The sequence below is a fragment of the Crotalus tigris genome, unplaced genomic scaffold, assembly GCF_016545835.1.
Source record: "Crotalus tigris isolate CLP2741 ecotype Arizona unplaced genomic scaffold, ASM1654583v1 scf7180000024429.2167931701:2281839, whole genome shotgun sequence".
In the NCBI taxonomy this organism is placed as follows: domain Eukaryota; kingdom Metazoa; phylum Chordata; class Lepidosauria; order Squamata; family Viperidae; genus Crotalus; species Crotalus tigris.
The window spans coordinates 1,087,019-1,315,467 of record NW_024100596.1 but is presented as its reverse complement, the minus strand read 5'-3'; the positions used below and the strand labels follow the sequence as shown (position 1 = coordinate 1,315,467).

Here is a 228,449-nt window from a genome sequence, read left to right as displayed (position 1 = left end):
AAATGAACTGCAGATTTCAGGATTTATTGATTTAAGAGGTTTGTTTATAGGAAGAAAGTAACTTTAATATGTAATACAAGAGAATGGAGATGATCATTGCTAGGTTTGTAACTGCCTCAAAAAAGATTGGAAGTCACTTCTTCAGATATCTTTCATTTTCTTTCTTTTTTGTTATTCTTCACTTTTTCTTTTACCCTTTAGAACAGTGGTTCTCAACCTGTGGGTCGAGACCCCATTTGGGGTCGAACGACCATTTCACGGGGGTCGCCAAAGCATGCTGTCGGCCATTTTTTTCCCCTTTTCCCTAGCTGTCCTACTCCCTCTTATTGGTGGCCACACCCACTTGGGGGTCACCACAACATGGGGAACTGTATTATGGGGTCACGGCATTAGAGAGGTTGAGAACCACTGCTTTAGAATCTTGGTCTTTTTACAATTTTTCATTTTTTTATGATTCTGTTCTTTTTAAAATTTTTGTAAAATTTTCTTTTAATAAAAATTAATCATTTTTTTTAAAAAGTGTTAAAATGACACCAGAGAGACACAGGTTTGGTTTACCCTCAGCCATGGGGGCTTACTGCGGAATTTTGGAGCAGTCACTCAGTTCAACCTACCTTGTTAAGGAAAATTTTATTTTATTTATTTCATTTATTTATATCCTGCTTTTATTATTTTTACAAATAAGTCAAGGTGGCAAACGTATCGAACACACGTTTTGTCCTCCTATTTTCCCCACAACAAGGCTGTGAGGTGGGTTGGGCTGAGAGAGAGTGACTGGCCCAAGGTCATCCAGCTGGGTGGGTCATGGGCAGCCCTTGAACTCATGCTCTCCCAGTTTCTAGTCTGGTGCCTTAGCCACTAGATCAAATTGGCTATATGCCCACCTTGAGCTCCTAAAGATAAATAGGTAAAGCTAACAAATTAATTAATAAAAATAAACATACTTCTGAATACAAACCCATTGTGTGGCATTAAGGCAGATCTGAATAGTGATGCCCTTTATGTGGTTTTTTAAAAGAAATATCTTCCATATTGGAACAATTAAGGGTGTATCATTCCCCCTGCCCCCCCAAAGACTATAATAAAGATGAAATAAAAATGAGGTAATTGTACATAGGCACAACTGAGATGGTCACAGTGGCTGAGTGGGGCAGTTTTTAGGAAACATGTGGGGTTGATTTTTTTATAATCAGATGGTAAAAATCAAGTATTGCTTCTTGTCATGGTAATTGCCATAAATATAGCCCCAGCTTTCTCATTTTCTAAAATTGTTTAGTTCTTTTGAAGTAGGCAGATAAATTTTCTGGGGGAAGGACGGGTGATACACTGAATGTAACGGTTGAAGCTGTGGAGAGGTTTGATGATATTTCTAGGAAGAGTAGAAAGCTATTCTGCATTATAAGCCTCTAGGTGGATTTGATAGATTATCCTCAACATTTTCCAGTGACAGACTGCTATTCAACAGGCAAAGCTTTTCACAACCTAAAATTTTACCACTCTGTTGCCTGTCTTTTAAAAAACAGGGTAGCCCCATGTGATCCTTAGCTGATCCTTAGCTAAGTGCTTTCTTGATTTCCTCCAGATGTGCATATTCCCAGCAGCATTGCTAAACTGCAGGACTGCAGATTGGGAAAGATAGGTAGTATGGGGCTTTGATAAGTCATGCTTCTCCCCTTGCCGTGAAAAGCTTCATCTGTTCAACCTCCCCGCATCACCAACTCTTTCTTGCTCTCTGCTCAGCTCTTAGCTCCCTCTGTGGAGCTGGTTCAAGAGCAGGGGCTGTCCCTCTGCATGACCTCTCTTGCTTTCTTCTCAGCCCATAGAAGATAAGGAAAGATAAATGCACCAGCAGAACTGAGAACAGCTGGAGGAAGTCTCTGATCAACTCTGTTACTGCTCCTTTAAACTAGGAAACAAAACTTAAGGCTGTTCCTCGCCCTGTCCAGGGAGATCCCTCCGTCCCAAGCAGCTCTTATGACCAGGTTCACCAAGGGGTGGAATGTGGTAAGTTCTCCTTGTAATTCTGGCCTGTTTATATGTTTTTATTTGCAAGGGTTTTTTTTTTGTTATCTCAGATTGTGAACAAGAAGAGGAGAACTCAATGTAACGGTTGTCTGCTGTAGGTTGGCGTTTGTACTACTTTTGAAGGGCATCACTATGTGAGAAAACCAAAAATGAATTTTTGACAGTGTTTTTCTTCTAAAAAAACACCACCAATACTCCGGGAAGGGCTGATATGTGCTCACGGCAGTTAATGGCACAGTCACACTGGGCAGTAGCTGGCAGTCACACAGTGGGGTCCAAAGAAGTAAGGGAAGTACATGCCGATGAATTATTCACCTTACTGTAAATCTGTCCCCATCCCCTCCCCTTCCCTCCCCACCCAGCCACTTTCTCTTCCTCTTGGCATGTCACACTTTTCGACTTTGGTGTTTAAGAATGAAAAAGTCTGAGGTTACAGGGACAGTGTCAACACCCTTATACTTAAAAATATGTATGAATATTTTAAAGAATTACTCAGCTTTCCAACTCTATAAATGGTTGATTTCTGAAAAGGAGCCTCCGTGTTTATAGAATATACGCCTATCTACAGTAATGACATACACTGTGCATTAGTAGGATTGGGAAGAGACTGATCTGAAGCTGGTTTGTAACAGTACACATTTTTTTCCACTTCCAATTAATTAATAAGAGCAACAGGGAAACATCTACCCAAAATTTGAATGATTTTGCTGAGATTGAGGAAAATGGAAAGATTCTGAGTTCTAGTCCTCAGGGAAAAAAAAAACATGGTACAGAATTATTTAAGTGTCAAATTCTCACACCAAACTCTGAACAATGCATCTCAACAATTGTTGAAAAACACACAAGCAATATCCCCCAACCTGAATCCTGCCCTGCAATTTTCTCACATTCTTAGGGCTATAAATTAAAGGGGTAGCTTCATTTAAATATTAATTCTGAAACTCTTCATACAAACCATAGGTGTTTAGGCTGCTAAAAATTATCAAATCCTCATTATCTCTGGAATGTCATCAATTTCTCTAATGTACAGTAGTTTTGATGGATAAAACGCTGCATTTGTCTTTTTGATTTTATTGTGATTTTTAAAATTTAATTTATTAGATTTATATGATGCCCACCTCACTGATTAGGCAACTTACAAAGTAATATAAACATAAATATAAAAATAAAATTAAGAAATCATAAGAACTAAACCAGAGCTTGGTTATTTACAATTTGCAAATAAAGTATTATGTTATTGTCACCTCATTTTTTATTTTTTTATTTACAAAAAAAGAAGTAGTAGTCCCTTAATTCAGGGTAAGGTCAGGGTAACTGGATAGTTAAACTGAGTGTTTACTGGTTGGACACCCTACCTGATGCCTACATGGAGTTCACAGCAGATATTTTTTCTTTGCACCCTAAGAGAGAAACATCTGCCACTACCTAGATTTGAACTCTCAACCTTCCTAGTAGAAAGACAGCACCTTCACCACTAACCCACTACACTGGTCCTGTGGCCAGATAATAAAACATAATATTATTTATTTATTTAAAACATTTATATAGCTGTCCATCCTTTCTGGGCATCTCCCAATCAAAAATTAAAAGACATACAAAGTCACATTAAAAGCTATAGAACATAACCAATTATAAAATATAACGCAATAAAAAATCAATTCTAATATACAATTATTCAATCTTCTCCCAATGATCTTCAAAACCTTAAATTCTGGATGTTTTACTATTTTTATTGTTTTTAATTGTTTTAGAATTTTAAAATTGTAAGTTGCCCAGAATCACTTGATAGAGTTGGCTATAGAAATTGAATGAATGAATGAATGAATCAGTCAGTCAGTCAGTCAGTCAGTCAGTCAATGAACAAATGAATCAATGAATAGGTGGAAGCCTGCCAAACTTCAGGGGATAGATTATATATGTATATCAAATATATTTATTGATAAAGTGCCTAAGTCCAAATCCAGTTTTTTCTATAATGAACAGTATATACTATATTTACATAGTACACTTTTTAAATAAGTTACTCTGATATTGTTTCCCATTAGGTGGGCCTATAAGGCCCAATCAGCTACGTTATCTTCTATTGTTGTGTGTGGGTGGGTGTGTATGTGTGAGTAGTTGGATGTCTATGTCTGTATGTATGTGTGTGGTTTTTGTGCAAATTCATTTCTGTTCTCTACATTTGCTGTTGTTTTCCTGTCATTTTTCAAAGATCTCCTATGAAGGGAAGCTGTGACTGTTTTCACAATCAAACTGGATGCTTACATTTCCTGTATCTATTCTTTCAATGCTCAGCCTGCATCAACAGTTCTTTAGCTTAGTTGTGCTAAGTTCTGTGGAATATACAAAGGGCTCAATGACTACCTTTGTTCATCAGAGCCCCAATCCATCCAACACTCCAGGAAACCCCTGCAGCTGGAGGCTGGGCTGTGTGTTTTTACTAACTGGTAGTGGAAATAGAACTGCTGTTCTATTTCAAGTTTTAAAATGTAAAGTGAGAAGCAGATCTTTTCTTTGGAAATATCCAGATTCTTCATTGATTTTTTGTTTATTGATTTATTGCTTAGAATTAATTTAATACAATGCAATGGCTTCTTTCCAGTTCTAGGATGTCTTTTACTTTTAGGAAGTACCACTGTCTTACCTTTTAAAAAAAGAGGAGTAGGTGTAGGAAAAGCATATTTCTAACCTAACACACACACACACACACACACACACACACACACAGAGAGAGAGAGAGAGAGAGAGAGAGAGAGAGACAGACAGACAGACAGACAGACAGAAAGACATTTGCATACAATAGAAGGTAACTTTTTAGCTGAGATTTTTCTGAGTGGTGATATAGCTTATGTTTCTTCCCAAGGCATCTCAGCTTGCTTTTTCTTCTACTGCAGGGTTTCCCAACCTTGGAAATTTTAAGACATGTGAATGTCTAAAGTTTCTAAAGCCAGTTAGAGAATTTGGGGAGTTGAAGTCAACATATCTTAAAGTTGCCAGGGTTGAGAAACTCTGTTGTACTGTGTCAAATAGCAAGATGTTGTCTAACTCTGATTAAAGGAAGAAAATAAAACATATTAATTCAGACAGGGCAATTATCCATAATTTATTCTAGTTCATGCATTAGAGCTAAGTATTTCAAGGTCTTGAACTAAATAGGTAAAAGCTCTTTTGAGTTGGGTGCAACTGCTGGGAAATTCACAGAAGCATCCATGATGCTTTCTGGGCCACTGCAGGACAGTATTTTTAAATTCTTCATTTATTCTTACAGCCATGGAATTTCCTGATGGTACCCTATTCACATGCCACTAACCATGTCTAATGCTGTTTAATGTTTTCCTTAAGAATGGTTAAGTTTAGCTAAATCCTTTTATTTTCAGTAAACCAATGATTAGAAATTGCTACAAATCATGTTGTGCAGGTTGCATTCTCAATTTAATTAATTAGCTACATATTGCTATTTAGGTTTTATAGGGTCTTAGTTATTTATTGTAAAGAAGTTACTTGGTTAATGGTGCACTATTCACTTAGAATTAGAGTTGCCTAGGTTTTTAATATGTCTATGGACAGAAACTAATCAAGGAGAGAAGCAACCTAGAACTAAGGAGAAAGTTCCTGACAGTTAGAACAATTAATCAGTGGAACCACCTGCCTCCAGACGTTGTAGGTGTTCCAACATTGGAGGTTTTTAAGAAGAGACTGGATAACCATTTGTCTGAAATGGTATAGGGCAGGGGTAGGCAACCTTGGCTCTTTTATGACTCATGGACTTCAACTCCCAGAATTCCTGAGCCAGGAATTCATTTAGCATGGAAACCTCTCCCTTTCCCCTCAGCATGGCTGGCTCAGGAATTCTGGGAGTTGAAATCCACGAGTCATAAAAGAGCCAAAGTTGCCTACCCCTGGTATAGGGTTTTCTGCCTGAGCAGGGGGTTGGACTAGAAGACCTCCAAGGACTCTTCCAACTCTGCTATTCTATTCTATTCTATTCTATTCTATTCTATTCTATTCTATTCTATTCTATTCTATTCTATTCTACTCTACTCTACTCTACTCTACTCTACTCTATTCTATTCATTTAATTGATATTTCCTTCACTATTCTGTACTTAGTTTTTCAATGTGATATAAATAATAATTATTATAATTATTATATTATTATAATGTAGATGTATAATGCAGAAGATATTACTGCTTAAGCATGCAAATTTCCATATTATTATTATACTTGGCCATACAAGTATGCAAGGCCCCTTGGTTTATTACTATTGCAGAAAAGAGATCGGCAATATGAGCTAATCTGGGTTTTTGCAGGTCAGATGTTGTGGCCCTACCCCATGATCTGTTTTGTTGAAGGCTTGGAGCAAGGATTAGGTGACAAGGAGGACCCTGGAGGAAATAGAACAGAATAGAATAACAGTGTTGGAAGGGACCTTGGAGGTCTTCTGGTCCACCCTGCTCAAACAAGAGAGCCTATCCCATTCCAGACAAGTGGCTGTCCAGTCTCTTCTTAAAAGCCTCCAATGATGGAGCACCCATAACTTCTGAAAGCAAGCTGTTCCACTGATTAATTGTTCTCATTGTTAGGAAATCCCCCTTAGTTCTAGATTGCTTCTCTCTTTGATTAGTTTCCATTCATTGTTTCTTGTCCTGCCTTCTGGTGCTTTGGAAAAGAAAGCAAGGAGAGGGATGTAGCATTGTAGTGCAAGTCCCACTCATACAAAAGAGGCATGGTTTGCATCACAGTGCCATTTCTTGCTTTTTTAATACGCCTCACCCTGGTGCTGCTGCCCCCGTGTTTGCAAGTCCAAGAGAGATTATATTCTGTATAACTCTTATATCACTACCTACAGCCCTTGTATTTCCTGGCAGTCCCATTTAGGACTAACCAGAACCAGCCCTGCTTGGCTTCTGGACTTCTACAAGGTTAGTCAGCCAGAGTCAGCATGCAATGCCCACCTTGCTATATTTATCACCAGGAACTTGTCCTGACCTTTTACGGGGTTCTAATCCACAACTGGATTTGCTAGATTATTTCATTTGTTTTAAACCTGGTAACACAAAGATGAAATATATTGCATTTTGAATGGTCACGTGGACCATGTCCAATCTGTCCCTGCTATCATCAAAATCAGTAAAAGCCCAGGAGATATTTAGAAAAAAAAGGCAGAGATATGATTTGAATCTGTGGAAGCCAAAAAAAAAAAAAAAAAACCCAGAGAAGATGTTTTGAGAATGAAAAAATGTATAGGCAACAGAAACCACCCTACTTGCATTCTGAAGCATTATTTATGAAAACTGCTGTAAGAAAAGTGAAATACCCTTTTTCAAAAATGGATATCTATCTGAGGTTATTATCATTGTGTGTCAGTTTTAGGGAAGGATAGAAAGAGGTTAGGGTAGTTGTTAACCAATCACAAAGTTCCTCATTTTATCATCCTGATTTTGAAGTGATAGGATGATTAAATGGGCGAAATGGAAGATGTGATCTTTTGATCTTGAAGTTGTGATCTTTTGATCTTGAAGCAATAGGTGGAAACTGAGAATTACTTGTTCTCTTTCCTGTTATCTACTCCCTGAGGTCTGTGACTCTGAAATCACATGGGACAAAACTCTATAGCATGATGGAAGCATAAGCCCTTCCACATCCTTAATCCCCTCCCTTATCTATAAAATTACTTCATACACATCAAGTAAAATGAATAACTAATGTTTGAGTAAAAGCAAGATGTCCCCTGAAGACAGATGAATATTTCACAGAGGACATATCTTTATTTTTCACACCATGTCTCCACATGCAGCTAAGCAAATCTGCCTATTTCTGTGAAAGCAAGTTCATCTTTGAAAACTGTAATTCTGATCATTTAGTCAATGTAAGCCAAATAGAGACAAACTCAACAGGTCCCAAATGTTATTCTGAAGAAATGTTTGGCTTGTAAGGAAAGAGAATTCTTTTCAAACACTTTGTTAAATACAACCAGCATCTTTAAAAGGACTAGTCACTCAACACCACTTCTTTGTTTCTCTGGTTTTAGCAGAAATAAATCCTGTTGTGTTCTTACTATTAGTCAAACAAAAGACACTTGAATCAGAATTTTGAGGTTTCTTTTTTCTTGCTTCCTTTACTGAAATTTCTAGAAGACCTCACTCCAGAGAATTTTCAAGAATTATACCATATACGAACAGACCAAGGCAATCAAGTAAACATGTAAAATCATAGAGCAGCTTAATCCACAAATAATAATAATAAAGCACTACATCTTCCCATCAAGGGGAAGACCTTATTACAATTACAAATCTAGGCACTAAGATGGCTTTTTTATGCAAACAAGGTAACATCTGTCACCCCAAACAGGAATGCTCAAAATAGCCAATAGTTCTGATGATTATGGAATAGTGTTTATTTTGGGGATAGCTAAATAATGAAATAATTGTAGTTTCAATGCCATCTTTCTATATCTCCTCACTATATCAATCTCCATATCTTATTAAAAGCAAACTGTATGGTGTACAAAAAAGATCCTCTAGTTTTTCTGGTTTGTTTATGTACAATATTGTAAATGATGGAAATACTCTGGCCATTTCAAACTTCCTTCATCACCATAAAATGCTTGTATTCATAAATGATTCTGCAGAGTTCTCCTAAAGATGAAGTAGTGCTGGTTTTGACATGTTTTGGACATTATGGCAATCAGAGTCACTCAACACAAGTTGTTCAATTTGTTGGTTGGTCATCAAATAAAACCACAATCTCCTGCCTTATTCTTCACCATTTCAAATTGTGTAACAAACTTTTGTCTTGGACATTAAGAAGGCTCTGAGTTCCCACAGACTAGCTGTCAATACAACAGTTCCCATAGCCTGAAGGTAGACAGTTATGCTTGATACTCTGTGATAAGGTTAAACTCTTTATGTAGAAGTACTGGATGAAAGATTTAGCTTCCCCTATCAAGCTCCATATTACTCTGCCTATATGCATAGTTCTTTTCTACAGCTGTGAACATGCTGCAAAATCTATGAAATGTTCACTGCTGGTGTTGTTGTGATCTAACTCCTAAATTTGTTTACTCACTGAAATATTCTTTTTAAAGGAGAAAATCCATAAGAGGCAAACAATAAATCCTTAAACAGCCCAACTGAGTTAGAATTTTTTTTTCAGTAGCTACAGAGCAAATGAGTGGAAGGGAAGTTTAAAAGAAAAGCTAAGGTGCAAAGAGGGGAAAACCAATGTGGTACATCTGCACGTGTTATTATTCATTTAACCATTACCAAACATTTTTTGATACTGTCGGGAATGATATGCGGGAATGACCTTGGCAGGCAGGAAGAAGAACTACAGGCCAGGCAACTATCAGGTAAGAGGCAGTTGAGTCTCCTGAAGGAAGGTGGGCAGGGCAGGGATCTCAGAAGGGACCATCCCTCGTTTCTTGGACGGCAAAGATGGAGTTCAGCATTTATGCTTGATCTTATGAACTGAGGCAAGGGGACTTACAACGAACAAATCTTATGATAAAAGCAACTTTACATGAATATTCACTAATCATCATTCTTTCATCAGTTCTAAGCCCCTATTGTCCAAATTAAGAAAAAAAGCCAAGCTTTTGATATCAAAAGCCCTTCATAAAAAGCATGAATTTAATTTATTTAAATTTTTATGCCATCCATCTCCCCTATAAGGTAACTCTGGGTTATTCATCTACTATTTATGTCACCATCTTAACCTCACAAACTCCAGATGCACTGAGCTTACAACAACTTCCAAATTTTCCAGCCAGCATACCTGAGAGTTGATCCATCTTATTTTGAGGCACGAGATTAGATTAGTCTTTTAAAAATGAGTAGGATTCAGAAAGCATGATCTCTGAAGGCTAGTGGGATTTTAAAGGATGTATAGTATGCTTAAATATATTAATTTCAACAGAGGTAAAAATCAATACCCAAGCAATGTGTGTTTGCACTTTATAACTAGTGGCATAAGATGTAAACTAATACCAGGTGGGGGAGAAGAAAGAGAAAGGGACAGAACAAACCTTTTGTTGAACAAAATATTCTATATAACATTAAACACATCAAACTGGCTGTTTAATAATAAATTAACCATATCAACTCTTTTTTGTTCTATTTTGTTCTATATTTTTCTCCCAGGTCTTTTAATCTGTAGACTCTGTTAATTAATTATCATTTAAAATATTTCCTTTTCTGTTTTTCTGCCTGAAGCATTATTATTGAACTTCAGAATCTGTAGTATCTTAATAAATAATAATCTTGTATACATTTATTTGAAAAGAATTTTTTAAATCTAATAGGTAGTGAAAGGTGAATAGTTTGATGCAATTCTTAAAGGACTATTTGAAAATGGCTCTAGAACCACACAAAACTGCATATATGGTTATATTTTGTATCAGAAATTAATATATATACAAACAACAATTAAAGTTTTATTTTCAGACCTCAAAAAAACAACAAACCCATTATATATTGAATCTTCTTGGTCTGGAAATATCCCCAACCCTCTGTTTTTAATGCCACAGCAGGTGTGAGCTGTGGTATCATTTGTTACTATCCACTAACCTCAAGCAAAACACTTATCGGAAAGCCAAATATAACGGAAATTAACATCAAAATCAGTTTTAGCTGAGGTTTTAGGCATGTGTTTAAAGAGTCTTCAGAACCACACGGTGCATTATTTCCCAAGCTGGGCAAGGTAAAAGATTTCTGCACTGTTTCAGATGAATTAAATCCCCATTGCTCATTTATTATCTACTAAATGGCAAAAGCATAGCAGTTTAAATGATAAAGTGTGTGGGTTTTTTTTTTTAATGACAAAAGCACTGTCATGCCATAGTGTAAAGTCCTTTATAAGTAAAATAAATAAATAAATAAATAAAGGACAGAAAGGACTTAATAGAATAACAGAGTTGGAAGGGACCTTGGAGGTCATCTAGTCCAAAGCCCCTGCTTAAGCAGGAGAGCCTATGCCATTTCAAACAAATGGATGTCCAATCTTTTCTAAAAGACCTCCAGTGATGGCACACCCATAACATCTGGAAGCAAGTCATTCCACTGATTAATTTTTCTATTAAAGGTTAAAGTTTCTATTTGTTCTCTATATGGTTGCTTCCATAGGTATATATACCAATGTCTAAACAGTTGTGGTTCTCTGACTCGCTTCAAAAACCGGATTTTAGAATCCAGAGTTTTGATTTAATTCTTTTTTCTTCGCAACTGGCATCCTTTATTGGCTCCCTCTTTAAACAGAATCCACATAGTCCCTCATGTTGTACAGATCTATTACACTTTCAGGTTTTGTAGGTTATCTGTTTCTTTCATCCTTATTTAAAAGAATCCTTTACCTTTAAAATAGATTTTTACAAATTCAGCCTACTGTATTATTTCCTGTTGAGCAGGGTGGGGCAGGAAAAGTGAGTGACGGCTGTTAAATCACTTTTTTTTTACACTTGCATATTTACCTATGGATAAGATTCACAAAATACAGTGAGAATTAATTTATGAGCATGCTTTCATAAGAGTTGGACTGGTTTTGGGGGGAGGGAGTTTGCTTCTAAAAGAGCTTGGAGAAAAATGGTTGAATTGTAATTCCTTCTGATCAGTAGTCAGACAAATTATTTATACCCCTTTATAAACACAACAGCGTTGGGACTGATAGGAGAAGTCATTTATTGGTCTACGGTGGTCCTCATCCTCAAGGAGGCTGCATTGCTGAAGAGAAAGCTTTTAAATTAATGTAATGTTGACGAAATGGTTCTCACCTCTGTGCCTAGGGCAACTGGATAGTCTTCTATATTGAAATGCTAATTGTTCTTAGAGGATATGTCCCTTTCATTTTATCACAGCCCATCACTTCTTGTGAGATGGCCAGCTATATAAATAAGATAAATAAGGCTGCCACAAAGAAGAGGGAGTCAAGCTATTTTCCAAGGCGCCTGAAGGCAGGACAAGAAGCAACGGGTGGAAACTAAGCAAGGAGAGAAGCAACCTAGAACTAAGGAGAAACTTCCTGACAGTTAGAACAATTAACCAGTGGAACAACCTGCCTCCAGAAGCAGTGAATGCTCCAACACTGGAAGTCTTTAAGAAGAGACTGGACAGCCATTTGTCTGAAATAGTATAGGGTTTCCTGCCTGACCAGGGGGTTGGACTAGAAGACCTCCAAAGACCCTTCCAACTTTACTATTATTATTATTATTATTATAAGTTAAAATAAATAAATGAATAAATCCCAGAAGTAGTTAACAGTTCAGCTAACCGTTAATAGCACTTTCAAAACTTTTGAAAAGTTACAAATGAAATCTATATAATTTGCCAAAGACAACTGAATGGCAATACATGGAGTAGAATATCGTTAGGTTCTCTGGGCTAGATGCATTGGCTTACCTCAGAAACCAATAATTCTGAATATACTAGGCAATTTTCTTTTAAAGATTAAGTCAACAATTCAGTTTCACTGACAATTTAAAACTTAATGCAATTAAACATAGGTAATTCATGTAAAATCTGGGATATAGACTTGGAACTTCCCATTTTAAACAATCTGTGGCTTCAGATTTTTAACAATGTGAAATATATTTCCTATGATTTTAAAATTGAATATTTATCAAAATATTTTTTCCAGATTTATTGAACCCCTCGGGATATGTTTTAAAAGATTAGTTACTTTTATCTTGGAGATAAAATAAATTTGAAGATACATTAATAGGCATGGCTTGGTTGCCTTGCAGTGGTTGAATATTTTTTATCATGAATCAGATATTTAGAAAGAAATAAAAGGTTAAAGATGCTAATATTGTGTTAAACTATACTCCAAAAATTTAAAATTCCTCAGTATAGAATTTTATGTATGCTATACCTGGACTGTTGCTTAAAAGATCATCCACTATTGCTAGAGAAACATTTGTGTAGCCAAAAATGGCTGAACAATGTGGCACCCTTTGATTTTGTACCTTTATATCTTTTTTGATGTAAAAAAAAGACAGACTTGACAATATAAACCTGAGGTTCAATTTATTGTTTAAACATAGAATTGTAGCAATGTTCACAGAATTGTAATAATTGTTATTTGACTTGAACTTCTTTCATTTTTTAATTTCCTTTTTTTAAAAACTTGTATTTCTGTATTTCTCTTCTGTTTTGCAGTCCTAGCAAGGCAAAGAAATAATAATTTTAAGAAATTATTCTTAATATCTATGCAGCTAGACTAATTTTTTTTCAAGGAAAGAAATGGGTATGTTGAAGTAACAAATTTGAAAATTTGGTAGTGTGGCTCATGGGAAATGAGAGAAGTTTTCATTTCCAGCCAGAAGCTTATAGTTGTGGAGGCAATTCCAGAAATAGTTTCTATTAATCTGATTTTTGAATCTTAGGACAAGAACTTTAAATACAGTGTGATCCCTGATATGCAGAATACAATTCTCTTACTGATAAATTTGGGGTTGGTGAGGTTATAAATTATGTAACAGACCTTTTATTTAGCATATATATCCATGCAGTTCAAGCACTGCAAAAGATATCCAAGTGTTTTTCAGCGTTCCTTATAAAACAGGGAAAAGGAATACTTTTCTGGCTGAGTATTGGAAACTCTGAAGAGAAGCCAACTCAGCAGATGATAATTGTATCTTTTAAGTGCTTAAATATGTTTGTTGCTCTTAAAGCAGTTCCCTATAGTATTTTAGGGAAAATGCAGCATTTTCGCAGAGGAGAAAATAATAAAAAAATTAATCTGGTGAATATTTTAGTTGCTTTGATATGATTTCCCCCCCCCCCCTAATTTTACTTTAAATTTTGTTTTGTTTCTACTTCAGCTTTGTGGAATGTTGAGCAACGATTTAGCTAATTGTTATCTGTGAGAGAAAAAAAATCACTTCTTTCCAAAAATACTTTGAGTAGAAACAGTTAGGGTGGAGTATTTTTTAGCTTTGATTTGCTTTGACCCAAGTCATAAGAATAACTTTCCATTATATTTCCTAACTCTATCTATGAAGAAAATGACTCAAAGCAGGCAAGTCACTTGCTTGTTTAAAATGTATATTTTGACTCATTAGGTTGTGCAGAAAAAAAAACATGTTGAAATACAGTTTTGCATCATTTCATTAATTTCCCAGTGTATTAAATTCAAGCCGGGTGGTGCAGTGATTAGATTACAGTATTTCAGGCTGACTCTGCCCTCTGCCAGAAGTTCGATCTGACTGGCTCAAGGCTGTCTCAGTTTCCATCCTTCCGAGGTCAATAAAATGAGGACTGTTGGGGGCAGATTGTTGGGGGCAAAAGGCTGACTCTGTGTAAACCATTTAGAGAGGGCTGTAAAGTACAGTGGCTATTAAAATTATATGGCAATGATAAGCATGAATATGACACTATTGTGAGTGAATTCATACAAAGGATGCAACAGTGCTAAAAACCCTTCCATTCTATAGCAATTGACCTCATTAGCTCAATGCTTTTTTTCACAATATGGCATTCTGGGTGGCAGCATAGAGAATATTGTATGTGTGCAACAATTGGGAGAGAGAGGGAGGAAGGGAAGGAGGGAGGGAAGGAGAGAGAGAGAGAGAGAGAGCGAGAGAGAGAGAGAGAGAGAGAGAGAGAGAGAGAGAAACACAAAGAAAAAGAAAGAGAAACACAGAGAAAGAGAAAGAGAGAATTCACAAGAACTTGCCAGTCTTTGCATTTCCAGATTGTAAATATATCCATGGACCTCAAAATGGGATAGATAAATTCTTAAGAAGCTACCTGAAATTGGGTTCCTTTATATTTATAAATCATATTTATAAAGCCAAGCAAGTCAGAATATCTTTAGTCTCTTTGGATGGGACAATTTGGCTGCTTAATCCAGTATAGTCAACTTTTATTGGCAAGTCCCTCTGGGTTTTCTAGCAGAGATTTTTATTTCAAAACTTTGATACTTTAAAAAAAAAAAACCCAACCCTTTAGATGTGCCATGGATTGGGACTTTCATATGCAAAACCCATGTTCAACCACTAGATTTTAGACCCTCCCCCAAGCTTTGACTGCAACAGTGATCTTAACATCTTGCTCTTTGGGTGAGGAAGAAAGCCATTTAAAAAAAATCTCTCTTTGTCTTCTTTTCTTTCTTTCCCTCACTCCCTTTCTTTCTTCCTTCCTTTCGTTTCCTCCTTCCTTCCACTACTTTCCAGGCAATGCTTTCTGATGGATGGACTGTGAGTCTGGGGATTCTGCTTACACTCCAAGGAATGACGTGCGGGGAGAAGATAGCAGAGACTGGTAATGTGGGGGCCCGTGTGGAGAGATAAAAGTTCTAAACTTTGTCCATATTGCAGTTCTATATTGACTTTGTTGTATGTATTGGTTCTGGATTCACTGCTCGCCATGCAATGATACTGGCCTGTTCCATTGTTTGTTCAGGTGACTTTGAGACTTCCAAGATGGAAAGTCATGTTGAAAGAGATGATCAGTAAAGAATGTTGGCAAATTGGAGTAATTGCCATATTTATTGGCTAAGGATAACTTTTGCATTATTATTGTATTTGGAGGGAGAGGAATTTAGAATCAGAAAAGGAGAAAGTCTAGAGAATCTAGGAACGAGTCTAAGGAGACTTTAGTGGAAGACCTCACTAATTGTTGTCCATGGGCCACTAAGACATACATCACACCACCCAGAGTCGCTGGAAAAATAAATAAGTCATAAGTTCATTTATTATGTGGCTTGGATGCTAAATCATTAAACCCTTTCAAAGGCAGATTTCTGCTTGCAAGACTCACTGGCAATCTGGACCCTGTCGCCTGGGGTAGACCGGAAGCTTTCATTTAAATTATCCCAGTTATCATTTAAGCTTTTATTTTCAATCATCTGAAAGACAGAAACAACTCCCCCCCCCCTCCCCCTCCTCCTCCTCCTCCTCCTCCTCCTCCTCCTCCTCCTCCTCCTCCTCCTCCTCCTCCTCCTCCTCCTCCTCCTCCTCTTCTTCTTCTTCTTCTTCTTCTTCTTCTTCTTCTTCTTCGTCTTCTTCTTCTTCTTCTTCTTCTTCTTCTTCTTCTTCTTATTCTTCTTCTTCTTCTTCTTCTTCTTCTTCTTCTTCTTCTTCTTCTTCTTCTTCTTCTTCTTCTTCTTCTTCTTCTTCTTCTTCTTCTTCTCTTTCTAGATACCAGGATGAGAAAAATGAAAAAGGTTTTGTCTGACAAACCTATACTTACTGTCTTATAGGATTTAGCCTAGAATGAACCAATTACTCGCACACCTATGATATAAATTATATAAATATGTAACATAAATATATACAAAACAGTGCCAGGCAGCCATCTTAGAAGGGCCATTCTTTGGTAGTTCAGCTTGCCACTAGCTGACTAACAGATTGAAAATCCTATGGGCAGCCCAATGCCACCTGACAGATCCTCACTTTAGGGCTTCTTTAGGAAGTGAATCCAAAGAAGGAGATGGAGTCTGTGCAACCTTATGGATTTTTGGAAAGTAGAATGAGGAAGGGAGAACAGGAAAGAGAGGAAGAAAGACTTGGTGGGGAGAACGACAGGCCTCATTGTGGTCGCTTGTGTTTCCTTTTCAGGATCCTGCCAGCCTCAGCCTTCCTGCCATGAGTGCATTCAGTCCCACCCCAGTTGTGCCTGGTGCAAGCAGCCGGTAAGTCCTCAGTCTCGTGAGCCTCTCTTGCCATTCATCCCCCCCCCCGTCCTGTTTCCAACATCGCCTTAGAAGGACTCGGAAGGCATTTGTTCTAAGACCAGCATCCAGACGGGGTCTTTTGTGGCTAAGAGGTAGCCTGCAGCCCTCTCTTCTCTAGCCAGCTAAGAGGTGATGAAGAGAGCATACATTTCTAGCAACCTGAAGCAAGAACATTGTTACTGGAACCTGCCGCCTTTCTGCCTTGTATCTCTTCCTTCCCAGTGGCTCACTGATTTGCCTCTTGAGTAGTCACACTGAGTTGGAAGGTGAACCTCAAGGAGGAATCTTTGGGCTTTTGAGTCGAGGAGTTCTTGGTGAAGCCAAGCCAGGCAGCTGCATTCTTTTGCCCAAGGTGCAAGATTTCCTTGAAGGCAGCAACATCAGCAGACAGCAACTGGCAAGGTTGTCCTCTGATTCACCCCTTGCCCTTTCGGTCTCAGTTGATGTGTGAAGACTTGAGTCAGCAAGACTCAACAGCAGCTGCCCACTTCAGGCAACCGTGGGAAGTTGGAGGCTACCAAAGTACTGTGATTCTTTGGCTGGCTAAGTCTTTCTTCTATGATTTGGATTTTCATCATCTCTTTTGGAGATGTTCTTCAAATGAAGCACAATAAGAAGAGGCAATGGGACAGGCACATTTTTTTCTCCAGCCTTGACACCTTAGTGAGAGCCATCCTGATTCCTCTGCATTATCTGCTCTTCCCTGAACCCACTCTAGCCCCTCCAGATCAGTACAGACAGTCCTCGACTTACAACAGTTCATTTAGTGACCATTCAAAGTTATAACAGCACTGAAAAAATGTGACTTGTGATCGTTTTTCACAGTTAACGACTTTTGCAGCATCCCCAGGATCACATGATCAAAATTCAGATGCTTGGCAACTGGTTCATATTTATGACCGTTGCTGTGTCCCAAGGTCATGTGATCCCTTTTGCGACCTTCTGACAAGCAAAGTCAATGGAGAAGCCAGATTCACTTAACAACAGTATTATTAGCTTAACAACCGCAGTCATTCACTTAACAACTGTGGCAGGAAAGGTCATAAAATGGGGCAAGATCAGTTAACAAATGTCTCACTTAACAACAGAAATTTTGGGCTCAGTTGTGGTCAAGAATTTCCTGTACTCAGTTCCCCCAGAATCTATTTACACCTGCCACCAAAAGAACCTTCCAATCATGAGCATGTTTGCAAAGTATTGTCTGCAACAAAGTAGGACCAAATAGGGTAGGGGTAGGCAACGTTGGCTCTTTTATGACTCGTGGACTTCAACTCCCAGAATTCCTGAGCCAGCCATGCTGAGGGAAAAGGGAGAGTTTCCAAGCCGAGCCATGCTGGCTCAGGAATTCTGGGAGTTGAAGTCCACAAGTCATAAAAGAGCCAAGGTGGCCTACCACTGAAATAGGGTGAGCCCCCCCCCACTTGCATGTTCCTGTATTATGTGTTATTGCAAAGGAGAGATTTTTCAATGATATCACTACACATGCTCAGATGCTGCAAAAGCACATTTTGTTCTTTGCTCCCCAGCACAAAAACAGGCTGGCTAGCCCAGACAGTTTGGTTTCTGCTGAAACGAGATGGCTGCTGGCCTTGTTTTTGCCATCAAGGCATAATTTAAAATGCCATTATTTATTTATTTTAATCCTTTCTAATGGATTGTTTTTTTAAAAAAAGAATATATCAGGGAATCAAGTTATACGAGCTGACTTTACTGGCTGTAATGCAGATGTCTTTAGTTTTGGCCTTGTGTACCTGATTACATCTGCCTGGCAAGCCCAAATTCATTTATTTCATTTGCTTTCTCCATGCATGTAGTGCCATGCATGGGGAAAGCTGGAGATGCTGCACTTGTGCTTAGCCTACAGCTGTATGAGATCAACAGACAGGAAAAAATAGGCAACTTTCCTACTCAAAGTATCATTGTCTAAAAATAATGCATCTAAGAAGCAAGACAATAGGGCAGGGCTTTCTACAAAGCAGGATTTTTTCCATTTGTCTGTGGAGATTCTCAATCATCCAAGTCATGATTGTCTCACGGGTGCTTTTCCAAAAAGGCAAGTGGACTTTCTTGATTTTTTTTTCCCTTTAAATTGTTTCACCTCATCCAAGAAGCTTCTTCGGTTCTGAAGAAGGGATGAGAAGTAAAACGTTTTCAAGGAAAAAAAACAAGGAAGTCCACTTGCCTTTTGGAAAAACACCTTTGGGACATCTTTGCCTTTTCTTCATTCATTCCTGTCGTCTACCACCGCTTCTTCGCCTATCTTTAAAAATACTGGATTAATATTAGAGAAATACTTCTGAATGCAAACAGAGTACTATCACTGGAGAACAATAGCTAAATTCATATTTGTGTTGAAGAAGTAGAACACCCTCAATCCCATGTTGGAGGAGCATGTTCAGATAATATTTTTTATAATACCCCAATCAGTTTGATGTAATGTTTAAAGGCACTGGGGAACTGGGAGACAGTGAATTCTAGTCCCATCTTGGGCAGCTGGGTAACCTTGGACCAATCACTCTCCCTCAACACTAAGAAGCAGGCAAGGGCAAACCATTTCTGGGGAGAGGAGGGAAACCTGGCCAAGAAAATTTCACGGATTTGCTCAGGCAGTCTCCAAGAATTGGGCACAACTGAGCAGAAAGGGGGGGGGGAGTTAATTACAGGTATTCCTTGGCTTATGACCACAATTGAGCTCAAAATTGATGTTGCTAAGTGAGACATTTGTTAAGCGAGTTTTCCCCATTTTACAACTTTTCTTGCCACAGTTGTTAAGTGTTTCATTGTTGCTAAGTTAATAACATGATTGTTAAGTGAATCTGGCTTCCCCTCCCCTCCCATTGACTTTGCTTGTCAGAAGGTCACAAAAGAAGATCACCTGATCCTGGGACACTGCAGTCGTCATGAATATGAACCAGTTGCCAAGCATCCAAATTTTGATCATGTGACCATGGAGAGGCTGCAATGGTTGTAAGTGTGAAAAATGGTCATAAATCACTTCTTTTCAGTGCCGTAACTTTGAACGGTCACTAAATGAATGGTTGTAAATCGAGGACTATTTGTACTTGGCTCCTCCATCGCTACGTTCTCCTTACCAGCTCCCTTTCTTGAGCACTGTATAAAGAACCAGGAGAGTGGAAGTTTTCAGCCATACAGCTTCAAGACAAAACTTGAAGAACCCCCAGCTGACATCTCTGTTTAGTTCAGGTTCTCTGTGCAAGAGGGATGCAGGGCGTGGGGACTCTCTTTGGGCGAAATAATCTCCTAAAAAATTGCACCACCATTTCCACAACGAAGGCAGCCCTGATTCCGCCAGAAGTAGCCCCACCCGCCTTGGGTAAAAGAGTCACTGCGATGGCCGGAAAATCCCCCAGGTGCTACTCTGGTTGCCATGAAACAACTCACCACATCCTGCCCAACTGCTTGTCTGTATTGTGTGTTTAACTACTATCTTTCGTGACAGTATCTCTTAGGACCAGACCATCTTTTTGTGGTTGGTGGTACTTCTGAGGACTTTGAACAGTGTCAGTGTAATGAAGTGTTGTGTTCAGCAGGGCAGGCCTGAAATGTGGGGCCCCTTCTCATTGCCTTGAGGGGCTTAAGGGCTTCTAAAAGGGAAAAAATAAGGAGGTTAAGCTGGTCACAGGCAGCAACTTTTAACTGTAAGCTGAATGAACACCTATGTTACTGAACATTAGTTCTTTACTGCCAAATGTCAGGATACTGTAAACACGAGAGTTTTCCTGTGCTGGGTGCAATGCTTTGTCAGACCTGAATTGGGAGGGGGGAAAACTCACCTCCATTAGCCAGGTGGTAAAGCAATGATTATACCTTTAGAGGGGTTTTTTTTTTACAGTCCTGAAGCTTTTGAACTGTTTTCAAAAGGGGGAAAAGAATTCACTGGAGTTTTGCTGGGTTGAATAACTTTACACTCTGAAGAGATAAAAACTATGATGGATCCTCACCTTGATTTTCTTCCTTCTGTTTCTCCATCTTCCTGGATATGTTTAATAGATATCTTTAGCTTTGTGCACAGTCTTGTTTTACAGTCACTTCAAGAGGCAGGGAAATACTGAATGCAATAACCACCGTATCTTGATATATATATGCCTGAGGAGACAAAAAAATCCATCTCTTGGAAAGCTCTTTTAGATCTCTGAAGCATTCCAGGTACATCCTTGGACAAAATGAAACAGGAGTCACAATCACATTCTTTCAGACTGTAGTAGGTAGTCCTTGTCCTACAACACTTAATTTAGTGCCCTTTCAAAGTTACAATGGCACTGAAAAACGTGAATTATGACCGTTTTTCACAGTTACGACTGTTGCAGCATTCCCATGGTCATATGATCAAAATTTGGACACTTGGCAACTGACTCATATTTATGAGGGTTGCAGTGTCTTGGGGTCAGCTGGACACCTTTTGCAAACTTCTGACAAGCAAAGTCAATGGGGGGAAGCCAGATTCTCTTAACAACCATGTTACTAACTTAACATCTGCAGTGATTCACTTAACAATTGTATGAAGTAGTATCCATCAGACTTCCACATTCTTCTGCTGCTCACTCTTAAAAAATAACAGATCTCTTTTAGACCTTCAGGCAGCCTCCACTTTTTCTACTTTTAGAAGAGGGCTGAAGACACTCTCTTCATCTGGGAGAAAGAATATGATATTTAATTGTGATCTTCTAGAACTGACATGAGCTGGAATCAAGGGAACACTGGCAGGCAGACCTCTTCTTAGAAAATTTCCCAGTAGAAGAAAAGTACAGTAGGTTGTCATCAGCTAGTTAAGCAATATGTTCCAAAAAACAGTAAAGTATTCTGCCTTCAGTCCAGATCTATGGAAAATAGAACATAATTGGATTTCCTGGCCTGCAGCTTGGATGTTTTTAGGCAGGTCTTCCATGTAATAATAATAATAATAATAATAATAATAATAATAATAATAATGGAGTTTGGCTTGGACAAATGTGCCACACTTACTATCAAACAAGGAAAAGTAGTGAAAACTGAAGGAATCAAGATGCCCCATGAAAATAACATTAAGAGTCTGGATGAGGAAGAGTATTACAAATACTTGGGTATCCTTCAAGCTGACAACATCAAGCACACTGAAGTCAAGAAAAAGATTAGAAGTGAATACATCAAGAGAGTGAAGAAGATCTTAAAGTCCAAACTCAATGGAGGAAATACCATAAAGGCAATCAACACCTGGGCAATTCCAGTCATTAGGTCCACAGCTGGAATAGTGGACTGGACTCAAGCAGAACTAAAAGCAATGGATAGGAAGACCAGAAAAATAATGACAATGAATCATGCCCTTCATCCATGCAGTGACATTGACAGACTTATCTACCAAGGCAAATAGGTGGGCGTGGAATGCTACAAGTACATCAGATGGTTGAAGAAGAAAAAATGGCTTTGGAAGAATATCTGAAGAACAATGATGAAGATGCACTGAAATTAGTATATCAGGAAGGCTTACTGACTACTGGAGAGACCAAACTGACCTACAAGAAAGACCAAATGAAGAACAGAATAGAGACATGGGAAGACAAAGCACTACATGGACAATACATTAAAAAAATATTAACAAGACCTGGCAATGGCTAAGAGCAGAAAAATTGAAGAAAGAAACCGAGGGACTAATTCTGGCTGCACAAGACCAAGCCTTAAGGACAAATGCATATAAAGTCAAAATTGAGAAGACAGCAACAGACCGTAAGTGCCGCCTATGCAAAGAAGCTGAAGAAACAGTGGACCACCTGGTAAGCTGTTGCAAGAAGATTGCACAGACTGACTACAAGCAGCGGCATGACAAAGTAGCAACAATGGTGCATTGGAAGATCTGCAAAAAATATCATTTGCCTGTAAGCAAAAACTGGTGGAATCATAAAATAGAGAAAGTCATAGAAACTGATAAAATTAAACTGCTCTGGGACTTCAGAATTCAAACAGACAAGCACCTGCAACATAACACCCCAGACTTAACAATTGTCGATAAGAAAGACAAAAAGTCTGGATAGTGGACGTGGCAGTGCCTGGAGATAGCAGAATAGAAGAGAAAGAACTGGAGAAGATAACAAAATACAAAGACCTACAAATAGAAATAGAAAGACTGTGGCAAAACCAAGCAAGGGTAGTACCAATAGTAATAGGCTTCTTGGGTGCAATCCCAAAACAACTGGAGCACCACTTGAACACCATTGGCATTGATAAATTTGCTATTAGTCAATTGCAAAAGGTGGCCTTATTAGGAGCTGCTTCCATCCTGCAACGATATCTGTAATACCATCAAACATCCACATCTGCCTATCCCAGATCCTGGGTAAGGACTCGATAGGTAGACAAAATGCCAAATCCAGTCTGAACATCTGGCTGACTGTGTGATGATCAATAATAATAAAGTTGGAAGGGACCTTGGAGGTCATTGAGTCCCCCCTGCTCAGGCAGAAAGCCTTATACCATTTCGGACAAATGGCAGTTCAGTCTCTTCTTAAAAACCTCCAGTGTTGTTGGAGCATTCACCGCTTCTGGAGGCAGGTTGTTCCATTGGTTAATTGTTCTAACTGTCAGGAAGTTTCTCCTTAGTTCCAGGTTGCTTCTCCCCTTGATCAGTTTCCATCCATTGCTTCTTGTCCTGACTTCAGGTGCCTTAGAGAATAGCTTGACTCCCTCTTCTTTGTGGCAGCTCCTGAGATATTGGAACACTGCTATCATGTCCCCCCTCGTCCTTCTCTTCGTTAAACTAGACATACCCAATTCCAGCAACCGTTCCTTATATGTTTTAGCCTCCAGTCCCCTAATATTCTTCTGCTTTTTATTCTTTCTCTTTGAACTAAATTAAATTTCACAGAATGCATGGGATGTTAAAAGCCAGCCACTTGGGGGAAGTGAATGTTAATTTGCAAAATGAAGCAAAACGCTGCATCTTGGAAATCATGATTCTAGACAGCAAATCAGAAAATTACCTAATAGTGAAACTTGGTTTCATAAACATCTTTGCTTAAATGATAAGAGTGCTGAGTAGCTTTCAGGAGTTATGCTATCAAAGAAAAAGAGAGAGAGAGAGAGAGAGAGAGAGAGAGAGAGAGAGAGAGAGAGAGAGAGAGAGGTTCCCTGAGGATGGGCTCCAGCACAAGTCCGAAGTTTGGAAGAATAAATCTCTGATCCTTATGACCGACTCAGATTGGATCCTGCATTCATTATTCATTTTATTATGTCCTATTTATAGTCACGATCTTGTATTGCCTCATGTTCAGGACCAGAAGGAGCATGATAGCTAGAAATAAGGCACCAGTCCAGAAGTCAAAGTTTATAACCTGCCTGCTCAAAAAGCAGGTCAGTGGAGCGATTAAAATTCAGCATCTTGAGAAGAGCAACTTAAAACTTAAAAAAACACCACTTCCAATTAAAACTATTGCAATGAGAAGGGTTTATAAATGCAGCAGGGTTGTGATCATCTTCTTGGAAGAGGTGAATGTGAAAGAGGACGGCATGTCTTCTTTAAGAACAAACCCTACTGTTAGAAACACAGAGCCAAAATCAAAACGGTCTGCATTTTTACATACAAGGAGACAAAACCTACATGACTTTCCAAGTAAGAGTGATTTAATAACCTAGCTTTAGAGCAGTGTTTCTCAACCTTGGCAACTTTAAGAATCCCATAGCCACCCCTGGGGAAATCGGGGAGTTTAAGTCTTAAAAGTCATCAAGGTTGAGAAACACTGTTTTAGAAGTTTTGCAGAGAGGCTTTGGAAAAATAGAGGAAGAACTTGTGAATTTTGACACTGACTGAAAGACAGGTGAAAGGAAGGAACTGCTCTCCATGGCCACCAAATTGCTCCATCAAATAGATGGCAAACAAACATGTATCACTCTGCTTAATGTGGAGCATTCAGCCTGATACAGAATTACACATTCCCCAATCAGATTTGATTCTTTTAAAATACATACGTAAGTAATCCTGGCATGGGCACAGCAGTCATCTCCTAACAGGAAAAGGGGGGCAACCTGTGCCCCCCCCCAGCCCTCTGAGGCTTAGAATATGGTACCTGCAGATGGGGAAAATCCTCTCTATCTTCCAGTGCTCTTTTTCCCCCTCTCCCCACTGCCAAACTGATAAGCAAAGGAGGCCACTTCCTATCGGGTTTATTGCAGTGGTCTCCTGTTTCTCTAAGTGAAAAATACAGAAAAAAACCACAGATCCAACCATAGCTCTGCTTGCCTTTTAAACTCTGCAGGAGCCAGATAAGTTAACATTCCCCACCCATCTTTTCAAAGACGGTGACACTAGCTTCTCCATAAGACAGAAACAACAACACACTTGCCAGGCCCATGTCCTTGCAGGGGAATGGTACCAGCTCTTAGACCTCCTGGGCATTTCAACTTCCTGTTTCTTGCCCTTCCTTGTGCTAAGTCCCTGCTGAATTCAAAATTATGATAAGAACAATCTCTCCCCCCCCCCCCCGATTCTGTTATCTTCTTCTTTGGTCAGCAGTAGCAGCAATGGCAAAGGATGACGGCTCCATTTTGAAAGGGATTGGGAATTTCTGCCTGCCTCTTCCATCACTCCTAATGAAAGTATTATAGTCATCATTTTCTTGAATGCAAATGAAGGTTGTTAGGAGATATTTTGGACACCAGCTTTCTTCAGATCTTGAGAGGACATAAATTTGGGTATAAAGCGCAATACCAAGCAGATTAGAATGATTTTTTTTTTCATCTATATCTGTTTGCCCATGGGTCACAATGGGTCGGACACGACTTCGCAACTAACAACAAAACTTCTCCACTTAAGCTTTCTTTCTTTCTTTCTTTCTTTCTTTCTTTCTTTCTTTCTTTCTTTCTTTCTTTCTTTCCTTCTCTCCCTCCCTCTCTCTCTCTCTCTCTCTCTCTCCCTCCCTCCCTCCCTCCCTCCCTCTCTCTCTCTCTCTCTCTCTCCACACATTCTGGAGAGAAATTCCTTGAGGATGGATCCCAGCACAAGTCTGAATGTTTGGAGGAATAAACCTCTGGTCCTGGTGACTGACTCAGATTGAATCCTGCAACATTATCCTGGGATACTATATTTGCTTTCGTTCGTAAATAATGAATGTCCTAGTATGAAATTCCAGTTCCCTCTAATGAATGTCAATGCCTATTTTCTGTTTTGCTGTTTGGGAATGTCTCTAAAAACCATTGCATTAATCAATCAAATCTTTATTACGGTCATAGACAAGCATACCATTTCATTAAGTTTCTATTCCCCTGGTTTGAAAGCATTGGGAATTGAGTTGGAAGAGCAACGTCCCATTGCTCTTCTGCTATGGGAATTCAGAATGGTGAAATACCACAAGACAGCACTGCAAATAGCCACCTCCTCATTCTTCCCAGGATTTTGTGCAAGCAGGAGAGTCTGATGCAGAACGTTGTGCCCCTCGGCCAGAGCTGGAGCATCGTGGCTGCCTTCCAAGTGAGATCATGGATCCCCAAGGCAAGCAGCATATTTTGGAGGACAGGCCTCTGAAAGATAATATGTACCATGAAAACATCATTCAACTATCACCTCAAAGAATTGTTCTTCAGCTTCGGCCTGGTAAGTATCTTTATTGGAAAGACTCTCCAGACTGTGAAGAATCTGAAGAGCACTGGGTTGCCTGATCCTAATAGCTTGCCAATAGGAAGTTTCCTCCCAATAAAAGAGAATATTTGTAGCTCAGGGTTGAAATGAAGGTTCCTTGGTTCTCTCTGAGCTTAGTGGTTTTCTTGCACATTACCCAAACTAGGTAACAGCATCAGCACTGATGATGTTACCTAGTTTGGGTAATGAAATGGCTGCAAGAAAACAACCAAGCTCAGAGACCACCAAGGAACCCTCAGTTCTCCCCATCCCTTCCCAGGCCAGGTACATCTTCTTCCCTTCCTTCCTCCCTTCTGATTCTGTCCCTGTAGGAAAAGAACAGAGTTTCACTGTCCGCTTCAAACGGGCTGAAGGTTATCCTGTGGACCTCTACTACCTCATGGACTTGTCCTACTCCATGAAGGATGACCTGGAGAAGATCAAACAACTGGGAAGTGACTTGATGGCGACCCTGCGCAAAGTTACTACCTCAGCGAAGATTGGTATGTAATGAAAACTCTGAACAGGGAAATACCAGAAGGTATAGGAAGAGCATCATAGTTTAGTGCAAGCCTTAGAAGAAAAGATGTAAAGTATTCCCAACAATACATGTAAACTGGAATTATTTTGATTTTGGACACATTTATTTTAATATTTTTTAAAATATTAATGAGGATACCTTGGCTAGTATCTGAATTCTTTATCTTTACTAAGGAAAAAACTTTGCATCCTTGCTAACTTGCACTTACCTAAAAGTTTTCTTTATAGAGCCACATATTAGGCTTTTGTACTATTTTATCCCTTGGATGAGAATGTTTTCTTTGTAACTCTTGTAAACTGACCTGAACATTGCAAATTCATTTGAACTGTTAGGTTTGCTTGTTGCATTGTGGTGGCGCAGTAGTTAGAGTGCAGTACTGCAGGCTACTTCTGCTGACTGCCAGCTGCCAGCAGTTCAACAGTTTGATCCTGACAGGTCTCAAGGTTGACTCAGCCTTCCATCCTTCTGAGGTTGGTAAAATGAAGACCCAGATTGTTTGGGGGCAATATGCTGACTCTATAAACCACTTAGAGAGGGCTGTAAAGCACTGTGAAGCGGTATATAAATCTAAGTGCTATTACTATTGTGCTCTCTCTCCCCTCACTCTTTCCCCTGAGGTTTTTTTTAATGTGCACAGACTTATTCTAAGTCTTGCCCTAGTTTTACTGTGCATCCCACTTTTGTATCAACTCCTTGGTAACTGTATGTCAGCTTTCTCAAGTAGACCAGCAGGAAACACGACCAGATAAACTAATACTACTTTACTATAAAGCTGTATTAACAGACTCTTGCATGTGTAAAGTACCATTCTCCTGCCATCTCTTTTAAAGCCTGAGAACCTAAGGAAGCTCCCTTCTGAGCCTGTTGCCCCGCCCACTATCCAGCTGTGGGCTATGCTCTCTTTTATCTGACTGTTCCCTAGGTGGCCTCTGTTCACCCTGTCTCCCAAAGTCTTATCCATGTACTTGTAGGAGGTTGTAAAGCCCTCAGACTGGGGCTTAAGGGCAACATGTGGGCCTGGTGACTAAAGTTGCCCTCCATCCTAATTTTAGGACTATATGCAGAAGAGAAATAGTAGGAATTTATAAGCAGTGTTTCAATGTATACACAGACTGAGGAAGACAGAAGATCTTTTCATTGCAGGGTTTGGTGCCTTTGTAGACAAGACGGTGCTGCCTTATGTAAATATGGTTCCTTCCAAACGGAAACATCCCTGCCAAAACCCAAAGGAGAATTGCCAGTCGGCGTTCAGCTTTCGGCATGTGCTCCCTCTCACTGAGAACGCCAGTGAGTTTGAGAGCAGGGTCAGTCAGCAGGGCATCTCTGCCAACCTGGATTATGCAGAAGGAGGCTTTGATGCTATTATGCAGGCAGCCATTTGCAAGGTGAGTGTAGCAGAAGCCCTGAGCACACAGTCTCCAATAACAATGAGGCACCTGCTGGCAAGGTACCTCCAACCCAGATGTTTGTAACCTTCTGTCCTTTGAGATGCTTGTATGAATTGTGCCCATGTTGCTCTATGCTAGGGAGAACGGTAAGAAAAGTCCCATCCTAATAAGGCTTTTTCCTTCTCCATTTTCACAATTTATCCAGGATTTCAACTTTCAAGGTAGGAATACTAAACCTCAACTGATTAATACCATTAACTTTTCTGTTTTCATAACCAGCAGAACAGTCCTGCCAGAGCAGACTAAACTATGAATTAAGCAGGATTGATTCTTTCTTTACTCAGCTTCCCTGGATGGCACCTTTTCTCTTTCTTTTCAGTGCTGAGAGAAAAAATGAGAAAGAAACCTCTTTCTCTAGCTGCTTTTTCTATACCATGTCAAACTTTATAAACTTATTTCACCATTATATGTGCCCCCCCCCAAAGCTTGGTAACAGGTTATATTTTACCACTTCATACAAAGTTGTGACTGTTCTTTTCCTACAGCAAAATCAGGAAGTTCTCCAAGAGTTCTCACACTTCTCCCAAAGAATGATTTTGATATTTTTCCTGTAGAAAAGAATACATGCCCTTCTTCCTTGCTCTGGACAACTCTTAGGCTTTAAAATCCACTAGGCCAGGGTTCCCCAGCCCCTGGTCCCTGGACCAGCACCAGTCTGAAGCATGCCAGAAATTGGGCCATGCAAACAAGCGAAGCCCCATCCATGGGATGCAGGCAGTACCCAAAACCATGCCCCTTCCAGTCCAGGGAAAAATCTCTCTCCATGGAACCAGTCCCTAGTGCCCAAAAGGTTGGGGCCCGCTGCACTAGACAGCTACGAGCCCAGGATTCTGTAGACCAGATCAACTTCCTTCCTTCCTTCCTTCCTTCCTTCCTTCCTTCCTTCCTTCCTTCCTTCCTTCCTTCCTTCCTTCCTTCCTTCCCCCCTCTCTCTGTTTTAAACTTTCTTATCTATTCCTTGTTAGACTTTCCAACAGACTTTTTATGAAATATTTTTTTTATTGAAAGTTTTTGAATTTTACAAAATAAATTCCTTCCCCCAACCCCCCACCCTCCCATACCCTCCCCCTCTCCCCAAACCTCCCATACCCTCCCTCAACCTTCCCAGAACTGAGTACAGAAATATTTTAAAACCTTTAAATATCATTTTTTCCTTTGTAATTCAGAAAAAAATGTTGACTCGCCAAGTGGAATTATCATATCCTACTGCTCAGATAATCTCTCTTTAGCTGTAAATTAATTACATCCAAAGGTGTTTAAGAAACTCAGGCATGCATGAATCTTGTATCCCTATAAGCTGCATTACGTCTGTGAACTTGATTAATAGCCCTTGACTCCCCACTGCTCAACTCTTGAGTCAACCACAAAACCCTCAGTTTCTGCCATCTCTTCATGAGGAGCAGTTGTACAGAGTGCAAGTAGGCGATCTCACTATCTCTCTTTACCCGGAAAGACTGCACTGGCTATCCACATCCGCAGCAATGGCATCCTGGCATCAGGGATGTCAAGTCCACCACAGATCCTCAACCAGAAGCCATTCCTACTTTTTCTCAATCCAGAGATCCTCAACCAGAAGCCACTCCTACTTTTTCTCAATCCAGAGCAAAATTTCACACAAATTTCATTGCGAGCCCACAGTCTGATAGTTCAAACTTTGGTAACTGCTGTATTAGATTTGTTTGCTGCTTTCTATATTTTCACTGGGAAATCCTATTTTCTAAAAACTATACTAAGTGACAAAATCTGAGGTTTGGTATTGGTAGGTCTAACAGATCTTGAACTTTGATCCGAGCTTTATTCAAATGCTGTCTTGACCTCTTCTGAATATGCAACACTCCTGAGACATGGCTAAGGAGTATTCAGAATGAAAATATTGATGAAATTGGAGCTGCTGATTTGAATGTGGGAGAAACCATCTGACCCTTGCTCTCTCTTTTGCAGGAGCAGATTGGCTGGCGTAATGTGACAAGTCTGCTGGTTTTCACTTCAGATGGCACCTACCACACTGCAGGGGATGGGAAATTGGGAGGGATCTATATGCCCAATGATGGCCTCTGCCACCTGGATGCCAATGGTGTATATAGCAAAAGTCACCTCTACGTAGGTTTCCTTCTTAGCTTCTTGAAAAACTACTGGGATTGCTTAGAAAATAAGTGAAAGTGCAGTGTCTACAACACCAAAACCTGGGACTCTTGGGGGTGCTGAACAATTCAGTGGCACAATCTTCTCAAAACCTGGTATCTTCTTGGATATTTTGGATTTTAACTCTAGTTGAAAGAGGAATTCTGGCAGTCGGTCTCAGGCATCTGAAGAACATCAATTGCAGGATTATTGAAGCAGAATCCAAATCCTCTGACCCAACTGGAATATGGAGAGAACAAAGGGATTGCAAAATCTCCCAGTCCCTATTGATTGAAATTCTGTGGGAGGGAAATGATGAGGAAGTGTGGAAATGCTTGGGGCTGTGAAATCAATGGGGGAAGGAAGAACAGGGAGAAAGGTAAATGTGTAGACCAATGGGTGATTTGGATGGCCTACCATGCCTATGTCTGGGGTTACTGAATCCATCACACAACTATCAAACATGTTTTCCTCATAGCAATGTCTAGTTATTAGCTGAGGAAAAGAGAACGAATATTAGTTGTACTTTACAATGTTATGAGCAATAGCATTGGATGTAAGATTATTTGTTGAAATAGTAAGTAACCAAGAGCCCACTAACAACTCCCATTAGCTTTAACCAACACAGTAAAAAATAAAAGACAATGAGAATTTATTCAAATCTGGAGCATGTCAAGTTGCCTAACCCTGGCTTACTCTTTGAGCATCTATTTAGCCCTTCATTAGGTAATGGGATCATTGTCACCAACAATGGTAGCTGTATATCTGCCTCCCCACTCCAACACTGTATATTCTACTGAGCTCTAGATCAGTGGTTCTTAACCTGGGCGATATTGCCCCCCAGGGGGCGATTTCATTTTTCATGGGGCGATGGAATGAAAAAGGGTGATGTGGGGGTGAAGGAACAAAAAGGGGGCGATATGGGGGCGATGGAGCGAGAAGTTTTGGGGACACTTTTGAGACTTTTTCGTACAGTGAATGGCTGTATATCTGTCGTACAAAAACATCAGATCGCTCACTATTAGTGGATTGAATTGTGTTTTCAAATGTTCCTCCAGCTAGCTTCAGTACAGAATGCCGTACATATGTAAATACGCATTGCTTATTTTCATGCATGTTGTTCAGCAGCCTCTACCCATACAGTGGCGCACCATTAGCCAGAATACGGGAGATATGGGGAAAAGACTGGAAATAAATTATTTGCATCGTTATGTCCTGATGACAATTTTAAAGAAAACAAAAAAAGTGTTTGCATAAATTTAAGAATTATTTCCCATGTTGTGATTGACAGGTTATGTTGGGAGAGGGGGGCGATGACAACTTCCTCATTGGCTCAAGGGGGCGATTCGTTCAAAAAGGTTAAGAACCACTGCTCTAGATTACTACAATACCATGCTAGTCCCTATTTCTCCATGGTAGCTAGGGGAAGTGTAACAGCACAGTGGAAATAAGCTGGTAGTTTGACAGTGGATATGTATTTATTTCTAATTGCCATATATATGTTCTCTCCAATTTAGCACTAAAGCACTAAACAAACTATTGGTCCGTCTGACCTAATAACTTGGTCTGTGTGAGAGAGGCTTTCTAAAGCTTTGAAGGATGGCCTTTTCTTGTCTTTCTGTCCAAGCCCATACTTATTAGAGATAGCAGGAACTGAACTGTATCTGCTGCAACAAAAAAACATGCATCTGTATTAGTGCCTTAGTTCTAGCCATAGTCTTTGAAGAGATGCTCTGAAGAAGTCTGATGTAAATAATGAAAATTCAATCAGTTGCTGCACATGCTTCTGCTTTTTTGGAGGGTGAAAGTAAATTCACAACATTTGGTTTGGAAGGGAGGGCACAAAGCTGCTGGATTCGATCTGAAGTCCTGATGAGAGGGAACAGTAGGTCCCTAGGAGAAAAAAACAAGGAGGAAGGGAATGAAGAGAAGCATCTGTCCCTGTAACTTCAGCCTCTGTTTTTTTCCGCAGGACTATCCTTCTCTTGGGCACTTGGCTGAAGTGTTGTCCAAATCTAACATCCAACTCATATTTGCCGTGACTAGGACCAGGCTCTCCTTATATAAGGTGCATGCTGAATTGAAGAGTGGGGAAGGGAGATTTACTTGGACTATTGGGGAGGGGGTACAATCTCCCACTCACATTTTTCTCTCCTTTCTAGGAGCTGAGCAAGCTTATTCCAAAGTCAGTGGTGGGGGAACTGAAGTCGGACTCCACAAATGTGGTACAGCTCATAGAAGATGCCTATAAAGTGAGGCCATTGAGTAGTCTGGCTCATCTGAAATTAACCCTGATCACTTACTAGGGGAAATACCACCTTTCCAGTGCCACCATCTACCCGAGCATTACTCAGAAAATGGCCTGAGGGGACCCAGTCCTCATGCTCTAATAAGAAATAAGTAGACTACATAAGTTATCATAGCTGGGAGATAACCTAGAAGCACTCTGAGCCCCTTGAATGGACTGTACGTCAGAGGAGGCTTCCTCATACAGCTCTTCTAGTCTAGAGCAGTTTTTCAGTTTGTTTTGGATATTCTCAGAATCAGTAATGAGTGAAATTGAGAAGGATCCTGCTTAGTTACCCTGGCTTGTACTCAAACGCTCCCAGGTGCAAGAGAAATTAAACAACCATCTGTCCAGGCAAGTGAATGAATAGGCAGAGACTGGATGCCATGCTTTGCTTCACCTCTGGCTTGATGCAAACCAAGTCAGCCACTGGAGGAAAAATGTTCCAACCATTATGCATAGAACAGGAATGTGGCCAAGACAGAATTCTCTCCTTTTTCTTAGCCATAAGATCTCAGATGGCGTACATCAGGGGTGTCAAACTGCTGGCCCGTGGGCCGGGTGCATCATGCCAAAACCGTGCCCACCCCATTGCTGGCAATGGAAAAAAAGTTGTAATACATTGCGAGTTTGACACCCCTGGTGTAGAGGTTAAGATGTTAGATTGGTACTGGAGAGCTCCAGGTTCTACTTCACCCTCAGCCATGGAAACTTAGTTTTGTGCTAGATGTCCTCTCCCAGCCCCACCTACCGCAGAGGGTAATTTTTGTGGAGGGGGGGGGAAATGGGATGAAGAATACTAGGTTGCTATATTGCATCTATATATGCTATATATGGATGTATAGAAGAAGGTGTGGCAGAACCTAGGGGTGAAGTTAAAAGAGGGATCAGCCCAGAATCCCTATGTAGCCACAAATGAACTAAGTCCAAATTCTACTGACCCTTATCTAATTCCAAGCAGGTGCTGTTAGTTGAGAAGATTCCTTTGCATAGACATAATTAGCAATAAATCAGTTTCATTGAACCTTCACATGTGAACCTGATCTTTCGTGCCTGACAGGATGCCATATGTAGCCATTTTTACTGCTGTATATGCTATATTGAGCTCCTGCAGAACAGAAGGACTAATATTTGGCATACTGTTTTTTGATTTGGTGGCTAAATGACTTTTAATAATCTTATCACATTTTGTCCTGATAGTATATACATCATCCCAATCATCTTTCCTGCCTAGTAGTCAATTTGATGCTCCCATAAAATTGTGGCTTTCTTAAAGCAAATAATTGAGCTGAGTTTTGAAGCACAGGCCCTCCCTATTCACTATGTCTGCTAGTAAGAGCATGTGTAAGCACTCCTCTTTTCAGCCTTGCTTTGTAGCATTGTGTCATCTGAGCCATAAGCCTACTCACAACAGATTCTACTTGTCTCTCCACAGAGTCTCGCCTCCACAGTGAAACTGGGACATTTCTCAGACCTTCCGCCTGGGATCTCCATTGCTTATGACTCCCATTGTGGGGACACAGAAACCTATGGGCAGACAGAGGGTGGAGAATGCAGTGACGTGTCTGTCCACCAGTTGGTGAGTATTTAGGTCAAGAACTTCTGATGGCGCCAAGCATGTCTCAGGAGAGGGTCCCAAACAGGTCACTGCGTTACAGCTCCAGCAGTCTAAGAGCTGACAGAGCAGTGATGGCGAACCTTTTAGAGACTGAGTGCCCAAACTGCAACCCAAAACCCACTTATGGATCGTCGGGTGCCAGGTGGGTGTGACCCATTGGGTGGGTGTGGCTGCCATGGTAACAGCAGACTGGGTGGGACTAAAAAGTTCAATCAATCAATTCCAACTTTGCAAGATCTTTTTTTTCCCATGAGAAGTTGAAATTGACTGATTGATTGAACCTTTTTTTTTTGTACACGGCGGCAGAGGCCTAAAGCGAAAAGGTTTTATAAAACCCAGCTGAAGGCCTAGGACTGGGGCGACAGAACACGTGCCCACAGAGAGGGCTCTGAGTGCTGCCTCTGGCACCCGTGCCTTAGGTTCGCCACCACTGGAATAGAGGGATGCTAGAAATTGGAATTTGGCAACATCTGGCACAGGTTTATCACTTAGGGAAGTCTATGGAGCCCCTCTCATTCATCTATCTTCCCAAGGTACAATTCACAGTGAAGATAATGGCAACCACCTGCCTCCCTGAGTCCCAGAAACTGATGTTGCGAGTTTTGGGAGTGGGAGAGGAGGTCCAAGTAGAGCTGTCGACAGTCTGTGAATGCCAGTGTGGAGATGCCCAGCCTGATGCACACCACTGCTCTGGTGGACATGGCAACCTCACCTGTGGCATTTGCAGGTATTTATCTGATAAATTTCACTGTGTTTTTTAAAAGCTGCCTTGCTGTGTCATAATAGTCAAAGATCTTGACAGGCTAGGCAGAAACAGACCTGATAAGTACTAGGAGGGGAGGCTATAGATTTAGCCTGGGAGGGCAACAAAACAGAACACACACAATAGCAAAATCCTTCTGGTTACCATTGATGTGTCCCAAAGGCCCCGGGAGTCAAATCTGACTTGAAGGAAGTTTTACTTCACTCCAGTAATGGACTGATAGTAAAATTAAAAGTATAATCGGAATGTATCAATGGTAGAGTTAGTAGCACCTCTAAAAATGCTGCCAAGAAAATTGCATGGACTTGTCCAGGCAGGAGACAAGACTGACTTAAAGGCCTCACCATCACCCGGATCTAAAATTCTCTCCAGAGAATTCTCGCCTGAAATTCTTTCCAGGATCTAGAATTCCCAGTTTCCCCAGGCCTAAGTGGGAGCTGGGCTCCCCTCGAGAGGCCCATAGCTAGGCTCAGATCAGGCCACATTCGTTCTCTCTGACATCCACCGTACTACTGGGATCTCCTTCCAGGATTAATTTTAAGTTGTTCTTGTTTAAACTCCTGTGTCAGCCGCCCCTCTGCACCATCCTACAATGTTCTTGTAAGATTATATGAGAAGAGGAAAAATATACAAATGAACAGAGGAAGAAGTAAACCATAGGGAGAATGGCAGGGAAAATAAGAGAAAAAGAAAAATCAGATAAAATGTGACAGATAGTGATGAAGAATGCAGAACAATATGTCACTCCTTCTTTAGCAAGGAAGTTATCTCTTAACTGTTATATTCTTCCCAGCACCACAAAAGCTAACTAATGACTTGGGTTATTCAAACATTATATAAAAACACAGAAAACAAACATTTATAAAGCCATTTTATAAACACAATACTACATTAACATTTTCTTTCAATACATATGTCAGGCTTGTAAAGATCCATCCTAACTCTGATTAATCATTGAATTTAAGTCACTCCCTGTTTGAATAACTCCCAAAGTTTGTAAGATATTATTGAAATTAAATTCAAAATATGAATGGTTAATACTTTTAAAGAGAAGAAAAAGATCTTATTGCATTAGTATAAATTGGAGGGAAAGAATTGAATTTAATGAGTTAATTGTAGTCAGTTGGATTTTTAGTGGCGTGATGTGTGTGTGTGTGTGTGTGTGTGTGTGTATACGGTATATACATGAAAGTTTTAATGTTCTTGAGTTCTGAGTTTATAAAGTGGGTTTGAAAATGAAGTTTTTTTTCTTCTCTATAGCTTAAGTAATCCTTAAACTATTATTGAAATTGAATTTTAATATATGTTAACTATTATTGAAATTGAATTTTAATATATGTTAACAGGAAGTTAAAAAACAATAAAGTTTAAAAACAGATGTGTTAGAATATTGTTTTTAGAAATGTTTTTAAAGAAAAGTTTAATATTTTAATTTTTTAAAAAAAATATTTTTTCCCTTTACAGTTAAAAAAGTGGGAAGAATATATTGAATTTTATTAATATAAATTATGACAGTAAAAATTAATGAACAAACAGAAATATATATATTTCCCACAGCAAGGAAAAGCAGAGATTGTTAAATCAATTATTTTATCCAAAGAAGAGAATATATTTAATTTTGTTTCTATTTGGAAATTGCTTCTGGACTGTGTGTTATAATGGGAAAAATGAAATTTTGCTTTTGGTTTTGTTGATTAGACAGGTTTGCTGTTATAGAAATGGCTAGTATATATTATTGTATAAAAGTAAAAAGTTGAGGTTGTAATGTTATTATTTTCTATTGTGCCAAAGAGAGTTGGAAGTCAATGGCTTTTTTTCTTTTTCCCTTTCTATCCCACATTTTCTCCTTTTCCCTTCTTCCTTCCCCTAGTTTTCCATTACTTTTATTTTCTTTTGTATCTTATATTTTGATAAAAATTAATAACATTTGATATACCAGAAAAAAAAACCTATAACGGATGACCTAAATATCTTCCTCTCCCTCAAAATATAACTGTGATGATGGAACTGTGCAATCTAAACACCATAACCACCACCAAATTGGTTATCGACCACAGAAAATAGTGAAAATTTCACTTATTGTTGCAGAGCAATAAATGCTCAAAAAACCATTTTCTTCCTTTGCCTGGAATAAGATCCAGGTCAGAAATATTGCAATAGTAGTGTAATATTGATTTTTTCTTCTTTTACCTTCATGAAATGTAGTCTTATGATCTACAGGTAGTTCTCAACTTATGACTGGACTCTTGGTGACTGATTGAAGTTATGATAGACCACCTAAAAAATACTTACAACCAGTGGTGGGATTCAAATATGTGAACAACCGGTTCTCAGTGTAGATGCCACTTCTGGAAGTCCATTCTGGGCCTGGGCAACAAAAAATTACCGTAAATGCCGGCGTATAAGGCGATTTCCGCGAGCGCTGAAATCGGTGCCAAAGACGGGGGTCGTCTTATACGCCGAGTCGTTTATATGCCGGAAATACTGGTAGTTTCCGGCGTATAAGACGACGTTCTAAGAATGCGGCCCGGCTATAAAGACGGGGGTCGTCTTATACGCCGGGTCGCCTTGTACGCCGGCATTTACGGTAGCTACCGGTTCTGCTGAAGTGATGCGAACCAGCTGAATCCCACCACTGCTTACAACCCAGATTCAATGAGCCCCCAGGATCATGTGATTGAATTTTGGGTGCTTAGCAACCAGTTTGAATTTACAGCCATTTGCAGCATCTCATATTTGCATATCATGATTTATGACTTTTTTTGGTCAGAAATCAGTGTTTACTTTGGTTTCTGGCAAAAAAAAAAGTCCCTTGCAGACAATGGATTCGCTTAACAACAGAGCCCAGAATTTCTGTTGCTAAATGAGACAGTTAAGTGAATTTTGCCCCATTTCATGACCTTTCTTGTCACAGTTGTTAAACGAATCACTGCTGCAAAAAATGTCATGAAATCACCCATGTGACAACCCACTTAACGACCAGCATGACTTATGACAACCATAATTCTGGGTTTAATTACTGTCGTAAGTCCAAGGACTTGATCAGATAGAAAAACACTTTCCTGCTATTCTCTGGTTACTTGATCTTATCTGGATTTTTCCAAGAGAAGTTGCCAGTTTCTTCAGAATCAACTAAATCCAACAGCTCAGACCAGACTTGTACAGGTGGTCCTTGACTTCCAACTGTTCATTTAGTGACCATTCGAAGTTACAACGGCACTGAAAAAAGTGACTTACGACCATTTTTCACACTTATGATCATTTCAGCATCCCCATGGGCACGTGATGAAAATCGGGATGCTTGGCAACTGACTCATATTTATGATGGGGGGGGGTGTCACTTGATGCCCTTTTGCGGCCTTCTGATGAGCAAATTCAATGGGCGAGCCAGATTCACTTAATAGCTGCATTATTAAATTAACAACCGCAGTGATTCACTTAACAACTGTGGCAAGAAAGGTCCTGAAATGGGGCAAAACTCACTTAACAACTGTCTCATTTAGCAACAGAAATTCCGGGGTCCATTGTGGTTGTACGTCAAGGACTACCCGTACTGTGTTCCTGGAAGATCTGATTCAAGAACTTCTCTGAGAGGAGTAAAAAGATGAAATCTTCATGTCCAAGTGGCAGCTCCTATTCAGAGGAAGCACTTAAAATATTGGACAAGCAATAATTACTTCTAGTGATTTCTGATAGTTTTGGTGTGTGTGTGGGGGGGAGGGTTGCTTAAACCTTCTTTTTGATCAAACGCAATCAGTGCAATCAACATTTAAAAAAACTGTAGAAAGTTTCAAAGTGGCCATTCAGACCAACCCCAAATCTCATATTTATCTTCTCACTGTAAAATTTGATGAAGAAAAAAGTATCTGGATCCCATCTAGAAAAGGCATGATATGGTAATGTGATATGTATAATCCTAATTTCACTCATAAATCTTGCCAGATTCCCTGTTTGTTTTTCTGTAGTAAATGTAGGAATGAGGCACATATATGTTTAAACATTTGGTTTGAAATGTTCTTTAAAAAGGATAGTTTCCCCTGGGAAAATGTGGAGGGGGCTTCAACCCCATTCCCTCTGGAATGTTATTCCATGCCCTAGCAAGGTATCTCCCCACCCCCTTAAAATGATCTAAAAATGCTCAAAAGTATGTCCTCAGAAGCTGCCCATGTTAAATTCTCTGCTGTTTGGATTGTCCTTGAAGATGGATGGATGCCTGATTGTGCCACCTGAAGAAGAGTTTGGGGTGAAGACAATAGAATGGAAAACAGAGAAAGCAAGGGCAGACTTCAAGCATTCCTTTGTAACAAGCAGCTGCATTCAGAAATCGCTCTGAGTTTAAAATAAACTCTTGAGTTTTATTTAGTTCAGCATCAGTTCAGAACTTACAGAGATCATTTCATGTGAAAGTCTTGAAGAAGGGTTGAAAGACAACAATTTATTTATAATAACTATAATAGCACAGCATTAGCAGAGTTCCCCTTTCCTTTTCTCCCCTCTTCTACCAATACCTAGACTAAGGATTAACCCCAGTTCTATCATAATTGAAGGATTGTAGCTACGCCAGCATGGAGAGTAGGAAGTTGGTCAGGATGAAACCACACAAGCCAAAAGTTGACATAGAAATGCTCTTTGGCTCCTCTTCACAGCCCATTTCTTATTTCTGTTCTAGATGTCACGAAGGCTATGTTGGCCGGCGCTGTGATTGCAGAAAAGAGGAACTACTAAGTTCAGAAACTGTGAGCTTAGCAAGTAGGCCCTTCTGCAGTTGTGACAACGTTGCTTGCGAACGACATAATGGGCAACTCTGTGCAGGTAAAAATATGAAGTTTTTTTTAAGATCAAAGGTACTATTACTCAATAGAATGGAATGGAATGGAATGGAATGGAATGGAATGGAATAGAATAGAATAGAATAGAATAGAATAGAATAGAATAGAATAGAATAGATCTTGGAGGTCTTCTAGTCCAGCCCCATGCTCAGACAGGAAACCCTATACCATTTTGGACAAATTGCTGTCCTGTCTCTTCTTTAAAACTTCCAGTGTTAGAGCATTCACAATTTCTGGAAGCAAGTTGTTCTGGTGATTAATTGTTCTAACTGTCAGGAAATTTCTTCTTAGTTCTAGGTTGCTTCTCTCCTTGATTAGTTTCCATCCATTGCTTCTTGTCCTGCCTTCAGGCACCTTGGAGAATAGCTTGACTTCCTCTTCTTGTGGCAAGCCCTAAGATATTGGAACACTGCTATCATATCACCTCTAGGCCTTCTTTTCATTAAACTAGACATACCCAATTCCAGCAACTGTTCCTAATATGTCTTAGTCTCCAGTCCCTTGATCATCTTTGTTGCTTTTCTCTGCACTCTTTCTAGAGTCTCAACATCTTTTTTACATCGTGATGACCAAAACTGGATGCAGTATTCCAAGTGTGGCCTTACCAAGACATTATAAAGTGGTATTAACACTTCATGTGATCTTGATTGTATCCCTCTGTTAATGCAGTCTAGAACTGTGTTGGCTTTTTTGTATGTAGCTCAGGATTGAACCATAGAGGCCTTTGTTTTGTCTGAACTTTATTGATTGCTTGCAGGCATTTAATTTCCCAGGTAGGCAACATCACTGATGGACAAACAGAAAAACAAATAGAAGAATGGACAGAACAACAAATGGACAAAATGGACAGTCAGCTGACCAGACCAGACAGATGGATAGACAGACAGTGCACAGATGGACAGAGTCACAAACAGAAGGATGAATGGACAGATGGCTAGACAGAAGGATGGATGGACAGATAGATGATAAACAGAGAGACAGAAGGATGAACAGAAGGCACATGGATATACAGATCAGAGACAAATAAACAGAAGGACAGGTTATTGAACAGATAGACAAAGAAACAGGCAGACCGGCAGACACACAAAAAGATGGATGAACAGATGGAGAAATATAAGGACAGGCAGGTAGAAAAATGGACAGACAGATAGTGGATAGATGGACAGACTGCATCAGCAGAGACTGGATAGATGAACAGATGGATATACTCTGGACAGACAACTGGATGGATGGACAAACAACACATAGACAGACAGCTGTACACGGGGACATATAGACAGGAGGATGGATAGACAGACTAATGGACAGACAGGTAGGCAGCAGATGGATGGACACTTAGGTGAAGAGACAGATGGACAGACAGACAAAAAGACAGATGGAGAGAGGACAGACAAACATACTGTTGAACAGATGGATAGCAATCAGACAGATGGATAGATGGACCAACACCAAAGGACAGATGAACAGATTGATATGGATGGACAGATGGATAAACAGAGAGAGGGAAGGATGGACAGGCAAAAAAAAGAACAAATGGAAGGATGAACAGACAGACAGACAACTAGACACAGGTAGACAGGCAGCCAGAGAAGTATAAAGACAAGTCTGACACGTAGACAGACAGAGGGACATACAGACACCAGGCAGACAGAAAGACAAATGGGCACCATTACTCTCATTATCCATTAACTGGATAAATATAAGATACATAACTCACTATCCTTATGAATGTCTCCTTTATGAGGGGGTCCTTGGTGCTCTCTGAGCTTGGTTGTTTTCTTGCAGATGTTTCATTACCCAAACTAAGTAACATCATCACTAACGCTGGTGTCTGTATGCCCCTCAGTCCATCTGTCTGTCCCTCTGTCTGTCTGTCTACATGTCCTTCTGCCTCTCTGGCTGGCTGTCCAACTATCATCCAAGTTGTCTGTGTGTGGGTCATTTCAAGCCTGAGCTACAAATATTCTCCTTTATTGTTTCCTTTATATTAATGCATTGAAATTGTTGTATGTGGAGCAGACAGTTCTACTGCCTCAGCACTCAGTTTTCATTAGAAAGAAAAACATATCTCTAGCCTTCCACCTCGTGGTTATGCTTGTAAATATGCAGACAATGCCGGTGGAAATCTGTAAAACCAGTAATTTGAAGAAGACAGAGGGTTTGTGCATGGGGCAAATAATATTCTATCCTTACATGTTGATGCTGACCTTCATATTAGATAGAGAAGGCAAACTGAAACTGCCTGATGACCCCAGAGATTGGAGGATGGGGGTAAGGCGACAGATAACAAAAATCCGGTTGCTGTCTTTTCTGTGCTTTAAAGGGGTATATAGAAACAATAAAGGACATTGCTTATGTTAGAAGTTGGGGTCTCCTTAAGAGAGCAGAATGAAGAGGCACTAGATCAGCCCGCAGAAGGGTTCCACCCCTCCCTTATGTTGTTATCCTGCTTTCCTGCAGCAAAGACCAGTTTAGAAGTTACACTGTTTATCTAAGTCACTGAAGAGAGTGTACAGTATAATCTGTAACCTTGTGGGCTTTGAGGCTTCTCTTGTAATCACGGTACAGGTAGGTCTTGATTAGTGCTGATAAGGAATTCCACAAAATGGCCACATTGTTCAGATTTGCATTATTTAAAGTGATATTTCTGCAGCAAATAAGGCAATTGGTTCCAGCTTGATGGAAACAGGCAGTGAACATTTTTAAACATAAATTTGTATACGTTTATCAATGAAATATAAGAGATTAAAACAGTATATTTGCAAATTTACTTTTAACAAAGTCACACAGTAGATATACAGTAGAAAGCATAATAAAAAGAAAAAAGTTCTAAATATTCCTATTGATAAGAATATTGATTTGTTAATAAAATAAATAAATCAAGTAAACAAAAGACAAACTAAAGAGAATAAATCCATATTCGAAGCGTACCTGCTATCTATTGTATTTTGCTGTAACTCTTCAGAATGGACCTCTTCTTGTTCTTCTTCTTCTTCTTTTTTTTTTTTAGTGCTTTCCTTGAACAAAACCTCCCTTTTCTTCATTTTGCACACATGATGTATGTGTTAGCATCTGAAACCCAAACAGCAAGGGTGTATGTGCTAGCCTCAACTATGCATGTATTTGTTTTACATTAAGTCAACTTTGGCTTGCATTAAATATGATCTGGTATCAATATATAATTTGCACAAAATCAACTACTGCACTATTTGAATTCACACTAACCAGGACTTACCTGTAGTTCTGAATGCCAATAAAAGATATTTGCTGCCTCTTTCTCCAAACTGAAGCCGGCATTTCCCCCACAATTAGAAAGAACTCCACTATGGCGCTTGTCTCCTTCTGCCAACAGGTAACGGGCAGTGCCAGTGTGGCTATTGCCAATGCCAGGCCAACTACACTGGCAGCGCGTGTGAGTGCAGCCTGGATACCAGTGGATGCACTCAGGAGGGCAAGATCTGCAATGGGCATGGCCACTGCGTCTGCAACCGATGTCAATGTGACACTGGGTGGTTGGGCGTCCACTGTGCTAACCTCCAGATGACCTGTGAAGCACACAGGTGAGGCTAAGGGGAAGGAGCCAATGGCTGGAGGAGACTGGGTGCTTGTTCGTGGCAGGAGGGCTTCGTTCAGCAAAGTACATTGTCAGTCACCACCCTGATGACGTCAAAGAGAGAACCATTACCATGTCCTTTGATTGGGTTTGAGGCCAATGACCCTGCACTTTTCAGTTGTTCATCAATACTGCACAGGAGCACTGGATACTCGCAATGCAAGTTTCCTTGAACAAGCTGTCATCCTAAGTTCCTCCATTGAGACTGGAATACCGGTGGGCATTAGCGAAACAGACAGATCAGTTTAAAGCAGGGTTGCAAAAGCTGAGGTGCTGGGATTGTCTGAATTGCATGGTCTCTAGAGTATCATCCCAGGCTGCCATCAAATTTTAAGTGGCAGAAATGGACGTTAGCAAGTAAACGGAGGGCTACACAAATTTTTATATTCCTAGCCAGGACACTGACGACATATATAACTGCAATCTTAGCATTTTTCAGAAGATGCCAGCTTCAGGAAGATTTCATTGGGCTTCCCTGTGCTACTACAGGTAGTCCTTGACTTACAGCCAGAATTTCCATTGCTAAACAAGATGGTTGTTACCATCTTTGCCACTGAATGTTAATAAGGATTCATTATATAGAAAAGGAATCTGGGTGGACAAATCAAGCAGCATTGGTGCTTGTGTATTTCATAAACAAAACCAGTCAATGTGTCATGAACCAACAAGAAAAAAAAATCCCCCCCCTCCCCTCCATCACCAACTGGTTGAAACACCGCAGTCACTGCCCAAGTGGTCAAACAGTTCTCCGTTGGTACTAGTAGTTTTCAGGTGTCTTTGGGGGGGGGCATTCTTTGTGCTAAGCAAGAATAAATAAAAAGCCCCCAGTTTAAAAAGCTGTACATCTGTTGGCAGGGATTGTGCCGAGTGCAAGGCTTTTGGGACTGGACCACTGAGTCAGAACTGTAGCAATTCCTGCAGCCAAACGGTGAGAGTGTTGGTGGCCCCTGTGGATAAGAGATGGTGCCAGATGAAGGGAGGAGATGGACGCCTCCTCATCTACCTCATTGAGAAGGACAAGACAGGCGGCATCCTTCTTACAGTGAATGACGAAAAGGGTGAGTCACCAAGGGACGAAGTGTGAACATGTGCTGTTACTCTTCTTTCCTGTTGGGGTTTCCCAGACAGTTGGTTAGATATGCTGAGAATGGATGGATATATATATATATGCAGGACGTTTTTCAGACAGATGTCTAATTGATTACACCTTGACATTTTTAACTGCTATACTGCAGTTTTACTTTTTACAATCTCTTTTGCCTTGCAGCCCCCAACTAGGGGCGTTAAGCAGGCTCAAGTCGCAACTGCGAAACATTACAAATCCAAATTTCTTTTTCTGACAAATCAATCAATTAGACATCTGTCTGAAAAACGTCCTGCATATACTCCCTTGACTCAGCTGGCAAAGAGGGAGGAGAGCCTGTGGCTTGGTGGTTAAATCACTGCCTAGTATGTAAACTGCCCAGGTTCGAATCCCATAAAGGGTGTGGCTAACTGACGAGGGCAGAATGAGCCCAAAATGGCCATCTTAGTCTCCCAATTTAATTCTTTAATTCTTTGTCAGAAAAAGAAATTTGGAGATATATATATATATATATATATATATATATATATATATATATATATATATAGGTCTTTGGTTGTTCAGGTTTTCTCCCACGTAAAATTGGAAGTGTCTTGGCGACGTTTCGACGAAGTCCCATTTGTCATCTTCAGGCTGGTGCTTTCAGCTTCGTGCCTCAAGCAGCAGTGTGTGGTCTTGGCTGTTTCTTCCTTTTAACTGCCAGTGGAGGTATGAACTGATTGGGTGGGAGCTTGGCTGTGTTCTGATTGGGTGGAAGTGTGTTCTGATTGGTTAGGGGCTTGGCTGTGCTCTGATTGGCTGGGGGGTTGGCTGTGCTCTGATTGGCTGGGGGGTTGGCTGTGCTCTGATTGGCTGGGGGAGTGTTCGTTTGGTTGTGCTCAGGTTAGTCTGAGTTGCAGAGGGAGTCAAGATTTTGGGCTGCCCTGCCATTCCTTGGCTTCGCGTTCGTGGTCGTGCTTCCTCTTCATGGAGGGTGTCAGAACAAAACGCTTAGCTGACGAACAACACCTAAAACCCGAACTACACACTCTCACCAATGTACTAACATCCAATGGATTCCATAGAAATAAGATTACAAACCTAATCCAAAAAGAAACCCCCACTAAAATCCAAGACAAAGAACAAGAAAACGGCAAAGCCATCCTCCCATACATAAAAGGCATCACAGACAGAATCAGTAAGATCCTCCATAAACACAACATCAAAACAGCATTCTGCACAAACAGAAAAATATCCACCATCCTTAGAAACCCCAAAGATAAAATTGAATTAGAAAATCAAGGAGTATACGAAATCCCATGCACCACTTGTCCCACCACATACATCGGACAAACCAACAGAAGAATAAGTGCACGCATTGAAGAACATAAGAACTCAGTCAAAAAAGAGGAACCAACATCTTCCCTGGTCCAACACCTTAAAGCCACAGGACATGAAATTGACTTTAAAAATACCAGAACCATTGCCAAAAGTGAACATTTTAATAACAGAATAATCAGAGAAGCCATCGAGATAGAAAAACGCCCACACAGCATGAACAAGCGAGATGATACCTCCCGCCTACCAGCCATTTGGAAACCCGCCCTTATTGACAAACGACTCCCTAACACAAAAAATGATACCAGACCCACACTCACAAAAACCACACAGGAGGTCACCACCAAACATCCACGCAAAAAACAAACCCAAAGCCACACTGACTATGAGGCACGACCACAAACCAGAAGCCAGACCACAGCTGCATCATTAGCCACTTTAAACCCCCCCAATCCATACATGAAGCAAACTGACACCCTCCATGAAGAGGAAGCACGACCACGAACGCGAAGCCAAGGAATGGCAGGGCAGCCCAAAATCTTGAATCCCTCTGCAACTCAGACTAACCTGAGCACAACCAAACAGAACACTCCCCCAGCCAATCAGAGCACAGCCAACCCCCCAGCCAATCAGAGCACAGCCAACCCCCCAGCCAATCAGAGCACAGCCAAGCCCCTAACCAATCAGAACACACCTCCACCCAATCAGAACACAGCCAAGCTCCCACCCAATCAGTTCATACCTCCACTGGCAGTTAAAAGGAAGAAACAGCTAAGACCACACACTGCTGCTCGAGACAGCAAGCTGAAAGCACCAGCCTGAAGTGACGAATGGGACTTCGGTCGAAACGGGCAGCCAAGACACTTCCACTTTTACATGGGAGAAACCCGAACAAACCAAAGACCTACATACAAATACCCCGCGAAACCCTCAGAAAACCATATTATATATATATATATATATATATATATATATATATATTATGATATTTATATCATATATATATATATATATATATATATATTGTCCAAATAATAACGATCACCAAGAGAATATCTATCAAAAATAGAAATTTAATCCACCGAGCTTTCGTCAAATACACTTGACATCGTCAGGGTTAAAAGGCAAACTACGGGGGGAGTCTTATATACAGTTGTTTAATGCCTGTTTCCGGCTCCTGGAGCGCGTCATAGGGCCCAGCTGATCGGGCTGAGTCCTAAGCATACGCCCCACGTCAGCATCTATCTCCGTTCCATGGTTAGTTTGAGTTCGATTATATGTTGCTTCGTTAGTTGTTACCGGGTTGGGAGCCCAAGTCCTTTTTCCTTCCCTATTCGTAACCCCTCCACCATCCCAGACCTCACTTCCCTTTGTGAGCGGGGGTAGGCAATTATCCACACTGCCTTCAATATCACTACATGCCCCAAGGCTGCTTTGATCCTGTTTTCCTATCTCCCGGGATTGTAACACAAGCTCGTAGTCCCCCCCCCATACTATTCCTCCTCCCCTCCTTCTTCCCGTAGGTTCTCCTGAGCGGTCTGCTGTTCGTTTCCACGTTCTCTCTCTTGCGCGCAGTCGCGATGTTTCTTGCCGTTGTTCCGTTATCAGTGCTTCGTTGTTCCGTCCATTGTTGGAGAGCACTACTGCCGTTCATCCCCAATTCTCCGTTCCCACTCCGTATAGTGCTCTTCCCCTTTAACTGCAATCGCTGTTTTGTCTCGCAACTTGGTGTTGGGAGTATCCGAGGGGGATGCATTCTTCTACTCGACTGTGACCGGGTTGTCATGGTGTGTGTGGTGCGTGTGGTAATATCCTCAACGGGGGGTTCGTCCTCGGTCTCGTCATCTTGGTTGAGCTTGGTTGTATTCCGTTTTTCTTTCAGTTCATCGGGCTCTACTCCATCTCCATTCCGTCCCACCAATGATCCGTTCTCTATGGGTCGTGGCGCACTCAGCCGCAGTTGCTTGCTGGAATCAGTCCGTTGTTGATCCGTGAGAGGGGAGCTGTCAATGGAAACCCCATTGCTGTAATTACGTAGGGAGGAGGCCAGGGCGGCTTTTTGATTGGGTCCCCTCCCCATATCAGTACGATTACCAGTACTCCATATTTTTAGAGCTTGGTGCGCTGCGCACAAATCTACACGTCGATTGATAGATTCCGTTCCTGAGAACCATGCCTCTTTCAATAGGCGACCTCTTTTTGTCATATCATTGGCCAAAATTTGTGCGTTCTCAAAATCGAAGCGATGGCCATGCTCCGCTACATGGGCCCAGATCTGCGAATGTTGCTCGCCTCGTTTAATGGCCAGCTTGTGCTCGTGTAAACGAGTCTTGAGTCTTTTCGAGGTCTCGCCTATATAATGGCTCTGGCAGTCTGTGCAATTGATTCTATATACTACAGCTGACCTCTCGACAGTAGGGAGCTGGTCCTTGGGGCGCATCACTTTAGCTCGTAGAGTCTGGGTAGGTTTGTGAGCTACCTGTATGTTGTGGGGTGCTAGGATTCTGGCAGTGGCTTCTGACACGGTGTTGATGTATGGTAGTGACACTCGTACGGTTCGTGTCCCAGGTTCTTCTCTTTGTTGTCCATTTCGAGGTCCTGGTGCCATACTGTGTTGCTTAATAAATCTCGGGGGGTACCCATTCATCCGGCATATACGGAACAGGTGTTTTCTTTCTTCTGCCTTAGACTCCCTAGTGCTACAGTGTGATTGCACCCGTTTAAACAGGGTCTTGATGCAGCTGGCCTTATGGGAGGCCGGATGGTTGCTATAGAAATGGAGGATGCGATCCGTGTGGGTGGGCTTCCGATAGACCCTGGTGTTAAGGGTTCCGTCTAGGGAACGTTGGACTAACACGTCCAAAAAGGCTATCGAGCCCCGGATCTCCTCCTCCATCGTAAATTTACAATTTACAATCCCGGGAGATAGGAAAACAGGATCAAAGCAGCCTTGGGGCATGTAGTGATATTGAAGGCAGTGTGGATAATTGCCTACCCCCGCTCACAAAGGGAAGTGATGTCTGGGATGGTGGAGGGGTTACGAATAGGGAAGGAAAAAGGACTTGGGCTTCCAACCCGGTAACAACTAACGAAGCAACATATAATCGAACTCAAACTAACCATGGAACGGAGATAGATGCTGACGTGGGGCGTATGCTTAGGACTCAGCCCGATCAGCTGGGGCCTATGACGCGCTCCAGGAGCCGGAAACAGGCATTAAACAACTGTATATAAGACTCCCCCCGTAGTTTGCCTTTTAACCCTGACGATGTCAAGTGTATTTGACGAAAGCTCGGTGGATTAAATTTCTATTTTTATAGATATTCTCTTGGTGATCATTATTATTTGGACAATATGAATATTCCCAAGAGTCGCATTTTTGTTTTTATTTCTAATTATTATAACAGAGCAGTTTTGCTCATGGCAAGACGTTGGGAAAAGTCTGCCTGTCGTATCTTGGCTTGCTATCGTAAGCTAGCCTTCCTGCACGCTTGTATGCGTGAAGAACTCCCACCCAAGTCATTGATGAGGAGACCCGCGGTGAATTCTGCTGAATGCCAGCTAGCGGTGAGACAATTTCAACGTCGTACGGTACGGGCACTCATCAATGACCAACATCGTCGGGTGGGAATCTTGAAGAGGGGAGCTGACTGCCTTCGTGAACAATGTAGCAAGGGTCTGTCAGAACAACACTTCCAAATGCTCGACCAGCACGTTCAGTTAATGGCTGAGAGAACCAACCAACAGACTGCCACACGCCTCCAACGTAAGATAGACTCTTTACGGGGACAAAAGGGTAACGGGGATATGGATAATTTGGTGCATAACTTGTCCTCAAAGACCCTTACCCGCCCCCAACTTACGCTACTGCAGCGCGACGTAGGACATAATCTGATGGATGCAAATCTGCTGGATTTCATCGCCGCGTTAGAACCCGCCATACACCACGAGAATATGGGGGAGAATTCTATGAGCTTAATTAGGCAGCAGGTCACGGGGCTGCTTATGCGCCACAGGCACCACCAAGTATTAACTAGGGATGAAATAGAGGCCCTAGAGCATCTCAAGAGGGACGCCACCATTGTGATACTCCCCGCTGATAAGGGGAGGGCCACAGTGGTGATGGACAGGACCCTCTATGTGGCCAAAGCATTGCAATTACTAAGTGACAGGACTGCTTACAGAATTATCAAGAAAGACCCCATGGTGACCTTGAAAAACAAAATCAATAAGCTACTTGACGGTTTTAAACGGTCAAAGAAACTTGATGAAGATACTTTAAGGAGAATACGGCCCAATGACTCGGCGCTCCCAAGGTTTTATGGGCTGCCAAAGATCCATAAGGAGGATATTCCACTTCGCCCTATCGTGTCGTTTAGAGGCACTCCCATTTCGGGGTTGGCGAAGTGGCTCAGCGATCGCATATCTTACCTAGTCGATGGCAGCCCTACTACAGTTAGATCTGCGGAGGAGTTCCTGGAGAGGATCAGGACCCTTAGGGTGGAGGAGGATGAGGTGATGGTCTCTTTTGACGTCACCTCACTCTTCACCTCCATCCCTCAAGACCTGGCCCTGAGAGTCTTAAGGGACAGATTAGAAAAACTAGGAAAAACTGGACACCGAGATTCTCTGCAACCGGGAGATCTAGCGCAACTCATTGAGCTATGCCTTACAACTTACTTCTCCTTTCAAGACAATATATACGAGCAAGTCAAGGGCACACCGATGGGCTCCCCAATATCCAGCGTGGTGGCGGAAGCGGTTCTACAACAACTGGAACACGAGGCCATGACCCGTCAACAGCCCAAGTTCTGGGCACGGTATGTTGACGACACTTTTGCTGTCGTCAAACGCTGTCATCTGGCTGGCTTTATGGGAGTATTAAATTCAATATATCCGGACATTAAATTTACGATGGAGGAGGAGATCCGGGGCTCGATAGCCTTTTTGGACGTGTTAGTCCAACGTTCCCTAGACGGAACCCTTAACACCAGGGTCTATCGGAAGCCCACCCACACGGATCGCATCCTCCATTTCTATAGCAACCATCCGGCCTCCCATAAGGCCAGCTGCATCAAGACCCTGTTTAAACGGGTGCAATCGCACTGTAGCACTAGGGAGTCTAAGGCAGAAGAAAGAAAACACCTGTTCCGTATATGCCGGATGAATGGGTACCCCCCAAGATTTATTAAGCGACACAGTATGGCACCAGGACCTCGAAATGGACAACAAAGAGAAGAACCTGGGACACGAACCGTACGAGTGTCACTACCATACATCAACAACGTGTCAGAAGCCACTGCCAGAATCCTAGCACCCCACAACATACAGGTAGCTCACACACCTACCCAGACTCTACGAGCTAAAGTGATGCGCCCCAAGGACCAGCTCCCTACTGTCGAGAGGTCAGCTGTAGTATATAGAATCAACTGCACAGACTGCCAGAGCCATTATATAGGCGAGACCTCGAAAAGACTCAAGACTCGTTTACACGAGCACAAGCTGGCCATTAAACGAGGCGAGCAACATTCGCAGATCTGGGCCCATGTAGCGGAACACGGCCATCGCTTCGATTTTGAGAACGCACAAATTTTGGCCAATGATATGACAAAAAGAGGTCGCCTATTGAAAGAGGCATGGTTCTCAGGAACGGAATCTATCAATCGACGTGTGGATTTGTGCGCAGCGCACCAAGCTCTAAAAATATGGAGTACTGGTAATCGTACTGATATGGGGAGGGGACCCAATCAAAAAGCCGCCCTGACCTCCTCCCTACGTAATTACAGCAATGGAGTTTCCACTGACAGCTCCCCTCTCACGGATCAACACCAGACTGATTCCAGCAAGCAACTGCGGCTGAGTGCGCCACGACCCATAGAGAACGGATCATTGGTGGGACGGAATGGAGATGGAGTAGAGCCCGATGAACTGAAAGAAAAACGGAATACAACCAAGCTCAACCAAGATGACGAGACCGAGGACGAACCCCCCGTTGAGGATATTACCACACGCACCACACACACCATGATAACCCGGTCACAGTCGAGTAGAAGAATGCATCCCCCTCGGATACTCCCAACACCAAGTTGCGAGACAAAACAGCGATTGCAGTTAAAGGGGAAGAGCACTATACGGAGTGGGAACGGAGAATTGGGGATGAACGGCAGTAGTGCTCTCCAACAATGGACGGAACAACGAAGCACTGATAACGGAACAACGGCAAGAAACATCGCGACTGCGCACAAGAGAGAGAACGTGGAAACGAACAGCAGACCGCTCAGGAGAACCTACGGGAAGAAGGAGGGGAGGAGGAATAGTATGGGGGGGGACTACGAGCTTGTGTTACAATCCCGGGAGATAGGAAAACAGGATCAAAGCAGCCTTGGGGCATGTAGTGATATTGAAGGCAGTGTGGATAATTGCCTACCCCCGCTCACAAAGGGAAGTGATGTCTGGGATGGTGGAGGGGTTACGAATAGGGAAGGAAAAAGGACTTGGGCTCCCAACCCGGTAACAACTAACGAAGCAACATATAATCGAACTCAAACTAACCATGGAACGGAGAGAGATGCTGACGTGGGGCGTATGCTTAGGACTCAGCCCGATCAGCTGGGGCCTATGACGCGCTCCAGGAGCCGGAAACAGGAATTAAACAACTGTATATAAGACTCCCCCCGTAGTTTGCCTTTTAACCCTGACGATGTCAAGTGTATTTGACGAAAGCTCGGTGGATTAAATTTCTATTTTTATAGATATTCTCTTGGTGATCATTATTATTTGGACAATATGAATATTCCCAAGAGTCGCATTTTTGTTTTTATTTCTAAATATATATATATATATGAGTGAGTGAGTGACTGATTGACTGACTGACAATGAATGAATGAATGAGTTGTATTGGGTTTCTGGTGGGATCCAGACCCAGGATCTTCTTATATGCTAGGCAGCCTGTGATGCTATAGCAGACAAGGGAGGTCTGCATGCTTCTCTGTAAGGAGCTTTGGCAGAATCAAATTTTTAAATCAACTGCATGCTAACCAGGCTTTGTTGAATAAACCACAACTCACTGGATTTTCCCATTGCAGAATGTAATCGGTAAAGAATGACATTTAATGATAATACTAGAGAAATGTCATCAGCAGATAAGACAGCTTTGCAGCGTGACTTTTTGGCCAGTGTTGCTCTCTGGGGAGCAGAGCACTGTAACAGAGCGAATAGAAGCAGAACTTGAAAAACAGAGTCTCCATCAAATCCCCATCACATTACTTGACAGCTCTAGCTCTGTGGGTAGGTTATAAAATAGGCTTCCCAAATCGATATTCTCCAAACAGACTGCAAAAAGAAATAACGTTTAATCTGGGTACAAGGAAGAAGCTATTTGGAAGCACCACTATGGTAAGGTGAGCATGGATGCTACATAGCAAGGTGCAGGATACATGGCTACCATGGATGAGAGCAAAGGGAGGAAATAACAAAGGAAGGGAAAGAAGCTTCTCCAATTCCTGGCGGGAGTGTTGATAACGTAGGTAACTCCCATGCTTCCTTTCTTTCTATCCTGCCAGTGCCAGATCGTACCAGGTGGCCAAACCTGATGCCAGTGTTACGGAGTGCGCTGACTGTGGTGAGCATAGGAGTGCTTCTCATTGCCCTGTCCCGTGGCATTGTGGAGATCTGTGACCGGAGAGAGTTCAGACGCCGTGAAAAAGAACAAAAAAGTGCCAAGGGGTCTCAGGTCAGTGCCCTTCAAAGCATCTTTACCTTGCTGAAAGAGACACACCTGACCCATTGGGAGGCTTTGCACTTTGGAAAACACCTGCAAATGACAGAGCTCTTTCACCTGAAAAATGTAAAACACATATATTATTTTCAAATAGCACATAACCAGTGGAACAGCTTTTGCCTTCAGAAGTTGTGGGTGCTCCATCACTGGAGGCTTTGAAGAAGAGACTGGACAGCCACTTGTCTGAAATGATAGGGCTTCCTGCTTGAGAAGGAAGAAGACCTCTGAAGTCTCTTCCAGCTTTTTTCTGAATAGAATAGAACAGAACAGGAACAGAAAAAAGCAGGACAGAATAGAATGAATCTGGGAGGGACATTGGAGTCTTCTAGTCCAGGCCCTGGCTCAAGCAGGAGAACCTATACCATCTCAGACAGGTGAATGTCTAGTTTCTTCTTTAAAATCTCCAGTGATGGAGTGCCCACGATTTCTGGAGGTAAGCTGTTCCACTGGCTAATTGTCCTCACTGTCAGGAAGTTTTTCCTTAATTCCAGGTTGCTTCTCTCTTTGATCAGTTTCCAACCATTGTTTCTCGTCCTTCCCTCTGGTGCTCTGGTGAACAACCTGCCCCCCCTCTGCCTTGTGGCAGCCCCTCAGATACTGGAATACTGCTATCATGTCTCCCCTATTTCCTCTTTTCTTTAGACTAGCCAAACCCAAGTCCCATAGCTGTTCTTCATATGTTTTAGTCTCCAGGCTATGAGGAGGGACATTTTGTGGCTTGTTCTTAACCATACATGCTGAGCAGTGCTGTTCTTCTACCTACCATTGAGGACGTGAGCAGCTTGGGACCCTCCTGAGGGTTGGACTATAGTTATCCTCTGCTCCAGTTTGTACACTAAGGACTTATAGGGCCCCAAGCTCCATTCAACTTTACATGGATGAAAGTAGCTTTAACAAAGCAACTAAAGCCATCTGAATTAAATTTAGCTTGGGTGCCTTAAGACCTTTTGATGCAATTCAGTTAACTCTAGCACAAACTACAAAGATCTTTTGCACAAAAGCATACAGACTACTCTGGCTTCTCTAGGAATTGACACTTTCTAGCTGGTGGTGTCACTTGCAGCAATCCCATTCTGAAGGTTACTTGGAGGCAGTGCATCAGAATGCAGTTCACTTGATTAACTCTAATTTTTAGGTGTAGATTAGCTAGCATGTGGTTCAGTGTGTCACACCAACAAAGCCTAAAAATCATCCTGAGATAACTTCAGAGTGAGTTCTGGGGAAGGAGACAATGGGCCTTTTCAAAGCTGAGCCCATTTGCAGATGGAGTCCTACTGAATCAAGCTACAAATTCAGCATTTGCATTTTGCCCTGATCTTCCAATTTCTTTTTTCAGGTGAACAACTTCAGGTTCAGGAGTGCCACAACGGTCATCAACCCCCAGGACAATGGTTATGAAAACATTGCAAACAAAACTTGACAACACTGTGCCAACAGCTGAAGATACTTTATGACTTTGGAGGAGAGACATCTGCGTGAAAATTTCCCCCTGAGCAAGCTCTAGATGTAGTTCGACTTACATCACAAACTAATCTCAAATGGGATTGAAATAATGAATCAATATGTGTAGCAAAATCTCAAAGTGATTGATCAATAAAATCTTTATTGTACTGTGCTTTTATTTGACACGGTGTGTTTTGTGCTTGGAAACACATAGCGCATTGATCAGGGACATGAAATGCTGCAGCTGTTTTTCAGCATTATGCAGAAAATTAATATTCACCTTGAGCAAAACCTAACATCTCTTGCATAGGCCCCACTTTCTGGTGAATCTCCTTGAAATGGTTCATCCACACTGATCTGCATATGGGCTGCCACTGTCCCCAATACTGTTAATAAGGGTCATTCCTCACTTGCACCTACCCATGGCATAAACTTGCCCTGGAAAGATCTTTCTTTCTGATGGGTCTCTGTGGTGCGGCTTTGATTTCACCTCCAGCCCATAGGTAAAATAACCTTACATTATCCTTGGCTCTATTGGTGGTGGCAACAAAAGCCACAAAATGTTTATTAAACACTCCCACTCACTGAGATGAAGTCATAGGGATAGGGATAGTCATAGACAAGTTTGTTTAGTGTAGGGGTGAAGGTGTTGGCCTAGAAACCAGGAGACTGTGAATTCTAGTTTCGCCTTAGGCATGAAAACCAGCTGGATGACTTGGGGCCGGTCACTCTCTCTCAGCCCAAACTATCTCAGAGTTGCTGTTATGAGGAAAAGAGTAGTAGTATTAGTAGGTTCACCATCTTCAGTTGCTTATAAAGGGCAGGATAAAAACATCTAATAAAAAAGTAAATAAAATAGGGATCATTTCAAGCTTTGGGCCCACAATCAACTTTGCCGCCCATTCTGCTATTGTATCCCTAAAGGATGGACCCAGTAGCTGATGTGCCTTCAGATTCACACAACCCTGGCAAAGCTGCATCTTTTAGCATTGGGTTTCTCCTTGTATTTTTCTGGCAATCCAATTTCACACTGGACTAATTTAGTGATGACTTAATGGTGGATAGACAGCACTAATGCAGCAAAAGTGAAATGATCTAACAGGAGCAGACACCCCTTCCTTCCAATAAAGTTAGGTGGTTTAAAGTTCCTGTAGCCAACCAATACGCCCAAATTTGGAAGTTGGGTATTTTTGGAACCATAAACCTGGAAGTTTAAGAACAGATTGCTTAGCTTCCAGCACAACCACTGATCGGGGCATAATCAACCTAAAGCCTACCTCTTCCCCACAGCACATCTACAGTAATATTCTGAGCAGCTATTGTGGCAACACATATTGTTAACATGGACCCGATGGTTTTTTTCCCCTTTTCTATTAGGAATGCATTTTCTCCCAGATCTAGAAGTGAGAGATTTCTGCCTGAAAGCCGAGAGAGCTGTTGACAGAGCTATGATCAGTACGGACCAGCAACTTAATTATCTTTTAAAGTCAGCCCTACCACTCTGGCTATGACCTTCTCCACCACTGGAATGCAACTTCAGAAAACTAAAAGATCATTCAAATCTGGTGAACACAGTATCGTGCCATCTTCTCTGTTCTTGTGTTCCACTGCAGGTCCTTCATCCAAGTATGCAGCAGAATAAAACAAACTGGTCAAAGAATATGTAACATCCAAGCTAATGGTATGGAGAAGCAGTGAAGCTAAGGTTTGGGAAGGAAAGCAAGCCGAGTTTATTCCAATTACTGAAATAGAACACTCACACAAAAAGGAAAAGACACCACACTGTAATGGTAAAAAGATACAAGTTTATAGCATCTTATAAAAACTACAATTTAAAAGTGATCCTGTCCTAGGGTAACACAACCCTGCCCCAATTCCCTTCCCTGCGAAATCAGTTGAGTTAAAGGGAAGGAAAATAAATTATCTTAGAAAAAGCTATTGGACCTTCACATTCAGTCCACAGGGTATCTGGTCAGGCTGAAGTGCTAGATTGTTTTTTTTCCTTTCAGGAGGACTATGTAAAAGCCAAATATGAACTGCAAGAAAAGATCCGTCACATCTTCTTCCTATTTAAACAAACTCCTAAATTAAGACCAGCAGCAGCACATCGGAAAGCACCTTAAGGCACCCAGTCCATGTGACAAGCACAATTTGTCCTTCTGCTACCAGCACCCAAGGAAAGGAATGGGAATAGCAACAGTTCCCAATGGCATCCACTGTCAAAATGAGATTTCTCACTTCCATGGAGGGAAATTAGTATGATGGAGGACAAGGGGCAAATAAAGCTCCTTCAAAAAATGTGCCCTTGGCTACACTTTAGCGCAACACAAATACAGGCACTCCTCAGGGTACACAAAGGTTCCAATCCACCTGACTTTCGCACAGATTGGCTTGCATACACTGTCGTTTTACACACACACACACACAAGACATTATCTGTCAGAATTACAGAGGTCTGGACTTGTATATCTCCTGGGGGGCTGTGTGTATAAGCAACATATTCAGGTTGGACAAAGATACAGGGGAAAATCATCACACATACACTCTAAAGACTGGCTTCTCCATCTCCAGGAGAGACATTACCATAAGACTGTGTTGGTAAAATTGTGTGTCTCTTATGTTCCCACAAAGGAAGCACATTTTCACATTTTCCATTTCCATTCCACAGAACCCCATTTTCCAGTCTGCTGTGACCTGGAATTGTCAAGCCATCCAATTCATCCATCTCTTTGATACAAACACGTCAAAGCAATTCCATCCATTGTGCTGGTACTGAATATTTTAAAACAGTACATTGTTTTTACCTAAAAGCTAAGTCTCACTTTCCTGAACCTTCAACATATTAGTTCTCTTTTCACCTCACTGCCTCTGCATAATTTTATTTGAAAAAAAAAATCGTTCTGATATGGTTTTGGTCCCTTGCACTTTAAAGAGTGGCAATCAGTGAAACTTCCAGGCAAGTTTCACTTCCTTTCAATTTCATCTCTGTAAAGAAAAAGAAAATGCAAAGACCTTAGTGCAATTATAACCACTGCATAACATTTCTAGTCGAGACGAACCAATAGCAATTAATAGATACTATCAATTTCATTAGGGAGGGTCAAGCTATTTGTTTAAATAAAACAACCTTCCACAGAAAACTATTTCCCCGCATTTTGCTAACTTACTGCCTGCAGGCAATTTAATAGAAAAATGCTTGAACCATATTGTTCTGTCCAATTATTAAAATTATTCTTGAACTGTTACACTCTTTCTGCCTTCTCCCCCATCAACAACACCATACAGTACTTCACTTCTGAGCAAAATTCAGCAATGAATGTCACATACAACTTGTTTTTGAGGTTAACATTCTTCTTCCTTCACTCCTGAACAAGGAAAGAGAGCTGGACAACAAAAATTGGCAGACACCAATTAATGCCTATCTAGATTGTTGATAAATGACTGCGCTGGTCAAGAATGTGGAATTCCTCTCCCAGAGTACATCGTGTTAACTAGCCTCCCGAGTTCCTATGGCAGCACCCTAGCAAGAGGGCAGAGCCTAAGCAAAACACATCCCTGTGCTCCTAAAGCTGCACATGCTTTAGAGGACCCCAAAGAGCCCAGAGTCATTACCCTGCTTGGCACGTAAAGCATTTGGCAGTATGAGGCGGTTCACTCAAGAGATTCACCCCGTCTCTTAGAGAAATACTAGGCAACAGTGAATATGCTTTATAATGCCATGTCTCAATTATTGGATTAGGACCAGAAGGACAGAAAAATACATCTAGTACTTGACAAAGAGATTTCTTCTACTCAAGCAACTTTTTTTCTCCCACCTGAGCACATTGTTACTTTCCCCTGAAACAGTTACATTCCAATTTCCTTTCCTCCTTTTTTCCTAAATATCTACATTTCCTCAAACCTTTTCCTACAGCAATTATTTTATTTCCCTTTGGTGAGAAACAATCCTCAGGAAACTGAAAGATATTAGGGTGGTATGTTTTTTTTTTCTAAAGAGCAGCCATTTTCATTTTTATCAGCCCCACCAAAACTGCAACAAACCTCCAAGAGTTTGGGATGTCCTAATCATTCCTAGAAACTGCAAACTAAAAGTCAATGTTAATTTTAGGCTGTGAATAATATTGGCTCTTCCAATGAACAAGGGAAGGGGAATCAAAGAGCTTTTATTTTTTAAAAAATGATCTCCTCTACAGTAACATTCCCCAAGCTAATGTTTTCCAGATTTATTGGATTACAACTCCCATGATCCCTAGGCAAGAAGAAAGATGATCAAAAGAACAATGCCTCTTGCTAGTACACTGGAATCTCCTAAATAGTTGAAAGGGGGGGGGGGCAACAATCTTGAATTTTTCAAACTTGGCAATTGTTAAGATCAGCTCCCAAAATTTCCCAGCCACACATCTGGGAGTTAAGAAGCCCACACATCTTAAAGTTGTCAAGTTTGAAAAACAGTGATCTAAAGTATCCCATCTCTGTTTATAAAACCTTTCTACTTGCAGCCCCTCAAGAACGAAGCTCTCCAGCGTGACCAAAGATCACCATTCCTCTACCAACATAGCCCTTGGTTAAAACCTATCTTAAAGCAAGGCATAACTCAAGAGTAGTTAATTCAGGGAGGGATGTATTTGAAGCCCAAGTGAGATTTGTATCTATCATTCAGATGGAGGTGTTTGCTCCTCTAACAAGTTTATTCCAGACTCAAGAGACAAATTATTACTTGCCCTGTAGAAAGACCATTGTAAATGTGACGGGGGGGGGGGGGGGACAAGGGTCTTGGGAGGGTTCCTGCTTTCCCTTGCAAACCTGCCACTGCCTATTGCAACTAAGCTGAAATAATAGCATGTATTAAAAAATTGCATATTGGCAACAAGCCTTATTTTCAAACTTCAACGAAGCATCCCAGGAACAATCAGAATTCATGGTGCATGGGAATGCTGACCCTCAGTCTTCCCAAGGTGTATTTTATTCCAAGAGACTTATCAAGAGGCCCTCCCCTACTCTCCCCCCACAGAGATCGCCGTTCTTCAGCATGAGGCTTAGAAGATGGGTGCCCATGGACTAGAGCTGGCGCTTCATATTATTTATACGGAAACAGGATTGCCGCCTAAGAAAGCTCTGAATTCCACGTGAAGGGATATGTAACAGGTAGGTCCTGAATGGATGGCTATTTACAAGGGAAAGTGAAGGGACCACACACAATTATCCTCCTCTCCTGGGAGGAAAACAGAGCCTTCCAGCCAGCTGAATATCAACCGGATCTTGATAAATGGAACACATCTAAGGTAGATCTCTATGTTGACCCAACAGCATGTCACCTTCTGCAGCCCTTGTTTCTTGAAACCTGAAAGTTGAGACCACTAATCACGGTTAAGAGAATAGCACGGAAAGAAAAAAAAAAGTCCCGTAGACCTTATGCCCAAGCATAAATGAGACAGTCTCTTGTGATGCCAGAGTGCAGTATCCTGCTGCTGCTAATCCGTTCCAGGTAGTGGATCAGCTCCGCAAAATAGTTCGCTGCTCGACTGGCGGTGATCACTGTTTTTTTTTTTTTTCCATAAAATATTTGCCTGTCGTTCTCCCACTTTTGCAAGCCCAAATATCAAGCCATCTGGCAGATCGTCTGTTAATTGAGAGCACCGGATCTGGTCAGAATGGCTTGCAGAAGGCCCCCCCACTATGCTTTCAAAGCCTTTCCTGAGGCAAATGGTGATAATTTCAAAGAAACTAAACAGAAACAGAAAGCGCACCCTTGGCAATGTTTATCCCCAACTGCAGCGAGCTTCCCAAAATGGCTGGGAGCCAGCCCTGCTTTGTCCTCCATTTATTTACAGTGTCAAGACCATAGTTGAAGTCTATGCCCACTTTCAGCTCTGCTCCTTCCACAGGAGTAGGCTCAGCAGGCAAACCCAGGCGCAAAACACAAGCAGGCGAACAAGCCCACTCCCAGAGCATCTGGTGGGCGTCCCAGCTCCTTCTTAAAAGCCCAACTCTTCTCTGGCCCAACTCTAAAGCAGTAGCTGGGAGTCGGATGCTTTGCTGGGGCAGCCCTGGCACATTCGTTTGTGTCTCAGCAACCGGTCTGTCCTGGAGAAGCTCTGTGAAAGGGAAAGGAGAGAAAAAATAAAATCCGGGGAGATGACCAAAGAGACAAGACTCTATGCCAGAGGTGGGGAACGATGGTTCCATTATGACTTGTGGACTTCAACCCCCCAGAATTGCTGAACCAGCAGGAAGTCCACAAGGGCCATAGTTCCCACCCCTGCTCTATGTAAAACCAAAAGCAAAGCCATAAACCCTGTATTCTAGGTCAGTGCAACTGAAAACCGAATGTGGGGTAGTGGGCCTTTGCGACTGGGGCAAATCCTCCTTCTGTCAAGGGAAGCTCACTTCAAAGGAATTATACTTTCTCCACCAATCCCTCATAGAGTTACCCTTCAAGAAGAAGGGAGAAGGAAGATGGAATACTCTGTGCTCCACAGTGACTTTTCAGAGGATTTTAAAAAAGAAGAAGCTGAACCTCAACTAGAATGCAGGATTTGTAGCATCGATTTTACTTTTGCAGAGACACAGAACTAAAATCCAGGCTGGCCAGTTCAAACTCATTCAGGAAATTCTGGACCCTTCCTTAGGTATGCCAGATCACAATTCTGGAATGGCAACAAAACCCACAGCGGACAGAATTTTCTTGACACATGGGAAAAAAGTGTGTAATTTCAGATGGACTAATGAGGCCTTTGAGTGGACTATCAAGGGCTATGCTTTAGGAGAAGAACATGGACTGAACAACAAAGATGGGCCACTATTTAAATAAAACTTTAACTATATTAACAATTACTGGTTAGTTAACTGATTTCTCCGTCACTTATTTAATTTCTCATAACCTACTTAATTCCCACCTTTAAAATAAGGTCAATTTTCCAGTTTTAAAAATGACATTATTTATATGCAGTTATTTCATCTGACATCCAAGCCTCTCAACTTAGCCGCTGAAAACGTTAATTGTGAAATTAATTAAATTGAATGACATTCACCCCATGTTTTTCAGTCCCACCTTAAAAGAACTGACATGCTACTAAGAAAAGAAAAATGAACCCTGCATGATTGTCTAGATGGTGAAGACTGGAATGTCTACTGATGGATGCTACAGCCACTTAGTGGTCAGGAAGAGAAAGGGGAAAGAGTTTTAAAATGAGTATAGCAATAGCACTTAAGACTTATATACCACTTCACAGTGCTTTACCTCTCTAAGCGGTTTAGAGTCAGCATATAGCACTTAGACTTATATACCACTTCACAGTGCTTTACAGCCCTCTCTAAGCGGTTTAGAGTCAGCATATAGCACTTAGACTTATATACCACTTCACAGTGCTTTACAGCCCTCTCTAAGCGGTTTAGAGTCAGCATATAGCACTTAGACTTATATACCACTTCACAGTGCTTTACAGCCCTCTCTAAGCGGTTTAGAGTCAGCATATAGCACTTAGGCTTATATACCACTTCACAGTGCTTTACAGCCCTCTCTAAGCGGTTTAGAGTCAGCATATAGCACTTAGACTTATATACCACTTCACAGTGCTTTACAGCCCTCTCTAAGCGGTTTAGAGTCAGCATATAGCACTTAGACTTATATACCACTTCACAGTGCTTTACAGCCCTCTCTAAGCGGTTTAGAGTCAGCCTATAGCACTTAGACTTATATACCACTTCACAGTGCTTTACAGCCTCTCTAAGGGTTAGAGTCAGCATTATAGCACTTAGTAATTATATACCACTTCAACCAGGGCTTACAGCCTCTACTAAGCGGTTTAGAGTCAGCATAGAGCACTTAGGAATTATATCACCACCTTCACAGTGCTTTACAGCCCTCTCTAAGCGGTTTAGACGTCAGCATATACGTGCACTTAGACTTATATACCACTCACATTGCTTTACAAGCCCTCTATAAAGCCGGTAGATTCAGCATATAGCACTTAGACTAATATACCACCTTCACAGTGCTTTACAGCCCTCTCTAAGCGGTTAGAGTCAGCATATAGCACCTTAGACTTATATACCACTTCACAGTGCTTTCAGCCCTCTCAAGCGGTTAGATCAGCATATAGCACTTCGACTTATATACCACTTCACAGTGTTTACAGCCCTCTATAAAGCGGTTTAGAGTCAGCATATAGCACTTAGACTTATATACCACTTCACAGTGCTTTACAGCCCTCTCTAAGCGGTTTAGAGTCAGCATATAGCACTTAGGCTTATATACCACTTCACAGTGCTTTACAGCCCTCTCTAAGCGGTTTAGAGTCAGCATATAGCACTTAGACTTATATACCACTTCACAGTGCTTTACAGCCCTCTCTAAGCGGTTTAGAGTCAGCATATAGCACTTAGACTTATATACCACTTCACAGTGCTTTACAGCCCTCTCTAAGCGGTTTAGAGTCAGCATATAGCACTTAGACTTATATACCACTTCACAGTGCTTTACAGCCCTCTCTAAGCGGTTTAGAGTCAGCCTATAGCACTTAGACTTATATACCACTTCACAGTGCTTTACAGCCCTCTCTAAGCGGTTTAGAGTCAGCATATAGCACTTAGACTTATATACCACTTCACAGTGCTTTACAGCCCTCTCTAAGCGGTTTAGAGTCAGCATATAGCACTTAGACTTATATACCACTTCACAGTGCTTTACAGCCCTCTCTAAGCGGTTTAGAGTCAGCATATAGCACTTAGACTTATATACCACTTCACAGTGCTTTACAGCCCTCTCTAAGCGGTTTAGAGTCAGCATATAGCACTTAGACTTATATACCACTTCACAGTGCTTTACAGCCCTCTCTAATCGGTTTAGAGTCAGCATATAGCACTTAGACTTATATACCACTTCACAGTGCTTTACAGCCCTCTCTAAGCGGTTTAGAGTCAGCATATAGCACTTAGACTTATATACCACTTCAGTGCTTTACAGCCCTCTCTAAGCGGTTTAGAGTCAGCATATAGCACTTAGACTTATAGACCACTTCACAGTGCTTTACAGCCCTCTCTAAGCGGTTTAGAGTCAGCATATAGCACTTAGACTTATATACCACTTCACAGTGCTTTACAGCCCTCTCTAAGCGGTTTAGAGTCAGCATATAGCACTTAGACTTATATACCACTTCACAGTGCTTTACAGCCCTCTCTAAGCGGTTTAGAGTCAGCCTATAGCACTTAGACTTATATACCACTTCACAGTGCTTTACAGCCCTCTCTAAGCGGTTTAGAGTCAGCATATTGCCCCCCCCCAACAATCTGGGTCCTCATTTTACCAAACTCGGAGAAGGCTTTCCAGAAGAAACAAAAAGAAGCCCAAGGGAATGGGGGAGTCAGGGACATTTTGGTGGGGATGAAAAATCATGGTGAGCATTGGGGCAAAAATGAAGAGAGGATCTGAGCTGGCTGAAAGAAACAAGGCCAACGAGAGGGCCAGGGATAGGACTGGTGTGACTCCACCAGGACAGTGAATGGGGCTGGCCATGCAAGGGGATGGAAGAGAAGGAGATGGGCTTGGCAGCCATGCACATGGACCTATTCCCCCGAAGGGAAGGGGGATGCAGCAGAAGTAATCTAGTTCTAGTGGGACACAGTTTACAGTTGCACAAGCCAGTCAAGAGGAGGTGGTTTGGGCAAACATTGAAAGGAATCTGGCAAATGCATCCAAGAAGCAGACCACAGATGGTCCAGTTGTAGATACAGGTTGTAGTGCTCTTCTCTATGCTAATGTGAAGTCTTAACACACATCTGCCAAGATTCCCGCTCTACATGTGGAATACAAATGGAAAGAGTTCTTACCTGCAGGCAGCGTTCACACTGATATGGCTTCTCTCCACTGTGGACACGCTTGTGGCGCTCCAGATGGTACTTCTGGATGAAGCGCATGTCACACACGTCACATTCAAAAGGCTTCTCTCCTTTAACAGAGGGTAGGGAGGAAGTAATTATTTCCGGAGTTGTAACCCCTATACTTTTAGAGGGAAACAAGGTGGCAAGAATCCTTCTAAGCAAAGATCTAACCATACAAAGCAGAGATTCCTAGGGAAGTCATATAAGACACTGAAACAAGAGATGGTCTTGGTGGACTGTATGCTACAGGACACTCCAGGCCCAAATGAAAATGCGATGTCATTTCTCACTCTTCCCTTCCCTAACCTTACTTTTCACTTGGCAAGGCAGGCCCAGATTGTGAATTTGGAAACCCTGGTTTCTAGTTCTTCAAGAGCTGGAGATTATTTCTGCAAGTCTATTTCTACATGGACGAAGCTGCTCTTCATGCATCCAGTGTTTTAGAAAAGAAATAGGCGAACCCTTTTCTTACAGTCCCAGGCCTGAAGGAATTCTTCCATGATTTCACAAAGAGATATTTTTTTAAAAAATATCCCTTTATTTAATTCTAAAGATGAGCACACTCTGGAGCAGGGGTGTCAAACTGGCAGCCCATGGGCTGGATGGGTCACACATAGGCCATGCCCACCCTAGATCTGCAAAGGCAAAAAAATGTCACGATACATCATATGACACAATTGAATTTGACACCCGTGCTCTAGAGATTTGGTGAATAAATAGGCAGGAAGCTTTAGTACTTATTAAGAGTGATGCGTATTTCAAAAATAATCCAGGATTTGGAAGAAATGTTCCAGGCCTTATGCCAGGGGTCTTCAAACTTGGCTCTTTTATGACTTGTGGACTTCACCTCCCAGAATTCCTCAGCCAGGCACTGTGGCTGAAGAACTCTGGGAGTTGAAGTCCACAAGTCATAAAAGGGCCAAGCTTGAAGACCCCTGCCTTATGCAAACATAATATGTCCTTGCTGTTTATTTAAAAAGCCTGACTTTCTTCAGGCTTGCAAGTTGAAAGTGATTTTTTTTAAAAAACTGGCTACTTCAAGAATCACATTAACTTTAATGGATTAACTACTTAAAGCATCAGCGACTGCTGCAATAGTTTTTCAGGCCCATTGGGCAGCCTGGAAAAAGTCCAGTGACTTTCATGGATAACGGAGAAGAACTGTGCTCACCTAAAATCCAAAGTATTTCTTCTGAATCTTTTTTTTAAAAAAAAAAAATAGGCATATTACTGAAATTTACTAGCCAGTTAAAATACTGGTTAATAATTTGTTTGGTTCAGATTAAGAAACCCTCCCCCTTTCTGCCATATGAAAGACGGCAGAAGAAACCCAGAGTATCTCTTCCACAGTAACCAGAGCTACTTTGCCACTCCATCGGTTATACTATAGATTTCAGAATGCTTGGAAAAATGAAGTGCGGAATATTTACAGTAAAGTTCCATGGCTAATCTACACGAAAACATGTAAACATTTCTCTCTCCTTGATATAATTCATTAATCTCAAAGGCCAAATTACTTTTAACCCGGCATCCAGCCTGAGCCTTTGACTGATGCATTTCAAAGAGAAGAGCGCCATCTACCGGTAGCCCAAGGACAGGGCAACTGACTGGAATGATGTTTTAAAGCTAACAATTTTGTTCCCTGAACACATAAACTGCAGAACATTTAAGCCTGAAATTGAGAGAGGCATAGATATGTACGGATTCTGTGATAACCTGGATAGAAATTGTTTCAGCAAATGGAGAACAACATTTGATAGCCCTTTTGCAGGTTGTGGTTCTGCATCACAATCAGTACAAGTAGTCTTTGATTTACAACCATAATAAAGCCGGCTTATTACAGTTATAAGTCATGACAATCGTTAAAGCAAGTCGCCTGTGCGACTGATTTTACAATCTTTTCTGCGATGGTTGTTAAGTGAACCCACTGTTCACTATGGGCTGGTTTTGCTGGAAATTAGAAGTAAATGCTAGGTTTTTTTCAGTGAAACTATCATAAAATGTGACCATGGGACACTGCAAATGGTCATAAATGCAGGCCACTTGCCAAGCACCTAAAATGCAGCCGCAATGTGTGTGCGTTCGAATTTCATAACCAGGTCGTAAGTACCAATGGGGAGATCTGTCACCACTATTACCAGTCATTAAACAATTGGTCATAAGTTAGAGGTAGTGCTACTAAACTTCCTTTACTACACTTTCCAGTTACAAGACTTAGACTGCTGAAACTACTTCCAGGGTGAAGATAGGAGCTGGATTCTTGGTATGTTGAGCATCTGCACCCGCACATATATATACACACACACTGCCTATTTCCGAAAGCAAGATGTCTTAGTTAAGCTTATCAACTGGCAAATGACCCTAGGCTTACCAGTATGAATAAGGATATGTCTCTTGAGGTGATAACTGCTCCGGAATGCTCCAAAACAGTGCTCACAAATAAAATTCTTGGGAATCCGGACCTGGAAGGATCCATTCTGCTCTATCACCATTACCTGCAAGCAAGCATAAAACAACATCTCAGCAAACATGCAACATGCCTATCCAGGCTATCTTCCAACTGAGTGTTTGCACATCTGTCAGGAGGTTTAACTAAGAGATTTGTCAGTGCTTATACAGTACTTCTGCCTCCTCTATAGACCGGGGGGGGGGGCAACCCCAGGTCTGTGGACTGGCACTGATCTACAGCATGCCAGAAACCAGGTCATGCAAACAAGCGAAGCCTCATCCACAAGATGCAGGCAGCACACAAAACCACGCTCCCTCCGGTCTACGGAAAAACCTCTCTCCATGGAACCAGTCCCTGGTGCCCAAAAGGTTGCGGGGATGCTGCTACAGACTGTCCACTCTCCCTGTTTCAAGCCACAGCAGAATGAATTGCACAACACGGTGGAAGAAAACAAAGCATCTCTTACATAACTATTTTAAATTTTTACAATTGATATGTTATGGTTCTGACAGATAAAACTCTTCAAAGAACTTTGAGGCATTGTTTACCCAAATCTGGATTCCCTTCCCCTGAGCACATGGTATCTAAGCACAATCCCCTCCTCCAATTAACAGTCATAAATCACATTCTCCAATTAGTTTGAAATGCAGGCTTTCCCTCCAGTTCTCCAACCCACCAATTCTTATCATCTCTTATTTCAATAACCTTGGTTCACACACTAGGTTCAGTATTATTATGTCTAGCTAAACTCTCTTGCACATTCCTCCCCCCAGCATCATCTAACTCTAGCTCTAACTCTAAGAGTAAACCATAAGAAGAAAAGGGTTGCATCTCCATCTGTTGTCAAAGCAAAAACATCCAATGTTAGCAGCGTTGACATGATACAGGTTGCCTCTTTAGCTTTGTTTGGTATGGAACAGATTGCCTGGATTTTTTCTTTTAAATTACACAGATTTATTAGTATGTTCTTCTGTTAAAAATGCAAAAAATATCTGATATTTGACCCCTAATGGAAATAGGTTGATCTTCAACAGAAACATGGTGGATATTTGCCCACTTCCACTTAATCTCATTTAGCTTAATATATGATAGGCATGTGCCAAGCAATCTGTTTTTCCTCTGCATTTGAGAAGTGCGGAGTGGCTTGTGAGTTTCCAGGCCAGGAAGTGATTTTTCTTGGGAGCATTACAATCCACTTCCTGTTCGGGAAATACGCTTCCAGAAATGCACAAACTCCTCTGGGCTGTTTTGGATAAGATTGCAACATTCTGGAGAGGAACTGCTGTAATTAACATGGAGTTTCCAGCAAATATCTGCTCTGCCTCCAACAATTCACTTCACTGTCTTGGGTGTTATGGGGCAATTCCACAGAAAGAAACCCAGCCTTCCCTTGAGGGTTTGTCAGGGGGGTCTGAAAGTATTGAGCGTAGTCTGTTAAGAGCAGATGGGCAGTTTTAAAAGAGAATAGAAATCTTGGGAAGTTAAGTAATCTGACAGCATTAACCCTAACTAAATATATAAAATGCACTTTGGCCCAATTCTGTTAATCTCATTTACTCCAGCTGAATAGTATTTTCTTCAATTCTTATGGTTTACCGCCAGAGATTTATCCACTGAACTCAGAGTACCGTTCCAAAGACACTAAGAGAGGGTTTTTTATATTTCATAGAAAAAGAATATTTATTTTAAAAGGTCACATAATGATTGCTAAGCTCCTATTCTTCATCTGAATTATCCCAATGCAATAGATGCTGGATGCAGCAACAGTATCTATGTGCCTTGTAATTCGGCCACAAGAATTAAAGTAGATTCAAGGACACTAACTAACCATATTGCTACCACCACAAGCCACAGGATGATGTCTTATAACAGGGGTCTTCAAACTTGGCCCTTTTATGACTTGTGGACTTCAACTCCCAGAATTCCTCAGCCAGCATGCCTGGATAAGGATTTCTGGGAGTTGAAGTCCACAAGTCATAAAAGGGCTAAGTTTGAAGACCCCTGTCTTATAATATGCAGCAGACACTAAGGGGGGGGGGGAAGCCTCATGGTCAAGCATCTGACAGTTTGTCTGACTAATCCTAACTTTCTGCCTTTCAGATGTATTAGATGACAAATCTTATTGGCTACCATGGCTAGGGATAATGATCATTAACAGGCTGACCTATTTGGAAAGGAGCAGAATGAAATTTGGCACAGATGTTGCACAAGCCTAACAATAAAGTTCTCCTATTTCTTATTCTTCAGAAACACATGAAGAACTATTTAAAATAATCAAGCAGGTGAAGAAGTTAACTATTAAATTTATTTATTTATAAACAAACAAACAAACAAACAAACAAATTTATTGGCCACCCATCTTACCTCAGGGTAACTCTGGATGGCTTACAATCATAAAAAAAATTGTACAAAGATAAAAGCTTGTGCTAGACAGGGATGCATTCCCATGGAAGTTTCATGGGCTGTCATACACACTGTAGCAATGGTTGTGGCTTTGCTTATCTTCAGCTTGTGCAAACAGCTAGATTTTTCAGTTCCTGCTGATTTGGCCAGTCTAAATTACTCTCAGCCAGCATTTGGCTAAGTGTCCATCTAAGATTGTCCTGAAAAGTGTGCAGAAACCCCAGCAGTTTATTAAGGGGTAGTGGCCAAAGTGGTTTTAAATGGTCATCTTCTCACAACGTATTATACAAAATCCCACCCCCCAAAATCTGGTTTTTATTGGTTCCCAAAGCACAAGGCAAAGTACTGGTTATTAATTATTCAGTTCTCACCTGCCCACCTGCACGAAGCCGCTCAAACCCTGCTGTCAGCCCTTGAAGCCCTGCCCATGTTTTGCCAGCCTAGCCCCAAAGGCTTCTGTGTTGTGAACACGAGGACAGGCCTTGTTAGCGGTGACACTCCTGCCTGGGAATACCTTACAATAACAATCCCACTTACCCCCTTCTGTTGAATATTGGAAGGCTGGTACATGCTTTCATCATGCTTTTTAGCAGTTTTCATTTAGCTGTTTTGCTCCTGATTTTTAAAGTGAGGCGCTTGCTTTAAGCCTGTCTCTTGTAACTCTTTCTAAAACTGAACTATACAATCTGCACTTTCATTATTGTTGTTTCACATATTTAAAATGTAAACTACTTCAGGTTTAGAAACTAGGTAGAAATTTCCTGAAAATAAGTCACAGCCCTGCTCACCAACATGGGGGTGGGTGGTGGGAGAACACACTTCCACAGCTGATAGCCTGTTTTTTAGTTCCATCACCTGATGGCTTCTGAGGCATTCTTTGGAGGGCTGGATCTTTACTAGGCCATATAATGAAAGATTACCTGCCTTTTTAAGGGATTTTTTAGGAGGAGACCCTTCTGCTGTTTCTTCTTCCTTCCGACTACGCGATTTCTCGCTCTCCTTGCGATGACCCTGGCAGACAGAAAGGAGGATACTGGCTACAATGGCTCAAAATTTAAATCTGACAATTTGAAAGCCAAGCCTCCCTTGCCCCAATCCTGTTTTCTCTGCTCTGTCATCCAACATGTCTGGAACAGAGAACAACGAAGTGCGCGTGCAGCATCAGACAGCTGAAAATGGGCTGGCCCTTACCAGCATGTCCGGCGCACCCCCTCTCTCCCCGTTCTCCACCTGCTTAGAGCTTTGTTTCGGCATCATCTTCTTGCTGGCAACTGTTGGCACCAGGCAAACACCAGAGAGTCCCTCACATGCCAAGAGGCTCGCCTGCAAACAGGGGAAAAAAAAAAGCAGAACAACATCAATCGATGCAGCCAAGCTGATTCCAAACAAAGTAGTCATCCCTGTAAGACTGCAGCTGTGTCTTTTAAGAGGTGGGCTACAATCTGACAATACGGTCATACTGCTGCTGCAGGCTGTGGAAGTTTACCACTGAAGATTGGTGAATGTCATTAAGGTCTGATGAGAGAGAAGACTCTCATTAGGTCAATTCAGGAAGGTTAATTCAACAGTTTCCTTGAAAGAACAAGCTGAACCAACTTTGGATCCAAATCCCAAAAGGTGCATAAGAGATGGGGGCAGACTCAGGGCACCTGCTGGCACCTTCTTAAAAAATCTACATATTTCCTGGACCCGCACAAAAGCCATGTGATTTCAGGCATATATGTTTGTGAGTTAAGGAAGCACTGATAGAATGACACAAGTTTATCCTACCCTGTTCCCCGCTCCCCCCATTCTTAGCTTAAATGTGTATTTCCCTGGGGGAGCATGGCTACTGCGCACATCGAGAAACAGGCACGGCTTAAGAAAGTGCCAACATAAAACGACCATCATGATGCCAATGCCACTTCCAAAGCATGTTTCTGCTGTGGGTCTGAACAGCTGAATAACTCTACTTCTGTCTGTATCTTGGAAATCATTTCACATCTACCAGAATCTAAGTAATTCAGCTTTCTGTGTACATCTGTCTGTTAAAACAAGGAAAAAAAGGACCGGCTTTTCTGAACATCGTTTCTTTGTTATGTGGGGCAATTCTTATCCCCTGCGTACAAGAAGTTACTGTTTATTATCTGTGCTAGCAGGGTCATGAAGAAAAGACAGAAATATGTATATATTTCTTAAATCCACGGCTATTGGTCAGTTTCCATGAGGCAAACCATTTCCATCAATTCTTCGCCAAAGAATTAAGAGACTACACAGGTAGCCTTGGCTACTGCTTCTGATGTTTTGCTCATATAAAGATAGATGTTGAGAAACAGCCATAAAACAGCAGAAACTCTACAGTTTTGTAATGTCCGGAGACCTAGCTTAATCATCTTTCAGGGCCTCACTCCGAGGTCATTACACAAAGTTAGTCATGTTGATTGGCAAGAAAGTGGAAGATGTTCATTAAGTGAAAGAAGAAGGGAGATGGGAGAGAGAGAATGCAAAATGCAAAAGGCATGTCCCACTGTCCCCCAACATCTAAAATGAGGCATAAGTCAAAGTGACAACTTTCAACACCAAATGTCATAGCTGGATCTGCAACCCAGGGGCTGCACAGGCGTAGATGTACAGCATGGCAGCAATTTAAACATTTGTGCCAGATTCTGGCATTCAATATAGGCATCTAGTGACAGATGATCACAACTATTGAAAGAGAATTACAATACTTCAGAGAAGAGCTAAGTCAGCCAAGAAGAAAAAACAGAAGAACTGGGAGTTGGGTTTGGCTGGGGCCTCATCAGCCTCAGTGGTAGTGAAACGGACAACCCCACCTCACTCCCTCAAACAATGAAACAAATAGAAATGGGATTAGTAAAGCCCTAATTGCCACTAGACTCAGACCCTGCAGTCAGTGGGGATTCTGTTTGCATCTTTTCTTGCTGAAGAAAAAGAAGCATTGTTAACAGCGGCAAAACTCGGCCAGGTTCTGGGAAAGAAGCCCATCAGGAAGAGCCTATAAGTGCTACTACTGGAGCTGCCATTTTAATTTCCCCACAGTGTATCTGGCATCCTGATGGGGCAATGAGCTCTGGAATGACACTGTGATTTTTGAAAAGTAGCTTGAAAGGCTAATAATGCAGGAGCAGCAATAGCTGCTAATGGAAAACTAGGGCAGAAGAACATTTTCCCAAGACTGTAAGATCCCAAGACATATTGATAATTGTACTGAGGAAGTAAGGAGAACAGGAAATAAAATATATGTAAAAAGAAATATAGCAGTAAATGCCGGATTAGACTCAATGCTGTAAGATCAATCAAAGATGCAGTTTGATGTATTGGATGAAACAAAGAGTCAAATTTCCTATGGTTGGGGTGTACTTTTTCCTCCCACCCCCCCCCAGTGGGTTGCAAAAGATATGGCAAATGACACAATTTGGGTAGCAAAGCTGAATTTCTGGGATGGCTTGTTGGGGTAGTCTGAAGATGATAAAGAGACAAAAATATGTATAAAGTTGTATGTAGATTTTACACATTTACTTTGTCCCGTATTGTTTTTTTGCAAACCCCACTGTGAAAAAAATAGTACTACCTAAAAACTTTGATACTACAGTCAAATATTGCTGATGAAACGTGAAGCTGGAAAATGGGGTTGGGGCAGTAGAAGTGCCTTGACATTCTTCTTCCCTCACCCATCAGCCCCTTCTCCAACATACATATAAGCCCCTAGGCTTGAAGTGAAAGACAAGAAAAATACGACAACATTTCCAGCTTGAACTGGAACTGGCTGTAAGAGAAAGCAAACAACACATGCTCCAAACATGGCTGTGAGAAGAGGGACAGAACAGCTTGGTAACCCCCAGAACTTTGACCAGGAGGGTCCAAGCATTCCAAGCTTTACAGTGCTGATTCCTGCAGCAGACCATCAAGAGCTGAACAGTTTATGTTACACAGAATGGATTATCACAGATGGCTCTTTGCAGCCACTTCCTGAATGATGGATTCCTGTGGGACAGGATGGGAGAACCAGGGCCTGTTACCTGAGCCATCGCGTTAGTCTGACAGTCCTCAATACGGAGATTACGCCAAGTCCTTACGCTTTCTCTCTCTTGCCCAGGAAAGAATTTTACGACTACAAAGATTTTTCAGTAAATCGTTTCTGCGCCGGTCCCGTCCAATACCTTCCACTTTGTTGACATCTTTCTGGAGTCGGAGAGTCCAGAATGGCGTGCAGCAAGTTTTCCCAGCCTTGTTAAAAGCTGAGAAAAATTACAGACTGTGCTGCTCTTGCAGATGAGTCACCCCAAATCTAAATCCCCCTTCAGGATGGCCCTTGCTAGGGAAAGGATGTTGAGGTCTTCTTTGCAAAGAAGCACAATATTGCTGTACGTCCACCTCCAGCTTCCACCTGTGGGTTAAGGGAAAAATATATATCTTTAAAAAGAAAAAATGAGATCAGTATTTTTTTTAAATTATAATTACACACCAGACAGTTTTACTGCAATGGCAAAAGGTATTGGTATCGCTAAAGTCTACTAAAGTATTCTGCTTATTACTAAGTTCCCATCTCTACAGTAACTGTAAAATATATCATTTCTGCAAGCTCTTGTACTAAATTCTGAGCTGCTATTTGAGTACATCATCCAGGCAATCTGTATCCTTCTATATTAAATATCATAATGCAACATTAACATAAAAATTTTCTATCTGCTTATTTTCTTTAAAAAAAATCCCTCAGTAGGAAATATAAGGATCATGTAGAAAGTCACAATGTTTTGTAAAGTCCATCTAAGCAAGACAACAGATATACTGTACTGCAGTTAAACAACTGGTCATACTCATGCAATGAAGGTAATATGCAGTGTATATGTGAATCTGATTCTGACATTAACATACTCAAAGTAGCGCAGATAGAGAACAAAACTTTACGAAGTTAACCTAGTCTCCAAACGTAAGCATTCGGTTTAATTATTAATGTAATATTTATGGTATTTAATAGGAACATTCTAGTCTCTTCATTACTATAGTTCAGTAAAAAAAATGTTTAAAACTCAAAACCAATGTTTTTAACTCTACACAACCCAGCCTTAAATCTAACATTACTGACAGAATGAAATACATAATGCCTTTTAGCAAAACCAATGTGACTGTGTAAGTAAACATTACAATACCTATGCACCAATAACATCGTGTTCACCAATTATGAAAATTTCCCCAAATTTTCAGAAAAAAACATTTTGAGTTGGGAATTCTGGGAGCTGAGGTTTATTCATGTGAAAGGCACCAGAGTTAGGAAATACTACTTAATCTATAGCGCTGCATCAAAGAAACCAAATATGTTACAATGCACAAAAGAGTAAACTGGCACTGAGAAGAAAACCAAAAATGCGGAAAAATGAAGAAAATTAGTACAGGTAGTTCTCAACTTACAACAGTTTATTTAGTGACTATTCAAAGTTACAACAGCACTGAAAAAAGTGGCATGACTGTTTTCCACACTTATGACCATTGCCAAAATCCCCATGGGTCATGCGATCAAAATTCTGATGCTTGGCAACTCATTCATATTTCTGACAGCTGCAGTGTCCCAGAGTCGTGTGAACAGCTTTTGCGACCTTCTGACAAGCAAAGTCAATGGGGAAGCACAACCATGTTACTAGCTTAACTGCAATGATTCACTTAACAACTGCAGCAAGAAAGGTCATAAAATGGGGCAAACTTGCTTAACAAATGTCTCACGTAGCAACATAAATTTTGGGCTCAATTGTGGTCATTAGCTGAGGACTACCCGTAATAAAAGTTGAGGGTTGGGTATGAAAAAGCCCATATGACTTTCCATATCAATAACTGCAATACAGCATATTGCTCAAAAATACAACCGCAAGGACCTCTGGCTTAACTACATTAAACATATGACACAAAACAAATTCTTATTTCCTATTTAAAACCTTTCCTTCATTTTTCAATAGATTGAAATATTAAGAATCCTTGACCCTTTAGATATATACCGCGCAGCATGGACTTGAGTGTTCGCACAAACCTGAGATTTGGTATTTAGGAACAAAAGGATCCATGTCAACATTTTCCCCACACCAAAAATATTTTAATACGAAGTTATCTCCTCAGAGAGGATCCTACAGAACTGTGAAAATGACTAATGTTTATTTATCCTAACCAATTCTTTACTGTTATGTCCATGAACTATTTCACAGTTCAGAATCTCTTTTAAGGACATGGTCATCTTGAAGTAACATGATGAGTAACAGCTACTTCACAATTTACGAGCTTTTTGCTCCAGAAAGATCAACATGAAACCTTGCAGAAAGTTGCAATTCGCACTGCAAAGAAGCCCGGTGCTTGGCAGCAGAATTTAAACCGATACTCCTTAATTCAGCGTAGCCAGAAGAGGGTTAGAGGGAATCCGTGGGAAGAATCAGAGACCTGACTCATTGCTCCATCTCCGATCGTACACCTGTCTTGCAAGAGACAAGCCCTCGCGGTCCCTGGAAATAGGCAGCCGAGCAGGTGACGCGGACGATTTGCACGGCGTAAAGCCCGGGAGAGCGAGCGAAGAATGAGCCCGAAAAGCGCGTGGACGAGCATGCACCGCCTCGCGACGTCTCCCCCCTCCCTTCCCGGTCTCCTCGCCCGGGCTGGACAATCAGCGCGCGGCGGCCGAGCCCCGCCAGCACTAAGGCGTGCGCGCGCTCCTCTCCCAGGGGAGGGCCGCGAGTGCGCGCGTGCAGGCCAGCCCCGCACCTGAGTTCAAACTCCCGGCGTGCCGGCTCCCCCTCTCTCGGGGAGACCAAAGCAAAACGCCTCGGCTATCGCTGCTGCTGGTCCTGCCGCTATTCCCACCGCTACCGTCGTCACCGTCGCCCTGGAAGCGGAAATGTCGGAACCCGGTACAAACTCTTGCGGGGTTTCCGGTGGCTTTGCGCGCGCACGCCTGACGACTTCCTGGTAGGTCCCCCCTCCTGCTGTCGCCACCGGAGAAAGAGAGAGGAGGTTGGGGTGGCCTTCGTGTAGCTTGGATGATGGGAGTTGTAGTCCTACCCAATCAGGACAGCTGCCGTAAACTCTGCTTCTTTTCCAGGGATACATTACTATTACGGTACAACCTAGATCAGGGATTCCCAGACTTTTTGGTATTCCTTGTTTTTTAAAAATACTCTTCCTCGAACTTTCTATTCGCTCTTTCTGTATTTTCCTTTTACTTCCTGGGTTTAGTTTGTATTGTCTTTATTCGTGTTTTTTTTTAAAGTTCAACATTTTTGGAAAAAGAAAAAAATACATTATTCCTCCTAATTCTCATTCAAATCAATTCTCCCTTTTAACAAAATGCTCAAATTAAAAGACACAAAAGCACGTATGCATTTCCTGTAGCTCTTTTAATTTTTTATTAAGTATATAAAAATAACATGGAAGTTATTTCACGTACTCATAATATAGCTGAATCAATTTCAAGATCTTACTTATAAAATTTGTCTAATATAGATCACTAGCTACCAATTTTAGAATTTTATAAACAGCACACATCTTTAAATATCTGAACAAAAGAAGTATAGTAGTTTTGATTGATGAAAAGTTTTAAACGTTGCCATTTTTAAACAAGAACGTGGTTTGCATTATCCTTATTAAAAGAGCCAGTTTTTTAAATAAACATCTAGTCAAGGACCCTTAAATAAACATGCATATTCCAGACTCTACTAACATGCCAGCTCCAGTACCTGGAGAAAAAAAACAGGTCTTTAAAGTCTTCCAAAAGGTCAACAGAGTTATCCAAGTCCCAGAGGGTAGCTTTTCATAAGGTAGGCATCATGACAGAGAAGGGACACTTCCTAGATCTTATCAAGTCATACCCTTAACCAAGAGGGCACAGAGCATTTCAATCTTCTGGATCTGGTAGGGATGGAAATATATCACTGAGGAAAAATAGTCCCACAAGTAACCTGGCTCCCACTTTATAGGTGACAATCAGCATCTTGAATTGCACCTGAAAACCAAGCAGGATTCAGTGCAGCTCACATAGTTATATGGGCATGATGTGGTGCACTTAGAATTATATATGCTGCTGCTGTATTTTGGATCAGCTTCTGAATGTTCTTCAAGGATATTCTCAAATGGAGTACATTGTAATTGTGCAGGTGGGAAATCAGTAGGGTGTGAATGATTTTGAGCAGTGATTCCTAATCTAGGAATGGATGCAATTGGTATCAAGATGGATTTGGTCAAAGGCTGTCCTGGTCACAACTCCCATCTGCTCCTCAAGGAGGAGCTGTGAGTCCAAGAGGATCTCTGGATTGTGTTCTAACTCTGTGGTTGGGAGTGTTATCCCATCCAGAGTTAACAACAGAAAATGTCTAGATGTGAGAAGTCCTAAAACCCACAGGCATTTTGTAAGTTAAAGCCTGTTCTTCCCTTTCTAGACTTTCATACCTCCAGGTACTGAGGAAGAATCTCTGTGACATCACTTGGACAGCATAGGGCAGAGATGTGTAACTCAATATCCTCAGCTACTGATGACTCCAATCAGTGGTTTGATATGGATATTATGTAGCAGGGAGAGAGTTGAGACTTGTGGCACTCCTCAAAGCGAAGGACTGGACGCCACCCCATCCAACACTTACTGGATGTGGTCTGTCCTCTCTAGCTCTTCCTTGAATGGACCTGACTATTCACTCAATGGTTGTTCCATCTTTACCTTGCCGCTCTTCTTTGCAACCTAAATTTTTCCAAAGAAGTTCTGAGCGTAGATAACGGATAACTCTCTGATCCTGATCCTCAGTTTGATCTTCTTTGCTCCTTCCTCAAAATATACCTTGATTTTGAATAATCTTAAATACAAGATGCTATTCAACAACATGGGACATGGCGTTCTTCTTTGATTGTTCTTTTTTCCAACTCATGTGCTGTTTCTCCTGTGCAGTCAGTGGAAAATAGTACCCAGAGGGATTTAGTAAATTGACAATTACTCTTTACCAATAATCTTACCACGCTGTCATGAAACATTGCTGGTTGAGCTTCAAAGCAAGCAGATTTCCTGGGATTTTTGTTTCAATTTGATACAATTTTCTGGACATGGATCCTAAGGGAATTTTCAAGCCCTAAATATTTTTCTCTTTCAGGCTCTCAATCCCCAAATATTTTTTCTCTGCAAGGCTATCCTCAGAGATGGCAGGTCAAAAGGAAGATTTGGTATATTTATAGCTTCCAAAGTATGGTTGAAATTGTGAAATGGTCAGTTTGAGAATACCATATCTGCCTTGTTAATTTTTGACCAATTCTGCTGACTGTGCACCAGTTTTTAATCCTCTTCCCTCCCAAATCAACCAAACTTGAAAACTGCCTCAGTCTTTTCTTGCTCTTTGCCTGAATAAATTCCCTTGTTAATATATCTTAATTAATGGGGATTTTAATCCAAAAATTGGTTGCAATGTTGAAAATCTATATAATGCACTTTAATGCTTGTCCTCCTGAATAAATTATTGAACCATGATTTATATCCGGATCCTTCAAGGATACAAAATGGAATTTAGCTGGGTTAAAGCTGGTACATATTTTAAATAGATTTAACTTACAAATGCTAAATGATTCCATTACAAGTGATTTTCCTTGGCGGTGCACATTTTGGTCAGATCATAGATGATATATTGTGGAGCATTTAATAATTTCTAGAGATTGGCTCCATGCCTTAAGTATTTGGCATAGTTCCTAGGTCTGAAGATAATCACCTCCTTTTAACTTTCACTTATAAATTTATCCAGGGCCCAATCAGGAATCAAATTAAAGCTTGTTTAAACTGCCATGTGGTGGGTAGGTTTCTACATAGTCAGATGGAATGACTCTTTTGATTCTTGAAGGTGGGATATTCCAACAATTTCAGAGGAAGAAAAAGGATACAAGTAGTCCTCAATTTACAACTACAACTGAGCCCAAAGTTTCCATAACTAAGCAAGAGTTAAGTGAGTTTTGCTCCATTTTATCACCTTTCTTGCCATAACTATTAAGTGAATATTACAATTATTAAGTTAGTAACATGGTTGTTAAGTGAATCTGGCTTTCCCATTGACGCTGCTTATAGGAAGGTCCTAAAAGGGGATCATATGAGCCTAAGACACTGCAACCATCATCAATACATGCCAGTTTAAATTTTGATCATGTGGCCATGGGGCTGCTGCAACAGTCGTAAGTGTGGAAAAAATAAATCAGTTTTTCCAGTGCTGCTGTAAATTCGAATGGTTACCAAATGAAAGGGTGTAAGTCAAGGACTATATGTACTCTGATTCTTTATTTGTTTGGGTCCTATTTAGACCAATCTCAAGATAATAAAATATTTGATGTACATTGTGATCTTATAGGCAGGGGTCAAACTTTTGTAAGGAGGACTATGTGATGCATGTGTCTTTATCCTCATTGCCTCAGTGGCTCCAGTCATAGGCCAGGGGTTAAAAAGGATTATTAACCCACTTAAGTGAAATAAAGCCCCCCCCCAGTGACTGCATTCCAGCCAAGATAATCAAGTCCAAAACTCTTAACTGATAGGGTCCAGTGCTGGCCTCCATCTTCTCATATATTAATCCTATTAATCTTTCTGATTGTATTCAGGCCTCTGAGAAGGTAAAGCAAGAATTCATTGTACTCTTATTATTTTTTTTAGCTATCTAATTAACTTCCTAATTAAAACTCTTCAAAAGTTGGTATTAATAGGCTCAAATTAGCTGATGGACATCTTCCAATCTTATTTTATGCAAATGATGCCATTCTCCTCCCTTTGTTTTATATACTATAGGTATGAAGCAACCTGATGGATCCCTAATGTATCCTGAGGCTTGAAGCTGATGTTCCAAGTGTTAAAGTCAATGCCTGGATTAGGATTCTAATCTTATGGCTTAGAATTATGATTAATTCTACAGACAGAGTTATTACCATTGCTGTTGATGGACAGCTACCAGTCTCACTGATATCAAACTTATGTTCTGTAGCATTGGCTTTTCTCCTGACATTCAGTCACATATATTTGTGCAAATAAAATGAACAGTTAAGGAACAAATTGGCAATATCAAACATCAGAACACCAATGCTAATGAAGTTTATTGCCAAATAGTAGACTATCATAAACCATCTATTGCAAAATATTTGCACAATTGAATTCTGAGTAAATATAGATGGGCCTGCACCCTGTTTTAATGCTTTTTCCTTCTGCACTCATAGTGGAATAGATTTTAATTTTTTTTTTTTAATCTGCAGAGACCTTAGACGCCTTTGCAGCTTTAGGGAGATAGAGGAAGAAATATGTGTCTTTTTACACTATTATAATTACGACATTCCAAGAATTTTTTTTGCTATCTCCAATTATTCCCAAATTTGAGGGCCATTCAGATAAATATTATGTACCTTATCTTCTAAGGGATGTTATTCCTTCACATTTCAGATAGCAAAATATCTTTGTCATGCCACAAAGCTCTGATTTAGATATTGTTTATTGTATTATTATACTGTGATAATTCTCTTCATGAATTTCTTCTAACAATTTCTTCCTTTTTGTTTGAATGCTGGCCAAAGACCATTATAACATGTATGCATGTACATGTATGTATATACCATGATCAATTTTATCAAAGGCTTCCCATTTTAGAAGCTAGATGTTTATAAAATGCCATGGTTTCTCCACTGTCTGATTTTGCACACCTTCACATCTACTCTGCCTCTTCAAATTTCATCATGATCCCCTAAATTTCTTTATGACCTCTTGCAGCACATGCCTCCCAATTTGGGAACCCTTGGCCTGGAAAATAGGGCAAATGCACAAGCTTGATAGTCTCTTTTCTTTTATCACCATTTATTCATTGCTTATAATGTTCCCATGCCAAACATTTGATTATATTAACTGAGCAGCATTTAATACTGGATGTTTTCCTGAGACATCAGTATTTTTCCATAATTTTGCTTTTTTTGTTCAAAACTGCTAAAAGCCACAGTGGAGGGGAAGAACCTGACACAACTTGTTTTATGTCATGTGTCTGACTAATGAAACACTTCAAAGAATTTTCAGGCATGGTTCAACCTAAAAAAACCCTTTATTAGCAGAGACATGTCAGCACGGCATGAAGAGGATGACAAGATCTGAACTTCCCTTTGCACATAACATTTTATTTTGATGTGCAAGAGGAAGTTATCAAAATAAATATGGATTAAACTGCTGTTAAATCAGCTTAACTTTCTCTCTTCAACTGTTTCTGGGTTCAAGTGGTATTTTTTCTTTTCAATAGGCAAAAAGTGGCAGCAGTTTTACTGATGTGCTTCACCAGTCATTGGATCAGACCTACTTTGACACAGCTGGGATCCTTCAAACTATTTATTTATTGATATTTATTCACTTAGTGTGTATAGCTGCCCATCTCCCATGGGGGACTCTTGCCCAGTCGCTGAACCAATCTCCAGATCAGAAGCCTGCCTTAGAAAGAGGGATCAGCATCAGCCCAGCCAGCACCTGGCATATTATCAGCTAAGAACTAATGGGGAGGGAGCAGGTGGGACTCTTCTTCATAGTGCCAGCCCTCCATTTAGCAATTGTCAGTGAATGAGGGATGATTTCCTTTTTGAAGTTTTCTTGCCACTTGGTGATATTTGGAGGAAGGGGAGAGAAACAAAGCCAAGAGACTCCACCAATTTCTTTCCTCGGTATGCTCTCCATTTTGTTTGTTTGTGTCCTGCCTTTATTGTTTTTACAAATAACTCAAGGTGGCAAATATTCCTAATATTCCCTCATACTCCTATTTTCCCCACAACAACAACCCTGTGAAGTGGGTTGGGCTGAGAGAAAATGACTGGTTCAAAATCATCCAGCTGGTTTTCATGACTTAAGGCGAGATCTGAACTCATGATCTGCTTTCTGCTCCCGCTGGTGCCTTAACCACTAGACCAGGGGTAGGCAACCTTGGCTCTTCTATGATTCGTGGACTTCAATTCCCAGAATTCCTGAGTCAGCATACTCAGGAATTCTGGGAGTTGAAGTCCACGAGTTATAAAAGAGCCAAGGTTGCCTACCTCTGCACTAGACCAAACTGCAGATAAGGGCATCATCAGTTGGCCATACGGTCCTGTGGACAGGGATGGAGATCAGCAATGGAACATTATTTTTTTGCAGAGACACTAATATTATGCAGGTTTAAGGGCTGGCAGATAGCATTTTGAGTCAGACATGGAGAAAGTCTTCTGAGAGAAAAGATTTGCTATCAAGTTATTATGCTTGACCAGTTGGATGGTAACAGTAACCATGAAAAATACGTACTTTTATAGCTTTGAAGTCAATAAAGCTGAGGACAGGCTGTGCCTTGACTCGCAAAACTGGTTGTAAAGAAGGGTTTTGGAAAAAGAACAGTTTATTTCATAGAAAATAGTTGTTTGAAGGCTTTCTAAGGAGTCGGGAGGCTCTGAGTGTCAGATGGCGCACCTGAAGGACAGTCTCCCTCCTTATCTTCCCCTCTGCAGTTCAAGAAAATGCATTTGAGGACACTCTTATCTCAGTGTGCACTTATTTTGTTTTTTCCAACAGTGTTGAAAACATGTTAAGATGACAAAACAATATGCATACTAATATTTAACAGTGGTTTGTCCAAATCAAACCATTCAAACAGGTCAAACAAGGCAAAACAAGGATCTACAGTATTGCAGAGTGCAGTTACTGGAAATAAGGCTTGAACTGCATGGAGCAAGTGCACGTGGAAATATACAGCTTTACTTGGCTTGTTGCTAAATAATTAAAAAGAAAGCATCCATTTGGGGCTTTCTTCCTTGGAAAATAAAGGTTTGACACCTCACTAGTAAAGGAAAGCATCCAACTTACTTCTTCCACCCTTTTCTCCTATCCTCACTCATCCTGCGTTATATCTAGCTGACCACTCAAAATGTGAAAGTTTCTTTTGTCCACAAAGAAGCAACACTTGTCTGGATTGGGATCATGATCACTTCAGCTACTATAGAAATTACATCTTTTCATGACCAAGAATTGTTGGATTTTCTACTGAGTACCCTTCCTTTCTCTTAAGGTTAAAGGGGGGGGGGAATTGCGACTCTTCTGATAGCCTGAAAATTCTATGCAACAAGGCTGGAATTCATCCCTGAGCTATAAATATTCTCCTTTATCATTAGGACTGATTGCTTAGCAACAGTTTGAAGTTACAGTGGCCCTCGACTCAAAATTTTGACCCCCCCCCACAATTTGGACCTTCAGCAGCCATCCAACATTTACAACCATTTATAGCATCCACAATCTATGCCCGCAATTTATGCTGTTTTTGCTGGAAACCGGCATTTGCTCAGGTTTCTGATGAAAAATGCCCCATAGTGAATAATGGGATTACTTAATGACCACTCCGTTCCCTTAACCAACATGGTGTTTGCTAACAACTGCCATGTTAGCTTCACAACTGCTGCAGAAAAAGGTTGTAGAATCAGGTATGATGACCTGCTTACCAAACATCACAACATGACCACAACTGCAGTCAATTACAGTGATGCATTGGGGACTGCCTCTAAGCAATGAATAACCTTAAATAATCAAATTAATGCAAACAAATCAACAAATAAGCTGGTGGCCTGGTGATGCAGATTTCACATCACAAATATATCAAACCAGATGAGCAGAATCCCTAGGTTTGTAGTTCTCTTTGTTTACTATCACAAAATAGCACAGATATTTTCCAGAATCGGCAGAGAAATTTAGATTTGGAAAATGTTTTATTGCTGGGAGGTGAGAAAGGAGTTCTTTGGACAGGTTATCTGCACACAGATGTATATGTATATTTGCAATTATGGTAGTTCCCGTGTGCAAATTTAGGTCTCCAAATCACTTTTCAGGCATGTGTGCATGCACATATAAAATCAATATATTTAGTAGGAGCAGAAATGTAGAATCACTGGAATGTAATTGATACCACTTTTTAGCAGAAATAAATATAAAGGCACCTTTTGGCATCCCATGGTATCCTCACCCCACCCCTTTTTAAAACAACTATGTGGGCGAAAAAAACCTTGTAGCATGCGATCCAGAGGGCAGACTTTGAATGCAAATATTTTTACTCCCACAATATATAATGATACTTGCTGGTTATGTGGTCACTCCCTTTGTACTTTGTCCCTGAAAGCAGTGGAAATCTGTACAGAATTGGGCAGGTAACCATAGCAATTGGACGTTGTGTTCTTTCCTTCCTCTAATGTGGAGAGTAAAACTCCTACAGAACAGTGTTGGTACAGGCTTAGCAAAGTTTTCTTTGCTGAAAACAGAGTTAGCAGAAGTTGTGACCATATGAAGAAGTGGAAGCTCATCCTTCTGCCTTTTGAAATAATTCATCTGTAGTTCACAGTGGAAACTTCCTGGGACAGAGAAAGAAAAGCAGTGCACCTGACTCCCATTCAACAAGAGAAGGTAAAGTGGTATGGGCTGCTTGTTTGCAGTTGTGTTACATAGTTAATCACACTAGCAATTTTGAAATTTCTTTGAACTTCTTCAGTCTAACATTTTTCAGTCTTGCCATTTTTAAATTTTCAGAGCTGGAAAGATGGGCTTTCAAAGTTGAAAAATTGGAAATCTGCAGAAGTAGTTATTGAATTACAAAAATGTTAAAATATGGATGTGGTTTGCTGATGGAAAAATTATTATGCTTGTTTAAGACATCTGTGAAGATTTCATCGGTGTCTACTGATTACAAGAATGTTATTTCTCCCCTAAACTATGGGGTCTTAATGTTTAATGAATGCTTGTGGTGATGTCTGTTGGTTGAAAGTAAGTTTAGTTTAGTTTTTTTTTAATGCAGATAACGTTGTTTTACAGATTGAGAACCTAAGTGATTTGGAATGAATGTTTCACTGATTGTAAGATGCAATATGCAGTTATTACACAGAATCAAAATACCATGATTCCCCGCCGCCCCCAAGTCTTTATCCACCAGTCTCAGGAGGCAAATTCTTGGTCTCAATTATAATTATTATAATTATAATTCTAATTATATATTAATCTTTAAAATCCTCTGAATCAGTATATAACCTCCCCTTTTTTGCTTTTTTTATACATCCAGCAAGCATGATAAAATATCCCTTATTAATGTTCTCATTTCCACCACAATTTTTTTTTTAAAAAAAACAAGTTTTATTGTTTTTTTCATTTTATAGACAAGTGCTTATGAAACAACATGGTGGCAGGGCAATCAATTATCCACACAACAAAGTCATACTCATAAAACTCAGATTAAATCATTTTAAAAAAAATCCCTCTCTTTTTCCTCTAATAACATATTATATTCAAATTGATATATTTCAATACAACTAGATCAATCCTATCAATCCTCAATAACCTTTCATCTAAATAGATCCACAAATCCAGATCCTGTATGAAGTTTACTTATTTCAATTACTATATTCCATATTTCTAATCTAAGTACATAGTTAACACTTCAGGAGTCTCCCCATTACCTTTTTCCTTAACATATTCAATAAACATTTATTAATATCATTTCTTATTTTTCCCTATTCATCTTCCATTACAAAGTAACTATCAGTTCTAATGTACATATAAAAAAAGTATATTAGTTCATATCAGAAAAGAAAAAGCAAAGAAAAAAAACAAAGAACAAAACAGAAAAAAGTGAAAAAAATACCTTTCTATTTCTATTATACTTTATAATCTAACAATAAATCCCTCAATATCAATATCACATTTCTTTAACCTCCTCAAAGTTACTATATCCAAAACATATTAATACGTAGACAAACACATTTATTAAGTTCAGATCTTTAATTTGTATTGAATCTAACATCTTATTTAACTGTCATAAGCCATAAATCAATCCATATCTAATAAACCTTTTTAAATCATTACATAAAACCTTCAATCAGATTCTTAAATCTTATTCTAGTTTTCCTTTTATGCCAAACAGGTTTCCATAACAATGCCACTATATCAATAAGCAAGTCATGTTTTATGTCTTGTAGTGTCCTTTGAGTCAAACAGAGATGTTTTCTGTTTTAGAAACCTAGCTCCTTTGTAAATAATCCCTTGTTGTTTGACAAAGTCCAATCTCCACATTTGAAACTGTTGAGTGGCCGGCTCAATTACGTCCAATTTTGTAGCTAATAGTTGTTTATCCAAGCTAGCATCGTTCTCAGTTTGTTGGGCTTGTCTGTCCACTTCTGTTAATTTTAGGGTTGTAAGTGATTTAATTACAGTCCTTTTTAATTCCTCAGAGATCTCATCAGTCTGCGTATGAAGTAAAATGGAATCTTCTTTACTTTTAGTTAATCCCGCTTCTGTTGTTTCTTGGTCCATAGAGTCCTCAGACAAAGTCTGGGAGTCAGTTTGTAAGTTCAAAGCAGGATTTCTATTTTTTATTTCCATCATAAATTTTTTATTTGCAAACATATTTCATCAGTAGCTTCATAAAATTTTTCTAGTATAAGTTTATAGTCAAGTTGAACTAAGGGTTGCTCCATTTCAAAGATAATCAAAAACAGTCTGTATCATTTAGTAGAGGCTGTGTTCAGAGAACATTTAATCAGTGTCCACCCCCACCAGTACAGCTCTTAATTTTCTTTGTATTTTCCCTTTTTTTAATTGAAAATTTTTATAAACATTTTACAATAAAATACCCCCCTCCCACCCCATAACCCTCCCCCCTCCTTCCCAGAGCTGAATACAGGGTTAAAGAAAGAGAAAAAAAAAACATACAAATTAAATGAACATCAATCCACTATACATACATCCAAAAAAAATTTAAAGTACTTTAACTCCAATACATAAAAACTACAAATCCAACCATACCCAGTTTAAACTATAAATTATTCAAAAGCTAAATAATACTTCCTAATCCCATATTTAATCTGTACAAAATTTACCCATCTTTTCCACACCGAAATATATCTCTCTTGTGAATGGTCTTTCAGATAAGCCAAAATTTTTGCCATTTTTTGTATTTTCCCTTTTATGATCATCTGAAAGTCAAGGTCAGTCCAATCCTCAAAAGAGAAAGTTTTAACTTTTTCCACAGGGTGTCCTCAGTACAATGTAAAATCTTCTCCCAGAGACCAGGAATCTCATAAACAAGATCAGGAAATACAGAAAAAAGAAGCGTTCAAGTCCAATAACAGATTCAATATTCACAAAATTTTCCAAGGCCCCAAAGTGAAGGAAAAAAAATAAAAATAGGAAAAAAATCACTTTAAATTAATTCAGTCCATTTAAGCTTCTTTTCCCCACACTCACAAACACTGCCTTCTTAGACTAGGGAAATCATTTCAAAAGTGCTCTTTACAGGCACACAAAAAAAAGTCTCACCCAGCTCAAGCACGGTGGTTCCTGTGCTTAGATGTTCTTCTGACTTTTGGTTGCAGCGGCTAGATGAACGGCCATTTTACTGGCTGTTCTTTCCACCATCGGCCCAAAGGAGCAATCTCGGTCCCTGGAAGACGCTGCTGCTCTCCCAAGGATGACGAGGACCTCCTCACCGGTAGCCACCCCTCCAAGGCGGCTTTTTGACCCGATTAAGGGTCTACCAGCAGCCGAGAATCAGCTGGCAAGGAGAGCAGTCTCCTTGCACAGCTGCGAGCGCTGTGCAAGGAGCGCCGGAACTTTCCACCACAAATTTGAAGTTGTCCATTGGATCGCGATGGGTTGGACACGACCTTGCAATTAACAACAACAACAGCAACAACAATATAAAGGCACTTCAAATTTCTGACCCATCGCGATCCCATGGACAACGTTCCTCCAGGTCTTCCTGTCCTCTACCATCTTCTGGAGTCCATTTAATTCACGCTTATTGCTTCAGTGACTCCATACAGCCACCTCATTCTCTGTTGTCCCCTTCTTCTATTGCCCTCAATCTTTCCCAGCATTAGGCCCTTTTCCAGTGAGTCCTTCCTCATTAGGTGGCCAAAGTATTTGAATTTCAACTTCAGGATCTGGCCTTCTAAACAGCAGTCGGGGTTGATCTCTTCTAGGACTTTATATATTCTAGACAATTTCTCTGATGACATATAATATTATTTTATAAACATATTCTAGAAGACTAGCAAATAATGTACATAATGCTTTCCTCTTATGTTTTTTCCCCATTGGTCCATTTGTATATTAAAACCAATAGTTTATCCATTTTATCATACACTTTTTTATTCTGTCTTTTGTCTCATATTTCAGAAAAAGTTCATATATTTTAGCAATAACATTTCCTCATTAGTATATAATTCTGTTTCAAACTTGGTCTTACTTTATTCAAAATGATAAGATCTTTTAAAACCAGTTTAAAGCTCTCTGTTAATTGTACATAAGACATCCATTGACAAGAATAGTTTTCTGTTATCTTCTTTTTCTTGATTTCATTTTAGTCTCTTGAGACAATTCTAATACATCACAATTAGTTAACCAATTATTTTTACTTATCGTTTAAATAAAATGATACTTAAATGTATTCACGATATAAAAAAGATGTTGAGACTAGAAAAACTGCAAAGAAGAGCAACTAAGATAAATTAAAGGCCTGGAGACTAAAACATATGAAGAACAGTTGCTGGAACTGGATATGTCTAGTTTAATGAATCTCTCTATATAATATATCTTTGGTCACAAATGCATATTTATATGTAGAAACTGCCCCATTTATCATTGTTGTCATATGAGGACCTTGGTATTAAAAATTGACTTAATTGATTATGAGCCATCATTATGAAGTCGTTGACAATTCTTAGTGATCACATAAATACATTTCCTGCATAACGATTTGTCCCTAACCTGATCTTTTAGGTCTTCTCAGTCATTTTGTATTTTCTAATCACGTGGTTTTCTTTATAAAAATACAGGAGTTACCATTGCCTTCTCCTGTGCAGTATGAATTGGTGTCTTTGCCATTGTCCATAAAGTAAAAAGTTCATTGAAGGTTAGCTGCTATGAACTACAGTTGGAGCCTACATTCTATTAAATGTATGAATGCAACAGGGATGGCTACATCTCTATGTTAGTATAAACATTATAAAGGGTGCTGGAAAACAAAAACAAATACCTCTATTGACTCAGTGTCAAATTTAAAGAACTGAATGACTGTAGTTGGAAATTGATATGATCCTGGTTACAATGACTGTTTTGCATTTTGTAACATTCTTTTTCTGGAGATATATACCATGCCAGTATGGAAACATTTTAGTGGGTTTGCCTTCAGGGTCTTATTTGAATTCATGTTCTTGATGCCTGGCCTCCTCCTATAGGCCACCTCCTATAGGAGATCTGCTTGACAATGGCAGCAGAAGATTCTTTGTCATCTCCTGGCTTGGATCGAGTAGCTGGTGAGAAGTTCCTGCAGGAAGCCTTCCAGATCATGCTTGAAGAAGGAATTCGAAAAGGGATGGATGCCTCTGAAAAGGTAAGATATACTGTTTTTCATTCTAAGTTTTCTTGAGCTGGGATGTCCACTCTATATATTTCAAGCAATGGCTTGGGCCAGGTATCCAAACTGAATTTTACTTGCAAGCTAACAAAGTAGTCCCTCAGCAGAAAAATCACAATTTCCTAATCCCGAATGGTTTGCATTGAGCAAATTGGGTATAATCTATTCTTTTCTCAATTTTTCTAATCTTCCTCCAAACATCCAGTTTACTATTGTATTTAATATATAGTAGGGCAACATTTCCCCACCCAATCTCTCCAAGAAGCATTGAAACCATAGGTTCCAGACTCCTGGCCAGTCAGGAACGCTGGCTAAAATGTTAGGGATTAATGGTCAGAAGACATTGGGAGGGCTTCAGCTAGGGCAGGGGTAGACAACCTTGGCTCTTGTATGACTTGTGGACTTCAACTCCCAGAATTCCTCAGTCAGCATGGCTGGTTCAGGAATTCTGGGTACTAAAGCCCACAAGTCATAAAAGAGCCAAGGTTGTCTACCTCTGCCCTAGCTGAAGCCCTCCCAATGTCTTATGACCATTAATCCCTAACATTTTTAGCCAGCGTTCCTGACTGGCCAGGAGTCTGGAACCTACGGTTTCAATGCTTCTTGGAGAGATTGGGTGGGTAAATGTTGCCCTACTATATATTAAATAAAATAGTAAACTGGATGTTTGGAGGAAGATTAGAGCTAGGGAAATTTAACTTCAACTTCTGACAACATAACAGCATCCACAGGGAGCAGAATTTGGACTTATGCTGATAATATAGAATTTTATACCAACCCCTTGTCATCCTGAAAGCATAACCTGGATATAGGATTGCATTGTTAGATTTTCAGCTTGTATACAATATGGCTTTTCAGACATGAGCTGAACTATTTTGCTGATAGGTCTGCATTTGGAAGGAACCTGAGGAACTGCAACAAATTCTGGATCTCGATCTAAAAGACAGTGGGGAGCCACATGAAAAGTTGCTGGAACGCTGTCGGGATGTTATCAGATACAGTGTGAAAACATGTGAGTGTTCTGCACGGCAAGAGTTAAGAGAGTGTGGTTCCTTCTTCAGAACTTCTTAGGAGATAGGATTGTTCCAGTCCAGTTATTGAGATTGGTTTGCCTATCCTGGCATCCTGAGTTAGTTGATTCCCCAGTTTACAGTACTTTTGGATGGTCTTTTTTAAAAAAACAAGTGTGTGATTGATTATGTGCCATAAAATTAGTGCTAACTCTTAGCAACATAAATAGATTTTCTCCATATGATCTGTCCCTAATCTACAGTAGTCCTTCAGATCTTCCAATGATGTACTCATTGCTACTATAATTGAATCCATCCACCTTGCTTCTGGTTGTTTTCTTCTCTTTCCCAGTATTATAGACTTCTCTAAAGAGCTAGGTACAGTATTCACACAATGTATCCTAGTAGGATAGTTTGAACCTGATAATTTGTGTCTTGAGTGAAAATTCTGGATTGAACTGTAACGCGTACCAAGAGACTAAGTTTTCCAGTTGAAGGGAAAATACCTAAGTACTTAGGATTTGATATGATTCTGTTTCTTTTTGAACTATAATTATTTTCTTAAGGGTAAGGGCAAATGAATTTAAAATAGATCTTGTACAATTATTAGAAGGTGACTGAAACGTAAACAAAAAGGTGGGATTCAGGAAAACAGTAAGGAATATTATGAATAGTTCTGGTAATACAAATGAGCCTTTAGTTCATGTTGCAACAATAATCACATTAATACCTGTAATGGTGAAGAAAATATGACGTACTTCCATAGAGACTATTTCCTTTTGCACAATTTTCTTTCCTCTTGATATGCAGTCTTTTCCTATGAAAGAAGATTCTATTCAGTAAAAGTGATGGGAGTTGTGTGGCTGATCCAAGATCCAAAGGAACTCAGCAGGCGTCTCTTTTTTTTACTTCCAGGTCATCCACGCTTCTGCAATCAGCTATTTTCTGGGCTTGATCCCCATGCTCTGGCTGGACGGATGATTACAGAGATGCTCAATACTAGCCAGTATGTATATATGCATTTTTTAGAAAGTTATGCTATGAAAGAAAGAAAGAAAGAAAGAAAGAAAGAAAGAAAGAAAGAAAGAAAGAAAGAAAGAAAGAAAGAAAGAAAGAAAGAATGAATTTTTTTTTTTAAGAATCAGCTGTGGCTTAGATAAATTTCACTGCTGCTTTTTGGGACCAGAGACCGTAACTAGAAAGCAGTTTGAAGACAAGTCTTTGCTTTTTCTGATGTACTCTATCCACAAATTCTATTAATGTCCTCCACTGTTGCAGTATCAGATAAGTTTGACAAGGTTTTGAAACAATGCAAACTTGCAGAGGAAAAAATACGCAGAGGATCATATTCCTATGAGCAACACTGTAATGTATTGTGATATAAGAATAATACAATACAAATAATCTTCTTTGCCTCTGATTCAGGGAGACAAACAAAATAGATTCCGCTGATTGTGAAACATTTTCTCTGTGGCAACTGGCTAGCATTGCCCTAGTTAATGGATAGTGAGGGGGGAAGTAATTTGATATCGCTATATTAACATTTCTCCCCTCGTGGCAAACAGCAAAATTAAATGCTTTAGATAGTTTTTCCTATTTCTTTTATTCTCACAATCACTCTATGGGATAATTTAAGTGCAAATAAAATGATCTTTTCATACATAAATCAAAATGTGATTTCTTTTCTTGGAGTTTAGGGTGATATAGATGTGCTTGCTTAAAAATGGTTAAAACCAATCTTGGTTTAATGTGAATCAGGCCAGTGTCAGTGTCAGCCAAAGTCAGCCAGTTAATGTAGTGGCTGAATGTGAATTGGAGCCTGAATGCAACTTCTTCCATCTTGAGCAATCATTGCATTCTATCTCTGCAAGTGAGTAAATATTAATATGAAAATATCATGATACTCGGGAGATATGCATTGGAAGGATGACTCTGTTTAGAACCTTGATCCCTTTCTGGGCAGTTGATTTATCTGCACTCTACTCCCAGTAGTTGAATTCTCATAAGCTCCACAATGGCCAATTTTCTTCCTCCTAAGCTGCTCATCTGCTGTGGGTTCTGTTGTTGCTCAGTGTTTGAGCTACCATGGTGAAGGCTGAGGAAACCTGGATGACTACTAGTCATGGCAGCTACGAGATACTGAAAAATCTCCTTGCTGCCCTGTAGCAATTTTCCAAATTTTTGCAGGTCAGATATTGTTAGTCCTGCTCTATTCAGTCAGATGTGTTGACTGTGTGGAGCAAGAGATAGGTGACAAGGGGAAAAAAATGGGGATCTGCTTCCTTTGATTTTATCCCTCCAAAGGTTTATATTTATTTACAGATTTACTTCATTTGCAAACTGCCTACTATTGAAGGCTATAGGCAATTAACAATATCATTGTAAGATAAAAACTTCTACAAGAAAAAAAAAGAGTAAAGAAAAAGACAAATCAAAATAAACAAAAACAAAAACTACAAAAATCCTGCACTATCAAATTTGTCTAAGTATCTTTTCCTCCTGTGTTAGATGGAGCAGAATAAGTCTTGGCAGTTTTACTAAAGACCTGAGCAGCAAAGTATCCTAGCCACTTTCATTTCCTAATCTAAACCAACACCTTAGTTGCCTTCTGAGAATTTGCTGATTATTTTGGCTGTTTTTCAGATGAGACTCATAAAACCACTTGTGTTTTAGATACACGTATGAGATTGCACCTGTATTTGTCTTGATGGAGGAGGTGATGCTGAAGAAACTGCGAAAGTTGATTGGCTGGGAAAAAGGCGATGGAATCTTCTCCCCTGGTGTGTAAAACCGAGAACCTGCAAATTTTCAGGGGCTTGTTTTTGTTTTTAAATATTTTAGAGTTGACATGCAGCCAATAGTATTTATTTATTAAATAAATTGATGTAGCTACTCAACTCACACATAGTGACTTTGGGTGGCATGCAACATTAAATATCCACAGTTAAAAATTCAAAATTTAACCTCCACTCTATCTTCCACCCTCTTGTGGCAAAAACAGAATCAGACAAGCTACTGTACTTGAATGGCTTTGAATAGGGTCCCCAAGCCTGCTGACAAAACTATGTCATCAAGGCCTTTTGGAAAAGCAACAATGTGGGGGTGAATCTCTGAGGGAGAGGATCATCAATTCAGGATCATCCAAATGAAACCAATTTCTGCCATTCATTATGTCTACAGCGGATGCATGGGAGATGCCTGCTAACCTTAAAATTTGATTTTAAAATGGTAATGAGTGGGTCATTGAACAATTCTTTGGATTGTTTTCCTTGGTAGGAGGGTCCATCTCCAACATGTATGCCATGAATGTGGCACGGCATCACCGTTTCCCAGACTGCAAGCAGAAGGGGCATTGGGCAATACCAAAGCTAGCAGTGTTTACATCAGAAGAGGTACTGTTTTCTTGTGTACGCTCTAAAGAACCCACCTACTTGCTTTTGATTAACCCAGCCTAATTTGCTTTTAGTTTTGGTGGTGGTGGTAAGGGTTGCCTGCTGAGATTAGGCTATTGAAATTTGGTGGCAAAATGTTTTGTTTTGAGGTATGATTAAAACACACCCTCCACTTTAATACACTTAACATGTTTATTTTGAATAATTATGCCACAATGTTGCCCATGCCTTTGTGACTTTTGAAGATCGATAATGAAAGTAGGATCTGTTGCCCCCAAAACCGGCTTATCGTAGCCCCACTCCTAAGGTAGGGGGACAAGCAGTGCCTCAGACAGCAGATGTTGGTGTTGGGGATTTGAGAGATCCAGCAAGACACTAATGGTCTCTGGGACAGATGCCCACCCAATAGGGCTACCTTCAGAGAGAGGGTCATTGTCTTATCAGCAATGCTAAAACAAGATTTAGCTGGCTTCTATGTCTCAGGGGGGACATATTGGAGATTAGGGGACATGTAGTCCTGCACATTTAAAGGGCACTAGGTTGGGTACAACTAAGGGAGACTGAAGCTGGAATTTGTACACCAGGAGTTGGATCAGACTGGCCTGTTAACAGCAGACATTTTGGGAAGATCCAGATGGCACCCTCATCATTACTGTAACTGAGTCTTGCTACTGATTGTACCATTCTTCTGTTTCCTTATTTCTTTCCCAGCATTATAACCTTCTCTAGAAAGGCTAGATCTTTGCTTAATGTGTCCAAAGTAGGATAATTTGAACCTGGTCGTTTATGCTTTCAGTGAGAATTACGGGTTAATTTTTAAAAATGATCTTTGGTTTGTTTTCTTCACTGTCCATGGTATTTTCAGGAGCTTTCTCCAACACTAAAATTCAAAAGTATCAATATTCTTCCTATCTTGCTTCTTCAAACTCCAATTTTCACTTGCATAGAATGTTGCAGGAAATTCCAGAACGTGCTGCTATTCTCTACCTGCCTAAAGTAAATTAATCATTCCCATTTTGCAGATAACAGCTGTGAAACCACCAAATGACCTTTATTTTGAAGCCTGGTATTGCTGTATCTTCTGGTAGACCATGATCTTTGTCAGAATCTGTAATCTATTGCTCTAAGTTAGAGAAGATAAGGGGGATAATCTAGAGAATGCTCTCCCCAGAACAACAGTCAGGATTTTGTTGGTTAGGTAGAAATGCAACTGGATATTTCTGTGGGTAGCAATTTTCTAAATGGTTTAATTACTAAATGGCTTCCCAGGACTCAGAACAGATGAGGAGGCTTTTCTTAGGGGAAGTCTTAAATTGATTCTGCTGATCTTCTTTTTCTGCTTTCTAGTGCCATTACTCCATCCAAAAGGGAGCAGCTTTTTTGGGCATCGGCACAGACAATGTTTACCTTGTAGCAGTGGATGAAAAGTGAGTGTTAATAACTGGAAATCCTTATGAGGTTAGAGAAGACCAAAGGTTCTGTCTTGATGTCATGAATGGACCATTTAATCTGGATTAAACCATCTCCAACAATAGGTTTCAGAACCATTGTAGATTGCTTATCCCATTGTTCAATTGTCTCTGCTGCCCCCCCCCCCCAGGTTTTAGAAACCCTCTGCCCCTCCAATGATTAAAAATTACAATCTGAACTCTGGGTTATTAGCTTCATGTGTTCACACTGTGGAGATTTAGAACTTGGTAATGTCTGTGGAATTGAACCTGCTAAGAATATTTATTTTAAGTAAGTTTGGATTTCTAGCCCTTAAGATTGTAGAGGTTGTTTTCTCCATAAGCTGTCGTTTCTAACTGGTGGCATAATAAGAACTAGGATTGAAACATCACTTTGTATATGACCTTTTAAAATATGATAAAACAAAGGAATCTAAGTAAGAACCCTTTCCTCTGATCTGATTGGCAGTAGAGGTAGGTTCAAAGTTAAAGCTCCTTCTATATATAATCAAAGTGAAACACATAGCTTCATACTGGCTTGACATCAGAGTGGTTTAAGCAAGAAGGACCTGCTGAAAAGACTTTCATGGCTCAATCATTTCAACCTTTTCTTCCTCAGAGGGAAAATGATCCCTGCTGATCTAGAGAAAAAGATCAACCAGGCAAAATCAGAGGTATGTTGGTTGTGGAGGGTTTTGAAGGAGGTTACAGTTTTCTCTTTGCTCCCACTAAACTATGTAAAAGGATGCTTTTTCTCCCCATATCCAAGCCAGTGATCCTTTTAGCCAGAGCTAAAAGAAACATGAAATGGACATAGGGGCTTTGCAAACTCTGCCTCTTTGTCTGAGGTTGCAACAAATGAAGAAATGGCATCCTAATGCAATATCTTATGCTTCTTTTACCAGAGACCTACACACGAAGGAAGGAAAATTCAGGCAGAGGTGACCACATGTGTGTGGTTCTGTTGTAGAGAACCATATTTATGCCAATCAAAGTTCTGATCTTCTCTTCCAGAAAGCACTCCCTTTCTTTGTCAATGCCACCTGTGGCACCACTGTCCTGGGAGCTTTTGACCCCCTACCTGAGATTGCGGAGGTGTGCACAAGACACAAACTCTGGTTCCATGTGGATGTAAGTACAATCTGTGGAGGTAAGGACCTTCTAGAGATGTTTTGGAATGGAGACACGGGTCAACCACCCGAGGAGGAATGGGATGCCTTGTGATGTCTTGGTCAGGAGCCAAAGGATGATACACATTTGCATTAAGGTTTTTTTTTTAGATCTACTTAGTCTCCAATACCATTTTCCCAATCTTTCCTAAGGTAGGTTTCAGGAGTTGTTCCCAGTGTCCATATAACATAACAAAACTTTTGCATGCATGTTAGTATCTTTGTCTTTATCTTTATCTATTCAGTGTGAGATTACTTTCAGATGTCAGGCCAATTAAGTTGAAGGAAAGTTACTGATGTCAATATTTATTCCTCTGTACAATCTTTGGTCTTAGAAGGACCTCATGATTTCCTTCTTTTGGGATTGTGGTTTCAAATCTCTCGCCCTGAAAGAGTGTACCAGGTGCATCCCCTGCTGAGCAAATATGTGCTTTAATGTTGAGCAAATATGTGCTGCCTTACCAGCTTTTCCCCCAATGGAGATTGGTGAGAAAATATCTGAGGAGTGATTCAGTCACACAGAGGTGTAGCAGGCAGCAGTCTTGTTGAGTGGACTGTGATTTATTATTCGGGTATATTTGTAGAAAAGTGATTTTCTTCATGTTTGTGAACATTCGGCATAAGCTGAGATTCTTCCATTCTGTTTGAAAACTACTTTGCAATTCTTTTAGCCTTTAAAAGCTAGCCCTTTAGCTACTCCGTTACCACCTGAATTATTTTCTTGTATCTTTAATTTGCGATTTCCAATTGCAGCACCATCTCCATGGTTTTGACTGGACTCCTTTTTAGCAACTCATATGGTTCTTTTATTCTCCTATAGGCAGCCTGGGGTGGCAGTGCTCTCCTCTCCCAAAGACATCGGCATCTTCTGGATGGAATCGAAAGGTAGATACTATTTCTTACAGAAACGAGTTGTGAAAAGATATACAACCAAGACTTTGACTTTCGACTTGTTCATCCTCTGTCTCCGTTTTTAATAAAAGTGTGTACGTCTTAGAAATAATTTGATCATCATTTGTACAAGACTGTATATCAAATTCAGTTTTACCCTTTTATAATTCATAAGCCCTCTTATCCACCTTAAATCTTTCTATTACCATAGATTAGCGTAGGGAAACCAATAGCATGTAAGACCTTCCAGCTCCAAATTTTCTCATTTTTAAGTTACATTTCTCCTTGAGAAAAATTCAACAAATCAGCGACCATTGTTGTTTAATTATCATTTCCCTTCTGAAAAAGACTTCTTTGGGTGACAAGCATAAAGCAATATAAAAAGAGTCAATTTTTGCCTTACCCCTGTTCCAAATTCTCAGTATGGCAGGTCTAATAAAATGATTTTTAAAATCCACATTGACCTTGTTTTTATCATGCCACAAACAACCATGTCACCCAAATCTATAAAGAAATAGTTTACAGTGAGTGTCTTTATTGAGTTAGAGGGATCTTGATTGGGCTTTGGGCCATTCCATCCCCATTGAATTAGAACTTCAGGGCCATGTTCACTGGCTGGTTGCCCTGTCAGTAAAACAAACAGTAAGACAACAGTTCCCTCTCCTGGCAGAACTGCCCCAGTAGCACAAAGAACAACCCTGTTGCAGATGCCTAGTGTCCTGCTACCAGGATGGTGTGAAAATGCAGGTGCAGATCAATGTCTATGGAGATTCTCAGTCATCCAGGTCATAGTTGTCCCAAAGGTGCTTTTTCAAGAGGCAAGCAGACTTTCTTGTTTTTCTTTGTTGACGTTTCGCTTCTCATCCAAGAAGCTTCTTCAGCTTTGAAGAAAAACTTCTTGAGCTGAAGAAGCTTCTTGGATGAGAAGTGAAACATCTTCCAAGAAGAAGAAGAAAGTCCAGTTGCCTCTTGAAAAAAAGCACCTTTGGGACAGGTGCAGATCAAGTATTGCTAACTGCATGCTGTTGGTAAATTACATTGCTGGAAATCCTCTGTTATTGGCCCAACTCAGTTCCTTAGAAAGTCAGTGTCAGACCCAAAGTCTAGCTCTAGGCAAAGACAGTGGAAGGGAGGCAAACAAGGCAGCCATAGAGGTATACTGGAATGAAGCACTGGATCAGGCAAATGCATATTGAAAGACAAAGGTGGGCTGCTAATTAGATGTAGTGCTGGCTGGCTGGTGAATGAGGCCAGAGAGCTGATGATGTAAGGTTGGCAAGTTAGTCATTCTGAGGGATTGGCTTGAAAGAAGTCTTCTGCATCTCAATGTCCAGTCCAAAAACAAAACAAAAAAAACACACCAACTTAGATGTAAATTTTATCTAATTAGCTACTTATTAAATGTACATGCTGCCCATCTTTCTATCGAGCGACTGGGTGGTTTACAATGTCATAAATAACAGTATAAAGCAGTATAAAAGGTTAAAAACATCAAAACATTGGGTGTTGAAAGTTAAAACATTAAAAGATTGGTACTTCGGCCTTCAAGGTTTTTGCAATTGTTCAGAAAAAAAAATTGGAAACACATAGTTAAAGAAACACTTCTCCCTTCTTTCTTTGTCCTTAAGACCATGGGAATTATTGTTTTTAGCTGAACAATACAATGATTATAGTGGCATTTATGTGTTCCTTGACTGGCTGAGACTTGTCTGTGAGAGCTAAAGGGCAGTGATGCCACAGGAGATTCTGGTTCAAGGCCTTTTTCCCGAGTCTGACCCCTATGGTGCATGTTAAGAATCCCATTTAAATGCAAGGAGTCTGATTAGCAGGTTAACAAATTGTATCAAAAGCTGATCAACTTAACTATTCATTTGCATCTGATGTCCTGAGCTGCAGCTCAAAAAACGTATGTCTTTTTTTTTTTTATTGAAAATTTTTAAATTTTTACAAAAACAAATCCCCTTCCCGTACCCCCCCCAACCCTACCTCACCCCCCTCCTCCCCAACCTCCCAAGCCCTCCCCTGAACTTCCCAGAGCTAAGTACAGGCTTAATTAAGAAAAAAACTTAAAACACTTTTAAAACCTAAACAAATTTAAATACAATCATCATTCTATATAAACTCCCTCCAAAAACGCAAATTTAAACATTACTTTCTTTGAATATCTATGCCTATAATATAAAATCTAATTTCTCCCTCTTTCTTTATCCTAATACAAAAAAATAAACATATAAACCTTTGTTATACCATTAAAACTAAATACTCTTAGAAAACTTAAAATAAATACATATTTCCTTCAATCTTCATAATCTTCTCACTTATCCAAAAAAAAAAAACTTAAAAATCCTAAACAAATCTAAACAAATTTTCTCTTAAAAATATTAATAATAATATTTAAAAATTTGAAACACTTTTGAATCCTAAACAAGTCTAAATACAATCATCATTCTATATAGACTTCCTCCAAAAACACAGATTTAAACATTACTTTCTTTCCTAAACAAATCTAGACATTTAATTAAACAAATTATTTTCTCTTAGAAATATTAATAATAATATTTAAAAACCAAATTTAAGCATTACTTGAAACTTAAACAAGTTATACTCCCTTCGAAACACAAATTTATTAGAATCCCCTCACTGAAATAAACAAATTATAATCCCTTCAAAACACAAGTTTAAACAATATTATCATTAAAGGTTTAAAACTTAAAGCTGAAATATATTATTATCCCAAAACACATGTTTAGACATTACATAAAACATTTTCCAAAAACGATATAAGTTTTACTTCTCCCACAATCTCAATAGTAAACTTCTTGTCTAAAGTTCTCATTCAATGTCCATAATTTTCTGTCCAATAACCAGTTGCATCCACTATAAACACAAACTTCTTATCTAAAATTTTCATTCAATATCCATAATCTTCTGTCTAATAGCCAGTTGCATCTACTATAAGCACAATCCATATCAGTCTCTCTTGCCCGCAAGCATCGAAAAGAATGCGTGGAATTCTGCCCTTGAAGATCGCTCCAAAGAGTTTGTAAGTCCTGGTTGACCCCCAAGCTCAGGAATCAGTACCGGTGAGACTTCCTCAACCTCCTTCTTCTGTTGGTCTTTCTCTTTACATTTATATGTTACTTTTTCTTTACATTTATATGTTGCACCAGTCTCAAGGACCGATACCTGTAAAACTTCCTCAGTGAGTTCCTCCTTGTATTGATCTTCATAATTATAAGTTGTAGAAGTTATCCTCTGCCCGTTCCTCTCTTGTTGGTGCCCCTCAAGCTGAGATTTCCCAATTTCCATTTCTGAAGATTGCTCCAAAGACTTTGTAGGTCTAACTTCCGAAGCCAATACAGGTAAGGATTCCTTAAATTCCTCCTTGTGTTGATCTTTACAATTGTAAGTTATACAAGTTATCCTCTGCCCGTTCCTCTCTTGTTGATACCCCTCAAACTGAGATTTCCCAATTTCCATTTCAGGCAGCAATTCCACCCTTGAAGATTGCTCCAAAGACTTTGTAGGTCCAACATCTCCCAGAGATTCAGAGACCACTGAATATGAAACTTCCTTAACCTTCTTCTGTTGCTGCTTTTCTTTGGAATTATGTGCTACACAAGTTGTCTTCTGCTCCTCAATCTGGACTTGTTGAGACCTAATAGATGGCGATGCACATACCCCCAGGACCGAAGTATAAAAATCTTTTGCTTGAGAAACAGTATTAAGTCTATGACATGTCCCCAGGTAGTTCACCACCATTCCAGTCGGAACATCCCATCTGAATAGAATTTTTCTCTTTTTAAGTTCATTTGCTAGAAAAGCAAACTCCTTTCTTCTTCTTAAAATTTTAGATGGGATCTCCTTAAAAATTATGACATCTTGTGAAGCAATTTGAAATCTCTTCTTATAAAAGGCTTGCACAATTTCATTGCGTAAAGATCTTTTACCAAAGTAAATTACCACATCTCTTGGCAGATTCTTCTGTGCTGCCACCACAGAGTTAACCCTAAATAATTTTTCAATTTCACTAAGTATTCCCTCTTTTTCTTTATTCAAAATCAATGCAAAGTCCTTTGCAACCGTCTCTTTCAAATCTCGTTGCAAAGACTCTTCCAGGCCTCTGATTCTTAAGGCATATTCCATTTGTCCATATTGAAGCATAAGAATCTCATTTTCCATTTCTTTTTCCATACTTTCAATTTTCCCCTCCATTATGTCCACTTTTTCAGCTACCTCTTCCACATGGGAGTTCACCTTTTCAAGAACAGAAGCAACTCCTTCTAAAGCCAAAACAAAATCTTGTCTCAAGATCTTATTATTTTCCTCTAAAATCTTTTTCATTTCTGCCCTAATTTGAATTATAACATCTCCCATCATGTTTTGCAAATCCTTCATAGTTATTAGCTGACCCCCAGAAGAGGGTGAAACTGTTGATTTAGAAGCTGTAGAAATCCCTGGACGCTTTGGAGCCATCTTAAAGAAAAACCTTTAGCCCTTCTTAAAAAATTATAAAAATTCCTTCAAAAATCATAACTCCCTCCAAAGAAGGTCATTATAATAAAAAGAAAAAAGGGGGAAAAAAAAGGAAGAGAAAAAGAATTAAAAAAAAGCTTTACTCCTTCTTAAAAATTGCAAGAAATTAAACAGAAAAAAGTCCTTCAAAAAAGGGTCATTACAATAAAAAGAAGGGAGAAAAAATAATAATAATTAAATAGAAAAAGTCCGTTCCAAAAAAAATACTTAGAGATACCAAAAACAACCATTCCAATCATAAGAAAATAAAAAGGGAAAGGGAAAGGAAAGAAAAACACCAAAAAGCCTGCCGGTCAGCATTCTAACTTCAGAAAAAAAAACACCCAGAGATTTGCCGATCGCCATTTTACTTTCCCTTTCAACAAAGAAAAAAAAATAAAAAGAGAGAATAAAAATAGAAGCAAGTCTTAAAACTTAAAATCCAAATAAATCAAAGAAAGGAAAAACTAAATCCTCTACTCAGCTCTGTCCGTTTATAAAAAAACTCACCAGTTCTCTTTAAGCACGGAGGTGTTTGCAGCGGCTCGTTTTGTCCCTGAGGACAAAAACAGCTGGGAAGCGGAGACAAGTCTGAACTCCGTGGGAGCACTCCTTTCACCCCCCCCCAAAAAAACTTGGGGGGTGCAAAAGAGGCTCTACCACTATTCAGACACTCTCTACCCCCCCCCCCTTTGCCCGGGAGGGGGATTTTGAACCGCTGAACAGCTGATGTCTGCTGTTCATAGCGGTTCTTACACTTACCCAGGAGAGACGGCTACAAAGTAGCCGCCATCGCGCGCGCAAAATCCACCGGAAGTCCCAAAAAACGTATGTCTTTTAATACATTTTATTTGTTGAAAAGGTGCTACTGGATTCCTTCTGATTTTTGGATACTGTAGACTAATGTGTTTCTCTGATGATCCACATATACAAAAGATCCAAAATATAGAGGTGCACCACTGAATTTTTAGCAGTCTCCTAAGTATGGTTATTAGCATTTATTTGCATAGGAGGTATATCCAATTATGAAATGCTCATTTCTATTTTCCATCCAGGGCTGATTCGGTGGCTTGGAATCCCCACAAAATGCTTATGGCTGGACTTCAGTGTTCTGCCTTCTTGGTCCAGGATAACTCTGTAGGTATTCAGCGCTTCTCTCTCTTCCTGGACATGAAGCATGATATTGTATAAGTTATCTCTCCCTCCAGATAATATGGTTAGAGGAAACCCAAAGCTACTTAGTCCAACTCTCTGTCCAAAAGTCAAAGTGAGACCTTCTTGTACATTAACTCATTCTGGATTTATGTTTATTTCTTCTGCTTAATTTCTGCAGTACTTCTTCAACTAGCAGCTGAAGGTGTGGAATTCCATATTGCGTAGAATATGGAAGTTTGATATTCTTGGTCAAGGCTAATATTGTTCAACTGCTGTATATCTTTGAAGCTTTATCACCTCTTTGCTATGAAAATAATATTTAAATCTATTTTAAGTCATAATATTTAGAAACTTTAGAAATCAAAGGTTTCTAAAGGTGTTGAAATAAATGACCAATAGAAAGTTTTGTAGGATTATGGACTATACCCAGCCAGAGACTTACTGCTCCTTGCTTTATGCAGAATTGACCCTCTCAAACTAGCAAGATCTACAGGTAGTCCTCGACTTATGACCACAATTGAACCCAACATTTATGTTGCAAAGTGAAACATTTGTTAAGTGAGTTTTGCCCCATTTTGTGACTTTACTTGCCACTGTTGCTAAGTGAATCACTGCAGTTGTTAAGTTAATAACATAGTTGTTAAGGAATCTGGCTTCCCCATTGACTTTGCTTGTCAGACGGTCGCAAAAGAGGATCACATGGCCCCAACCATCATAAATATGAGTCAATTGCCAAGTGTCTGAATTTTGATCATGTGACCATGGAAATGCTGCAACAGTTGTAAGTGTGAAAAATGGTCATGCCACTTTTTTCAATGCTGTTGTAACTTCAAACGATCACTAAATTAGCTGTTGTAAGCTGCGGACTATCTGTATTTTCATATTAGGAGAAGGTGAACTACTCTAATATGAATCTGTCTGCCCATTAAGATATTTTGGAACTTGTAATTGTCCTTCATGAAGATTAGAAATGCTTTGGCCGGGATTCAAAAAAAAAGTGGCCTTTCCATTGGTATGTCTTTATCAAAGAAACTCACCTCTGGATAATCCCTGTTTCTGTTTGCCCTCTTTCCAATTTTGGCAAGTATTTTACCTGCCATGCTGTTCCTGCTTTGAACCAGAAAACTGCAATGAATAACGCACTCCAAATATGATTTAACTTCTTATCCCACACATTGATCATACTGCCTAGAACCAATTGTAGCTTAACCACCTCCCCAAGGTCTGGTGTTGCATGTCTCTCTTTTAAACTCTCTGGTTTCTGACTTTGAGTCTGTGGTCACCCTATTCTCATCACGTTTCCCAGTTCATTTTTGAAGTTCTTTGAAATGTTGGTGTTACCCACTTTGAGCATTTTGCACGGTCAAATAGAATAAATCATTATATGTGAAAAACAAGGGTTTTTTTAAAATTAAAGGTAACTATTTTGATACCTTTTTCTTCCCAGGGACTACTGCAGAGATGCCACTGTGCCCAAGCTACCTACCTCTTCCAGACGGACAAGTTCTACAACATAGCTTATGACAGGGGAGACCAAACCATCCAGTGTGGACGCAAAGTAGATTGCTTTAAGTTGTGGCTGATGTGGAAGGCCAATGGCAGCAAAGGCTTGGAGCAGAGAGTGGACAGGGCCTTTGCTTACACTAGGTATATGAAAAGTTTGGGGTCAGTTCTTCTGCCATTCCTGGTGACTGGCGGTGCGGTTCAAGCGTCTTCCCTGACATTTTCTTTTTTTTTATCCTAGGTATCTAGCTGGTGAAATTAAGAAGAGAGAAGGCTTTCAGCTAGTGATAGAGGTATGAGCTACCTGGCCTGCTGAGATGTATATTATATGACATTATTTATTTACTTGTACCCAGTCTTTATTATTTTTACAAATAACTCAAGGCAGTGATTGTATCCAACACACCTTCCTCCTCCTATTCTCCCCCTAGCAACGATCCTCTGAGGTAAGTTGGGCTGAGAGCGAGGGAGTGACTGGCCCAAGGTCATTCAATTGGCTCTGGCAGAACTGGAACTCACAATCTCCCACTTTCTAGTCTGGTGAAGCTGCTAGGAAAAGGGGGCACTTTATCACGTCCAAAGTAGTATTTCCACCACAATAAATAATGGGCTATTCTCACATATAGGACCACAGCTTGTGCTCAGATCACTGATTAACAAGGGAAGAGGTGGGTTCTGGATGCGCTGAAAAACAGAAGCTGGATATCCATTAGTCACAAATACTTTAATTTGAATTCCTGAAGTGAAGGAGATTTGGATTCAATGGTCCAAATCAGGGGTCCCGAATGATCCCCATTGGGAACCAGGCCATGCAAGCAGCAGGTGAGTGAGCAAAGCTCTATTTGTGCAAGCAACGGGCATGTCCGCGAAACCATCCCCTCTTTTGCCCCTCCCCTGCCCCCGCTGCTGCCGCTGCCAGTCTGCAGAGCCGGAAAAGTTGGAGACCGCTCATCTAATTTTTTCCTACCAATTCCTAATCTGACACTGCAGTTCTATCTATCCATTAAGTCAGCAGTTTTCTTTTTTGCTTTTTGAAACATAATGTCATGTTTTCACATACCGCTAACCCAAATTGTATATGTGCTTTCAACTCACGGTTGACTCCCGCTGACTGCCTGCAGTTTCTTGGGATGATTTTCAGAAATGGTTTTGCTTTTGCCTTCTTCTTAGGGGTGTGAGAGAGTAACTGGCGCAAGGATACCCAGCTGATTTCATGCCTAACTCACGGTTTACCAGTTTCTAGCCTGATGCCTTAAGCCAGGGGTGTCAAACTCAATTTCATTGAGGGCCGCCTCAGCATTGCGGTTGCCCTCAGGGGGGGTGTGTGTGTGTGGCCAGGATGGGTGTGGCCTACTGAGTGGATATGGATGGAGTGGGTATGGCCTACTGGGTGGGCGGGGCCAGCTCTACATCATTTGCGTCACTGGTGCCTGTGCGGGCCTGGGCAGGAGTGGGACAGATCTGAGGGTCTCTGGCAGAAGTGGGTGGGACTAGGGCAAGTGTCAAGGCATGGTCCACTGGAGGAGCTTCACATGGTCCACTAGAGGGCCAAGGCAGTGGGGGCCATTCCCTCACTGTTTCCAGGATGGCTTCGCGGGCCACATGAAACCACTTTGCGGGCCACATCCGGCCCGTGGGCCTTGTGTTTGACATGTCTGCCTTAAGCACTATACCAGGCTGTCTTTCAATCCAGAAATTGGGAGTTGCAACATTTTTAAAATATTAAAAGGGCAGTAATGTAGTAGCAACATCTGAAGGGGTGGAGGCAGGAATTTTGACTTCATTTTTGTGGGAGATTGATATTTTAAAAATGGGAATTAGTATTTCTAGCCTTTCAGATATATATCAATTTTCTTGCTTTTTCCAAAACAGTGTAGAAAGTTATGCCATGTAATTTTGACAGTTTGCCGCAGAATTGCAGTAATGCAATCTTGAGGAGCTTTGGGCCCCTTCAAATGGGGGAGGAGAGAGCTAGCATATTCACATGGAGATCATAAGTTGACATAGGTGACATAAACTATGAATTATAAACAATGGTTGGGTTCATACATCAGGCTAGATTAAAACTAAATAAACCATTTTATGGTTCTGTATTCCAGTTTCTTTGCTGATAGTATATCAGTGCCATAAGAAAATAGCTTTCTACTGCACAAAGGTTACAGAGAAGAAATATCATTTAACATGCTTGTCTTTTAGGGTTTCTTATTTCTTTTCTTTTCTTTTTTCTTTTTCAGCCAGAATTCATCAATCTCTGTTTTTGGTATGTACCTCCCAGTCTGCAAGGGCAGGAAGGCTGCACTGATTACTGGGTGAAACTGGAGAAGGTAAGTGTTAGCATCTTTGAAATAGGAAATAAGAGCAGGAAAATCCCTCTGGAGGCTCTTGGGTTGTAAAATAAGTAAAAAGCAGAGTTCATACATGTTTCTGGATCCAGCATTCATTAGAAATGAGAAAAGCTCTTCAGGATGAATGGACATCTGCACATTTGTTGCTTGCCTAATCATAAAGTGGCATTCGATATAGGAATGGCTAATTCCCGCCTTTGAGCCCCACGGAAAAGAAAGACAAGGAGAAAACATGGCCCATTTGTGTTATGATGCAGTGGTTCTCAGCTGTATGTTCATCGATGTTATGGGGCAAGAAGTCCAATAATCTCTAACAGCTGGCTGTTTGGCTATTCTGGCTTGTTATGATAGATTTATAGCTTAAACCCACATGAAATTCAAGATTAGGAACTGCTTCTGTAATGCTCAGTTTCCCAGTGTTGGAAGAGGATGTAGACTAAGGGGATCTGGATGGAGGCAACAGCACCCATTGGTCATTGGCCTTGTTTCCACAGCATGCTTAATTGGGGTAAGAGGACAAGAGTAGTGTGGAACATGAAGAAGGGGTTCGCATTCCAAATCCAATTTGGCTCCAGTCAGTTGAGGATATAGATAGTCCTTGACTTATAACCATTTGCTTAGTAGCCATTCAAAGTTACAAAGGCACTGGGAAAAAAGTGACTTAGGACCCTATTTCACAACCCTTGCAGCATACCCAAGATCATGTGATCAGAATTCGGATGCTTGGCAATGGACTCATATTTATGACCGTTGCATTGTCCCGCGGTCAATGTGATCCCCTTTTGCGATCCTTCTGACAAGAAAAGTCAATGGGGAAGCCGGATTCATTTAACAGCCGTGTGACTAACTTAACAGTTGCAGTGATTCACTTAACAACTCACAAGAAAGGTCTAAAATGGGGCAAAGCTCACTTAACAACCATCTCACTTAGCCACATAAATTTTGGGCACAATGGTGGTAGTAAGTGGAGGACTACGCTGTATTTCTAAAAGTACCCTATTGACCTGTTTTCACAATGCTCATGTGAAAAAGCTGAAGAGAGCAGCTGAAAGAGCCAACCTGTAACAGAGTTGTCAAAGTGTAGAAGTACCGAATACGCTTGCTAAGTGCTGACAAACTGTGGAGGACTCGTATCAAACCTGCCTGGTTCCTGGTGAAGAGGCCAATGATGTTGTGATGCCTTGCCAGGTTTTCTGATGCAAAACTTTATGAGATATCTTTTGCCATTAATTCCAAAGATGTTTTTTTTTTTTTTTGGATCAGGCTAGTGTGAGTGCATGTTGCCTGAGCCAAAAGTTTGACTTGGGTTAGGAGTCTATTAGCTCAAGGGTAATCTGGGGAAAAGTCATGAAGAATAAATGAACCTTTGAGATATGGTTTTGATGGATTTTCATATAAACATTTACCATGTACATCAAGAGGGAAGCCTAAGTAGGTAAAAATTGGTAAAAATTACACACAAGTACCTAGTTTGATTCCACACCTGAAAGCCATTTTTAGAACCTGTCTGTGAACAAAGTTTCATTAAGGGTTGGAGGGGGGAATATGAGCGACATGGTGGCCTAGAGGTGGAGCTCTCACCCCACAATCAGGAAGCTGTGAGTTCGATCATAGCTGATGGCTGATATTTCTTTCTGGGTGCAAAGAGAAAATATCTGCTGTGAACTCTGTGTAGGCATCAGGAAGGGCACCCAGCCAGTAAATGTTCAGCATCATTCAGTTGCCCCGACTCTACCCCGACACAAGGGATTACAGGGTCAATAAAAGAAAATAGTGGTAGTGGGGAATATCTTATACCATATATGCACAACCAGTTTCTGAGAGGTTTTGCTTGTTTTTCCTTGATTAGGTAGCTCCACTGATTAAAGAGCGGATGATGAAGAAAGGTTCCATGATGGTGAGCTATCAGCCACTTGGCAAAAAGGTGAACTTTTTCCGCCAGGTGGTCACCAATCCAGCAGTCACCAGAGATGATCTGGATTTCTTCCTTGATGAAATTGGGAGGCTTGGCAGAGATCTGTAGATCGTGCATGCATGTTGTGCTTAACTGTACAATACAGATTGGAACAGTTATGTATGTGTTTCAAAAGCAGACACCACCTTACTTCCAATCATCATACACCACTGTTGAAATGGCTTGGAAGCTACACTTCTCCAACCATGCACAGGGACTCATGAGTAAGTGCCACTAGCACGCTGTCTTTGCTGCTACTAAACCATTTTACAAACATGTTGTGAAGATGTAAAGTACCTTCCCTCCCCTACCCTATTGTTATCTATTTCTGTAATTGTGGGTGCGTTCTAAAATTAAAGCAAACACAATGCTTTCATTTCTTCACTGCCTTCTGCAAAAAACAAGGAAAGCCTAAGACTATCAGATGTGGACTCCAAAATCCAACGTTACTAAGTAGCAGCAAATAACTACAGACTACTCAATCTGTTTGCCACACAGCTAGTAGCTTGAAATTTTGCAATTCACAATTGGTAGCATTTGGGAAATGGTAACTTCCTAGTGATTATTCATTGTGGCTTCACCTCTTGTCTGAATCAACTCAGTGCTTTCTCACGGGTATCTGGTATATATTTCAGTAGCCATTCTCATCTTGAAGAAGAGCAGCTGGAGAAAGAAAAATGACTGATGCTATTCTTAGCAGAGCAAGAATATATCAAATCCTGCTATGATTATGTGTTGTTGAGTCTTAGTGACCAGAGTTTCCATGGTGATCTTCTCCTAACCTGGTCTTTTAGATTTCTCAGTAGTACATCCCCCAATTTCTACTGTGCTGCTTCATTGTGGTCCAGGGGCTGTTCCTGGGAGGAACAAGTGAAGAATATTGGAAATGTATGCCAAGAGTATATACTCCCAGCAGGCTCAGGCTCGCCCAAGATGTGAAGGTCACCCAGCTGTCAAGCTAAAGCAAGCAGGCACCTATATTTGGCAGCCAGCAACAGTATAGGATTATGTTGGAGGCAGATGATCACTTAGTGACAATGGCAAAGGCATTAATTCAGATTCATACTGTACAGAAGGTAATGGTAAATCACTCCTGTATTTTTACAAAGAAAATGACACGGACAAGCCCTGCTTTAGAAAATAAAAATGGACAGTTCTACTTTTTTTCTTTTTGCAATCTAACTTCTACTTTTCAATTAAGATGTAATTAAAATTTAATCAACATTCTTCTCTCTCTGTCCCTCTCTTTCTCTCCCTTTTGGTAAGTGCTGACTCCTTAACAAGTCCCTGCAGTTTTGGGGCAAAATTTTTGGAAGTGACTTGTTCTTGCCTTCTTCCTAGGACTGAGAGGGACTGACTGGCTTAAGGACATGCATCTGGCTTTGTCCCTGATTAGAACTCACAGACTCCTGGGTTCTAGTTCTACTAGTTTTACCTACTAAAGTTATTTGTATTTTTAATGGAGGAAAAGATGAAAATAATGCAAAGCTAAGTGTTACAGAGGTTGGATTTATATGTGTGCATTTTACTTACCTTCCTATGTATTTAAATGTACTGCTTTTATAAAACTTCACCATTTTATACATGGCAGCATTAGAAACAGTAGAGTCTCTGCCTCCAAACAGCATTAAATCATTTCTATTTTTTTAAAATGTTATTTTGATTGAGATATTAAATGATCCTTTTTATTTTTAAAAAGTGTAAAAACAAACACAGGATAAACATGGATCTAGAATTTACAGAAACAAAGACAATAAACAGGAAAGAAACCCTACAGCCAATATAATGTATGCAATGAACCATTAAAGTAAATTTTAAAATAATGATCAACAAGGCATGAACATTTATTTAAACTACAATCTAAACTAAAAGTTTAAGCCTTAAACTGAAAGAACTAGTTTACTTTTGTCCATGTTTGTCACATGCGCTGCAGTGAGTACAGCTTGATTGATGGTATCTCTCTCTCTCACACACATAAAGCACTATGAAGCGGTATATGAGTGTTACTGCTATTATTTTTTCTCTCTCTTTCTCTCTCTCATCTATCGTTTTAAAAGGTTTTTTTTTTAATAGGAGATGATCCAAGTGAAGACATCAGAACAAGACAAGACTAGCACATGACACAGATGCAGTGGAAAAGACAGAGAATTAGATTTGCTTTGTCATTTTATATAAAGCAAATAAAACTTCAGCACAGAATGGAGAAAATAAAAAGGGAAAAAAAAATAAAGAGAAAAGAAAATTTGCAGGCTTGTTCATCAGAAAAAGAGCTACTGCGACAGTGATGGAACAAGGGAAAGGAAACTTGGGAAAGAAATTAAAAATTTGTCCAATATGAAAAGTATTACCAACAACCCTCATCCCAACCTACTGTTATTACTAGTACTTTGCAGCACTTCAGATCCAAAGCTAAGAATATGCTTTTAAGCAGGTGGGGTCCTGCATTGTGCACCTTTGTCATTTCCTTAAAGAAGGGCTATCTTTTTCTGGGCTCACACAGTAGCCATACAGTTAGAGGAAAATGTATACCTTAATTAAGAAGGCACCCACACTTGTTCTGAAGCACCTTGTTTCTCCTGACAGTATAAAAAATTCCCTACGACGGCATCCCATTGAATAGAAACATTGGTATTTAATGACAACATTAAATACTATAGGTGGTGAGACAGAAACTGAACGCTGGTGTAGCTCATCTTCTGCACAGTTGGATGGACTTCTTCCTGTTGTATTTTATTCTAAAAGAAAAGCATAGGCACTGGAGTCAAGTTCTACCCCTTCCTGGTTGAGAATGTTATACAGGTGGTGTGTTGTGGCCTTGTCCTTTTCACGCTTCCTCCAGTGCCACAGCATGGAGAAAATTTGCATGACAATGTTTTTCGAATGTTCTCCTTCAAATTGCTCCAGACGTGAAATTTCCATACCCAGGAACAAAATCCCAATCTCCTTCCAGTTCTTGCCCATTTTCTTAGCTAGTTTCATCAGCTGTTCTTGTGAAACCAGCTTGGGTGGTGCTGAAAAATGAGAGAAGAGGGGAAGAGAAAAATTATAGATGTAAAAGAGATGAGCTGACACCTCTTTTTTTTAATTATCTCTGATAATGTCATAGAGGTACTCCTCGCTTAACAACAATAATTAGGACCAGAATTTCTGTTGCTAAGCAAAGTGATTGCTTAGCAACAGAATCACATGTCTTCAGTGTTTAGCAATGGCAAGTAGCAAGTAGCCAGGCTACTTGCAACCTTCCCTCCTAGCTTCCCTGCTGACTTTGTTTATGGGAAGGCAGCAGGAAAGGTTAGAAATGCAAGCACATGATTGGGATACTGCAAGTTTGCCAAGAAGCAGTTGTTAACTACCGCTTGTTCAGCACCACTGAATGAGGGGTCATTAACTGAAGAATATCTGTTCTTGCCTAACATCTATTAAACAAATTAACACTACAAGTGTTACTACTGTTAACACCCAGGTCATCATGCAAGATTATATGATGGTAGTTAAGGTCATAAAAAGTGCTGGATTATAATCTACTTTTTATGTGATACATAGAATAAAGATAAAAAATAAGCCATCTGCTTGCTGTATTCCTAGGCAACTGAGCAGGGATTTTATTGTTAAATTATTTTAATTTGGGCATATCATTATACAGTATGTGGACTCGGGATATCTAGATACGCTCCCCACAACAAGCTTTATAAAAAAATTAAATTGTAAAAACCACAAGAGAGTCAGTTTGGCATAGCAGTTAAATGCATCATGGTAGAAATTGGGAGACTGAATTTTAGTCCTTAGACATGAAATCACCTACATGAACTTTCGATCACCCATTCTATCTCCGGCTTAGGAAGAAGAAAATGAAAATCACTTCCATAAATGTTGCCAAAAAACCTGTATGAATTTGTTCATGCCGTCATCATGAGTACCAATTTGAAGGCACAAACACATATACCACAAGCTATATAATGACTACGTGTTGATTACAGTCGTGAGCCTTGTATCTGTATACTACTAAACCTTTGTGTCTGTAACTTTTAATTAGATGAAACGGTGCACCATAGGGTAAAACCTTTTGAAACAAGGAACCACAAATGGGTTTCCTTACAGAATGCATCCAAAATCTAGGATCTATGACTCCTGTGGAACTGAAATCTGACAAAATTTATAGAACAATTTATAATAAAAATTATCGTAACATAATACAATGTCACAAAACATTTCCTGTGATCAGTTCGTGATCAAGGGCAAGAATAATAATAATAATAATAATAATAATAATAATAATAGTGTTCAAGTGGTGCTCCAATAGTGTTCAACTAGAGCACCACTTGAACACCATTGGCATTGACAAATTCACTATTCGTCAATTGCAAAAGGCGGCCTTACTAGGAACTGCTTCCATCCTGCGACGATATCTGTAATACCATCAAACATCCACATCTGCCTATCCCAGGTCCTGGGTAAGGACTCGATAGGTAGACAAAATGCCAAATCCAATCTGAACATCTGGCTGACTGTGCGATGATCAATAATAATAATAATAAAGTTGGAAGGGATCTTGGAGGTCATCTAGTCCAACCCCATGCTCAGGTAGGAAACCCTATACCATTTCAGACAAATGGCTGTCCAGTCTCTTCTTAAAAACTTCCAGTGTTGGAGCATTCACCACTTCTGGAGGCAGGTTGTTCCGCTGGTTAATTGTTCTAACTGTCAGGAAGTTTCTCCTTAGTTCTAGGTTGCTTCTCTCCTTGATTAGTTTTCATCCATTGCTTCTTGTCCTGCCTTCAGGTGCCTTGGAAAATAGCTTGATTCCCTCTTCTTTGTGGCAACCCCTGAGATATTGGAACACTGCTATCATGTCCCCCCTAGTCCTTCTCTTCATTAAATTAGACATACCCAATTCCAGCAGCCTTTCCTTATATGCTTTAGTCTCCAGTCCCCTAATCATCTTTATTGCTCTTCTCTGTACTCTTTCTAGAGTCTCAACTTCTTTTTTACATCATGGTGACCAAAAGTGGATGCAGTATTCCAAGTGTGGCCTTACCAAAGCATTGTAAAGTGGTATTAATACTTCACATGATCTTGATTCTATCCCTCTGTTAATGCAGCCCAGCACTGTGTTGGCCTTTTTGGCAGCTGCAGCACACTGCTGGCTCATATTTAAGTGATTGTCCACTAGGACTCCGAGGTCCCTCTCACAGTTACTACTGTTGAGCAAGGTACTTCCTATATAATACCTGTACGTTTGGTTTATCTTGCCTAGATGTAGAACCTTACTTTTTTCACACTGAATTTCATTTTGTTAGAGTCTGTTCACGTCTGTCCAGATCCTCCTGTATTCTAAGCCTGTCTTCTGGAGTGTTGGTTCTGCCAGCTTGGTGTCATCTGCAAATTTGATGAGTTCCCTATCTATCCCCTCGTCCAAATCGTTGATGAAGATGTTAAAGAGCACTGGGCCCAGAACAGAGCCCTGGGGCACCCCACTACACACTTCCCTCCATGTAGATGCGGTTCTATTGAGGACCACACACTGAGTACAGCTGGTCAGCCAGCTACGAATCCATCTGGTGGTGATGCTGTCTAATCCACATTTTTCTATCTTATCAAGTAGTAGGTTGTGATCTACTTTATCAAATGCCTTACTGAAGTCCAAGTAAATTATATCCACAGCATTCCTCTGGTCCGCTAATTTTGTCACTTGGTCAAAGAATGCGATAAGATTTGTCTGGCATGATCTGTTCTTGAGAAACCCATGTTGGCTTTTAGTAATGACTTTATTTGCCTATAGGTATTCGCTGATTTGTTGTTTGATTATCTTTCCCAAGTACTGAGGTCAGGCTGATAAGTCTGTAATTTCCTGGGTCCATTTTTCCCCCCTTTTTTTGAAGATGGGAACTACATCAGCTCTTTTCCAATCCTCCGGTAGTTCCCCAGTGCTCTAGGATCTTTGAAAAATATAGTTCAATGGTTCTGAGATCACGTCTGCCAGTTCCTTGAGAACCTTGGGGTGTAATCCATCTCGTTCTGGCGATTTGAACTTGTCTAGGCTGTACAGGTGCTCACTTATCGTTTTCTTGCCTATCTTAACTTGCGTTTCTATTCTGTTTTTTATGGCATTATTTTTGGTAGGTTGGTCTGTTTTTTCCCTTTGTGTAAAGACAGATGCAAAAAACAAGTTAAATAGTTCTGCTTTCTCCCTGTTGCTTGTCACCTTGCCACTTTCCCCCACTAATGGACCAATCATTTCCTTCACTTTTTTCTTGTTTTTTACATGTTGAAAGAAGCTTTTTTTTTGTTATTTTTGACTTTAGTTGCAAGCCATAGTTCATCTTGAGCCTTGGCTTTCCTCACTTCATCTTTGGAAACTCGGGCTATTTCCCAAGATTGGGGGGGGGGTGTCAGTTCAACTCTGAGATATAAATATTAACTTCTATGGGTATCCTGATCTATGTTAACATAGATTTACTCTTTCCATCCTTTTAGTATCCGCTTTATTATTAAAAAGTGTATCCTCTCTTTTTCTTCGCAATTCCTCCTCAGTTATAAATAGAAAGGACACTTAGCAGTAATAATCCCAGTCCCAGTGACTAGGTTTAAATGCAGGTCTTGCGACCAACAATATTCAAACTAATTTCCATACTTTTCCCACTCTCTTCTGTCTCCCCATTTCCATCCCCAGCTGTCTTCTGCATATGTCTCAATTGTTCTGGATTATTTTAAAGAACTCGAGAATATTTGAAAGCCTTTCCTTCCCTGCACTCATTGTAAAACGCAATGAGTCTCCAGATTGTGACAGAAGGGGCACTCAAAGTAAAGACAGTACAATGGATGACCAATATTCTTACATAAATAAATAAAAAAAAGGGCTGCAGCATGGAACTACATTTCTGTATTTGCAATTTGCTATATGGGCAATTGGGCAGAGGTGATTATTGCTACCGGTAAGTGCCCTGTTACCCTTAATAATCCTGCATAAAGTTGAGGACAGCAACTTTTGGTCTCTATTGAGCTCAGTGTGCGGCTGCTTGACAGCCTTTATGCTTACCCGCCACTGCCGCCGCCGCCGCCGCCGCTTCCCTTTCTTCTTCGGTCCTGTCACGCCGTGGACCCCTTCCTTTCGGTTCGCCCTGAAGTCGCAAGACGAGATCTTTCCTTGGAATTCTGTTTAATACGTCGACGAGGACATCTGAGATTCTTTCGGGGTAATATCGCAGGATCAGCTTCGCTAGATCCACCCGAGAATCAGTGTCCCTTTTCCCGCCCGGGATGGCGTCGGGCAATAAAAAAACAAACGTCTTGAGCTCCTCGTCTGACAGCTCCTCAAGGATTCCCAGCAATCTCTGTCTGCCGTCCATGACCACTTTTCAGTTCGTGGGGTTGATGGGGCGGGCTTAGCGAAGGGTCGGGTCGGGGAGCGGATCGAAACGCCACTGCCAGGCCTGATGTCCAGCGCGGCGGGAAAATGAGCCCGGGAGAACAAAGGGCGCGCGCGAGAAGATGGTTCCTTTCCCTTTCTCTTTCAGAACTTCCCCCCTCCCCCCGCCTGATCGAAAGAGATTCATGTTCGAGTGGTGAAACTAAAGAGTGGAAGAGGAGTCAAGATTTCCTGGATCTTTTAAAAAAAAAAAAACTCAACAAAAAAGCACTCAGGTGTAAACTTCCTCCCTCTGCCTCACTCACAATTAATAATCGGGTTCTACAGATGAACGCGCTAAATCTCAATACTGTATACAGTTGGTAGTGCGGGAACAGCACTCCCGCTCTGATACGTATTGGGGAAAAATAAAATCACCCGGATAGGTCTCTACTCCAGCTTACCTGGGCCTGGTTCCCTCCAAAAGGGCTGGCATTTCAAATGCCAATACTCTAATTCAGCGGTTTTTTAAAACTTTTTTCTCTGAGGACCCCTTTGTACTTTTAAAATTAAGAAAGATCCCCCAAAAAACTTTTGTTTATATGGGTTATATTTATTGATATTTACTAGATTAAAAAAAAATTAAACTGATGTGTTTGCTGCTGCTGCTTCTCACAATTGGGATTTTAATATTATTAAATAATAATAATTTTATAATAATAATTTTGATTTTGTGGATCCCTAAGAAACATTGCTCTAATTAGCATTGCAAGATGGCTAGAGATGCAGTAAGTATTTTGCCAACAGTGCCAAGGAAACCACATGGACACACAATCAGGATGTTTCCATTATGCTGGATGATGAACTTGCCAAGTTGCAAAATGCCTAGTGAACTGCTCTGGAAGATCAGAGAGTAAGTTGTGTACCTACAAATAGCTCTCCTGCTTAAGATAATGGCCCAAGAGAAGCTGAAAAGATGTCCAGCTGCTGAAGTGACCAGAAGCAAAAGGAAACTTCACTGCTGCAATGTTTTACATGCTAGCGCTGTATGATGTGACAGAACCATTGGAGACAGATGTCTATGGAGATTCTCAGACATCTAGGTCATAGTTATTATCCCAAAGGTGCTTTTTCAGGAGGCAACTAGACTTTCTTGTTTTTCTTTGAAGATGTTTTGCTTCTCACCCAAGAAGCTTCTTCAGCTCAAGAAGTATTTCTTCTTGGATGAGCTTCTTGGATGAGAAGCGAAATGTCTTCAAAGAAAAATAAAGTCCAGTTGCCTTGTGAAAAAGCACCTTTGGGACATCAGAGACAGATTTAATGCTATCAGAGCAGCATCTCAATACAGAACACTGACATTCTGGGAATCAGCAAACAGCAAGGGGCACATTTTCAGTTGTATGGTCATAACAAAAGTTTTTGATTTGAATTTTTACTATGAGCAAGGAAATGGTAGGAAAACTGGGATTTTCCAATTCATCAAAAGGGTATCAAAGTTGATGCTTAAGTACAGTCCCCCTTAAGTAATAAGATAGTAGTCTCAGTTAAGTCAAGCTGATCAAAATTACAGCAATTCAGGCCTATTCTCAAATCACAGATGAGAAGAAGTAGAAATAATTCTTTCCTCATGGACGCCATTCTAGGCTCTTGCCTCTGGAAAGGAAAATTAATTCTTCCAAGGCAATATATTTAATGCTTGTAATGTTTTCCATGTTGCTTTTAATGCTGTTTGTTATTTTTAAACATTATTCCTTGTTTAATTGCTTGCCACCCAGAGTCACCTATGAGTGATGAGCAGCCACATAAATTTATATGTATATAAAATTTATAATAATTTATTAATTATACTAAGGATGATAGTCTGCATAATGTTAATTAATTTATAACCTATTTTGGGGGAGTCTGTTTTCCTGGGACATCAATTCTTAATTATCACTTCCTTAAAGAAGTGACGGACAGTATAGCTGATTCTCTTTCTCTCGTTTTATAATAATCATTTGAGATGGGCTAGAAAGTGAATGAGATACCATTGTTTTAGATTTTCTGCTATTTTCTGCTTCATTGTTTTTTTAACATTGCCCTCTCAAAACTTGCACATACTTTTGTACCATTCTGGTTAAAATTGTTTCTGAGAAATATGAATATGTCTACAGTGTGGTTTGGTTTTACACAATTGTAGCCAGAATAATTTGTGAACTATAGTTTATGCCTTGGTGGATTTTTTTTCTTCCATTCAAATGTGTCCAATTCTTGGAAACTGCCTGGACAAGTCCCTTGGCAAGTTTTCTTGGCAAGGTTTTTCAGAAATGGTTCACCATTACATCCTTCCTAGGGCTGAGAGAGTGGCTGGTCACAGGTCATCCACGTGGCTTTGAGTCCAAGGCGGAACTAGAATTCATGGTCTCCCAGTATCCAGTCTGATGAGTTAACGACTACTATAAATTGGCTCTGAGTCGATTGTATAAATACTGTCAATTCCATTTGATTCATTAAGGCGAGCTTAATAATAATAATAATATTAAAAAAAAGTCTGGATAGTGGATGTGGCAGTGCCTGGAGACAGCAGAATAGACGAGAAAGAACTGGAGAAGATAACAAAATACAAAAACCTACAAATAGAAATAGAAAGACTGTGGCAAAAGCAAGCAAGGGTAGTACCAATAGTAATAGGCTCCTTGGGTGCAATCCCAAAACAACTGGAGCACCACTTGAACACCATTGGCATTGACAAATTCGCTATTCGTCAATTGCAAAAGGCAGCCTTACTAGGAACTGCTTCCATCCTGCGACGATATCTGTAATATCATCAAACATCCACATCTGCCTATCCCAGGTCCTGGGTAAGGACTCGATAGGTAGACAAAATGCCAAATCCAGTCTGAACATCTGGCTGACTGTGCAATGATCCACAATAATAATAATAATAAAGTTGGAAGTGACCTTGGAGGTCATCTAGTCCAACCTCCTGCTCAGGCAGGAAACCCTATACCATTTCAGACAAATGGCTGTCCAGTCTCTTCTTAAAAACTTCCAGTGTTGGAGCATTCACGGCTTCTGGAGGCAGGTTGTTCCACTGGTTAATTGTTCTAACTGTCAGGAAGTTTCTCCTTAGTTCTAGGTTGCTTCTCTCCTTGGTTAGTTTAAGCCAAAACTGATTTAATATAATTTGCGAATCAGGCAGCAGAGTAACAGAAAATTAGAGAGATCTGATAACACTAACATAGAAGAGTATCTGTTTTAAAAATTTACACAAGTGGCATTATGAATGTCAACACACTTTTATTCAAAGTGCCTGCCCTTTCCTCCAATATTAAAAACATAACTGTAGAAACAGCTATACAAACCTTGTGCTAACAATAAGAATGTTCTCTTGATTGCCTATTTAGCATCATTTTGAATAAAATCCATATGACTTAATGCTGTGCACACATCCAAATACTCTGCAGACAATGCTTCAGCCTCTGCAGTGAAACAAAATATGTCACTTTCTTGTTACATTGAGAGAAACAATTAAAGCACCATCAGGATTGTGATCAAAGGTTTTTTAAAAAAAATATTGTACTGTATTTCTCCTTGGATGAGAAACATGGCATGGTTACGAGACAAGGGTGTCCACTATCTCCATTATTATTTATCTTTACTTTGGAAGTACTAAATAGAAGGATAAGACAGGACACAGAAATTAAAGGATTGGAATAAAAAATGAAACATATAAGTTACAAGCATTTGCTGATGATTTAGTGTTTATCTTGGAAGAACCTTTAGAGATGATTCCTAAACTATGGGGAAAGATAGAAGAATATGGAGAAATGGCAGGACTAAAAATAAGTAAAGAAAAAACAAAGTAATAGTAAAGAACCACACAGATAAACAAAAAAGGCAAATACTAGGGAAAACAGAGGTACAAATAGTGAAAAAAGTTCAATATTTAGGTATTCATCTTTCAGCTAAGTGTTCGTCAATAAAAGAAGACAATTATACAAAATTATTGAAGCAAATAAAGCTAGACTTGGAAAGATGGAATAATCTGCAGCTGTCAATATTAGGAAGAATTGCTACAGTAAAAATGAATGTGTTGCCAAAAGTTTTATTTCTATTTCAAACGATTCTGATAAAACTTGAGAGAAAATTCTTTCAAGATTTAAATTCATTGGTTTTGAACTTTATTTGGCAGGGGAAAAAAGTTAGAATTAAGATGAAAACATTACAAGATGCTAAGGAAAATGGAGGTTTTGGGTTGCCGGAATGGACGTTGTATTACCAAGCATCTGCGTTAAATGGGTGAAAGAGTGGATAACACTTAGAAATAAAAGTTTATTGTATTTAGAGGGACATGATTTACAACTGGGGTGGCATGCTTTCTTATGGTACAGGAAAAACAGAGTCCATAAGTACTTTCAAAATCATTTTATAAGAAATGCCTTGCCAACAGTATGGGAAAAAATTAAAGCTAAAATATATTTAAAAATTCCAGGGTGGTTATCAATGATGGAGGCATTTATACATCCGAACTTGGTAGACTTTGAAAAAATATGGACATATAAAGATTTTCTAGATATTGATGGGAAATTAAAATCTAAACAAGAATTGGAAAATCAGGGAATTAACTTGTCCTGATGGGCACATTTACAGATACAAAGTAGATATGAAAAAGATGTAAAAATGTATGGATTTTACAAGGATCAAACTGTGTTTGATAAGATTTTGTTAACCTCAGATGAGAAATTAATCAAGAAAATGTATAACTTTTTGTTAATTTTGGATATGGAAAGTAAACAAGTGAAAGAAACAATGACAAGATGGGCAAAAATTTTGGGCTATGATATAGAATTAGAAAAATGGCAAATGTGATGGGAGAGAAACTATAAATTAACAATGTCAACTTCATACAAAGAAAATCTGTATAAAATGTTTTATAGATGGCACCTACCACCAGCAAGATTAGCAAAAATGTTTAAAAATATGTCAGATAGATGTTGGAAATGTAAACATAACATAGACACCCTATTATCACATTTGGTGGACATGTGGTAAGGCAAAGGCCTATTGGAGAAAGATACATATGTGGGTAGAAAACATATTGGGTGAACAAGTGGATTTTAAACCTGAACTTTTTTTACTAGGTATTATGCCTGAAAAGACTAATAAGCAGAAATTATATTTAATCTTACACATTACTACAGCAGCAAGAATAATTTTTGCACAATACTGGAAGAATGAAGGACTGCCATCAGAGGAAGAAGTAATCAGGAAAATATTGGAATGTGCAGAGATGGACAGATTAACTATGAGGTTGAAAGATAAAGAAGATACAGACTACTATCAAATTTAGAATTTATTTTATTTTTGGCTAGAGGAAAGAATGAAGGATTAAGAATTGAACATGTATTAGCATAGCAAACTCCAGACAACTTGTTGATTGAAAAAATTAACATATGGTGATGAAAAAAAACACCAATAAAATCTTTATATATACAAAAAAGGGAAATATGGCAGGGTGAACAGGTGGCTTTACCCTTGTCTCATACTGCAGTCTATTCTCTTGTGGTTTGGAGATCCCTTTTCTCCAAATATAGTTTCAAAAATCATTCACACAATACAGTAGACATTGAATGGATATTGCTGGTGGTATGTCAGGCTCCTTTCATTCACTGCTAGAAATAAAATGTTGAATGAAAGTATAATGGTAGGAAATACAAGCAGTACCTCTGGTATTGTTGCACTTTAAGTACCCATCATTCCTCATCAATGGACCTAATGGGAGCTGTACTTCACCAGTATCTGGAAAGCTGCCTATTGATTTAAAAGCAACAGAGTTTGGATTGAAGCTAGGAGGTGGGATAACCTATATTTCATGGTGGAGCTCTTGTGTTTTCTTTTAAATAGGTTAAGAAAGAGAGATTGCTTTGCAAGTCTTGGAGGCAATCAAAGATTGTCATTTACAAATTTTCCTTAGCCCTTTTCCCATGGAACTTGAACATCAAGAAGGCCCATGGACTTGACACAGCTTGGATCTTTATAGATATTTTGTTAAATGCTACATTTCTTTGTCTCCATTAGGTGAGAGCCTTTGAACCTGCAAACCAAATTTTAGCACCCTCAGGTGAGGAATTGCCAAATACAGCTTTTCATGGAGGGAGTGGAAGAGACGCCTGATGTGCTGAGAGTCCTCTTGCCAAAGCAGCAGAGTAATGTGTTATCTTTGTCAGAAGTCATTTCTAAAGCAAAGTAGGATAGGGTAGGCTGGAAATAGCTGCTTATTGGTGGCAAGACCAGGAACGTGGAGTCACTAGCCGCCAGAAGGTCTTCTGAAAAAAGAAAATGATGATTATGTCAAAAGAAAGACAATAGGCGGAAGAGAAAGAACTGCCATAAGACAAAATAATACAAGAATTCCTGCTAATCACATGCTTAGATCTGGGTCAACAAGATCAACTATATATACATATATTCCAACACAATCAGGAGCCCATTAGCACAATACTCCCAAAGTCTCAGCAATGTTGAAGGTAGCACTGGAGAGATTTGAATTGCAGGCCTAGCCTCTCCCAGGATGCAGGATCTGGTTCTGGCAGTTTCGCTTCTCAGGCCCTTCAGCTCCTGGAAGCAAATCAACGTAGCCCGTACTTGGAGGATGTTACTTATCAAAGGATCTTAGATCTAGAATAGTGGTGGCGAACCTATGGCACGGGTGCCAGAGGTGGCACTCAGAGCCCTCTCTGTGGGCACGCGCACCATCGCCCCAGTCCTAGGCCTTCAGCTGGGTTTTATAAAACCTTTTCGCTTTAGGCCTCCGCCGCCGTGTGCAAAAAAACCCAAAAACAGTCAATTTCAACCTCGTGTGAAAAAAAAAGCTTGCAAAGTTGGAATTGATTGATTTAACTTTTTAGTCCCACCCAGTCTGCCATTACCACCGCAGCTGTGCCCACTCAATGGGCCACATCCACCCAACTGGCCACACCCAGCCAATGGGCCACGACAATGCCTAAGTAGCTTTTAGGTTGCAGTTTGGGCACTCGGTCTCTAAAAGGTTCGCCATCACTGACCTAGAATTTTCAATACTGCATATTGGAGAGCACCTTTTGCAGCTACTGTTATGAGGAGAAGAAAGAAAGGTTTGCTTTGACTCCCTACAGGTGAGCATCTCTGACTAGGCTGTAGAACAGAATCTTGCATTAAAACCTTATGGAACCTGGGATCTCCAGAATGTGCTGGATTCCCAATCCGAGCCAGCATACATGGTTGGCAACAGATTGGGCATATCTGCTGCTCTCAATGGACCTTTGGCTTGGTCTTTTTTCCTGTTCAGGGCTCCATAGAATGAAAAGGAATGAATGAAAATAAAACAATGAAGACCTTTGCAGCATTCATGTATCAATAACAGTCAGGTGCTTTTTTTTTCACATACTGAAATGCCCCCTAAGTGCAACCAATGTGAAATATTATTTGTTCTTTATTTTTATTGATTGGAGTATTTTAATGTTTTGAAGCCAAAAGGTGATTCAGGCATAATCTTAATAAAGTAATATTAAGTAATAATCAAACAATCCTTAATTAAATGGTTCCAGCCAAATTACAGATATTTTTCCCCCTGCTTTATCACTCTCTTTATATCTGAAAACAACAAAAATTGAAACCATTGTGCTCTCATTTTTAATAACATCTATTGTAGTTTTCAAATACATGCAAATAAGTATTCTGAGCCCTTGTTTTTCCCAATAGTGATGAGATAGAATTTTTAAACTTAAGAGCCAGTTTGAGGTAGTGGTTCAGGTACTGGCCTAGAAATCAGGAGACAGTTAATTCTAGGCTTCCCTTAGGGATGAAAGTAAGCTGAGTGACTTGGGTCTAGTCAGCCCAGCCCACCTCACAGGTTTGTTGTTGGGAAAATAGGAAGCGGGAACATTAGATATATATAGTGCCTTGAGCTGACCAGAAATAAAAGCAGGATAAAAATCAAATACATATTTATTTACGAGCTAGCATAGATACAGGTGAATAATGCTAGGAATATATAACATTGGAAAAGAAGGAAGGAAAGAGAAGAGAAGGAGGATCAGCAGCAAAGTGGGTGGAGTCAATTATACCGGCTATGACTGCCTGTTGGGAGACTTAAAAGAACAGGTAGGTGTTGTGTCCTGAGCATGCAAATGCAGGCTCAGGATGTTGCAATGGTCCCGGGCTTGCAAATGCTGCCCGGGACCAGACTGAGTGGTGCCGGCTTGCACGCATGTGCAAGGCACGAAAAAGTGCCAGACGATGTTGCCATTATGTCTGGGGATCTGGGCATATAAAAGGAGACCTGCGTGCCTTTGCTCGTTGTTGGAGTTTTGACTGAAAGCACAATAAAGGGTTGTTATACAACAATGTGTCCTCTTCCTTCGCCTTCGCTTCAAGGACTTAACACTGGCGACGAGGGTGGGATCCTTCACAAGAAAAATAGAAGAAAGCTATAAGACTCACCCAAAAGAAGTCCTGAAAGGGGAAAAACAGCGTTAAAATCAGCATCCATCCTGCCAGTACAGTGTCGCTGGAGGGTGAGTTTGGCTGAAAGACTCTTTCCCTGAAGAAGTGAGTGATGAAGCACAAGCTACAATGGCGAAGATTGACCGCTTGTCAGAGTTTGACGTCGCACACCCGGAAAGATGGGACTCATACGTTGTGAGGGTGAAGAACTATTTCAGAGTCAACCAAATTCGTGAAGATGGGCTGAAGGCTGCCACATTGTTGTGTGTATGCAGACAAGAGACTTTTGAGATCGCTGAAAATCTAGTGGCTCCTGCTTCTCTGGAAGGTGTAACGTACACGGATTTAATGAAGCTTCTAAAGGAGCATTTCCAGCCCAAGTTGTCCGTCATTGCATGGAGGCAGATGTTTGAACAAAGGGATCAGAAGGCAGGAGAATCTGCTAAAGACTTTATTGTGGTGTTGAGACAAGCAGCCAGACCGTGTGAGTTTAAAGACTTAGAAGATAGGCTGCGCGACCGTTTTGTATGCAGGTTAAGGAATAGAGACTTACAGCAAAAGATCTTCACTAAGGAAGATGTCTCTTTCCAAGATGCTCTGCGAGAGGTTACAGCAGAGGAAGCAACAGGAGGGGCAGTCAAGAACATGTGGTTCAACAGAAGCTCTCCGGAGACCGTTGCCATCCACCAGGAGAACGTGTGAGAAGAGTTGGAAGAAGTTCCTGAAGATGAGGTGGACAAGCTTTACCAGGCAGCTGGAAGGAGACAGAAGGAACACACAGAAAAGGCTTCAATGGTCCTTCAATGGTTCGGGTATGGAGGACGCCACAAGCGAGCTGACTGCCGGTTCCGTTCCGCCATTTGCAGGGCATGCGGTAGGCAAGGCCACATCGCATCCGTCTGTTTGGGTCATCAGAAGGTACAACCTAGAGAAGAATTGCATCTGAAAGGTACCAGGGTCCCCAGCCAAAATAGGGTGGGTTTCTTCGCAACACGCAGAAGTGTTCTCAGGACAGGCACACATAAACCCCTAAAGAAGAAACTGTCCCTTAAAGTAAGGTTGCAGGGGTCCCTTTATCCATGGAATTGGACACTGGGTCGCTCTTTCCATAATTTCCCTCAACACATTCAGGAAGATTTGTAGCAGCAGTGGCCTTCGAGTTAAACTCAGGCCATCCAACGTGATACTCACGGACTTTCAGAATTCTAAGGTGTGTGTTAAGGGGGAGGCCACCCTTAAGGTACAGTACAAGGATTTTGAGGGTCCCTTAGATGTGTTGGTTGTTGGGAGTGAACGCACGAGTCTCATTGGACTCGATTGGTTTGAGGCTCTGGGAATCCAGGTCATCGGGCTGCACCATTTGCAAACGTTAAGTCTTGCAGAAGTCTGCAAGGAATTTGCAGATGTGTTTAGTTCTGAGCTTGGAATCTATAAGGGGCCTCCAGTTTCATTACGATTAGATCCTTCCATAACACCCATTAGGGTCAAGCCTAGGAGGGTATCTTTTGCCCTCAAAGGCAAGATTGATGCTGAACTGGACAAATTGCTCCAGCAGGGCATCTTGGAACCTTGGGAAACTCCCATAGTAATGCCTCTTAAGGCTAATGGGGACATACGTATTTGTGCAGATTACAAGTGCACACTAAACAAGGCACTATAGCAACATGCTTATCCAATACCTGTAGAAGTCACATTCTGGCTTCCCTAAAAGGGGGGTGCATTTTTGTGAAACTTGACCTGGCACAGGCCTATCAACAGTTGCCTGTTGATGAGGCAGCTGCTGAAGCTCAAACAATTGTGACCCATAGAGGGGCTTTTAAGGTAAAGAGATTGCAATTTGGGGTGAATGTAGCCCCTGGCATTTTCCAAAGTGTCATGGAAAACACATTGAGGGGTATTTCTGGAGTCTGCCCATATTTTGATGATGTCCTCATTGCAGGGGAATCATCTCAAAACTTGGCAGAGAGATTAAGGGCTGTCTTACTTCGTTTTAGAAGAGCAGGCCTTAAGTTAAAAAAAGACAAGTGTAAGATAGGAGTCAATTCTACTGACTTTTTGGGATTCAGGATAGATGCTCAAGGCATTCACCCTTCTGAAGCTAAATTAAAGGCCATTCAGCAGGCCCCAAGCCCTAAGTCTAAGGGTGAACTACAAGCCTTTTGGGGCCTTTTGAACTTCTACCATGCATTTCTGCCACATAAAGCTGCTATAGCTGAGCCTTTGCATAGGCTCTTAGACAAACAAGCCTGTTGGCAGTGGACTAAGGTCCATGAAAAAAATTTCAATGAGGTTAAAGCCTTGCTGACTTCTAATGCTGTACTAGCTCACTTCAATGAGCAACTACCTGTTTGCATTGCCTGCGATGCTTCTCCTTATGAAGTAGGGGCAATTTTTAGCCATCTGATGGCTGATGGGACACAGGTCCCTGTGGCTTATTATTCTAGGAAACTGTCTTCTGCTGAGTGTAATTACGCTCAGATTGACAGAGAAGTGCTGGCCATTGTGGCTGGCATTAGGAAATTTCATGATTTCATATACGGCTGCCACTTCACGGTCTATATGGACCATAAGCCACTGCTGGGGTTGTTTACCATGACCAAACAGCATATCCTTTCTCCCCGTATGCTGAGATGGTTCATTTTCTTGTAAGCATATGACTACACGCTGATTCACAAACCTGGAAAGGAAATGGATCGTGCTGATGGCCTGAGTAGATTACCCCTGCCAGTCTTGGAGCCTGACCCTGCTCCAGCTGTTAATATTCTGTCCATTCAAGAATTGCCTGAGTCTCCCCTCAATGTTAGGGATGTGGCTGCAGAAACTGCCACTGATCACACACTTACATGTGTATTGTCATGGTTGTTGTCAGGTTGGCCTGAAAAGTGCCCTGATACTGAGTTCCAAAGTTTCTGGCATAAGAGGCATGAGTTTTCCACTTTCAAGGGTTGCCTGTTATGGAGAAGTAGGGTAGTAATCCCTACCTCATTGAGATCTAGAATTTTAATCTCTCTACATGAGGGACACCCTGGGATAGTCAGGATGAAAGCGCTTGCACGCAGCCATTGGTGGTGGCCTGGCCTTGATAAAGCCATCGAGGCCCAGGTACATGGGTGCCACGTGTGCCAACAGTCCCGGCCTGAAATATCTCAAGCCCCAGTTCATAGGTGGGAGGAAACCCTAACATCATGGTCTAGGGTACATATTGATTATGCTGGGCCCTTTCAGGGGCAATTCTTCCTAGTTGTTGTTGATAGCCATTCCAAGTGGCTAGAGGTTGTTCCTGTGACCTCCACTACTACTGCCAAGACTATCCAAGTACTAAGAGGTATTTTTGCAGCTCATGGCCTTCCAGATGTCCTGGTTTCAGATAACGGTCCTCAATTCACTTCTTCTGAGTTCCAGACTTTTCTTCAGGCTAACCTGATCCACCATGCAACTTCGGCTCCTTTCCACCCATCCACCAAGGATGCACTCAAGAGACTGACTTACGGTGACTGGCATCACAGGTTAGCAGACTTTCTTCTTGCACATCGCATCACACCTTGCACATCCACCGGAAAGAGTCCTGCTGAACTCCGCTGGGGTTGTCGGCTCATTACTAAGCTGGACAGACTGCATCCTGACCGGGTGATGTCTCAGGTGCCACATCCACGAACACAAAGGTGCCTTCATGTGGGTGATGCAGTCTGGACTCGGAACTACGGGCCTGGATACCAGCTGTGGTCTGCAAGGTCTCGGGACCTTTGTCCTATGAAGTGTCCTTGGCTGACGGCCGCATTATTCGGCGGCACATAGATCAGCTGCGTGCGAGGCTGGATCTACACCCTTCCGCTCCTGGCTCTGCACTGGGGGGGGGGAAGGCTATAGAGTGCATTCTGAGGAGGTCATTGATCCCCCATCTCGGGGTTCTGCAAGTGCTGCAAACAGGAAGTCATGGAGCAGGGGGCCACCTCATACACCCATATGTACTCCAGCCAGGGAGTCACACCGGAGGTATCCACATTATTCACCCATAGATAGCAATACTCCAGACAGGGAGACTGACCGGGGGGTATCCAAATAACTCACATTCTGCAAGAGAACTGGCAACACAGCAGGGGAGCAGGCCAAATTCTGCAATTGCTCCCAGAAGAAAGTCTTCTGTAAGGGGGCAAACAGAGAAGCTACTCCTGACTCTGGCACTTCAGGCCTGACCTTGGGGTCCACTGAATACTGGGGCCCTGTAGCCACCCCTGACTATCCATCTGCTGACCTTGGGTTCAAGGGACAGTGCTCCTAAGAAGGGTCCATTGTGGATCCGGGGACTACCACCCCTCCAAGGGATGTTGGATTGAGTGCAGAGGGCACAGCCAACCAGCAGATGGGCAGATCAACCAGGTACTCGGGGCAGCAAAGCCCTGACCTACTGAGCTGGGCAGGCGAGCAGGTAGGTCAGGCAACAATACCAGGGTCTCCTGAGGCAAGCGGGCAGCAATGTCCAGGCTTGCCTAGCATAGGGGGCAAAGGAAAAGAACCAGAAAACTCTCCCAGTCCGAGGAGGTCGCAAAGGGCCAAGTACCCTCCCAAATATCTTTCAGACTTTGTGAAGTTGCTGACTAGCTACCAGGGCTAATACCCTTAAGGTTATTAGCTAATAATGTATTTTGTTTTACTTATGATTTTAAGTGTCTTAGTTGACATAACAAGGATTGGAATTGTGGGTGGAGGCAATCTCAGGCACTCTCTTCCCTGTTTGACTGTCAGGATTGTTCCAAGATAGGGGGGAGGGGTGTTGTGTCCTGAGCATGCAAATGCAGGCTCGGGACTTTGCAATGGTCCCGGGCTTGCAGAAGCTACCAGGGACCAGACTGAGTGGCGCCGGCTTGCGTGCATGCGCAAGGCGCGAAAAAGTGCCTGATGATGTTGCTATTATGTCCGGGGATCTGGGCCTATAAAAGGAGGCCTGCGTGCCTTTGCTCATTGTTGGAGTTTTGACTGAAAGCACAATAAAGGGTTGTTATACAGCAATGTGTCCTCTTCCTTCGCCTTTGCTTCAAGGACTTAACAGTAGGCATAGTTCAACATAGGGAAGATCTATTTATGTTGTCACTAGGAATCAGAACCAGCTTAATGGCACAAATCAACCAGTCAGTTGATTGATCGGTCAGCCAGTCAAGTCAATTAATAGATACAGGTACAGAATATATCCCCTGAGCTGCCATTAGCCATTGCCAATACCAGCAGAATTAGAATCAGCTCATAGCTTTAGAACAATTTTATCTGCAAGTTCCCGGCATTTCTGAATTCCCCATCTTCTTTACCTTAATTTTAGCAGCTGGGATATATGCCAGCTAGTAGTCTTGACCCTCTTGGAAAATAACATGAAGAGGAAACCCAAGACTTATTCTAACTCCGCATAGGTAGACTATCTACTCACCTCCTTGAGTGGACAGTGGGCACGTGCAAACCACTCTTGGCTGTATAATGAGAAAACGGTCGTTGTGCCCAAAATGAGGCCTATCCATATGATGATGTTCCAGAGAGGGTTTTTTCTCTTATCATTTAGAACAAAGTTAAGCAACACTGTGAAAACAAACAGAAAAGAGGTTAGTTGTATATATTCCAATCACACTGAGCCAAGGGGATAACTATTGATTTCTAATAACTGTTATTTGTAATAGAAACGTTCTTCGTTACCAAATCTAAAATAACAGCAATTCCCATGTTAATTATAAGACAATACTGTATGCCTCATCCCTACTCCTATGGAGGTAAAATAATTTGGGAAAGACAATTCTCAAAGCAATACCCTTGTAGATGGAACTCCCTGCTCCTAGAACCTAGGCTATTTCCCTGTCCCTCTTTTATCTGCATCCTGATTACAACTAAAGTTTAGTCATGATCAGGACGCAGATAAAAGAGTACTTGCATCTGTTTTGGAATTGTAACTGGACTTCTGAAATAGCAACATTTTGTTTTCCAGTTACTAATTTTGTTTTTGCTCTTTGCTCTTGCTTTTTAATTTGTAAAATTGTTTGACATTATTTTTTTCCCCTCCTGTTGGAATAAAGAATCTTAATTTTTCTCAGGGAAGAACCACTGTTTATTCAGTCAGTGACCAGCAAAATTTGAAAAAAATACGACACCAAAATAATTTTCTCAGGGATGAAAAAGCAGCCTCCAGCCTAAGCATACAATTCACCATCTGAGGGAATAATACAATGCACATGCTGCCTGTGAAATTCTGGGAGCTGAAGTTCACACATTTTAAAGTCCCCAAGAAACACTGAGAAACACTGTCGGGGAGTGGGGGAGGATAATGCCCTGAATCTTTCCTTAGCTAGTCTTTCCCAATTTAGGAAGCTGCACGTTTGAGGCAAGCAATTCCCAAGATTCTGTAGCCAATATGTCTGAAGGCTGTGATGACTGAACATACTGGAAATAATAATAATAGTAATAAATCTGGAGCAGATGAGGTGGGGTGGAGGTTTCCTTCTCCAAGCTTGTTGGTTTCGTTACCAGGCTATGTAACCTTTTCAGTGGAATTTAGGGGATGTCACTGTCAGTGTTCTGTTTATAAGGTCTCCGTGTTTTCAGGTGTGGGTCACAAGGGAGGGTCCTGTGATAGGTTTTGTGATGGGCCAGGTGTGGGTCACATAATGTGAGGGTCTTGTGATGGGTTAGGGTTAGATGAATCACAAGACCCACCACAAGACTCTGAATAAATTTGGAGAAACTCCACCTCCCAGTGGTAAAAAAAAAAAATGTATCAAAAGGAACATAAGTGTGTACCATTTGGGAAGTGTGGAAACCCAAAACCAGAGGAGGGTAGGACAGAATGGAAGAAGGTTCACAGGAGCAATTCATGCCACGTTATTTTTTTACCGGCCTTGCTTGAATCCTCTGAGTAAAGGTTCAGTCCATTTCCTGAGGGAGTACTGACCTCCAATCGTGGTAAATAGCACAAACATGACAGGAAAGAACATGCTAAAGGCCAAGGTGAGTAGGTATTCATGGACAACCGCTGAGAGAAGGAAGACAATCAGCATAGCTCCACCTCGGGCTCTCCCTCCAAACAGCTGGAAGAGAAGGAGCACATGAGACCTCATCTTGGTACTTACCAATTAACAATGAAGACAGGCATAGAGAGATTACATGCAGCAGATCTACTTTATGGGATAATATAGGGTGGGTTTGGTAAGCTTTCCAGTCCTGTCAGGTTTTCCAGACAGTAAACCAAACCAAATAATAGTGCTTTTATTGTAAGGTTACAGTAATAGAATCTTGCAAGTCTGCAAGCACTTCCTTCTTTTCTGTCCTTGATTTTCTGAACAAGAGAGAATCCCTTCTGAAATGCTGTTCTACCCCCAAATCCTGCTGTGGGCTGAGACATCTCTTGTTGACCATTGCCCTGGCTGAAGTTCTTCCTCCTGGCCCCAAAGTTTATTCTCATAGCCCAATTCAGCCTTACCTACCCGCAGAATATCTTGATAAATATAATAGTACAGCCAGTCGTGTACAATCACATTCAATGTCCGAAAGAATCCAGAGCATGATCTGGAATTCCAGCAGTCCTACGCAGGGAGAATGGAATAAATAGCATGAAACTAGAACATCCCTGTATTTTAGGCAAGCAAAAGAACAATCCACACTTGATAGTCCTTGACTTAGAAGGGCAATTGGGATTAGAATTTCCATCATTAAGTTAGTGGGGAAACCAGCAGGAATTTGCAACTCTCAAACAGGCAAGGTAAGTGGCTGCTGTTGGGTGTGGGAGAGCAAGCAGGTGCAACTGGGTGTTAGGGAAGGAGTGAGATTGAGGGGCAAGGGGGCCATGAAAGGTGAGATTTCAGCCATTGGGAGGGCTGATGAATGATGTGGGATCATGTGGGATCTTGCAAAGTCTTTCAGAACATGTTATTTGATCTCTCTTACAGTCCCTCAACATACAGGCAGTTTCTACAGGCAGTCTTCATTTAGTGACCACAACTGAGAGCAGCAACAAAGTGGTTAAGTGGTCATTAAGTGGAAATAGTTGTGTTATTTATTTGTCAGATTTCTTTATTGCCAAATTTACATGGTTGCCCATCTCACCTGAAGTGACTCTGGTGCCATATGACAAAAGCAAAAAGTAAAATATTTTGCAAGCCCATTAAAACAATTAGCATAGATAAAAATGCTTGCAATCTGACTTCAACTTTCCTTTGCTTTGCAGACCTGCAGAGATTGTAAATGCGAGGACTGATCATAACTTTACTTTACCATCATCGTTGTAACTGTGACCAACTGCTAAATGAGAACCACCTATATTTATTACTTTGATTACAAGTAATTTGATACTTCAATGTCAGTTTGTTCAGTATAGTTGTTTCAGCAAGTTAAAATTTGATTTTCTTTTAGAGCCATAACATCTCAGAACTCTTTGGGAAGTTTTTCAAACTGTTCTTCATGGAGTGGTCAATGGACCATTCAAATATATCCATGAGGAATGAAATCCAGACTCCCTGTATCTTTCTTGCAACCTCCCCCACTCCTTGTTATCACCTTGTAGAAAGAACGGTCTGCAAAGCGCAGGATCTCGGCAAACATGTTTTGCCAGCAGTGCAGGAAGAAATAGTGCATCATGATTCCCAGAGTTATCCCTGAATGAGAGAGGTAAAGAAATACATCAGTTCTTCCCAGAGATTAAAAATGCAATTATTCTTTTAGATTTAAGACAGACGACTGCAAATCAAATTAGACTTTTAGCTTAGACTTTTAGAGGTTAGCATCGTAGTGGAATATCTAACCATCTAGGTCATGGTTGGTCCAAGCAAAGCTGCCTTTTGCAATTGACTGATAGTGGTTTTGTGAGTGCTGATGGTCTTCAAGTTATCCTCCAGATGTTTTGGGATTGCACCCCAGGTGCCTATTACCATTAGTACTATCTGTGCTTTCTTTGGCCACAATTGTTCTATTTGCAGGTCTTTATATTTTATGATTTTTCTCCAGTTCTTTGTCTTTTCTTCTGCTTTTCCAGATACTACAATGTCTACTATCCAGACTTTTTTGTTGTAGGATCTGATCTGGGTCAGTCACTGGGACCAAAGGTTTTGTCTTTTGAGCTTTTGGACGCTAGCCTAGGCTAGAGAAAGTTTTCTGAAGATGGAAAGCTCGGAAGACAAAACCTCTGGTCCGGGTAACCTACCTAGATTGGATCCAGCAACATTACCCTGGGACACTTACTTTGCCTTCATTCGTGAATTTTGTCTTATCGATAATTGTTAACATAAAGTGTTGTGTGGCAGATGCTTGTCTGCTTTAATTCTAAAGTGCCAGAACACCTTAGTGTCTTCATTTTCTACTATTTGTCTATCTTGTGCTCTTACCAGTTCTTCTTGCAGGTAAGTGTTGTTATTATTATTATATTTTTACCCACCATTTGAATATATCTCAAGGTAGCGAACATACACAATATTGAAGATGAAGGTTCATTCTCTAAGCTTTAATCCATAGCTCTACTGACCATCCTACCAAAATTCTGAATATGCTATGTCAATGACACATTTGTCATCATCAAACACTCCCAAATTGAAGAAATAGACCACTTATTCAATAACATATTCCCTGGGATCAAATTCACATGCAAAGAAGAAACAGACAACAGACACCCATTCCTCGACATCGACATAAGGAGACTAGACAATAGAGAACTGGAAATCTGCATCTACCCCAAACCCACGCACATGGATCAGTTCTTCTTCAGAAGGGCCAGAACAAACTGTAGCACCACAACACTAAGAAAAGCAGAAGAGAAATAGCTGCTTAATGTCTTTCTACATAATGGCTATCCAAAAAACTTCCTATTCCAACACACAGCACCCAAACCACAAGAGTCCACTAATCCTACAATACCCAAGAGCGGTGTCAGAAATGACAGCCAGAATTTTCCAAACCCTAGGAATAGCAATAACCCACAAACCCATTGCCACATTCCACCAGGAATTATCCAGAACCAAAGACAAGGTACAGAAGGATGAAAGAAACAATGTAATCTACAAAATCAACTGTAATGATTGCAACCAATTCTATGTGGGACAAACATCACATCAATTAAAACCAGGTTCCCTGAACACTGGCTTGGCAGTCAAATGCCACAATCCCAAATCCTCAATCTCTACTACACTGATACCAAACAGCACCAGTTCAATTGGAGCAACACAAAAATCATCGACCATGCTATCACCCACCGTGCTCGTGAGTTCATCAAAGACTGGCACTCCACAAGCAATTCCATCAATACACATGGATCTACAACCAGCCTACGAACCCCTTAAAATCCAAATCAACCACACAGCCAACCAGAGACAGCACCAACCCTCATCCAACCCACAGAAGCCCCCACCAACAGCAGTCCACCTCCCAATGACTTTGACCTGATATGACCTCCCCATCACTAGACCCATCAAAAGAATCTCACTAATGACTCTCATCTGATTCATCACAAGACCCTCATTTGACACACTCATACCTGAAGCCCTTATAAACAGAAAAACACTGATGCTGATCTTCCCTAAAGTCTGCTGAAGCTGATTTTATTGATTTTTTTTCTTACATACATATAATAATTTTTCAAACAACGTGCTATCTGGGTTTAAAAACGCTAATACATATTTAATTCCCAATCCTTCCTTCTTTCCTCTAGCCATTGATCGAATAAGTCCCAAGTTTGATAATATTCTGTTTCTTCTTTTTCTTTCAATCTCATAGTTAATCTGTCCATCTCTGCGCATTCCAGTATTTTTTAAATTACTTCTTCCTCTGGTGGTATTCCTTCATTTTTCCAATATTGCGCAAACATTATTCTTGCAGCTGTTGTGATGTGCAAAATCAAATATAGGCTTTGTTTGTTAATCTTTTCTGGCATTATACCTAATAAGAAAAGTTCAGGTTTAAAGTCTACATGTTCTCCCAATATCTTTTCTAACCAAGTTTGTATCTTTTTCCAATAGCTCTTTGCTTTATCTCAGGTCCACCAAACATGATAATATGTGCCTGAATTATGTTTACATTTCCAACATCTATCTGACATATTTTTAGACATTTTTGCTAATCTTACTGGTGGCAAGTGCCATCTATAAAACATTTTATATAAATTTTCTTTATACAAAGTTGACATTGTCAATTTGTAAATTCTTTCCCATAACTCTTGATCAGTTTCTTATCAAAATCTTATCAAATACAGTTTGTTCTTTATAAAAACCTAATAGTTTAACGTCTTTTTCATATCTACTTTGCATTTGTAAATGTGCCCACCACGACAGGTTGATACCCTGATTTTCCAATTCTTGTTTAGATTTTAAATTCCCTTCAGGATTTAGAATATCTCTGTATGTCCAAATTTTTTTCAAAATCTACCAAGTTTGTATGTACAAATTCTTCCATAGTTGACAACCACTCTGGAATTTTCAGGTATAATTTATTTCTATTTTTTCCCATACTATTAACAATGCATTCCTTATATAGTGATTTTGGAAATACTTATGAACTCTGTTTTTCCCATACCATAAGAAAGCATGCCACCTGAATTGTAGATCATGTCCCTCCAAATATAACAACCTTTTGTTTCTAAGAGTTATCCATTCTTTCACCCATGTTAAAATAGATGCTTGATTATACAGAGCCCACTCCGGTAGCACGAAACCTCCATTTTCCTTAGCATCTTGAAAACGTTTTAATCTTAATTCTAGCTTTCTTTCCTTGCCAAATAAATTTCAAAATTAATGAATTTAAATCTTGAAAGAATTTTTTTTCAAGATTTATCGGGATTGTTTGAAATAAAAATAGAATTTTCGGCAATACATTCATTTCCACTGTAGAAATTCTTCCTAATATTGACAGTTGCAAATTTCTCCCTCTTTCCAAATCCAATTTTATTTGATTCAATAATTTTATGTAGTTATCTTCTTTTATTGTTGAACATTTTGCAATATGCCCAAATATTTGACTTTTTCACTATCTATAACTCTGTCTTTTCTGTCATTTTTTTAATCTGTGAGATTCTTGACTATTACTTTAGTTTTTTTCTTTATTTATTTTTAATCCTGCCACTTCTCCATACTGTTCTATCTTTCCCAGTAGTTTAGGAATCATCTCCAAAGGTTCTTCTAAGATAAATACTAAATCATCAGCAAATGCTTGTAATTTATATTTTTCACCTTTAATCTCCAGTCCTTTAATTTCTGTATCTTGTCTGATATTTCTCCCATTGATTTTGCTGGTCAGGAGGATGCAAAAGGTGATCGTGCCACCCTCTGGGGCACTGCAACCATCATAAATACATGCCAGTATTTATGGCATGTATTTTGATCACGTGAGCATGGGGATGCTGCAACAGCCATAAGTGTGAAAAATGGTTGTAAGTCACTTTTTTCAGTGCTGTGGTATCTTTGAACGTCACTAAACAAATGGTTGTCAGTTGAGAAATATCTGTTGTACGTCTTCACTTTCTCTAAAATGTGATAAATCAGCCTTATCCTGTAATCCCATTACACAAATAAAATCATAATTGTTTCCACATACCAGGTACTACTGAATCAAAGATGGAAAGTAGCAGGATTTTGATGGTGAAGGGCTGCTTATGCATGTTTTTGGACACAGGAATGAAGGAGTATTTCATAAGGAAATTCACAAAATATATACTCGCCAGGAACTGTGGGACAGAGAAAAAATACTACCTTAGTGATCCACTGGCATCTCAGTGTTCTGGCAAGGCATACTGGTTGTCTTGGCTATGACTAAGAACAACCTTCTTCTCATCTATGGTTTCAGAAGCTGGATTTGGCTGCCATTTTAATCTCCTACAATGCCCAAATGCTGTCCTCCAATAGCCTCTCTTTTATTTAGTTTTAGTCAACCTGTCATAGATTTCTGCACCACTCACTTGCTGAATGGCTCTAAGTTTCATTAACTCTGCTCTCTTTCAAACCCTTTTTCCTTTTGTTTTCCTTTGGGAGATGTTTGAAAATATGTACATTGTGTTTAAAGTTTCAAATTGTACATCTCTTAGGGGCAGTGAACTTTTTTGCATCAAACATGACTCAGGACAAACGTTATAATTCACTCAAGGCTAGAGAACTCTGGGAAATTTAAATAGTGGCCTTTAGTCACTCAGGATTTCTTAAAGTGTTATTGCTATTTACTACCTTGGCTAGCTAAGATACCGTAGGGTTCCCAGTTCAGCTCAGTCTTGTGGGAAAATCCAATAGTCTCCAAGCACTTTTCTAATCCATAAAGAGGCCAGATAAAACCAACGAGCCAATGGAAACTTAATGTGTTTTACTCACCTCAACCAATTTTTGGATGACGTAACTCCAGCGGATGTATGGATCTCTATAAGGAAAGGAGACGGGATTGGATTGGGATGTGATAAGGTGCAGTTCCCTTTTCTTGGGAAATACAATGGTTACACTACTGCTCTAGGGGCATGGGCTGTAGACACTGTAGCCTGTTTTGCCCGCTCTTTTTCTGATATAGCTGAGAAACCAGGCAGCCCAAAAATACAAAGACAATATGCAAAGACTCACCTTGGATAGCTCTTTCTGTAGATCAAAGTAGGGCAGAAGAGAAAATACAAGTAGGTTGATAATTCAGGAGGGCTTATCTTCCCTGGAGTGGGGGAAAGAAGCAGAGGAACTATTGAAAGTACACAGGGACAAGTACCTAGACAGCAGTTTGTGTTGAACACTGAAGAAATAATTGCCCTGAAGCACACATAATTCTCAAGTGGAGGCATCTTATCTCTGCATACTGTTTCAGCAGGAGGAATGCAGAGCTTTATGTGTATGTGATGATAGCAGTAGCAGCAGCGGTTAGACTTATATACTGCTTCACAATGCTTTGCAGCCCTCTCTAAGCGGTTTACAGAGTCAGCATATGCCCCCCCAACACTCTGGGTTCTCATTTTGCTGACTTCGGAATGATGAAAGGTCAACCTTGAGCCAGTGAGAATCGAACTTCTAGCAGTCGGTAGAATTATCCTGCAGTACTGCATTCTAACCACAGCACCACCACGGCCCTTCTTATCAAGATACTTATGTACAAAAAGTAGCTGCAAAACCCACTATAGTTAAGGCATGATACAAGATGCAGAATTCAGCTTTCTGAAAAAAATCTGTCTCCACTGATATACAAAAGCAACAAACAAGGAAAGCGTCTATTCCATGTGTTCACAAGGATATGTATAAGGAAAAAAAATGCAATCAATAAAATCTTGCACTATATGTCAGATTTTTTAAAAAACATTTTGAGCTGCTTTGTATCCTAATAAGAAAAATAAATAAATGGATAAATAAATAAATCTCCCATGTTTTGACCTCTTCATGCAAAATGAAGTCTGGCAAATAGGAGAAACTATGATTTGGTGAGGGATATGTGGAAGTGTACTTGATCCAAGCAAGAGGTTTCCTTTGCTTTGCATCCATATAACTTTTCTTAGCATTTTGTCATGCTTAAATTCTACTTACAACATCTAACATGACAGGAAAATGAAAAATGTAATCCAATAGTTCCTCAGCAGTCGTAGGTTGAGAAAGTCTGTGATTAGCATGTGGAGGCCAATAGTTGGATGACAACTAAAATGCTGCCATTGGTGGAAAATCAGTTTGGGGACTATGTGGACAACTCACAGCCATCGTAATCATCACTAAGAGCTTCCAAGTCAAACTCACCAACTTGGTCCCTGGCATGGAGAAGAGGGGGCATCGATTCTCGCAGAAATGAGTGGCTTTTCATCAGGAACCGGATCTACCCCAGAGGGGGAAATGAGCAATGAAACAGTGTGAAGTTACATCATGTAGATATTCTTGCAGGGGACTTTAGTATTCTGCCATGCCATCTACCTGTCCTTCGGTACTATCCTTGTGGATATTCAAAGAATGGAATTGCACCCATCAGCTCAGCTGGATGGAGTGATCCAAGAGGTCTCTAATGCTCCCATGATGGATCCCATGGTGCTCCAGACTCTGTCTGTTTAGACTTTTCAGACAGAAATGGCACTTGGCTATCTGTCAGCTATACTGCCTGCTGATTTTTCAGCTCATTGTCTTGCTTGAATGAAATCTGCTAGTCTTCCAATTTGCAACAAGAACATATGAGGGCAATTTGGAAATAAACCTCCAATTGGTTACCAATGACAGACACGTGCAGATACAGAACTCTTATTACACAGATTAGAAAACTACAACATTACATTACTTTTTGACATAGTCGTCATTCAAACTGAGCCCCTTATCATAACATCTTACAAGGTTTGAAATTCCTTCTGCAAAACAATCTCCTGCCTGGGGATGAAGCTACCCTGTAACAGCATTGTGAACCCATTTGGTGTGTTTTGTGTTCCTCAGAAAAGAGTTTTGGTACCCAACGAGCACAGAACTTGCGATATCCCAAATTTTCGGTCATTACCTCATACAAAACAGTCTGAGAAATTTGGGGAAAGTGTAAAGAAAGTGCAGATATCATGAACCTTTTTGTCAATTTTCTGCATAAGTTCATTGCTGACTACAGATGGGTGGCCACTTCTTGCCTCATCGTGCACGTCAGTTCCTCCATCTTTAAACATATGACACCATTGACGTACGACACCTTCATTCATTACATTTGGTCCATAAACATTACACAGTTCATAATGAATCGCAGCTGCTGAAAGTTTTTTCACACACAGGAATTGTTTTACTGCACGCACTTCACCTTTGGAGGGATTTTCTATGGCAGGGTTCATTTTCAACTGATCTAGTGGACGAGTCAACTACAACAATACCTTCTCCTTCCATTCCTCACTGCCTACTGAACTACTGCGCATGGCTCCATAGGATGGGTGTCGCTATCCCCGCCTATTTGTCGCACATGCTCAAGCGGAGGTTTATTTCCGAATTGCCCTCATCTATTTGAGGCCATGGCAATTGCTACTGCAGGCATTTATACACAATGTATGTGTGACTACAGCAGCTAAGGACCATACCTTTTGCCACAAGATTAAAAAAAATGAACTGTATATCTCAGTGGTGGCAAACCTATGGCACAGGTGCCAAAGGCGGCACTCAGAGGCTACACTGTGGGCACATGCACCGTCGCCCAAGTCCTAGACCTTCAGCTGGGTTTTATAAAACCTTTTCGCTTTAGGCCTCTGCCACCGTGTGAAAAATAAAAGGTTCAATCAATCAGTCAATTTCAACTTCTTGCGGAAAAAAAAAGATTTGCAAAGTTGGAATAGATTGATTGAACTTTTTAGTCCCACCCAGTCTGCCATTACCACTGCAGCCACGCCCACCCAATGGACCATACCCAACCAATGGGCCACACCAACCTGGCACCTGACAATGCATAAGTGGGTTTTGGGTTGAAGTTTGGGCACTTGGTCTCTAAAAGGTTTGCCATCACTGGTATATCTTGTTTAGGGCAACGTATAGTAAAGAATATGTGTTTAACCTGGCTATCCTTAATGCCCCTATTTGGGGTTTATGGGACCACTCCAGACAATCCAGAGGGCACCAGATAGGAGGAAACTACCTTAAACCTGGAGTGAGGTTGCCATGTCTTCTCTGTGCAATGGCACATATGTGGCCTGTGTTTGGTAGTATAAATTTATGCTGTCGAGAACCTTTGTAGCACCTGCTACTATCTATGTTTTCCACACTGAGATGTTCTATGGCAACCAGAGTTTCTTCACAAATCCAACCTCATCTTAACTACCCTCATTGCTGTTTAAGAAATCCTTTCCCCTCTACCAACTTTCTTTGTGCTGGCCCAGTGCCATACCTGCTCAGAGAGGACAATAAAACGTGAGGCAATTCCCAAATCACAGGAGAGAAGGATATAGAGGGGGAAGAAGCCCAGCATTGCAGTGTGGCAGAGCAGCACCAGCACCACCAAGGTGACTGTCAAGAGGTTGGGGAACCTGGTCATCTTCAAGCAGCCTGACCATATTTGCAGGGCCTGGTAGGGCACACATAAGGTGTAGAGGAACATGCAGAGCCAGGCAAAGAGTGCTGTGGGGAGTTGTCGAAAGCTACTGATAATGAGATCGAAATCCCAAACAAGACTGTGGAAAACAAAGAAGAAAAGGAGCTCTAAGGATGTTGTCCAAAAGATAAGGATGTTTCAAATTAAAATAAGCACCTCAGGTGACCCATATCCCTCTGCCTCTAATGCAACCCCTTGAGCTTTCTTTGGGGCGTCCCCAATATTCAATGGTACAATTGCTGAAAAGTGAAGGGGATGGGTCCTGCTATTTTGAGGAGGTAAACCCATGAAAGTTTCAATGAACTCTTCAAAATAAACAGATCAGAGTTAGAATGAAGGAATATCCCCTTCCCCAACTAAAAGAATTATGATCAGTCTCTCTCATTTTGTTTCATAATCTTGTTTGGTTTCATAATCTTGGTTTCTTAATCTTTACCCTAAAATATCAAATCCACAAAAAAGGTTCCCAGCACAATTTCAATGGGTCAGAAATAGAGGATGGCGAGATATTTGAGGTGCCTATCACACTAGGAACATTATTCAACATGCTTGGTAGAATAATGTCTAATTCTTTTTTGGTACTGCCCCCCTGAACTTTCTACTCAGCTGGCATTCAGTTCATGTGGAGCTTAGGTTATTGTATAAGACATTTATTTATTCCATGTAAATCTCCCTTTTTGAAAATTCAAGGTGAAACACCTGGACTTTCCTCTTAATTTTATCCCCAGTGAAAGCTGAGAGATGGATCAACTGACTGAAAGAGGCCCCATTAGCTCCCTGACTGTGAATCTGAACTTGGCTCTCTGTCTTCTGTTGGGCTCCTTCCTTGATTTGCTTCATGCTGCAGCTTCAACAGAACTGCAGAAGGTTTCAAGGCGTTGCATGTTGTGGACATTGCCTTCTTTTCCTTTGATGATTTATTTCATTTGTAAGGCTTCCCAATTAAAAAATGGCTCTTGGCAGCATACAACATTAAAAACAGATAAACACTACACTGAACAGAAAACGATAGCAAAATATGTTGAATTTGAGGGAGCCTCCTCGTTTCAAGAAATGGGCTAGGGGCTGGAATAATGGCCAGAACCCAGTTTTTAGTAGGCAGATGGAGACTGGATCAAAGACCTTATGTTTTCCCATGAATGAAGGCAAATATACATGTCCCAGGGTAATGTTACAGGATCCAATTAGGGTAGGTCACCGGGACCAGAGATTTAGTCTTTCAAGTTTCAGACACATGCTGGCGCCCATCCTCAGGGAACTTCTCTCTCACCAGAATGTGTGTTTGTGTTTTTTCCCATGTCTTTCAAGGTGTGTCACTCTGTTGGGCTGAGCATATTGTTTGGTTTGTATGAGACCAGCATTGCCAATATTTTTTGCCTCATGACATGTTTTTCTGGCTCTTCCATCTCTGCTCCGTTGAATATAGGGTCTAATGGTGCTATGAATTCTCTTAGTGTGGCATCTCTGCCGTGTTCCGGTGAGAGAGAAAATTTCCCTGAGGATGGGCTCCAGCATGAGTCCAAAAGCTTGGAAGACTAAACCTTTGGTCCTGGTGACCCTGGATCCTTATGACTTCCTTTCTTATAGCTACTAGACCTGGACTACAAAAATCCATATTAATAGTAAATTTATCCTGATTTTCTTTAAGAGTCAATCGTTCAATTAATCAATTGATTGACCACTGGTCAAATGGAAGGGAATATAGTACATATACAAACCATGTCAACAAATGGCAGATGCATACCAGTTAGCTAGTCAGCTAACTAAGGTATGTAGGAATGACATCACAATAGTAATGGGGGACTTTAACTACCCTGACATCAACTGGGAGACAAACTCTGCACCAAGTGGAAGATCAAACATTCCTGACAAACCTAGCAGACAACTTTGTCTCCTAAAAAGTAGAGAAGGGAACTAGGGGATTAGCCATTTTGGATCTAATTTTCACTAACACAGATGAAATAATAGAAGGTGTTGAAGCCACAGGAACCTTGGGAGGAAGTGATCGTGCAATATTGGAACTCAACATTATGGAAGCACAAGCAATAGAACACAGTCAAACTAGAGTCTTGGACTTTAAGAGAGCTAATTTCAAGAAACTTAGAGAGGGCTTGGGAAGGATTCCATGGATGAGAATCCTCATGAGGAAAACAATTCAAGAAGCTTGGGAAATTTTGAAAAGTGAGATAATAAAAGCCCAGTCTAGCACAATACCAACAAAGAGGAAAAATAACAGCTCTCAAAAGAAACCAGCATGGCTGCATAAATAACTCTCTGATCAATTGAAAGATAAAAAGGACAAGTATAGAAAGTGGAAAGAGGGACACATAACTAAGTCAGAATATCAGCAAATAGCCCGAGCCTGCAAAGATGAAGCGAGGAAAGCTAAGGTTCAAAATGAACTATGGCTTGTGACCAAAGTCAAAAATAACAAAAAAAGCTTCTTTCAACATGTAAAAAACAAGAAAAAAGTGAAGGAAATGATTGGTCCGTTAGTGGGGGAAAGTGGCAAGAAGGTGACAAGCAACAGGGAGAAAGCAGAACTATTTAACTTGTTTTTGCCTCTGTCTTTACACAAAGGGAAAAAACAGACCAACCTATCAAAAACAGTGCCATAAAAAACAGAATAGAAAAACAAGTTAAGATAGGCAAAAAAAATGGTAAGTGAGCACCTGTCCAGCCTAGATGAGTTCAAATCACCAGGACCAGATGGATTACACCCTAAGGTTCTCAAGGAACTGGCAGATGTGATCTCAGAACCACTGAACTATATTTTTCAAAGATCCTGGAGTATTGGGGACCTACCAGAGGACTGGAAAAGAGCTGATGTAGTTTCCATCTTCAAAAAAGGAAAAAAATGGATCCAGGAAATTACAGACCTATTAGCCTGACTTCAATACCTGGGAAGATTCTGGAAAAGATAATCAAACAATGAATCAGCGAACACCTACAGGCAAACAAAGTCATTACTAAAAGCCAACACGGGTTTGTCAAAAACAGATCATGCCAGACAAATCTTATTGCATTCTTTAACCAAGTGACAAATTTAGTGGACCAGAGGAATGCTGTGGATATAATTTACTTGGACTTCAGTAAGGCATTTGATAAAGTAGATCATTACCTACTACTTGATAAGATAGAAAAATGTGGGTTAGACAGCATCACCACCAGATGGATTCATAGCTGGCTGACCGGCCGTACTCAGCGTGTGGTCCTCAATGGAACCGTATCTACATGGAGGGAAGTGTATAGTGGGGTGCCCCAGGGCTCTGTTCTGGGCCCAGTGCTCTTCAACATCTTCATCAATGATTTGGATGAGGGGATAGATGGGGAACTCATCAAATTTGCAGATGACACCAAGCTGGCTGGCAGGAATAGCCAACACTCCAGAAGACAGTCTTAAGATACAGGAGGATCTGGACAGACTAGAACACTGGGTGCTGCTATCTAACAAAATGAAATTCAATGGTGAAAAAAATAAGGTTCTACATTTAGGCAAGAAAAACCAAATGTACAGGTATAGTATACGGGTATCTTGCTCAATAGTAGTAACTGTGAGAGGGATCTCGGAGTCCTAGTTGACAGTCACTTAAATATGAGCCAGCAGTGTGCTGCAGCTGCCAACAAAGCCAACACAGTGCTAGGCTGCATTAACAGAGGGATAGAATCAAGATCACGTGAAGTATTAATACCAATTTACAATGCCTTGGTAAGGCCACACTTGGAATACTGCATCCACTTTTGGTCACCACAATGTAAAAAAGATGTTGAGATTCTAGAAAGAGTACAGAGAAGAGCAACAAAAATGAGTAGGGAACTGGAGGCTAAAACATATAAGGAACAGTTGCTGGAATTAGGTGTGTCTAGTTTAATGAAGAAAAGTACGAGGGGGGACATGATAGCAGTGTTCCAATATCTCAGGGGCTGCCACAAAGAAGAGGGAGTCAAGCTATTTTCCAAAATGTCTGAAGGCAGGACAAGAAGCAATGGATGGAAACTAATCAAGGAGAGAAGCAACCTAGAAGTAAGGAGAAACCTCCTGACAGTTAGAACAATTAACCAGTGGAACAACCTGCCTCCAGAAGTGGTGAATGCTCCAACACTGGAAATTTTTAAGAGGAGACTGGACAGCCATATGTCCGAAATGGTATAGGGCTTCCTGCCTGAGCAGGGGGTTGGACTAGATGACCTCCAAGGTCCCTTCCAACTTTACTACTACTACTTCTACTACTACTTCTACTACTACTACTACTACTACTACTACTACTACTACTACTACTATGTGACACAACATATATGTTCAGCCACAAACACCGGTACAGAAAGATCCAAAAGGTAACAAGTTTCATTCAGAATGAGGGTAGAAGAAGTGAACTGTGTAAGCAGGCTACTAGGATAGAGAACGGTGTTTGGGTGCCTAGCAAAGGGGCATTCCTCAGTTAGACTTAATTTCTAGGCAGGCATAGGAGAGTCCCAAGGGGTACTGCTCAACAAGAGTCGAAAGACAAGGAGAAGAACAAATTCCATTTCCTTTGTAGCAAGTAGATGAACAGTGACACCTGGGAGAAGAAGCAGCAGGGTCAGGGGACTCGCAGAAGGTTGCCAAACCGTTGATGGAATCTAAGTTGAAAAGATTAGGTAAATAAGTTCTTAAGGTAATTACTGTGTCCCTTCACACAAAACAAATAGCATCCTATCCCCATATTCACTCCAGAATTAGTATACATCATAGCCCTTCCACCACCGCCTGCCCTCTCTTCTGGATCATACCGTCCTTTGTCGATGGAATCCCCAATGATTTGTTTGAGCACAAAGATACAGAGCATGGCCACAAATATGTGTCGGATTGGGCAGAAATCTTCCACTTCCATGAGCGTGCTGTAAAAGAAAGACAAATTGCCAGCAACTAAGCAATAGATGGTGGGGGAAATGGGCAGCTGAAGATCATTGGACAGCTGGAGCCTGGCACTGATCCTGGTGCTTCCACTGAGTCCTGACAGCCCTGCAGCTCCAGACATCTCTTGCTCAGGCTTGTGCAGTGCTGCCACTGGTTCAGCTAATTCCCTTCCCCTGCTACCATTTTTCTAGGATGGTCGCGTACCACCTGCCAGGTACCAATGTACCACAGGCGGTACTCGTACCACTGGTTGAAAAGTCCTGCTTTAAAACATACTTCATTCCGTTTCCAATCCACAGTATCTATTGTTTGTACACTCTCCCTGCACCCACCAGTCTCAGCATTGTGTGGCTATGGAGCATGCTCAGTCCTTATTGGGCTGTTTCCAGCTCTTGTTCTACATCAACAGTGGAATATCAGTTATTTGCCCAAGGCCACCTTTGGAACCTGAGGCCTTAGAGATCTGGCTACTTTGCCCATTTCCCTCTGACTAAGTCTCATTCATACCACGGCCAGATATACTTACTCATACAATGACTGTTGAGGGACAAAGACTTTCTTCTTCAGTAGCTGACCTTTCTCTCTGCAAAATAAGATTTCAAAGCAGGTAATATTTAATATATTTCTCAAAACCCTTCTCATCTCTGAGCAAGGGGGGGAGGGTAAAGATAAAAGAGTCCCTGCAATTATTACTCCACTAGTCATTGCCGATTGATCTCCATTTCAAGGCCATTGAGCCAGTGCTGTCCAAAGACATTTGTGCGGTCATGTGGCCAGAATGACAGCATGGAGGGCTGTTACCTTCCCACCAAAATGGTACCTATTTATCTCATGTGACGTTGGGTCTTGAACTTGAGCTGCTGGTTTTTCAGCCAACAAACCCAGTGTCTTAACTACATTGCCAAACATGGAGGTGGGAATAGCAAAATAAGAGCAACAACCTCACCGAATTTGTGCATCGTATTACCTTCTTCAGAACCAGCCATCACTTGTGTATTTGAAGCCTTGCCATTTATTTTTTTCTGTACTATAACCACTACATAACTTTAGGAACTGGTACCTGAATTTTCTTTCCCTTTCCCATTTTATTTGTTTTTAAATTGTTTATGGAACTTAGATTTATTAGCAATCAGAAGCAGGGCCAGAAGTACTAAAGGAATGATTGAAATCCTAATGGTAACTTTTCATGTATTTGTATAATGTAGACTGCTTGTTCTTAAGAGCAGAATATATTTCCTTTTGTCAACTTTTTTTTTTAAGGAAGGCTGCTACTTTTTCCTCTAAAGCATTGGACAGTCTTTTGTCCACTTTTTCTTTGACAATCTTCTGGAAAATTTACTTAAGACTTGTTTGTTTAGCCAAGCCCTTGGAGTGAGGATTGGCTTCTCAAAGGTAGTTTTGTTTTTATTGGCAATTATTGTCATATAATTAGCTGAAAACTACCTGCTGCCTGCAAAGATAAAGAAACATATAGAGAGGTTTCTGGCCCAGCTAAATAAAAGCATTGCCATTCACACTGCGTGGTATGTTCTGTGATAAAATCAAGGTTTAGTCATTTATTCCTCTAAATGGTCTGGAACTACAACTCCCAGCATCCATCTTAATGGCTATACCAGCAGGACCTACTGGAAATTATAGGCCAGGTGTCAAACTTGCAACATCACATGACATGTCGCGACGTATCGCAACTTTTTTTCCATTGCCGGCAATGGGGTGGGTGCAGTTTTAGGATGACACATCCGGCCGGCAGTTTGACTCCCCTGTTATAGGCCAATAAAATTTCTGGATGACTCTATGTTTCCCATCCCTGTTCTAAAATCAATTGCGAGGAACCTCTTTCACCTGCTTTGCTTCTTTGCTGGGGCCACCCTCAAATACCAGGGTATGGAATGAGCTGCTTCTTCCAAGGTCTTGTCCAAGAGATCACTCAGCTGATTGTGTACCTGTTCCAGGACATTCACCTTCATTACCTATCAACAAAACAGAGAGAATTTAATGATGCCCAGGTCTGTCATGATAGGTTCCTAGAATGTATTTAGGTGATGGGCACGTTGGTTGGCTTGGTATATCTGTATATCTCCCAGGTTTTTTTTTCTTGTCCTTATGGCTAAATTGGCATAATCTGGAATATGTTGTATGACATTGTTTCATATGGTCTCCTATTCCAGAGTGTCCAACGCACTTGCTGCTTCCAATGCTCTCTTCTTCCAATGCCTGATGTAAAGCCTTCCCCATGCTGCATTTAGACAACATTTTTTTTCTCTCTTTATCATACTCCAGCCCATGATTGAAACAGCATTGCTGCATTGGTGAAGTGGTCTCCTCCCACCCGAATAGCCGCCAAGGCAATGAGTGAGAAAGCCAAGGAGATTTTATACATCTTGAGGCATTAGCTTTAGGGAAAGCCCCATTTCTACTATGCCATTGCTAAACCCTCCCTATACACCCTGAACTATTCTTGGAGAAGGCTGGAAACTTTGAAAAACCAAGACCCAAGAGAACAACCAGCAGCTGTCTCTCAACTGAGTTACTGCCTGAACCTATCAGATTGCCCAGATGAGCTGGTTCTAAACTTAACCAGTTGTTTCCCTCTTTGATCTATTACTGAAGCTCCCTTGCCCAGAAGGCCAGGTTGATCTCCAGGACCTGCTCCTCTATGACAGGGATAGAGATCATGTGGCCCTGGAGACACAGAATCAGCCATTTTAATCATCCTTGATTATTCATCATTTAGGATGGAATATTTGTTTCTCCAGTGCTAGCATTGGCTTTTATTATTACCTATTATAATATCTATTATTACCTCCAGATGTCTCTTCCATTGGCTGTGGGCAATGACATTCTCAAGGTGTTCATCCTCTCCTAGAGAATTAGAAACAGCTTCACTTTAAAAACATGATTTGACATTGGGCGAATGGAGGAGGTCAGTTTATTGTTTGGATTAGAAATCTTCTCATTGTAGAGAGGTTTTTTTTTTTGTTTATAAATTACCACCTCTGAATTTCAAGCACTTGTTTCTCCACTCTTCGCATTCTCTTTCCTTTGGGATGGATAAAGCAGGTCCAAAACTATCTGCACCAGGCTTCTATAATATTTTACATGGCATGTTTTATTCAGTTTTGTAGCCTTTTCTTAAAGCAGATTTCCAGACTATAGTAACATCTTTTAACTAGCAGATTTGGAAGGCTGTTTATCCTAGAATTCTATTTTGCTTAATTACCAAGTAAAACAGCCTATAACATTATCATATCATTCTAGTAGATATGAAGGAAGGAATATTGCCAGTACCTCTGATAGATTTATTAGAGTTTAGTACAGGTAGTCTTCAACTTACAACCATTCATTTAGTGACTGTTTGAAGTTACTGAAGGACTGAATAAAATGTGACCTGTGACCGTTTTTCACACTTACGACCATTTCAGCATCCCCATGGTCACAGGATTAAAATTCGGATGTTTAGCAACTGACATGTATTTATGACGGTGTATCAGGGTCATGAGATCCTCTTTTGTGACCCTCTTACGAGCAAAGTCAATGGGGAAGCCAGATTCGCTAAACAACAGTGTTACTAACAGCTGCAGTGATTCACTTAGCACTGGCAAAAAAAGTCATAAAATGGGGCAAAACTCACTTAACAACTGTTTCGCTTAGCAATGGAAAGTTTGGGTTCAATTGTGGTCGTACATTGAGGACTACCTGAAAATATAAACTAACATAAAAAGGCACTTGGAGCAAAAAGCTAACTTAAATCAAAGACGAATGATAGGAAACTGTATTTGCTGACTGGGAAATATCTTACCCGATTTCTCTCAAATGCAATGTAAAGCATATAAATGTGTCATTTCTGAGTGACCTTTTTAGAAAGGAGCCAAGAAAATATACACCAATAAACAGGTTCTAAAAGCAATTAAAAAGGAGCTGATGAAATTTTTTGAATGTTTTCTTTGTAACTGGTTAACTAATTAAGATGTTTCTTGTTTCTTTTCAACTAAATGCTTGAATTGTTTTGTCTTTGAAGGCTGAACGTTAGCATTTCCGGACAAAAATAAAATTAAAGGCTCTTCATGCATAACTCTTGATCTTTTTTGTCATAATTTTCCATGTTATTTCTTTTTTTAAAAAGAAAATTTTATTGATTTTCTAGTTTTACATTTAATATTTGAAAAGCAACGTGGTGGCTGAGTTGGTCAATAATTCAATAACATACAAATATCTTTAGTACAGATCTCAAACTATTACATTAAATGTTTCCTCTCTTTTCCCCTTGGTATTTACTGTCTCATATTTAAATTAATACAATTCTTATATCGATTAAATAAAAAATAACTATCTTACATTTATAATAATTTTTAGTTTATACGTATCCTAGTTGGTTTTTTTATTTAAAAGTTTTTATTAATAATTAACAAAATAACCCACCCATCCCCACCCCCCTACCCCCCCATTTCTCAGAGCCAAATACCTATAATAATACTTCTTCCAGACTCGAAGTAGGGCACTTCTTAAAATGTGCGATTTAAAAGCCCGATCAACTTTCTTATTAAAAATTAAATATGCATGCCAACCTTATAATAAATCCCACCCTTCAAGAAAGAGAATATTTTTGTTTGTTAAATTAAGCCAATCACTTATCAAAGTTAATGCGGCTGCATCATAATATAATTTCAAATTAGGTGCTTTAAGCCCTCCTCTTTCTCGAGCATCTTGCAAAATCTTAAACTTCACCCTTGGTTTCTTCCCAGCCCATATAAATTTATTGATACCCTTCTGCCACTCATCCAAATTAGCATCTTTTTTTAAAATGGGTATCATTTGAAACAAAAAAAGAAACTTTGGTAGAACATTCATTTTAACAGCTGAAATTCTCCCCAACAACGACAATTGCAATTTTTTCCAATCATTTAAATCCTTTTGTACTTTTGTCCATAATACTTCATAATTATTCTTATATAATTTTCCATTAGAAGCAGTTATAAATATTCCCAAATATTTAACCTTCTTCACTATCTGAAAACCTGTAAGTCTAACTAAAGTTTCATTTTCCTTCTCAATCATATTCTTAGATAATATCTTAGTCTTATTGTTATTTACTTTAAAACCAGAAACTTTCCCATATTGAGTTATAAATCCCAATAAATGACTAACCAATTGAGTTGGTTGTTGTAAAGTTACCAAATCATCTGCAAAAGCTCTCAATCTATATTCATTCTTATTTATTTTTATTCCCTTAAGTAATGTAGACTCTCGAATCTGAATTAACAAAATCTCCATTGTTAAAACAAATAACAAAGGAGATAATGGACAACCTTGTCTTGTACCCTTTTCAATATTAAAAGTCTCTGTCAATCCCCCATTAATAATAATTTGAGCAGACTGCTGCTGAAATATAGCCTTGAGAGCTTGTAAGAACTTGTCTCCAAAATTCATTTTCTCTATTAATGAGAATAAAAATTGCCAATCTAATTGATCAAAAGCTTTCTCAGCATCCAAAAATATAAAAGCCACAGGAATCTGATTATTCTTATCCAAATACTCAATTAAATTGATAATTTGTCTTGTGTTATATTTCATATATCTTCCTGTTATAAATCCTGACTGATCGCTATGAATCAAATCCTTCATAACCTGCATTAATCTATTTGCCAAATCTTATAATCTACATTTAAAAGAGATATAGGTCTATAATTTTTAGGTTCAGTGAGATCTTGATCCTCCTTCAGAATCAATGATATAAAAGCCCTTCTCCATGAAGGAGGGATCGAAGCTCCCAACAAAATACTATTAAAAAGTTCTTTTAATGGCTCTATCATTTCTTGAAATAACATTTTATAATACTTAGCCGTTAATCCATCTGTACCAGGAGCCTTTCCAATCTTTAACTGTTTAATAGCAAAACCAATTTCCTCTGAAGTAATTAAACAATTCATAACGTTTTGTTGTTCATTAGAAAGTTTAGGAAAGTGTACTGATTGTAAATACTTCTCTACATCTAAAACCTGTATATTATCACTAGCATATAATTTTGTATAAAAATCTAAAAAACACTTTTTAATCAAGTTCTGTTGATAAACATCACTACCTTTATATTTTACTTTCTCTATAATTCTCACCTTCTCCTAGTTGTTTTAACATTCAGTCTTTTTAGACAATCAATGTTCTGGTTAATTTTTCCCAATTTTTAGTTTTCCATTAATATTTAAATTTAACATTTAATATTTAGAATTTCCAAGTTTTAAATAGCCCCAATTCCCTTTATCACAATTCATCACAAAATCTAATGTTCAGGATACACATCTATTTGAGTTCTCACCATCTTACATCAACTAATTAATAATATAATATAATATTCTTATTTTCTAGTAATTTCCAAATATCTTAAATATAGTGACCAAAATCAATGTTCAAATTTAACTGTTAATATTTATACTCCTAAGTTTTAAATTACCAAAGTTTTCTTTTCTCAACTCATAACAATATCTAGTATTCAAAGTACACATCTTATCTATTTGAGTATATTCTATTTTCATTCTCACAAATGAGTCAAAAACCCCAATTTTCTTTGGTCTTATTCTGGCTTTCTTTCTTTGTCAAATCATCTTCCATGTCCGTACTGTTGACTCATCAAACAAATCTCCCTGTGTTGTTATGTAGATTGTTTCATGTAGAAAAAACCATCCGGTCACCATTTTTTTGAGAGGACTAACAAATCATCTCTCTATTTTTCCATCTCTACGTACTTTTCCTGAACTGTTTATCTTCTCTTCAGTCTGTTCTTCTTGATCCTCAGGTTCCTTCTGATTTATGTAGAAAGTCTTTTCATTTTTCCATATTATCAGTCCCTTTTCTGGGTTTTCCATTGACTGTATTTGTTGATCAGTTGAATCTTCTGTCATAATATTTAATTGTTCCATTTTTTCTGTTATATTCTGTGTAGTTAATTTTTTAGTTGTAATCAAAATTTTGAGTTCGTATATCTGGATTGACATATTGTTCTTTTCTATAACCTCTTATTTCATCAATAGCTGTAAGAATAGTTTGATGAATTGCTTTCAGCATAGAGAGAATCTGTTCCTGATCTTCATCCACATTCTCTTAGTAGTGTATTAGGTTAAAAGCTTTACAATCAGAGAATACAAAAAAAATATTTGTCACTGAATATGGAACACAGCTGGGCTTCTCACAGCTGATCTCAAGCTTACATAAATCTTATCTATTGTCTGGGCTACTGGCCAAGTCTCTTTTAAGCAATAACAAATTGTAGTATCAGGTTTAGCCACAAGATGTCGCCCCTAACATTTAAAATTTTCTTTTAAATCCAAAGTTTTTATAATCTTTTCAGTTTTGCTTCTTTTTTGTAAGTAAAAACTCAGATCCTCAGTAAAAATAGAAAATCTTTTAGTACACAAACTTTAAAAACTAGAATTCCAGTTAGGATCAAGTTATTCTTGCAACGTTTTGAATTCCCCTGGATAGTCAGTCGCCACTGTTTCTAGAGGGAGAGATAAAATCTCCCTTCCCCCTCCACAGGGAGAAAAGTACTTTAAGCAGCTTATGCAGGTAGAAAAGATAGTTAGGATTTAAGAGAGGTAAATCTCACCCAGTCTCATCTGCGCTGCTTCATAATTGCCTGGTGGTAAGTGTGACTTTGGCTGTCTGCAGCCTAGTGACGAGCCATATTGCTATGGCCGATCTTTTGTCTGCCAGTTTGGAGGGCTGCCCCAGATCAAGTGGAAGGGCTACTGCCCTCCCACAATCAAGTGGGGATCCCCTCCTTGCTGGTTGCCCCTACAGGACGACTTTTGACCCTTTACAGGGTCTCCCAGCAAAGCAAAACTGGATGTGGAAGATGGAGCTCTCCTTCCAGATGTCCATGGCAGCCGCATCGGCCCTTTTTCATGTTATTTCTTATTGATGTGTGTGAATCAACCATTATCTGATATTTGCCTCCTTGCTAGCAGGCCCCAAACCAAGAATGACGTGCAGTAATTCTTCTCAGCTGAGTTCTTTATTGTTTCAGACCTATAGAAAGAGAATCTTGCCAGACTGAAGACTATATTGTCTGCATCTACAATACACTATTAGTGAGGGGCTGTCTTCAGCCTCTTCTCTCACACATAACATCTGGATAGAACTATCTCCTTACTCCTTTGTGAATGCACCCCTCCCTTCTGTGAATCCAGCTCCTTACTACAGTCCATCACATCTGCAAATGATTAAAGTTTGCATCTGCCATCCTTTCTGTAGAATCCATTCAAACAACTTCCCCCTATTTCCCTCTTTCTTTAACGTACATTTGATCATCTCCTATTCCAAAATCCTTCCCATCCCTACAATTACTTTGTGAATATTTGTATTAAGGAGAATGCATACAACATACACTATTCCTTTTACACAAGTTCTGCAGTCTTTTCACAGTTGTTCAGAATGGTAGGAGCTTCTTGGGATTGAACTCCAAAGCATTTGGGGGACACCACTTATCTCTCTAGTAAAGTAATATAAAGCTTTTTGCTGCAGCTCCCAAAATGCTAATCTCTGCATAGTACTGCCTAATTCCAAGACCAATTGAAAATCCCCAGATAATTTATCTGTAGCAAAGATTTCCTTCCATTTGTGCAACAAAATATATCATCCGTTCCCTGAAATGCCTCCTTACCATTGAGTAATTGTGTTTCCTCTTCTCCCCTGGTCTGCTCCCGAGAGCTTCTTTGCCTCATGCCTCCAGTGTTCATTTCCATGATGGCTCTGAGAGTTTCTTAGGTTAGTTTCACACTCTAGCCCAGCAGTTGGACAACTAACTCACCAGGGAAAGAATTAAAGCCTCTGGAGTTAGAACTTTGAACAGATAAGGCAACACTTATCAAGTAGAGACAGCAACGATAGAGGGCAGACCTCCCTACCCTGATTGGTAAATTATAAATTCTCACTGAACTTTGCTCAGAGAAGAGTTATAATGGAGCCAGGTTTCCAAAATCTTCCATTGTTCATACCATTTTATTTTCTGACTCAAATATGCAGATATTTATTTCTTAGAGCCAAAACAATTCCATCTGAGAGTCTGTGCAAAGGAGCTATTTATTTCCCAAGTCCTATGATTTAAGAATGTATCAAGGATGGATATTCTTGGCTGAACTGAAACACAAATTCAACTGCATTTTTCCCACCTGTTTATTCCCATAACAAGGCCAGACAGTTCTCTAATAATAATATCGGGGACAGATGTAGAACCTGAACAGCTGAATTATCAGGCAAAGTAAGGTAGCTGCCTCAGTCAGCAGATGCCATGAATGGCTGTGCTAAAATGCAATAGAAGATGTTGGCTATTCACTGGCACTGAGGAAAGAGGGTTTTTTAATTATCTTAGATGAGGACGAAAAACTAAAAAGATGGAAGGAATATATTGAAGAACTTTTTGAGGACACTAGGGATGATATAGATATGGGAAGTATAACAACTGGACCAAACATCACTATGGAGGAGATTGAACATGCAATAAAAATAGCAAAAACAAGAAAAGCCACAGGACCAGATGATATCCCAGTAGAAATTTTAAAATTGCTGGAAGACAATAGGAAGAATTTTTTTACTGTAGCTCTTCAGTTGAATATATGAAACAGGAAAGATACCAAATGATTGGCTAAAATCAACCTTTGTGACAATCTCCAAAAAATAAAGGCAAAGAAGTGTACCAAATACAGAACAATAAGCTTAATGAGTCATGCTCTGAAAATATTCCTAAGAATAATTCACACAAGAATATAAAACAAAATTGAGGAGTGTCTAGGTAAAACACAATTTGGTTTCAGAAACAATCTTGGTACATGAGATGCGCTATTCAGCATTCAAATTATTGTACAGCGTTGTAGAGATGTCAATCACAGTGTTTATATGTGCTTCATTGATTTTGAAAAAGCATTTGATAAAATAAGAAACAGCAAACTATAAGAAATCCTGAAACAAGGGGGACTAGATGACAAAGACATCCAAATCATAAAGAATCTATATTGGCATCAGGTAGCAAATGTGAGACTAGGCCAAAAATACTCAGATGATGCAGAAATATGAAGAGGGATCAGACAGGGATATATTCTGTCTCCACTGTTATTTAATATCTACTCTGAGTCAATCTTCTACGAGGCACTAGAGAACATCGATGCTGGCATCAAAGTAAACGGTGTTTGGTTCAGCAATTTAAGATATGCTGACGATACAGTTCTGCTTGCCTCATCAACAGAGTCAAAGCTTGAAGCTTAACACCTCAAAAACCAAGATCATGGTCATCAGCAAACAACCCGTTAATAAATAAATTCAGAAGGAATACCATTAGAAAAAGTTGAAAGGATCACACACCTCGGTTCTAATTTACATGAAAGCTGGGACATGATCACTGAAGTAAAGACAAGGATAGAGAAAGCTCGAACAGCATTTTTCAAAATGAAAAAGGTCTTCTGCAGTCACGACATAAGCCTAAGATTGAAAGACAGGCTTGTCAGATGTTATATTTTTTTTTCTATCCTGCTCTATGGAGTAGAGAATTGGTCTCTGACAGAAGGCCACCTGAAGAGACTAGAATCATTTGAAATGTTGATTTATAGGCAGCTGTTACTTATAAGCTGGGTTGACAAGATCAGAAATGAGGAGGTGATAAGCCACCTGGGAAAGCCAAGGGAAATCATCAAAACAATGGAAGAAGAAGAAGAAGAAGAAGAAGAAGAAGAAGAAGAAGAAGAAGAAGAAGAAGAAGAAGAAGAAGAAGAAGAAGAAGAAGAAGAAGAAGAAGAAGAAGAAGAAGAAGAAGAAGAAGAAGAAGAAGAAGAAGAAGAAGAAGAAGAAGAAGAAGAAGAAGAAGAAGAAGAAGAAGAAGAAGAAGAAGGGCAATAGCATTAGCACTTAAACTCATATACTGCTTGGATGAAGATCACTACAAATATGTGGGCATCTTTCAAGCTGAAAACATCAAGCGCAAAGAAGTCAAGAGGAATGTTAGTACTGAATGCATCACGAGAGTGAATAAGATTTTAAAGTCCAAATTCAGTAGAAGAAATACAACCAAGGCAATTAATACCTGGACAATTCCAGTCATTAGATACACAGCTTGGCAATACATAGATACTATAGTGGGCTGCACTCAAGTAGAACTAAAAGCCCTGAATAGGAAGACCAGAAAAATAATGCTAATCTAGTCTAAATATCTAGCTGACTGTGCATCCAGTTGTAATAAATCATAATACCATTTACCATTTAGCAGGGAACAATTAAAGAGGCACAAAATAGTATGAAACTTTTTTACTTTCTCCGAATTCATCAGGCAAAACATTATGAAAAGCACAGGTTACGGAAGATGCCAAAAGCTTAAAGATTTGACAAGATGTTTCAGCCACAAGATTTGCATCTCATGGTCAGCCTCCATCTAGGCTGAACACATGAATGAGTGATAGGTTTGATAAAAACTAAGGCAGACTCTATAATGGAAAAAAAAAAAAACCACCAGGAATCTGCTAGCATATTTTTTTTCATTCATGAATATTATTAAAAGGCATACATTTTGCAAGCTACAGGTCATTTCATCAGATGTTTTCAAAGTAGATTATGTCCACTATTTAGGGAAGAAGAAAACATAAAGTCCATTAGTCCTTAATCTGTCTTTTGTTGTAAGTGAAGATCATAAGATTCTGATCTGGAAGGGGGCAGCAGCGGTGTACTGTAGGAAAACTATAGTCCTTATTTGACCATAGTAATCACAAAAAAGTTAAGCAGGTTCAGACTTGGTTAATATTTATATGACAGAACACCAGAAAATCCCAGCATTATGGACAAATTGGAAAGTTGAAAAAAATATTCTGGAAGAAAAACCAAAGACAAATAATTTCTATATTGTTGCCAAGAAAGCAATATGGACATTACGGTGAATTATTTTCAGGAATTGCTCTGAAATCAATATATTATTTTACTGTCTTTTATTTACGGGGGATGGTTGTTATCTTTATGCTTGTACAAACTATCTTGGATCAGCTCTAAGACTTGGTAGTTCTCCTTAATAAATACAATTCAACTTATTTCATCAAGGATCAATATATTGTAGCTCATTCCCATCACAGCGCATTGATGATGATGTCAGCTATTTGATAATGAAACATCTGCAAAAACAACCAAGCTCAGAGAGCATCAAGGACTACACAGTTCAAATCTTAGTTACAAATATTCTCTTCTATTGTTGGATTATATGATTGTACATTGTATAATTATGAAATCTCAAATCAAACAAGGACTGTCTGAAAAATAATACAGAGGTGTCTTTGCTCAACTCTAGTTGTAAAATTCCTCTTCATAATGAAAAGAACAGTAGTCTTTGGGAGATTTCATTGACCATAAGTTTATCACTCTTGATTTTGCAATTTTGGTAGATGAAATGAGCATGGAAAAACAAGCATATTGGACTGGATCTAATGAGAGTGTAGTCAGACTGACTGTCAGTGACAGAGTCACAGTCAATCTCAGTCATCAGAATCACAGAGTCTGAAGGCTACATGGCAAGATTATTGTGAGGATAAAAGAAAAGAGGGAAATTATTATGTGTTGCTTTAAGTCTGTTGGAGAAAACATGGAGCATAAAGACACAAAAAAGAGCTTCTGCTTCTGTAGGTAGTAGAGATTTCAACTATATGTCAGAATGTTCATGCATCACCTATAAAACAATGACCTTTATTTCAGGGAGCTCTCCTTTAGATTTATTTCTTTTTCAAAAGTCACGATTGCCCTTTATTTTGATCATTTACCTTTTACCCTATGAATAGTACCACAGTCGTGGGTGGTCATCAAAGTTAATAGATAGATACTGTAAATAGAAGATAGATAGATGGATAGATGGATAGATAGATAGATAGATAGATAGATAGATAGATAGATAGATAGATAGATACCAAATAATAACTAATAATAATAATAATAAATTTGAATGACTTTGTGAATCAAGGTATGGAAAAACTGCTGCAGGCTGTGAAAACAGAGAGCATTATAAAAATAATAGAAACAAAGACAGAAAATAAGAGAAAACGGCTGGATGACAGATTAAATAGATGGAAAACCAAAGCTTTGCATGGACAGCACTTGAAAAACATTGAAGGAAAATGTGATAACAACATGACATGGGCATGGCTTAAGATGAAAACTATCAAGGAAGAAATGGAAGGCTTAATACTGGCTGCTCAAGAACAAGCACTACAAACTAATGCCATGAAAGCGAAGATACAAAAATCCACTGACAATCCAAATTGCCGTCTTTGCAATGACAAGGTTGAAACTGTTTCACATCTAATATGTGAGTGCAGCAAAATTGCACAAACTGAGTATAAAGCTAGACATGACCGAGTTGCTAAATTAATCCACTGGGCATTGTGTAAAAAATATGACTTGCCTGTGTCCGAAAAGTTGTGGGAACATAGGGTGGAAAAAGTTGTTGAGAATGAGAAGGTGAAGATCTTGTGGGACTTTCGAATACAGACAGATCGCCATTTGGAACAGAACACGGCAGATATTGCAGTTGTAGAGAACCGACGCATACAGGTGATTGATATCGCTGTGCCAGGAGATGCCAGAGTTGAAGAAAAAGAACTGGAAAAAATTACGAAATATTGTGATCTGGCCATCGAAATTACATGATGGATGGATGAAACATGTAACAGTGATACCCATTGTCATCGGAGCACTGGGAACTATGTCCAAAAACTTTGCAAAATATTTTAAGTAACTGCAGCTTCCTGCAATAACCCCAGCAATGCTACAAAAAACTGCACTACTTCCAGTGGCTGCATCAGTGCTGATGGCCGCTGTTTGACAGCTGCCCATCCCGGGAAATCGTAAAAGCCAGCAAAACAGCGACGATCAGCTGTTTTGTGGCTTGAAACTTCCCTCCTGGGTGAAGGGAGGGAGGTGAGCTTTTGCCTGGATAGAGGTAGAGCCTCAGAACTTTCCCAGTTTTTTTATCTGGGAGATGAAGTGAGAGCTCCCTCGGAGTCTGGGTGTTGCTCCGTTTCCTTGGATGCCTTTGTTCTCTGAAGAGAATGAAGCTAGACGCTGCCTCCACTGCTGCTATCTGATGGGAACAGTAAGTTAACTCAAAAGCAGACAGAGTGGTCAGGAAGAGAAGAATTGATGATTTTACTTTAAACCTAACTCAGTTTGAATTAACATCTACTCCTGTTACTATGCTAATTGGAGTGAAGAAATATGGCGGAGGAATCCTCCTTCTTTGTCACTTTCCTTGTTTGAGAACTTTCACTTTCTATTTTTTACTTACTACTTTTAAACTGGCAACAAAGTTTTAACAATGTAATAGACTTGGTTCATTTTAAAGGGGAAAAATTCTTATTCTCTTTTTTTAAGGGGGAATTGCTTTTTCTTCTCCTTTGTTCTTATATTACTATTTTTTGAAAAAGGGAAGGGGGGAAAAACTCCTCCCTTTTTTTTAAAATGGCTTCAAAACGTCCTGGACTTTCTTCTCTTTCTAAAACTTCAACTGCCTCTCCAATAACTCAGACTGTACAACAACCCAAACCTAAACCTTCTCCACCTTCGCCCCCACCTCAGGCACTTACACTTCAGGATTTAAAAGATGCTTTAGATAAGATTTTGGAAAAATCACTAGAAAAAACAGCAGAGCTTCTGGCTCAAGAAAGTAATGAGCTCAGGAAAGATATTGTTTTGGCACTCCAAGGGCTTGCTGGCCTTGTGGAAAAGATCGACGACAGGGTGGATGAAGCGGTCGGTAATGTTGAAATATTACAAGATAGAGTTGAAAAAATAGAAGAAAATGTGGATGCTTCACAGAATGATATTATAATGTCACAATACAGAGAAATGGAGTATGCTTTGAGAATAAGGGGCCTGAAGGAAAATATTAAGGAGAATTTGAGAGAAGAAATTGCAGGCCTCTATTTTGGAAATTGATCCCGAAGAAATGTTGAAATATATTGAAAAGATTTTTAGAGTTAATTCGTGGGTTGCAAAACAGAGGAAATTACCAAGAGATGTGGTGGTCTATTTTGCGAGAAAATCACTTTGTAATGAAATTATACAGGCCTTCTATAAACAAAGATTTCAGATTGCAGCTCAGGATGTGATAATTTTAAAGGAAATACCTTCTAAAATTCTTAGAAAAAGAAAAGACTTTGCTTTTTTGGCTGAAGAACTTAAGAAGTGACAAATTCAATTTAGATGGGACATACCTGTGGGGATAGTGGTGACTTACGCTGGTACACAATACCGTCTTAATACAGTTTCAAAAGCAAGAGATTTTTATGTTACTATTTTAAAAGCAAGTCCACCACCATCTCCAAGATCAAAGAAAGATGAGAGCAAGGCAGAAGCACAGTTGTCTGTAGGTTTAATGCCATCTTTGGGAGAAGAATTGTTGGTTGAAGTTATGCAACAGAATTTGCAAATAACAGAAGACCCAAGAGAACAGAGAATTACACGCGTTGCTTATAAACATAGAGAAAGACAACAACAACAACAACAACAGTAACAACAACAAAAGGCAGATGATGGAAGTTTATCACAGTTTATTTCGGAGCCGGTGGGAGGAGCAAGGCCAAAGAGATCATCGACTGTAAATTTAGAGGCTTTGTTCCAAAGGCTTCATCTTGCCAAGGATGGCAAAGCTGCTAACCTGGAATGTTAATGGCCTTAACTCTCCACAGAAGAAAAAGAAATCTTTCATTAGTTGAAACAACACAGAAATGATATTATTTGTTTACAAGAGACTCATATTATTTCTAAAGATCAAAAATATTTGTTTAATCCCCAGCTGGGGATACATTTTATAGCTCTTGTTTTGCAGAAAAAAGGAGGAGTAGTTATCTATGTGAGAAAGGAACTTTCACCGAAGTTAATTGATTTTGACTTACAAGGAAGATATGTTATTATTGATTTACTAATAAATGATCAGAGAACTCTTCTTGTTGGTTTATATGCTCCCAATCAACAACAAAAACATTTTTATAAGTTGATTCACCAGAAATTAACTTCTTTGGATTATAAGTCAGTTATTATGATGGGAGATTGGAATGGTGTTTTAGACTCAAGTAAAGATAAGAAGGGTCCTTTTAAAGTTTCTAACCATGCAAGACTTCCTAAAGTTTTTTTTGACTTAAAGGATGATTTGGAACTTAGAGATATTTGGAGAGAACGGAATAATGAGGAAAAAGACTTTACTTTTTTTTCGGATAGACACCAATCTTATTCTAAAATTGATTTTTTCTTGGTTACTAGTGATTTCCTTTCTAGGGTGAAGAATATCAAGATATTTCCTAGAATAATTTCAGACCACAGTCCGGTATGGTTGGAAATTTCATCGGAAGAAAGAACTAGAAGGACTTGGAGGTTGAATGAGAATTTATTTAGATATGAAGAGAATATACAGCGATGTAAAGGTTATTTAAAGGAATTTTTTGCTTGGAATATGAATAAGGGTACTTCGATGCCAATGGTATGGGATTCTTGTAAAGCATATATGAGAGGGGTTTTGATTTCTATGAACAATGCTCACAGAAGTAAACAGACCCAGAAACATAAAGATCTTGAAGATGGGATTAAATGTAAGGAAAAGCTTTTAATATCAAATCCAATGGACAATAAGTTAAAAGTTTCTATTACTTTGCTGAAGGAGCAAATTAATATGTTATTAGCAGATCAAATGGCAACTAATTTGAGGTATGTGAGACATAATACATTTTGTAATGCAAATAAACTTGGTAGATGGTTGGCTTATCAATTATGTAAGAAACAGAAATCGAGGATTATAGATAAAATAATTTATAAAGGTAAAGAAGTCTACCAAAAAAATTTGATTAAAAAGTCTTTTTTAGATTTTTATTCTAAATTATATGCTAGTGTGCAAACTTCAGATATAGAAAAATATTTACAGGGAGCACATTTTCCTAGACTTACGAGTGATCAATGTGATGGGATTAATGGCTTAATTACTTCTGAAGAGATTATTTTTGCAATTAAACAATTGAAGGTTGGTAAGACTCCAGGTACTGATAGGTTAACAGCGATTTATTACAAGATGTTATCTGAAGAAATAATAGAACCGTTAAAGGTACTTTTTAATGATATTTTATCATTATCATTATTATAGGCCTATATCTCTTTTAAATACAGATTATAAGATTTTTGCAAAGATATTGGCAAATAGATTAATGCAGGTTTTGAAACAATTGATTCATACTGACCAATCTGGCTTTATAATGGGGAGATATATGAAAAACAATGTAAGACAAATTGTTAATTTAATAGAGTATTTGGATAAGAACAACCAAATCCCTGCTGCTTTAATATTTATAGATGCTGAGAAAGCTTTTGATCAATTAGATTGGAATTTTCTATTGGAAGATATAGAGGAAATGAATTTTGGAGATAAATTCTTGTCTGCTCTCAAGGCCATTTATCAACAACAATCGGCACAAATTATAATTAATGGGGAATTAACAGACGTATTTAAAATAGGAAAAGGTACAAGACAGGGTTGTCCTTTATCCCCCTTGCTATTTGTTTTAACAATGGAGATTTTACTTATTAAAATTCGAGATTCATCTAGATTAAAAGGAATAAAAATAAGTAAGATTGATTATAGGCTGAGAGCTTTTGCTGATGATTTGGTTGTGACATTATCCCATCCAACAGATTCGGTCAAAGATTTGGTTGAAATTTTAGCACAGTATGGACAGGTCTCTGGTTTTAAGGTGAATAAGAATAAAACTAAAATATTATTGAAAAATATTTCTATGAAGGGAAAAGATATTATAGTTGAAGCAACAGGTTATGAAGTAGTTAATAAGGTTAAGTATTTAGGAATATATATAACAACATCTAATGGAAAACTGTATAAGAATAATTATGAACGCTTATGGGTAAAAGTACAAAAAGATTTAAATGATTGGCAAAAATTACAACTATTGTTACTGGGGAGAATTTCAGTAGTAAAGATGAATGTTCTACCAAAGTTTCTTTTTTTTGTTTCAGATGATACCTATTTTAAAAAAGGATGCTAATTTGGATGAGTGGCAGAAGGGTATCAATAAATTTATCTGGGGTGGGAAGAAATCAAGGGTAAAGTTTAAGATTTTACAAGATGCTTGAGAAAGAGGTGGATTTAAAGCACCTAATTTGAAATTATATTATGATGCGGCCACTTTAACTCTAGTAAGTGACTGGCTTAATTTAACAAATAAAAATATTCTTGCTCTTGAAGGTTGGGATTTATTATATGGTTGGCATGCATATTTAATTTTTGATAAGAAAGTAGATTCGGTCTTTAAGTCACATATTTTAAGATATGCTTTACTTCGAGTTTGGAAAAAATATTATTATAAGTTAAATTATAAAATACCTATTTGGGGGATCCCTGGACAAGCAATCCAGGGGGTTTCCAAGGGGGTGAACTTTGACAACATTTCGTATAAAGAGTTACTTATTTGGTCGGGTACTGATTGGCAATTAAAGTCTTCTGATGTGTTAAGGCAAGAAAACATTTTACAATCGTGGTTTCAATATTTGCAAATTGTGCAGAGATGGACTTTGGATAAGAAAGTGGGAATTACTTTAGTAGATGAAAATTTAGTAATTCAGATCAAGGATCAGAAATGTGCCCATAATGAGTTAATAAAATTGGATTCAGAAACAGAATTAGTTAAAGATTGTATGATTAAATGGGCCCAGAATATTCAAGAACCAATCTCGTTGGACTTATGGGAGGTAATTTGGACTAGAAATGTTAAATTTACGCAGGCCCAGAATTTGAGGGAAAATTTTTACAAAATGTTTTATAGATGGCATCTGGATCCTAAAAAGCTGCCCTGTATGTACCCGAACCTGCAACCTAAATGTTGGAGATGTGGTTGCTTGGATGCAACCTATTTTCATGTTTGGTGGACTTGTAAAGTTATTAAAGCCTTCTGGATTATGATTTGGTGGAACATTCAAAAGGTTTTTAAAAGGAAGATTAAGTTTACTCCCCAACTGTTTCTTTTGGGAATTTTCGTGGATTTTAATGTTAAAGAAACTATTTTAATGTTGAATTTAATAACAGCAGCAAGATTACTGGTGGGTCAATATTGGAAGAAGGATACTCTGCCTTCTTTAGAAGAATGGGTATTTAAGGTTTCTAATTTAGCAGAAATGGCTAAAATTTCTGCTTATTTAAAGGACCATTCACAAGAGAGATATTTTAACGTATGGAGAAGATGGATAGAATATGTTCAGAAGAAATATGGAACTACAAAGTTTCACTTATTCTATGAGTAATGATTTTGTTTATAAACTTATGATGTTAAAGTTTGAAGAGAGTTAAGGGTTTTTATGATTTTGTTCATTGTATAATTAGTAAACTTAAATAGATTATGTTTAATATGTTTGCATAATCCTGTATTTTGCTCTGGGAAGTCGGGGTGGGGGGGATGGGGGGAGGGGGTGCATGGGTTGAAGTTTAAGTAGTTCAGATAAAGTAGAAATAGTCTTATTGTATATAATATTAATGTTTTAATTTTGGGAGAAGAATTGCTCGGGCATTTCCCCTGGACTGCATCAAGAGGGAGAAGAAGAAGGTGAGAAGTAAGTAGGAAGGTTGAGGTGAAGGAGAAGAGGGGGTGAGTGAAGAAAAAGAGGGAAAGAAATAAGTTGGTTTGAGGTGGGATGCGGTTTGGGGGGAAATGGACGGGCAAGACCGAATGTGGTGTGTATCAATTTGTTTTATTTTTTATCTGAAGTATTTGTAAGATTGTTATGTATTGTAAAGTTGAAAATAAAAATTTTTAAAAAAAAAAAACCTGCACTACTCGGAACATCTTACATTTTAAGGAAGTACCTGGTTGATACCTAGGATGCTGGCAGCAACCCATGTCAACCATCAGTGCCAGTCAATTTGAATGTTCAGTTGACTGAGATTCACGTCATCATACTACTACTACTACTACTACTACTACTACTAATAATAATAATAATAATAATAATAAAGTTGGAAAGGACCTTGGAGGTCATCTAGTTCAACCTCCTACTCAGACAGGAAACCCTATACCATTTCAGACAAATAGCTGTCCAGTTTCTTCTTAAAAACTTCCAGTGTTGGAGCATTCACAGCTGTTAGAGGCAGGTTGTTCCACTAAATAATTATTCTAACTGTGAGAAAAATTCTCCTTAGCTGTAGGTTGCTTCTCTCTTTGGTTAGTTTCCATCTGTTGCTTCTTGTTCTACGTTCAGATGCTTTGGAGAATAGCTTGATTCCCTCTTCTTTGTGGCAGCCCCTGAGATATTGGAACACTGCTATCATGTCACCCCTTGCCCTTCTCTTCATTAAACGAGACATACCCAATACCAGCAACCGTTTCTTATATGTTTTATCCTCCAGTCTCATAATCATTTTTGTTGGTCTTCTCTGTATTCTTTCTAGAGTCTCAGCATCTTTTTTACATCTTGGTGACCAAAACTGGATGCAGTATTCCACGTATGGCCTTACCAAAGCATAGTAAGGTATTAAATGGTATTAACACTTCACGTGATCTTGATGCATAGTCTTCATATTCATATGAAAAATATGGAAATCGGGTTGTCTTTTTAAGCTAAATGAACATACAGTAAGTACACTGTTGGGTTTTAGATAATTTTATTAGTATATGCATTTTTGTAAAGTTTTTCTCAGTTGTGCTCTTGAATTTTCCATTGTAAAGCAAAGTTATAAACAAACTGTTTTTTTAATCCTTATGAACCTCTTTCAGGATTGTCTCTTTTTCAGGTTTGTCCTTTACTTTTTCTCAAGAAAATACGGCCTCTGTATCTATAATGGATTTGAAACATTCCAGATACGCCAAATATGTTTTTAATTTTAACTTCATCATTTAGCCTCTAGAAGGTGACAAAGACACAAAATATACAGAAAGGGCATCCCAGATTTAAAAGCAAAGGATGTTATAATACTGACCAGTCTTTTCTTTAAGTATATTGGCACAGGATGATTGAACTTGCAGTAGGCTGAGGACAATAATCTGGACTTAATCTTCTTTCTGTTCAATTAGGTTAAGAATAATTTTCTTACCAATCGGCAAGAAGTTGATAATCACTAGTGTGGGAAGTCAGCCCCCCAGAGAAGGAAATATTTAAAGAGCAGAAAATATATTTCCTCAAAGGATCTTAAAGAGGCAGAAAAGCATGCCCAGTTTTTTTAATAGCCCCAAGTCTCCCTCCCACAAGCAGAAACCATCTCTGTAGAAATGCAGATGTAAATAATCCAGGAAGTTGGAGGCCCCCAGCTAGACGATTAGGAAGACAAAGACATCTAAAATCTACATACCCCACCCAAACTCTAAGACAGGACATAATAGGATTAACCCACAGATGCCAAAGGGCACACTCAGACTCAGGTCAAAATACATGACACAGGAAATACAAAGATTCAAACAGCAAAAGGAAACAACCTCAAGAGCCCCAGAGGGTATAAAAACCCACTCCCCGTCTACTTTTCCTTTTCTTATCCTCTGTTTACCGTGCCTTTGCCTCTCCTGGGAGAGCCCATCCAGAAAGGGGGGAGGAGATCTTGTTCTCATGTCTTTCAGCCTTACACAGATGACCCCCACAACTTTTGGAAGCAGAGCTCACTGACCCAGTTGCTGCCTCAATCCATTTGAGCCATCGAATTGGGTTTGGAATCCGGTCACCCACTAAAAAGCCACCATGCAACCAGAGTGGAACAGATCTTCCCAAGTCCTACCATTCCCCCAGATGCCTGTGAAAGTTGCAGAGGAAGGAAGGAGCCCTGGAGCCATTGGTCCCCAAGTGAAGCCTAAGAAAAAAATTAGGAAGACTATGGGGGGAGGGTGGAAACTCATTGTAAGGTTTTCTCTCTGGCCCCATTTGTGTTGTAATTAATCAGTTGAATGTATTTATGGAGTGAAGGCATTTGGGAATAGTTGGCACAGCAAGTACTGAACACCTTGGACTTCTGTCTGGTGGGAGGGAAAATTTGTCCAGGATGTTTGCATTGCCTGTTTTGTGGAAGTAGCTGTGCACACATACACGCACACACACTATTCATAATCAGGCTGAGTCTATCTCTTTCACCTACCTTCAGTAAAGCTCCAGCCTGATTCTTGCCCTGTGTCATTAAAAGTTTGTAGGAACAACTTCCAGCAAATTCCAAGGGGGAGGGAACCAGGCCCCCTCAGATGATTTGCAATTCATATGCTCTTATTGAGGAGGTAGCAGAAAAGAGATCTCCAAACCTAAGCCCTGAATATCTTGCACTGGTGGACTCAGATTGGGAGTCCTAGGGCTCACTATGTGCAATTTAAGAAAATGTAATAGCCTAGCTTGCATACTGGCTAATCTCAGTTGGACATTACTAACCTGGATGAACTAAACTAAGAGCTAAGGCAGGAAACAACCCTTGAAAATGGGCAGCCAGTGGTTATGTACAGAGGCAAACCATGGCTGTGAAGAATTTTGAGAGGCATGAGTTTCAAAACCTGACTGAATGCTCAAAGTGACATCCAACATCTGAAAAAGAATTGGCACAGAATATTGGGCACTATAAATTTCTTTTCCATCTAACAGAACTTTTGCCCTGGCTTTAGACCTTCATGGTTGAACTCTATTAGTACCTCCCTTCTTTTGCATTAATATTTTAAGGTTTGTTTACCAAGTCTCCCTGATCAGATCAATTTTAATCTTGTGCCAGTAAAAGTGTGTCACCCACACTGTTCTGTTTTCGATGAAAAGGCATTGAGACGAGGCAGGAGTAACAACAGTCTTCTCTTTATTCACTCTCCAACAAAAACACAAATAAAATGGCATGGATTCCTTTTATACCCCTTGCAATGCAATGTATTTCTCCCACCTTGCGCATGGGCAATAGGCTGGAGACAGCCTGCCTGGTCCCGGGCATCCACGTGGTCTGCTCAGGCCTCTCTGCAGCTTGCTGCACCTGCTGAGTCACTCAGCAGGCCCAGGACATAACCCCTCTCCCCCCTTATTTCAAAACATAGTACTTAATATTTTACAATACTACAAATCTAATACCTTGTCAATTCTTTATTCACAACACAATGATATTCACTATTGTGCATTACTATAAATGCACTATTGTGCATTACTATAAACAACTATACTTGTTCTTTTGAGCGTGTTCTGATTTCTAAGTACCCTTAAATCTGTCCACCTCCTGACAGGAATCTTACATAGTCCTGTAAGTGCGTGGGTGGACCTCTGGCTCGCTCTGACCTTCTTGGAGCGGTTGTGATTGCCTGGCCTGCAAGCTCACCTGCCAGGCTCAGCAGACCAGGACTTTGATGCCCCCTAGACTCAGGTGACCCTCCATCCTGCTGACTGATTGGATACTGTAAACCCAGACCAGAGTTTCTTGGTGGGGTAGAATTCTCCAAGTCCATAATGGACCCCTCTTGGGAGCACTGTCCCGTGAGCCCAAGACCAGCAGATGGAATGACCTGAACAGCTGATTTCGAGTAACGTCCCATGGACTCGGTGCCAGTGCCAGAGTCAGGAGCCGCCTCATTTGCACAACTCCCTACTGGTGCCTGTGAAGTTCCACTTTCGCAGAGAGACTGTGGTCCACGATCATAATCGTGGTCCTCCCCCCCCCCGAGAGCAGAGTCAGGAGTGGAAGTGTGACTTGGAAGCCTCCAGCACAGTTGGTCAATGTGTTGACATAACACATGACCATCATCCAAGGCCACTTCGTATGACAATGCCCAGTGACTTTGCAGACTACTTCTGTCACCCAGAGATGTCCAGGTCCATAGTTCCTTGCCCAGACTGGATCGCCCACCTGTAGTCTCCTAGGTGCCCATGGCTGTGACACCTGTGAAGCCACCCAGTCTGAGTGCAACCTGTCCAGTTTTGTAATGAATCTGCAACCCCAGCGGAGTTCAGCTGGGCTCTTTCCAGTGGCTGTGCAAGGTGTGGTGTGGTGGCAAAGAAGAAAGTTAGCTAACCTGTCATGCCAGCTTCCATGAGTGATCCTCTTTAAAGCATTTTTGGTTGTGTGCACCATACGCTCAGCCTGGTGGTTGGACGCTGGATGAAATGGTGCGGATGTGGCATGACGGATCATGTTGGCCTGTAGAAAAGCCTGAAACTCAGAAGAAGTGAATAGGGGTCCGTTGTTGGAGACATCTGGAAGCCCATGAGAGGTGAAGATCCCTCTCAAAATCTGGATGGTCCTGGCAGTAGTAATGGAGGAGACTGGAATGACCTCTAACCACCTGGAATGGCTGCCCACGAGGAGAAGGAAGAATTGCCCCTGAAACGGGCCAGCATAGTCGATATCAACCCTCGACCAAGGGGCATGTGTCTCCTCCCACCTATGTATAGGAGCCTGAGGCATTTCAGGCCTAGACTGTTGGCGTCTTGTAAACTGTATAAAGAAGCCATGAATGTAATGGTTGTCAGTGCTGACTTTAATTCGTTACTTTACTGGAATAAACCTGAATGTTCTTCGTTCCTGACGGGGTGATTTTTGTATCAGCTGCTTGTGTAGTCAAGATGAGGCAACAGGAAACATCTTCCCTTGTGAAGATCTTCTGTTGCAGGTCATGACTTCTCAGTCCACAGACTAAACGATCTGGAAGCCTTTCTTCGAGGTCCTTGAATTCGCATGGCCTAGTTGCTTGTTCCAATGCAGCAATAAAGTCTGCAGCAGACTCTCCAGGATGCTGGTCCCTCTGCTTGAATGCATGTCACCATGCAATCACTGAAAGCTTTGGTTCAAAGTGTTCTGGCAACATCCTCTTCAGCTTAGCATACACGATGGATTCAAGAGGTGCTGGAGCAACCAGATTCTCAGCAATATCAAAAGTCTCTTGCTCACAGACACACAGTAGCATAGCAGCTTTAAGACCATCCTACCAAACTTGGTTTACCTGAAAGTAGTTCTCTACCTGGGCCACATAACAACTCCAATGTTCTGGATGAGCTGTGTCGAATTCCGACAGACGGCCTAGCTTGGACATCGTTACTTCCCGGCAGCCTCGTCAATGCCTTGTGCTGCAAGGCTTGAGAAGGGGTCCCTTTCTGTGGAGCTCTCCTCCAGTGTTCTCGTACTGGCAGGCAGAGTCGCACTCTTTGGACACCGAACTTCCCAGCACTTCAGGCCTTCCATGGTGAGTCAGCCTATCTTCTTTTCATTGTTTCCCTTGCAGCAGATCCCATCCTCATCGCCAATGTTTTGTTTTCGATGTAAAGGCATTGAGACGAGGCAGGAGTAACAACTGTCTTCTCTTTATTCAATCTCCAACAGAACCACAAACAAAATGGCGCGAACTCCTTTTATACCCCTTTGCAGGGACAGTGTCAGCCAATCAATGCAACATATTTCTCCCGACTTGTGCATGCGCAATAGGCTGGAGACAGCCTGTCTTGTCGTGAGCATACACGTGGTCTGCCCAGGCCTCTCTGCAGTTTCCTACATCTGCTGAGTTACTCAGCAGGCCCAGGATATAACACACACAATTATGCACAAAGGGGGGATTTGTGGGAAGTCAGCCCCCATGAAGGAAATATTAAAAGGGAAGAAAAATATATTTCCTCAAATGATCTTAAAGAGGCAGAAAAGCATGCCCAGTTTTCTTAATAGCCCCAAGTCTCCCTCCCCCAAGCAGAAACCAGCTCTGTAGAAATGTAGATGTAAATAATCCAGGAAGTTGGAGGCTCCCAGCTAGAAGATTAGGAAGACAAAATCTACATACCCCACCCAAACTCTAAGACAGGACATAATAGGATTAACCCACAGATGCCAAAGGGGACACTCAGACTCAGGTCAAAATACATGACACAGGAACTACAAAGCCTCAAACAGCAACAGGAAACAACCTCAAGAGCCCCACAGGATATAAAAACCAACTCCCTACACATGCTCTTTCTCTTTTCTTCCAGAGCCATCTTTCTAAAGCAGTCGCCATGTTGTTTATTCGCGGCATGGACTGAACCATGATGAAGACTTTTCCCTCAACACTAGGTTTATGGACACAAAACCCAGAGTACCAAACAGAGTAAAATGAGAAAGGTTTTAAAGGTAAAATGGAGCTCAGTGATTTATTACTTAAGTGAGAGTCAGTAAACTAGCATGGGGAAAGTAGATCCATGTGATCTTGTTTCAGTTATTACATTAAGATCTATTTTCCATGTTTCTCTCGTTCTCTCTGAAAATAGGTGTAAGAAGAAGCAACTACTTGAAGTTCAAGCACAGACAATGACCCAAGTGATATATATACAGTTCTCATTTTAGTGTATCAGTATTGCTTTATAGTACAAATAATCCCCAACTTATGACCACACCTGGGACCAAAGTTTCTCCTTAGTTCTAGGTTGCTTCTTTCTTTCATTAGTTTCCATCCATTGCTTCTTGTCCTGCCTTCAGGCACTTTGGAGAATAGCTTAACTCCCTCTTCTTTCTGGCAACCCCTGAGAGATTGGAACACTGCTATCATGTCCCCCCTCATCCTTCTCTTTGTTAAACTGGACATACCCAGTTCCAGCAACCGTTCCTTATATATTTTAGCCTCCAGTCCTCTAATCATCTTTGTTGCTCTACTCTGTACTCTTTCTAGAGTCTCAACATTTTTTTACATTGTGGTGACCAAAATTGGATGCAGTATTCCAAGTGTGGCCTTAGCAAGGCATTGTAAACTGGTATTAATACATCACATGATCTTGATTCATGAAGTATTAGTACCACTTTACAATGCCTTGACTTTTTGCGTGTTGGAAGTCAGGTGGGAAAGTTGCAAATGGTAAGATGACCCCAGGAGTTGTAAATATATATGAGTTGCCAAGCACCCACTTTTTGATCACATAACTGTGGGGATGGTACAACAGTTGTAAGTATGAGGTTTGTAAATCACTTTTTTCTGTGCTGTTGTAACTTGGAATGGTAACTCCTGTTGCTGGCCAAATTCCTGATGCCATATCTTAGACCATATCTTTTCAACTCATTGTACGCGTACAACCTGTGGTACATTAGCATGTGGCAGGTGGTGCGCAGCCCTGCCCAGCCAAGTGTAGTGGGGGAGGGAACGAGCCAGCACAGGCAAGGACTTACTGTGAGAGAGTCCTTCGGAGCTGCCCGAAACTCACTTCTGCCTCAGGAGGAGGAGGAGGAGGAGGGGTACGGAGACAGGAGAGAATATAAAAGGAGGCAGTTTGGATGGGAGAGAGAGAGAGAGAGAGAGAGAGAAAACAGCAGCCTTGGGAGGAGGCTCTAGCTGCACTGAAGGTAAAGAAGGAGGAAGAGGAGGGTGGGGGAGAGGAGAGGAGATCCAGCAGGCTGGCTGTGAGCCGATCTACAACTGCTGTGGCAGCCCCTGTGCTGGCAGCAGCAAACAAGCAAGAAATGCAGCAGGGGAGGGGTCACCCTCCAAGAGGAATGAAGAAAGGCAGCAATAAAGAAAAGCAGCATTGGCTGGAGGTGAGGCAGGGAGGAAGGAGGGAGGGAGATTGAGAGTGGAAGGATTCTTATGTGCTTTTGTGACTTTGAAATTACTTAAGTGAGAGTCAGTAAACTAGCATGGGGAAAGTAGATCACTACTTCTTTCAAAGCAGGCAGAATCATCTCTTCTTCCAAAGAAGCGTTCACACCTCAGGATCCAACCACATGTCATTTCCTAGGAGGCCTTGTGCATATCGTTTCCTTGGCAATAACATAGAAGTAGATTACCATGGATTTGTTCCTGAATGTTTTTTCAGCTTCCCAGTTTACTCTACCGATTTGCAATTTCCTGGAAGTCTTCACATACGGTAATAACCTGGTCTGATTCGGCTTAGCTTCCCAATTCTGACAATGCTGTCCAGGACAGTCACCATCACCTCTCTCTTATTCCAAATCAGGAATGAGAGCAACTTTACTCAGTGTTTTGGGTTTTTTTTTTTTTTTTTAAAAAAAACCCAAACCACTGAGTAAAGTTGCTTTCATTCCTGATTTTTTTAAATAGAGGCTTGTGTTCGTTATGTTAAAAATTAACTTAGTTTTTTTAAAAATGATTGATGCCATTCAGATGGGAGATTCCGATGGGTATCGTAGTGAGTCATGCGGGGACGCGTTATAGACTTAACACTGTTTCTAAAGCAAAGGAGTTTTATAAGTTGGTCTTGGGAGCAGGGTCATCACCACCTATGATGCAGAAAGTCTTGGATGGCAAGGAGGTGGAACAGCAGTCTGAAGAAGTAGTATTGATGGATGTTGGAAAATCACAGGCTGAGTGGTTGCAACAAGCAGAGATCAAAGAGCAAAGAATGACTCGGGCAGCTCATAGACGTAAGGAAAAGGAACAACAGAAGAAAGAAGTTAAAGAAGTTCTACAAGAATTTGCTTCGGTGCCTGTGGGAGGAGCAAGACCCAAGAGCTCTGCAGCACATTCTTCAATGGCAGATCTTCAAGCAGTCTTCTCCAGGCTTTTGGTCAAGGGAGATGGTAAAGCTCCTGACATGGAATGCTAATGGTCTTAACTCTCCCCGAAAGAGAAAGAAAATCTTTCATTACTTAAAGCAACATAACAATGATATTATTTGCCTGCAGGAAACACACATTATATCTAAAGATCAAAAATATTTAGTTAATGCTCGTTTGGGATCTCATTTTGTATCTTTTGCTCCCGGGAAAAAAGGGGGAGTAGTTATTTATGTCAAGCAAAATTTATCAACCTGTTTAGTAGAATCTGATCTCCAAGGGAGATATGTTATGATTGAAGTGGGTTTGTACAGTAAGAAAGTACTCATAGTGGGTCTGTACACACCAAATCAACAACAGGAACAATTTTATAGATTGTTACATCAAAAATTAATTTTGTTGGATTATAAATCTGTTATATTAATGGGAGACTGGAATGGTGTTTTAGATACACAAAGAGATAAAAAAGGACCCTCCATTTCTTTTAAACAGGCTAAATTACCTAAAGCTTTTTTTGATTTGAAAGAGGACTGGGAGCTGCGAGATTATTGGCGTGAACATAACTTGGAGGAGAGAGACTTCACCTTCTTTTCGGATAGACATCAATCTTTCTCAAGAATTGACTTTTTTTATTACAATGGATTTATATTTCAGGGTAAAGAATGTTATAATCTTCCCTAGGACATTGACGGATCATAGTGCAGTTTGGATGGAATTGGTTAATGAAAAAGAGGAGAGGAGATCTTGGAGGATGAATGAAAATTTATTTAGACAAGAAAAGAATGTTCAAAAATTAAAGGAGCAATTAAAGGATTATTTTGCTTTAAATATGTATAAGGGAACTTCAATGTCAATGGTCTGGGATGCAGGTAAAGCTTACATGCGGGGGATTTTGATACAAATGAATAAGGTTCATAGACAGAAGCAGGTGCAGAAACGTAAGGAGTTGGAAGATGAGATTAAACTAAAAGAAAAAGCTCTGATTTTAAACCCTACAGATGAGAAGATTAAGGAATCCATAAAATTGCTTAAATCACAATTTAATATGTTGATGGCTGATCAAACTGCAACTAATTTATTGTATATGAAACAAAATACATTTTGCAATGCCAATAAACCAGGGAGATGGTTGGCTTATCAATTGAGAAAGAGGCAGAGACAGAGAACTATAGATAAAATAAATTATAATGGTAAATTGGTATATCAGAAGGAGTTGATTAAGAAATCTTTCTTAGATTATTATCAAAAATTATATATGAGTACTAAAGTACAGGTTTCAGATATAGATAATTATTTAAAAGAAGCTAATTTTCTTAAACTAACAGAAGATCAGAAACAAGAAATTAATGGTTTGATTACTAGTGAGGAAATTGAGACAGTAATTAAAGAATTAAAATTAGGTAAAGCACCGGGTACGGATGGATTGACATCTATCTATTATAAAACCTTGGTACAAGAGATGATTCAACCTTTAAGGGAGCTTTTTAATAATATATTACAGGGTTCAGAGATTCCCCCGTCATGGGGTAGAGCTTTTATATCCTTGATTCCAAAAGAAGATCAAGATCTTACTTTATCAAAGAATTATAGACCTATATCTCTTTTAAATGTAGATTATAAGATTTTCTCGAAAATTTTAGCTAATAGACTTATGAGGGTCTTGCATCATGTAATACATATGGATCAAACGGGTTTTATAACTGGAAGGTACATGAAGAATAATGTTACACAAATTATTAACTTATTAGAATACTTAGATAAAAACAATCAGGTTTCCGCAGGATTGATATTTTTAGATGCTGAAAAAGCTTTTGACCAGCTGAACTGGCAATTTATGTTAAGATTAATTGAGAAAATGAATTTTGGAGAAAAAATTTTACAAGCTCTTTGTGTTATTTATCAAAAGCAAACGGCACAACTTATAGTTAATGGGAGTTTGTCAAAGGTGTTTTTAATAGAGAAGGGGACTAGACAGGGTTGTCCATTGTCACCATTGCTGTTTGTTTTAACTTTGGAAATTTTGCTGATTAAAATTCGAGAATCACAGCAAATAAAAGGAATAGAAGTTAATAAAAAAGAATATAAATTAAGGGCTTTTGCAGATGACTTGGTTGTTATTTTATCTCAACCTACTTATTCTGTAGTAGAGTTATTACAATTGATATATCAGTATGGTCAGGTTTCGGGTTTTAAAATTAATAACAATAAGACTAAAATATTGCCCAAAAACATGACTAATTCGGATAAGGAGACCTTGGTTAAGTTGACAGATTTTGAAGTTGTCAATAAGGTAAAATATTTGGGGGTTATTTTATCTGTTTCTAATGCAAAATTGTATAAAAATAATTATGAAAGGCTGTGGATCAAAATACAAAGAGATTTGGAAAATTGGGAGAAGCTGCAATTATCTCTTTTGGGAAGAATTGTGGCGATTAAAATGAATGTTCTGCCAAAGTTTCTTTTTTTATTTCAAATGATACCCATTTTAAAGAATGAGGCTAATTTAAATGAATGGCAGAAAGGTATCAATAAATTTATCTGGGCAGGGAAAAAGCCAAGAGTAAAACTTATAATTATACAAGATATTCGTGAGAGAGGTGGACTCAAGGTACCGAATTTGAAATTGTATTATGATGCTGTGGTTTTAACATTAATTAGTGACTGGGTTAACTTAACAAATGTAGAAATACTCCTCTTGGAGGGTTGGGATTTACTTTTTGGATGGCATGCCTATTTAATTTTTAATAAAAAGGTTGATAGGGTTTTTAAATCTCATATTATAAGGATTTCTTTACTTCGGGTTTGGAAGAAATATTATAGAAGTGATTTTAAAATTCCACTATGGGCTATACCGGGGCATGCGATAGAAGGGATAAGGAGAGGAGTCAAGATGGATAGTGTTTCTTATGCACAATTACTTAGATGGGATGGTAAAAACTGGCAATTAAAATTTTTGGAAGATTTAACACAAGAAAATATTATTTACTCATGGTTTCATTATAGACAAATAGTGGAGAGGTGGAAGATAGATCGTAACGTGGGTTTGCTTAGAGAAGATGAGAATTTATTAAAACAAATAAAAGATCAAAGACAAACTCATATTAAGAGAATTCATGGGGTGTTAGTAGAACTGGATTCAGAAGCAGAATTAGTTAAAGAATGTATGGTTAAATGGGCACAAAATTTTGATGAACCAGTTTCATTAGACACCTGGGAAATTATTGGGGTGAGGAATATTAAATTTACACAAGCCCAAAATTTAAGGGAAAATTTTTATAAAATGTTTTATAGATGGCACCTTGATCCACAAAAAATGTCTCGTATGTATCCTGACTTGCAGCCTAAATGTTGGAGATGTGGATGTTTGGATGCTACTTATTATCATATCTGGTGGTCATGTAAAAATATAAAAGCTTTTTGGATTAAGATATGGTGGAATATTCAAAGAATTTTCAGAAGAAGGGTAAAATTTACCCCACAATTGTTTTTGTTAGGTATTGTTTCTGATTGTGATAGTAAAGAGACTATATTGATGTTAAATTTAATTACAGCAGCTAGGTTGTTAGTAGGGCAATGTTGGAAGAAGGAATCTTTGCCTACTTTGCAAGAGTGGTTTCTTAAAGTTTCTTATTTGGCGGAAATGGCAAAGATTTCGGCTTTCTTGAAAGATCAACCGCAAGAGAAGTATTTCCTGGTATGGAAAAAATGGATAGATTTTATACAATATAAGTTGGATATAAAAATATTATTTAGTTTTTGAATAACTTAAATATATTTATTTAATATTTAAAATTGAAGATATTTTATAGACATTTTTTTAATTTTTTTTCATTTCTTTTTTTATTTGATTTTTTCTTTTTCTGTTTCTTTTTTCCTTCCTTCTTGTATTTTCTTTTTATATATTGTTGTTAACTATTTTATAATTTGTTTAGTTAATGTATTTAGATTTGTTTATGGTTTATATGTGTTTTAAGATTTTTTTTTAAAAAAAATTAATTAAGCCTGTATTCAGCTCTTGGAAGGTCGGGGGAGGGTAGGGGAGGGTTGGGAGGGTTTGGGGAAGGTAAAACTTAAAAATTTTCAATTAAAAAAAATAATAACTTAGTTTTGTTTGTGTTGGTTTTCGTGCTACAGATATAGGAAGTCACAATAACCTGGAAAGAGGGGATTTCATCCCTGGCTACCACACAAAGGAAAGGAGGAATCTCAAGCTATAGGCATTTTATTCCAGTTATTCTCAATATTTGATGTCCAAATATTGTTCTGTCATTTCCAGTTAGAATGATCAATCGTCAGTCATGATAGCAGCAATCAGATGATCCATGATTGGAAGCTACCATGTTTCCTCTTTAGGTTTTTCAATTTTGGCATTTCAATCTGTGTTAGTAGAAGGGAGATTTCCTTTAGTGGAATTGTTTAGTGATATAGGTCGCTACTTGAGGCAGTCACTAAAGAGGACTACCTATATCTCTTTCTCTACCTAGTAATGACATTACATCCAAGTGATCTTGTTTCAGTTATTACATTAAGATCTATTTTCCATGTTTCTCTTGTTCTCTCTGAAAATAGGTGTAAGAAGAAGCAACTACCTGAAGTTCAAGCACAGACAATGACCCAAGTGATATATATATATACAGTTCTCATTTTAGTGTATCAGTATTGCTTTATAGTACAAATAATCCCAAACTTATGACCACAACTGGGAACAAAATTTCTGTTGCTAAGCAAAGATAGTTGTTAAGAAAATGCAGCTTTCATAATAATAATAATAATAATAAAAAAAAAGTTGGAAGGGACCTTTGAGATCATCTAGTCCAACCCCCTGCTCAGGCAGGAAACCCTATACCATTTTGGACAAATGGCTGTCCAGTCTCTTCTTAAAAACTTCCAGTGTTGCAGCATTCACCACTTCTGGAGACAGGTTGTTCCATTGGTTAATTGTTCTAACTGTCAGGAAGTTTCTCCTTAGTTCTAGGTTGCTTCTTTCTTTCATTAGTTTCCATCCATTTCTTCTTGTCCTGCCTTCAGGCGCTTTGGAGAATAGCTTAACTCCCTCTTCTTTCTGGCAACCCCTGAGATATTGGAACACTGCTATCATGTCCCCCCTCATCCTTCTCTTTGTTAAACTAGACATACCCAATTCCAGCAACCGTTCCTTATATGTTTTAGCCTCCAGTCCTCTAATCATCTTTGTTGCTCTACTCTGTACTCTTTCTAGAGTCTCAACATTTTTTTACATTGTGGTGACCAAAATTGGATGCAGTATTCCAAGTGTGGCCTTATCAAGGCATTGTAAACTGGTATTAATACGTCACATGATCTTGATTCATGAAGTATTAGTACCACTTTACAATGCCTTGACTTTTTGCGTGTTGGAAGTCAGGTGGGAAAGTTGCAAATGGTAAGATGACCCCAGGAGTTGTAAATATATATGGGTTGCCAAGCACCCACTTTTTGATCACATAACTGTGGGGATGGTACAACAGTTGTAAGTATGAGGTTTGTAAATCACTTTTTTCTGTGCTGTTGTAACTTGGAATGGTAACTCCTGTTGCTGGCCAAATTCCTGATGCCATATCTTAGACCAGGGCTTTTCAACTCATTGTACGCATACAACCTGTGGTACATTAGCATGTGGCAGGTGGTGCGCAGCCCTGTCCAGCCAGGTGTAGTGTGGGAGGGAACGAGCCAGCACAGGCAAGGACTTACTGTGAGAGAGTCCTCTGGAGCTGCCCCAGACTCATTTCTGCCTCAGGAGGAGGAGGAGGAGGAAGAGGAGGAGGAGGGGTATGGAGACAGGAGAGGCTATAAAAGGAGGCAGTTTGGATGGGAGAGAGAGAGAGAAAAAAAAGCAACAGCCTTGGGAGGAGGCAGAGTCAGCTCTAGCTGCACTGAAGGGAAAGAAGGAGGAGGAGGAGGGTGGGGGAGAGGAGAGGAGATCCAGCAGGCTGGCTGTGAGCCGATCTACAACTGCTGTGGCAGCCCCTGTGCTGGCAGCAGCAAACAAGCAAGAAATGCAGCGGGGGAGGGGTCACCCTCCAAGAGGAATGAAGAAAGGCAGCAATGAAGAAAGGCAGCATCGGCTGGAGGTGAGGCATGGAGGAAGGAGGGAGGGAGATTGAGAGTGGAAGGATTCTTATGTGCTTTTGTGACTTTGAAATTCTGAGATTTGTGCAATGTGGGCTTTGTGTCCTTTTTTATTATTTTTTCCATTGTTTTTATTTATTTTTTAAAATTTTATTCAAATACAAATAATACAAACATAACAAATATAAATCTAAATAAAAACAGTATAAAAATACAAATACTATAGTGCACGCACACCCCTGGAGACCATTTTTATTACCTATATTTCTTCTCATATAACAACTAACAATATACAATATAATTCAATTGTGCCTTTATCCCCTCCAAAACAGCATGTATTCTTGAGCAGGTTTATTCCCTTTGTCTTCCACCAAGACTGTTTTTATAAAATCATCCCATGGGCTTTGTGTTCTTAAGGAGTATTTGGCAATTTCTATTTGGCTGATGGCTGATGGCTCGTGTTAGTTTCTATTGCTCTGCTGTTCTTAGCTATAAGTTTTGCTACAAGAGATTTTGAAGTATTTTTTTCCTGAATGGATTTTGCCTGTAGCATTCCTTTACTTATGAATGGAGCCATTTGGGGAGGCTGCCGTCTCCTTAACTTTCCTTTCTAGCCAGTAGCTAATTCTTAAAGAGGAATGCGTCTTTTTAAGCTAGTTCCCTCAATGGCTTCTCTTTTCTGTCTCTGGAGGCTTTTCCTTGTTTGATGAATATATGGAAGAGGAAAAATATGGGGGGGGGTTCAAATTCTTCTTTCAAAAGGAGATGGGAATGAGAAAGAGGGAGGGAGGGAGGGAGGGAGGGAAGGAAGTCCCACTTTAGCACGTGGCCACCAGCTGTCATTGACTTTGCTTGTAAAAGGTTGCAAAAGGGGATCACATCATCCTGGGACAGTGTGACCATCATAAATATGAATCAGTTGCCCAGCATCCAAATATAAATCACATGAGCCTGGGCATGCTACAATGGTCATAAGTGTGAAAAATGGTCATAAGTCATTTCAGTGCAATTGCAACTTTGAACAGGTGGGGTTTTTTTTGACACCTTGCTAGGTGGTACTCGAATATTGCCATATCCTAAAAATGGTACAGTCAGTGAAAAGGTTGAAAAGCCCTGTCTTAGACAACATAAACCTTAAGTAGGACTCTTGATATGTAGAGCTTACATCATTTTGAACCTTCTATCTGACCTATGGGGAATGAGTTGCATTAAGAAGTTCCCATCTCTTCGCTTCAATTGCGATTTCCCCCATTTCTCTCATTTGAATAGAAGCATTCTTGGACTTGCTTCAATATTTTCTCTATTTTTATATAACCGAAAGTGGGGAAGGGGGTTGCATCTACTGGGCAGTAGCTGTTTATGGAATGTGGAATACCTGTTACAGTAGCAGGCAGAGGTGGACAGGGAATTACATTCCTGAAAGATCATTTTCAAAATAGGATAATTGTGGCCTTTGACCTTCAGAATTATCAGGAGACAGAATACACATAGATGAACTGGCTATTTTTCTTTCAGCTAAAATGTTGAACAATCAAAAGGTGACACACTCTTAGCTTCATAACACTTTGTCTGGGCTAGCAGGGGATAGACAAAAACTAATTTGAACCATTAGAGAATGTTTGTAGAGAATATTTTCTATCAAGGTCATTTTCCTTCAGAGATAACCTGCCATGTCTTGTGTGGCTACTATGGGAGGGGCTAAAATCAGCTGTGGGCAGGGTCACTTCCTCCCTCCTTAGTTCTGCCATTCCTCCCTCCCTCTCTCCCTCTCCCTCTCTCTCTCTCTCTCTCTCTCTCTCCTGCTTTCCTTCCTCTTCCCTCCCCACCCACCACCACCACTTCTGCCCTGAAATGAGAGCTGAAATTGCCCAGATCTCCTCTGGAGCAATTATCTCTAACTCAGTGCCCTCCAAACATCCTGGAAGACATGGGTAGATGATTGCAGCTATAGTTTAACCAACTCAGAGAAGCCAGAATGATTAATGCAATAGCAATATCAACAGCACTTAGACTTATATACCACTTCATACTGCTTTACTGCCTTCTCTATGCAGTTTACAGTTTCAGCATATTGCCCTCAACAATCTGGGTCCTCATTTTACCAACCATGGAAGGATGGAAGGCTCTTGGTAGTGGGTAGAGTTAGCCTGCAATACTTCATTCTATTTTTTATAAGATTTTATTGATTTTTTTCGTACATACATATAATAATTTTTCAACCAATGTGCTATCTGGGTTTAAAAGCGCTAATACGTATTTAATTCCTAATCCTTCATTCTTTCCTCTATCCATTGACTGAATAAGTCCCAAGTTTGATAATATTCTATTTCTTCTTTTTCTTTCAATCTCATAGTCAATCTTTCCTTCTCTGAGCATTCCAGTATTTTTTAATTATTTCTTCATCTGGTAGTATTCCTTCATTTTTCCAATATTGCACAAACATTATTCTTGCAGCTGTTGTGACGTGTAAAATCAAATATACGCTTTGTTTGTTAATCTTTTCTGGAGTTATACCTAGTAAGAAAAGTTCAGGTTTAAAGTCTACATGTTCTCCCAATATCTTTTCTAACCAAGTATGTATCTTTTTCTAATAGCTCTTTGCTTTATCACATGTCCACCAAACATAATAATACATGCCTGAATTATGTTTACATTTCCAACATCTGAAATATTTTTAAACATTTTTGCTAATCTTACTGGTGACAAGTGCCATCTATAAAACATTTTATATTTTTATATTTTATAATTTTCTTTATACGAAGTTGACATTGTCAATTTATAATTTCTTTCCCATAAATTCTGCCATTTTTCTAGTTCTATATTATACCCAAAATTTTTCACCCATCTTGTCATTGTTTCTTTAAGAAAGCATGCCACCCCAATTGTAGATCATGTCCCTCCAGATATAACAAACATTTGTTTCTAAGAATTATCCATTCTTTCACCCATGTTAAAACAAATGCTTGATAATATAGAGCCCACTCCGGTAGTCCGAAACCTCCAAACCTCCGAAACAGAGAAGAGCAACAAAGATAATTAGGGGACTGAAGGCTAAACCATATAAGGAAAGGCTGCTGGAATTGAGTATGTCTAGTTTAATGAAGAGAAGGACGAGGGGGGACATGATAGCAGTGTTCCAATATCTCAGGGGCTGCCATAAAGAAGAGGGAGTCAAGCTATTTTCCAAGGCACCTGAAGGCAGGACAAGAAGCAACGGATGGAAACTAATCAAGGAGAGAAGCAACCTAGAACTAAGGAGAAACTTCATGACAGTTAGAACAATTAACCAGTGGAACAACCTGCCTCCAGAAGTGGTGAATGCTCCAACACTGGAAGTTTTTAAGAAGAGACTGGACAGCCATTTGTCTGAAATGGTATAGGGTTTCCTGCTTGAGCAGGGGGTTAGACTAGATAACCTCCAAGGTCCCTTCTAACTTTATTATTATTATTTTCCTTAGCATCTTGTAACGTTTTCATCTTAATTCTAGCTTTCTTTCCTTGCCAAATAAATTTCAAAATTAATGAATTTAAATCTTGAAAGAATTTTTTTTCAAGTTTTATTGGGATTGTTTTAAATAAAAATAGAATTTTTGGCAATACATTCATTTTCACTGTAGCAATTCTTCCTAATATTGACAGTTGCAAATTTCTCCATCTTTCCTAGTCCAATTTTATTTGATACAATAATTTTATGTAGTTACCTTCATTTATTGTTGAACATCTTGCCGATAGATCTATGCCCAAATATTTGACCTTTTTCACTATCTGTAACTCGTTTTTTTCTGACATTTGGGTTTTTTTTTTAGTTTATCTGTGAGGTTCTTGACTATTACTTTAGTTTTTTCTTTATTTATTTTTAATCTTGCCATTTCTCCATACTGTTCTATCTTTCCCAGTAATTTAGGAATCATCTCCAAAGGTTCTTCTAAGATAAATACTAAATCATCAGCAAATGCTTGTAATTTATATTTTTCACCTTTAATCTCCAGTCCTTTAATTTCTGTATCTTGTCTGATATTTCTATTTAGAACTTCCAGAGTGAAAATGAATAACAATGGGGATAATGGACATCCTTGCCTTGTGCCTTTTCTTATCTCAAAGCTCTCCGTACAATCTCCATTCACGATCACTTTGGAAGTCTGTTTGTTATATATTGTTTTTATCATATTTATAAAGTCCTGTCCAAAGTCCATTATTTGTAGTTGCTGAATCATAAATTGCCAGGAAATGTTATCGAATGCCTTTGGGGCATCTAGAAATATTAGTGCCAATTGTTTCCTTGGATGTAGTTAATAATATTCTAATATGTCCATTATCACTCTTAAGTTATTTTTGATTTGTCTCTTTGGTAAAAAGCCATTTTGGTTTGAGTGTATGAATTCAACTAAATACGTTTTCAGTCTCTCTGCCATTATTGAAGTAAAAATTTTATAATCCACATTAAGCAGCGAAATCGGTCTGTAGTTTTTAATCTGTGTCAAAACTGAATCTTCTTTTTGTATTAGAGTAATATTTGCTTCCATCCATGTGGCTGGAAGTTTAGCCTCTAACAAAAGTCCATTACAAACATCTTTCAATGGTTCACTTAGTATATCTTGTAAGTTTTTATATAGCTCCACCGGTAGCCCATCTGGACCTGGTGTTTTCCCAATTTTTTGTCCCTTTATAGCCTCTGATATTTCCATCATTGTAATTCTTTCCTCTAATGTGGTTTTAAATGTCTCTGGGATTTTTGGAAGATTATTTTCTTCTAAGTATTGAATGGTTCTCTCTCTTGAAGTTTCCTCTTTGTCATATAATTCCTTGTAGTACTCCTTAATTATCTTTTTTATTTCTTCATTTTTAAATTTGGACAGCCTTTTCCATGTACCAAGTTGTATATCATTTTTTTCTCTTTCTGTTTTTTAAGTTTATAAGCTAACCATCTTCCTGGTTTATTTGCATTTTCAAAAAAAATCTGTTTTGTTCTCTTTATCTGCTCTGCCACTTTTTCTGAGTCCAACAAAATTAGTTTATGTTTTATTATTTCCATTTCTCTTTTCAAAGTCTTTTTCTGTGGGTTTTTCTTTAGTTCTGATTCTAGTTTCTAATTTTTCTTTTAATAATACATATTGCTGTCTTCTCTGTTTATTTTTCTTTGCCATATATGTTATAGCTATGCCTCTAAAGTTTGCTTTAGCTGTATCCCATACATTTTGTAATGTTGTGTCTTCCTCTTTATTTTCTTTTTTTTGTTTTGCTAATTCTATAAAAAATTTTTTTAATATAGATTGATTTAAAGTCCATCTTGGTCTTTTTTGTATTCCTCTCCACATCCCTTTTAACAGATTATGATCTGCCCATGTACCTATTTCTATTTCAATTTCCTATATATTCATCCTCAATTCAGACATCATCCAAATCATATCACTTCTTGACCAGGATTTTTGGCTGTTTGAATAAAAGGTGTATTGTAATTTTTCTGGATTAATTTGTATTCCAATTTCGTCTGTCATCTCAAAAATGTCCTAGGTAATCTTCTTCCGCTTTTCCCTGTTTTACTGCTTTTATAATCAATTGTATCATCTACTATCGCATTAAAGTCTCCTACTAGACAGATATTTTGATACTCCATTTCTATTACCGTATTTTCCGGCATATAAGACAACTTTCTAAACCATGAAAATCTTCTCAAAAGTCGGGGGCCATCTTATAAGCCCAGTCGTCTTATACGCCGGAAAATACGGGTATTCTATTTTATTCCTTTACACATGTGGTTTGGCATATTACTCATCAAGTTTTCTCTCCCCCCCTTCTCTTGCTGAAAAAGAGTCCTAGGGTTATTATTATTAAAACCAGCCGATCAACTAACAATATCTCTTTCCGGCCTCTATACTGGGAGAATGATAGGCATTATCTGGCTGTTGTGATGGTAAGATTTCCTGGAGGTTTATTCCCCATTCTATAATGCTACATTGCATACCGCCTCCTTCTCTCTTCTTCCCTCTCCTTCGCCATCCCAATCCCTTGCCCACACTCCAGAACTACAGATTGGTAGTGGCCGTCCTGTGATTAATTCATTCGAAGGAAGTAGAAAGGGATGGCCCATGTAATGGGGAAGGGGGGGAAAGAGTTGTAGGGTGGTTTTTTTATATATATAATGAAAACAAATGGAAGCATCTGCATCCATTCAAGGCACTTCTCAGCACTTCTTCCGCCATCATCCAGAGCCTTTTCAGCATTGACCTCTGACCCCCAGTGGGAGTAGCTTGGGGGAGGTGGAGCTTAAAAGGAGGTGGGCAGTAGGAGATGCTCATGGGGGATGCAGTGGTGGCTCATACTGAGCGTACGACTGGTGGCTGTGGAGGTGGGCAGGCAGGTGGCGGCACAAGGCGTTCCCTCTTTCCTCACGCCCCATACAGTAGGGAGGAAGGAGGAGGAGGCTAACAGAGGGATAAAATCAAGATCACGTGAAGTATTAATACCACTCTTCAATGCCTTGGTAAGGCCACACTTGGAATACTGCATCCAGTTTTGGTCACCACGATGTAAAAAAGATGTTGAGACTCTAGAAAGAGTACAGAGAAGAGCAACAAAGATGCTTAGGGGACTGGAGGCTAAAACATATAAGGAACGGTTGCGAGAATTGGGTATGTCTAGTTTAACGAAGAGAAGGACAAGGGGGGACATGATAGCAGTATTCCAATATCTCAGGGGCTGCCATAAAGAAGAGGGAATTAAGCTATTTCCAAAGCACCTGAAGGCAGGACAAGAAGCAACGGGTGGAAACTAATCAAGGAGAGAAGCAACCTAGAACTAAGGAGAAACTTCCTGACAGTGAGAACAATTAATCAGTGGAACAGCTTGCCTCCAGAAGCAGTAAATGCTCCAACACTGGAAGTTTTTAAGAAGAGACTGGCCAGCCATTTGTCCGAAATGGTGTAGGGTTTCCTGCCCGAGCAGGGGGTTGGACTAGATGACCTCCAAGGTCCCTTCCAACTTTACTACTATTACTATTACTAGTAAGGGGAGGGAGGGATGTCAGCTTAATTCTTCTCAGATTTACGAAGCAGGAATGGAGGGGGGGACAGAAAACAGCTACATGGTCCTTTCGCCTATCGACTTCCACCGAGCTTATGCCAGTGGTTTCCCCCTGCCTAAATAAACCTGCATGGTGCATTTGTGGTGTTATTTATGACAGATCCTGGCTGGTCAATCCGGCTCCCATCAATAAGTATTGTAGTGCACTGAGTTTTAATAACAAATTAAAAGGAAAGCCGAAATTAAAAGGAAAGCATTTACCCCCCCCCAATAGCTGAAAAGGGGGCAACTTATCACATTTGTGGAAATGCAAGTTTTCGAAGGGCGAATGCCTTTCTTACTCAGTTTATTAACTGCTTCATTTCCTTCTTCCCTAAACATTCTGGCTGTCACCAATTTCATTCTTGGTAGTGTTACTTTAAAAAACTGCTGAGAAGACCTTTTGCAGGCAGGGCAATTTTCATCAAGGTGTATGTGCGATTGACAAGGCAGAGCCCCAAAGTTTCCTGGCTCACAAATAGGCAGGCTTTCCGCTTGCTCCCAGCTCCATATCCCAATCTGTCATCTCAACCGGGGGGGAGGGGGAGCTTTGCAAGTACATCCCACTAAACTCAGGGAGGGGGGAGCTTGGCTCGGGGAAGCTGTGGAGGATTCATGGGGTAGAAGACCAAGAGGAGGAGATCCCATCTCTGGAGATCCTGGTGCGCAGCCCGCATGCTCCAAGCCAGAGCTCGCTACCGGGGGGCAACGGAGGGGACCCGCTTGCTCCTTCTCTTCCTCCTTCATCTCGCCCCGCAGCTGCTGCTCACAAAGGTCGTGGAGGCATTGTCATCCACCACCTTCCCTGCAACTCGCCTCTAGTGGGCGTGTGGTTTGCAGCTGCTTTTTGCTGACTTGAAGTCGCAGGCTGGTAAATGTTCACCCTGGGAAATTAGCAACAAAACTCAATCTGTCTCCTGGCTGCTTTGCACTTTCTGAGCTGCAAATCGTGGTAGAGGGGGGTGGAAGGATTGGAGGGAGAGGGAGGAGGGAAAGGAGGTGTGTGTGTATGTGTGTGCATGTCATAAGCATTTGAATTAAAATTATGGTACCATATTGAAATCAAATCTGATGTTTTTTAATTTTTATTTGGTGTGCGTTGGAAGAGGGATAGTCTTATATGGCGAATATAGTCCAAACTCTATATTTTAACTGGAAAAGTTGGGGGTTGTCTTATACGCCCAGTCGTCTTATATGCCAGAAAATACGGTACTTTTCTATCTGGGCTTTGATAGAATTATTCTTGGTTATTGTTTGGTGAATAAATTGCCACTAACAATGTTTGTTTTTGGTGCAAATATATTTCTACCATTACAATTCTTCCTTCTTCATCTGAGACACAACATTTTAAAATCTGTTGTCTCTTTAATACATTCAGCAACACTTATTTTTCTCTGATGCGCTGATGCATAGTAAAGTTTCCCAATTTTTCGATGTTCCAATAATTTGTGATGTTGTTTTTTTATATGTGTCTCTTGCAAACAAATTAGATCTATATTCAAATTCTGTAGTTTCCTGAAAATTTTGTTTCTTTTTGATGGGGAGTTTAGTCCGTTTACATTCACTGAAAAAATTCCATTTTCTTTCTCCATTTCCATTTCTATTATTTATATTTAGGTCTAGTCGCTCTCGTAATCCTCTGTTCTCTGGCCATTCCTTCACCTTCACCCTCTTGCTTGTCTTTCTTTTTCCGTTCCCCTACTTGTATAGTTGTTTCTTGGGCTGTCTCTTCCATTTGCTTCTGTTCCTTGCTCTCCTCTTGTCGTTGTTGCACTCCTTCATCTAGAATTGCTCGGTTTCTTGCTTTGAAGTCCTCCAAATTGAATCCAGTTGATATCTTGTATTATTCCAGTTTATTAAGATGCCTTCTGGCATTAACCATCTAAAGTTTATGCCTTTTTGCAATCAGCTTTGTAGTTAAGAAATGGTAGTGTCTTCGAGTATCTCTTACTCTCTTAGGTATCTGCTTTAAAACCACAATTTCTTTATTTTTATATTGTAATGGGTCATCTCTCACTTTTCTCAGCACTTCATCTCTTGTTGTTTTCTTTATGAATCTTACATGTACTTCTCTTGGTGGTTTATTCTTCCTTGCATAGCTTGAATTCATTCAAAATGTTTCCTCTATCTCGATTTGCATTTCTGCTTTATCTGCCTTCAAAGCTTCTGCCAAAGGCTCAGTGTTCACATCTGCTACGTTTTCTTCTCTGTCCTCAGGCATATTTTGAAATCTCAAATAGTGTTCTGCCTTTTCCATTTCTACAATTGCAACTGTCCCCTCTAGATTTTGATTGGCTTGTTCTAATTTTTCATTTTCTTGTGATAACATTTCCATTTTTTAATCAATATCCTCTGATTTATTTTTCACTTTCTGAATTCTTTGTTCATTTTTAATAATCATTTGATGTTGAGCTTCAAATTGTGCCTTTATATCCAAGATTTCTTTGCTTAATTTTTCAAAATTACTTTGTGTCTCTTCATGATTTTTTTTTGCATCATCTCTTGGATCTATTTTGGTGAGGCCTGCATTTCATTTTGGGCAGTGCTTATTTTCTCATGCTGCAGCATTGTTTCAATAGATCCCTGGGTTGTTGGGCTAGATTGTCCAACAGAGGGTGCAGAAGAGATCTTCTTCATAAGTCTAGTAATGTTGGATGTACTCATTTTACAGACAACAATCTTAAAATAAAGTCCTGGGTGTAGGAAGAGGCCAGCTGTTTTTGAGTAAATCGACCTCCTCCAGTTGAGTCTCCAAAACAAAATGTTCACTTTCTCCAAATAATTTCTGTTTAGTTATAGTCAAAGTCAACAAATGTAACTATGAGGAGTCTTTTCCCTTGTAATCTCACACCAAGGCATTTTGTTTTCTGCAGGTGTTGTTTTTTCAAGGTCAAAAGAGTTTTTCCAATATTTATTTATACTGTCATTTCTTCTTTCACCACTAGTCCTCATAAACTCATTTATTAATGTCTGATATTCTTTAGGAGTTTTTCCCCTTTGTAGTTACTCGCCACTTTTAAGTTAATTCTTCTGAGGATTTTGCTTTTAGGTCTTACCCATCAGGGGCTCAATGTTTTATAACCCACAAGGAGAAGTAATAAAGCACTGGTTCACCTCTCTCAGCACGCTGTTGACAGTCAGCTATTTAGCGGAGTGCTTCGGCTGCAACTCCTCGCTTCCCCTCCGGTTTGGGACAACTTGGGCTGCGTCGGCTCATCCAGCAGCCTTTCCTCCGCCTTTTCAGAGGATTTCTTCAGTTCACTCCAATTGGCCAATGCTTGATCCGAGCTTCTGGAGTGTCCCTCCTTCTTCATTGCCCCTCCAGGGCAACTTTCTGACCCTTTAAAGGTTGCTAGGCAAAGTGAAATCAGACTGGAAAGCCAGAGCGCCGGCTTCTTCCATCCATCCCGTCCGCCACCAAAACCACATTTTAACCACTGTGCCACCATGGCTCCTAATACAGGTAGTCCACTTCATTAGTGATCATTCAAAGTTACAACGGCACTGAAAAAAGTGACTTATGACTGTTTTCACATTTATGAGTGTTGCAGCATCCTCTTGGTCATGTGATCAAAATTCAGCAACTGGTTCATATTGATGATGGTTGCAGGGTCTCTGGGTCATGTGATCACTTTTTGCGACCTTCTGATGAGCAATGTCAATGGAGAAGCCAGATTCACTTAACAACCATGTTATTAAGTGCAATGATTCACTTAACAACTATGGCAAGAAAGATCCTAAAATGGGGCAAAAATCACTTAACAACTGTCTCACTTAGCAACAGAAATTTTTGGTTCAATTGGGTGTCAAGGACTACCTACACTACAGATCAAGGATTCCACAAGAGGAATTTAATTACTCAGATTGACAGAAGTTGGGGAAAAGATTCTACAAATTGGTTCTGAGTGGATTGTATAAATGCTGTCAATTCCATTTGACTCATTAAGTCAAGCTTAAGCCAAAACTGACTTAATATAATTTGTGAATAAGGCAGCAGAGTAACAGAAAATTAGAGAGATCTGATAACACTGACATAGAAGAGTATCTGTTTTTAAAAATTACACAAGTTGCATTATGAATGTCAATACACTTTTATTCAAAGTGCCTGCCCTTTCCTCCAATATTAAAAACATAATTGTAGAATCAGCTAAACAAATCTTGTGCTAACAATAAGAATGTTCTCTTGATTGCCTATTTAGCATCATTTTGAATAAAATCCACATGATTGAATGCTGTGCACACATCCAAATACTCTGCAGACAATGCTTCAGCCTCTGCAGTGAAACAAAAGATGTCACTTTCTTGTTACATTGAGAGAAGCAATTGAAGCACTATCAGGATTGTGACCAAAGGTTTTTTTTTAAATATTATACTGTATTTCTCATTGGATGAGAAACATGGCATGGTGAGCAGATGGCTTTACCCTTGTCTCATATTGCAGTTTATTCTCTTGTGGTTTGGGGATCCCCTTTCTCCAAATATAGTTTCAAAAATCATTCACACAATACAGTAGGCATTGAATGGATACTGCTGGTGGTACGTCAGGCTCCTTTCATTCACTGTTAGAGTGAATGTTGAATGAAAGTCTAATAGTAGGAAATATAAGCAGTACTTCTGGTATTGTTGCACTCTAAGTAACCATCATTCCTCATCAATGGAGCTAATGGGAGCTGGATTTCACCAGTATCTGGAAAGCTGCCTATTGATTTAAAAGCAACAGAGTTTGGATTAAAGCTAGGAGGTGTACTTGACACAGCATGGATCTTTATATATGTTTTATTAAATGCTACATTTCTTTGTCTCCATTAGGGGAGAGACTTTGAACCTGCAAACCAAATTTTAGCACCTTCAGGTGAGGAATTGCCAAATACAGCTTTTCATGGAGGGGGTGGATGTGCTGAGAGTCCTTCTTGCCACAGCAGCAGAGTAATGTGCTATCTTTGTCAGAAGTCTTTTTTGAAGCAAAGTAAGATAGGGTAGGCTGGAAATAGCTGCTTATTGGTGGCAAGACCAGGAACGTGGAGTCACTAGCTGCCAGAAGGTCTTCTGAAAAAAGAAAATGATGACTACGTCAAAAGAGAAACAATAGGCGTAAGGGAAAGAACTGCCATAAGACAAAATAATACAAGAATTCCAACTAATCACATGCTTAGATCTGGGTCAACAAGTTCAACCATATATACATATATTCCAACACAATCAGGAGCCCATTAGCACAATACTCCCAAAGTCTCAGCAAGGTCGAAGGCAGCACTGGAGAGATTTGAACTGCAGGCCTAGCCTTTTCCAGGATGCAGGATCTGATTCTGACAGTTTCGCTTCTCAGGCCCTTCAGCTCCTGGAAGCAACTCAATGTAGCCCCCGTACTTGGAGGATGTTACTTATCAAAGGCTCTTAGACCCAGAATTTTCAATACTGCATGTTTCAAAGAACCTTTTGCAGCTACTGTTATGAGGAGAAGGAAGAAAGGTTTGCTTTGACTCCCTGCAGGTGAGCATCTATGACTAGGCTGTAAAACAGAATCTTGCAATAAAAACTTATGGAACCTGGGTTCCCCAGAATGTGCTGGATTCCCAATCAGAGCCAGCATACATGGTTGGCAACAGGTTGGGCATATCTGCTGCTCTCAATGGACCTTTGGTTTGGTCTTTTTTCCTGTTCAGGGCTCCATAGAATGAAAAGGAATGAAGTGAAAATAAAACAATAAAGACTTTGCAGCATTCATGTATCAATAACAGTCAGGTGCTTTTTTTTTCACATACTGAAATGCCCCCTAAGTGCAACCAATGTGAAATATTATTTGTTCTTTATTTTTTTTATTGATTGGAGTATTTTAATGTTTTGAAGCCAAAAGGTGATTCAGGCATAATCTTAATAAAGTAATATTAAGTAATAATCAAACAATCCTTAATTAAATGGTTCCAGCCAAATTACAGATATTTTTTCCCCTGCTTTATCACTCTCTTTATATCTGAAAACAACAAAAATTGAAACCATTGTGCTCTCATTTTTAATAACATCTACTGTAGTTTCCAAATACATGCAAATAAGTATTCTGAGCCCTTGTTTTTCCCAATAGTGATGAGATAGAATTTTTTAACTTAAGTGCCAGTTTGAGGTAGTGGTTCAGGTACTGGCCTAGAAATCAGGAGACAGTTAATTCTAGGCTTCCCTTAGGGATGAAAGTAAGCTGAGTGACTTGGGTCTAGTCAGCCCAGCCCACCTCACAGGTTTGTTGTTGGGAAAATAGGAAGCGGGAACATTAGATATATATAGTGCCTTGAGCTGACCAGAAATAAAAGCAGGATAAAAATCAAATACATATTTATTTACGAGCTAGCATAGATACAGGTGAATAACGCTAGGAATATATAACATTGGAAAAGAAGGAAGGAAAGAGAAGAAAAGGATGATCAGCAGTAAAGTGGGTGGAGTCAATTATACCGGCTATGACTGCCCCGTTGGGAGACTTGAAAGAACAGGTAGGCATAGTTCAACATAGGGAAGATCTATTTATGTTGTCACTAGGAATCAGAACCAGCTTAATGGCACAAATCAACCAGTCAGTTGTTGATCGGTCAGTCAGTCAAGTCAATTAATAGATACAGGTGCAGAATATATCCCCTGAACTGCCATTAGCCATTGCCAATACCAGCAGAATTAGAATCAGCTCATAGCTTTAGAACAATTTTATCTGTAAGTTCCTGGCGTTTCTGAATTCCCCACCTTCTTTACCTTAATTTTAGCAGTTGGGATATATACCAACTAGTAGTCTTGACCCTCTTGGAAAATAACATGAAGAGGAAACCCAAGACTTATTCTAACTCCGCGTAGGTAGACTGTCTACTCACCTCCTTGAGTGGACAGTGGGCACGTGCGAACCACTCTTGGCTGTATAATGAGAAAAAGGTGGTCGTGCCCAAAATGAGGCCTATCCATATGATGATGTTCCAGACAGGGTTTTTTCTCTTATCATTGAGAACAAAGTTAAGCAACACTGTGAAAACAAACAGAAAAGAGGTTAATTGTATATATTCCAATCACACTGAGCCAAGGGGATAACTATTGATTTCTAATAACTGTTATTTGTAATAGAAACGTTCTTCGTTACCAAATCTAAAATAACAGCATTTCCCATGTTAATTATAAGACAATACTGTATGCCTCATCCTTACTCCTATGGAGGTAAAATAATTTGGGAAAGACAATTCTCAAAGCAATACCTTTGTAGATGGAACTCCCTGCTCCTAGAACCTAGGCTATTTCCCTGTCCCTCTTTTATCTGCATCCTGATTATGACTAAAGTTTAGTCATGATCAGGACGCAGATAAAAGAGTACTTGCATCTGTTTTGGAATTGTAACTGGACTTCTGAAATAGCAACATTTTGTTTTCCAGTTATTAATTTTGTTTTTGCTCTTTGCTCTTTCTTTTTAATTTGTAAAATTGTTTGACATTATTTTTTTCCCCTCCTGTTGGAATAAAGAATCTTAATTTTCTCAGGGAAGAACCACTGTTTATTCAGTCAGTGACCAGCAAAATTTGAAAAAAATACGACACCAAAATAATTTTCTCCGGGATGAAAAAGCAGCCTCCAACCTAAGCATACAATTCACCATCTGAGGGAATAATACAATGCACATGCTGCCTGTGAAATTCTGGGAGCTGAAGTTCACACATTTTAAAGTTCCCAAGAATGAGAAACACTGGATGGGGGGTGTTCCTTAGCTAGTCTTTCCCAATTTAGGAAGCTCCACGTTTGAGGCAAGCAATTCCCAAGATTTTGTAGCCAAGATGTCTGAAGGCTGTGATGACTGAGCATACTGGAAATAATAATAATAGTAATAAATCTGGAGCAGATGAGGTGGGGTGGAGGTTCGTTCTCCAAGCTTGTTGGTTTCGTTACCAGGCTATGTAACCTTTTCAATGGAATTTAGGGGATGTCAGTGTCAGTGTTCTTTTTATAAGGTCTCCGTGTTTTCAGGTGTGGGTCACAAGGGAGGGTCCTGTAATAGGTTTTGTGATGGGTCAGGTGTGGGTCACATAAGGTGAGGGTCTTGTGATGGGTTAGGGTTAGATGGATCACAAGACCCACCACAAGACTCTGACCACTGGCTTCATATACTTTGAATAAATTTGGAGCAACTCTACCTCCCAGTGGTTAAAAAAAAAATGTATCAAAAGGAACATGAGTGTGTACCATTTGGGAAGTGTGGAAACCCCAAACCAGAGGAGGGTAGGACAGAATGGAAGAAGCTTCACCAGGAGCAATTCATGCCACGTTATTTTTTTTACCGGCCTTGCTTGAATCCTCTGAGTAAAGGTTCAGTCCATTTCCTTAGGGAGTACTGACCTCCTATCGTGGCAAATAGCACAAACATGACAGGAAAGAACATGCTAAAGGCCAAGGTGAATAGGTATTCATGGACAACCGCTGAGAGAAGGAAGACAATCAGCATAGCTCCACCTCGGGCTCTCCCTCCAAACAGCTGAAAGAGAAGGAGCACATGAGACCTCATCTTGGTACTTATCAATAAACAATGAAGATAGGCATAGAGAGATTACATGCAGCAGATCTATTTTATGGGATAATATAGGGTGGTTTTGGTGAGCTTGCCAATCCTATCAGGTTTTCCAGACAGTAAACCAAACCAAATAATTGTGCTTTTATTGTAAGTTTACAGTAATAGAATCTTGCAAGTCTGCAAGCACTTCCTTCTTTTCTGTCCTTGATTTTCTGAACAACAAGAGAGAATCCCTTTTGAGATGCTGTTCTACCCCCAATTCCTGCTGTGGGCTTAGGCATCTCTTGTTGACCATTGCCCTGGCTGAAGTTCTTCCTCCTGGCCCCAAAGTTTATTCTCATAGCCCATTACAGCCTTACCTACCCGCAGAATATCTTGATAAATATAATAGTACAGCCAGTCGTGTACAATCACATTCAATGTCCGAAAGAATCCAGAGAATGATCTGGAATTCCACCAGTCCTAGGCAGGGAGAATGGAATAAATAGCATGAAACTAGAACATCCCTGTATTTTAGGCAAGCAAAAGAACAATCCACTCTTGATAGTCCTCGACTTAGAAGGGCAATTGAGATTAGAATTTCCATCATTAAGTTAGTGGGGAAACCAGCAGGAATTTGAAACTCCCAAACAGGCAAGGTAAGTGGCTGCTGTTGGGTGCGGGAGAGCAAGCAGGTGCAACTGGGTGTTAGGGAAGGGGTGAGATTGAGGGGCAAGGGGGCCATGAAAGGTGATATTTCAGCCATTGGGAGGGCTGATGAATGATGTGGGATCATGTGGGATCTTGCAAAGTCTTTCAGAACATGTTATTTGATCTGTCTTACAGTCCCTCAACATACAGGCAGTTTCTACAGGCAGTCTTCATTTAGTGACCACAACTGAGAGCAGCAACAAAGTGGTTAAGTGGTCATTAAGTGGAAATAGTTGTGTTATTTATTTGTCAGATTTATTTATTGCCAAATTTACATGGTTGCCCATCTCACCTGAAGTGACTCTGGTGCCTTATGACAAAAGCAAAAAGTAAAATATTTTGCAAGCCCATTAAAACAATTAGCATAGATAAAAATGCTTGCAATCTTTTCAACTTTCCTTTGCTTTACAGATCTGCAGAGATTGTAAATGCGAGGACTGATCATAATTTTACTTTACCATCATCGTTGTAACTGTGACCAACTGCTAAATGAGAACCACCTATATTTATTACTTTGATTACAAGTAATTTGATACTTCAATGTCAGTTTCCTCAGTACAGTTGTTTCAGCATGTTAAAATTTGCTTTTCTTTTAGAGCCATAACATCTCAGAATTCTTTGGGAAGTTTTTTAAACTATTCTTTACTTGGAGTGGTCAATGGACCATTCAAGTATATCCATGAGGAATGAAATCCAGACTCCCTGTATCTTTCTTGCAACCTCCCCCACTCCTTGTTATCACCTTGTAGAAAGAACGGTCTGCAAAGCGCAGGATCTCGGCAAACATGTTTTGCCAGCAGTGCAGGAAGAAATAGTGCATCATGATTCCCAAAGTTATCCCTGAATGAGAGAGGTAAAGAAATACATCAGTTCTTCCCAGAGATTAAAAATGCAATTATTCTTTTAGATTTAAGACAGACGACTGCAAATCAAATTAGACTTTTAGCTTAGACTTTTAGAGGTTAGCATCGTAGTGGAATATCTAACCATCTAGGTCATGGTTGGTCCAAGCAAAGCTGCCTTTTGCAATTGACTGATAGTGGTTTTGTCAGTGCTGATGGTCTTCAAGTGGTGCTCCAGATGTTTTGGGATTGCACTCAAGGTGCCTATTACTATTAATACTATCTGTGCTTTCTTTGGCCACAATTGTTCTATTTGCAGGTCTTTATATTTTGTGATTTTTCTCCAGTTCTTTCTCTTATCTTCTGCTTTTTCCAGGTACTACAATGTCTATTATCCAGACTTTTTTGTTGTAGGATCTGATCTGGGTCAGTCACTGGGACCAAAGGTTTTGTCTTTCGAGCTTTCGGATGCTAGCCTAGGCTAGAGAAAGTTTCCTGAAGATGGAAAGCTCGGAAGACAAAACCTCTGGTCCGGGTAACCGACCCAGATTGGATCCTGCAACATTACCCTGGGACACCTACATTTGCCTTTATTCGTGAATTTTGTCTTATCGATAATTGTTAACATAAAGTGTTGTGTGGCAGATGCTTGTCTGCTTTAATTCTAAAGTGCCAGAACACTTTAGTGTCTTCGTTTTCTACTATTTGTCTATCTTGTACTCTTACCAGTTCTTCTTGCAGGTAAATGTTGTTATTATTATTATATTTTTACCCACCATTTGAATATATAACTCAAAGTGGCGAACATGCACAATACTGAAGATGAAGGTTCATTCTCTAAGCTTTAATCCATAGCTCTACTGACCATCCTACCAAAATTCTGGATATGCTATGTCAATGACACATTTGTCATCATCAGACACTTCTAAATTGAAGAAATAGACCACTTACTCAATAATATATTCCCTGGGATCAAATTCACATGTAAAGAAGAAACAGACAACAGACACCCATTCCTCGTCATCGACATAAGGAGACTAGACAATAGAGAACTGGAAATCTGCATCTACCCCAAACCCACACACATGGATCAGATCTTCTTCAGAAGGGCCAGAACAAACTGTAGCACCACAACACTAAGAAAAGCAAAAGAGAAATAGCTGCTTAATGTCTTTCTACATAATGGCTATCCAAAAGACTTCCTATTCCAACACACAGCACCCAAACCACAAGAGTCCACTAATCCTACAATACCCAAGAGCAATGTCAGAAATGACAGCCAGAATTTTCCAAACCCTAGGAATAGCAATAACCCACAAACCCATTGCCACATTCCACCAGGAATTATCCAGAACCAAAGACAAGGTACAGAAGGATGAAAGAAACAATGTAATCTACAAAATCAACTGTAATGATTGCAACCAATTCTATGTGGGACAAACATCACATCAATTAAAACCAGGTTCCCTGAACACTGGCTTGGCAGTCAAATGCCACAATCCCAAATCCTCAATCTCTACTACACTGATACCAAACAGCACCAGTTCAATTGGAGCAACACAAAAATCATCGACCATGCTATCACCCACCGTGCTCGTGAGTTCATCAAAGACTGGCACTCCACAAGCAATTCCATCAATACACATGGATCTACAACCAGCCTACGAACCCCTTAAAATCCAAATCAACCACACAGCCAACCAGAGACAGCACCAACCCTCATCCAACCCACAGAAGCCCCCACCAACAGCAGTCCACCTCCCAATGACTTTGACCTGATATGACCTCCCCATCACTAGACCCATCAAAAGAATCTCACTAATGACTCTCACCTGATTCATCACAAGACCCTCATTTGACACACTCATACCTGAAGCCCTTATAAACAGAAAAACACTGATGCTGATCTTCCCTAAAGTCTGCTGAAGCTGATTTTATTGATTTTTTTTCTTACATACATATAATAATTTTTCAAACAACGTGCTATCTGGGTTTAAAAACGCTAATACATATTTAATTCCCAATCCTTCCTTCTTTCCTCTAGCCATTGATCGAATAAGTCCCAAGTTTGATAATATTCTGTTTCTTCTTTTTCTTTCAATCTCATAGTTAATCTGTCCATCTCTGCGCATTCCAGTATTTTTTAAATTACTTCTTCCTCTGGTGGTATTCCTTCATTTTTCCAATATTGCGCAAACATTATTCTTGCAGCTGTTGTGATGTGCAAAATCAAATATAGGCTTTGTTTGTTAATCTTTTCTGGCATTATACCTAATAAGAAAAGTTCAGGTTTAAAGTCTACATGTTCTCCCAATATCTTTTCTAACCAAGTTTGTATCTTTTTCCAATAGCTCTTTGCTTTATCTCAGGTCCACCAAACATGATAATATGTGCCTGAATTATGTTTACATTTCCAACATCTATCTGACATATTTTTAGACATTTTTGCTAATCTTACTGGTGGCAAGTGCCATCTATAAAACATTTTATATAAATTTTCTTTATACAAAGTTGACATTGTCAATTTGTAAATTCTTTCCCATAACTCTTGATCAGTTTCTTATCAAAATCTTATCAAATACAGTTTGTTCTTTATAAAAACCTAATAGTTTAACGTCTTTTTCATATCTACTTTGCATTTGTAAATGTGCCCACCACGACAGGTTGATACCCTGATTTTCCAATTCTTGTTTAGATTTTAAATTCCCTTCAGGATTTAGAATATCTCTGTATGTCCAAATTTTTTTCAAAATCTACCAAGTTTGTATGTACAAATTCTTCCATAGTTGACAACCACTCTGGAATTTTCAGGTATAATTTATTTCTATTTTTTCCCATACTATTAACAATGCATTCCTTATATAGTGATTTTGGAAATACTTATGAACTCTGTTTTTTTCATACCATAAGAAAGCATGCCACCTGAATTGTAGATCATGTCCCTCCAAATATAACAACCTTTTGTTTCTAAGAGTTATCCATTCTTTCACCCATGTTAAAATAGATGCTTGATTATACAGAGCCCACTCCGGTAGCACGAAACCTCCATTTTCCTTAGCATCTTGTAACGTTTTAATCTTAATTCTAGCTTTCTTTCCTTGCCAAATAAATTTCAAAAATAATGAATTTAAATCTTGAAAGAATTTTTTTTCAAGATTTATCGGGATTGTTTGAAATAAAAATAGAATTTTCGGCAATACATTCATTTCCACTGTAGAAATTCTTCCTAATATTGACAGTTGCAAATTTCTCCCTCTTTCCAAATCCAATTTTATTTGATTCAATAATTTTATGTAGTTATCTTCTTTTATTGTTGAACATTTTGCAATATGCCCAAATATTTGACTTTTTCACTATCTATAACTCTGTCTTTTCTGTCATTTTTTTAATCTGTGAGATTCTTGACTATTACTTTAGTTTTTTTCTTTATTTATTTTTAATCCTGCCACTTCTCCATACTGTTCTATCTTTCCCAGTAGTTTAGGAATCATCTCCAAAGGTTCTTCTAAGATAAATACTAAATCATCAGCAAATGCTTGTAATTTATATTTTTCACCTTTAATCTCCAGTCCTTTAATTTCTGTATCTTGTCTGATATTTCTCCCATTGATTTTGCTGGTCAGGAGGATGCAAAAGGTGATCGTGCCACCCTCTGGGGCACTGCAACCATCATAAATACATGCCAGTATTTATGGCATGTATTTTGATCACGTGAGCATGGGGATGCTGCAACAGCCATAAGTGTGAAAAATGGTTGTAAGTCACTTTTTTCAGTGCTGTGGTATCTTTGAACGTCACTAAACAAATGGTTGTCAGTTGAGAAATATCTGTTGTACGTCTTCACTTTCTCTAAAATGTGATAAATCAGCCTTATCCTGTAATCCCATTACACAAATAAAATCATAATTGTTTCCACATACCAGGTACTACTGAATCAAAGATGGAAAGTAGCAGGATTTTGATGGTGAAGGGCTGCTTATGCATGTTTTTGGACATAGGAATGAAGGAGTATTTCATAAGGAAATTCACAAAATATATACTCGCCAGGAACTGTGGGACAGAGAGAAAAAATACTACCTTAGTGATCCACTGGCATCTCAGTGTTCTGGCAAGGCATACTGGTTGTCTTGGCTATGACTAAGAACAACCTTCTTCTCATCTATGGTTTCAGAAGCTGGATTTGGCTGCCATTTTAATCTCCTACAATGCCCAAATGCTGTCCTCCAATAGCCTCTCTTTTATTTAGTTTTAGTCAACCTGTCATAGATTTCTGCACCACTCACTTGCTGAATGGCTCTAAGTTTCATTAACTCTGCTCTCTTTCAAACCCTTTTTCCTTTTGTTTTCCTTTGGGAGATATTTGAAAATATGTACGTTGTGTCTAAAGTTTCAAATTGTACATCTCTTAGGGGCAGTGAACTTTTTTGTATCAAACATGACTCAGGACAAATGTTATAATTCACTCAAGGCTAGAGAACTCTGGGAAATTTAAATAGTGGCCTTTAGTCACTCAGGATTTCTTAAAGTGTTATTGCTATTTACTACCTTGGCTAGCTAAGATACCGTAGGGTTCCCAGTTCAGCTCAGTCTTGTGGGAAAATCCAATAGTCTCCAAGCACTTTTCTAATCCATAAAGAGGCCAGATAAAACCAACGAGCCAATGGAAACTTAATGTGTTTTACTCACCTCAACCAATTTTTGGATGACGTAACTCCAGCGGATGTATGGATCTCTATAAGGAAAGGAGACGGGATTGGATTGGGATGTGATAAGGTGCAGTTCCCTTTTCTTGGGAAATACAATGGTTACACTACTGCTCTAGGGGCATGGGCTGTAGACACTGTAGCCTGTTTTGCCCACTCTTTTTCTGATATAGCTGAGAAACCAAGCAGCCCAAAAATACAAAGACAATATGCAAAGACTCACCTCGGATAGCTCTTTCTGTAGATCAAAGTAGGGCAGAAGAGAAAATACAAGTAGGTTGATAATTCAGGAGGGCTTATCTTCCCTGGAGTGGAGGAAAGAAGCAAAGGAACTATTGAAAGTACACAGGGACAAGTACCTAGACAGCAGTTTGTGTTGAACACTGAAGAAATAGTTGCCCTGGAGCACACATAATTCTCAAGTGGAGGCATCTTATCTCTGCATACTGTTTCAGCAGGAGGAATGCAGAGCTTTATGTGTATGTGATGACAGCAGTAGCAGCAGCGGTTAGACTTATATACTGCTTCACAATGCTTTGCAGCCCTCTCTAAGCGGTTTACAGAGTCAGCATATGCCCCCCCAACAATCTGGGTTCTCATTTTGCTGACCTCGGAATGATGAAAGGTCAACCTTGAGCCAGTGAGAATCGAACTTCTAGCAGTCGGTAGAATTATCCTGCAGTACTGCATTCTAACCACAGCGCCAATACGGCCCTTCTTATCAAGATACTTATGTACAAAAAGTAGCTGCAAAACCCACTATAGTTAAGGCGTGATACAAGATGCAGAATTCAGCTTTCTGAAAAAAATCTGTCTCCATTGGTATACAAAAGCAACAAACAAGGAAAGCGTCTATTCTATGTGTTCACAAGGATATGTATAAGGAAAAAAAAATGCAATCAATAAAATCTTGCACTATATGTCAGATTTTTTAAAAAACATTTTGAGCTGCTTTGTATCCTAATAAGAAAAATAAATAAATAGATAAATAAATAAATCTCCCATGTTTTGACCTCTTCATGCAAAATGAAGTCTGGCAAATAGGAGAAACTATGATTTGGTGAGAGATATGTGGAAGTGTACTTGATCCAAGCAAGAGGTTTCCTTTGCTTTGCATCCATATAACTTTTCTTAGCATTTTGTCATGCTTAAATTCTACTTACAACATCTAACATGACAGGAAAATGAAAAATGTAATCCAATAGTTCCTCAGCAGTCGTAGGTTGAGAAAGTCTGTGATTAGCATGTGGAGGCCAATAGTTGGATGACAACTAAAATGCTGCCATTGGTGGAAAATCAGTTTGGGGACTATGTGGACAACTCACAGCCATCGTAATCATCACTAAGGGCTTCCAAGTCAAACTCACCAACTTGGTCCCTGGCATGGAGAAGAGGGGGCATCGATTCTCGCAGAAATGAGTGGCTTTTCATCAGGAACCGGATCTACCCCAGAGGGGGAAATGAGCAATGAAACAGTGTGAAGTTACATCATGTAGATATTCTTGCAGGGGACTTTAGTATTCTGCCATGCCATCTACCTGTCCTTCGGTACTATCCTTGTGGATATTCAAAGAATGGAATTGCACCCATCAGCTCAGCTGGATGGAGTGATCCAAGAGGTCTCTAATGCTCCCATGATGGATCCCATGGTGCTCCAGACTCTGTCTGTTTAGACTTTTCAGACAGAAATGGCACTTGGCTATCTGTCAGCTATACTGCCTGCTGATTTTTCAGCTCATTGTCTTGCTTGAATGAAATCTGCTAGTCTTCCAATTTGCAACAAGAACATATGAGGGCAATTTGGAAATAAACCTCCAATTGGTTACCAATGACAGACACGTGCAGATACAGAACTCTTATTACACAGATTAGAAAACTACAACATTACATTACTTTTTGACATAGTCGTCATTCAAACTGAGCCCCTTATCATAACATCTTACAAGGTTTGAAATTCCTTCTGCAAAACAATCTCCTGCCTGGGGATGAAGCTACCCTGTAACAGCATTGTGAACCCATTTGGTGTGTTTTGTGTTCCTCAGAAAAGAGTTTTGGTACCCAACGAGCACAGAACTTGCGATATCCCAAATTTTCGGTCATTACCTCATACAAAACAGTCTGAGAAATTTGGGGAAAGTGTAAAGAAAGTGCAGATATCATGAACCTTTTTGTCAATTTTCTGCATAAGTTCATTGCTGACTACAGATGGGTGGCCACTTCTTGCCTCATCGTGCACGTCAGTTCCTCCATCTTTAAACATATGACACCATTGACGTACGACACCTTCATTCATTACATTTGGTCCATAAACATTACACAGTTCGTAATGAATCGCAGCTGCTGAAAGTTTTTTCACACACAGGAATTGTTTTACTGCACGCACTTCACCTTTGGAGGGATTTTCTATGGCAGGGTTCATTTTCAACTGATCTAGTGGACGAGTCAACCACAACAATACCTTCTCCTTCCATTCCTCACTGCCTACTGAACTACTGCGCATGGCTCCATAGGATGGGTGTCGCTATCCCCGCCTATTTGTCGCACATGCTCAAGCGGAGGTTTATTTCCGAATTGCCCTCATCTATTTGAAGCCATGGCAATTGCTACTGCAGGCATTTATACACAATGTATGTGTGACTACAGCAGCTAAGGACCATACCTTTTGCCACAAGATTAAAAAAAATGAACTGTATATCTCAGTGGTGGCAAACCTATGGCACAGGTGCCAAAGGCGGCACTCAGAGGCTACACTGTGGGCACATGCACCGTCGCCCAAGTCCTAGACCTTCAGCTGGGTTTTATAAAACCTTTTCGCTTTAGGCCTCTGCCACCGTGTGAAAAATAAAAGGTTCAATCAATCAGTCAATTTCAACTTCTTGCGGAAAAAAAAAAGATTTGCAAAGTTGGAATAGATTGATTGAACTTTTTAGTCCCACCCAGTCTGCCATTACTACTGCAGCCACGCCCACCCAATGGACCATACCCAGCCAATGGGCCACACCAACCTGGCACCTGACAATGCATAAGTGGGTTTTGGGTTGAAGTTTGGGCACTTGGTCTCTAAAAGGTTTGCCATCACTGGTATATCTTGTTTAGGGCAACGTATAGTAAAGAATATGTGTTTAACCTGGCTATCCTTAATGCCCCTATTTGGGGTTTATGGGACCACTCCAGACAATCCAGAGGGCACCAGATAGGAGGAAACTACCTTAAACCTGGAGTGAGGTTGCCATGTCTTCTCTGTGCAATGGCACATATGTGGCCTGTGTTTGGTAGTATAAATTTATGCTGTCGAGAACCTTTGTAGCACCTGCTACTATCTATGTTTTCCACACTGAGATGTTCTATGGCAACCAGAGTTTCTTCACAAATCCAACCTCATCTTAACTACCCTCATTACTGTTTAAGAAATCCTTTCCCCTCTACCAACTTTCTTTGTGCTGGCCCAGTGCCATACCTGCTCAGAGAGGACAATAAAACGGGAGGCAATTCCCAAATCACAGGAGAGAAGGATATAGAGGGGGAAGAAGCCCAGCATTGCAGTGTGGCAGAGCAGCACCAGCACCACCAAGGTGACTGTCAAGAGGTTGGGGAACCTGGTCATCTTCAAGCAGCCTGACCATATTTGCAGGGCCTGGTAGGGCACACATAAGGTGTAGAGGAACATGCAGAGCCAGGCAAAGAGTGCTGTGGGGAGTTGTCGAAAGCTACTGATAATGAGATCGAAATCCAAAACAAGACTGTGGAAAACAAAGAAGAAAAGGAGCTCTAAGGATGTTGTCCAAAAGATAAGGATGTTTCAAATTAAAATAAGCATCTCAGGTGACCCATATCCCTCTGCCTCTAATGCAACCCCTTGAGCTTTCTTTGGGGCATCCCCAATATTCAATGGTACAATTGCTGAAAAGTGAAGGGGATGGGTCCTGCTATTTTGAGGAGGTAAACCCATGAAAGTTTCAATGAACTCTTCAAAATAAACAGATCAGAGTTAGAATGAAGGAATATCCCCTTCCCCAACTAAAAGAATTATGATCAGTCTCTCTCATTTTGTTTCATAATCTTGTTTGGTTTCATAATCTTGGTTTCTTAATCTTTACCCTAAAATATCAAATCCACAAAAAAGGTTCCCAGCACAATTTCAATGGGTCAGAAATAGAGGATGGCGAGATATTTGAGGTGCCTATCACACTAGGAACATTATTCAACATGCTTGGTAGAATAATGTCTAATTCTTTTTTGGTACTGCCCCCCTGAACTTTCTACTCAGCTGGCATTCAGTTCATGTGGAGATTAGGTTATTGTATAAGACATTTATTTATTCCATGTAAATCTCCCTTTTTGAAAATTCAAGGTGAAACACCTGGACTTTCCTCTTAACTTTATCCCCAGTGAAAGCTGAGAGATGGATCAATTGACTGAAAGAGGCCCCATTAGCTCCCTGACTGTGAATCTGAACTTGGCTCTCTGTCTTCTGTTGGGCTCCTTCCTTGATTTGCTTCATGCTGCAGCTTCAACAGAACTGCAGAAGGTTTCAAGGCGTTGCATGTTGTGGACATTGCCTTCTTTTCCTTTGATGATTTATTTCATTTGTAAGGCTTCCCAATTAAAAAATGGCTCTTGGCAGCATACAACATTAAAAACAGATAAACACTACAATGAGCAGAAAACGATAGCAAAATATGTTGAATTTGAGGGAGCCTCCTCGTTTCAAGAAATGGGCTAGGGGCTGGAAAAATGGCCAGAACCCAGTTTTTAGTAGGCAGATGGAGACTGGATCAAAGACCTTATGTTTTCCCATGAATGAAGGCAAATATACATGTCCTAGGGTAATGTTACAGGATCCAATTAGGGTAGGTCACCGGGACCAGAGATTTAGTCTTTCAGGTTTCAGACACATGCTGGCGCCCATCCTCAGGGAACTTCTCTCTCACCAGAATGTGTGTTTGTGTTTTTTCCCATGTCTTTCAAGGTGTGTCACTCTGTTGGGCTGAGCATATTGTTTGGTTTGTGTGAGACCAGCATTGCCAATATTTTTTGCCTCATGACATGTTTTTCTGGCTCTTCCATCTCTGCTCCGTTGAATATAGGGTCTAATGGTGCTATGAATTCTCTTAGTGTGGCATCTCTGCTGTGTTCCGGTGAGAGAGAAAATTTCCCTGAGGATGGGCTCCAGCATGAGTCCAAAAGCTTGGAAGACTAAACCTTTGGTCCTGGTGACCCTGATTGGATCCTTATGACTTCCTTTCCTATAGCTACTAGACCTGGACTACAAAAATCCATATTAATAGTAAATTTATCCTGATTTTCTTTAAGAGTCAAACGGTCAATTAATCAATTGATTGACCACTGGTCAAATGGAAGGGAATATAGTACATATACAAACCATCTCAACAAATGGCAGATGCATACCAGTTAGTCAGCTAACTAAGGTATGTAGGAATGACATCACAATAGTAATGGGGGACTTTAACTACCCTGACATCAACTGGGAGACAAACTCTGCACCAAGTGGAAGATCAAACATTCCTGACAAACCTAGCAGACAACTTTGTCTCCTAAAAAGTAGAGAAGGGAACTAGGGGATTAGCCATTTTGGATCTAATTTTCACTAACACAGATGAAATAATAGAAGGTGTTGAAGCCACAGGAACCTTGGGAGGAAGTGATCGTGCAAGATTGGAACTCAACATTATGGAAGCACAAGCAATAGAACACAGTCAAACTAGAGTCTTGGACTTTAAGAGAGCTAATTTCAAGAAACTTAGAGAGGGCTTGGGAAGGATTCCATGGATGAGAATCCTCATGAGGAAAACAATTCAAGAAGCTTGGGAAATTTTGAAAAGTGAGATAATAAAAGCCCAGTCTAGCACAATACCAACAAAGAGGAAAAATAACAGCTCTCAAAAGAAACCAGCATGGCTGCATAAAGAACTCTCTGATCAATTGAAAGATAAAAAGGACAAGTATAGAAAGTGGAAAGAGGGACACATAACTAAGTCAGAATATCAGCAAATAGCCCGAGCCTGCAAAGATGAAGCGAGGAAAGCTAAGGTTCAAAATGAACTATGGCTTGTGACCAAAGTCAAAAATAACAAAAAAAGCTTCTTTCAACATGTAAAAAACAAGAAAAAAGTGAAGGAAATGATTGGTCCGTTAGTGGGGGAAAGTGGCAAGAAGGTGACAAGCAACAGGGAGAAAGCAGAACTATTTAACTTGTTTTTGCCTCTGTCTTTACACAAAGGGAAAAAACAGACCAACCTATCAAAAATAGTGCCATAAAAAACAGAATAGAAAAACAAGTTAAGATAGGCAAAAAAATGGTAAGTGAGCACCTGTCCAGCCTAGATGAGTTCAAATCACCAGGACCAGATGGATTACACCCTAAGGTTCTCAAGGAACTGACAGATGTGATCTCAGAACCACTGAACTATATTTTTCAAAGATCCTGGAGTACTGGGGACCTACCAGAGGACTGGAAAAGAGCTGATGTAGTTTCCATCTTCAAAAAAGGAAAAAAATGGATCCAGGAAATTACAGACCTATTAGCCTGACTTCAATACCTGGGAAGATTCTGGAAAAGATAATCAAACAATGAATCAGCGAACACCTACAGGCAAACAAAGTCATTACTAAAAGCCAACACGGGTTTGTCAAAAACAGATCATGCCAGACAAATCTTTTTTTTTTTTTATTGAATTTTTTTCAAAAATTTTACAAATAAACATCCACCCCCCCCTCCCAAACCACCCCACCCTCCCCCCCCCGACTTCCCAGAACTGAATATAGGATTATTTAACAAATTTTAAAAAATAACGTATACAATTTATAAGATAATTAATAATAATAATAAAAATCATAATAATAATATATATAATAATAATATACGTAAAAAAAAGGAAGAAGAAAAAAGGGAAAAAGAAAAGAGAGAGAGAAAGAAAAAAGAAAGAGGTAGGCGAAAAATAAAACATATATAGAAAAGTATATAAATAATAATACAGAAGAAGAAAGAAAGAAAGAAAAAAAAACAATCATTACAAGTTATAAAAAGGCTAAATAATATTTTTCCATATCTAAATTATGTTGTATAAAATTTATCCATTTTTCCCATACCGCAAAAAATTTCTCTTGAGATTGCTCCTTTAAAAAAGCCGAAATCTTTGCCATTTCTGCCAAATACGAAACTTTATAAAACCACTCTTGTAAAATAGGCAAGGATTCCTTCTTCCAATATTGTCCTATTAACAGCCTAGCGGCTGTAATCAAATTTAGCATCAATATAACCTCCCTAGCATCACAATCAGTAACAATACCTAATAAAAATAATTGCGGAGTAAATTTTACCCTCCTTCTAAAAATTCTCTGAATATTCCACCATATCTTAATCCAAAAAGCTTTTATATGCTTACACGTCCACCAGATATGATAATAAGTAGCATCCAAGTGTCCACATCTCCAGCATTTCGGCTGTAAATTAGAGTACATAATGGACATTTTCTTTGGATCAAGGTGCCATCTATAAAACATCTTATAAAAATTCTCTCTTAAATTTTGCGCTTGTGTGAATTTAACATTTCTTGTCCAAATAAGTTCCCAAGTATCCATTGAAATCGATTCACCAATATTCTGTGCCCATTTAATCATACAATCTTTAACTAATTCAGATTCTGAATCCAATTCCACTAAAACCCCATAAACTCTCTTAATATGGGTTGGCCTTTGATCTCTTACTTGTTTTAGGAGAGTTTCATCTTCTCTAAGCCAGCCCATTTTACAATCCATCTTCCATCTGTCCACTATTTGTCTATATTGGAACCATGAATAAGTTAGATTTTCATGTATTAGTTCTTCCAAAGATTTTAACTGCCAATCTTGGCCATCCCATCTAAGTAACTGTGCATAAGAAACCATATCCATATTAACCCCTTTCCTTATACCTTCTATGGCATGCCGAGGTATAGCCCATAATGGTATTTTAAAATCAAATTTATAATACTTCCTCCACACTCTAAGCAAAGAGATTCTTATAATATGAGACTTAAAAACCCAATCCACTTTTTTATTAAATATTAAATAGGCATGCCATCCAAAAAGTAAATCCCAACCTTCCAAATGAAGTATTTCTATATTTGTTAAATTCACCCAATCGCTGATCAATGTTAGTACTACAGCATCATAATACAATTTCATATTTGGTACCTTGAGTCCACCTCTCTCACGAAAATCTTGCATTATTTTAAGTTTCACCCTTGGTTTTTTCCCTGCCCAAACAAATTTATTAATACCTTTTTGCCATTCATCTAAATTACGATCACTCTTTAAAATAGGTAACATTTGAAACAGAAAAATAAACTTTGGCAGGACATTCATTTTAATAACTGCAATTCTACCCATAAGGGATAACTGTAAATTGTTCCAATTTTTTAAATCCTTCTGTATCTCCGTCCACAACTTTTCATAATTATTTTTATACAGTTTTGCATTGGAAGCAGATAATGTAACCCCCAAATATTTTACCTTATCAACAATTTCAAAGTCTGTTAACTTAACTAAAACCTGTTTATCACCATTAGTCATATTTTTAGCTAATATTTTGGTCTTATTATTATTAATTTTAAAACCAGAAACACGTCCATATTGTTGGATCAATTGTAATAATTTTACCACCGAACAAATAGGTTGAGACAAAGTAACAACCAAGTCATCTGCAAAGGCTCTTAATTTATATTCTTTTTTATTAATTTCTATTCCTTTTATTTCTTGAGACTCCCGAATTTTAATCAACAATATTTCCAATGTTAAAACAAACAATAACGGGGATAACGGGCATCCCTGTCTTGTACCTTTTTCTATTACAAAAGCCTCTGACAAACCCCCATTTACAATAAGTTGAGCAGTCTGTTTTTGATATATATTAGATAGTACTTGTAATATATTTTGTCCAAAATTCATCTCCTTAATTAAACATAACATAAACTGCCAGTTCACTTGGTCAAAGGCTTTTTCAGCATCCAAAAATATCAAGCCTGCAGAGACTTGGTTATTCTTTTCTAAATACTCTAATAAGTTAATAATTTGTCTAACATTATTTTTCATATACCTTCCAGTTATAAAACCCGATTGATCCTTATGTATAATCTGCTGCAAAATCCCCATAAACCTATTAGCTAAAATTTTTGCAAAAATTTTATAATCCACATTTAAAAGAGATATAGGCCTATAATTTTTAGGCAATGTAAGATCTTGATTGTCTTTTGGAATCAGTGATATAAATGCATTACGCCAAGATGGAGGGATCTCTAACCCCTGTAATAAGTTATTAAACAATTCACACAACGGTTGAGTCATCTCTTCTACTAGAGTTTTATAATAAATAGATGTCAACCCATCCGTACCCGGCGCTTTGCCCAATTTCAATTGTTTAATAGCTGTAACAATTTCTTCCTTAGTAATTAAACCATTAATCTCTTTTTCCTGATCTTCTGTTAATTTAGGAAAATTAACTTTACCTAAATAATTGTTTATATCTGTAGTTTGAATATTAGTACTCTTGTATAATTTTTGGTAGTATTCTAAAAAAGATTTCTTAATCAATTCTTTCTGATAAACCAATTTACCATTATAATTTATTTTATCTATATTCCTCTGTTTCTGTTTCTTTCTTAACTGATAAGCCAACCATCTCCCTGGTTTATTAGCATTACAAAATGTATTTTGTTTCATAAATAGTAAATTGGTTGCAGCTTGATCAGCCATCAACATGTTAAATTGTGTTTTTAACAGTTTTATAGCTCCTTTCACCTTTTCATCTAAAGGATTTGAAATTAGGAGTTTCTCTTTTAATTTAATCTCCTCTTCTAAATCTTTACGTTTCTGAATCTGTTTCTGTCTATGCAAGTTATTCATTTTTATCAAAATACCACGCATAAAAGCTTTACTTGCATCCCACACCATTGACATTGATGTTCCCTTATTCATATTTAAAGCAAAATATTCCTTTAAACATTCCTTTAGTTTATGGACATTTTTTTCTTGTTTAAATAAATTCTCATTCACCCTCCAGGATCTCCTGTCTTCTTTCTCAGCAAACAGTTCCATCCAAACTGGACTATGATCAGACAATGTCCTAGGAAAAATTTTTACATTCTTCACCCTGTTGTATAAATCTGTTGTAATCAAAAAAAAATCAATTCTTGAGAAAGATTGGTGTCTATCTGAGAAGAAGGTAAAGTCCCTTTCTTCCTGGTTACGTTCACGCCAATAGTCTCTCAATTCCCAATCTTCTTTCATGTCAAAGAAGGCTTTAGGTAGCTTAGCCTGTTTAAAAAAAGTAGAAGAGCCTTTTTTATCCTTTTGTATATCTAAGACACCATTCCAGTCTCCCATTAAAATCACAGATCTATAGTCCAACAAGGTTATTTTCTGATGTAGCAACCTGTAGAATTGCTCCTGTTGCTGGTTTGGTGCATACAGCCCCACGATAAGAATTTTCTTGCCATATAAACCAAGTTCAAGCATAACATATCTTCCATGAGGATCTGATTCTAACAGGATAGCAGATAAATTCTTCTTAACATAGATTACCACACCCCCTTTTTTCCCAGGGGCGGGAGATACAAAATGAGATCCCAAACGAGGATTGTTTAAATATTTTTGGTCTTTAGATGTAATATGAGTTTCTTGCAAACAGATAATATCATTGTTGTGTTGCTTTAAATAATGGTAGATTTTTTTTCTCTTTTGAGGAATATTTAATCCATTAACATTCCAGGTCAGGAGCTTTGCCATCTCCCTTGGCCTTGAGCCTGGAGAAGATCCCCTCAAATTCTGCTACTGAAGAGTATGTTGCAGAGCTTTTGGGTCTTGCTCCTCCCACCGGCATTGAGACAATTTGCTGAGTAGATTCTTTAATTTCTTTTTCTTTTTTCTGTTGTTCTTTTTCTTTGCGTTTATGTGCTGCACGGGTCATTCTCTGTTCTTTAACCTCTGCTTGGGACATCCATACCACCTGTCCAGCAGTCATCACACCTGTACCTTCAGGTTTCTGTTCCATCTCTTTATCACTCAAGACTTTGTGCATCATGGGCAGAGGTGAGCCTGCACCCAGGACCGTTTTGTAAAAATCCTTAGCTTTAGCAACTGTATTAAGTCTGTAACGTGTCCCCGCATGGCTCAGGACAATACCCATCGGAATCTCCCATCTAAATGGCATCAGTCTTGCTTTAAGTTCATTTGCTAAAAAAGCAAAATCTTTTCTGCTTCTTAAAATTTTAGGTGGAATTTCCTTTAATATAATAATATCTTGGGCAGCAATCTGGAATCTTTTGTTGTAGAAAATTTGCAAAATCTGGTTTCGCAAAGACTTCTTAGCAAAATATATCATCACATCTCTAGGCAGATTCTTCTGTTTTGCAATCCAAGAATTAACTCTATAAATTCTTTCCACTTCCCCACGTAATTCATCTTTATCTATGTTCAAAATAACAGCCAAGTCATTAATCACCATTTCCATCAAGTCTTGGGTTTTATCTTCTTTCAGGCCTCTTATTCTCAAAGCATATTCCATCTGTCTATACTGGAACATAAGAATATCATCTTGTGAAGCTTCCACTTTTTTCTCCATATCTTGGAATTTATAATCCAAAAGTTCTACTGTTTCTTCAATTTCCTCCACTCTAGAGTCCAGCTTCACGACCACTGAGGCCACTCCAGATAAAGCTAAAAGTATATCATCCCTCAAAATAGTATTATTCTGTTCTAAAAGTTCCTTCATCTCTTGCTTCATTTCTTCCTTACTTTCAGATTTATTCTGTTCCAACAATTGCTTCATTTCCTCCCTAAACTGTGACACAGCATTTACCATTATTTCTTTAATGTCTTGTGCTGATGTACCAGATGGGGGAGGTGAAGGTGGAGTAGTTTTAGGTTGCTGCACTGAGGGTATTATTTTAAGTTGTTGTTGCCCAGTAGAAGTAACAGGAGAAGAGATTACCTTAGGAGCTGTAGTGGCTGGTTGTCGTTTTGAAGCCATTTTAATTTATCTTCCTTTCTTCATAAAAATACCAGTAAAAAATAAAAAATCCAAAAGATTAAAAATAAAATAAAATAGAATAAAATAGAATCAATTTAGAAAACTCCCAGAAGATAAAAAAAAAACTTAAAAAAGAAAACAGTATTAAGCAATAATTCAGCCAGTCCGTCTTTCAAAAGAAAAACTTTCAAAACGCCATTTTACTTTCACTCTCACTTTTCCGCCCGCGAGAAAAAAAAAAGAAAGCTCAAAAAATAAAAAAAAATCAGCACATACTAAATAAACTAAGTGAACTAAAAAAAAAATAAAATAAAGCTAAACTATAAATAAAGTCCTTTAAACAGTTCTGTCCGGTTTAAAATTACTCACGGTTACTTTAAATACGGAGATGGTAGCGGTGTTTCGCTTTGTTTCCGAAGAAACAAAGACAGCTGAGAGGCGGAGAAGGCAATGAACTCCGAGGGAGCACTCTTTCTACCCCCCTAAAATAAAAATCCAGGGAAGGTTAAGAGGTTCTACCTCTATTCATGCGATCTCGACCCCTTCCCTTCGCCCGGGAAGAGGATTGCGAGCCGCGGGCCAGCTGATGAACGCTGTGCTCCGCGGATCTAACACCATCTCAGGAGGACGGCTACAAAGTAGCCGCCATCTCCACCGCCTTAACCACCGGAAGTCCATGCCAGACAAATCTTATTGCATTCTTTAACCAAGTGACAAATTTAGTGGACCAGAGGAATGCTGTGGATATAATTTACTTGGACTTCAGTAAGGCATTTGATAAAGTAGATCATTACCTACTACTTGATAAGATAGAAAAATGTGGGTTAGACAGCATCACCACCAGATGGATTCATAGCTGGCTGACCGGCCGTACTCAGCGTGTGGTCCTCAATGGAACCGTATCTACATGGAGGGAAGTGTATAGTGGGGTGCCCCAGGGCTCTATTCTGGGCCCAGTGCTCTTCAACATCTTCATCAACGATTTGGATGAGGGGATAGATGGGGAACTCATCAAATTTGCAGATGACACCAAGCTGGCTGGCAGGAATAGCCAACACTCCAGAAGACAGTCTTAAGATACAGGAGGATCTGGACAGGCTAGAACACTGGGTGCCGCTATCTAACAAAATGAAATTCAATGGTGAAAAAAATAAGGTTCTACATTTAGGCAAGAAAAACCAAATGTACAGGTATAGTATACGGGGTATCTTGCTCAATAGTAGTAACTGTGAGAGGGATCTCGGAGTCCTAGTTGACAGTCACTTAAATATGAGCCAGCAGTGTGCTGCAGCTGCCAACAAAGCCAACACAGTGCTAGGCTGCATTAACAGAGGGATAGAATCAAGATCACGTGAAGTATTAATACCAATTTACAATGCCTTGGTAAGGCCACACTTGGAATACTGCATCCACTTTTGGTCACCACAATGTAAAAAAGATGTTGAGATTCTAGAAAGAGTACAGAGAAGAGCAACAAAAATGAGTAGGGAACTGGAGGCTAAAACATATAAGGAACAGTTGCTGGAATTAGGTGTGTCTAGTTTAATGAAGAAAAGTACGAGGGGGGACATGATAGCAGTGTTCCAATATCTCAGGGGCTGCCACAAAGAAGAGGGAGTCAAGCTATTTTCCAAAATGTCTGAAGGCAGGACAAGAAGCAATGGATGGAAACTAATCAAGGAGAGAAGCAACCTAGAAGTAAGGAGAAACCTCCTGACAGTTAGAACAATTAACCAGTGGAACAACCTGCCTCCAGAAGTGGTGAATGCTCCAACACTGGAAATTTTTAAGAGGAGACTGGACAGCCATATGTCCGAAATGGTATAGGGCTTCCTGCCTGAGCAGGGGGTTGGACTAGATGACCTCCAAGGTCCCTTCCAACTTTACTACTACTACTTCTACTACTACTTCTACTACTACTACTACTACTACTACTACTACTACTACTACTACTATGTGACACAACATATATGTTCAGCCACAAACACCGGTACAGAAAGATCCAAAAGGTAACAAGTTTCATTCAGAATGAGGGTAGAAGAAGTGAACTGTGTAAGCAGGCTACTAGGATAGAGAACGGTGTTTGGGTGCCTAGCAAAGGGGCATTCCTCAGTTAGACTTAATTTCTAGGCAGGCATAGGAGAGTCCCAAGGGGTACTGCTCAACAAGAGTGGAAAGACAAGGAGAGGAACAAATTCCATTTCCTTTGTAGCAAGTAGATGAACAGTGACACCTGGGAGAAGAAGCAGCAGGGTCCGGGGACTCGCAGAAGGTTGCCAAACCGTTGATGGAATCTAAGTTGAAAAGATTAGGTAAATAAGTTCTTAAGGTAATTACTGTGTCCCTTCACACAAAACAAATAGCATCCTATCCCCATATTCACCCCAGAATTAGTATACATCATAGCCCTTCCACCACCGCCTGCCCTCTCTTCTGGATCATACCGTCCTTCGTCGATGGAATCCCCAATGATTTGTTTGAGCACAAAGATACAGAGCATGGCCACAAATATGTGTCGGATTGGGCAGAAATCTTCCACTTCCATGAGCGTGCTGTCAAAGAAAGACAAATTGCCAGCAACTAAGCAATAGAGGGTGGGGGAAATGGGCAGCTGAAGATCATTGGACAGCTGGAGCCTGGCACTGATCCTGGTGCTTCCACTGAGTCCTGACAGCCCTGCAGCTCCAGACATCTCTTGCTCAGGCTTGTGCGGTGCTGCCACTGGTTCAGCTAATTCCCTTCCCCTGCTACCATTTTTCTAGGATGGTCGCGTACCACCTGCCAGGTACCAATGTACCACAGGTGGTACTCGTACCACTGGTTGAAAAGTCCTGCTTTAAAACATACTTCATTCCGTTTCCAATCCACAGTATCTATTGTTTGTACACTCTCCCTGCACCCACCAGTCTCAGCATTGTGTGGCTATGGAGCATGCTCAGTCCTTATTGGGCTGTTTCCAGCTCTTGTTCTACATCAACAGTGGAATATCAGTTATTTGCCCCAGGTCACCTTTGGAACCTAAGGCCTTAGAGATCTGGCTACTTTGCCCATTGTCCCTCTGACTAAGTCTCATTCATACCATGGCCAGATATACTTACTCATACAATGACTGTTGAGGGACAAAGACTTTCTTCTTCAGTAGCTGACCTTTCTCTCTGCAAAATAAGATTTCAAAGCAGGTAATATTTAATGTATTTCTCAAAACCCTTCTCATCTCTGAGCAAGGGGGGGGAGGGTAAAGATAAAAGAGTCCCTGCAATTATTACTCCACTAGTCATTGCCGATTGATCTCCATTTCAAGGCCATTGAGCCAGTGCTGTCCAAAGACATTTGTGCGGTCATGTGGCCAGAATGATAGCACGGAGGGCTGTTACCTTCCCACCAAAATGGTACCTATTTATCTACTCACATTTACATGCTTTCGAATTGCTAGGTTGGCAGGAGCTGGGGCAAGTAACAGGAGCTCATTCCCTCATGTGACGTTGGGTCTTGAACTTGAGCTGCTGGTTTTTCAGCCAACAAACCCAGTGTCTTAACTACATTGCCAAGCATGGAGGTGGGAATAGCAAAATAAGAGCAACAACCTCACCGAATTTGTGCATCGTATTACCTTCTTCAGAACCAGCCATCGCTTGTCTATTTGAAGCCTTGCCATTTATTTTTTTCTGTACTATAACCACTACATAACTTTAGGAACTGGTACCTGAATTTTTTTCCCCTTCCCATTTTATTTGTTTTTAAATTGTTTATGGAACTTAGATTTATTAGCAATCAGAAGCAGGGCCAGAAGTACTAAGGAATGATTGAAATCCTAATGGTAACTTTTCATGTATTTGTATAATGTAGCCTGCTTGTTCTTAGGAGCAGAATATATTTCCTTTTGTCAACTTTTTTTTTAAAAGGAAGGCTGCTACTTTTTCCCCTAAAGCACTGGACAGTCTTTTGTCCATTTTTTCTTTGACTGTCTTCTGGAAAATTTACTTAAGACTTGTTTGTTTAGCCAAGCTCCTGGAGTGAGGATTGGTTTCTCAAAGGTAGTTTTGTTTTTATTGGCAATTATTGTCATATAATTAGCTGAAAACTATCTGCTGCCTGCAAAGATAAAGAAACATATAGAGAGGTTTCTGGCCCAGCTAAATAAAAGCATTGCCATTCACACTGCGTGGTATGTTCTGTGATGAAATCAAGGTTTGGTCATTTATTCCTCTAAATGGTCTGGAACTACAACTCCCAGCATCCATCTTAATGGCTATATCAGCAGGACCTACTGGAAATTATAGGCCAGGTGTCAAACTCGCAACATCACATGACATGTCACGACGTATTGCAACTTTTTTTCCATTGCCGGCAATGGGGTGGGTGCAGTTTTAGGATGACACATCCGGCCGGCAGTTTGACTCCCCTGTTATAGGCCAATAAAATTTCTGGATGACTCTATTTTTTCCATCCCTGTTCTAAAATCAATTGCGAGGAACCTCTTTCACCTGCTTTGCTTCTTTGCTGGGGCCACCCTCAAATGCCAGGGTATGGAATGAGCTGCTTCTTCCAAGGTCTTGTCCAAGAGATCACTCAGCTGATTGTGTACCTGTTCCAGGACATTCACCTTCATTACCTATCAACAAAACAGAGAGAATTTAATGATGCCCAGGTCTGTCATGATAGGTTCCTAGAATGTATTTAGGTGATGGGCATGTTGGTTGGCTTGGTATATCTGTATATCTCCCAGGGTTATTTTCCCTTGTCCTTGTGGCTAAATTGGCATTATCTGGAATGTGTTCTTTGACATTGTTTCATACAGTCTCCTATTCAGAGTGTCCAACGCACTTGCTGCTTCCAATGCTCTCTTCTTCCAATGCCTGATGTAAAACCTTTCCCATGCTGCATTTAGACAACATTTTTTTTTCTCTCTTTATCATACTCCAGCCCATGATTGAAACAGCATTGCTGCATTGGTGTTAGATAATGTCCAGACTACGGAGAAGGGAGGGTTTAGCAGTGGCCTAGTAGAATTAGAGCTTTCCCCAAAGCTGGGCTGAAGTGGTCTCCTCCCACCCAAATAGCCGCCAAGGCAATGGGTGAGAAAGCCAAGGTGATTTTATACATCTTGAGGCATTAGCTTTAGGGAAAGCCCCATTTCTACTATGCCATTGCTAAACCCTCCCTATACACCCTGAACTATTCTTGGAGAAGGCTGCAAACTTTAAAAAACTAAGACCCAAGAGAAAAACCAGCAGCTGTCTCTCAACTGAGTTACTGCCTGAACCTATCAGATTGCGCAAATGAGCTGGTTCTAAACTTAACCAGTTGTTTCCCTTCCTTGATCTATTACAGAAGCTCCCTTGCCCAGAAGGCCAAGTAGATCTCCAGGACCTGCTCCTCTATGACAAGGATAGAGATCATGTGGCCCTGGAGACACAGAATCAGCCATTTTAATCATCCTTGACTATTCATCATTTAGGATGGAATATTTGTTTCTCCAGTGCTAGCATTGGCTTTTATTATTACCTATTATAATATCTATTATTACCTCCAGGTGTCTCTTCCATTGGCTGTGGGCAATGACATTCTCCAGGTGTTCATCCTCTCCTAGAGAATTAGAAACAGCTTCACTTTAAAAACATGATTTGACATTGGGCAAATGGAGGAGGTCAGTTTATTGTTTGGATTAGAAATCTTCTCATTGTAGAGAGGTTTTTTTTTTGTTTATAAATTACCACCTCTGAATTTCAAGCACTTGTTTCTCCACTCTTCGCATTCTCTTTCCTTTGGATGGATAAAGCAGGTCCAAAACTATCTGCACCAGGCTTCCATAATATTTTACATGGCATGTTTTATTCAGTTTTGTAGCCTTTTCTTAAAGCAGATTTCCAGACTATAGTAACATCTTTTAACCAGCAGATCTGGAAGGCTGTTTATCTTAGAATTCTATTTTGCTTAATTACCAAGTAAAACAGCCTATAACATTATCATATCATTCTAGTAGATATGAAGGAAGGAATACTGCCAGTACCTCCGATAGATTTATTAGAGTTTAGTACAGGTAGTCTTCAACTTACAACCATTCATTTAGTGACTGTTTGAAGTTACTGAAGGACTGAATAAAATGTGACCTGTGACCGTTTTTCACACTTACGACCATTTCAGCATCCCCATGGTCACAGGATTAAAATTCGGATGTTTAGCAACTGACATGTATTTATGACGGTGTATCAGGGTCATGAGATCCTCTTTTGTGACCCTCTTACGAGCAAAGTCAATGGGGAAGCCAGATTCGCTAAACAACAGTGTTACTAACAGCTGCAGTGATTCACTTAGCACTGGCAAAAAAAGTCATAAAATGGGGCAAAACTCACTTAACAACTGTTTCGCTTAGCAATGGAAAGTTTGGGTTCAATTGTGGTCGTACATTGAGGACTACCTGAAAATATAAACTAACATAAAAAGGCACTTGGAGCAAAAAGCTAACTTAAATCAAAGACGAATGATAGGAAACTGTATTTGCTGACTGGGAAATATCTTACCCGATTTCTCTCAAATGCAATGTAAAGCATATAAATGTGTCATTTCTGAGTGACCTTTTTAGAAAGGAGCCAAGAAAATATACACCAATAAACAGGTTCTAAAAGCAATTAAAAAGGAGCTGATGAAATTTTTTGAATGTTTTCTTTGTAACTGGTTAACTAATTAAGATGTTTCTTGTTTCTTTTCAACTAAATGCTTGAATTGTTTTGTCTTTGAAGGCTGAACGTTAGCATTTCCGGACAAAAATAAAATTAAAGGCTCTTCATGCATAACTCTTGATCTTTTTTGTCATAATTTTCCATGTTATTTCTTTTTTTTAAAAGAAAATTTTATTGATTTTCTAGTTTTACATTTAATATTTGAAAAGCAACGTGGTGGCTGAGTTGGTCAATAATTCAATAACATACAAATATCTTTAGTATAGATCTCAAACTATTACATTAAATGTTTCCTCTCTTTTCCCCTTGGTATTTACTGTCTCATATTTAAATTAATACAATTCTTATATCAATTAAATAAAAAATAACTATCTTACATTTATAATAATTTTTAGTTTATACGTATCCTAGTTGGTTTTTTTATTTAAAAGTTTTTATTAATAATTAACAAAATAACCCACCCATCCCCACCCCCCTACCCCCCCATTTCTCAGAGCCAAATACCTATAATAATACTTCTTCCAGACTCGAAGTAGGGCACTTCTTAAAATGTGCGATTTAAAAGCCCGATCAACTTTCTTATTAAAAATTAAATATGCATGCCAACCTTATAATAAATCCCACCCTTCAAGAAAGAGAATATTTTTGTTTGTTAAATTAAGCCAATCACTTATCAAAGTTAATGCGGCTGCATCATAATATAATTTCAAATTAGGTGCTTTAAGCCCTCCTCTTTCTCGAGCATCTTGCAAAATCTTAAACTTCACCCTTGGTTTCTTCCCAGCCCATATAAATTTATTGATACCCTTCTGCCACTCATCCAAATTAGCATCTTTTTTTAAAATGGGTATCATTTGAAACAAAAAAAGAAACTTTGGTAGAACATTCATTTTAACAGCTGAAATTCTCCCCAACAACGACAATTGCAATTTTTTCCAATCATTTAAATCCTTTTGTACTTTTGTCCATAATACTTCATAATTATTCTTATATAATTTTCCATTAGAAGCAGTTATAAATATTCCCAAATATTTAACCTTCTTCACTATCTGAAAACCTGTAAGTCTAACTAAAGTTTCATTTTCCTTCTCAATCATATTCTTAGATAATATCTTAGTCTTATTGTTATTTACTTTAAAACCAGAAACTTTCCCATATTGAGTTATAAATCCCAATAAATGACTAACCAATTGAGTTGGTTGTTGTAAAGTTACCAAATCATCTGCAAAAGCTCTCAATCTATATTCATTCTTATTTATTTTTATTCCCTTAAGTAATGTAGACTCTCGAATCTGAATTAACAAAATCTCCATTGTTGAAACAAATAACAAAGGAGATAATGGACAACCTTGTCTTGTACCCTTTTCAATATTAAAAGTCTCTGTCAATCCCCCATTAATAATAATTTGAGCAGACTGCTGCTGAAATATAGCCTTGAGAGCTTGTAAGAACTTGTCTCCAAAATTCATTTTCTCTATTAATGAGAATAAAAATTGCCAATCTAATTGATCAAAAGCTTTCTCAGCATCCAAAAATATAAAAGCCACAGGAATCTGATTATTCTTATCCAAATACTCAATTAAATTGATAATTTGTCTTGTGTTATATTTCATATATCTTCCTGTTATAAATCCTGACTGATCGCTATGAATCAAATCCTTCATAACCTGCATTAATCTATTTGCCAAATCTTATAATCTACATTTAAAAGAGATATAGGTCTATAATTTTTAGGTTCAGTGAGATCTTGATCCTCCTTCAGAATCAATGATATAAAAGCCCTTCTCCATGAAGGAGGGATCGAAGCTCCCAACAAAATACTATTAAAAAGTTCTTTTAATGGCTCTATCATTTCTTGAAATAACATTTTATAATACTTAGCCGTTAATCCATCTGTACCAGGAGCCTTTCCAATCTTTAACTGTTTAATAGCAAAACCAATTTCCTCTGAAGTAATTAAACAATTCATAACGTTTTGTTGTTCATTAGAAAGTTTAGGAAAGTGTACTGATTGTAAATACTTCTCTACATCTAAAACCTGTATATTATCACTAGCATATAATTTTGTATAAAAATCTAAAAAACACTTTTTAATCAAGTTCTGTTGATAAACATCACTACCTTTATATTTTACTTTCTCTATAATTCTCACCTTCTCCTAGTTGTTTTAACATTCAGTCTTTTTAGACAATCAATGTTCTGGTTAATTTTTCCCAATTTTTAGTTTTCCATTAATATTTAAATTTAACATTTAATATTTAGAATTTCCAAGTTTTAAATAGCCCCAATTCCCTTTATCACAATTCATCACAAAATCTAATGTTCAGGATACACATCTATTTGAGTTCTCACCATCTTACATCAACTAATTAATAATATAATATAATATTCTTATTTTCTAGTAATTTCCAAATATCTTAAATATAGTGACCAAAATCAATGTTCAAATTTAACTGTTAATATTTATACTCCTAAGTTTTAAATTACCAAAGTTTTCTTTTCTCAACTCATAACAATATCTAGTATTCAAAGTACACATCTTATCTATTTGAGTATATTCTATTTTCATTCTCACAAATGAGTCAAAAACCCCAATTTTCTTTGGTCTTATTCTGGCTTTCTTTCTTTGTCAAATCATCTTCCATGTCCGTACTGTTGACTCATCAAACAAATCTCCCTGTGTTGTTATGTAGATTGTTTCATGTAGAAAAAACCATCCGGTCACCATTTTTTTGAGAGGACTAACAAATCATCTCTCTATTTTTCCATCTCTACGTACTTTTCCTGAACTGTTTATCTTCTCTTCAGTCTGTTCTTCTTGATCCTCAGGTTCCTTCTGATTTATGTAGAAAGTCTTTTCATTTTTCCATATTATCAGTCCCTTTGGGTAAAACCTGATAAAACCCCCAATGGGTTTTCCATTGACTGTATTTGTTGATCAGTTGAATCTTCTGTCATAATATTTAATTGTTCCACTTTTTCTGTTATATTCTGTGTAGTTAATTTTTTAGTTGTAATCAAAATTTTGAGTTCGTATATCTGGATTGACATATTGTTCTTTTCTATAACCTCTTATTTCATCAATAGCTGTAAGAATAGTTTGATGAATTGCTTTCAGCATAGAGAGAATCTGTTCCTGATCTTCATCCACATTCTCTTAGTAGTGTATTAGGTTAAAAGCTTTACAATCAGAGAATACAAAAAAAATATTTGTCACTGAATATGGAACACAGCTGGGCTTCTCACAGCTGATCTCAAGCTTACATAAATCTTATCTATTGTCTGGGCTACTGGCCAAGTCTCTTTTAAGCAATAACAAATTGTAGTATCAGGTTTAGCCACAAGATGTCGCCCCTAACATTTAAAATTTTCTTTTAAATCCAAAGTTTTTATAATCTTTTCAGTTTTGCTTCTTTTTTGTAAGTAAAAACTCAGATCCTCAGTAAAAATAGAAAATCTTTTAGTACACAAACTTTAAAAACTAGAATTCCAGTTAGGATCAAGTTATTCTTGCAACATTTTGAACTCCCCTGGATAGTCAGTCGCCACTGTTTCTAGAGGGAGAGATAAAATCTCCCTTCCCCCTCCACAGGGAGAAAAGTACTTTAAGCAGCTTATGCAGGTAGAAAAGATAGTTAGGATTTAAGAGAGGTAAATCTCACCCAGTCTCATCTGCGCTGCTTCATAATTGCCTGGTGGTAAGTGTGACTTTGGCTGTCTGCAGCCTAGTGACGAGCCATATTGCTATGGCCGATCTTTTGTCTGCCAGTTTGGAGGGCTGCCCCAGATCAAGTGGAAGGGCTACTGCCCTCCCACAATCAAGTGGGGATCCCCTCCTTGCTGGTTGCCCCTACAGGACGACTTTTGACCCTTTACAGGGTCTCCCAGCAAAGCAAAACTGGATGTGGAAGATGGAGCTCTCCTTCCAGATGTCCATGGCAGCCGCATCGGCCCTTTTTCATGTTATTTCTTATTGATGTGTGTGAATCAACCATTATCTGATATTTGCCTCCTTGCTAGCAGGCCCCAAACCAAGAATGACGTGCAGTAATTCTTCTCAGCTGAGTTCTTTATTGTTTCAGACCTATAGAAAGAGAATCTTGCCAGACTGAAGACTATATTGTCTGCATCTACAATACACTATTAGTGAGGGGCTGTCTTCAGCCTCTTCTCTCACACATAACATCTGGATAGAACTATCTCCTTACTCCTTTGTGAATGCACCCCTCCCTTCTGTGAATCCAGCTCCTTACTACATTCCATCACATCTGCAAATGATTAAAGTTTGCATCTGCCATCCTTTCTGTAGAATCCATTCAAACAACTTCCCCCTATTTCCCTCTTTCTTTAACGTACATTTGATCATCTCCTATTCCAAAATCCTTCCCATCCCTACAATTACTTTGTGAATATTTGTATTAAGGAGAATGCATACAACATACACTATTCCTTTTACACAAGTTCTGCAGTCTTTTCACAGTTGTTCAGAATGGTAGGAGCTTCTTGGGATTGAACTCCAAAGCATTTGGGGGACACCACTTATCTCTCTAGTAAAGTAATATAAAGCTTTTTGCTGCAGCTCCCAAAATGCTAATCTCTGCATAGTACTGCCTAATTCCAAGACCAATTGAAAATCCCCAGATAATTTATCTGTAGCAAAGATTTCCTTCCATTTGTGCAACAAAATATATCATCCGTTCCCTGAAATGCCTCCTTACCATTGAGTAATTGTGTTTCCTCTTCTCCCCTGGTCTGCTCCCGAGAGCTTCTTTGCCTCATGCCTCCAGTGTTCATTTCCATGATGGCTCTGAGAGTTTCTTAGGTTAGTTTCACACTCTAGCCCAGCAGTTGGACAACTAACTCACCAGGGAAAGAATTAAAGCCTCTGGAGTTAGAACTTTGAACAGATAAGGCAACACTTATCAAGTAGAGACAGCAACGATAGAGGGCAGACCTCCCTACCCTGATTGGTAAATTATAAATTCTCACTGAACTTTGCTCAGAGAAGAGTTATAATGGAGCCAGGTTTCCAAAATCTTCCATTGTTCATACCATTTTATTTTCTGACTCAAATATGCAGATATTTATTTCTTAGAGCCAAAACAATTCCATCTGAGAGTCTGTGCAAAGGAGCTATTTATTTCCCAAGTCCTATGATTTAAGAATGTATCAAGGATGGATATTCTTGGCTGAACTGAAACACAAATTCAACTGCATTTTTCCCACCTGTTTATTCCCATAACAAGGCCAGACAGTTCTCTAATAATAATATCGGGGACAGATGTAGAACCTGAACAGCTGAATTATCAGGCAAAGTAAGGTAGCTGCCTCAGTCAGCAGATGCCATGAATGGCTGTGCTAAAATGCAATAGAAGATGTTGGCTATTCACTGGCACTGAGGAAAGAGGGTTTTTTAATTATCTTAGATGAGGACGAAAAACTAAAAAGATGGAAGGAATATATTGAAGAACTTTTTGAGGACACTAGGGATGATATAGATATGGGAAGTATAACAACTGGACCAAACATCACTATGGAGGAGATTGAATATGCAATAAAAATAGCAAAAACAAGAAAAGCCACAGGACCAGATGATATCCCAGTAGAAATTTTAAAATTGCTGGAAGACAATAGGAAGAATTTTTTACTGTAGCTCTTCAGTTGAATATATGAAACAGGAAAGATACCAAATGATTGGCTAAAATCAACCTTTGTGACAATCTCCAAAAAATAAAGGCAAAGAAGTGTACCAAATACAGAACAATAAGCTTAATGAGTCATGCTCTGAAAATATTCCTAAGAATAATTCACACAAGAATATAAAACAAAATTGAGGAGTGTCTAGGTAAAACACAATTTGGTTTCAGAAACAATCTTGGTACATGAGATGCGCTATTCAGCATTCAAATTATTGTACAGCGTTGTAGAGATGTCAATCACAGTGTTTATATGTGCTTCATTGATTTTGAAAAAGCATTTGATAAAATAAGAAACAGCAAACTATAAGAAATCCTGAAACAAGGGGGACTAGATGACAAAG

General features: G+C 39.6%; 5 protein-coding genes across 19 annotated transcripts; 2 read left to right on the top strand and 3 right to left on the bottom strand.

Moving 5' to 3' along the window:
- The first annotated feature begins 1,641 nt into the window (after window positions 1-1,641).
- On the top strand, window positions 1,642-60,538 carry ITGB7 (integrin subunit beta 7). 3 transcript variants are annotated; one of them, XM_039330572.1, is made up of 16 exons: window positions 1,652-2,004; window positions 15,194-15,281; window positions 16,580-16,653; window positions 26,071-26,272; window positions 26,629-26,799; window positions 27,981-28,222; window positions 30,227-30,385; window positions 32,379-32,474; window positions 32,569-32,658; window positions 34,129-34,272; window positions 34,845-35,038; window positions 39,744-39,886; window positions 43,256-43,463; window positions 44,372-44,574; window positions 53,480-53,649; window positions 55,034-60,538. In XM_039330572.1, exons 1-16 carry the CDS (start codon window positions 1,975-1,977, stop codon window positions 55,115-55,117), a joined length of 2,298 nt encoding a protein of 765 aa, XP_039186506.1. In that variant the 5' UTR covers window positions 1,652-1,974; the 3' UTR covers window positions 55,118-60,538. The 3 variants fall into 3 exon arrangements, with proteins under 3 accessions (XP_039186508.1, XP_039186506.1, XP_039186507.1); XM_039330573.1 differs by lacking the exon at window positions 1,652-2,004 and adding an exon at window positions 10,710-10,725; XM_039330574.1 differs by lacking the exons at window positions 43,256-43,463; window positions 44,372-44,574 and having other exon boundaries at window positions 1,642-2,004.
- On the bottom strand, window positions 56,932-76,761 carry ZNF740 (zinc finger protein 740). 4 transcript variants are annotated; one of them, XM_039330583.1, is made up of 7 exons: window positions 76,610-76,761; window positions 73,891-74,258; window positions 71,063-71,194; window positions 70,796-70,882; window positions 67,391-67,514; window positions 64,969-65,087; window positions 56,932-61,235 (listed from the first exon to the last, which is right to left on the bottom strand). In XM_039330583.1, exons 2-7 carry the CDS (start codon window positions 73,897-73,899, stop codon window positions 61,146-61,148), a joined length of 561 nt encoding a protein of 186 aa, XP_039186517.1. In that variant the 5' UTR covers window positions 73,900-74,258; window positions 76,610-76,761; the 3' UTR covers window positions 56,932-61,145. The 4 variants fall into 4 exon arrangements, with proteins under 4 accessions (XP_039186517.1, XP_039186519.1, XP_039186516.1 ...); XM_039330585.1 differs by having other exon boundaries at window positions 71,102-71,194; XM_039330582.1 differs by having other exon boundaries at window positions 74,032-74,258.
- A 58-nt stretch (window positions 76,762-76,819) lies between these two features.
- LOC120302351 (cysteine sulfinic acid decarboxylase-like) lies at window positions 76,820-111,487 on the top strand. Of its 6 annotated transcripts, none has more exons than XM_039330576.1 (16): window positions 76,820-76,964; window positions 85,212-85,280; window positions 90,104-90,258; window positions 91,168-91,294; window positions 92,208-92,298; window positions 93,966-94,072; window positions 94,569-94,684; window positions 96,032-96,111; window positions 96,752-96,806; window positions 97,147-97,263; window positions 98,122-98,186; window positions 103,763-103,844; window positions 105,310-105,509; window positions 105,607-105,658; window positions 107,600-107,689; window positions 109,560-111,487. In XM_039330576.1, the coding sequence occupies exons 3-16, from the start codon at window positions 90,133-90,135 to the stop codon at window positions 109,731-109,733; spliced, it is 1,482 nt and encodes a 493-aa protein (XP_039186510.1). In that variant the 5' UTR covers window positions 76,820-76,964; window positions 85,212-85,280; window positions 90,104-90,132; the 3' UTR covers window positions 109,734-111,487. The 6 variants fall into 6 exon arrangements, with proteins under 6 accessions (XP_039186510.1, XP_039186511.1, XP_039186509.1 ...); XM_039330577.1 differs by having other exon boundaries at window positions 85,139-85,280; XM_039330575.1 differs by having other exon boundaries at window positions 80,643-85,280.
- Window positions 111,488-123,002: 11,515 nt separating this feature from the next.
- LOC120302357 (sterol O-acyltransferase 2-like) lies at window positions 123,003-156,219 on the bottom strand. Its single transcript, XM_039330594.1, has 15 exons — window positions 156,006-156,219; window positions 150,156-150,214; window positions 149,195-149,322; window positions 147,879-147,935; window positions 147,226-147,333; window positions 142,252-142,534; window positions 140,163-140,238; window positions 139,020-139,101; window positions 138,780-138,825; window positions 138,016-138,145; window positions 133,999-134,096; window positions 132,930-133,028; window positions 132,398-132,533; window positions 130,892-131,037; window positions 123,003-123,317 (listed from the first exon to the last, which is right to left on the bottom strand). Exons 1-15 carry the CDS (start codon window positions 156,085-156,087, stop codon window positions 123,267-123,269), a joined length of 1,581 nt encoding a protein of 526 aa, XP_039186528.1. The 5' UTR covers window positions 156,088-156,219; the 3' UTR covers window positions 123,003-123,266.
- A 36,798-nt stretch (window positions 156,220-193,017) lies between these two features.
- Window positions 193,018-227,346, bottom strand: LOC120302356 (sterol O-acyltransferase 2-like). 5 transcript variants are annotated; one of them, XM_039330588.1, is made up of 16 exons: window positions 227,128-227,345; window positions 221,257-221,315; window positions 220,214-220,341; window positions 218,828-218,884; window positions 218,174-218,281; window positions 217,961-218,023; window positions 207,159-207,441; window positions 205,069-205,144; window positions 203,925-204,006; window positions 203,685-203,730; window positions 202,919-203,048; window positions 198,899-198,996; window positions 197,830-197,928; window positions 197,295-197,430; window positions 195,794-195,939; window positions 193,018-193,988 (listed from the first exon to the last, which is right to left on the bottom strand). In XM_039330588.1, the coding sequence occupies exons 1-16, from the start codon at window positions 227,207-227,209 to the stop codon at window positions 193,938-193,940; spliced, it is 1,644 nt and encodes a 547-aa protein (XP_039186522.1). In that variant the 5' UTR covers window positions 227,210-227,345; the 3' UTR covers window positions 193,018-193,937. The 5 variants fall into 5 exon arrangements, with proteins under 5 accessions (XP_039186522.1, XP_039186526.1, XP_039186523.1 ...); XM_039330592.1 differs by lacking the exon at window positions 207,159-207,441 and having other exon boundaries at window positions 217,963-218,023; window positions 227,128-227,346; XM_039330589.1 differs by lacking the exon at window positions 217,961-218,023 and having other exon boundaries at window positions 227,128-227,343.
- Window positions 227,347-228,449: the final 1,103 nt, after the last annotated feature.

Excerpts from the sequence above, each read along its gene's own strand:
- ITGB7 (XM_039330572.1), top strand. The coding sequence starts at position 1,975 with ATGACCAGGTTCACCAAGGGGTGGAATGTG. Across the intron at positions 16,654-26,070 it reads GTGCCTGGTGCAAGCAGCCG|GATTTTGTGCAAGCAGGAGA; the intron begins GTAAGTCCTCAG and ends CATTCTTCCCAG. Across the intron at positions 30,386-32,378 it reads ATAGCAAAAGTCACCTCTAC|GACTATCCTTCTCTTGGGCA; the intron begins GTAGGTTTCCTT and ends TTTTTTCCGCAG.
- ZNF740 (XM_039330582.1), bottom strand. Across the intron at positions 70,883-71,062 it reads GGGGTGCGCCGGACATGCTG|GGTCATCGCAAGGAGAGCGA; the intron begins GTAAGGGCCAGC and ends TCTGTCTGCCAG. Across the intron at positions 61,236-64,968 it reads AGTGTGAACGCTGCCTGCAG|AGCTTCTCCAGGACAGACCG; the intron begins GTAAGAACTCTT and ends TCCCTTTCACAG.
- LOC120302351 (XM_039330576.1), top strand. The coding sequence starts at position 90,133 with ATGGCAGCAGAAGATTCTTTGTCATCTCCTGGCTTGGATCGAGTAGCT. Across the intron at positions 90,259-91,167 it reads GGATGGATGCCTCTGAAAAG|GTCTGCATTTGGAAGGAACC; the intron begins GTAAGATATACT and ends TTTTGCTGATAG. Across the intron at positions 96,112-96,751 it reads CTTGTAGCAGTGGATGAAAA|AGGGAAAATGATCCCTGCTG; the intron begins GTGAGTGTTAAT and ends TTTCTTCCTCAG.
- LOC120302357 (XM_039330594.1), bottom strand. The coding sequence starts at position 156,087 with ATGGAAATGAACACTGGAGGCATGAGGCAAAGAAGCTCTCGGGAGCAG. Across the intron at positions 147,936-149,194 it reads CCAGCAAAGAAGCAAAGCAG|AGAGAAAGGTCAGCTACTGA; the intron begins GTGAAAGAGGTT and ends CTTATTTTGCAG. Across the intron at positions 142,535-147,225 it reads GATTCCATCGACAAAGGACG|TCTTGTTTGGGATTTCGATC; the intron begins GTATGATCCAGA and ends TGTTTTCCACAG.
- LOC120302356 (XM_039330588.1), bottom strand. The coding sequence starts at position 227,209 with ATGGAAATGAACACTGGAGGCATGAGGCAAAGAAGCTCTCGGGAGCAG. Across the intron at positions 220,342-221,256 it reads AATGGAAGAGACACCTGGAG|GTAATGAAGGTGAATGTCCT; the intron begins GTAATAATAGAT and ends TTTTGTTGATAG. Across the intron at positions 205,145-207,158 it reads TTATTGTCCTCTCTGAGCAG|ATCCGGTTCCTGATGAAAAG; the intron begins GTATGGCACTGG and ends CCTCTGGGGTAG.